Source organism: Falco peregrinus, chromosome 6 (genome assembly GCF_023634155.1).
Source record: "Falco peregrinus isolate bFalPer1 chromosome 6, bFalPer1.pri, whole genome shotgun sequence".
Lineage (NCBI taxonomy): Eukaryota > Metazoa > Chordata > Aves > Falconiformes > Falconidae > Falco > Falco peregrinus.
The window spans coordinates 91025073-91266970 of NC_073726.1; the positions used below are offsets into that span (position 1 = coordinate 91025073).

The window sequence follows — 241898 nt, forward strand, 5'->3', positions numbered from 1 at the left end:
CTGGCTTTAAGTCCAATAAGGTAATTTGAGTGGTACGGCAGTAGAAACAGCTCAAGCTGGGTGCCTCTGGGGATAGACCCCAAACAAAGCAATTATACCTTTACAATCTAAATTCCATACTCCTCTCACGATAGTTCCGACCAGTAGCAATGTTAGGGTCTAGTAATATTAGGGTCTGAGGTCTTGTTCTTCAAAAGGTCTCTTAATTGTCTCTATGTGAGCAGTTTCTTATCTCTGAGGTTGGAGCTTGTGTTGAGGACTGTAGCAGCCTTCCTTGCTGCCTCATCTTCTAGCTCAAACAGGCTCTTGCAGCCCCTTTTCCATGGAATTAGGTAAAATTTCAACATATCTGGGTGAAAGATCACTTGTGGCCTAGAGCTTCAGCAAATTTAGCTACTAATTCCAGTTAACCCCAGACAGCTCTAGTCCAATATTCCTTGACAGTGTCCTCCCTTATTACCAGACATTCCTTCTAAGACACTAGTTCTCAGTCTTTCAAGGCAAGATAACATTCTCCATAATTTTATGTACAATATGATGGTAAGTAATAGGCATAACAAGATTAAACTTTTCAACACAACCACTACTGGGTGCAACATGCATTTACAAATCCCAGTTGTGGTTGGTGACTGCCCCAGGAAGGTTTCTCACCAGTGATGTTCTCTATCCTTTTTCACAATTCTGAGTACACGATGTATTTCTTTTGCATCATGGTGGCCAGTTAAGTAGATATTTTTGTCTGTTGTTCTGTGTGTATTTTAACAATTGATACAAATCAGCATGTTTTAATAGTTTCTTTACCATTGAGTATTCTCATACTCAATCCACAACACAGCACTGTACCAGCTAATGAGAAGGTAACTGTATCCCAGCCAAAACCAGGACAAAATAATGAGGGCCACACAGCTATGTAGCTTTCTTCTGCATTGCAGGCTTGGAACAGCTCTGACCTTCCAGCTGCAGGTTCCAGGAAGGAAGGAAATAGAACAACCTGTTATCAGGCTGCAGCCATCTCCAGGGATAAAGATGGAAAAGGTTTACCAAGTTTTGCCCAGTTAATTTCCTTGCCTTGAACCAGGACAATACAAAATTAGCCCCTAAAGGAAAAATTCTCATGCACCAATCAGTACATTCTGTGGAGAAAGAAATCACATTTTTAATGGATTGTTCCAGGTTTATCACATACTCTCACATGAGTGGATAAGGCACAACCTTCCATCTCCATAGAGATTCAGCCTTCCAGAAAATGAAAAAGTATTTCTCTAGAACCACACAAGTGTCAAGAGAAATCCCCACAGACCTTTACATTGGCCTCTTCGTGCAGCTCGGGTAGGGGAGAGCAATCTCACAGCCTGCTGCACGTTATAGACATTTACATTAACGCCAAACGCACCAGCACACATCCACTTCCCAGCTTTTGCCAGAACCAAGCCCAAGCCAGCTGCCCTCCCTCCCGCCTCCCTGCGGCCTGCCAGGCCTTCAGTATTTCCCGAGGCTCCGTGCCACGGCGGGGACCGAGCCCAGCCTTCCACCCTCCTGTCACACAGCCGCTGGATTTCAACCTGCCAGGGCGGCCGCTTTACTCCCGGCTTGCGGAACCCTCCCGGGTTCCCGTTTCTCGCCATCCCTCTCCCTGAGGGACAGCCCCGGTGAGCAACGGGGCCCCCCCCCGCCCTCGTGCGCCCTTTTACCTCTGGGGCGGTGCCGCCCCCGCGCCCCGGCCGCCGCCGAGGGGAGGGCGGAGCGCCGAGCGGGGCTGGCAGCGGGGATTGGCTGGCGGGGCGGGGGGGGGCGGAGCCCGGCGGGCTCGCGGCTCGACGGTGCTCCCAGCAGGCCCTGCGCGCTTCCCGCCGCCGCGTCGCTATGGGAACGCCGTGAGCAGCATGGCCTATCGCCGCCATGGCGGAGCCCAGCGCGGCGGTGAGTGCGCCAGAGGGGGCCTCTGGGCCCTCCCCGCCACACGGTGCTGAAGCCCCGTTTCTCTGCTTCTCCCTAGGAGCAGCGCTGGCTGCGGGAGGCGCGGGACTTCATCCACAGAGCGCTCCCGGCCCGTCAGGGGCCTGGCGGGCCGGAGCCTCCCCTGCTGGACGCGGTGCTGCGGTGCCTGCGGAGCGCAGGTGGCGGGGAACTGCCGCTGGGTTACAGGTGACCGCTGGGACGAGAAGAGGAGAGGGGTGAGGGGATGGAGTCGGGGGGTGCCCTCTCTGGGCCCGGTGCCCGCCCTCGGCCCTCGTGGCACGTTTCGAAGGGAGGCCCGGCTGTGGGCCCCGGCTGCAGGCCTGGGCCAGTGGAGCGCAGCCGGCGGGGCCCTCCCGGGAGCTCAGCGTGGAGGCTTTAGCAGCAGCCACCAGCCGAGCACTGCTCGCTGGTGTGCGACATCTGCCCCGGATGCTGGGTGTGGGAAGGATGTTGTCGAAGACGGGTAACCACATGCTTTTTCTTGGCTTCGATGCACCCCCGATCACTCTTGCGGTATGATTAAGTACCGTATCTGCTAGTCTGCGGTAGGTAGAGGCTGTAACCAAAGTAGGGCATCTCGCTGAGAGTGAGCTTCTGTATTGCACAGCGTTTGCACGACGGCTTCCCGGCTGGATGCTGCTAGTCTGCTCAGGAGGCTGTTCCTGGGCACAGTCTCCAAGGCTGTTGGCCAGCTGAGGTCTGCCTTCAAGTGTGTGCTCTCACAAAGAGGGAATCTAGGATAGTGTGGTCGATATTTTAGCTGATACAAAGCTTCTGGGTGCTTACCATCATGAAAAACGTGCAATTTGCTGAGTGAGATCCAGATTGAAAAGTTTGGCTTGACTGGTTTTGGGACAAAGGTCAACTGGAATTGATTAGGGACTTGGGGCCCATAATTCTATACTAATAGTTTATAAACTTAGGTGGTAGGTCTTTCACACCAGCTAAACTGATACCATCTAAGCCATATTTTTTCTATAGACTGTTTTATGATGTTTAAACCAGAGCTCAGTTTATAATCAGGAGAATTCATAGAGAAGAGTTGAAGGTACTTGATACTTGTCTTGTATGAGGCCAACATTCTGTTTGTGGGCAGCACACTACATCCAAAGCTAACTATCTAGCTGTGGAGCACCAGAAGGGAGTCCATTTATTTCTCTGTATGTGATAAACAGGATCCAGTGTACTGGTGTAGTTTAGGTTTCTCCCAAAAAGCAGTCAGTGCATGTGACAAAAACAAGCAGCACTGTGTTCTTGAAGATCATAGTTATCAGTAGTATTCCCGGTGCTGCTCTGTCTCTGAGGATGGAGCAGTCTGCTGATGCAGTTTTCAGATAATCTTCCTCCTGTTCAAATTCCTGCTAAATACACAAGTACCTGCATAAATTTATCTATCCTGATTAACTTTTTAAAATAGAAATACTGTTTATTGCTGATTCAGACCCATCACTTGTCTAGACTGCTTTCTGGCTTTGAACATTTGATACCTGACTAATCAAATGAAACTTCAAATTCATACTCTTTGAATTTGTTTGTGGCTTGCTACTGAGCAAGTGGGTGTTGCGAACAGATCTCCGGTTTCACAACCTAAAATTATCAACAAATCTCACTGGAAACAAGCACCAAAATTACTAGCTGGAGACCAGTTTGTATTCACTCAATGCTGATGTTAGCATGGACAGAGGACATTCATTAATTTTCTAGTGTAGAGAGCCAGGATGTAAACAACAGTGATGAACACTGCCGTGGTCATATAAACATTGAAAAGGCTTAGAATCTACTGAAGATGTTGCCTTGTTCTCCCATATTTGGTACTGTGGTCAGTCTAAGCATGGTAGATGCTAAACTGCAGATGGCTTCACATGTGGTTGATGTGATGTTACATCTCCTTCTCTCCCCTCTCCCCAAAGCCAGGAGGGTAGGTAGGAAGATTAGGGCTAGCCTGGCTGTGTTCTTACAAGTGAAGGTCCAGTCTAAGATTACTCTTTTTGTTTTCTCTCAGCTTTGCATTGTGTAAGCTATCCAATCTATAAGTTTGTCCTGGTTTCAGCTGGGATAGAGTTAATTTTCTTCTTAGTAGCTGGTGCAGTGCTGTGTTTTGGATTTGGTGTGAGAACAATGTTGATAGGATACTGACATTTTTAGTTGTTGCTGGGTATGTTTATACTAAATCTAGGATTTTTTGGTTTCTTGGGCCCTGCCAGCGAGAAGGCTGGAGGAGAACGGGAAACTGGGAGGGGACACAGCCAGGACAAGTGACCCAAACTAGCCAAAGTAGTATTGCATACCATAGGATGTCATGCTGAGTATATAAACTGGGGGAAGAAGGAAAGGGGGGACATTTGGCATTATGGCGTTTGTCTTCCCGAGTAGCTGTTACGCCCTGCTCTCCTGGGGATGGCCGAACACCTGCCTGCCGATGGGAAGCAGTGAATGAATTCCTTGCTTTGCTTTGCTTGCATGCGTGGCTTTTGCTTTACCTATGAAATTGTTCTTATCTCAACCCCTGAGTTTTACATTCCTTTCCGATTCTCCTCCCCATCCCTCTGGGGAAGTAAGCAAGTGGCTGCATGGTGCTTGGTTGCTGGCCAGGGTTAAACCACGACTGCAATTCAGCAATTTTAGCACAAAATGGTGGAATTGGTCTGTATTTACCTGTGTTCGTTACTTATCTGTAAGTTGAGTTGTTGTTGGGGTTTTCTCACAGAGTCTCCCATTCAGACTAAAAATGACTGAACTAATGACTATTCTTCTTCCCGCTTATCCTGACGTGTACTTGAAAACATGTTCCATTTTATTAACTCTCAATTATTTTTTTCACAAGTCTTCTGCATGCCTGTTTGGGTAACCGTGGTAGCAAAAGATGTCTTTTTTCAGAGAGGATGCTTAAGCAGAAGAAACATATTGACTGAGCTGAGAGATCATTGATAAATTCCAGTGAATTGACTTGGTTCTTGACATCTGTTATCACCAGACTATGCCAGTTGAGCTAAGGCTCTTCTGACTTAGCCAAGCTTTGTCCACTGCAGTGATCGTTACAATCACCAAACTTTGCAGATGGAGATCTTTCCTACATCCTTTTGTATTCTCACTCTTGTTTTTTTTCCAGTTTCATCTCCATCTCTGACCTACAGCATCAGCAGCGCATACCATGCTGCAGCCACCTGACCTGGAGCACTAATGAATTTAAAGAATGGGCTCATCAAGGACGAGATGCTTTCCCCACACAGAGTGCTTTGCCAAGGACTTACCTGATCCTGGTTGGCTATTTAACAGATAGAAGTCAAGAGAACAAAGAAGACCTGGTAGATGGCTGCCTATATGTGAAAGACAATACTGGGATAATTCCATGTGAGGTATGTCCTCAGGCTGAGGGTTATTCCCACTTCTGGGGCAGTGTCACAAACCACCAGGGGTTTCAAATGGTTTGCCAAAGTCTGTAGTGTGGGAAGTAACAAATCTGTGTAACAGGGAGAAAACAGCAGGCTTGGATCCTGGGAGAGGGTAGAACATGTCAAATTTGTCATTGCTTAGGAGAACAAATATTGAATGCACTGGCCTGGAAAAAAGAGACAGCCTAATGTACAGTCCTGTTAAATTCTCAGGAAGACAAGGTGCTCTGGGAGACCAGGAGGTCATAGCACTCCCCTCTGGTTGTTGAATTCCAACTAGTGGAGCAAAAATAACTTTCTGGAGAGTTGTGCTGGTTGTTTTGATGACATACTTTCAGGAAATAATAGCTTGTGTGACAATTGAATTAAAAGCTTCTGAAGGTCATTGCAAGGGGAGTCTAGATAAAAGGTAACCCCTAGAGTGGTGATGAAAAAGCACCGAGGTTGTGTTTTCCAAGGAGGTGAAGACTAGGAAAAAGTTATGTTGGTATGAACTTCTAACTGAAAGCCCAGGGAAAAAGAAAGCAGATGAGAATTTTAGAAAAACAGTCTGAAAATAACTAAGCATTGCAGTGAATTAATTCCAGATTTGCATCTGGAAGAACGGAAGTTCTCCATGCAAGGTGAGAGAAAGGGTGGAAAACACTGCTCTCATTTAGTAAGGAAGCCCAGCAGCAGAACAAGTGTTTGTGATGTGCGTGCAAGGACAAATTAGTAATGAGCACTGTAAGTAACACTGAAAAAACACTCTAACTCATCTCAGGCTTTCATCTTACTATTTTTTGGCTTAGCTCCTGCATGTTGAACTTGAGTGGCTGGAGTCACTGTTCCTTTTCCCAAGCTGGTCATATATACCACAGACGGACCAGAGCGCAGCAGGGTACTTGGAAATCCTGGTGGATCCAGTGCCAGTAAATCTCCCAAAGGAAGTGCCTGACAGCATTCCAGTTGCCCACCCGGCATCACACGAGCCACTGCTTGCCTCCAGGTAAACACCTAGCATGCTCAACTCCATCGTAGTACTGTGGCTCTGCACATGAAGAGCACTTGGCATAGGAAAAGCAAAATTCTGGTTCTGCTACAGGTGGAACCATAACGGTGAGTGGTGGAAGTGAAAGTTATACAATAAAGCCACTTTTCATTAATCAGCTGTTTTCCAGGACTTTATTTGAAGTTTTTATTTTGTATTTTGACAAAGTAAGACAAATTTTAAGTATTTCTGGATATATTACATAAAGGACATGAGAACAAAGTGATGATTCAACTTTCACTGAGGCTAAAATTCACTCTTGATTAGCACAAGGATTTTTTTATTGACCTACAGTGAATCAAAAGTGTTAATGAAAGTAATTATAGATTCTAATATGAAATTAATGTACACCACCAGTCAGGTTCTTAGCAGATTGCTGAGATAAAGGTGCCAGTTAAATGTCAGCTGACAAGAGTAACTTGTCTTTAGTGGAAATAATATTTACAGTATGTGAAAATGTAGTCAATGGAATGGCAAATCTTACCGAAGTTGGTATTTTCAAGTTGTACTAGGTCATGTTTTATCATCTTGAGTAAAGAATTCTTGGTGTAATTTCATAACAATAAAATGTCACTAGTCAGGCTGCTTTAGTCTTTTTAGTTATCTTTTGTTTTAATTGGGTTTATCTGCTTGTGAGAAACTTATTTTAAAGTTTAAGTGTTTGATTTAGCTTGACAGAACTTTCTAAAGCATACTGTTACCATTTTTCAGTGTATGCTTTCAGGCTTTTAACATAAAGTTCCTCTGCTATTGCCTGGTATCTAACCAATTTTACATTTTCCTTCTTTAAAAATGTTACCAATAAAGTGCTGGTGCTAGTGTGTGTAGACATCCTGGTGTTTCTTTTTTTAAAAGTCATAAAGTTAGATAATTGTTTATATGTTTTTGAATCAAGAATGTGGTTTTTTTTAAAGTAAGTGGGATGCTTATATTCAAGTCCAGTAGGAGTTGAAAGGAAAATGGCAAATAAAAGGACAAATGTTTGTTTGCTTGAAATGATTTTTTATTTTAATTTTTTTAAGCAAGATTTGAAATGACAACAGAAATGACTAAAGAAATGTCACCTTTCTCTCATCTGCTTTCCATTTTGCTGCTCTTTCACCCTCTGCCGAGTTTGTTAGGAAGGCTCTGTGGTTGCTTTCAGGCCTCTCTTGTTTACAGGCTTAGGGCTTCCACAGTGTCCTATTCCATGGATCTGCAAAGCAGGATTCTGTTTTCTGCTGAAGAATTGTGGCTCTTTTTTTCCCCTCCTTTTGACCTATAATTAGCTTCTTGTTTGAGGTAGAGCTTTTTATAATTTGGCTATTATCATGGAACATGTGGATTTGTTCAAAACAACCCTGCTGTCTTCAAAACAACCCTGCTGTCTTCAAATACTAAGTTTTTTTTTTAAAATCTTAAAGGAATTAAGTATAAAAAGGTTAAATTAAGAATTTTGTAGCCAAATACTATTTCAAAAACCTGATAGATGATCCATATTACCTTGTTGGATCCTTTATTTCCAGAAAGTGTATGCTGCGTATCTGTTTATTTTGCTTTTGAGATAACTTGCGAGTTCTTTCACCTCTGATTTCCTTTGCCTCCTCAATTGTCATCTAGGGTTTTATGTCAGAAAAGATCCAAGGTCACTGTGGCAGGTGAATTGACCAGACTCGGGCCTCTCCTTTGTATTCACCACAAGACATTCTTCTTTTTGTTTCTAAAGTGCTTCACCTCAGCTGTTTGGTTCCCTGTGCTGGTGCAGGTAAGTCCTTGGAATTTTGCTTACTAATTTACCATATGTATCTGTGTATGTGCTAGTTGATCAATTCTTTGAAGCTTGCCTTTGACTTCTCAGTTTGATTTAGTTTTCCTTTTACTAGCAATTATTTTATTAATTTATTTATTTATTTTATTCCATGCAGCCTATGATAGCCCTTGTATGCAAGAAGTCTAGTTCCATGCCCTGCAGAAAGACAGCCCTCCTCCCTCATGCAGTTGCCATGTCCCTGAACATCTTGTAGATGTCATCCTTCCACTAAGTGTGGGGCCATTCTTTCGAAGGAAAAGTTCTCTTGAGTGAGGTTATCGGGCTTGGGAAGAATTTTTTCCAGTGCAGGAGATGCTGATGTTGCATTTCTGGTTTCTCTGCCCTAGAAGCCCAACCAGCTGGTGTGGCACCATATCCTCCAGCTGGGTCACAGGTACACAATAACAGACCTGACTATGTCCAGCCTGAAGAAATTGGGACGAAGAATATTTGTCACTGGTGTTTCTTCCTGCCTTCTGCCCTACTGTGCAGAGCAGGTGAGGGAGCAGCCGCTGGACAGTGCTTGGCAAGGAGAATCCACTCAGTCTGCTTACCCTGAGACTGCTGAGCAGCTCAGTAACTCTTTGCAGCTGGGAGTTGAAGAGAGGCCAAGATCAGCAAAAGAATCCAAGATCATCTCATATGTGGTAAGGATTCATAGCGTTAGCCTTCGCCCACTTGTGCTCCAGAGTTTCAGCTTCTGGCCTGCAAGGTCTTACTTTCATCACGAATTTATTTCCTTATTGCTCAGGCCTATGCGTCTCATATTCTGGGACTCCTGTAACTTTCTCTTTGCTGTCTAGGGACATGTCACTGAAATACTGAACATCCAAGCTGGTCTCTTTTTGCTGGATAACAAGGTCTGCTTGTGCCTTGCTTACCAGCAGTTGTTGAACTCTGCACGTGGACTCCGACCAGGAGCATGTGTGGAGGTAAGTTGAGACTTACGAGGCATTCAGTGGAAAAGACTCAGGCCCTGGTGACGGCTCACGAGTGTGTGAATCAACAGAAGAGTATGGGAACACTGGAATTATTTCAGCAAGTATCTGGAACAAAATTGGGGATCTTACTGTCTGGGCTTGGTCATGAGAGTCAAAATGATTATTACCTGATTCCATGCCGGGTTACTCAGACCCAGTAGGTTTATGAACAATCCAGTAGAGTGACAGAGGGTTTAGGATGGGGTGATGGTTTTGGGGAGTGGTGGCAGACTAGCTATCTCCTTCTCTTAATCTGTATGTCTGTGTATCTCAGCTCACCGATGTCCACCTCCTGCAGAAGCCTCTGGTATCCTTCCCTTTTGTTGCACTTTGTGCTTGCCTGAGCAGCACTGTTGTGCTGAAGAGTTTTTCGAGGCTCAGCACCCCTTACCAGCCACTAGCCTCTTCAGGAAATCTCTACTTACAGCTGCTCTTCCACTACAATCTTGGTATGCCACTCTACCTTTGGATGGTGAGCCTCCTGGAGGCATTTGAGAAGAGGTGAGAAGAGTTCTTCTGAAGTCAGGCTACACGTCGATGTGCTTTGTAGGCTATCTGGGTGTCTTCTAGACCAAGGGTTCATAAGATTACTGTGCTTGGATAATTGCTGCTGCTGGTTTACTGGCCTAAGCCAGCCCTTTATCTACATTTCACATCATATCCAGTTGCTTCTACCTTGCAGTTGCTCTGCTGAGAAAATCCTGTATATTTTTCAAGTGCATGTGCCGTTAGCCCACTGCTCTCGGGAAGCTGCAGCACTCCAGGTCATGTGCTCACGTACTTCTGCGTAGCAAGTTTTGCCCTGAAACACAGAGGGACTGTAGGGTTGTCTGCCTGCCAATATTGTTTGCTTGGCAAATCAAGGTGGGTGCTGCGGCTGGAGATGGAGACTGCTGCTACAGCCAGATCACAACCAATATAAAGGCTCTTGCGTCCTGGCTACTCACAGGAGCAGCAGCAGCAGCTGCTCGGAATATCACGCTGAGATATTCTGAGTATTGCCAGCAGAGTGAGCATTTGTTTGAGAGCCTCTGTCTTAGCAGATTTTCCCACATTTTTGCTTATCTCTGGGTCTTCCAGATGGCTTCCTGCTCTCCTGGATGGCTGCATTCTGTTTGCGCGACAGCAATGGGCCCGTTTCTGGGTTTACTTCTGGGTTCTGTCAGTGAAAATATTTGTTTTTTGCAGTAGTTGTGGTTGATCACTGTAACTGCTGCCTTGGACTTTAAAAACTAAAATGTATATATTTCATCTCTGGCAGTCAAGTTCACAGAATCCTCAGCCTTCCTATGCTTTACTGGCACTGTAGAATAAAAATTCTTTCCATGCTTTCCAATAAAACTGCTTCAGTTTTGCCTCAGGCATGATTCTAGCTATAAGTTTCAGTTTTTATTAGCTTTTTCACTTTCTTTAAATGTGACTGCTAAGTCCTGCTACTGCTTGAAAATTGTTCCAGTGAGTGGGTTGTTATATCTTTTTATTTGAGTTCACTTTATGTTATTAAGTCATATTGTGACTGGCAGTGTGATCACTTCCAGGCATTCAAAAGCAGTGAGCTGAACTTCTGGAAAGGGATGCAACACAAGAAAAATACTGGAACAAGAGCAATCTGCAATTATTTGTCTTGTGAATTTTTATTCTTTTTTACCTTTTCTAAAAGAACGCTGAGTATACCTAACATAAGTAATCATATCAAGCTTAGCCAAAATGCATGGACATCCATTTTGTGTGACTTAGAGGTTATTTTGGGGTGATTAGGGGTTTTTTCTGCCCGCTTGAGTTTCAAGATTTTGCCAGTCTGTCCATTTCTGTCCATATTTTCCTGTTCCTTGTCTGCCTGCCTGACATAAATCTGCATCAGCCTTAAATGTTCCTTTTTTTAATCACTTCATGCTCTTTTTGTGCTCTCTGTAGTTCTTGTCCTACATAGCACATTCACTCATAACAAGCAGAAAGAATCTCTGACTTACGTGCAGAACTCACTGAAAGTACTAATGCTTCTAACTGTTGTAATTTTTTTCAGGTTTTCTTGTTTCTTTAGGCATCATCGATCGTTGCTTAGGTCTACGCGCCGAAACCCTACAGCTGCTGAGAAGTTCGTTGTCCCCCTTCTGCAAGCTATGGTGCCAGACAGAGGGGAAGCAAGAGATGTTTATAGTGAAATCCTAGGAAAAACACACCAGTGTCCGCTGCGGAAGGTGAGTAAACGCTCTGTGAGCTGTTCCCTGTTTGTCTGATGGGAATAAACTCGGCTGGTTCTTTCTTTCTTTCTTCTCTCTTAGTATTTGACCCTGAACCCCCCATGCCAGGCCCCATCTCTGTCTGAAATTCGCCATATGGCAGAACAGAAGAGCTGGGAAGGCTTCAGCCCGTCACAGGTGCTCTCCCCCTCGGAGGCACAGCACATGGGCACCCAGGAGCTGAATCGCAGACTGGCCTGGTCCTACTGCACACTCTCAGCAGGAAGTTTCCAGCCCCGACTGGTAAGTGCCGTATTCCCTTTACTGTCTGTGCCTTGAGAGCTCTTGGTTCTACCCATGCCATCCAGCGCCCTGTCTGATGCATGCCTGTTCCTCCTGTTAGGGAACAACACTGGTTTCCTCACCTGCGGAGTGTTGAACACGGGCTGAATTTGGGCTGCTGCTACGCGCTTTGATTTATAGCCTTCAAAGATGGCAAGTGTTTGATGCTCTTTGCAGCTTCCTTTCTGTTGCAGATACTGCTGGGTGTGCTGAGAGTCTCCTCCAGGAGCAGTAACCTCCAGCTGCAGGACAGCAGCAGCTGGCTTTCCTGTGTGATATCCCATAAGGATGGTAGCCCCTTTGCCCATACAGCTCTCATAGGTATGTCCTACTAAGACTAAATTTGAGAGTGCTGAGTTTTGCTGTTCTGCCATCCAGCTCCAAAATAAGGAAGAAGAGACTTGGTATAGAGATGCTGAACTGTCACTGCCTGGCCTTGTGACTTCAAAATGAGGAAATTGAGCTTACTGGGTTTATGTTCTCTTTTTATTAGCTCAGCTCCTTTCTCTGATGTGTTTGCAGGATCGCTCTTGCAGGTGGAAAACTACCAGCTCATAGTAGAGAGATTCCTTCAGACTGATTTTCCTTCCTCGGAGCACCTAGGAAATCTGGAGCATGTGAGGGAGAAAAAAAACAGGTGAGTCCCTTTTATTCAGTGTGCAAGTAAAATCATCACTCTCCAGTTCCACAGCTATTTTGGACGATGGTAAAGCTGCTTATCAGCATAGTATTTCAGTGCCAAAGCAATCTGTCCTTTGCTGTTTGCAGAAAAAGAGATCTTTGTCAACAGCAAACCCACCATCTTGTTCAGAATACACCCAGCCTGGTGGCTGCCTTCTACTTCACCCATCCCTGCTGCTCCTGCTGAATAGCTGTGGGGCACTCACCAGAAGTACTTTTCCCAGAAACCCACTTGTTTTGGGCAATCACAGAATGGGGAGTTTCACTGCTACCATTTGTCATTTCAGTGTCTACGTGCAGTTCTACTTTGAGGATGTTCAGGTTCTCCGTGCTGCTGAAGGACCAATGCAGAAAGGCCTTAGGAGCAGAAACAGCTCCTCTCTGAGGAAGAGGGGTGATGGCAGCTTAATACCTGAGCTGGAATCCCCGAAGGCAAAAATGCTGAAGTTGGAGGATCCCAAACCAGATACTGACAGAGATGAGAACTGTCAGGGGGATCAGAGCAGCGCTAGAACCAGCTGTGTGTCTCATCTGTTCTTGGTTACCCAGAAAGAGGGTCTTATGTCACGCAATTACCAACTACCCAGAGAAGAAGGTGGAGAGGAACAGGAGCTGCAGTGCAGTTTCCAAGCCACGGTGCTGTGGCTGGGCAGACCTCGGCTCTGGAGCCACCCCAGCGACATCGGGAACTTACCAGAGCTGGAGGAGACTGGCTGTGATGGAGAGGAGGGCGTGGCACGGCAAGAAGTGAGGCAGGAAGCATCTTTGGGGTGTGGTTTGATAAGGCTGGGAGATGGTGCCTCAGGGAGCCTGTGTGATAATTGTCTAGATTCCTGATCCATGGGAAAGTGGTTATGTGTTGGCTACAGATGTATGTTTGTGCAGGCAGCTTCCTTGTGCCACCCCAAGGGAGTTCCATCTCCTCTTTGTCACCTTCCTGTAAATGCATCCACCTTTTCTTACCCTTGATGGTGCTAACCTTACTTCTCAGTCAAGACATCCTCTGCTGGACTTGCTCTCGTCTTGCTGTATTTTTAAATGTCCTGCCTTTTCCCTCACATTTCTCATGCCCTTTTCTCTCTTTCTCCTCCCCTCCCCTGCAGGCACTACTGCTCTTTATGGGGAAGTCTCTACGATGGTTTCCATTTCTGCACCTGGGTGGACTGTATCGCTTCATTGTGCCCTGCTGCTCGGTAAGAGAGAGGTTGTCTCACTGTTTCATCTTGGAGATGTTGCTGAACTGTGTGTGGGAGTCAAGGAGTCAGAGGGTGACTAAGCTCTTTTCAAGGCTTGGAATTCCCATCCATCTTGCCAGGGAACTGCTTCAGTTCTGTGGTTGGTTAAAATTCTTAGAACTCAAAGAGTTCAGTGGGTTGGGTTTTTTTTTTCCTTTAAAGCATTTTTCTTTAGTGGCCATTTTTTTTCCCTTATAGCTTTCATCTTCTTCCTTTAATAGTCTTCTTTCTTGCCTTATCACCCTTTCCTCAGGACTTGGAAGTGTTTGACAAGCTCTGTTCTCCACCCGTGCCATTAAAGTTCCTGAGCAAGTCATCCTGCCCCCTGTGCCTGCCTGTCCAAGATGCTTGGCAGTTACAGCACGAGACATGGATCTCCTGTCTGCCTGAGCACCAGGTATGCAGTGCCTTATTGCTCTGCGCTTTCACAGGCAACTTGTAGATCTCTCCAGAACTAGCTCAGAAAATTACCAATACAGAATGTCTTGTTGACGAGACCGTTCTGCTCTAAGCTCCATCAGAGGCTGCTGCTGGGCTTTGCATTTTCCTGCCTCAGAATTAATCTGGGGAGGAAGCATCAGTTACCTGACCTGGCTCTAAGCACACAGAGCTTGTCTTTACTGCTCTAGCTGGGGCTAGCTATAAACTGCAATCATCTGAGGCTGTCTCCCTCACTTCTAGCTGGCAGCCAGGTCGGTGCTGGCAGGCATGGGCCAGAGAATTTCCTCCATTGCAGAAGTCCTTAGCAACAGGTATGTTGGTCTGCCCCAGATGACATATGACCATGTCTGAGGGAATGGGTCTGTATTCGTCTTTGCTGGAGACAGTCCTACACTGAACAGCAATGAATTATCTGCCCTAGGAATATGGTGGGGAAATCTGATGTGTGAGTAGTCCAGGCTGCCCCCATCCTGTTTATCAAAGCTGAAGGGGTTGCCAATGACAGGACTGCAAAATGGTGTCCAGGAGAAATTTGAGCTACTACTGGTGTGGACTAGGTCCCTAAGGTCTATCCTAAATTCCTGTCAGAAGTGAAACAGGCACAGCAGGGAAAATGAGGCTGAATGTATGATGGTTTTTGATTGTTTTAGCAGTCTTGCTCAAACAAATACTAGGGTTAGAAGCTTTTCTGTCCAAAGCATCTTTAATCTGGGGTGATATGCATGCGCACTGAAACCTTCACCAGTGCCTTATGGTAAACTGAGTTTCTCTTTGCTTGGCTTCTTCCTCTAATCAAGAAGAACAATTAGGAGTTAAGCAGATAGGAAGGCTGTAACGTCTCTCCCTTTTTCTTCACTGCTGAGTCTGAAGAAGCGGAAAGTGAGTTAAAGGGACTTCATGTCCCTGGGTGGGGCAGGCTGCACGAAGCTGCCCTCGGTCCAGCAGCTCAGGTGCTCAAGGGCAGGTTCCCTTGAAACCGAGCTCAAGCAACAGCATTCCACTTCACCCTGTCCTTTGTGACATTCTTGAAGTTAGGCCTTCTTCCGCTCCCTTTGTCTTCAGGCAGGACAGAAATCCTGGTCTGCTCTCAGTTTCACAGGTTCCCTTGTTTCTGTCTCCGGCGAGATCGTGGAGAGGAGCCTGTGTGCCTCTCCCAAGAATGAGAAGCCATCTGTAACTGTTGGCCTTCAGAAGCAGAAAGGTAAGATTGCCGAGTAACAATGGATTGATTCTTACCTCTTTCCGTTCCAGAGAGGCAGTGCACTTGGCTAACTGTGCTCCTGTATCTGAGAATAGTGGAAATATGCCAGGATGTTGCATCCCATTGCGTGTCAGAGGCCTGGGAAACTGCACACTGCATGTGTGTTGGGGATAGGAAGGGGAATACTGTACCTGGAAAATCTGTGAGGTCAAACAGTGGTGGGAGGGAAAACACCTCTAGCAGGTCCAGCGCAGCGACAGATTATGCTACTGGCGTGTGAGCGAGCTCATTGTGTCTGCGATTCTGTGCCTCCTCAGGGAGTCTGCTCGCCAGTGACCACAGCGTGAAGCTTACCATCTCAGTAGCTCCAGGCTGCCCTGTCGTCATGGACATTTACATTGCTGCCACCTGTCTCAGGCAGCTCTGGGGTTTGCTACCTGGAGCCAAGATCATCTTCCAGAACGTGGAACGTAAAATCTCAAGGTACCTCTGGTTTTGGAGCCCTGATCTAGGCCACAGCTCTGACCTGTCTTACTGTTTTTGAAACCATCTCTTAATCTCTCCTCTCACATGGACCTTCCTTATCCCTTGTCCATACCTGTGTGCCTCCTAATCCCTTACTACAGATTATTCTCCTACCACGTTACAGATGAAGACCAGCCCAGTCATCCCAAGAAAACTGAGTGGCTTGGTTTCTACAAGCTCTTTCTGACATCTGCTCCTTCATATTGCAGATTCCATAATGTTTATTGCACATACATTGCCTCCAGCTGTGTGAGTATCGTATCCCTGCCAGCTTCTCACCTGCCTTTTCCTTCCAGGTGAGTCCAGGGCCTGTTCCCACCTTACAGGGTCCCAAGAAAGGTTTGTGTGTTCTGAGCTTCTCACATTCCTATTTCTTCTAGTCCTGCAGGAGAAGCCTCCCCCCCCTCACTAGTGTTCCTATCCAGCTTGCAATCTCACCTGCAAAACCTGCACCAGGCACGGATTTTATGCCACTTGTCCTGCGTACTGGCTCTGTCTCTGCAATGGGTTTGCTCACTTTGCAGCAGCATCTTCAAAGAGGTATTCAAGTTTCCACAGAGATAATTTGTGAGGAGCCTTTCAGATTTTCTACTCTGACATAGCCTTTGCTACCATGTAGAAGAAATAAGAGTTCCTATCCCAGTTCCAAAACCTCTTTTCCCAGTGTCTGAGAAGGACTTGAATGTTAGAAAGGGACCAGAGTGACAGCTGATTAGATGTATCTGATTCCAGGCAGGCTGGCAGCTGGGAGTGGGGGTGAGGTGAGGACACCGAAGGGGAGAATCCTACCCTGTTAATGCTCTGCTTTTCCCATGTTCACTGCTGTTGGGGTTCAGCACCTTGCAGCAGGTGATTTTTCTCCCCATACAAACTTTTCCCAAGACACTCACTGGAAATGCAGTGAAGTTCTTTAATCCTTTGCATACTTAATTAGGGGAGGGTTAAACGAAGCAGTGGCTCTTCCCCTTCTCTCTTTTATATCCACCCATACATAGCTGTAGCTTTACTCTTTCTTCAGGGGAGGTGCACCCGACACAATCCACTATGTCCATCACACACAGGCGTGAGGCAAGCCAGTGCACGGTAAGCGCTGTGGAGATCGGGTACGGTGAGAGGTGGGTAGGAGGGAACAAGTCACAGAGGGGAGGAGAAAATCAGATCACCGATGGGAGGTGGACAGAAGAGCAAAGGTAGAAGTTAGCGTTGTCCTGTCTTCCCAGATGTGAACAACCCTCCATGTCTCTCTCTACTGAGATCTGTTGTCTGGGACGTGACCCTGGTGAGGGAGCCAGGCATTGTCCTGGCCTCCTTCCACATCTTAGTCTGGCTGCTCACTTCATAGGGTGCTGGTGGAGGACGGAACGGGTGAAGCTTTGGTGCTGTGCAAGAACCAGCACGTGGCAGCAATGCTGGGCCTGAGCCTTCTCGAGTGGGAAATGGTGCAGAACTGTGTGCAGAGCAGGGGCAGCGTGTCCGTCCAGCACGGGGAAGCTACTGGCACGGGGGTGAGTGTGTTATTCCAGTAGGGATTGCAGTGTGCTGGGCTCGAGCCTCAGTTGGACTGGATTTCTCTTTGCTGTGGGTGTTCCAGTGGCTCCCTCTCTCCCTCTACACGTTCGCTGGTAACATGCCCTTTCCTTCCTCAGTGTGTAGAGGAACCTGGGGATCTCATTGGTTGCTACCTGAGGAGCCTGTGCAGGAGTCCTCTCATCTGTCGCCCTATCCTGCTGGATTTCAGCCTGGACAGGAAGCCCTCCAAGATTCTGCAACCTGGTAAGCAAGTACTGTTGGGTTTTGTAATATTTAGCATGGGAAGGAGGGGAGGAGACATCTCACCAGGCTGGGGAAGGAGAGCTGCCTTCTGCCCACAGAGCAAGGTCTTTGGAGGATTTCAAGGGAATTGTGAATTTTGTAGTGTAGAGCTAAGATGGTCTTGGCAGAACTGTGGTTACAAAACCACAGAAATAATATTATAAAAGTCACTGTCCACAGCAATGTTAATTTCTCCACTTTACACAGAAGCATAGAGCTGGTTTAGAGCAAGGTTCCCAGTCCGTGGATGGGACGGGCTTCTGGCCAGCCAGGGTTACTGTGCGGCCTGCTCAGAGCAAGTGGGTTTTGCCTTCAGACAGGACAGCAGGTAAAGTCAGGACTAAGCCTGGAAATCCTCACCGTGGCCACAGAATTTAAAGTGCTGAAGAGTTCTGAATTCATGGGTGCTGATGTCTGAGCCCATGCTGCCACAGCGGTGCAGTTGCTGTGTTAAGGGAACGTTCTTCTTAGCTGCTCGTGCTCACACTAGTGCTTGAGTACGAGTCCAGGTGCCGCAGGGGTTGATTTACTGAGCTCACCAGAGGATGCTGTGCTGTGGAGATAGTATCTTTTGGCCATCATGCAACATTGTACGGCCAGGTTGCTGATGGCGATAGAAGATACAAAGCTCAGTGCATCAGCTATGTGAGCAGCATTCCATAGTGTAGAAAGCCTGTTTCCTCCAAGTTGGAGGGACGCTGGCCAAATGGATTCATCTGCTTACGTCCCGGATCCATTAATCATGCCATCCCTGAGGTCTAGCAGATGGCAAGCAGCTGCTGCAAGGCCTTCTCCCCCAGCAACTCCTGCTGCTGTGTGCTAGAGCAGAGCGAGAGCCCTCTGCTGAGTTGTTACAGGTCGGATCTTTCCCTGTCAGCTCCACTCCAGCTGAGAAATTTTCAGTGCGGTGAAGTGGAGTTTGTGTCACAAGTGGGGCCTTACGTGAGCCTGCTGTGCCTGAACGTGGAGGAGGTGGGACAAGACGCCTTCAGGTATCTGAACCGCGAGAGGATGAGGAGGACATCCAGTCACTGCTGAGCGGGGCGAACAGCGAGCGGGTAAGGAAGACATCTAGTCACTGCTGAGCGGGAGCCACTGCTTAACATCTCTCCCAGTGAGAGAGGAATTATGGAAACACCTACTGGGATTGGGAGCTTTTTTAAATCTCCTTTCCGGTGGGAACACTGGCCTGTGAGCACAGGGTGAAGGCTGCAATCAAGAAGCTGTGGCTTGTGGAACTCCTGAATGGTTGGTCACTCTGGGGCATTGCCACCAGCGGTACTGGACTGTGTTTTGGGAGAGAGATGTGTGATACTTTCTACACACCACCCGTTGCTTTGGGCCTAGGGCACACAATGGGTGTATTTTATATGGTAGTAACTACTAAAAAAAGCTATTAAATTACAGTTTAAATAAACCTTGATACTAAAATAGATACGGTGTTACTTGTTGTATGGGGAATGAGGCAGAACATAGATCCTTGGTTTCTGAGCCAGAGCCAGGCGTTTTGCAGAACATTTGCTGTCTTCATGTGAAACTGTACAGTTGGCACAGGGGATGGTCTTCTTAACCTAATTGAAATTGTTAAAATTATGTTTTTCAAGCACTTCCTTCCTCCAAGAAGAGAAGGGAAGTGAGTAAGTTACTGTTTGGAGATTAAAGGAGACTGTTTGGAGAAAAGGATACTCAGTGGGGAACCTTACTGCTCTTTACAAGTACCTGAAAGGAGGTTGTAGGCAGGTGGGGGTAGGTCTCTTCTTCCAGGTAAGAAATGACAGGATGAGGAAACAGCCTCAAGTTGCACCAGGGGAGGTTTAGATGGGATATTAGGAAAAAATTCTTCCCCAAAAGGGTGGTCAAGCATTGGGACAGGCTGCCCATGGATGTGGTGGAATCACCAGCCCTGAAGTGTTCAAATCCACCCATGGATGGTGCTTAGGGACATGGCGTGGGGTGGATTTGGCAGTCCTGGGTTAACAGGCGGCCTCTATGATCTTAGATCTTTTCCAGCCTAAATGATTCTATGGGTCTGTGGTTCTAAATCATGGTTTTAAATCGCAGCATTATATGGGTATTGCTCTGCAGCTTAAGCAGTGGGGCTGGTAACAAGAGGAAGGCAGTGAGCTGTGATACAGCCTCACAACATGCTACAGCCTGGCCCGTCTGTTCCTCATGAGGAAGACTATGACAGGCGGCACGGCAGACTAGCTGCTGCAACACGTGGGAGATCACCATTTGAAGATTCCTCTCTCCCATCTGCTTGCAGCAGTGACCAAGCATTCTGCCCTGCTTTTGGCAAAATTACATCCATGTAATTACTCCCCTACCTTACTTGGTGTGTAGTGCCAACAGCATGTGTAAACAGGTATGCTGGTTTGGGTTTTGTTTGTTCAGTGTTTCCCCCCTGCCTTTCCCCCTCCCCCTGTAGTTTGAGCTCTGTATTAAACTTCAGGCAGTGGCTTTACTGAGCATGTGTGAAGTAGAAGTATCTTCCCTCTCAAGCGGTACAAGACCTGACATATGCCACCATTCAGCAAAGTTCTGAGCCTCCATCTTAAAGATGCTTAAAGCAAAGGTCTACACAAGCTTTGCTGTGACAGTCTCTTTTTCTGTAGGTGCTTTCTGCAAAATAGCAAAGGTTTTGCTTACACCCCTACCCTCTCTGAAGAAAACAAAACGAACACCCCCAATAAACTATCTCAGCCTGAGGAAAATGTTGACCGTAAGTGATGTAAGATGAAGAGATCAAAATCTGATTTAAAAGTGCAACTGAAAGTAGTCCTGCAATCCGAATAACATAGTAGCAGTGCTACAGAAATAGGAAGTGCTAATAACAGAGACATATTTAAAAACGAAAAAGGCAAATTTCTCTCTCTAGCCCTATCTATGTTTAATAACTGTGTTTACTTTTGGCTTTGAACTTTCCAGTAGTACCTTACCAGCCTCCCTCTTTTCCTCATGATGTATGCTAGTCTTCTGTCTGCTGCCACGCTCGCTACTCATCTGCTCCTCTTTTATTTCACGTTACACAAATGCCGTCATCGGTCCTCACGCAGGACTTCAGACACGGTTTGCCTTTGCCAGGGTGAGGACCCAACGCTGATTCCAAGCCTGTTAGCGTTGTTCTAACCCGTCGCTGGTTTGCCATTCACAACTTCTTTTTCAGAAAGGAGTCTGGTTACAGTCTTGGAAGACTGGAAAGAATAGCTGGCTGCTCTGTTGTTTACAGTTTTATTCATACATTCAGAGAAATCACGAGGTGAGACGGATCAATCCAATCCATTTGGGGACAATTAAGATTTGCTTACTTTTAGCACTCTGAGTTTGAAGGAGCAGTTCTCAGATGTATTGCAGGAAACGCTTTTCCTGTTTGCCTCTGAGCTTCTGCCCATGATCAGTTCTGGTCACTGGGTTACTCCAGAGAAGAGAACACATCTTGTTCCTGTGCTCAAGATTTTTTCCTTTATTTATGCAACTCTCCTTATCGTATTCCTCACTCTCTTTCTGAAGCCAAAGCACCCTGTTGTTGGCATGGGTAAGAAATAATGATACAAGAGAAATCAGCTGGCTTCATGTTTGTGCTACTGCTTCCTCTGGAACTGGGATAAGCTCTCGGCCTGAGAGGCAGGAAAGCATGCAGCGCATTCTGTCGTCAGGGCAGCTGTCGTAACTGTTCTGCGTGGAAAGACAGACATTCCTTTTAGCTGATTTTCCGTAGCTCTCCATCACCAGTCTGCCTCTGAGGCCTGCCACCCCAAGCAGATGAACACTAAAGGCTTTGTGCTCTGGCTGCCCACAGCCCTCCTCATTGTGGGTCTACACGGGATTGCTGCGGCTGGCAGCTCCCTCTGGGCCTGTTCGAGGTGTCCGTGGCAGGTACGGTTTACTGAAGGGCCTCCACTGTGTAGTGGAGTTGTCTGAGCAAAGTGGGTGCAAACAAGGCTTGTGCTGCAGCCATGTGGGGAGGGAGAGGAGAAAGGCCCCGGCGCCTCGCAGCCGTGAACTGCGGCCACGGTCCCGCGGGTCAGAGGGGGGAAGGAAGAGAGAAGGAGAGGACAAGTAAGAGATGACAGGTGATAGTGTAAGAGAAGAATCTCTAAGGTTGCAGAAAATGATGGGAGAAGCCATCAGGGAGCCCATGGGAGGGACGAGCCATGTGTCCCACCTAGAGCTGGGGATGGGGAAAGGATGGGCACAGGGGCAAGGCGCGTCCTCCCGCTCTGGCAGGCTTGAGCCAGGTCTGCTGCTGCAACCAGGCTCGGCAAGAGGGTCTACACATACCGAGCATATATTCCTGTCGGTTCCCCATGCTGAGCTTACCTCCAGGCCCAGCGGTGTTTCTGATTGTTTTATAGAGGCTTTATATCGACAGCAGATACAGGGGAAGCAGAAGCATCCAGTGACAGGCTGGAAGGGAGCGGGACACTGACTCTGCCTGCAGGCTCACCAGCTGCAAGTTGGTCCCCCTTGTAATGCTGAAATCTGTAGCAGAAGAACAGTGAGAGACTCCCAGGAGGGGCAACGCAGCAGGGAAGGCAAAACAAGTGTGTGTATTTATTCTTCCTCATTTTTCTGAATATTGATAAAGATAGGCCCTGCCTGGTGTGCTGGAGACCCACCGCTACGAAGCCCTTGCTGTAGAAGAGCTGTGACCCTTCCCGTGTGGAACAGGAGATCCCTGACGGCTTGGAAAGCTTGCATTGTGCACAGAGTGGTCTGTAAATAAAGGGGGTGGGCAGGAGGCAGAGAGATTGGTGTTGGTAACAGCTAGGGGGGCCTGCTGGTTTGGTTTGGCGAACTGAACCGGCGAAACAAAGCGTCAAAAGTTGGGGTTGTGGGTGGGCTGGGTTGGGTTAACATCCAAAGGAATACGTTCCTCTGCATGTGTCCTTCCCTCCCGTTCCCCGGCGGTTCTGTCCCCCTGCCAAGGGAGCCGTCGTTACCATGAAGAGCATCTGAAGGAGCAGGAGCAAACACAGCCCCTTTCCTGCACCCCAGGGGCAGAGAGGTGCTTGGATCAGCCACAGATTCCAGTCCCTTCCGTGACTGGCCCAGGCGCCGCAGGCACCCCTGAGGCACACAGGCGCGCTGGTTAAACGCTCTTCTCCCCTGTGCCCGTGCTCTCTGGGTGCTGTTAAACTCTACCTGTCACTTTGACGTTGCCCGTAGCTTTGGCAATGTTGTTTTCAATCACGCAGGTGTAGGTAGCGTTAGCAGTGATGTTGTGCAGCAAGGAGACCACCTTCAGAGTGATGTTTTCAGCGTTCAGCTCGTAGCTGGTGTTGGCGACGTGTGGCAGGTGCTCCCCGGCGGCGCTGCAGGCTGTCCAGTGCACGGTGGGGCGGGGGAACCAGCGCGGTGCTTCGCACTGCAGCGTGTCCCCGCTGCCGCTGTTCTCCACGTGGACCTTGGGGGTGCTGAAAGCTTTGGGAGGGAAAAAGGGGAAAGGGTCAGAAAAAGGCAGATGTCTAGGGACCGGGCATGAAACACCCAGCTGCATGTGCCGGTCAGTCCTGGGACTTTCTAGAAATTCTAGGAGCACTAGAGGATTTCTAGGCTACTCACTGCTTAGCATCGTGGCACAGCACGCAGCCAAAGCGGGCGCGGGGGCTCAGACAGAGGCACCGGCGGGGCTACGGGGACATGGCTGCGGGGCGCTGAAGGCTCCTAGGACAGGGCAGTCCCGTTCGAGATCTGTGAGGTCATGGCACAGCTTCGGTGTCTTTAGGTGATTCTAAAACAGCTACGAGCTGGGTCTTGGGCTCATAAACCCAGCGTCTCCCAGGAGCCCCGGGACACCCGGGCTGAGGCCGGAGCTGCCCGCCTGTGCCCCATGTCCCGGCATCCCCGGCGCTCGCCGCTGCTGGACTGAGGGGCCGAGAGGAGGCGCGTGCTGTGCTCCACAGGGAGAGACATGCCAAACCCATCGCGGTTACTGGAAGGGGAAGATGACTCGCCCTCTCCGCTGCCTGAGAGGAAGCCTGGCCAACACCTACAGCTTCACAGAACCACAGAATCGAAGACTCGTTTAGTTGGAAAGGACCTTTAAAGTCAAATCTAACTGTGACCCCAGCTCTGCCACTAAGCCGTGTCCCTATGCACCACGTCTGCACATCATTTAAATGCCTCCAGGGGTGGTGACCCCACCATGTCCCTGGGCAGCCTGTTCCAAGGCTTCACAACCCTTTCGGTGAAGAAATTTTTCTTAACATCCAATTTAAACCTCTACTGGTGCAACCTGAGGATGATTCCTCTTGTCCTGTCACTTGTTACTTGAAAGAAGAGCTGACACCCACTTCACTACAAGCTTTCGGGTAGTTGTAGAGAGCGGTAAGGTCCCCCCTGAGCCTCCTTCTCCCCGGGCTGAGCACCCCCAGCTCCCCCCGCTGCTCCTCAGAGCACTTGTGCCCCTGCCCCTTCCCCAGCCCCGCTGCCCATCTCCGGACACGCTCCAGCACCTCAATGTCTTTCCTGAAGCGAGGGGCCCAAAACCAAACACAGGATTCGAGGTGCGGCCTCACCGGTGGGACGGGGGGGGCAATCATTTCCCTAGTCCTGCCAGCCACACTGTTTCAGATACGAGCCAAGGTGCTGTTGGCCACCTGGCCGCACTGGGGGCTCCCGTCCAGCCGGCTGTCAACCGGCACCCCCAGGTCCTGCTTGTCCAGGGAGTTCCCAGCCGCCCTGCCCCGTGTGGGGCTGGTGTGACCCACAAGCAGGACCCGGCACTGAGCCTGGTTGAACCTCATGCAACCGGCCTGGCCCCATCGGCCGCTGCCCAGCCCCCGCCGTGCTGGGACTGTCGCACTGGACGGGGCTGCAGCCCAGGGAAGCTCCATCAGCACATACTGGGGCTGAGGGCAGGCCGTCCTGAGCTGCAGCACATCCCGGGATTAAAGAAAACGTTTAACGCCCATCGCAAACTCATCTGTGGTTTAAAGCCAAGACCAAACTTTGTTAACCTTGGTCTCTGTATATTCATCGTATTTCCCCCCCGCACATACGTGAAGGGAAACAAGAGCTTATTAGGAACGCAGAGTTCCCATTTCCCATGGAAGTAAACCCCAGCGCACCGCTGCACGTGTTCTCGCCAACCCCCTTTCTGCGTGGGTTACTTTAAACATCGAATCAACACAAAAGGGCAGATTCCCAAGGCCTCAGGGAGGGGTGTGAGACCAAGTCCCCGCGGGACTTACGCGTGCCTCAGCCGAGAGCCAGAGCTCTCCAGCCTTGCTGTCACCTGCTGCCATCCCGAGTGGTTCTTCCATCCCTGCCCGATGGAAGGGCACGATAAGGGGCCCGGGAGCCCAGCAGCCCTTTTCCCCCTGCCTGGGGGGTACTTCCCACAACAGGGCACCAAACACACTTTCAGCAAGAAACGGGAGATGGAAACAACGCTGGGCAGATGGGCCTGTGACCCCAGCTCCCCACTGCTTTTCTGTCCCAAGCCGGGCTCCCCGTGAGTGGCACGGGGAAGCGGCTGCATCTCCAGGACATCTGTCACACACGGCTGTGCAGAAGCTGGTGGCCACCTCCCGGTGCTTTGAGGCTGCTGGGCCAGAGGAGGCTGGCGTTGCAGAGAGGCAGCCTGTCTCATCCAGGGGCTCTGCTGGTTACGATTGTCCTGCCATGACTAGCCTGAGGCACAGAGGACACCCCCACCCCCCATCCTGCCAGTACATCTGGCCTCACCACGTAAGCGGTCACCCATCCTAAAAGTGCGTTTCCTTGCCTTGGAGAGCTCTGAGGGTTGTTCCTCTCCCCATCCGAGCAGCGACTCTGGCCGCAGTGGTGAGGGAGAGGGTGCAAAGACTGCAGTCTGCGTGGAGGTGCTGAAGCGGCTCATCCATCAGTCTCCAGCACAAGGTGACCACCTGGGGGGTGACTTGTTAAGCCACTGCAGCCAAAGGCAGCTCATTGGAAGAGCGTGAAGACCTGGTGCTTTCCAGATCTCTCCTGGGGGACTGACTCTCCAATGTTCGGAGACTTTCTTTTCCTCCTTTCTAACAATTCCCTCGGCTACCTTAGAAACTTCCCCTGGAAGGTCACGGACTCACTCTACTGTACCAACCCTGAATCCGAGGGATACACTGGGACCTCAGGGGTGCCAGCAAAAGCCAGCCAGAGAAACACAAAGCCCACCCACCTCACGTTATCCTCATCGTACCGCCAGTGAACTCACCACAACTTCATCAGGACAACCCAGAGGTGGCTGCGGCACTGGGTGGGAGCACATCGCTCTGTGCCAGCCCCGAGCCCGACGGCCGAGCCCAGAGAGCTCGGAAGAATTAAGCACCCACACATGAAAATTCATCTGTGTCTCTGTGTGTTTTGAGGTTGACTCATAAGAAGGTGAACAATTAACTCCAGCAAATGTGTCATACTTCAGATAACTGGTATGGGTGCTTTGTTGCTTTGATAGTAATTTTAAAAAATGAGTATTTTAGAAAAACAGGAAAAAGGTATTAAGCGGGCTACAACTTACACTACACAGCCCTTCTTTTGGCTGGAGATATAATTATAGAAAGAAAAAGCTGTCATCTTTAACAGGGGTAAAATCTGGATCTTTATAATATCAATTAGCTACTCCCATTCTTAGGGGCTCTTTCTACTCAGTTATGTAGCTGGGGGACTGCACAGGGTAACTAGAAGAAAAAACCTCAGCGCATTAAATTAATAATCGTTTCTGGAATGAGGTTGTCAAAAGAGCAGGTAAGGCCGTAAACACCCGTAAAAGCCAAAACCCAAACAACCCCCAGGTGGCTGCTGGAGGAGCCGGTACCGCTCACACAGCCCCAGCAGCAGTGTCACAACAGGCAGGTCCAGCCCAGCCACGTTTCGCAGCAGGATTTTCTTCCTCGTACCCCTCACCTCCCGTTCTGTACCGCAGCACCGCCGCCCCGCTCCCTTTGGCCGTGGTGACCGAGCACCGGTAGGTGCCAGCGTCCGAGAGCTGCACGTCCCTCAGCTCCAGGGAAGCGTTGCCGCCGATCACCTGCTCCGCGAACACCGCCGTGCGGCCCTGAAACGATGCATCTTGCTCTTGCAGGCGGTCCTTCCCACCTTTAAACTCGTGAACCAGCCCAGCGACTCCCGCCTTGGCCCACCGGATCGCTATGCTGTCCATCTGGATGTCGGGCTCAAAAGTGCAGCCCAGGACGCCGCGCTGGCCGATGTTCCCCGGAGACGTCAGCGCCGTCACGCTGATGGAGCGTTTGCCTGCAAGGAGAAGGCCGGGCGGCGTGAGAAGGATGGGGTGAGGGCAGAGACAGGGCTGGATGGGCACCGGCACGTGGCAGGGACCCCAGCAGCAGCCACCAGCGTCGGCAGCACAGGTCAGCTCTCAGGGCTTATATACCAAGAGCATGTCCTTAGCAGGCAGCATGCTGCAAAAAGTAGCTCTTCTTATATGTTTAAGGAGAATCTGCACCATGTTTTCTTGCTTATTTGTATGTACCAGGGATTTTTGTCTTTGCAGCTGCTGGAAGAGTGTGATTTTCCTGCCTTAGCCAGGATCTCCCTTCATGCAATATAAATGTGATTGCAAGGCATAACGCTGGCAGGGAAATGGGACTGCTCTTTCACCCTTATGGGAATCCAAACTGTTTTCTTTCATTTAAGACAAGTCAGCATTTCCCTTCCCTGGGGACATAAATCACTTCTCAAGTAAAACCCTAACCAGCCAGCTTGAGAATTAACTCCTTCCCAGAGCCGGGTCCCCTGTCCCGCAGCCCTTCCTTATGCGCCCCCCGGCACGCCCCGAGGCGGCTGCCTCTGGGCCAGCACCAAAGCCATATAAAATACAAATATAAAGTATTTTTATAATCTCTGAGGGAGCAGGGAAGCGGGTCCCGTTCTGGCAGGTGCTGTCCGACTTTGCAATAAACACGATTGCTTCCTCCTATCTGGGAGAAGGAGCACGGTACGCACAGGACAGAGGGCAGGCATGGGGTACAGGTTTCGGGGGCGCAGATTTCGGGGGGGCAGGTTTCAGGCTCCAAGCCCAAGGGGATTTTGGCTAACACAGCACTACATCTGCAGCAGCACAGCCTGTGCTACGCCCATCGATCCCTCGCCTCAGCTGGCTTCCCACGGAGCAGCCGGTGGATTTGAGTGATGCAGCTGCAAACACACCAGACGGTAACTAAAGAAAACCAAACAAAAAAAAAGGCCTTAATTTCTGCTGTGAAAGCACAGCTCAGGAACTCACTTCCCAGGGCAAACCAGAGCTGCCGGCAGCCTGCGCCCAGCCCCCTGACAAGTTTTCACAGAAATTAAGAGCCGGCACCGATTTCCTCACTCAGCTCCGTGTGCCAAGTGCTGGTATCTTCTAACGCACCCCGAGCACACGTGTGTGCGCGTGTAAATCTCTGCATTATTTAAAACCTACAAAGCTCACAGTCTCCGAGGACAGCAGAGCTCCTCGAGGCTCCGTGCCACGGCGCGACACCTTGTTGAGAAAGGCCAGGACTGAAGCCGCCTGTGCAATCTTAACTCGGCCACCGGGTACATAAGCTGTTGGAAGCGAGCCTTCGCAGGTGGCACTTCCACACAAGGTCACCCTCAGCCCCTGCATGGGACAGACACACGGAGGCAGGGCAGAAGCTCCTCACCTCACTGGTAACAGCAAGAAATCTGAGCGGTCACATACCTGAGACACCGAAGCCGATGATCAGGGCAATCACCGCAGCCAGGATGATAATGACCATAGTCGTGCTATTGGGGAAAAAAGGAAAGCACAGCCTCAGCGCACAGCCCGCCGCCTCCTGCACACCCTGCCCTGCAGCGCACGCCTGCGGGGCCGCCGGCACAACAGTGGTCGAGGTGGGTAAGCCACAGGCCTAGAGCAAGGCAGACCGGTGAAGCACACGACCACAGTTGTGGTGAATATTTGGGTGAGCACCATGTGGCGGGAGGAGGGGAGACCTGGGCTTTCGTTCCCGAGAGGAGGCAGCTGGCCCCAGTGGAGGATGCTCCCCTCTGCATCCCCTGGTGCCTAAGGGAGCCAGGCAGTCCCTGCTGGCACTTGCAAGGGACCAGTTGCCAGGGGGATGAGCAGACCACCGACCGACCCCAGGAGACCCCGGGGGGATGGGCAGACCACCGACCCCAGGAGATGCCGTTACGAGCCAGAGGGTGGGAAGGAGCGGGCTGGGAACAGGGCCAGGATCGTGAGCTGCTCACATTTGGGATGTTCCATGCACAGACGGATGAGGGGCCGTTCCATGAGAGGACACTTGCCAAGCCACGCAGGCAGAGCAGCCCCAGCAGAGGCGGCAGCATGGCAGAGCAGCACAGCTCAAGCCTTGCCAAGCACGACCCGTCTCCAACACAGCCCAAGCCTGGAGACACCCAAAAGCACGGCCTGCAGGCTTCCACCACAACTGGCGGGGCTGTCACACACGGCCCTGAGCACCTTTTCATGTGGACTGGTGGGTCATGGCAGCACCTTCAGCTCCCCACCAGAAGAAGCCCTGAAGCAGCTTCCCCACAAAACCCAGAGGGACATCCCAGGACAGGCAGTTCACATGCTCCTGCCTGACGGCCTCACAGGTGTGCTGGGCTCAGCCCTGCTCAGGACTGTCAGAGGAGAAGCCCAGAGAGCTGCAGGAGGTCCTCACACAGGATTTCACCCCATTCCCAAGCCCGGCAGGGTGCTGGAGGGAGCACAAGCACCGGCAGCGGCCACTCCACATCAGCATCCAGGGCTGCCAGCCCAGGGCTTGTTTTGTCCTGTTGCACACAGAAACCCTTGAGCTGCTGCTCTCACCCTCAGGCAGGACCAGGCTGCAAGATGTCACGGTCCTCCTGCCCGTGCAGGAGTAGCTGCTCCACAGCGTTTTCTGGTTTGTAGCACCCTCTTTCCCCAGGCAGCAGGCAGCCTCCCACAGGAGCCGTCAGCGTCCGACAGCCACAAACCCATGAACTCCTCCCACGTCAACATGTGCCTGCATCAGTTACTGGCACGATCGCAGCTCAATCACTGCAGGTGCCACCATCACGGGGCTGATACGGAGCTGTAGGGAGATGCACCATGTGAACAAGGTCGATGGGTTGGAAGAGGGGCTGGAGAGGAGGGGAGATGTCGCAGAAGTCTTGCTTGCCTTCCCACTGTCTCCCTTCCATCCTCATCCTTAAAGCCAGTGGCAAGTTGTCTGAAGAAGCCTTGTCTGCACATGCCAGTGTGCTCAGAAGATCAGAACTGTGTATTTCACCATGCAATAAGCCCACATAAACATTCATATGGGTCCATATATATGCTCCCATCCGTACCAAGCCCTCCCTGCTTAGATGCCCTCAGAGCTGGGAGGTGTCACGCGTTTGGCTTCCTCCCTGTTCCCACCAGCTTTCACTCACCGCCAGGGTGGACAGCAGTTCTCCGCCTGCCCCCTCCCCGAGGCACGGCTGACCCTGCTGGGGAGGAAAGCAGTGGTGCAGCTGGGGACCCACCGCCAGCCACCACCTCCCCAGGGGGACCTGCAGGATGGGGACTTCGTCAGCTCGTGTGGGTCCCACAGCAGGACAGCACCCAGCAAGGACTCGTCATGTCCCACTGTTGCAGCACAAACAAACTAGCAAGCTGCAGCAAGGCTTTTACCATCGGCCAGATTCTACTGTCCGTGCTGTTTGTCCTTCCTCTGCAAGTCAGACGCTCCTGCTCCTGCATCTGACCCCCTCTCCCACGCTCCTCAGGGCTATTTAGGGAACAGCTGCACATCATCCAGGTCCATCAACCCACTGCCTTCGAGGCAAGGCCACAGCTGCAATTAGCAATGCTAATCAACCCACCGCCTTCATTGCTCTACATCCCACGGGCTCAGTCCTAAGTCACTTGGGGTCTCACCATGGGACAGCCCTGTGCTTCTTATTCCGGGGCAGATACCAAGCCTCTTGCATGTGCTGAATAACATGTACCTCCTTGAGAAGCTCCACAGATTCCTATGGGGATGATCCCAGAGTGAGATAGTTGCTATAAACTCAGCCCAGGTTGCCAGCATGAGCCTCAGCTCTCCCTCCTGGGGAGCACAGCCCCGCAGCAGCGGCACCCGCGCTGTCACGAAGAAGCTGTGACTCACCTTCACCCCTCTACATTAAAACCCTCCTTCCCAAGACTGGGCAGGGAAGAGATTGCTGGGAGCCTCGGGATGCTGCCCGTGGGTTACAGGGGTGTCACTGGTCAATGCCAGAGCGGTACATCAGGGCACGAGCAGCCAGGACACCCTCCTGCACAGTCCCTGAGCACCTCAGGTGCCGCCACACCTGCCTGTGGTCCTGGGCAGGACCCTCTGGCCTGAACACCACCTCTGCTCTAGCACTGCTGGGCAAAATCATCCTCAGCTCGCTCACAAACACGAACCAGCACCACAGCTTTTGTCCCCTGCCGGCATTGCCTGCCCAGGTAGCTGCAAAGCCCCGCTAGCTGTGCGTCCCACCCCTGCTCCAAGGCAGCACCAGGGCTGCTGGAAAAAGCCGCTTGTTGTTACAGGGAGGATGGCAATTTGGGGTACACAGATACCACCGCCCACTTCAACACAAGGGGAAATGGGGCCTTTTGAAATCTCCTCCGCAGAAACGGCAAGATCCAAGAATCACAAATGCCTTAACAACACTCGCCTGCGAGCCCCCCGCGTGTATTGAGTGGGTCTGGGGGACAGGGCGGCCACGAGGAAGCTGGCGCCCGCCCGGCCGTTGCTGAGGGTAACCGTGTTTCGCAACAGCCCAACAGTCGAAGCAAAAAGCCATTTTCTGTGCATCAGCACCTCGGTGCTGGCAGCGTTTCAGAGGCGGGGACCAGGCTGATGCAAGGGCTGGGGCTGTGCACGTCGGAGCCCTGATGCCACCCTCTGTTCCCAAGGCAGCTTTGACATCCTGCAGGATGCTGCTCTGTGCATCCTACCCTCTTGTCTGTGGTCCCGTTCCTGATCAGCCATGAAATCTGGCATGAAATTTATTCATTCCCATCTGTCAAGCACAGTCTGGGGGCAGAGGGAGGCTCGCAGCCCCGCTGTGACAGGCAGCAGAGGCTCCATCCTCCCGCTCTCCAGCTCTGCTCAGTGTAAGCTTTCCCTGGGGAATGAGCTTACAGGTGTGACAATCAAAAAGCATGGAAGGTTAAGAGACTGAAGATCCTTTGCCTTCCTCCTTATATCAAAAAGAAAAAGAAATAGCATGGCAAGGGTAACACAGAAGAAAGGGGTTCCTGTTCCGACCAGCGGTTAATGACTGCAGAGCTCAACTTGTCTCACCTTTTATTTCTTTCAGTGTTTTTTTTAAATTTTGGTTTGTTTTTTTCTGAAATCAACAGAAACCTCTCCTTGCTCCTCTGAAGCCTCCTGGAAAATCCAGCCTTCTTTCTAGGCTGTTTCTGCCCTTCAAGATTAGCCTGAAGAGGCCAATGTCCTCGGAGAAACCCGCTGCTCGCAGCGAGCTGCTGGCCGGTGGGCGCAGCCGCCCGGGGCAGGCGAGGTGCTGGCTGAGCAGGATGGGGCTCGCCGCAGCGAGGGGTACGTGCACATTTTTTCACACCCGTCTGCATTTCCCTGAGAAGCCAGCTGGGCTGCCTCTGGAGAATAACAGAGCTGGTTATTAAGTGCATTCCAGACACATGAGGAATACGATGCCCAGTGAATATTTACACCGTGTTATATTATTTCTACTAGTCTTCTCCCTTTTGTTGGCGAAAAGGCGCAGATATTACCATTTAGTTCTTCCTTGATGCTCCCCATGAGAAAGCTGGAGCACAGCTCACATGTGAGGTCTCTTCAGTTCACATGTGGACTGTCCTTCTCCCCACCGCTGTTCAGCTCAGGTGGGACGGATACTCATAACAGCTGAAACCTTTTTGACAGAATAAACACAAGCAGGAGCGTTTCACACACCTCACCAGAGCCTCTTCCTCCATCCAGCCTGGAAAAGCTCCCACCTGGGGTGAAGAGACACGGCTGCTTGGTGGCCCTGTTCAAGCAGTCAGGTTTAGGTGGAAGCTCAATCCATGTTCATTGGAGGCTGAAGCAAGTTTACCCATCTGGTGAGGGTTATTTTCAACTAATTAGTAGATAAGGACAGGAGGTAGATATTTTTATGGCCTTCCCCATGATACTTCTTCTTCTGACTGTAGTTCACCAGGACTTGGTCAATAGCTCCAAAGGAAACAGGCTCATCAAAACATGAGGCACAAAGCAGCTTGCCCATCTTCGCAGCTCTTGCTCCTGATCCGCAGAGCAAGGGAACCTGGGCAGGACAGCTTCTGCCGCTCTCCCCACAGCACGCCGACGTGATGCAAACACAAGCGACTGCCTGAGGGCCAGCAGAAGGAACGGGGAGCCTGCCTCAAGCCACCGATACCCCAACCTACAACAGCATTCAAACCTGAGGTAGTGTATTCTAGCCCTGCACAGTTTCTAGGACACACATCTCCATCCTGGCTACAGTCAACAGCCTGCACGTGGCTGTCTGACATGGCCTTACTGATCCTATAAAAGAAGCTGTACCAATATTTTAGCTCAGTGAGCGCAGCATAGAATCAAGCTGCAAAGAACTGCTGTCTTGAAAGTCCCTGGCAGCAGGGTGATGCAGCCTAGGAGTTTGGAAAACACAGTTCCCTCCCTCCCTCTCCCAAACCAGATGCAGATAATACCGTACCTCCAGAAAACGACCTGGCCTTGGGACGCCATGGTCACAGCACCTACGCAGACAAGCCAAACACCAGGTGCCCGAAGGTCCCACACGGTTCCACACAGCCCCTGTCCTTCGCATTCTCCTGGGCTGTCCGGCTTAAATAACTGAAGCCAGCTAAGGGGTGGTGAGCGCAAGCACTGAACCTTCAGGAACGAGGAAGCAGGGAGCATTCCGGCTCCAGCCACCAGGGCAGTCAAAAGCAGGCAGTCGTGGTTAGTCACTGGAACGACAGGAGAAACCTCCTACACCATCCATTAAAGAAACACATCTGATTTCAAACAAAAAGCAACACAGCTGATGGTTTGGTAGCCAGCTAATCCTGGGGTCCGAGTGCAACCGTCTCCAATGTTGACCCACAGCTTATCCTTCACTGGTGGGTTGCGTTCTACCCAGGACTAGCTCAGGTCTCCTTGCCAAGATGTCCAGTCATGCTGTTGGCACTGGGCAGAGTGGTCCCAGCTGCGGGTCCCCTTCCTGGCCCCATTCCCAATGTGCATCTCCCCCCGCCTCTCTGTGCTGCGCTGAGAGGCTCCGCCAGGCTCAGCAATGCCATCACAGCCACGCAGCTGCTGCGGAGCCTCTTTTCTGACTGCTCTTTTCTTCCACTGAACTCCTCCAGACCAGACAGCTTCTCCTCCCCGAGGCCAGCTCCTGCTGCTCTCAGATCTGCCATTACGGTGGACATCACAGCACGTAAAGGAACAAAGCTGGCACACGTACCCTGCAGTCCTTTTGCCCTGCGCTTGGTCTCGCTGGAGGCTGGGCGCTGGATGGGTAGCTCTTGGGCATAAGAGGCTGAGAAGGGCACGGTGATTACAAAAGAGCAGAAAAGGGAAGGCAGCTTGCGCCACCGTGTTCAGTTTCCCGAAGGGGAACCTGTGTATCCTGTCATTCATGTCTGGACTGGGTTCTAGGAAGGATGGAAAAGGGGAATTTTTGACAGTCTATAGCCATCTCCAGCAAGTTTGGATGGCTAGTGGGAGTGAATAGCTTTCCCATGCAGAGCTGAGGATGCCCGGAGGAACTGGGAACAGTCCTAACAAAAACCAAATCACTTTCTCTGCAACAACCAGGGATTAAAATCAAGACCAACTAATACTGGCCAGCGATGACCAAACTAGCTGCAAAGGCTGAGCTTTGGGGCTCAGGAAGGCTTACACTGCCCTGAGGAGCAGCAGCCGCCTTCTAACTGCACGTGTGAGATTTCAGCGCATGTGCACTTAGTCTTTTGGACTCGAGTTTGACTCCAAAACAGCCTCTTCACCTCCACAGGGGATGAACATACTCAGATGCGGTGCATGACGTGTAACAGACTTTCCTAGGCAGCAGAGAGGGGGCTGGAAGGGGATCTGGGTCTTGCACAGGCACCGAAGTCAGCAAACTGTGTTCCAAGGCATTGAGCACCTGGGACTCGCCACTTCCAGCCACCCCGTGCCAGGATGAAGTTACCTGTCACAACCTGTGTTGAACCTCCTCCCACGTCCCACCACCTTGCACTGATGAGGGCATGGATGCGAACCTCCGCTAAGCCTAGCCACCCGTGAGCAAACAAAGCACAATCAGAAAGCAAATGGTTTCCCCCCAGGTTAAGAAGTTGAATCGGCTCCCTACGTGGTCCGAGGAGCGTCGCATCTAGCGATGCTTCTGGAGAGCAAGGACCTTCTGAGCCAGGGTGGGACTTTCTGCTTTCAAGAGTGACTAGACATTGGGTTTACCCAGCCGTTCACGTGCTACTTCAGTGTCAGCGCTCGACTGCAAAGCTAATTGCTCTCCAGGCAGAGGAGCTACCTGAACGCCCCGGGCGAGGTCTGCAGCAGAGGTGTGAACAGGACCTACTGCCAACACTCCAACCCCGGCCGCTGCTGAAAGCGCAGCCTTCATCCTCCAGCCTCTGAATGAAACTGGGGGCTGGAAATCTTGGGAAGATCTGAGAATCACTGATGCTTTTCGGTTATTGCAATGGTTTAAACTTATAAAGCAGACTTTATATGGTTTTCACTTCCCCTCTGCTTTAGCATGGAATAGCCCCTTTTAATCTGAAAAAAAAAAAAAAAAAAAAAAAAAAGAGATCTGATTTATTTTGTAGTATCCTACTGATTACTAAACCTCTCGTAATGTAGCAGAGCATTACTAGAAGCTAACAGCCCTAGGCCGTAGTGGCCTGGTGGGAAATGCACATTAAGAAATTCCCTCTTGCCTTCTGTGACACCTGATTTACGGCTGCCTTGGGCACAGTGCGCCAGCGAGGCGTCCCCTTGCAGCACCGCGTAACTCCAGGCTGTAGCTGCAGCGCACTCCACCGCGCAGCCAACAACCAGCTTACTTCCACGTTGGAAAAACATGCTTGTTCCTTGGTCACAGGCAGCCCCAGTAGGACCAGGGCAAGCCCCGTTCACCAGGGCAACATCATGCTAATTCCCAAACAGCTCTCATGCCAGAGGCTACTCCTCTCTGTATGTTTACACTGCAAAAAACCAAGAGTATTCAGGATATTTCCCAAAGAAATCAAGGGCGTGTGACCACAATCTGCCCAGCTCTTGCCACTTCTGAACCTATTAGCAAAATCCAACCTGATGTGACAGCAGGATCTGGTCCCACACGGTCTGTGAAAGCTGATGAGCACCTGGGGAAGAGACACGTCAGCTGTCTTCACTGAGGGGAAGGTGACAGCAGGCACAAAACGTTACCAGCTTTACTGGACCCACCAGCGGGTACCCTAGAGCTGCCCACAGCCCATTCTGCCTCTTGCCTACGTGAGGGAACACCGCAGGCAGGAAGGACTGATGGTGGGTCAGGGCACAAGAAGATATTCAGTGGTCTGGGGGAGGCACTGGCACAAGAACCTGCAGCTGCTCTGCCCTTCATGATACAACTGGTTTCTTTCTCCACAAATAATTCTGTCAAGAGTTCCCTTGCTTACGGAAAGTTCACACCTTATGTCATTGCCGCTGGAATGCTGGAGGAGCTATCAGTGAAGCAGGACGAGCAGGAGAAGTTGGAGTTGTGGCAAGCTGACAAGCAGCCAAGAGTGACAGAGTGTTCAAGAAAGGTGAAGGCACACAGCAGGCTGAAAAAGATGAAAGGTATCCTTGGGATTTGGCCAGAAAGGTTGGACACCTTCCCAGCATCGTGATCCCCCATCTGTAACAATGATGTCAGGAGGTGCTTGAGAAGCACCAGAAATCGGAGCACTAGTGGTCTGGAAGAGGGAGAGCTTGGTGCTGCCCCATCAGCTCTACCCGTCCCCAGCCTCGCCTGCCCTTGAAGGGACGCTGGAAGCAGCAGCACTCAGAATAAGCCCTCATCTCTCAGAACAGGGAGGTGGTAAGCAAGCCACTCTCGGCTGGAAACAGAGTCCTCTGTGCTGCCTGTGAGCCACTGCAGGTGGTCAGTGCCCCCTCGGGAATCACCTCCCGCCACGGGAAGGCCAAGCAGCCCTGTTAGCCAGCTTCTGCACGGCCTCTGCCATCTGGGGACAAGCTAGACACTCATGCGCAGAGCTACAAGCGCAGCCATGCCACCAGTGTGGGTTGTGTCCTCTGAGAAGGGAGCAATACCCCAGAGCGATACCCAACTCTAGAGGCGCCCTACGTGGGGACTTCCAGGCTGCAGAGCCCCTTCCAGGTCCTCCACAGTCTCTTGCTCTTGCTGGTTTTCCTTCCAGATGCACCATTTTCCCTATCCAGAGAGGAAGTCCTTCTCTCGCCTCCCAAAGCATCTCCTCGTGTTCACCTCCTTTTTTTTTTTTTTTTTAAACTTTGGAGACAGGCAATTTTTATCAGCGATAGCTTTTGTCATGAGAAAAATGTCAATATTTACTGGCGCAGTTCTGTCAGCACTGCACGTTACACCTGTCTTGAAAATACCTTTGTTACCTCAAGGACCAACCGGTCAGAGATAACAGCACGCAGCCCCGCAGACTAACTACACCTCCTCCTCTGCCACCTGCCCACCAGCAGAGCACTGGAGCCACTCCTGGGAATGGCTGTCAGGGTCCAATGCGAGACTCCAGCAGATCACTAGGGTGCGTTCGTTTGGCAAAGCGTTTGAGTAATGAACACTGAGCACAAAGTCCACTGCAGACAGCAGAAGGACACTCGCACCTAACTGCCACAGAGTGACCAAGGTTATTAAATGTCTTTTCTGCCTGTGATTCTTCAGGTTATCCTCATGCAGGGCCCCCTTTGCCCAAACACAGAGCAGTAGCCCATCACCACTTTATAATCCCTGGGACTGACTGAGCCTTCAAGTCTAACAAGGAGAAGGAAAAAAAAATCAACACATGAGCCCGACCCTGACAGGATTAGCACCCCATGTTGTCCAAAAATTGCTCTCCCCATGTCAAACAGAGCTCAGCCCAAGGTGACTGCAGTTCCCTGAAGGGTTTATGCATTCGCTGGTATAATTCTCACAAACAGCTTCTTGGAAAATGTCAGCGACAGGGTGTGTAAGGGATGCCTAACACAAAAGGAAAACACATTCCTCTGTCTGAGAGGACTAAGATGTTTCCAGACAGAAATTATGTGCCTAAAAGGTAGTGCTGTCCTCATGTGTTCCCTCTGCAATACAACATGGAAGCTCTGAGAAAAAACAACACACAGGCAGGGGGGAGTCAGGGGGGTGAGGGGGGCAAGAAAGAGACAGAAAATGAGGCATTTCGGTTTACATCCCATTCCGTACCGAGCACTGACTGCACATAGCAAGGACGAGAATGAGTTACTGTTTGTTCCATTCAAGGTTAACTCAAATCAAACTTTCACTTCAAAATTTCAGAGTCAGCAACTTGGAGACTTAAATTGCCTCACTTGGAGGTTTAAACTACCTAACCTTCCCTGTTTGTTTGACAGCCCTTTCTGGATGATTAATGAAAAGCTATAAACAGCATTTGCATAAGACCATCTATCTCCTTTGCTGGGAAGAAGTGGTTCCAAAACCGGCTTTGTAAGAGGAATGAGCAACAAATGAGAATCTTCTGAGCAAGCAAACAGACATCCCAGGTTCCTACTATTTACAAGCCAGCTCCCACCAGTCAGAAAGCAAGAACCAGTCCTTACTGTTGACACTGGGGCAGCATTCCTCTCCCCAAGTGACCAACAGTCAGACCTTTGTCCCCAGCTCCCCAGGCAGCACCAGGAGCCCCTAGCAACACACACCTACTAGCAGGGTTACCCCCAGGGCAGTAGCGTTCCCAGTCCGACTGACGCGAATGTGTTTTGTAAAGGAAGGTATCCAGGCTGCCTGCTTCACCCAGGCAAGGGCAGGCAGCCATCAGCAGGTTAGCAGCTGCCCTTCCAGGAAAACACCTCTTTGTCCTCATCATGGATACCATCTCCCCAGCTATGGGCTGGCAGCACGCGTACAAGCCCAGGAGATACGTTCCCTCTCCCCTGTGGAAAATGGGACAACCTCTCCTTCTAAAAACACAGCCTTGCCAAGACTGCACAAGCCCGATCCAGGAGTTTTGCTGTATTCCATCTCCTGCTGCTGCTCTTGCCTAGTTGCCCCAGGTCAGGACAGATACCTGCAAACATGCGCCTATGGCTCCTACTGATGCTCAAACTGTCCCCACGTCTTCCCTGGGCGAGATGGGTGCTCTCCCGGCTCCTGCATCACCCCCAGCAGTGCTACATCCCAACACCATCTCAGAGAAGATACAGACTGGGTGAACAGCATTCTAATTCCTGCTCCCATCAACACTGTGGGTTTTCCTTGGATTTTCTTCACACATATCACTAACCCGCCTTGCTCCTACTTTGCAGGAAGGGTGCAATGAGGCTACAGCTTACTTGGAGAAAATATGAGTTGCATACACAACAGCAGCTCCCCGCAGTATGACTGTGCTATATGCACATATCCAAGGCCTGAACCCAGCCGCATGCCTAACAGGAAGGCAGAAACCATATTCGGGCTGCCAAGCTTTTCTAAGGCACGATCACAAACCTTTGGAATGTGCCCCAACGAGCAGCTTTGGCCTCTTCAAGGACAGCAGAGACTGTCGATCCTGCAGAATGAGACACATCTTGACCCTCCCGCGAGGTAACTGCTCAGACCGAGTTTCCCCCTAGAGCCCGACCCCCCCAAGCCTCAAGCCCTTGAAGTGTAGGTAGGGGCACAATTCCCAAAGTTTGCACCTGTTCAACCAGAAAACACCTTTGCATACACACCCCCAGGTGGAACATAAGGCACAATTTTATTTTCCCCTCATCCCCCTTCCTCGCACCCATCGTGACGTTGTTTTCTACGCAGCGATCACAGGGATGCTCCTGGTTTGCACTCACGCGGCAGCCAGCAGCAGTGCCCTGGGTTCACAGGAGTTCACCTGGCTGCTCAGACTGCCACCGTCCTCAGCAAACTCCTCTGCAAGGTGTTGCCAGGTGGCCCTCCCAGGCACTCTGAGCTCTCCTTCACCTGTCCACAGCACGACCAGTGGGGGCAGCCAGGGTGACCCTTGTGCCCATGGCCACAGCCTTGGTACCCACCTGCAAGAGAAGAAGCACTGTCAGCTCAACCCAAAGTGGGCCAGCAAATGCCAGGTTTTTGAGCCAGAAAATCAGAGGCTTTCAGGGGGTGCTTCAGCCCCAGGACTTCCCTAAGATGGAGAGGCATGGGCTGATGACAGCGCAGCATATTCAAGTCCAAAACTGCCAGGACTCCCTAAAGAAAGGAGAACAACTGAGAGGGACCTCCCCGTTCCAACAGCTGGGGCAAGCTGAAGATTTCCATCCCCTTGCCTGTTGAGTAATGCAAAACACAGCCCTGCAGAACCCCACGCCAGCTGCTAGTGGCTATGGCCACAGCTAGACACAGATCAAGCACAGAAGGAGGAAGCGGTCGGTTCTATACTAAAAATCTGCAAAACACACAATGCCACATGCAGGTTAAGGACAGGGAAGCTGGCTGGGATTAAACAAATAAAGGAGTTGAACTCTCATCCTAAACATGAAGTGAGGCTTCTCCGAAGCGCAGAACTGGGCCCTGTGTGACACAGCCTGCGAGCTCCCAACCCACCAGCAGTGGAACAGAAGCAGTATAGACACAGTGCTGCTTAGCCTCACCAAGAAGGGCTGAAAGACAGAGGTGCCCAGCCCCAACTCCGGCACAGCTGGCTCAGGCCTCTGTCCGTGGGGCCTGCTAAGAAGACCCTTAGTGTGTCCTGCTGCATTTCTCACTGCTGCAGCCACATCCTACCAGAACATATGTACATACATGTTACCACAGTCCTGGTGCGTGTACAAGGCAGGAGCTGGGCTAGAGCATCGGGCTAGAGCATCTACTCGCACCTATCTACACTAGGGAGGACCAACTGCAACAAACCCTTCTGATGCCAGCAGCGTGGCGAAAGCTGAGCACCCACCTGGCATGGTCCCACCGCAGGCACAGCGAGCAGATTTCTGGCCTCCACTTGAGCAGAACGTGCAACAGTGAAACACGCCTTGGTGCTCGCGGAACTTGGTTTTCACCACCAGAGTGAATGGAGAGCCCTGCAGAGGAGAAGCAAGCAGAGAGGCTGCTGCAGTGGATGCTACCAGATGTTGTGTCTGCATTTTCAACAAACCAACTGGGTGATGCTGTCAGTCACAGATTGCTAAGCCCAGTCTTAAACTGCTAAGTGGTAGAGGTAATCCTTAAAAGATTTAAGGCAAATATTTTAAAAAAGAAAAGCAGGTAAAGAAGAAGCAGTGCAAGAGGAACAATGAATGCTACCTGTACATGTTGCCCTTTCACATAGACGCAGACAGCATACAAGCCTGGCTCCTCAGGGCTGTAGGAAACATGGTAGGTCCCGTCACCATTATCACACACTGTTGGCTTGACCACACTATGAACAGAGAGAAGTCCAAGAGGTCAGTGACTGGCAGAAAATTGCTCTACACGCGAACCACTGTTTGGCCTAGATTTGTAGTTGGATCCTGATGCTCAGCCTTGTTCAGCAGCTATGGGTCTCAAGCGAGCTTAACAGGATGCATGAGCAATGCTCAAGCACTGAGTAGCTTTCACACACACCTGCTACTGGGAGCTAAAATAACCGTACAAAGGAAGTCTAGCTAGCACTTAGCTGCACGGCAAGGATCTGTAGCAACCCTGAGCACTGAAAGAGCAGATGACAGACTTGCAGGTCAGATTATCCCATCAGGTAAGAGCCCTCAGAAGTGGGGTAAATTCACAGCTTCAGAGAGCAGTTACCTCCAGAAGAGCCCATGAAGAAGACAGGATATAAACGGGGCAGGTTCGAATCACTTCACCCGCTATCCCAGCTGCATTGACTCCAGCTGTTCTCTTCAATGCTTTGAGGAGTTCTAGGTCCCTGCTGGTGAACTCTCCCTTTCCAAATTGAAGCTCATTGGGTTTCACAAGGAACGCAGAGGGCCAGGGAGAAAGCATCGGCTAGTTACCTCGGCACTGCCTGCCTGCTTCACACAAGCTTTCCACAGACAATTATCGGGTAGCTCTGCTTAGAGGAAGGTGTTCTTCCTAATACCCACTAATTAGTCTCTTGTGCCCCACAATATGACAGTTTTATAATCTTCCAGATTTGCAGGCTGTACTCCCCACCCCCCACCATCTCACATCAGTACAGCTGCCCACATAATTTCCTGCCATGAACTGTGCTGATATTTCATGCTCTTCTGTAGCTGCTGTGCCTCAGCCCAAAGCCAGACGGCTTTCAGCAACGGATGTAGTGACTGCATACACACAAGAAGCAGCTGAGTTAACGTGGCCACAGCGACCTCTATCCCACCACGTAAAATCCACATAATCCTCATGCGAACACTTTCCTACGTCATATGTGCACCCAAGGAAGGAAGGAAGGTACATTGGAACAATCTTCTTGAACCATGACGCTATACTGATAAGCATCTGTGCAGCCAGCACTGCTTCGGTACGCCTTGTCAACACTCCCCCACAGCAAGGAGTTTTAGCATCGTGCCCCTTTACCCATCAGGTCAGGCCACCAACAGCATTCCTAGAACACATTATGCTGGTATCTTGATCCAGCCATATTGTGAGTACTATAAAAAAAAAAATAATCAAGAGATGTTTTTCTTAAGAACTGACCCCCCCCCGTTGGTTCTGCATTTGTGCCTGGCTGCTTTATAGGAACAAAGGTGGCCTGGAAACAGTTAGAAAATAATTTTTTCTGGTCAGTCAGTTTCATTGTGGAAACATTTTGGAGCTCAAGTGTGGTCTTCTCTGCTTTTGCTAGAAAACCTCCAAACATCTTAAAGTGCCCAGCGCTTGCCAACTACAGGAGAAAGCACAATAAAGTCCCAACACAGATTCTTTCTCCAGAACATGACTTAGGCACTTCCATCAACTGTCAGAAGCTCCTGGGCTTGGTGGACTGTCTGACTCAGGATGGTCATTCTGGGGTTGCGATGTTTTACACTCATTAGGTGTTAAGAAAATCAGGAGCCCTGGCTGTCGGCTGGTAGGGGTGGGAAGCAGCAACATCTCACTCTGGCAATGTCTAACACCCACCGAGGGCTGAATCCTTTAAGAAATCCCAAATCACTAAAAGAGTCAATACAAATCTGAGCCAACACCATCAAGCTTCACACAGTCAAATACAACCAGTAGGAAGCACTGTTGTCCCAGTGGGCACTACTCTTCTTCCTTTTCCCTCCTACAGACTCTGACCCACATGCTGAAGCACATCCCCCCACCTGCCCAAGCAAGGAGGGAGCCAGGGTAAGGGAGGCAGAAAGGCAAACCCAGTGGCTGGGGAGCTCTCAAGTGAAATACCCACCTGTCCTTGTCCCTGTGGGTGATGGTGACCTGCACAGCCTCTCCTCCTCGCCCCATCCGCTCCCCCATGGTGTCACTGCAGAGCAGGGTAAAGCCAGTCAGCTGGTTCTGACGGGCACTGTGGACATCTGCAAGGCAGAGAAACAGGACCAGAAAGGATTCACACCAGCTGTGACTGCCACCTCCCACCCATTTTAAGTGTTGCAGTCCCATCAGAGCACAGCCAGGACTTTAATGCAGCTCCTTCCACTCACAGGGAAAAGTAAAAAATGACTGGGGATCAGGAGAGCATGGGCAGCCATAGGTGCTGAGAGATGTTGGGCAGGTTTAGCCTAGAGGTCTGTAAGGACCAGGGTGGTCTTCCTGCCTGCCCCTCTGAGCCCAGCCGGCATCTCCCCAGAAGGCCTCAAGGTGCACCATGCAACCAGGAGGGAGGAGGAACAGCCCCGCCGTGCACAGACCTCAGCACCTGCAGTTTGGGACTGAAAGGATCGAACAAGCCCTGGGTCTGTCTCATCTGCCCTGCGAAGGCCATTACCGACCAGAGCTGGCTGCGTTCTGTGGGCTGGTCTGAACATTATCTGTTTGCTGGCTCTGCTCCAAGTCCTTAGTAAGCAAATATCCATGAAATCATCAATCCCAGTCACTCCCACGGCAATCTCGGCAGGAGCTGTAAGGAGAATGAACCTATTCACTCAGCCACAGAGGAGACCTGCCTGGGCCCATGCTCCAGAACAGCAGGGGCCACCAGGAGAGCATCATGTCCTGCCACTGCAGGTGCCGTTCCCCACGCTGAGGTCAGCGATGTTGTGGAGGGCAGCTCCACTACGCTCTGTGCACCTGGATGGGGATAGTTCTCTGGCTCCCTGCCCAGCATGGCTCCCACAGGCCCTCAGCAAGCAACGCAACCTCTGGCAGGGCTCGACCCCTGCCCCCAGTCCAAGCCTGGACAGCAGGGAGCCAACAGTGCCTTAAGCTGCACACCACATGGGTACAAAGAGCGGAGAGGTGACTTCAGGGAGCGGCACATTCCCATACAGCTGTTGTACAGCACCCCATTACCTTCCCCGTGTAGGGTACATCTGGCGGGATCAACCACTTTATTGATGATGGCCCCAAAAACTTCATAGCCAAAACACTGCCCTGCCCTCTCCTGGGGAGAGAAACGGATCCCGTCGTCCACGCTGGGGCGGGTGTTGTAAGCAACGCTGTTCAGCTTTGCCAGCCGACTCGCCACCACCCCTTTGGTGATGAGGATCTCCAGGTCTGAGCCACTCGTCAGCAAGTGCTCCGTGTACTCCACACCTGTCCTCATGTCCAGCAGCAGCTGCTGCATCTGAGCTTTCTGCAAGTGCAGCAGATTTTCCTTCTGCACCTTCAAGTCCTCCAGCTGCTTCAGTAGCCGGTCCCGGTGTTCTTCAATCGCTTTCACATACCCACTGGCAAACTGACGGATCTCTGCGGCCACAGCCTCTGCGCGATCTCGGACGGCACTGACCATGTCATCAATGTGACTGAGCACACCCTCTAGGGTGCCCATGTGCTGCTGGGTGCTTCTCAGCAGCTCCTGCAGGGCCTCCCCATGCCTGTGGATGGCATTGCCAGTGAAGTCACAGGTGTGCTGCCGGTGTCTGTCTGCTACGCAATCCCGGCACACAGGCTGGTCACACTGCTCGCAGAACAGCCTTAGCTCCTCTGTGGGATGGGAAGGGCAGAAGAGAGGTTTCCTGGCCTGGTTGCAGTCCTTGCTGCTCACCAGCTCTGTCACAGCATGAGAGGCTGTCTTCTTCTGTCTCCTAGAAGGGAGGAACCACACGTCACTTTATGCATGTTGGATTTGAAATGCAAACATCTGAGACCCTTTGCAAATGCCAGTCTGTACAGTCTGCAAGTCACAGTGTGTGCCGCTCCCTCCTGTCTCCCATGAAATCTGCTCTGCATGAAGGGACTTGTGGTCTCCTGAGGACAGGACTCCGCACAAAAGAGAACAGCATCTGCAAGCAGCTCATTAGAGGCTGCTCTCAGGCTCCCTGCATGGGGTCAGCACTATTTTCACACACACAAGAATCATGTGCCCCACCATGGCCACACGCGGACAGGGAATGGGTTGGCAGGTTGCTACTGCCAGCAGCCCCTTGATGGAGCCCGACAGAAGTGGGATGATCGCAATCACCCCCAGAGCCCACTGTAACAGGCAGCAGGAGGGCGGTGAGCCCTGCAAAGCGAGAGCTGGCAGGAGGTGTCTCGAAACAGAATTGCTCACAGACAGTCACTTCTGGAGAGGAAAAGGAGGTCCCAGGCTCCTCAGCCATCAGCCCAGGGATTTTCACCAGCTTTAAATTTGCTGAGGCAAAGAGCTCTAAAAACCTTTACGGGAAAATCTACTTCAGGCCGCTGCCAGAAGACAGTCTGTGATAAAACACTGAATATTCCAAAAGTCAAACTCCACTTCCGGCTGCCAGGTAAGGTCCTGCTCAGAGGAGACCGAGGATGGGGCACAAAGAACATGTTACGACCCTGACATCCACCAAGTCACAGGGCAGCACCAGAATATTTCCTTGGACATAAGGAGCTAGTTACTGAGCAGGATGTAGAAGCCTTCTTCCTTGTCTCCTGTACTAATGACTTCTGGCAGTTGCGATGAGAGGTCCAAACTGTAAGCAAAGAAGTACTCCGAGGACCAAGCTCCACAGAGTTGCTCTGGCAACACAAAACAACCTCACCACAGGGCAGGATGTGGCCCTTACGCTGCTCCTTTTGCTTCCCGCTAATCTCCCTTGGGTCCAGCACGTTTTCAAAGCACTCTAGCATTATTCGCTTAACACTCTTCAAATTCACACTTCCCTGACTTCAACTTAAGATCTCTCTCACTTATTCCAAGGAGCATAACAGTGGTACTCAGATCCTTAGAAATCTTCCTTACGCACCAGGAAATCATTTTAAAATGGTTTTCCTTGGCCCTTGCTCTGCTCTGCCGTCAACTAATTCAGGTGCAAGTCTGCAGATGCTAGTGGGGTAAAAAAATGGTACCAGTAAAAAACATAGGAAGCGGCTCATGGGGATAAATCTTCTACTGCTTTATACCTTCTGTAGTTATTTCTGTCAGTGCAGCAGGCTGCTACTCAAAAGTCTCAGTTTATCACTCTTCAGCAGCTTGCATGTGGTACGAGGCATTAGCTAATCAGAATGGTATGCTGAAAACTACAGCCCTGAGTAGAAAGGTAACGAAGGGTCTAAGCCATTTTACCAGAGGCACAAGCATCTGCAGGGGGGGGAGGGCAGTGAGGAATATGCCTCAATTCTTTCTGGGGAAAGAATGTGCTAATCAAGTGGAAAGGAGCAGCAAACACGGAGGGAACAGGCGAGGCTGATTAACCCAGGCTAAGAGGCTTCCCCGGCCAGTGCTACTGGGTGTTTTTCTGACCCTGCCTGTCACCTCCCTGCCTCACAAGGCCATCCAGGCTTCCTGTCACTTTTCTTCCATAGCACTGCCTGTCCTTTGTCCTGCTCACAGGCCACAGCAGCCACCTCCTCTTCAACTGCTACCTCCATTGCAGTCACCTCTTCTTCCTGCCTTACTGGCAGGACCCTCTCTGAGGGACACAGCTCCCTTCTGCTGTCACTTCTTCAGTTTTCCTGTATTCCACTGGAACTCAACCCTGCAACGCCAGGCACACTGCAGAGCAATTACTGCCGTGGGCTCCTCCTGTCCTCACAGAAACGCTGAAAACACACACAGGGTACACCGACACAACACTTGACAGGCAAGCACACGGGTCGACCATCAGGAGGTGGCAATGACAGCAGGCAGGCTAGCATCAGGGCTTCCCCTTACGTCCTTTCACTTCACCCCTGGGTGCCTTTGTGCGGGAAAGGTTTCTGGAGGTGGGGAGAGGCAGACCACCTTCCCTGTTTTCCCTTGGGAGATGCGCGTTCCCCAGAGCAGATGGCACAACGCGCCAGGGCCCTGTCCCACCCGCTCTGCCCACACTCACGCCTCCTGGGGTGAGCCACTCTCCCCTCAGCGAGGCCAAACCGCGATGCAAACCAGCGAGCAGCTACGCCTGTGGCCTGACGGTGGATTTACCGGCTCCACCGCCACGGCCACGGGCTGGCCTGGTGGTGGATTTAACGGCTTCACCTCGACAGGCTGCCCAGCCTACTGCTCGCCGGTCCCCACCAGAGTACCGAGCATCCTCATGGAGGGTAAAATCCTGTCAGGGAACGGACAAACTGGAAGACACCTGGGTTTAGCGCTTGGCCGTGGGTCCCCGCCTGCTGCCCCCCCGCCGAGGCGGCCCCGCGGGCCGGGCTCGCCGCCCCCTCACCTGTGGGCCTGGCAGCAGAAGAGGCAGAGCGCGGCCCCGCAGGTCAGGCACCGCCTCACCGCCGCCCCGTCCGCGCAGAGGTCGCAGCCCGCCGCCCCGCCGCGCCTCAGCGCCAGGTAGTCGGGGACGAGCTGCCCGACCCCGCCGGGCGGCAGCGCCACCTCGGCGTCGCAGAGCGGGCACAGGACGGGGCGGCCCGGCTGGCCCAGCGGCCCGAGCCGCCTCAGGCAGGGCGCGCACAGCGAGTGCAGGCAGGGCAGCAGCCGCGGCTCGGCGCAGGGCTCGGCGCAGAGCGGGCAGAGCGGGCAGCGCGGCCCGGCCGCCATGCCGCCCCGCCGGGCAGGGCCGCGCCTCAGCAGCCCCCCGCCCCTCGCACCGCCCCCGGCCCGCCCGGCGCAGCGCGGCGGCCGCTGGCGGGGCTTCGCGCTCGGCCGGCGCCGCCCTCCGCCGCGGTGAGGGGGCGGTGGGCCGGGGGGCGCCGGGGGCAGCCGCTGCCGCCTCGCCCGGGCCGCTCCTGCGGGCCCCCCCCGACGGCTCCCGGGATTCCCGCGGCGGTTCCCTGGGAAGCGGCCCCGGCCCCGGCCCGCCGCGGGGGGCTGTGCCGTGTCCGGGCGGCCCCAGCTCAAACCGCGGGCTGCCCCGGGGGGCCCCTCGCCGGCCCCGGCTGCCTCCGGGCCGGCCCGGTCACCCCTCGCGGGCGCCGGCGAGCTCGAGTGGCAGCGGCGGGGCTCCCGCAGACAGAGCCCAGCGCAGCGGCTGCCCGCGGGGCTGGCCGGGGAGCTCGGTCTGTCGAGCGATTGATGGCTGCGCTTACACGTGTTGTAGAAGGCAGCCTTCGAAATCAGTGTCGTTGCAGTGCTGCATGAAACTCCATGGACTTGAGAGTATCTGCACAATTGCTTTTATCCGTCTGATTTGTAAGTTCCTCAAAGAACGAAGTAAGATACTTGAACGCTCTTTTCTACAAACCCACATTGACTAGCAGTGATGTGCTCCTATAGCGTGCTGCATTCAGCCCGTAAGGCTGAACTTCGTACCAGCCACTCCATCAGCTTGCCTAGGACCGTGGCCATCTTCTGCCCCATCCCACAGGCCCTTTTGAGTACCAACATGATACGGACACCATCTAAGACTTCTGGATTTGAAGCTCCCTGAGTTGTATTAAAAAACAACACACAAGGGAGGTCTCCAGTCAGGTGTTTTTTTCAGGACTGCTGACTGCAAAATAAACCTCCTGATCTGCAAATACTTGATCTGTGATGGATGTTAACACCCCTCTGATGTATAACGGATGGACACAGACATAGTCTTCCTCATGTGATACTAACATTTCTCTTGTCTTTCATGATGTAATATGAGATCAAGGTTTTGGGTCACGATCAAGTGTTCACAGCCTTACAGCTGATCAAAAAAGAAAGATGTTCTAACAGACTCCTGCGGATTAACAATAGGCAAGTGAAGTGGTTGCTGCAGAGGTTAGAAAGGATAGAAGTTGCAGTAATTGTGAGACAAGATGACTTGATAACAATACGAGATATGGTGGCAGAGAGGAAAGACTGGTTCTTTTAATCATGCTGGTGGAAGGAGTAGCAAACAATAGTAAGCGTAGGTGGGGGAAGAAAACGGGAGAAGAATCGTAATGTTGCCATTGCACAGAAAAGGCGAACTACCTAGAGAACAGCAGCATCTTCCCTGGGTGCAGAGAGATGGTGAAATAAACCGTGGCTGGCAGCTGCAGAGAAAAATCTGAGGTTCCACCCAGCTGATCATCTGCCCTGAGGCTGATCAAGTTGGGAGCACCGGACAGATCACTACTGACTAACGTAACCCTGAGTCATCAGCATGCAGCAGTAGCAACCTCCCGATGACTAGAAGAAGTCACAGTGGGGCTGCAGAGAATGGTCATGAGAGCCTCGTGAGACTCAGAAAGAAAAGAGAAACAGAAATGTAAAAGAGAAACAAACAAACAAAAAAATACCAACCATCCAAAAACTAACTAGCGGCCTGCAAAACAGAGCTGTATTAGTACAAACTTGTGCTTCAGTTTTGGTTACTTTCCCCATAATATTGCTTTCTTGGCTATTGCTCGTCAGTGGAGGAAGCCCCGATGCCAAGTCCTAAATTGTGGAAGGCAACTCAATGGAGATGTATACTGGCGCCCTGTGAATATCTTCAAGAAGCATACTGGGCTGCAAAGCACCGCAACGATTGCACTGGGAGGCCCTCTCCTGTCTTGGATTACTCAGTTTGCTTTGTAACTGGACAAAATGTAAGGATGAAAAAAAAAATGCACTAACTTACAAACACTGATGGGCAATAAAGGAGCATAATTAAAACGAAACAATGACAATGTGTCTAAAATTACACCAAGGAATAATGTTTTCCTTTGGCCACATTTCACCAGAGTTGCTGCATGGCAAATTATCCTCATCTGACCCAAGACTCATTTGAAATGATGTCCTCTTCAAACTTGTTTTCCTGCTCCTATTGTTAAAGTTTTCTACCAGAGCCTATCAAGAGTGCTTGCTCTTTCCTGTTCTTTCCCTGCCAGCTCCTTCCTCCTTTTTAGCTGCAGTTTATCTCCTCTCACTTCCTACCATTAAGCACTGGATCACCAAACAAGAAACATGGAAGATTTGATGATTTCCTTCCCCCTTCCCTTCAGGGATTCTTGATTAATATTTATATTATATTTGCTAATTAACCCATTCTGGAGACAGCCTTATGCTGCTTTCCCGTTTATATTTTTCTAAAGAAATAGGAGTTTAAATGTTTGTGTCATGTACCAAAAAATCTTTAAAGCATAATTTCCTTCCTAGACTCTTTGTGAATAGTGTGCATATAAAGCATTCATCACGCTTGGGATGGGGTGCCTCATGCTAACCTGTTCCCACCTACTCTGTTAATTTTAGGAAGCTGTTTCTGGATATCCTGCCGTAAGAAGCGAACTGAAAAGGTGGTGAAGCCAAAGTCATTAGTGAACAGGACAGTGAGGAGCAGACCTGCAATCCCTGGGCTTGCAGAAAAGTCCAAGATAATAAAAAAGAAGCTCTGAAAAATACTCAGAAATTATTAGAGATCTTGTTGACAGAAAATGGAGAACCTGTCAAAGTGCCATGGCCTGCATTAACAGCAGCCAGAGGGAGGTGGAAAACGGCTTATTTGGGGAGTTTACAAAAAGAAGTGGAATGGGCAGCTGGCTGCTTCCCAGTTGCCCAGCAAGTCCAGTTTTACTGTGGATTTGCCAGCCCTGGGAGCTACTGTGTTTCAGAGACTTCTCTGAATACGGCAGAGCCACCACTATGGTCTGGTAGTACGTGACACATCATTGCTTCTTCCCATGCAAACTGTTTGGTGCAGGCTATTGCCCAGCCACCCAGCTAACGTTAGCTCTTCCCGTTTATATCAACCTCACCTGGAAAATCTATTTGGTGCAGGCTATTGCCCAGCCACCCAGCTAACGTTAGCTCTTCCCGTTTATATCAACCTCACCTGGAAAATCTAACAAAGGATTTACAAACATCTCCCAACCTAAGCAGGATCTCTTCCTCATGCAGCTAAACATGCATTTTAAATTATGTAGCATTTGACTGGTGGGAGGAGCATTTCCGTACCGTTCTTTTGGCTTCTGGTCCAAGAGTCTATGACTATCAGTCTATTTACTGAGGCACAGAAGCTGGTGTTGTCCCCAGCCCTCACCTTCTGCATCCAGCCCGATGCCCCAGGGCTCTCAGAGCGTGAGCACTTACCCCACTTGAGGCATTTCAGGAGCTAGGGGCCATCGAAGGATGCTGTGCCCAGCCCAGCTGCCTTCTGTAGCTGCATGGTGTGGTTGTGAGGGAAGGTGGGACAGTTGCAGGCTCAGATATGCCCATGGGCAAAGCCACCTCTCTCTCCATATGCCAGCGCTCATAGTGCGAAGCAAGTTTAGATCTGGTAACAGGCTCATCGTTGGGTATAAAGTATAACGTAGATGTCCTTAACGTGCTCTCTGTGAAAGAGACCCTCCCATGGCTCCAGGTTTTGTACGTACCGTGTCTCAGACACCGTTTCGGTGAGCGCCTGGTTACAAAGAAAATGCCTTTGGTTTGGTTCGTGGGTCCCTATCTCAGCCCAAACTTCTGGGTTGAGTTTGTCCCCATCTCCTTTGACTCCTGCAGCAGCCTAGCTGCTCGGCAGTGCCGTATAACTTGTGTGACCACACAACTGTCACTTTTTCTTTCTTCTCTATCAGGTGGCAGAGGTCACTCCCATCAGAGATGATGGAGCGGGACTGCTCTCCAACATGGCAGAACCCAGCTGCAACGAGCGAGCCTGCCTTCAGAAAAGGAGGTGCCAGCTGACTTTTGCCTGTGCAGGGCCTGGAGGGCACAAGGGCAAATTGCCTCTGGCCAAGACTCATATGACAAAATTTCTGCAAGCTGACTGCACGGGGGGATGTGACAGCTGCTGCAAAAGGCCAGCACTGATACCCTGCTTGGGATGGAGAGGGAGACTTCTCCCCCGAGATCTCTCACAGACTTTCTACAGGGCACTTCTGGGGGTACTCACTCTTTGGGGAAACACCTTCGCTATCAAACATCTCCCTTCACGTAGGTACTCATAGACTCTCTTTTAAATTTGCTAGCAGCTTTTTCTCTTCAGGCTGGTGTTGAGCTTAAGGGACTAAACTAAACTGAAATTCAAGAGACCTCATTTAACGTAAGCTCAACTCTCTTCATTTTCATGCTGGACTCCAAAATACATTTCTGTAAGCTGCTATCACACATCAAACCCACGCTCCAGCACAAGGACTTAAACCACTGCAGTGTGACCTGAGAGAAGTGAAGGAAGAAGGCAGCAAAACAGCACACCTGGCAGACTACACCTGCTTGGCTTACGGACTCATGGAAGGGGCACAAGCACCACACGCAGGCGCCTGACCCTAGCAAACTGGAAGCAGAGATACAGTAGTATATGGAACACAGAAAGAAAGCAGCGAAAGAGAAGGGTGGATCTCTCTTGTCCTCCAGATTTGTGACAGGAAACAGTTCATGTTGATCAAGCCATATCCCTTTCTGTTGGCGAAGGCTCTTTGGATACAAAAGCAGCTGCAGCTAAACCACCCAGCAATGCTGCTTTGTGCAGACTTGCCCTTGCTGTGGCTTCTGTCCAGACATTCTTGCCTTCCCCTCCTCCCTGCAGCTTTCCAGCCACCTGCTGCCACCCTCAGCTTTCTGCTGCTATATATATTTTTTAATCTCTCCTGAATCCTGCCTACATTTTCTGAGGGGAAGATGAAACTGGGGTTTTTTTCAAGCCAGGTTTTCTAAGGAAGCAACTTCTTTGTGATGTCAGGCCAGTAACCCTTTTCACCTCCCTTTCAGCCATATTGGAGACATGGGAAGTGATTTGAAAGAATGTAAGTGTCTACGTGCAAAAGAAGATAAATAAATAAGACACTTAATACACAGAGAAGACAATGGAGCCATTTTTCTTTCCCTTCACTGCCAGGATCGTGAGAGACAGGAAGATACTACAGTAGGATATCACATGGCGATACAGCTATTATAGTGGTGGCCAGAGGCAACTAGAAAAATGTGCAGCACTCCAGAGAAAACCAGGCTGAATTAGTTGTGCTGCTTGCAGAGCAGCTCCCGATCGTATGATTGAGGGGTGTGTGGGGAGAACAGATCCCGCAGCAGAGACTGTCAATGGGGCAAGCAAGCAATATTAGAATGTGCCTTGTGGTGGAGTCACTTTGCAGCACCCTTTCGTCTGCCCCATGGTCCCACAGGCTATGAACAGCCTCTGTGTGTGCACGGGGGTGTCCGAGCAGGACTCTTCCTGCAGCACTAGAAACAAAATCCTGGCCTGGCTGCAGGGCAGTGCGAGCAGGAAACTTGCTTCAGTGAGGTTTGTGGTCAGTATGAGACCTGACAAAGCAATATTTTTATGCATGCGCACACACACACATAGATATATATAAATGAATAAATACAAAATCTTACTGCCTGAAGGAAACTGCAACAGGTTTGCAGGAGAACTACTTCCTTGCAGGAGCAGATGTCAATCTAATGAGAGTCAGCACTCTGTTTCAGACAGGTACAGGCCAGCCACAGCTGTGATGACAAACGGCCGAAGGAGGAATGTGAAATAATCCAAGGAACCGATACGGCTAACAATACAGACAGAACACAGACATAGTGACCCTGAAGAGTACAACAGAACACAGCTAACAGCGACCCTGAAGAGTTAATGTGGAACTGGGCTAGAAAAAACATTTGCAGACCCAAAACTGCAGCGACAAGCTACCCAAAAGTAACATATCCTTATTACAATACAATTGTAACAGTAAAAGTAACTCCCTTTGAAGCAGAAACTGTGAAAAGGTAGCCCAGCCCCCACCCCATACCCTCTGGAGCATAGGTATTATATGGAATAGGATGTAAAGAGTTATAGCCAATCATGTTTTAAGATCGCCAACTCCTGTTTGTTGAACTGTATGTAAACCTCCCAAAACTAGGAATAGGCATGCTGGCTTTGCGGATTTACCATCTAGCACCTATCTCTGCATAGGCATGCAATGAACAAATATCTCGACTCCGTGTGTGGATCAGCTTGCACCCTGGGTGAAGAATCCTGATTTTGGGACATCTGTGCACAGCATGCCAGCCTGCTTATCACATTTGTTCCCAGCAAGAAAGCCTGAGCTGGCGAGCACGCATCTGCATTCAGCGCAGCTCTCCTGCTTCCTTAATTTGCTTGGCTTGCCCCCGGCTCTCCTCCCTCGTGCACCCAGCTCTTCTGCTGTGCCTAACTCCACTGCTCCTGCTTAGTTTGTTGGCCAGAAAGCAGAACTGCATAGAGCAGGGGCAACCCCAACTCTATTTTCCTCACTCTGTTGCTATCGAGACCTTCTGCTGAATTGGGGGGCAAAAAAAGAGATGGGGGAAGGAAAATGAGTATTAAGGTTTTTACTCAGGTGTCCAAGCAAGAATCCAGGCTGCCCTGGATCACCCCTCTACTCCCAAGATGGCTCTTCCTAAGCACCTCACTCCCTGTTTCTCAGAAACACCCAGGAAGACTGTGCGGAAGACTGCAGAGGAGGCACAGACAGGCACTTGCAGAGACAAGGGTCTTTTTGCTTTTTTCAGCTTCTGCTGAAACTATGCCTGGCAAGCTCGCCAGGCTGGAGAGGCACTTGCCCTTTTCCACTGTGGTGCTGTCTCAGTTGCACCCAGCAGTTCTCAAGAAGATGAGGCCAGACAGGAGATTGTGAGTAATTGTTATTAACGGCGAAGTAACTGTACTGTGCAGCCTGGGGCAGGGGAGAAGCCCTGGCAGCTCTTCTGCTCAGCTCCATCCTGCCCAGGGCTGCAGGGCCGCTTCTCTGCGGCAAATGGCGGCTGCTGCGAGTTACAAGCGCCTTGGCTTGAGCTGGAGCCAGGCACGTGTTCTGGGCGCTGCCTTTTCCTGCCTGCACCATGTCCTCACGCTGTTTGAAGTGAAGGGGGAGGATCACCTGCGATACCTGTGCTCTCTCCCAAGACTATGCACTGGCTAAAATGTCTAAGAACTGAAATGCACAGAATATATATGCACGTTAATACTTCTGTATGTCCATTATTAGCACAGGAAGAGATTCTCTTCACAGACTTTTGTGTTCCACGTCATGCAAAGGCCTCCCCATTAGCACCCCTGCATTCAAGGGCCACAGAAGGGAAGGCAGAAGAAGTTTGTGAATCCTACCACAGGACAGGACCACGTACATGGCAGCTGTCAGGATGGGGCATGCTCAGCTAAACAGCAGAAACATAAACATGATGATGATTTTCTAATCCAAAACTTGTGCTTCTAATAGAGCAGAGGTGACCCAGGACTCCTCAGTCTTGCACACCTTTCACCATCCTGGAGCCCTGTACCTCTGAGACCAGCCCATAATAAAGCAGCAAACTTTTATTAATGCAGTCAGCTGATTAAGCATCTCACAGCAGTAAAGTATTCCACTATTCTGGACCTCCAGAGCTCTGCACTTCCCTCTCTTTTGGTGCAAGCATGGCTCTAAAAGCATCCTTACATCAGATCTTATTTTGTCACAGCTGCCTCCCCCTCTGTGTGCCCTCACAGAGGTTCCCCAGGCTGTCAGACACCTCTTTGTTTCCACAGTTACAAAGGCCAAGGCACCTCTGCACCAGTCCCCGGTGCCTCAGACCTGCAGGGCTACATCACTGCTGGGAGGGGTGGTCATCTTAACACCCACCTAGAAATGCCAACCAGCAGTGCCAGACTGCCGCCTTGATGGAGCTAGCAATTCTGCGTAGCTAAAGGTTTCAGAGGGAAATGCTCTCAATTTGAGACTTTTTTGGTTTAAAAAGACCTTATGGACTTTGCATGTCCTCCTAAAGCATAATGTAAAATAAAGTGTCGCATCTACAGAATTTTCAGTTTGCCTCTAGAAACTGGAACAAGTGGGTGTAAGCTTAAAAACTGAAAGCAGGATTTGTTTTGGACTTATCTCTGTTCTGTACCCACAACTATTTGTCAACTATTTCGTATTTCAAAACCAAAATAAAACCCAAACAAGGCAACACATTGCACAGTCTCCTTTTGTAACTGCAGAAGAACTAATGACTATGAAAGAGGAAGCAATCAAAAACCCAAGAAAACCCCCTAGAGTTTTTCCATCTCCAAAAATAAAATGAAACGACTATTTGCAATGAGGTTTTCGGTGTAGAATTTTGTAATCGAAATGGGCATGGGGAACTTTCCCATGCTTTCCAAGAGAAACATTTTCAAAGGGAAAACAATTCCTATGTGGTATACCTGATAAAAGGAGGACAAGAGAAAACAAAGGCTGCAGCTCTTCTCTTTACCTGCCTTTCACTATTGTGCTTAGCCTGGTCTGCGGCCAAACGTCCTTCTGCTGCCATTTAAGACAAAAAGAACAAACATGAAAGGCCAGGGAAAAAAAAGGAAGCAAGGCAGTAAAGCATTTATCTTGTAAGATCAGAAAGTCATTGGCAATAAAGCACAAAACACTGGGACAAGGCAATACCAGCCTTTCTGTAATTTAACACAATTGAAAAATGAAGATAAATGAAGCCCTAAAACTTTCTCCTTTATCTCGTATGAAAAATCAGATGTGCTGCTGCTAGTGACAGCTGCAGTTTGTTGCTTGGTCCAGAACAGGCAAAAAAAAAAAAGATAATGCCAAGCAGTAACAGTCTCTCAGCAACTGCCCTCAGCTTTATACCGTCCTGCAGAGTCCCCACAAACACATTTCCACTACAGCTCAGCTGCAGCTTGTTTTTAGCCCTGAAACTGGCTGAAACTGTGTGACCCCCACCTGAGCTGCAGGCAGCTCCCTGCCCCCAGTCTAAGGCTGTGCTGGAGTTGGTGGGAGGGTGGCTAGAGACTCCCAGCGAGACATTCCTGCCTTCTGAGCTGAGCAGAGCGCTCGGCCTGTGTTGGGAACAAGTTCTGCCACCAGTGCAAGGTCAGCTGTGCTGAGAGAGGAGTTACTTGTTTGCTAACGCAGCTGTGTGGCTTTGGGGAGCCTGGCTGGAGCTCTGGGTGGTCCCACTGCTTCCGCTGGCCGCGAGCTGGGTGCTCTGCACCACAGACGCTGTCGCATGGGGCAACAGTCTTACGGAGTCACTAGTCCTGACTCTGAAGCTGGACCTGAAGTCCTCCCAAACCAGAGTTCTATGGATCTCAAAGAGACTCAGATTTCACTAACAGTGTGAAGGAAAACCAGCAGTTATTTCTCACCTCAGTGTTTTTCGACCGGAACAGAGTGAGATGACTCCACTTCCAAATAGTTATTTGATACCGCAGCTTCCAAGTGAAGGAATCCAGATAACTTGAAAGACTAATTCCACTCCTGCATTCCAAAAGGAAATCTCAGTCTAAATGGTTACAGAGCATTTGTAGTAGCCATTAGCCTGGTGTAAGTCAGAAGCAACAGGATTAACGTGTGGGCATTATGGTTACGTACTCCATCCCAGCCGTGGCATTCCTGCCTCTGCATGAGTTGGGGGGCTTCTTCCAAGCAATTTTAGCTGTTACTTCACAAAATAACAGGACTGTAAGCCTTCACTTCCCAAAGTTAACACTGGAAAAACAAATTGCAGAAGTGTCAATGAATATTTGAACAGGTCCTCTTCTGAACCCCATATTTGTTTAGATTTTCTAAATCTGTTTAAAAGAAAAATTCCCTTTAAAATGAAAAGGAAAAAAGGAAAAGAAAAAAAGAGACAACTATCTTTTCTTCATTCTCCTAAAACTGAACTGATTGAAAGGGTATGGGCTGGCCCCTTTTAATGCCCCACCCCATCAATATCTTCAGGTGCAAATTTAACCGTTAAAAAAAGAGAAAATATTAAAAAAAAACTTTACTCAAAACCTAGGTTTCAGACTTATAGATATTTTCTTCTCCAGACTTGCAGATTTTTTTCATTTTTTTGATGTCCATTATAAAGTTTTTTGCCCAGATGTACTACAATGTAAAGAACAGATATATAAGCATTTCCTCACAATCCTAGGTTTTATTGTTAATCATTAATAATAAAATGGTGGCTACATTAAAAAGTCAAATAAAAACAATATAAAAACATGGTCATTGAAGTATTATATACACACATAACAAACCAGCTTAATACAACTGTAGTCTTATCACAGTTTTCTGTTGAATCAGAGAGCACACTTCAGTACACAGCAAATACAGATTCTGATTTCAACTTCAAATAGTCACTTTATATTTACTGTAAAAATATTAAATGAGATTTTAAAAAAAAAAATCAATCCTCAAGTCCAGATGTAATCCCCAGTATGTTAACTGCACAGAACACACAACTTTTGGGAGCAACTGTAAACCACATATTTCTGATGCAAATTCTCACCCAGCAGGATCAGACTGGCTTCCTAATCTCCAGGCTGGTTTTGAATCTAGGTACCTTCCCTCCTCTCAGTCCTTCTTCACTTTTTCATTCCCGTATCTTGTGCAAATAGAGAAAGTTTCACATGCAATTTCTAAAACCTCCTGTCTTCAGTGTATCTAACACTGATATCAGATGCTCATTTGTATTGCTACAGCAGCTTCAGTTGACAATCTTGTGAAAGATTTATTTGGTGAGAAGATGTAATATGACAGCAGCGTATCCAGTTCAGAAGCTCGTTCCCAGGACTTCCTATAGTGCTCTGTATGGTGTAAATACAGTAAGCATATGGACCTTTTCATACTAATGGCCCTGACATGAAAGCACTTCAGAGTTAAACTGTACATCTGGACAGAGGAACTACTGTGACCTAACTGTGGTTCATAAAAAAAATAAAATTTAAAATACAGGACTTGAGTGCAACTTCCTTTACATAACGTGCATTGACAATGCAAACCAGCCTTCTTCTTTTTGCTTTTCCACCTGCAAAAGAAGAAACCAGTTGAAATTCATACAACAGAAATTTCCCACAGACTTGCTGGTTAGTGCTGTCCTGTGTAGGATTGCTCCATACCAGCTCACTGAGACACAGCAACTTCTGCCGTCGGCACCACCTACTTTAGATACCTAGTTTAAAGCATATCTACCTTAAGTATTCCGAATTTTCCCTCTGGGCATGTATAACTTTGCTGTCAGGATAGGGAGTCTTGGACCCTAACTTTATTTCTCTTTATCACTCCTAACTGAGGTTGTTTCGGACATCAGGAAAGACGGTATTAATATCTCCTCACGGTTGCCCGCAAACCTATAAACAGATCTATGGCTGGTTTACCAGACTGTCCTACTGCCTGCAGTTCCCCGTGAAAGTGTCTCGCTGTAGTCCATTCTCCTCCTTGCACACTGGGAATCAGAAATCTAGACCGGGGATTTTTCTTTGCATTTGGATTTATTTATCCTTCAGCACCTGACCTGTGCAACAGGCTAGGCAAGAGCTCGCTTGCCTCCTGTGTGACTCTACCAGTACATCATAATGCTTAAATTCTCGGAGCCATCAGTGAAAGACTGCCAGAGGTTCTCAGCACTAATGCATGAAGATGCCATGGCAGAAAACATAGTTACAGGATTACTCACTGGTAAGTAACAGCTCTGTGGCAGCAAACAACCAGTGTCACTAGCACTCCAGTCTCCCCTTACCAACTGTCTGGAATCCAAACTGTCATAAATCAATTACTATTAGCCTTGGTAGATTTAAGGTAGGACGAAGCTCTCTCACTTTCTTTACCTGTGTTGCTTTTTCCTTATATGACACCACAATCAAACTTTCTGGCTGAAGATTTTTCAGTCTTACCTTTGGCCTTTGGCTAACAGAAGTTAATTTCACGCTTTCTGATGTGGCACTTAGGGGTGAACAAGGTTTGCTGGAGTCTCCTACAGACCTGTAGACATTCAAAATGAGACTGAAAAAGTGAAAAATGGAAGCAACTACTAGAATCACGCCTCAGATCCTGACTTAGGACCCCTCATCAACAGTCCTCAACAACTCATGTCATCTGTCTTATGTCACATTGCAGGTATTTTAAATACAAACAATGGAAGTTGTGAAAAAGCTGTTGGACCTTTGTCCCACTTCCACAGAGTTGAGTGTGGTGAGGTCAGGGAAAGTCCGTGAAGCCAAAGAAAAAGATGGCAATTTTTCTATTGTGTTCAGGTTCTGCTGCATGGGTAATCAAGACACTTGAAAAATGAAATAGTAAAGGGTTAATTTTTACCTTCTTATACTGGTCATACTGGCAGGGGAAACACTACTTTCATTGGAGCTGTCCATAGTGACTGTCACAGGCACAGACACTTCAATTGTCTTCCTTGCATTTTCTAGGCAATAAATAATAGCTTGATTCTGATGAGAACACAGCAATGTTTCATAACATTCATTTCATTTTCCCATTTTTTGAGGGGCAGCACCTAACTCCTCACAACTGCAGAATATTCACAATAGAATATACAGATCAGACACAAAACATCAGGCTAAACATCAACGCCACACCCACTCTCTGAAAATGACAGCAGATACTCAGAGCAACTGTGGACAACATGGAGAGACACTGAATGATTCTTCTACAGATTGATAAACTTTCTGGGTTTTGGCAATGAGAGGCTTAGAGACTTCCAATTTCTCTATTTTGTTCCTTTAAGATTTTACTTACCATGTTGAATTTATGTTAAAACAGCTGTAGAAGTGTTAAAAGTGTTATGATTTTGCTGCGTGAGTCACTGCACACGCACCTGCGTGCATATGCACACACACACTGTGGTCTCTCCTTCCCCTCAAGTCCTTCCCTTTATATGCCCTCTGTGGTTTAAGAAGGGGGAAAGGGCAGGTGTTCTAGACAGAGCATGTGTACGTGCTCACCTGCAGTTCTGCCTGTAATTACAGTGACTCCATGAAAAGATAAATCAGCCCTCACCTGCTGGAAAGTATTTTTGTTTCTAGTTACACATGGCAGCTAATCTGTGAATCCTGAATCAGCAAGAATATTCCCTTTACTAATTTACCTCTTCAGATGACTGGAAGCTCCAGTTATTTCTATTAGCACTGGTAGTAACTCAGCAAAGTAGTCTCATGGGAAGAGCACCAAAGACACCAAAAACCAAAATGTGGCTGAGAACTGGACAACCACTCTGCTGCGATGTTTAGAAGCCTGATTTAAATACTTAATTTTTTTATAAAAGATTCTCCGGCAGAGAGGATTGATCGAAAAGCCCAGTTCTGCCCACCAGTGACTACGTAGCAGAGCTGTTCCGCAGCCAAGGACATAGCAAAGAACAGATTTACCATGAAGCACGGTATTTGCAGCAGACCAATTACTAAGAAACTAACTTCAGGAGAAGTTTAGCTGATATATTTTTATCTCTCTGAAGTAAGGAGTGTTTGTACCATACAGTCATTAACAGCAAGTGTACTGCTGACTGTACTGCTGACCGCAACCGCTGATCCATCAGGTTAAGGACAGAGAACTCTCAAAAGGGGAACAACATTGTCTTAATAGTTTTTGTTTCTCCTGAAGCTGGGTACTTACCGGCAAAATGTAGGGATGGGGGCAGAACAGGAGTGACCATTGGAGGTACCATACCGGCAGCAGCTGATTTCTGCTGGTCTATTAGCTGCAACAGTTTGTCACGTGCTTCTGTACTCTGACGATTCAGCTCTGCTATTCTTTCCTCCAAGCTCTTCGATACCATCAGATGAGTCTACTTGGATAATTGGATAATTACTTCCAATTAAAAACTTATAATTTTCACACTCAAGGAAAGCATGCAGTATATTCCAAGTACTTCTGTGCATTTTAATTTTCAAATTGAAAGTAAACATCATCATTCATATAGCACCTCCTGTGAAAAATATGATTTTGTCCCTTTCACTTTCCTGTATCTAGGTCCTAACTGACTAAACACAACAATATTTTAAACTGTTCCTACAAACCAGAAAAAACTGGCTATTGTCTGTATCACATACAGAAAAAAAACCCGAAAAAACAACCCCCAACCATTCAGCAATTAATCATAATTAAGAAAAAGCTTAATCAGAGAGACACCTATTCAGGAGGGTGTGGGGAAGCAAAAGCAGATTTCTAGTGAAAATATCATGGAACTCATCTTTAAACCAGGTTTTCATCCCACTGTCACCTCTTCCCCTCCACCTGTGGGAACTGATTCCACAAAAACAACGCCTAAAGTTTGCATTGCCTTGTACAACATTATGCAACATAATGTGGAAAGTGACAACACTCAGCCTACATTTAAATGAGGAAAATTAAAATCTTTAGGATCCTTAATTGAACAGTAATTCAGCCACTGTGACAGAACAGAAGTAAAGACAGTAGCAAGGGCAGGGATCAGGCAGTTCTGTGATGTTAACTCCACTCACTGGGGTGCCACCAAAGAGCTACTTAGTTGCAGATTAAAGGTTTTCTGTGTCAACTGAAGACTTCAAGTTCTCCCTTTCCCAAAGATTTAGGGATTTTCACCACACAGCAGGACTGACAAGACAGACCCGACTAGTGCATACACTATAATCAGGTTTTTGCAAGAGAGGTACCTGCCCTAACTTTAATTTCATTGGCTTCTGGGTCACAGTAGCAGAAGACATGTATGGCATGGACTTAAATACATATTTTACAAGCTTGAAAGAACCTCTAGGTTGGTGCAGTGCTTTCACTGTTAATATTACCAAAGCTACAACAGTGATCACATTGCAATTACACCTCTTTTTGCAGCATAACTTTATCCTAAACTTTTAAATGTGCTGCATGCTTTTCAACACTTGTAGGTCCAATATGAGAAACTAATGTTGAGCTCTTTAGGGAATGACAAAGACCACAAGTCTCCAAGCAAATTAATGAAAAAACTATTTGTTTTGCTACTCTTTTCCTCAAAACAACTGACAACAGGAAAGAAACAGTCTTAAAGCATCAGCAAGCTATGGGAAAGCAGATCAGCAGAATGGGGAATCCAGCCTTCCTTTTCTGTTACATTCTCACCTGTCTTTCTGAAGAGCCTGAACTAGGATTTGCATTTCGTACTGGGCCTGGCTGATACAGGCAGTCACTTGTGTCTTCAGAGCAGCCTCTGAATTTGCTCAGTTGAGCTTTAATTAAAGAGTTCTGCCGTGTGAGCTCAGCTATCTGTCCCAGCAGGTCGCCGTTTTGAAATAACTCTTCAGCTGTACTGTCTTTTCTAGTGTCACCTGGGCAGGACAGATTGATTTTCTCGTGGGAACTCTCCAAGTCTTTGTCTGCAGGAAGAGCTGGTTGCCTTTGAAAGATGAGACAGTTTTCCTCAGTCGTGCTCTGTGTTCTCAGGGAGGAAGGTGAGCTCCTTTCCTTGCACAGTTCTCTTCTGCTGTTTTCAGGAGACTGACAAACGGCTGTAAACACTACAAACAAGAAATAAAGGAACAGTAAGGAAAGACACGTGATCCTCATCAAGGAAACTACCAGTGATTTTATTGCGTCAGGCTAGTAATAATCAAGCAGGAACCTGAATTGTAACATCCAGCCCGAATAGTGTTATGTTACTGATCAAAATCACTCTATGCCAGATCCTGCTGCAAGAGCTCACCAGGTTTAGTACTTCCTATTGCAAACAGTCTCACATTTAGATGATTTAATTAAAGATTGAGAGAGAAGATAAAGAAGATCAAACACTACTTCTTGGTTAGTCCTCCATTTTCCTAAATCCAGTTACCTTACCTAATAAACTCTAAGTTTGCATTTCAGCTCTGACATTCTATAAGTATAAATATTATCCAGTACAAATAATAAAACAAAATAATAGAAGACTTTTGGCATATTAATAAACAAGCTATTTGCTCACCACCTGAGAAAGGGGAAGCACTCTGGTCAACAAAGGTAGCTAGGTATTTTTTGTGGTCATCATTCACAAACACGCCACGTACGGGTGACCAGATACATTACAGCACTGTGAGCTGCTATGTGTTAAGTCCAAGTTGGATTTTGTGATCAAAACCAGATTTTCTATGCTTTATATACCAAATAGCCCATTCTTTCCCAAGCTTTAGCTTTTGTCTCTTGAGCAGAGCATGGCATTTAAAAATTTACATACAAATCTGTTTTATGAAACAGTTTTCATAAAAGGAATATTCAAGAAGTTTTACATTTGTTGAGCCATTTAGCATCCTTAATGGTCTTCAAAGAGTAACAGTACATTTCTCACATAACCAAATGGTAGCTAAATCTATGAATACAGTTTTATATTCTTGTTTCAAATGACAGCCAACATCTTGCAGTTCTCAATGGGACTGAAAACACGTTGCTCTTTGCAGAACACTACCTTTACATCATTTCCTCCCGATTTATTGTGTGCTTCCTCACAGCACAGCAGCCCACCAAAAGGTTGAACTCGATACAAACTTCCAATTGCCCTGCCAACTCCTTAGAAATCAAATTTTGAGTTATTTTTTTTGACTTGGAAAAGACTTAGAAAGCAACACAGCTGAAAGCAGGGAAGAAAAGGAGAAGGGAAGGCACAAAACCCCACTACTGTGCCCTACGTCCTGTCAGCAACCATCACGCTAGTCATAGATGCAATTATCTGCCTCTTGACATCAGAGGGTTACAGGGACCTAGCATATTCAGTAAGATGCGTGTGGTTACGGTGGCAGTTGCAGGAAGAGACAACTAATTTTGAGAGTCACATAGGATCCTCCCTTCTGCTCACTCCATTAAGTTGAAATGAGAAATACCTTCCCTAATCACCCCTGATGAACTTTCTTCCTCCAAATGACCAGAATTGAGCTACTGACCTATAAAACTCCTCAAGCCTATGGATACTGACACAAGACTGAGTTAATCTGGTTATCTGGCACCACATAATTTCACCCACAACTTCTTCAGCCACTTCCTGTGTTTTAAATGAAACTCAATGGAAACCTACTCCCGAAGTTTTAGAAAAACCTCTGCTAGAAATATTGACTCAAAGCAAGAGTACACAGCCTACAGACATCCTGGCTTGTCTGCAGCAGGGGCTGCAGAGGCATTTAATTTCCAGTCTTCAGTGGTCCCACCATTAAAAGTGATGGAGGCTGGATTCCACCATCAGCAGATGGAAATCTGAGATGATGCGCTGTATGTCACAGACAAAAAGCTACAGCAATCATACAGAAGTGACAATAAAACCAGTACAAAATAAAGATGTCGGTCTGGATTGCCACTGACAAGGCTGCAGACAGTAGATGAAGAGCTGCAGGGGACAGGGAGTCTAAAGGAAATCTAACACAGGAAGAAAAGAAATGTGTGTCTGGGTGCAGAAGTAGGATATAGTGCAAAGCATACATATTAAAAACTTTCCATAGAAAATACATCTCCAAAGGTAGTGTGAGATTGAAACATTAGCACACTACACAGGCTCCCAGAGTAACACACTACTACAGCCAGAGAGATCTCACCATTCTGGAGGGAAGACAATTCCTGCCTGCTCTTCTGCCGGGGGGGTGACAAAAGCACAGCTGGCTGGAAAACGTGAGCTGGCAAGCTTCTACCCACACCACCTGAGGCACCTGGCCTTGGGGGAAACTTGAAAGAAAGTTCTTCCTGTGGGGCTTTCAGTGTATTTTCCCTGTTGCCTGCATCAGTCCTGGGCTCAGAATAGCTCAAATCAGGTTTTTCTAAAGAAAGAGACAAAGCAAGGATAAAAGTTAAAAAACCAAAACAAACAAAAAGGAAAAAAATCAGTTTTAGTGCAACAGCAGTGTAGGGAAAAATCTTATTAAGAACTCTTATGTTCAGGTGTCTGAAAAGACAGACTAGAGCGTGTTCCACACACACTCTGAACTTCCTTCTGATCCCCAGGTACAGGACTCTCTCACTCGAGCATAATACAAGTCTTTACTGGCCTTTACTGACCAAGAAGAGGTCTTACATGTAGCCTCACAATTTCAGGATACGAGCAAAAGATCTGTTTGTAGCTCACGCACAAGACTTACTGGCACGTGACTTGTGAGTGTGGGAAAATTACTCTGGGGGAAATTAGAGAAAACTGGGACCTCATGGAAGTGTAGTATTACAGAAAGCTTTTTAGGGTAAAATACAGTTACCCCTTTCAGGACGGTTGGCATGTAAGGAGTCTACTTTACCATGGCTCCCTAAGCAATACACCCTGCCATCTTAGTACATGCTGACAGGGGTAACAGAGGGTGGAGAAGAGTGGAGACATCATGGCCAAGCTCTATTGTACTCCCTACAGGAATGGGAACCTGATAATACCACACAGCTGATAAGCTGCAGAGCAGTTGTCAAATGAAGAATATATGAGAAGATGTCCGCTGCTGAGCCAACAATTGCGGCAAAAATTACTTTCCTCAGATGAACACTGCTAAGTGTTTTATTGCTGAGAGAATTCCAGGGAGAACGGGACTTATTTGATATATGAATATATATAAGTCCCAAAGTGGGGAATTGTCATCTAAACTCCCAAATTACCAAACTCTGATTTAGTGTTTAAATATACGTTAAACAAATCTGTGCACAAAGTTTAGGTCAAACTGACTCTCTAAAGTTGTTAAAAGTGACAAATGAAGGGATTTCTAACCAAGGGAGTCAGCCTTGGGAAGGATGGGAAACAAAGAATGGATGGTGAAAAGAACACCGTTATCCAAGGTATGCAGAAAGAAGCCTCCAAGGGAGGAAAGTTCTGGCTGCAAGAGGAGACAAGCTGGTAAGGTGTTGCAATCCACTGATATTAACTTAAAATTAGTTGGAAGTAGGACAAAGATAATTGTGGCAGTGGGAGATCAAGACCTCTGACTCAAATAGTCCCCCCAACAGTGGGCAAAGGAGCACGCATAGTTAGTAAAAAGCTTCAACAGTGCTATCTGAGGATGCACACTAATATGCATTAGAAGTGAGAGAATTTTACACCAATCACTAACAAAAATACGTATAACTAGAGTCACTCAAGCTCCATCTAAATGTAAAGAAGTAGTATAAGAAGTAAACAAAAGAGAGGGAAAGTTAGGGAAGAATCCGTCATAACTTCTGGGATCAGCTGATGGGCTGAACCTGTTTTCTCCCCATAGAGATGCCTATTGGGTAAGAACTTTCTTCTACAACTAACTCACGCTAGCTGTTACTAGGTGTATTGTTTTAAGCTTGTTTTGTGGTCAGTGTACTATCACCACCAATGTGTGAACTTTATCCTGTCACAAACTTGCATTTTGTGTAACAAAAACCTTCAGCTGAAGTTCACTTTGTGTTAAGTCTCCGCAGATCTGAGTAGTTGATACAAGGGATGTGACTCCATGATGCTGTCAGTGGGGGTCCCTGAATAGGTTGGTCAAATCACCCTCCGACACCGTGGGCTGTCAAAATGCAGGGAGCGGACAGACTGGTCGGGCACAAGGGTCTCATCTTTCTTGGGAAACTGACAGGCTGATCAAATATAATGGGTTCGAGGAAACCCCCCCCTTTTCAACATGACAGTGAGGAACAGGTATTTAAGTGAGCTGCATTTGGTAATATTCTCCTGAGAAAAGCAGACCTAAACACTTGTCCTATATTATAAATTTGATGGCAACAGTGGTGGAGCAGAAAACAATCCAAAGCTTTTTCAAGCTCTCTGATGATCTTTTAATGACTTAATTAAAATCAGACATTTCTTCAGTAAAAAAAGAAGTTATTTTTCTGTATTTAACTACAACTAGTTTGTGTCTATGTTACCATCTATTTTGAATGTATCAGGGAGGCACAAAATGAAGAACATGAAATGTGAGACCACAGTAATTTTAATATGCTTATAACCACTGCTCTGGCAGTGCCATCTTTGAATTCCCCCTTCATGATTTTGTTCAGGGTATTTGTTTCCAAAAGAGAATTTAGTGGAAAATTAAGCAGAACTATCTGATCCCAAAATGCAAGACACAAAAAGCACCCTTCAAAGGCAAAAAGCCAGAAGAGGCTGTTCACATAAAATATTGTTTTGTGGTTCACATTACTGAGATTCTGAGATGGAATTTAAAACCTGCTCTACCATTCAATGACCCTGGCAAGAAATGAGAAAGACCTTCCTGCTCTGCTTCACTGTGCAGAGCTGCATTTCCAAAGTAACCTCCTCACATGACATTTGTCACTAATATCGCCCCCACTCCTCTCAGCCACTCTTCCTCTCTCCAGAGAGGTCTTATGCTAACTTATGCATGGCTTCTAAAACTAGCCATCTGAAATGTTTCACATCCAGTCAGGTGCCTTAAGGGTACAAGAGATTCTGAAAGAGGAGGAGGAAGAATGATTTTTGTAACTTCAGGAAGCTTTCCCTCTGGAAGATGCATTTTCGTGAGAAGAGAGACCAATAAAGAAGGAAGATTTGGAAATTCTAGTCCTGCAGAATTTTTGAATAGGAGGGTTTGGGGTTTTGTTGTTTTTCAGGGTGGTTTTGTTTTTTGGGGTTTTTTTGAGGGGTGCTTTTCTAATTGGGCTTTTATATTTTGGGGTATGATTTTTTTGTTTGCTTTTACGAAGTCTGGGTACATCACAAAAAGGGGATCTGGTATGTGGCTTCTTCCTGAGAACCCCACAGACACAGTCAGTTTTTGAAAATAAAAGTGTCCACAAACCCACCATTTAACTAAGGAATACAAATAGCTTCAAGGAATCTTGGGATTCACAAAGTGTTTCTGACCTTGAGAGCAAAACTGACACGTTTAAACAATGATTGGGAAAGAAAGTTGGAAGAAAATTCCCTAGTGAAAGAACGTTAAAAGTACAAGGTGAACCAGGTTTAGTTAATTTAGCCATCAATGCTACTGCCTTAAATTCGCCTGCATCTCTGTTATATCTCACTCAACAGGTCACTCACCTCTGATATAAAGCCACAAACACCAAGTAACAGACTTCTGCCCGGTTAGTTAATAGGCCTCAGCAGCTGCTGTTTCTGGTCAGCAGCGACCTCTGATGTTTTATGGAAGAACCAATCTGACGCCGTCAGGCTGCCTCAGTAATAGAGCGGCGAGATCCTGATTCGGTTGGCTTTGTTTTGTTTTGGCATTTTTTAGGACCCTCAGAATAAACCTGACTCTGTAAGCCATCTTAATGGGGGAAGGCTACACCCTTTTTTTTTTTTTTTTTTTTAATAACATAGTATGTCTCACTTAAAGCTCAGGCCCAGGACTTGGCTAAAAAGTTGAAGTCCTGATCCAAACAGAAGGATGCCAACAGGGATGGAATACAACCTGTAACATTGTTAAAAAATAACAGCAAAGTGCTTGTGCTCACAGCAGAGCCCATAGCATCTGAATTTCCAGAAGTGAGATTCATGCTCATGCAAGAGGTATTTATTCAAGCAGATACCTGTTAAATACCAGATTTTCCACTACAGGGATAAACTAGCCACAAATCCCATTTCATCCTTCACACATACATACACACACCTTGGCCGTTCACTGGACCTTTGCTTGCAATTCCAAAATGGCTTGGACCTTGTTCTCTTCTAGGTTCTACCAAAGGGAGGCCTTTAAATGCTTGTGTGAGAGATGTCAGCTGTTCATCTGTTACCGTCATGTATTGCTGAAACTTCTTCTAAAGAAGGAAGAAAGAGAGAGAGAAAGAGATTTGTATTTTAGCAACATGAATTAGAAAATTACATACTACAAGCAGCCCTGAGAAGAAATTTGGCCTCTTAATACCACTGCATGAATCTGTAGGATTCCAGTGAGGTGTTAATTATTAGTGTCTCCATGCTTCTCATTTATTTCCCCTCCTGACTCAAATAAATTTTCTGGTTTTCCTTTTCCTAATTCATGACGCCACTTCCTCTCCATGCTTGCTTTATTGCTTCATTCCCAAATGTAACCATGGAACAAATCTACCTCCACTGCAAACCGAAAAGAAGGAAATGTAGCATTACATCTAGTCTACTCTATTGCTCCAGTAGTGTTAAAAGTATAGAAGCATGGAGGAAGATGCTTAAACTTTTACATTAATAAAGTAAAGCTCAGTTTCATGGAACTAGCATTTTCTCAGGCTTTAAAGTTAAATGAAGATAAAGTATTGGCTTTTGAAACATTCTTTTCCCACACCTCACACCTGCTATTATAATTCCCAGGCTCCTCATCCAATTTCATCATTTTATTTCTGTTTGTTGTTAAAATCTCTTGGAACGTGAGACAATGCATCTCAGTCAATATTTGCAACACAACTCTGTATGCTAACAAGTCATCCTGATGGATAAGGAGTAAGGGGGGCTCAGTACCTGCATAGTAACGTTTTCTTCCCTCACTAGAAGTATTTCTGCGGTCAGAGCATCAATCAGCTCTCTGTGTTCGTTCAACATCTCCTCGTGCTGCTGCCTCACCACCTCTTTCTCGCGCAGCTGCATTTCACTCTAAAGAGGGAGAAAAAGTTAAAAACCTACTATAAATCAATACAGATTCATACTTGGAAACAGGAATGGCTCAATATGACATCATACTGTAGCAATAGTGGGAAGAGCTGTTAAATTGACTTCATTACTTTCATGACAAAATCCGGTTTTCAGGGCTTGAGAACTGTCAGACAGATGACTATTCCTTCTTTGTTAATCCACTACACTGTAGGGAATCCTACACATCCTTGTTCTTCTTTACAACCTTTACAGGCTGTAACAAGCAGCATTGTCTCTCTACACGGATACAATTTTTTTTTAAGTCACTGAATCTTCATGCAGTAATCAAATAACTCTAGGTGTGCTGATGCTTGTCAGTATCTTGTGCTACTTGTGCCTATTCTTTAGTTTCCTTAATTCATTAATGAAGACAAATTTGACTAAATAAAGAAGTACTTGCTTTCTAATGTTTTCCCTCAGAGAGAGAAAAAGGTCTAGAAGGTGGGTTTTGGTTTTTTTTTAGAGAAGACAAAAAGGTTTATTTGTTAAGTAATCCACTTGACCATGAGGCAAAAGATCTTTTTTTTTTTTTTTTTACTGTAAAGAACTTCTTGTCCTCTAAAGATATTCTCAATCTATTATTTTAAGGTAGACTGCTGCAATAGCCAGGCTTCCTGTACAAAAGAATCCCTTCCACCTCCAACAGGTAAATGGAATACACAACTGCCACTTTTTGGACCGCTGTAACTAAAAGGGTGGAGGCTACAGTCACATGAACATGTCAGAATTAGCAAAAGGAGCCCTTCCCCAGATGGGTGCCTGCATTTACTCAAAGCAATCCCTGAATAAAAGAAATATGTCACACCTCCAAAACATGAGAGATCCTGAAAATCAGCTGGGGTACTCCTCTCTGCTGCCAGACAGAATGAGAGCACGAGCTGCCCATAACGTGCCATAGATTAGTTTGTGCTGGCATTGGGACCAGAGGTGAAAAACCACCAAAGAAGAGACAAAACGACTCTGCAGCCACATAAAGTGAATGAATAAATAAATAATTTTTGAGAATAATCACGGATACTGTCACCAGACACAAAGACAGGCAGACAGACCTCCTTTAGGCATATCAGAGACAAGGCCATCCATTTTCTGGTTTTCTTCCAGATAGAGAGAACAGCTTTTCTGTATCGATCCAAGTGAAGCAAACTGACACAGAAAATGGGGGAAAAAAAAGAAAAACCCCATAGACAGTCCTATCTTTTCTGAAACCAAAGACAGCACAAAATAAGGACTTAACCCTGGTAGCAGTGATGAAGCCTACTGATGCCTTAGATCACCTGGGCAAGCTATTCTGTCTACTCACCCTACACAGCATTAACCTAGCCTTGCAGGAAAAGTTTCTAAGCAGCTATACACCTTACATTTACACATGGGGAGAGCATAAGGTAAAACAGCTGTATATATCCATTCCTACCATCAGCTAGGGTTTGGGTCTGGTATACCCTGAAACAAGTACTTTCATTCCAGGCCACTGCTGGAATAATCACATAATAATCATGTAAGCTTTAACACTGCATCACAAAATGCCGAAGCACAGATAAAGAACACAGTGCCACAGATTAATGTAGTATGTGTCTACTCTAACTCTTCGCCCTGTGAGTCTGGGAAAAAAACAGCATTCTTAGCAGAATGGAGGAGGGAACAATTAATTATCACATTTGGCATATGATATCAAAATTCATTTAGAAACCAAGTCAGGTTTATCCACTTCCGTTTAAGAATTTCATATAGTTTAGCAAACATTTCAGATGTTTCTTTTTCCCCTTTCCTCTATTATCTTCTTCTTGCAGACGTTGATTTTTTAATCACTTAAGAAAAATACTTTCATGCAAGATTCAGTAATTCAAGTTTCTCTTCCTACTTTTTATATATACTTTTGAGAATAAATTAAGCAACATCCTTTATCACAACTCTTCTGCATTCAGCTTTTCTGCAGCAAAGCTGGAAGATATATTTTGCTTCCCAGAAGAGGAAGGGAATCTTTCCAGAAGCTTCAAAACCTCTTGAAGATCCACTGTTTAGCTAAAACAGAGGCTTTTTAAATATCCGCTGCAGTCATTGTCTTGAAATGCATTGACAGCTATAATTCAGTCATTGGAACTTTGCTCACTCTCCTGGCTAGGCAAGACTGAAGCACACAGGACAGAAGTGCACACAAACACTCCTATTATTCCTAGCATCACAGGGATCAGATTTTAGGAAATACTCAGACAAGCTCTGCTTCCTACCAGCACATTCTCAAATTCTAATTGTAATTTAAGCTCCATGAAAAGCAGGAAAGTCACTGAAAATTATGTATGCACACTGTCTGCCTTGAGCAACTCTTTATACAATCAACCACACTTTGTAGCTTGAGTGACTTCGTAGCTTGAGTGACTTCTGCATACTTCTACTTATGAATTTAGGTAGTAAATTTATGAAAGTTGCAGACAATTCTGCAAGCAACAATCAACTCCTGGAAGGAGGGAACAGTAACACATCAAGTGGAAACAATATCACAGAGGTACTCAGTAAAAATTGAGAATACAAAATACATCTTTCAAAAGAAGTAGTCTCATTAAACACCCAGACTCCTTGGCCTTCTGTCTTAACAGGAGAAAAGCTTTAAAGATATATCAGATGTTACTTTCTCTTTACAAAGGGAAACTAGATAGCATCGCCTTTGGGAGGCAAAGGAAGAAAACTAATTTGTACATGAGGCTGTGGTTAATACTCTGATACAACTCTAAACATATTTAAATAACAAATTTTACATTATTTCTTTTGTATTTTTTGCTAATAGCCACTGAGAGACCTTCACTGCAGTCAGCTCCTCCCTTTCCGCTAGGCATACCTGTTGCTAACAAATTAAAAGTTTTAACTCCTAATTGCATGCAATCCAAATAAAAAGCAGTGATCATCAGACTTCACAGTAAACTGACTGGGAGCCAGGAAAGACCAAAGTTCACATCTGCAAAGTAATTTTATATCCTTTTTCATTCATTCTACAGAAGCAATTCAGAGTCTTCTCACCTCTTTGAGGTAGCGCATCAAACGACAGAGAGCATTCACCAGTGACAAGGTAAACCCAGCGAGGCCTTCACTTCTCTCAGTTTTTTGAACCTCACGACCTGTACATCGCTCATATTCCTCCAATTCATGCTCCACTTCATGTATCATGCGGTTGAGAACATCTAGGCTGGATCTGCTGTCCCTCTGAAGATCAGCGGGGACTGAATTAGCTGGATAATCATCCCTCCATCTTGCAACGTTCTGTGCAGCTTGTTTTCTTTTCACTGAGGGGGAAAGTGTCATTGGAATTTCAACTTGTATAGAGAGCTTTGCAGTACCAATGAAATTACATTGTTTATTGAAGTAAATCAAAGGAAAGGCCCTCCGTTGCCCTGAGCTGAAATGGACCATCAAAGAACACCCTCAGTTATCCCAGTTATTTTCAGATCATCAAAAAATGCATTTTCTGCCACCACATTAGTACCTCTCAAGTATGACTGTGTGGTCCTTTTATCTTAGATACCTGTTTATACTTTCCTCCTTCTCAGTTAAAAGCATGGAAACAGTTTGCCAATGAACAGCCAGCTAAAAAATTCAGCTGCTTCTGGGTGTCATATTTAGTGAGCAACTCTTTTACAAACTGTAACATGAAAACAATTGTATCTGATGTCAGTCCGCACATACAAATGTGTGTAGAATACGGGGACTGAAATGCATGATAGCCTGTGCAGCACAGAATAGAAAGCTGTATCAGAAACAGAAAAGCCCTGCACAGGAGAGAACTCCACAGCTAGCAAGGTAACGGGTAGCATCAAATCAAAAATTCCCAAATTTCTGTGGACTTCACTTTGCCAAGAAACATGCAGAATACAGAGGAATACACTACACAAGGGGCTGTGGAATGTCCATCCTTAGAGATGCTCAAAACTCAAGACACCCCACCCCCCCCGCCCAAATCAAACTTCAGTCAGCCCTACAATGATTTCCAAAGACCCCTTTCAACCTGTACTTGCTTATGATATTAAGGATCTTGGTCAAAGGGAGGTATGTTATTTGTAAAAGTACTAAACTTTTTGCTGCAATTTGCTTTTGTTTCTTTAAATTCGGGTTCAGCACTTGTCTCACAGTGTAAGTGGAGTCTACAGTCTCTTCTTTGTCTTCATTCTGAAGTCTTGAATGGATTCTTTTGACTACATTCGTAGCATTGAGGGCTGATTTAAACGCAAAACAAAACAAAAAATACACACATGAAATATTTCAGGTACATTCTTAACTGTAATATAATTTTTTTAGAAGAGCTGGCTTTTTAGTCTGGAAATTCATCTGAGCCAAATTAGCATATATATGTGTCTGTTTCTCACCCCCACCCAGAAAAGAAATTCCAGACAGGATCCTGTGAACAACCTAACAACATTTGATAGGCTGTGATTTGGCAAATCCAACCTGACTGATCCAATGATGGAGAAACAGTTGTTGGAGTCAAAGGCACACTTGATTCCTGTGATAAGGTAGTCTTCCTCCTATCCTTTTCAGCCCACAACTGAGAATTCTCCAAGGAATTTTCTTCTCTCAACAACCGAAGTAGCCTACGTTCAAAACAAGTGTAACAGTGAATTATAATAGGAGAATAGCATGATTCTAGATTTCTACAGTCTAGAAAGAGCTTTTCAAAATATCTGTAACTGCGCAGGTGAGCTCCCTACTCACATTCATTCTGAGAATGAATGTTACAACAGAGGCTTTCCCTAGAATCCCGAGGTCAGGAAAAGAAGACAAAGGGAAACAGAAAAAGTAACTTAACTATACCCATGCAGCACCTTTTTAACTCCACCTATTCCCAGTGTTAAGGAGATGGAAGCCTGAATGGATAGATTTGTACTGACCTGCCACAACTGATGCTGGATTTAAAATTCCGAGAGTCATGGTGTCCATCTTCTGACTGATAGATCGATAATGCTTCCTCTTCCACTTCATTAAGAGCCTTTTCAGGAGACAAAGAAAACAAAAGGGACTTCACAGTAATTTCAATTTGTTTTTTAGGAAGAAGTTAAGAGATCCAAATTTCTGGAATTGTTTCAAGAAAATACAGAAACCTTTGTTTCAGTCTGCACCTCAAAAGAAAATTAAAAAAACCAAACCAAACAAAACCACATCCCTCTGTGGGAAGAGTTTTAGGGAACATTAGTACCTAAGAAATACTGATGCTGACAATGATCTCTGAACACAACACAGCAAGTGATTAATTAAATATCCAATATTTTATGTGAATTATTTATATTAATACAGACCACACATACTGTAGGATAAAAAAAAGCTTTACCAAACAGGTGTACCAAAACAAATACAGAGATATAGCAGGCAGAAGATGGAAAAAGCAACCTAAATTACAGCACTTCTAAAATTTCAGCCATTTGACATCACAAGCTAAACAACCTTGTAATGAGATATGCAAAACTACGTTTATATTCTTTGCGTAAAATGCAACCAGAAAAAAATACAATCCTACATACCACATTCACAGAAAAACTTAAGCAATCAAATTTGGAATTGGGGTTCCTCAAACTACCAGGTTTCTGTGCTTCTGGGTAGGCTTCCATCAGATACCCTTTAACTATGATTTTTGTAGGCACATAAGGAAAACAAAACCTCACAGAAGCTCAGCAGACAACTATCAGTATGCTTTTCTTTTAAAAATGTAAGCCTAATCTGCAGCATGCATCCAGTGATACAGCTTACAAAAATGCTACAGTTAACTCTTCATATTAAAAAAAACTAAAAAAAAAAAAATCACACCAAAATATGTGACAGAAGTACTGCAACTCAAACTGCAGATATTTGCACAATATGGTAGGAAAGAGGATTAGAGAACCATGAGAATATGGCACCATCATTTCCACTCCCACAGCCCTTTTGGTCTTCAGTCACTGTTTCCTGGGAGTGTCATATGCCTGTTCTCAAACCACAGGGAACATTCCTGGTACAACTCAGGTCATGAAAAGAAAACAGAATGCAAAGGCTCTAAATGAAACTTTAAACAAATTAAAACAATTAAAATAACTTTTTAAACAAATCTAACTAATTGTAAAGTAATGCGAAGTATTAAAAATGAAATTTGTAGGACTCATCAAGGCTGTGGGGTTAACTGGGTTACATTTACATGTGCATTATCAGAAAAAAAATTGGAACCAAACTGGCTATATCGCCATATATGCAGCCATAATTAGAAAATCAGAGGCATATTTCATAATGTAGCAATTAAGTGACACAGAAGTTGTTTTTTTAGCCTGTAGTTACTTTTTTCTCTTGCTGATAACTCCAGCATTTAAAAGGGAGAGCATGCCAATATGAGAGCACTTCTATGAGACGTAGTATGTTTGTTTCTCATATTCAAAGGTTAAAAAAATCAAAAAATCATGATTCCCAGAGCCTCACTAAACAAACTCACCTCCATTTAAAACCATTTTCCACATATGTTATCAACATGGTTGATACAATGCGCAAAAGACAGGTGCAGTTCTGCTTGGAAACTCTACCTTTGAATATTCTTATTTTGGGCAAACAAAAAGGCCACAGGACATGCATGGAACAGAACATACATTACCTGGGAATCCATGACAGATTCACTAAGGATGGAAAGTTGAGTGGGAGGATCACAGGTTTGTACAATGGGTCCTTGGGATGATTCTATGTCACAGTTAGGAGCCATTGTTACATTAGGGAAACCTGGAGGAATTAGACAAAACAGGGAAGAAAACAGAGGACACTATCTGTATGTCGTAGGACCAACAAGCAAGTTCTCGTACTTTGCACAAAAAGGGTCACAGGGACATACGTTGCTTTAAACAACTGGCAAAGGTCTACCATGGAGTTATCTTAATACACTCAGCTGTGTACCAGGCTTTTGTCCTTCTCACCTGTGTAAATACCCTTGTGCAGAAGCAGTGTATAGATGAAACAGTCATTATAAGCAAAAGAGAATGGCAGCCTACAGAAAAAAGAACCTAAGTTTAAGATTTCGCATGCAAACAGCCAGTCCTGCCTTCCAGCAGCATAAAGATCCAAAAACCAGGATAACAAAAGGAAAAGCCGTGTTCACAAATTGCTGATAAATCTTCAACAATATCCAAGAGCAAGCAGTCTACCCATGTAGCAATAAGAATCAGAACTACTACAGTGGCTCAAACTCATTACGGGCCAGTAGCCTGGCTGTGGAAATGCTAAGTGTGAGGTGTTTCCCAGTAAGCAATCTGAAATTCCACAATGGACTGATACAGTAGAATAACCGGCCATGGGTTGCTCTCCCCTGCCATGGGAGGTGGTGTCCTCATCTGCATTTCACCCGACATGACCAGGCTCAATCATACTACATTAAATGATGAGATGAAATCAGTTAAAAAAAAAATTTTGCAAAGCAAGATTATTTATTAAAAACAAGGAGATAATCTTAAATGTACTACCACACATAAATGAGATTGTCTACCTGTTCGTGTGCGAGGAGCATCCCCAAAGTCTTTTGCCACAGCCATAACCTGATCAGATCGTTCCAATACATCTTGCAAACAGTACTGATCAGACAGAATCTGAAAGTATAGCATATAAGGAAATATTTCATACTAAGCAGACCAGTTTTTCCCGTTTTTTTGGTATTGTTCTAAACAGTTTGCGAAAGAACACTCAGCCAGACACTGTTTGCAAAGTTAGTACTGTGCAATAAGAACCTAATCAAGACAGATCAGAAAACCATGCCTCAGAGTGACTAGAATTCACCTTTTCTTTTTTCCGAAAAATTAAACAGTTATTACTTCCAGGACTCCCATCAGCACTGACTTTCCCTTTAGAGCCAATACTCTTTACTCCCTTCTCCTTCCACCCTGACACAAACAAGAAGCTGGGTGCTTATGACACTTATCAAAATGAAGACATATTAGCAATTTAAAAAAATATAAGTATCAGTATGTATCCTCAAATCATTTGATATCAATGTTGTTGAGCTGAAGGACACTTATCTACATCTGACAGACACCCCAAAACTGCACTCCATGATTAGATCCAAACAAATTCAGGAAGACTTGTTCCATTCAGCCTCAACTATTGAAAATCCTGCCTAAAAATTAAGCCACCTACCACCACAAAAGTTTCAACAGATATAAACACAGCTGACTACATCTAGCATCAGAAGACATTTTGGGAATCTCCACACACTTCTCACAAAGTACAGCTGTTGTATTCAAGGTCTCTCTCCCTGAGTATTTGAAGTCCATCGCTGGTACCACACCAGTTCTCTCCTAAGGAGGAAGGTCTTGGAGTGCAAAGCAAGAGGTATTCAGCTACTATGAGCCAAATGGAGCCCACTGGGGACATGGCTTCGTGGGAAAAACGCAACTCAAAACTCCTCACTCACTCATGGCTTCATTCATATAGCTGGAAATGGCACACTAGTAAAATTATATCCCACAACCTGGGAAGAAGGTAGTTATTCTTAAATATCTGAGAAGAGACCAGATATGTAAGTGACCTCCACTTCATTATGGTTAATCAAATTTAGCTGGAGAGACTGCAAGTGCTTTAGAAGATGCCACTGAAAAGACAGGATCACGTATGCCTTCCTAGAGAATTGAGTGACAATTCTCGCTCCCCCAGGAATCCTAAGAGGAACTGGTTTGTAACAGTTTCAGAGCAATATATGCTCTTATTTCCACAGAATTTCTTCCAGTGTCCATTAATAAGTTTGCTGGTTTATATTCAGCCTCATTCCAAAAAACTCTAGGCAGTGGAATGCTACCTGTTTCCCCCTCACCTGCTATTTTACTATGCTTTGTTATGTCAAGAAGTTTCCATGCCTTTCTAGTCTTTTGATCCTGAATTACACTGCAGGGTATTACACTTCTCCTCATAACCAATTTAGTAAATCAGTGAATATTCATCTTTCAATTACCTCATGTGTCTACTTTTTCAAATCACTATTCAGTTTTCACACTTGATACTAACTAAATCTTTTCCATTTAGCCATCTGACATCAAAACAACACGTGTTCAGACAAAGTTATGCCAGATCTGCAGAAGAAAGAAAAAAAGTTTACCTGTCCCAAAAGATCACTCCTTTTCCTAAGGCAATTAAAACTAAGGTGACAGGTTTAATAAGACAAAAAATATCCTGACTAATTTGTTTTCACCTTCCCTGCTAGATCTCTTTCAGCATCAGCAGGTTCCTAAGATTCACCCTCCAGATGAACACATGATAAACATTTTTAGCGCATTGTTCCCAAGGTATATTAGCCCACATTTGCTTGTGATCAGCAGAAAACAAAGTGATATCAGCTTCTAACCTCTCTAGGCCCATTTACGTGCCCTCCACAAATTCACTAAGTGCTGTACTTTGTCCCAGTCATTAAAATTCATTTTCCCTCCTGTTTCAGATTGTTATCAAAGATAATTAAACTGGACTAACCCTAAAATCTCCCCACTGCAGAAAAATGCCCAAAATACTACAATTTTTGCTTATCCATTTTATAACTCTTACTCTTTTTACCCTTCAACTTACAACTACAAGAAAAAACACACTAGTAGCAGCATCTTCCTAGTTTTTGTCTCTGAGTCTTTTCCAGTTGAGTTGGATTCAAGGGGCTAAGGAAGCTATGCTCACAGCAATAAAGGAAAAAAGATCACCAAAATAACAGAGACAAGGTGACAATCCACAGTGGTTGTGCTCTACTGGGAGACACAGACTGAGGAGTCCCTCTAGCCACTCTGAACAACAGGACCTAGCAATTACCAAGATTTAAGCCAGGGTCAGGCAAAAGCAGTAACTCTCTCCCATTGATTTTATTTTTCTCTACACACAAGAAGATTCCAGTGTTCCAAACATCAATGGCCAGCTGGGATTCATCTTGCATGGCATCACCTCCTTTAGTCTTCCTATCAGGAAGCATTTTTCCTCTGATTCAGAAGTAGACACAGACTATGTCAAATAAGAGTCATCTCTTAAATATGAAGGGAAAAGCCACTCAGGAGGATTTGAAATTTGCACATTGTCATTACAAATGGCAACAAATACAGAAGACTATTTCCTAACCATGAGTTTCACAACTGCAAAATACCAAAGTCACATAACAGGTAGCCCAGCCAAATCTTATAGCAGGTAGTCTAATGTACCTTTGTGATACGTTATTTATTTCTGCACGGAAGTCTTACTGAAACTAGCCTGCTACTACAAATTAGAGAAATTTCTATAAAAAGTCCACAGCTTTTTTAAATACTCCACTTTTCCTGCACTTGGCAGAAAAGTATGAAAGTAACAAAGGTCAAAAATCAAAAAGCTTGATTAGCACAATATCCTTAACACAAAAATTCTACCACGATTGCAGAGAAACAGGTGTCAAACAGGAATCTAGAAGGTGACCTTCAATTCCAAGTACTTTTGTTTGTTTCTGTCTATGCTTGAATGTAACCAGAGATCAGAAAAAGACTTCTGAAAATTTACAAAAGACAAAAGCAAGAAAAGGTTGGTGATGGTTAATATACTACACATTTACAGGACTACCAGATCACGTTTATTTTAACTGCTAGGTGAACACTGTTCACCATCACTCTTACTCTTTACCAGCAAGAACAATTCTCATTTTGTCCAAGTGCTGCTGAGGTCTGAAAGCTAATAACTATGTTTTGAGAGTAGTTTTCGTAACATATGTCAAGGAGTCACCTGCCAAGCGAAAGAAAAGGATGTCTACCACTGAAATCCCTGTTCAAACAAGTGACAGCTACTGTCTCTGTTAGCTAAACTTAGGTTTGCTGCTATAGTTCAATATTCAAAAGCAAACTAAACAATGTATTTTCAGAATGCTTCAAAATGTCTAGAGAACAAGCTTTTTGATCCTGAGTTGACAAGCTTATCTGCTAGCAGCCATAGCTCCTCAACCTTTATTGTGTCAATTTTCCTTCCAGACAAGCTCTTCCTTACCAGCTTCTTGCCTCACCCTTTCAGCCCCTAAGACTCTGCGGTTTTCTCTGTTTAAACAAGCAATGGCAGATTAAGAATGTCCCTCCTAGAAAGAGAAACCTTCACATTTCCATCAAAGAAACACACTAGTCAGGAGGAGGAAAAGGCAAGATAGCAGTAAGAACGCAAAGAATACAGATACTTTTCTAAACACACAGTTTAACCTGCAAACAGTTCCTGTTCAGACACAAACAGGCTCCCTGAATCACAGAGGGCATAGCCAAGCAACAAGGATGAAACGTGCAACTGTAGACCAGTTAGTACATTAGACAGTCTATTCCAATCATTGCATACACACAGCACACAGAGGTGGAAGAGTGTAAGCACATACAAATCAAGTTATCCAACAAAAGGAGCAAATGTTAATCTATGTGAAACAGCAGTTTTCCACTACTGCTGCAAATCCTCTGCACCAGGCTGAAAGTGCGGATTTAGCTCTCACCTCACGCATCAGAGTCAATTTCCTTTTCTCCAAGGAATCAGCAGACAGTTGTTTTTGCTTCTTCCATTTTCTTTTCAGTGCTTTCTCTTGAAGTTCCAGATGCGCTAGTGCTTTGTTTTTTGATTTGTGTATTTCATGGCGACGCAGCTACATAAACATAAAAAAACCCATTTCAAAATCAAGGGACACTCTAAAGCAAAATCTGCAGGGCAATGCTAAAAAGCTCTTCTTGATTTTATCATTCATGTGCCAAATACTACTTATGTTAACTTCATGGCAGTACCAATGACAGCCTCACAAACATCCAGAAGTGTAAAATGTCAATCAGTACCAGCCAAATTTAAAGCGGCTCCAAAAGTGAATGAAGCAAGTCTCATGACTTCCACCTGCCCTGGACCACTGACTCAGCAAGTTTTCTCAGCTGTAAAGGGAAGAACACACTGAACACTACCACCTTATAATATGCATAAAAAGAAATAGTGCATTTTCCTGATTTAACACTGTCAGTCACCAGAGATATTATTTCTCTTCATCTAACAATTACATATACATATGTATTTTTTCAATTTAATATAAATTAAACAGATTAAATGTGTGAGGTGCTTGCTAAAGTGTCTGGAAGCTATCAAGCCAACCACTTATACAGTCAAGTCTATCTCTGCTATTGTGTGCAAATGTCCTGACTAACGTGTCAAAATTTAGAAACAACAGCTTATACTGCCTATCCCAATAATCAGTGCTACCAAGGAAAATGAAATGTAGTTTGCACATATTGTGATGAACAGGTCGCCCAGTATAAAGAAATTATATTAAACCATTCAAATGAAAATTGAGTAACCTCAGAATTAGAAAGACTCCTCAAATGAAGCATGTCTTACAGTCTTTCCAGCAGATATAAGACTTAATTCCAACTAATCCACTGAGGTTTTATGTATTTATGTTTTTATGCTTTTACGATTGTATACAGTTAATAAAATCTATGGCTACTGCTTCCCAATGGAAACAGAAAACTGAAAAACACCAACTGCCAGAGCTGGGGATGCATGACACCAATTTTTTCAGAAGCTTAAGAACGGCAGACTAAACTGGCAGACAGTACCCTGCAAGTATGGCAAACACTTATGGCAGATAACCACCTACATCTCCTTGCCACGGAGAAGGAGCAGTGATGGCTGTTATACTTACAATATCCTCAGGAGTCGCCCGGTGGACGGTCAAATCTTGGACGGTGCTCTGCAAACAGGAACCAGAGAACACATCAAACCCCAGAACGGAGGAAAAAACTGGAATTATTTTTTTTTTTTTTACGTTTCATTAAAAAAACACAACCTTTAAACTACAATATAAACCGGCAAGGGTGCATTTTTATGGCACTGTAAAGCATTCCACCCCAGCGAGGCAGGCAGCAGCAAAAAGGACACGGTTATCAGAGAGCTCTGAGGCGCGGGCAGCCAGGCGGGAGGCCTAACCCCGCGGGCCCACGGAAGCGAGCGGGGCCTGTCCCCTCCGCGCACACCCACCTCTGCTCACGGTATCCCGCCCACGGCCACACAAACCCGGGTCCCTCCGCTGCGAGCCCCTGCGGAGGTCTGTGCCCGCTCAAGGCTGCCCGGCCCTTCCCCCGCCGCCAAAAGGCCGCAGCGCGCCCTGCGCGCCGCCCAGCAGAGCCAACCGGCCGCCGGGCCCGCCTGGCTGCCCGCAAGCCGGAGGAGGAGCGGGATGAGGCGGCGGGGCCGCAGCAGGCCCGAAGCCCGGGCTCGGCACCCGGCGAAGGGAAGCACTCACGTCCCAGTCCCGCTTCGCCGCCGGCTTCCTCGGGGCCTTCCTGCCGGAGCCGCGGGGCCGCGGGCCGCGCAGCACCGACATCGCGGTGAGGGGGCGGGCACGGCGCGGCGGGGGCTGCTGCGGGTTACAGGCCTCCGCCCGCCGTTGCCATAGGGACGGAGCCGGTGTTGTGGTGTTTGGTTTTTTTTTGGTGTGTGGAGCTTTTTGGTTTTGTTTTGTTGTTTTTGTTGTTGGGGGGGGGGAAGGGGGGAAGTCCTTTCTCCCCGCCCTGAGGGGAGCCGCGAGGAGCGCCGCTGGCGCCTTCCGCCCCTCAGGCCACCTCAAACCAGCGCCCGAGCGGGGCGTCCGAGCGGGAATCCTGGTCCTGCTGCCCGAAGCGCCGCCACCATTAACTCAGACACACACACACACCCCGCCATCCTCACGCCGTCTTCCCGCCGCCGCCCCTCCGCTCGGGTAGGTATCGCCCGAGCCTGCGGCTCCCTCTCCTTGGGTTTTCTGTGAGGAAGCACCCCGCGCCCGCCGGCCGCACCCCAGGGGTGCCGAGGACCCCTCAGCCCCTGCCCACCGTCCTCACCCCAGGGGTGCTGAGGAGCCCTCACGCCCGAACAGGGCACTGCCTTGACAGCTCTGACGGGGCTCGTTACACTCCCCGGGGAAAATCCACCTGAGCTACTCCTAGCACTGTCCCTCATCCATGTCTTCCACCTCTCGCCTTAATTTTTGCACTCACTCATTAATATCCCTCCTCACAGCAAATACCCTCCTCAGCCATCTCTTGGTGACCCTCTGAGGAAGCCTTGGAAATTTCCCCATGGAAAAATGTATTTCAGATCCTGTTATGGGTGATTAAGAGCAGAATGTCACACAACCTATTAAATTAAGGTGACATCAAATTAAAGTGTGGCCCTTGGCTGTGTTTTAACAAACAGATCTCATTAGCTGTGCCACTGAGGAAGGGTGTACCTCCCTACCCATAAGGAATTTCTGGCTTCCACAGAGCAGCTTAAACGAGTCATTTAGCTTATACATGATATTTCTTAGACACTTACACACTCGTATTTCTTATAGACTTGCCCCATGAATATGCCACAGATTCTCCACTTTGCTGTCACATACGTGAAGACAAGATGAAATTACTCTGAAGGCTTAGAGTTAACAATTTATATTACGGTGTGAGCTTAGTATTTTGTCTGTGGGAGCTGGAAAGTGAAGACATAGGGTTTATCAGCCCTTCATTTAAAACTCCCTCCTTACTTAAGGAGAAAATTTCCCTTTCCCAAAGATTTCCTGGTGCTTAAGGTCCTCATTAATCTAATTCTGGCTTTATCAACATCACTGTCAAAAGATTCATGTGAAGGTGCTTGTTAATGGTTAATGTGCTGAGGGAAGGAATTGTGTTGCATGTGATACAAAAAAGAAACAGAAAACTGAAATTATGAGGGGACAAAAAAAAGTGACAGAGAAATACTATCAGCTGTTGCCTATGCTGAAATGCTGTAAATGTGGCTTAAGTCTGATTTTTTTTGTACTGGAGATTGCACCCGAACTTCAATTTCCATCTAAGCACTAAACATAGATACTGTATGCAACCTGAAACTGAACATCAGAGTTCAAAACAAATCCTTGATCCTAGGCACATGTGCAAGGCAATGCACTGGAGTTACTACTCTTGTTTATTTGAAAATTTAGAACCCAAAAGTATAGATCAAGGGCGCATCTGGAAATCTCTCCTAACATGGCTTCAAATTATCTTGAAGAACAAGGTCTACCAAAGAAGAAAGCGATAAAGGCACAACTAGGTCCATCCGTCATCCACTTTGAAACCTCATAAACCTCTCCGCTATTATTAATTAGAAGCTAATACAAATGTTAAATACCTAATACAAACAAATATAATACAAACCAAAGACATCTCATTCAGTCAGCCTATTCTCAAACATTTCAGCCACCTAAATGGGGAGCCAGTCCAATCAGATGTTTTAAAAGCCTGTCTACCTTTCTGTTCTTGTTGTTCTTCACACTGCATTTACAGCAGAGTCTGAAAATGTTGCGTTATCTCTGCAGAAGCCAGCTAGCATCTACAGCATCTATTAACTTGCAGCAGAGCTTACATAAGATGGAGACTACATATTCAAACAGCAGTGATTTTAATCCATCAGGTTTCCAAACAATTTGGTTTATTATACATTCATATTCTTTCTTTTTCCCCTTACAAGCTAGTATGATTTGGGGAATTCCTTTGTAATCAAGATCTTTCACTATCCTGGATGTTTTATGCAGCCCTGGTTACCAGGAGGACTGACATTTCTTTACTGTGTTTTTTCCCAATAGCAATGAGATTTTCTACTTTTGTGCTATAGCAAAAAACAAACAAGCAAACAAAAACAACCACAAAAAACCCCCACGCTCTTGTGAGCCTCTGGTTCAGCACAGTTCCTCCTTCCCCTGAGACACTCACAACCCTGGGCTTTGCTTATACTGGGAAAATGGGCCATGTCAGGAAATATTTGCCCCACACACAGCCAGAGACAAAGGCCCTGAGAGCATCGTCCCCCTTCCTGGAGGTCTGGTACCCTGGGCTTGCTGCCAACCCAGAGACAGCGCAGCTGAGGGCTGCCCCCCTTCCCTCTAGTGACCTTGGAGGCAGGGCTGCGGGGAGACCTCGGTGAGGGCTGACCTCCCCCTTCCCATGGGAGCTGCATTTCAGGCGAGGTTCTGGTGCTTGGCCATGCCTGTGTCCCATTGACCCAGACCTGCTGACCAACTTCCCAGCCTGACCTCAGACCTGCCTCACTGCTATGGAGTTGCCTGCTGATATCAGGGCTGTGTCCGTCCCTAATTGCTGTCACCAAACCTGACTTGCTAACTTATGTTCAGAGCTTGACCTCAGACCTATCCCATCACCATGGAGTTGTCCAGTGATCTGGATTCTCTGTTGGCTCCAGCTGCCATCTCCATGCCTGCCCTGGTTGCCTTGCTTGGATCCTGTGGGATGGGGCCTTGGCCAGGGAGCTCTCTGCTCTGCAGGCTGTGTTACGGCGCTCAGCTCCCTGCCCCTTAGGGAGCAGCTGTCCCTTGCTGTCCCCAGACTGTGGCAAGTACAAGAACACCAGACCGCCTCCACTGACCCAGACCCATGGTCTGTCTGGATCAGCATTTTTTCTCTTACAGGGTCTAGTTCTTCCAAAATACACGCTGCCATTCAAGAACAGGACCCAGGAGGGAGTGAAAAGGGAAAACAGGCTACCCATCTTTATCAAAGGGGCTGAATGAAGAGTTACAAACCAGCCAACTTCCATTTGTTACCTGGAAAGATAATGAAACAAGCTGTTCGGCAATCAGCGTGCAAGCAACTAAATAACAATAAAGTGATGAGAAACAGGCAGTGTGCATTTGTCCAGAACAAATCATGTCAAAGTAACCTAATTTATTTCTTTGCCAAGATAACCGACTTAGCAGGTGCTGAAAGGAACAGATGAAATATATTTTTATTTCAGTAGGGCTTTTGGCACTTCCTTGAACACCACTCTCATAAGATGGTATTCACGTGAGAGGGGTATGTGACTGAAAAACAATTTCCAGACTGTGGCAGTGGGTATTTTCCTGTCAATAGGAAGGTATACCAAATTAAGAGATCTGCTCTGTCTGCTAGGATTGATTACTTCAATTAGTGACTTGAAGGGTGAAATTGACCTTTGACTTCGAACTTCTGCAAATAACACCAATTTGAGCAGAACCATACTTTGAAGACAAAGATTTGAACAAAGGTTTAACCTTGCTAAATTGCAGAAAGAGCCAGCCTCAAAACAGTGAGATGAAATTCAATAAAGACAAGAAGGAAGTGTTGCACTTCGAAAAGAAAAACTGAATTCTCAAAATGAGTTAAAAATGTGTAGTCTTTGGTAAGATATCAAAATATACATCCACTCAGGGCAAGTAATTAAGATGTAATTCTGCATTGGAAAGCGTGGACTATATGAAAAGTCACTTCTTTGTCGTGAAGACAACAGGACCGAAGAGGGACACACTGATCTCCCAACTTGAAACACACACAGCACCAAATGACACAAAATTTATTTGCAGCTGCCAGAGCTACTTCGGTTTGCAGAATACTGGCCTTGTGCCATCTGTCACATCTATCCGAGCAACCTGGCATGACCCCGACTTGCTTTTGCTTTACCATATCTCCTCCTGTTGCCTGAAGCCTCTCTTCCCTGGGAGAAGTGCTCCCCAGTCTCCTCCCTCCAGCACGCACATGTAGGGGGCTGGCAGCCCTGCCAGAGGGACCTGGGCATCTGCAGAGGGTAGTGGGTGAGAAAGGAGCTGTCGGGTTAGGGAGCCCTGGGCTCTACAGGGTGGGGAAGGGAAGCCACAAGTCTCCCAGTGCCACCACTGCTTGAAATTCCCCAGGACAGGTCACACCATGTCCTGGTAAGAGGCAAGACTGAGTCACAAGAGATCAGGGGTGACATTGCACAGGTCTCCATGGTCAGCATGATACTCCAGGCTGAAAGGCAAACTGTGTGGGAGTGTCCATCTTCCAGCAGATCTCAAATGGGGTTTTTTTGCCCTTAATGCCACTTCTTGGGACTCTGACAAAAGACAAGTTGAACGGCAGCCTGCCTCAAAATGAACACAGAAATCACAGACAGTTTTATTTTTTTCTCTTCCCAGGGATCACACAGAGGCCTGAAGATCAAAATGACAGCATAAGACATGCTGGCTCATTTTGCTGAGCTTTGCAACTTTTCCTCCAAAGATGACAAGTGACCCTCAGGAAATCTCTCAGTCTTGAAAATAAAATCCACAACTTGGAAAACTTCTGTGGCCAGAGCCACCTCAGTTGGGGACTGCAGGCTGGCTTTATAAAACCGTGGCTCCTGCAAGATCATCCTCAGTCTGAAAAACCTTCCCAGTTGCTCTCTAGTAACACTCTGTCTTCTCAAACTTAAAAGTGCATCCCTCCACCATGGAATCTGACACATTCGCCAGATGTGTTTTCAACAGAAGACAGAAGAGTTAAGCCGTGAGAGAGACCCCTGGCCCTTTCACAGCCCAACATTACCACTCCCATCCTCCTGAAAAGGTTTGGAGTATTGTTTGTAGCAGTTTCACGAATGACTCAGAGAATGTAAGATGCACCAAGCCATGCTGACATTTTGCTGCAGCCTTTCACGCTTCCAGACTGAACTAAAAGATGAGGGCATTTATCCCAAAGTTATGAGCAGCCAAATATAACGGTTGGGGATGGCAAGATGCATTGCAGGTACAAGCCACCGCTCCAGCAAGCCAGGGGAGCACCCGGCGAGGACGCCCCTGACTGGGTGGGCTGGGGGTGTTGAAGCCCTGCGGCTGCTGCTGCCGTGGCCCCGAGCCCCCGTGCCTGACGATGCCGGCGTACCCCGAAGCTCACAGCCAAGGGGAAAAGCTCCCTGACAACCGCCTGCCAAGGCCGGTTCAGAATTTGGGGCCGGGCACAGGGAGGAGACCCTCCTCCCCGGCGCCGGCCGGCCAGCCCCCCTTTCCCTTTCCCTCCCCGCCGGCCGGCCGGCGGAGGGTCCTTGCCGGGGGAGAGTTGCTCGGTGCCCCCCGGGCGAGGGGTGGCGGTGTCCGGGGCTGCCTCCCCGCCTCCCGTGCGTATCGCCGAGCCGGTTATTTAAATTGCAAATAAAGTGGCTTGGCGCCCGCCCTACCGGGGAGAGGCAGCCCGGCTGTCGCACTGGCCAGCCGGCCGGGGGCTGTCCCGCGGGGCCGGCAGCGACGAGCCCATGGCCGGGGCGGCGGCCCCGGTGCCCGGGGCTCTGCTCTGCGCCCTGCTCTGGGCGGCAGCGGCGGCGGGGGGCAGCCCCGCGCCCGGCACCTTCGGCCGCGTCTACCGGGGCACCGTGAACATCAGCACGGAGCGGGTCTACGCCTTCGCCTACAGCAGCGAGCCCGGGCAGGTATGAGCATCCCCCGGAGCGCCGGCTCCCCCGCGGCGGGGAAATGCACCGTGCTCCCCTCGCCCTCCCTCCGCCGGTGCGGCCGGGGGTGGGGGGGAACCGGCGCCGCTGCGGCTGTGCGGGAGCGGGCCGGGCTCTCCCTCTGCGTCCGCGGTCCTGCCCGCATTCTCCCGGCAGCCGCGGTGCAAAGTGCCCTCGCCCCCCCCCCCCCCCCCCCGGGAGCTTCAGCGGCACGGCCAGAGCAGCGCCCCGGGGCTGCGGGGCGAGAGGGTGACGGCGTCCCACGGGGTGGGCAAGCGGGCTGGTGCACCACCCGGACGGGGGAACTGGTATCCAGCGCTCCTAGCAGCAAAATGGATTTAAAGTCTAGAAGGGAATTACGAAGATAACAGTAGTACCTCAAAAAAAGAAAAAAAAAGAAAAAAAAAAGGTGTGTGTGCGCTTAATAACCCTTCTAAAATACCGTTTTTCACACTTGAGCGCTTCTGTAGGATCAGGGTGCTCTCTCCTGGGAGCCCAGGAGGTGAGACAGGGCTGTTGTGCAGGTGAAGTGTGATGCAAGGAGACTGCGGGGCTGTTTGATGGAGGAAGGAAACCTGTCATTTATGTATGCTACAGCTGTTGTGGGTCTCCCCCTCCCCCCTTTTTGATGTGTTTACTTCAAGTAGCTAAGTGGTACCTAGGAAACTCTGCCCCCGTTGTTTGGATTGGGTGTTAATTGCTGGGTAAGATCTAATGTACCAAAAGATGGTGAACCGGGCAGTTGAACCTTCCTTTCTGTCCTCGGTTGCACAGGACAAGGAAAAAATGGAAAACACTGCTTTCCACACTATATTTCTAATGCTTCAATATCAACAGAGTTGGTAGAGAGCATGATAAAGGGGGGTTGGGGAGCCAGGAGGAAGTGGTGTTACTCAATCTCTTGCTTTGCTTTAGTCTGAAATTCGAAAAGATCCAGACCTTTAAAGAGTTATCTTTCTATTATGTCTGTTACTATGTAATAAAACGCACCTGGTATTTATGGGGGGGCTGGGGAGTTGTGTGTCCAGGCTATGATGCAACTGCGCCCAGCTTTACTTAACTGTTGAGTGTCACCAACTGAACTCAGAAGGCCAAAAGCACGCTTTGGGCATAAGCCTCCTTGTAGATGGAGGTATAAATTAGGCTTCCTCAGGTGTTACAGGGATTGGGTATTACAATGAGGGCCTGTTGTCTGGGGCTTGTGAGCAGACAGCATGAGTTCTGGCTTCAGTTAAAATGAATCTAGTTCCTTCGATAATGTGCTCTTTGAAGCCACGTGTTTTGCCAGACACCTACAAAAAAGTTTTCCCTCCTGAAGAACTAGGGTGATAGCAGAGTGGGAGGAGGCAGGGAGGGAGTACACGGCTGCTTGGTGGTATTTGCAGGTATCTAAATGCATCTTCTGCTTCATGGCTACTTTCAGATGCTAGGTCATTCCCATGGCTGTGAAGAGGCATCCTGTCCAGACAACTGCTGTGTTCAAGTGGAAACTTCAGAGGTTTAATCTCCATGTTCCTGTATGCTGGAATGTGAAAGCTCTGCAGATACTGAGCTAGTCAAGAGCATATCTAAGAAGGGAAACGTCAGGTTTGAGGCCAAAATTTTTTTAATGCAGATTTCTCCAAGCACTGCCATGAATGTGCTTAAAGAGGGCCTTCTGCTATGAAAAAAAAATTGGAAGAGAAAAACCACCTAAATAAAGATGGACTGTCCTAGGAGGCTCTGAGGACAAAGAAAGTCCTAGAGAAGAGAAGGCTCCAGGGAGACCTTACTGTGGCCTTTCAATATATAAAGGGGACTTATAGGAAAGATGAAGAGAGGCTTTTTACAGCTGTCTATAGTGACAGGACAAGGAGCAACGGTTTTAAACTGAAAGAGGGTAGATTTGGGTTGGACATAAGGAAGAAGTTCTTTTACGATGAGGATGGTGAGACACGCGAACTTCCCAGAGAAGCTGTCGATGCCCCATTCCTGGGAGTGTTCAAGGTCAGGTCAGACAAGGCTTTGAGCAACCTGATCTAGTGAAGATGTTCCCCTGCCCATGGCAGGGTGTTTGGACTAGGTGATCTTTAAATGTCCCTTCCACCGCAAACCATTCTGTGATTCCTCACTGAGAAGCCCTACAGATGCTATTCCTGAGCTGAAGCAGCAGAAGCCTGCAGAAGCTGGCTGGCCTAACTGGGATAATTGGCTGCAGGTGTGTGCAGCCCCCTCCCCAGCTGCAGCCCTGCACTGATGAGAGGCAAACATGGCTGGGTCTCCTCTCGTTAGGCTGGTCAGAGGTAGAGGTTGATCTGTTCTGGTGGTCCTGCATCTCCCTGTTAATGAGGATTGCTCAAGGTTTAGAAACTTAGTGGTGGAAATCTTGACTTTAATCTGCTACTGTGCTCTTGTGGGCAGGTTTCACTGGTGCAAGAGTTGTGAACATACTTAGGGGTATGTTGTCCTCTGGGTAGTTGTTGGATATTCTGAAGGAACGCAAGTCCTGCAAAAACTCAGTATACTAGTCCTTGCTTTTCACTGCAGTCTTTAGCCTTGAACTCTTAGCGAGTGGAGTGTCAGCCAGTGTTTGCCAGTTGCCTGCCACTTGCGAGCTCTCTGCTCTTCCTTGTCTTTTCAGTCTCCTCCCGTCTCAATGCTGATGGCAGGTCAGCCAGAAGCCTCTGATACCTTGAGGCAGATGCCACATGGGCTATTAACCTTAGTTACAGGAAACTTAATTGAATAAAAAGAGCATTCTCCATGTGGAAGGGCTGCAGTGGGTGAGTTTAATTGCTTTCACTCTGAAGCAAAGCCAGGTCTGGAGTGGTCTGGCTCTGAACAGGGATTTGTTTTCCTGATGTTTTGAATTCTGCTGTTTGCCCCTCTGTTTCCCTCTCTCGTGAGGACAGGCCTACAAAGCAAGGGACAACCTGAAGTCAAGGACAAGGCATGAGGGCTGGCTTGTGACCCGCCAGCCCTCTGTAAACATTCTGGTTGCTCATGTGCTATGGCTGCCTGGGCATATCTCAAAATGCAGCTGCACAGAGCAGTGCTTGAATGACGAATGAGAGAGGAGGGAGCAAGGCCATTACTCCTGTTTGGTGCTTTGGAGACTTACCACTTTGTGAAATGTGTTGTGCTTGCCTCATCTCAGAGGATGTTCTTCATCCACATAATCTTCCTTACTCTTTGGGATACAGGTTTGTGTGCATGAGGGAAGGGGAAAAGCGAGACCTATGAGATTATTCACGAGCAGATGTATACAAGGTGAAGAAAGTAGAACTCGGGGCTCTGGAGCAGAGCTGCTTTGCTTTGATGAGCTAGGCAAGTGGCTTCCCTTCTGTGCAACTCCTGGGTATGTAAAATGAAAACAGGGATACTTACATACTGATCAAGTCACCTAGCTGAAACTATGCATATATACATTGCCAGGTCTCTTCTGTGCATGTGTGAAGAAACGCCCCTCCATGTGCAGAACCATTTCACCTTGTCTCTTGAGGCAGGAGAGCTGTCAGGGTTTTTTATAGTTGGCAATTAGGATTTAGGCCTTAACTCCTGAGGCGGAGCTGTAAAAGTAAAGCTGTGCTGAGGAGAAACACAGCCATCTCTGCTGCAAGGGTCTTGTAGAGTTGGCCTGTGGACAGAGGGGTATGACAAACTCCTTCCTCATGGTGGAAAGTCTTCACTTGTTGTGGGGTAGTCTTACTGCTTTTCTAGTTCTCTTTTCCTCCTAGCTGCACTTTGAATTTTTCCTCTCTGCACAGCTGTTTGTTTAATGTTTAACTGTGAGTGCAAAAATTACAATAATAAACCCAGCTGTTGCACCTGTCACTATGCACCCATGCTCTAACAGTAAAGGCAGAAGTGTACTATTAAAAGTCTGATGAAAAATTAGTTGGGCAAAAGGATTACCTTATTTTAGGATAGTTTAAACTGGAGACATCCAGCATGGGGGAAAAATGAGCACATTCATTAGCATCTCCAATTCCACGTATTCAACATGTCCCGACTTGGGAGGGAGGAAGGAGAGCTGATTTGCTGCAGCTGCCTGCACAGTGTGTTCCTGCACAGAAGACTGAACAAGAGTTGTAAAATGTTTCTGCTGGATTTATCATTGACTGGAGAAGGCTTTATGTGGCAAGTGAGAGAAATTGCTTTTTTCCATGATTGCAATAATACAAAGGCTTCCAAAAAGAAAAAGGTGCAGGTGGGAGTACTGAAAGAATTCAAAGTGAATGACTTGTTATACCACTGTAAGCTCTGGCAGTTGGTAATGGTTAATTTGTTGGAAACACAAATGCCACTAATATTGTGCATGTGGATATTTCCTGTACCAGGTCCTAAGTGGTGCAGGAGGGTATCATGAGGAAGAATACTGTCATAGACAACAAAAAATCTTCCTCCTAATTGGAGCTTGAGTCAGCTGAATACATGATTTGGGAGATACTTGGTTTTCTAAATATAGTCCAGGTATCTCCTAGGAGAACAAGTTTCCAATTTTCCATTTGTAGGCTGCTGCAATCCAGACACAGCTCTTGGACATTTGTGCAGTGCATCTTGGTTGCGATGTTGAGCAGTGGGCTGCACCTATACGATGAGCTCAAAAGCTTAGCAGTGGGCTGCACCTATTTTGGGAGAAAGAGTGAGTGATATTTTCCCCCTCCTCCCGTGCCAGGACTAGGAACAGAGCCCCAGTCTCAGCTCCCATATGGCCCAGCTTTACTGTAAACTGTAATTTGCAGCAGATTAAGTTGTGGGTTCTCTGCTGAGCAGCTGTGCCAGGTGAGGATGTGTAGCTCTGGAGTGACTGTTCCCTATGTGGAGTCTATCTGAGGGGTAATGAATAAAAAAATTATCCTTGGTGTATGAGTGAGAGAGGCTGTGTGCCATCGCGGAAGGTTGCTAATGTCATTACCCTTCCTTCTTTCATGATTGCAGATGGGAAAAAGTTGACTGACCTAAGGGAAGGGGAATAAACTTTAGCAAAAAGAAGTCTTTCAATTAGGTGCTTTAAACTTTGTGACTCTCTAGTAAAGACCTTTCCAGCCCAAAGAGCTTGATACATTTGGGTTCCTCTGTCTCCTAGTGAATGGGTGCCTTATAGCCTAGGTGTGGATGGCATTTGCACTTGCTTGGTTCCAGGCAAGGAGCCAGAACTGGAATTCACCCATACCTTCCTCTGGGATTGTGTGATGAGTCACTTGCCTCAGACCAAAGCCATCTGTTATAGCTGCGGGGAAACTCCTTGATCTGCTCTGCAAGGCAACCTCATTTATTAAGTGGAAGTGATCAAATCTGTGTTTACTGTTCTCTACTCTTTCACATGCAAATGTAGGTCCCACTCCAGCAGCACCCATGTCTGTTACAACAACTCTAGGAGCAATTTTTTCAACCTCTTGCTTCTGAGCTGGTTTTGGGCTTCACACGTGTAGGACTCTTCAGGATGAAACTAAGCTACCTCCAAAGTATTCTCTTGCTCTCCTGAGCATTTTTTCCACAATGTTAGTCTTGGCTTCAGCCCACAGCAACACTGTGCAATAAAACTTTAGTCTCCTGTTTGGAGATGGCTGTCACAGAGGTGGAGAACTTGGGAGCCAAGAAAGAACCAGGCATTTGTGACAGTAATCCCTGGAGTTATCACTGTGAGCTTGGAGTGGTGGCAAATTTGGAAAGATTATAAACCCTTCTGTTTCAAAGGGTTACCTTAGCCCAGAGCTCCAGCTGCCGTGGGTTAGGCAGATGCTATTTATTAAAAAGTAGTTTGTTCATTAACTGGCTGTTAAAAAGAAAAAAAGATTTATTTTTAACATCTTCCTGAAGTCTGAGTGTGGTCAGAAACAGGTACCGACTTCATACAACAGGGCAGCTCCTTGTTTTTATTTCTGGCTGTCCTGGAGACTCCCTGGTGACATTGGTTAGAGGACAAAATTTCAAAAAGATAAATATTAACACACTTTGTATTTGTTCTTACTTCCATTTGTGCTGCACAGATACTGTTGCAAACAAGTGAACTCATCGGAATGTCTATGACAGACTGTTAAGTCCATACAGCATATTTGCACAAAGTAGAACTTTTAAATGAAAAATATTAATCCTGGAACAATTATGTTAATGTGACTGAGGCTGTGCTTGACATACCCAGAGCCTGTCACTTAGTGTATGCCGCTTTGGGTATTTAATACTCCTGGCAGAAATGCTGGAAGAAAACTGTGGGCCAAGGTTATTTGACAGATTGCTTTTGGCAATTAATATTTATTGACATTAGGGCACAAAGTCAGACAGAGAAGGGCTGAAAGAGAATGCTCCTCTGAGCTCCTCTTGTTTTGTTGTCAGGCAGGAGTGGTGCTCATATCTCATAAGAAGGCAGGAAAGATGTTTGATAATGCCTGTCACTGTCTCATAACTATTTTCCTTCAGGGTCTCACCTTCCCCCTGTTGTGTTCTCAGTGGGAAGAGCAGCTGAATTCAGTGCTGACAGGTGTGTGCTTCCTTCACTGTCTCAATTGCTCTAGCCCATCTGGCTGAATCCTGCTTCTCTTAATTTTAGGGTTTATATAAAAATGAAGCACCTCTTTCTTGTGCAACAGCAGAAATTCAGTGGCTTTTGTAGACTTATCCTGCCTGAGACCTTCCATTGTAACTAGCAGCCTGTGTGTTTGCTTGCCGGATGTGTTCCCTGCCCACTGACTTGGCTTGGTGCCTTGTCAGGCCCACGACCAAGTGCTCTCACAACATGGACCGATAATCCCCAAAGGTATCGCAAGGAGCGGCTTGCATGTGGGTGCTGTGGAGAACATGGCAAAGCCCTGGTGTGATTTGAAGGTTTTGCTTAGTAGGAGGTGATGGAAAGGAATCCACAGCAAAGCTCTTGAAAACCTTTGCTTGCAGCAGAAACTGTTGTTGCAGCCTCCTGCCTGCCCTTAAATTCACATCCCCACAGTCTTAAACTGATGTGTAATCTCTGTGGGAAATGCAGACCTAATCATCAATCCAAGGACTCTTCCATGTCAACAAGAGCCTGGTTTATCCTGCTTATTGTTTGCACCCGTGTTGGTCCTGTTCAGCTGTGTGAATCTGGGAACTGTACCTATTTAGGTAATGGAATTCAGATGCACTTTTTTCTTTCTTGCTTTTTCTTTTCCCCTCCCCCTATCACCAGGATGGTGATAGAACTGAAGTACAAATATTTGTCTTTCCTGGTCTAATATGTTTTTATATAGTGCTGAGAGTTCTCTTTATTCAGCTGTCTGGCTGCTCTGTCCACCTTGAAATACAGAAAAAAGTTCAAGGTCAGTCATCTGAGAAACAAAGCTGTCATGAGCTGGGCTGGTGAATAGAGATGTGCATGGCAGAGGCTGGGCACTGGGAAGGAGTGTGAGGAGCAGAAGTCTCTGAAGCATTCCTGCCCCTGCCCCAGCCCCACAGCGCAAAAGGCAACAGTATGGTTATTGCTGAGAAATGTTAGTGCAGGGCCTGACTGCCAAAGGTACCCGAGGTTGTTCCCCAAGATCCGATCTGGAGTGTCCCACCTCAAACCTAACCGCAGGTATCTGCAGGGCACAAGGATTTCAGCTTGGATGGTACAGGTGAAATTCAGCGCCACATTAGATAGTACCAACACAGACAGCTCCTTCTGCATGTCTGCAAGGAAGAGGAAGATGCCACAGGTCTTCTGCAGTGCTGGAAACAGTCTGCTCCAAAGTGAAGTCCCCCGGCAGCGGTGGTCTTGCAGGAGTGACAGACAGTCTGGCTGACCTTCTTACTGCCCAGGCAAAACCTCCTCCTCATCTCACCAATGCTGAGTGGGGGTCGATGCAGAGGATTCTCATAGTCTTTTTTTTTCTAGTGTGTGGGTTTATTATTGTTTTAAGTAAAAACTACTTCTTAGCTGGTGTTCCTCTCGTCTCTGTGTGCAGAGTAGGATCTTATTTCTGTGTTGGGAGGTGTATGTGATAGGAGCAGTGTTTCTGTAGCAGGGAGTGGTTCTTGTGTCAGAACTGCTTGTTCTTAAAATGAAATAGTCTTTGGAAAGGTGTGGAGGGGGAAATATGTTTGAACTAAATAAATCACCTTTATTTTTTCCTCCTTCTAAAAATATTTTGGTAGAGATGTTGCCCTTAAGGCAAATGCCAAACACTGACTTTCAAAGGGAAAGATGGGACTACTAGCACTGGCTCATTGGTGAATTCATTAAATCTGTTGCACAACAATGTCTATATTGTCTATATCAAGACAACAGAATGTAGGAGCACAACAGATTAAAAGTTTAAGGTAGGTTAATTGGAAGAAGGCCTGAAAAAGCACAGACATCAGTTCATAGGTGCTACATTGTTATCCCTGTCCCTTGTGATGCTTCTGCCAGGCAAAATGTCTTTCTCTAAGACCTGTATTAGGATTCCTTCCACTGTGCACAAAATCAGAGCATGATTGACAGCAAATGAGAAAAGCCCTGCTTGCAGTTAAATGTTAATGATTTCTCCACTTTCCCAAGCTTCCTCGTAATTGCACCTAGGTTCTGCTGAACTTTGTTGCTCTGATATTCTCAAGCTCATTTACAAGTGGGGGGGGATCTGGAGGGACCATTAGTTGGGAACATCTTGCACAGGTCCACAGGCAAATCCCACTTCTTTTATTACTGTGTTTTGGTGGAATAGCTATTATGTCAAGCAGAGGCCGTCAGCCAAAGCTTTGTGCTGCTGGGAGCTGCTGCTGTATCCCTGAGACCTGTGAGGGGGAGGGCAGAGCTGTGTCCTGGGACTGGGATCTGGCCCCTCCACTGGAAACGCAGAATCTGCCCACAAGAGGCTCTGTGTTACTGTGGTGATGGCAGCAGGGCAAATAGATGGACTGGGATCTCAATTGCCATCTGTCCAACTTCTTAGTCATTCTATTTGTTCTTGGGCTTTCATTATGAAGATTTTGATGGGGTTAGGTGGTGTGATGTCCTGATCAATCTGGGCTATGTGCAAACGTAGGAAAAGCAGAGGTATTCACTGCAAGTGAGTTGTTAATATATTGAGGTGAAACTTAAAGTACACTGGGAACTTCCTAATGAGCTGCTCTGTAAATGTTGCTTCTGACTTTCAGATGTTCCTCTCTCAAGCACCCTAATTGAATGTGGCCTGGGAGGCAGCTTTTCCTGTGGAGAGTACAGAGAGAAAGGTGAGAGGTATGAAAGAAGTGTAATGGGATCACAGGTGTGATCCCATTACACTTAGGCCAGAGGTGGTCCTGCCTTGATGCAGCTGGATGCTGCCCCAGATATTATCAGACCTAGAAGAGATCAAGGCACCTGAACATGGGCTTTAATGGGAACAGGGCAAAGGACCTCTAACCAGTTGTTACAGGGAGTAAATAGAGTGCTGAACATAGGAAAGGTGGAGAGAAGTCATGTATGGTGGTAATATAGCATATACCAGGTTTCATGTGGGTAAGAAATGAGATTAAGTGCTTAGATTTTAAAGAATATTAAGCCTCGAGAATCTTGCCTCCCTCCTCCTGGTAATCCCATTTCTTATTAATATAACACTAGCAGTATTACAAGAGAATGGAAACAGCAGCAAAGCTGAGTAAATGTGGTAGATGGTGTATGGTCAGATTAGTTTTGTGGAGAGGGGTCTAACTGCTGGATCACAGCAGAGGGAAGGGACCTTCTCTCCCTTCTCATACTTTTCCCTATCAAAGTGTTAATCACCAAAACTCTTCTCTTGTTTCCTTCCCCTTGCTCTTCTCTGGGATAGATGGGAAACTTGTTGTTTTGTTTTTACTGAGAGTAGTCAAACATCGTAACAGGTCTCCCAGAGAGTTTGTAGAGTCTCCATCCATGGAGATATCTAAAACCCAGCTGGGCAGCTGACTTTAGGTGACCCTGCTTGAGCAGTGGTTGTCGGACTAGATGATCTCCAGCGGTTCCTTCCAACCTCAACCATTTTGGGATTCTGTGATTCACAGCAGTGTTCTTTTGAGAGGTGCTGTATGGTTAAGCTTTATACTATGGCGGGCACCAAACGTGTAAGTGGCCTGCACCTTTGCCTTTGTGGTGGAGACGTGCCACAGGGGCAGTGATTAATTCTTGCTTGTAGTAGGATGTGGGCTGCAGGGTTTTTCTCTGGGTACTGGGCTAGATGCAGAGCAGAAATCTTAGCCCTGAATGTTTGCCCTGCAGCAGCTGTTGCTCTTTGATACCCCCAGGTAAATGCTGCAGCCTTTCTCTGGCATAAGGGTACAAGAGGCACAGGTAAGCCATGCACTTAGTATCCTCCAAGACTTTTCTTGCGCAAGCTTTGGTCATTGGGATCAAAGATTAGGCTGGATGGCAGTTATCATCTTAGGGAGGTCACTTCCACTACTTTTATAATAACCTTGGGGTCAGAATTCATGTTACTGCACGAACAAAGTTACTTTGAGGTCTGTTTGCAAAGACTGAAGCTTTGAGAACTGCCAGGGTTTGAAAAACAGTCTAGGGTCTCCAGGTGCAATATCAGCAGAGCATCAAAGAGGAGAGTGGGATGCTTGAGTGTTGCCCAGAAGAGAGGCCACAGATCTGTCATCTGGGGAGCAGAAGTATTGTTGGGCAACTGCTGGAAAGAGTTGGGGGGTGTGACTTGGGGAGGGAGGGAATGCACCCCAAATACTTGCAAATGAGGCAGCTTCTTGGCCTTTCAGTACTGCAGCTGGAGGGTGGCAGAGCTGTGAGCTGCAGGCTCTGTGACACCATCCCTCTTAACCTGATCTTTGAGGGTTATGCAGTAGAAACTGTACAGGGAGCAGATCTCAGGCTTTGAATGTGTCGGTCCCTGTTTGCTCCCAGTTAAGCCCTAATCATGTTGTTTGCACCCCTCTGCCTCTTTTTACACACTCGAGTCTCAGCATCTGTAAAACGGAGATGATGACTGCCATGGGTATATAGCATGTTGCTGCAAAATCAAGAGGCCTTTCAGTAGTTGCATATTAACTATATGGAGGAAGCCAAAACTCTGGAAGCTAAGCTTTGGTTGCCTTGGCAGACATGGCAGGCATTTGGAGTGGCAGTTGCCACAACTGCAGGGCTGCCTGAAAATAGATGATCAGTCCTTAACAGAATAAATTAGTCTTGGCATTGCTTATTGTTAGGTAAGTAAACATCTATCTAGTAGCCTTAGATTCATAGGCAGGCCTCTTTTTTTTTAATTTTTTTTTTTTTTAGTTTATCCCTTCCCTTCCTTAAAGGAAACTAGGCTGTTCAGACTGGTGAAGTACCTAATCTGGAAGAGCCTTGAGATCTCAAAAAAGATATGCTCAGTGCATTCACCTGTAGGTTAAGGAGCAAGAAGCAAGTATCGGTGTTGACAGCAGAGGCAATTTGTAACCCTGTGCATGTAAAGGCAGTAGCTCTTGCTCAAGGATGTTCCAGCCACCCTGGGTGAGGAGCAGCAGGATGTCAAACTAGGATGTGGAGTGGCAGCAGGAGACCTGTGCTGAGTAGGGCCTTGACTGGGTCCAGCTTGCAAAATTTTTCGGCTGCGTTATTGCACCTGCAGCCATGGTCTTAATTAGCTTCCTTTCACAGGAAATGAAAATGCTAAATCTTTTGGCTAGATTCAGTAATGGACATTAAGGGTAGCAGGTGGGTGTCAGGGTAAAAATGTGTGTGAATGGAGCACTAATGAGAAGCTGAACTGTTGGGCTTGGCCAGGAACCTCTCAGGGGTGCCTTTGTTTTGTAAAAGATGGGGGAGGAATGCCCTTCATACTTGCCTTGGGCAGTTACAAAGCTGCAGTGCTTTCACACCCGGTCTACTGTGTCCAGTTCTGGTCTCCCCAGTACAAGATATGTATGGACTTACTGGAGTAAGTCCAGTGCAGAGCCACAAAGACGATGAAGAGACTGGAGCTTCTCTCCTATGAGGAGAGACTGAGAGGGCTGGGACTGTTCAGCCTGCAGCAGGGAAGGCTCCGGGGATCTTATCAATGTGTATAAATACCTGATGGGAGTGAGTGAAGAGGAGACTGGGCTTTTTTCAGTGGGTGCCTGGGCAAGAGTGACAGGACAAGAGGCAGTGGGCACAAGCTGAAACACTGGAAATTCCATCTGAACTTCTTTTAAGGTTGTTTTTTTTTTTTTCCCTAACAGTGAGGGCAGTTAAAGACTGGAACAGGTTGCCTGGGAGGTTGTGGAGACTCCATCTGTGGAGATATCCAGGACCTGACTGAGCCCTGAATGACTTTGCCCTGAGCAAGACATGGTAGGGTTACAAAGCGTGAGGATGGATGCTTATGTCCTGTTAGGCACTGTGGGTTACTGTCTCCTGCAGTGGCAGGAATTGCCATTTCAAATTGGATTCTTAATAGAGGCTCCTAAGGGAAATAGGCTCCCAAACTTGCCTCTTCCCTTTGGATTTAAGGGCTTGCCTTGTCCAGCTGTGTGTTATGCTGTGCAGGTACTTGCTGCTCCCAGGTTCTGGGCTGCATTGGCAGAAATCAATGTAGGCATCGAGGCTGAGATGGAAGCATAGCACAGTTATGAAGATTTGTCTTCTGCTGGGATTTACAGTGCGTAAGGTACAACCTGGGTGTAAATCTTCCAGATGTTGCCCTGCTCCCCTTCTTCAGTTTGGTTTAGTGGGGAGGGAAGTCAAGTTAATAGTGCTGCAGCATTTGCAGCACGGGTACATCTGTAAGCTGCCCTAACTCCAGCCACAAGTTCCAGGCTGCTTGTCCCCATGAGCAGCCTTGCTGGCTGGGTGATCTTGTTCACCCAAAGGCATGCTTGGGGTTACATCTCTGTCAGGCTCCAGCCCCTACTGCTACGTACTCCCAAAGTAGGTGAGGGCTGTTTTCTTATCTTTCCATTTGGGCACAAGCTGTATGAAAGGGGTAGTCAGCAGTCACTCTTGCCTGCCCATGTGATACTTGGCTCATTTGTGAAGCAGAGCACATTCCCCACATCTGATGCAGAGCTCCATGAGGCAGGCAAGGGTCTGGCGAAGCTCCACTGGGAGGAAGGTTGCAATGGCAGACCTCAACACCTTGCGAACTGCATTAAGATAGAAAACCCTTCCTTTTTGGACAGGACTCGGAGGGCTCTGCTTTGTTTGGTGAATATTAAGAAAATACTTATTTGCATCATCACATGTAGAAGTGTTCAGAGATGTGGTCTTGGCATGGTATTCCCCTCTTTTCACATTAAAATCTAGAAACGCCACAAACTGACCCAGCAGACATTTAAGATCACATAAAATGTCTAGTGAAGGTCTTAGACTGTGAAATACTGGTATTAAAAGTAGTCCTTCAGCCTTGTGTTGGCGGTGTTGTGCTTGTCTGCTTATGAAACAGTATTTGATTATGTGGCCATGGCTCCTCAAATAATACATTGTAGAATGCAGGCAGTGTGTATTCTTACTTGTGTAAGCCAATAGCATGAAAAACTAATAAAGCTGGAAAACACACTGTGCCACTGGAGATAAATGACTTGCTGTGTATGCACTGTAATGCAATAGTGGGAACAACTGGGATTTCCAAAGGGTTTAAGACTAAATTACAGAATTACTCTCACTGTATCTTAATACATATCAAAAGCTGTTTGTTTTTTTTTTTTAAACAGAAAGATAGAGCTCTCTTCTGTGTTTGTAGGATACCTCGGAGCATGTGGGGTTTTTTGGCTGACTTTTTGTAAACAGTCTGAGAATTTCTGTTTATGCATTTTTCCTCTTAGAATCAACATTGAAAATAATTAAGTTTGCTGAAAGGGAAGATCTGAGGTGGGATGAAGAGGCACGCTCACATGTATGCAACTTTCCCTTCTGTGTCCGAAGCCTGGGCAAACAGTAAAAGTAGTACTTTCTTTTTTTTTTTTTTAATATCGCTCAGCATCAGAATATACTTCAAATAGCCAGTCAGCTTCTCAGTTTGAGAATTTAGAAGAAGTAGAGATGCAAATTTTGAAGTCTTCCAGTGACTGCAAATGAATTGTACTAATTTAAAGTAAACCTGACTGTCTGCAGCATATGTATAACCTGCTACATGAGCTACGTTCTGTATTTGTGAAGTCAGTGCAGGAGAGAATGTCCCAAGGTCAGCTTTATTTCTGAGTAGTTGAGGATGCCTCACCCTGTAGTGCTATCTGCTGTGAGTCTCCCCATTGCATTGTGCTGATGTGTTGAGCCCTGGAGGGTTCGCAGAGCTGTCCGACTAGAGGCAGTGTGAATCGCTTCACCTGTGGAGATGGGCTTGCTTTAACTGTTTCATGAGGAAAAAAAAAAAAAAGGCTGCTGGACAGGTAGCTGGAGTGTGTCCTTTCTGCAACTACAGTTGGTTTCTCCATGGATGGAGAATGACTCCACGTGCCTGCAGAACTCTGGTTTGACCATCGTGTCTTCATGCTCCTTAAATCGGTTTTCTTGTTCAGTTCCAATGTTGCTTCACTTGAGTCCCTGTTCCTTGTCACAATGACTAGAGCAAACAGCTACAAACAAGCAGCAGCTTGTTCAGCCCTGTCCCTGTGTTTCCCAGTTATACCAATGTGTGCTGGCTCGGCTGCCCCAACCAAGCAGGGCAGCCACACAGACTAAGGAAGCCACGTAACCTTCCAGTGCTGTCTGGTAGTGGTGGCCTCCTGCATTGATACCCTTCAGGTGTTACCTGTGAGTCTTGCTTTGTGATGGTGTTTTTCTTAACTTGGCTTTAGCACCCTACAGTGACATTTACTTGGAAACAAAATTGCATTTGTAGTTTTTGTGGTCAGAAGGAAAAGCTGGAAGGCATGCCAAAAGAGTATTACAAAGATTTAGAAACCAGAAGACAATGGAAAAAGATTCCAGTGTTTGCCCTTCTATCTCAAGGGGGTTTTAATTAAGGTATTTATGATGTTTTTTGCTGAAGACTTTATTTTTCAGGAAATGGTGGCTGTAGCCTCTGTATTATTGTGATGATGGCAGGAAAATTGATAATGACTGTGGCTTTCAAGAAGGTGTTTTGTTCCAGTAAACTGAACTCCCATGTGAGCCTAGAATCACTAAACAAGAATAAATAGGAAATTTTCTTTTAGATTTGTGATTGTAGATGCAAGTCCTTTCTCTGAACCCGGTGTCCCCGGTGTACACATAAGCTGCCATCTCAGATAGCTGTCCTTCTGCTACCTTGCTAACTCTATGTTTTTTCAGAAGGTAACACACCCCTTATACCCTCCAAGAACAGTAAAGGTAGAAAGTTGAAATATCTGTTAAGTCTTTCACTGATCTAGTGGGAGTCCATTCTAACCTTTCAAGATGTTGTGGGGTTAATATATGTATATCTTATCTACCTAATATGCTTTCATCAATTAAAGGCCTCTAATTGAGATGTACTGTCTCTTCTGGTGAATTATGCATTCTTGTACCCTGTTTTCTTGAGCAAAACGTGCAGCTTTGGAGAGGGACCTGAAGAGATGTTATTTTCAAATAGAAATGGTACCTCTTCCATCTGGTGCAGACTAACTGCTTGCTTGCTTCTCAAGGCAAGTAGTAAACTGAAAAGCATTCTACCCCACAGCCATCCTACCTCTGCAACAGTGTGGTGGCCAGATAATGTAAGGAGAAATTTCAGTTGCTGGCACAGTGGGCTGCATTAAAACCCTTGGTCACAAACCAAAGCAGCCTTCCTTGCCCAGTTGAGGGCAGTCAGCAGTGTATTCCTGTTCTGTTAGGTGGAGTATATATGGTTTTTAGTCATCTCTGTGTCATTTACAGCAGAGCCAGGTACTAGCTGCTCACCTGCTTTTTCATCCCTAACTATTAATGTTGTCATCTTTGTGACTTCCCAGTAATGTTGATTTAGTTGAGTTCATAAGAGTCGAAGCAAGAAAATTCTCAGTTTTAGCCTTGGGTCTGTTTTGTGTGTGTGTTCTTAGTTTTATAACACAACTCAGGTTGCTCCCAATTGAGTAGATGGAAGCTACTGAATTATCTTCCTCTTAAGTCTGTTGCATTTGTCCGCTGTCTCTTGTCTGACAGGCACCCCTGACCTGGGGATGGGGCTGTGGTTCTGGGTTAGAGCAGCTGCAAGGAGGCACTTCTGTAAATGACCTCTGGATCTGAATAACCAGTCCAGTGACGAACATTGTTGATCTCCCTGTGGCTATTGCCAGAATCTAGATCAGACTGAGGAAGGGAGACAGACTTCTCCCACCTAGATTTGGAGCTGTCTTGTTTTTGTCTTTGACTAACACCTGTCTGTACTGCCATTTCTCTTCCCACAGGTAGATGCAGTGCGGGTATACGTGAACAGCAACTCTGAGAACCTCCAATACCCTGTCCTGTTTGTAGTTCGCCAACAGAAGGGAGTGCTGTCATGGCAGGTCCCATTAATTTTTCGAGGCCTGTAAGTGCTGGAATCTCTTCCTTGTAACACACTTGTCTGCCGGCTGTACCCATTATCAGCCTTCCTCAAGTGCTAGATCTTGCTGTTTGTGTAGACTGCAGGGCTTGGTTGCAAAGCATGCTTGCTCACTGGCAGCTGAATGTAGGAAGACCAGGATTTGATTGTTAACCTCTTACTTGGCAGCCTGCTCTTGTCTCTTAGTTTCTCAGGTATGTACGTGGAGTACCAGAAGCTTGTCTGCTGGGGAACTGCCTGTGTCGCTAGTCAGTGAATCTACCACATGGCATTGTTGTCATTCCCACAGATGCTTGTGGTGTGTGCAAGTAGTTCTTGGGCTGTAGTTTGGAGCAAGGTTTGAGCAGGCTCTGGCAAGAGCACCCTAACTGCTGTGTTACAGTGCATTTGGGGAATAAGAGGCTCTCCTCTGTTTCTCACCCTGGGTACACCTAAGTTGATCCTATTCTGGGGTGGGTGGGTGGTTGTTTTGGGGGTGCTTTCTTTGTAAAAGTGATACCACTTTGTATCTTCAGCAACCTTGGAGCATGTTAGGCTGCAAGTACTGAGAATCTGCAGGCATCTTAGACCATCTGAGATGTGAAGCTTCATCCTGTGACTGAAATCCTGGTGCTGGGCAGCAGATACCCTGCAGTGTCTTGCCTGATGTAGGGGATGGTCAGAGCAGCAGTTCTGGGCTGTTGTTGCTCCATCTGCCTCCAGCAAATGGCAGATGTGTTAGATCTGCAGATGGCACAGGCAGCCTCGAGGGAGTGAAGTGTTGGGGATGGCCAGTCCCATGTGCAGGCTGCAAGAGGCGACAGAGGTGGAGTTTGAGCTCTGAATACAATAGTGAATGATCTTGGCCTTTCAGCTTACTATTTCAGTTGTGCAAGCAGAGGAAAAATAATGCCATTCTTAGAACTAACAAAAACTTTTTAACTGCTATCTCTCTTTTTCCATCCAACTTTCCCTTCCCTCCTTCCCCCGGCTGTTGTAGCTATCAGAAGACCTACAATTACCAAGAAGTGAGTCGGACCCTCTGTCCCTCTGAGCCAACAGCTGAAATGGGACCCTCTGACCAGGTTATATTTGTGGACGTCGCTTCCATGGCACCATTTAATATTGCGTATGAGCTGCTAGTCACCAGGCTGGAGAACTTCCAACTTGAGTAAGCTGGGGTGTGAGAATACAAAAGTAATTTCTTCATGTATCTGTTATACAGGGATTTGGTCCATCTGCCTACTCTTCCCTTCTTTTTCTTTCCCAGAATTTTTTTTTCTTTTGCTTAATCTGAAGGTATACTGTGCATATTCCAGCTCTGAATGTTTTAGGCTTCAACATGCTGGCATTTCTTTTCTAGGACCAACAAAGCCTTTAACTTCACTGCCAGCCCTTCCCAGCCCCAGGTAAGGAGGAGTCCTGTGTGGTGTTGCTTGTATGTCTTGCCAACATCCAAATGATTGACTTGATCCTTAGTTACAGGTAACAGAAACCTTACATTACTAGGTTGTTCCCCCTCTTAGAGTGCAGGGATACTTCCTTACTGTTGAATTTTCTGTGGATATAGTCAAGAAGTAGCAGTGCCTCAGCCCCTCTAGGGGTACATTTAGGGTCCTCCTGTAAAGCAATTAAGCGAACCAAACCCCATGATCAGAATAAATGAATGGTATCTGCAATTCAGAAAATTACAGAGATCATCAGACTGCTACACTTCATGGGAAGTGAGATGGTGTGCACCGGTGTCCTGTTCCAGCTAGTGCTGGTGCAGTTGCCCAAGTGTGACTTGGCAAGCTGTAGTCTTCACTGGAGTAAAATAAATACATAAATAAATAAGCTGTAAAGGTACAGCAGAACTCAAACCGCTATTCCTTGCTCAGGGCAGCAAGTCAAGTTGTGAGGTGATAAATGAAATGCCTGATAAGTCTGGTGGTTATTTCAGAAGAGAGCACACGTGTACAGCACATCCAGCTGAGCAGCCTTGTTTAGAGCTCTGCAGGTACTACAAGTCCTCTCGAATAAAAATCCTGTTGGCAGTAACTATAGTGATACAGGAGCTCATAGAGCTGGGAAAGTATGCAATTTACACAGGCTGTCTGGTACTCCATTTTTATTGTTGTTATCACTGTTAGTAACACCACTTAATTTCACGTTCCCTATTACCAGACATCTCAGCTAATCTTTTCTGCTGTCAAATGTCTTAAGCTGTTTTGCAGATACATGCAGTATTTTATACTATAGAAGCATAGGGAATGGTGGTGGCTCTTTATAAACCCTCGTTACTTTGGATCTTGTAATTTGAATGTAGAGTGTTTAGGATCTGGCCTGGAATTAACTTTGTGACTTTGGTCTGTTACTTGTCACAATTAATAATATGAGATTGGTGACTTTTAGTTACAGACCAGATGTAGAGAGTAGAAGATGAATGAGTGATTCTTAATTGGTATAATGCTGAGGGTTTTGTAAATCAAAGTATTAAGTAGTCGGGCTGGGGGGAGGAATAGAAAGAAAAAAAAAAAAGGGCAATTCAAAACCTAGATGGGTGTTGGAATAGCCCTAAGACTGGAAAAAGACAAGCATAAAAACTGTAGGAGTTGTTGTCTGGAACCTAGCTTATGCCTGGGGGCAAAAGGAGAAATTAGATATGCTCATATAGGTCAGGAGTGCTGTCTGAATGTGTTTATACCACTCACAATCTGTGCAGCAAGAGAACTGTAGGTCTCAATACCCCTCGTGTTAATTCTGCACCCTGATATAAGCATGGCTTAAAAAGAAAATGATAGAAGGGTCCTCATGGGTGACTTCCTTAAGGACCTAAAGCTTTCCAAGGGTAGTGCACCTGGAAAACCAAGTAGCTGACTGCCAGTGTCCTTGCTTGGCAGAGATAAAACATGCTCAGGTGAAGAAACCGGCTTGGTGAGTTTTCAGTTTGTAAGGACTCGCAGTTGGAGCCAGCACTTCCTCAGCAGTGAAGGGACCCTGCCTGGGGAGGGGTGGTGGGAAGAAATGCTTTAGTAGAATAGGGACGAACTTGGAAGAGGCTTGGGTGACTTCTTGCTTGCCCCTGCCCTGGCAGGTGGGGGCTCCACTTGCTGGGAAGGGGATGGGGGAAACGAAACAGGAAACAGCTGGCCCTTGCTCTGCACTAAGGCTTCTGTGACTTAGAGGGAGCTTGCCAGCTGGGAATGTCTCTGGTTAGGGTTTTGGAGCAGCAGCTGCAGTAGCCTCTGAGGTGACAGTAAGGGAGGAAGGTGGCTGGTGGCAGTCCTCAGCCTTGTGTCCCCTCTGAGGTGGGGTGAGGTGCCCACCAGCCCCTTGCAGTAGCTGTGAGCCTGAGCTCTCAGGGTCTGCACCCAAGTGGGACAATGGGAGCCCTTGCAACAAGCCTGCCTGTAAGGGCAGGCGCAGAAACCTTACTTCTGCAGCAGCTGGCTGGTAAAGTATATTAAACTTTTACTGGAAAAATGTGTAAATAATCGCGTTGCCTGGGACATCTCTTCCCAAATCTGAAAAGGCCTTTGCTGGGACATGGAAGGGCATTTCCTGACCCCACAGTGACCCTGCAGGCTGTGCTGTGGGCCTGCTCAAAGCATGGAAGCACAAGAAACACTATTCCTTGCCCCCAGAGGAAAAGTAGGAATATTGGCAGATGTTAGTCTCTCCCAATTTATTTCAGAGCTATAGCTGAATTATTTTCAAAGCCGAAGTGAGAAAATCCTCAGTACCCTTTGGCCTCAAACCCCTAAATTCTACAACAAATATCAGGCATTTATTTATGAAACACTTAACAGAGTTGCAACCATTTTACCCAGTACATTTCATAGTCTGTCTTTGAGGCAGCCCATCTGAGATAAACTCCATTATACGTTCCATATATAATGTACAGCCAGCAGTATGGAAACATCTGGAAGTTGCTCAAAGCAACATAAAATGGAGTAAGATATAAAATGAAGTCACTTTAGCTTGATCAGGTGGAAAAAAGCTTAAGGGGCAGCAGAAGCTATGCTATGTCTTGCATGTTGAAGATGTCTGTCTAACAGTGTGCTGTGCAAAGGGGAGAATTGTCTGTAGATGTTTAATCTGCTTTTCTGTAATGTAAGGTCCTAATATTTGAAATCTGAATTTTTGTGAAAGCTCCTCACATCCAACCCTGAAGCCCAGCTTGGGCTGTGCAGGTACCTTAGGGAAGTTCTGAATCTACTGGGTGTGATTTCTGGACCATAACTCTCAGCACTCTGCTTTCTCCTCAGTATTTTCTGTACAAATTTCCTCAGGATGTTGATTCAGTCATTATTAAAGTGGTGTCTGATGCAGTCTACCCATGCTCGGTTGTCTCCGTCCAGGATATTGTGGTAAGTCTGAGCCAAGGAGGGCAAGGAGCTGCCTGGTGGAGCTCTGTGTCCTGCTGTGAGGGGATCTGTGCCCTGACAGGGAGAAAAGCCCTAGGAAGGGCTTCACCCTAGTGTGGTGGTGGTGGTGAGGGGAGCCCCTGTGAAAATTCTGTGGGAAGGAGGCAAAGACAGATGCTGAGTTCAAGCAGCTTGTACAGAGAATTCTGTTGCAAATAGGTGAACAATCTGTTCCTCTCCAACCTCTCCGTAGGGTATTTGTTGTGTTCCCCTTGTGAGGTTTAATTCCCTGCTGCCTTGTGACATGGGTCTGTCTCTCCATGGAGCGGTGTTGGATGGGATGCTGATGGATGAGGGAGGGGACAGTGCAGTTCCCTTGACTCTTCCCTGGCTCAAGCCAGCATTGGGAGTTTCAGATTTCCAGACGGTGAGGTCTCTCCTTACCAGTTGGATTCCTTTCTTATGCAATTGTTCATCCCCTTTCCTGGGAAGAGAACAGCTGTTCCATGCCATGGAGCTTGGCTGTTGCTTGCAGCTGGGAAATAGCATATCTATCCTCCTTCCCCATCTCCCTGAATGATGCAGGGTCCTGCAGTGTATGAGCAGCAAGGTGGTGACAGAGGTGCAAGACGCCTTGGCTGCTGGCTCTGAAGTTCTGGCAGTCGCCTTTAATACCTGGGGTGAGGAGAGAAATGGATAACATCAACTCATGCCCACATCCCTGTGTTTGAATGGTAGAAGGGCAGGAGGGGAGACTGTGACAGGTGATTTTCAACCTATCAGGTGTTAAGAGTAGTGGGAGAGTAAAACGAGGGTAAGCACTTGGTGTATAGTACAGGCTGCAAAAGCATATGACACAACCAGTGTACAGCTGAGTGTATGCGCTGCCCTGTGGGAATGGTGGAGAGATCAATCTGGCTGAGTTCTCTTCTGGGATTAAACTGCAGCCCTCTTGTGAGAATGCAGAGATCGCTGAGTGCAGGCAGGCCACAAGTGGTATCTTCAGAGCAGCTTTTCTAACTTCTGAATGGGTCTTGCTTGTTTTGTTCCCTTTGTCACCTCAAGTGGGGCCTTTTTCTGCTGTTCTGCACTGTCTGTTCTCCTGCTGGCTCCCTTCAAAATTAGTTCAGATTTTGTTCCTGGTTTAACCCTTAGTTGTGTCTGTTTTAGTGCCCAGTGTATGACCTGGACCATAATGTGGAGTTCAATGGTGTTTACCAGTCTATGACTAAGCAAGCAGCCATAACCGTGCAGGTGAGATGCTGATTTTTGTCCCAGTGTTGCTTTTTCTCAGTGGCTTCTCCTATGCATTCCTAGTTGTCTTTTGTTGATGCTTGTATGGCTGTGAGCCTTTGCTTTTATTAGATCAACCGATAAGTGGAAGGAAGCGGTGCTACCTTTTACTACAAAACCTTGTTTACCTTTGTTTAGATAGGTGTGTTATGTCCTAGATACTGAGGTTCTAGATCAGAATGGCTCTAGCCAAGTGTCTTCTGTTCAAACCTTGGCTCTTCTACCACTGAGTGGTGGTAGTAGGGCCTTTATAATAATCAAAGCTGAGGCAGATGGTTTGCAGTAATTAAAGCAATATAAATTTTTTATTTAATTTATTTTAAAATTTAAATTATTTAAATCAGTATTTTAAATAAAACATTTAAAGTAACTAAGTGCATTAGTATTGGTTCATTTATTTTTAAAATTTAAATTATTTAATATTAAAAATAATTATTTAAAGTAACTAAATAAATGCGTTAGTACTGGTTTGTTTGTTCTGGGGCACTGCCATACTGATACTGGTGAACTCAGTCAGCTTATTGTCCGCAAGGATGAGGAGAGCATCCCCAGGAGCCAAGCTCTGTCCAGAATAGGCTGGTCTCTGTAAGGCTGGTGCCTGTGTAGCAACTAAAACCTGATCGCTGGCCTTTTGGAGCACTGCCTCTACTTTGCATTGGAGGGAGAGGCTCCTTCACATTTCATGGATTCTGTCTTCTTCCATCCTCCTGTGCAGAGAAAAGACTTCCCAGGTGAGCAGTTCTTTGTTGTGTTCGTCATCAAGCCGGAGGATTATGCCTGTGGGGGTTCTGTGCCTTCTTCCATTCATGGTAAGGCATGCTGGGAGGTGGATTTGGTTGCTGCGTCTAGGTGATGGAGCAGCAGGAGTGTCTTGTGGGGTGACATGGAATGCTCATATGGCTCTGTCTTATGCAGGTAGCTGTGAGGAAGAGTGAAGTAGTACATTTGATATTGTTGGGTAGATTAAAAGTCTTGTTCAGTCAAGGAGGTGACTGGCTTGCTGGCGTTATGTGATTTTTCAAAGGAGTTACTGGTGTCTTGGGAAATACTGGAGACATCCAGACAATGCTTCTTACAGCTTTCCAGTTGGTTGTTTCCCCCTCACCTCACCTCTGCTGCTGTATTATCCTCCTGCCTGCATGGAGGCCCAGATGGCTGTTCCTGCAGATAGCATCTTCTCCCACTGCTATCTTGGGATCTGTGACAGCCCTGGACTTGGGGGAACAGGAAAAATTAATAATTTTGAGAGAATAATTTTAAAAGAGATGTGTTCTAGTGCCTTTGCCAACTAGAAAATACTGTGTCTACTTCCTGGGCAGTGATAAAAGCAAAGCCTCTACCACTTGTGGTGGCTGTAACTGGAGTGGGGACATTCCTGTCCTCAAAGTCAGATGGCATCCTCCCTGCAGGAGAAGCAAGACTGCAACCAACAGATATACTGGGGTCTCCCAACAGCCCCCACCCCCTTACAATGTCCCCCCTAAAAAAAGAACTGTTACCTTCTGGGTGTCTTTCTCTCATCCTAAAGCTGTCAGCAGAGCTGTACTAGCAGGGTGTGCTAAGCCCTGCTGAAACATAGCAAGTTGCTAGCATGGCATGCTGCACAGAAACGTTTTGTCAGCAGAGCTTTGGTCAAAGGCAAAAAAGGGGTCCCAGTATCTGTAGTGAGAGAACCTGCCCTTGGGGAACTAGATGAATGAGAGACGAGGTGCCCTTGGGATTCAGGCATCCAGATTTGAGCAATGTATGGAAGGCTCAAGCAGGATTTGTAGTCTGAAAACCAGGTTGTGGATAGGCAGGCTGGGGAAAACATATGGAAAAGGCTGTATATTGATAAGTTTGAGACAGGTTTAAAGCAAAATCACACACAGATTATAGTGAAAAGCCAGACCCTGGTGGTTTTGCAAGTGCAGAGAACTGAGATCAGGGCCAGAGATTATGAATGTGTGATTGTTTCTTTATTTACTGTGCACTTTGCATCTCACAGGGAATGTCAACCGTACCTGGAACCTGCAGCGAACAAAGAACCTTCAAGTGACGATTGTGCCCTCCATTAAAAGTCAGTGTCTTTGGGCAGAGCAATGCAACTTTACAGGGGGACTTGGCCCTTCTGCATAGAATGGTATGGCAGGGTTGGTGCAGAAAACACCAGCAAAGAAGTCAAAACCAACTGGAGCCCTGATCCCTTCCAGGAGGTGCCGTGTGGCACAGAGTGGTCTCATGGGCACACCAACTAGCATTGGGGTGAAGAAATAAGGGGAGACCTTGCAACAGGTTCTGGCATTTCCTCTTGAAGAAAGCAGATAGGTTTTGAAGGGCTCTTTGGGGGTGGGCATTGGCAGCAGGTGGTGTTGGGAAGAGCAGGACAAGAGTGCTGGCTATGAGAGGGGCTGTCCCTGCTCTGTGAGCTGACTGATGCCTTGTCTTTTCTTAGAGTCTGTTTACGTCCAGGCTATGTTCTTCAGCTTCCTGAGTTTCCTCTCCTTTTACCTGGGCTCAGTGGTTGTTGCTTTTGTGCACTACATCAGGTGAGTCAAGGGTTTTACAAGAACAGCCTTTGTGTTTCTCATCATCCTCAGACATGTCTCTGTCTCACCCTGCATTACATCTGGGGCAAACGGGGCAGCAAGCATCTGAACAGAGCAGCCAAAGAAGTCTGTGACTGCCCAGTGGGCTCATACTGACCATAAGCCAGAAGACTTTTCTTCCTGTGCTAGGGGGGCTGTGGCAATGATGAAACCCTAAGGCTCTGCCATCTAGCTTTTGTAGTGCCCTACCCCTGAGTTTCCTTATATAAGACAGTGGGTAGCAGGTAGGAATTGTGATGGGACCACTCTGGGATATGGGGTGCCAGAGCACTGGGAAACCAAGGTACTTCCCAGAATGATGGACTGAGTACTGCCCTAAGTGCCAGTGACCCAAATAGGGCCTTGGAGTCCTGAGGGTGCTGGTTTCCTTTCTGAACTACTTCCCCTGTTGCAGACCTTGGTGTCTGGACTTGTGTTGAGGAGAATATCTGCATCTGAGGTGAATCTGGGCACAGCTACCATGACAGGTTGTTCTAGGGAGCAAAAGAAAAAAAAATAGGCAAAACTCTTTCCCAGCTGCCCTAGGCCCTACTGTTAGCTCACTGGAGGCAACCTTGAAGTCCTCTTGAGTGAGAGAAAGGACTGGAGGAGCAGGAAGGGGACAGTAGCCTAAAAGAGAGGTAAGATTTGCCCCTGTAGGGCAGCTAACAACTAGCACAGGGTGAGAGCCTTGGTGAGGCAGCTGCTCTTAAGGCGGTGGCGATGGTGGGGTTTGTGATCAGTCAGTGACTGCTGCCTGTGTAGGCAGTGATAACGGTTAAGTGAATCCTTTGTCCAAAGCATGGAGGCTTGAGAGGAGGGAGGCTCCTTCAACACTCTTTTATCAAAAAAAGATACAAAACTTTCATCAAATAGCAGGTTGGTTTTGTGGGAACAACACCTCTCGGCCAACTCCTCAGACAGAATGTGGCAAAAGAGTGTTCAGCTGCTTCAGAAGAGGGGATCTGAAGAGTTTGATGCTCTGAAACAAAATAATTTCAAGATGGGGGCATGGCTTAACTTAGACACATCCATGAAACAACATCTAATTGGAAAAATTCAACGAAGTTACTTAAGCCTATGTGCTCTTTTTTGCCGATGTTGTTTTTTGTTGTGTGGGCCATATGACTTTTTTATTTTTTTTCCCCCTTACCCTCCCCTGCTTGGCATTTGCATCGGAGAAGGTGGTATTGGCTTCTTAAGTGTCATGCTGATGTGTGCCTCTAGCTCCTGTTGACCTTTCAGTAGATTCTTATGCACTCGGTTCCCTGAGCAGGGGCGCTGGGTTTGGGAAGGTGGTCTGAGAGTCTCTTCCAACTCCCAGCTGAGCAGTGTAGGATGGGACAGTTGTTTGACTGGTTGTCCTGCCTCTGGTGGATAGCTGAAGGGGTAAAAAAATATAAAAATCTCTGTTGCTCTGGAAATCAAGCAGTCGTGGCTGAGCCCTGTCTAGTCCAAACAGTATTTTTCTTTTTTTGTTGTTGTTGTTTTTGTTTATTTTGTGGTTTAGTTTTGTTGGTTTCGTTTGGTTGGGTTTTTAGGCCTTGCACCATATTTACCTATTGATGTCCTAGATAAGCCTGCTGTGGCTGGCAGGTGATGGATTTTGTTGGCTATCTCAAAAGTGCTGTCTGTTCCTTTCCAGGGTTCAGAGGAAGGCTTTGGCTGACAGATTGAGTCCTGAGGACGGTAAGGTCCCTTTCCTGTTATGTGACAGTCTTAAGTGAACAGCACAGGTCCCAGGCCAGGCAAGGGACAGGCTGTCAGTCAAGTACCTTCTGTCCCTTCAAGCCTTCTTCCCTGTACGTGTACCACATATCTTCCATCAGCACCAGAGACTGTTAGAGCTTCCTCTCTGCCCTCACAAGAGAGGGTGTTTGAAGCAGGCTCCTCTGAGCCTGGTCCTCATCCCCAGCCTAAAGAGCTGGCTTTTAGAGGGGTGGAGGAAGCACAAGCTTTGACTAGACCTGGCTGCAAACTAGCGTGCTTGATGCGAGATCTGTCCATTTCTAAGCAAGGCACTTCGAGTTTGTTAGCTTTTGTGCTTTAAGATTTCCTCTGCCTGGTTTAAGCATGGTGTCTCCTATTTAATTTAAATTTTAATTTATTTTTAACTGGGACTTGTAGACAACCAACTGATTGAATGACTAATACAGTTAGGTAGTGTTGTTCGTGTTATTTACTTTGGTATTGGATTCAGTTTACTTTATGCTGCACCCACATTTCAACATACTGCAGATTTCTGTGTTATAAAAACATAGCTGCATCTAAGAGCCTATCCATGAGAGATGGAAATTTTTATCATGTGGATGGGTGTGCAGGGGCACTGGGAGTTTCTGCTTTCTGGAGAAGTGTGGGAGGCTGGCTGTTTCAGCCGTTTCATTTTGTTTAAATATTTAGTGCCTGCAAAGTAGTTCAAAGTATTGGTGATGATAAAGACATCATCATTTGTACCTCTTTCCTGGGGAGAGGGAGGACATTATACTTTGGCAGCATGCAAAGGTTCTTGGTGTGTTGTCATTCCCACCCCCCCACCACCCCCCTTTTCTTTTTTAATCACCAGCTTCTTCAGTCTCTCTGATCTGCTACATATTACCAGATAAGCATACTAGTATAACTGAGCAGTGATTAAAGGATCAGCAGTGGAACTTCATTGTGGCCTGGCATTACTTGGGTTAATATTTCTGCCAAGGACCTGGGGGCATTTGGATTCTCAGGAGTTGCTTCTTCAGCCACTGAGATCACATATGCATCCCTGCAGTAAGTGGAATGTGTGTGAAAGGTTTTCCTCACAACTGAATAATCAGGGGACTGTAATAATGTGCTTAAAAATATAACAATTTTAAGTCATTTGGAATGGATCCTGCTGTGAGACAACAGCAGGTCTTAGGGCCCTGGAGAAATGGGAAAGGCCTGTGTGTTGGGGAGTTTGGGGAAGCTGAAGGACCCTGGCCAAGGCAGGCTATGGAAGAGCTCCAGGGTGGTGACAAGGGATCACTGTCTAAGGCAAGGAGGCACAGTCTCAGCCAGGTGAGACCAGAAGCCCCAGGGAGTGCTGCTGGCGCTGCAGCTGAGGGTTCATGTGCCTGGAGGCAGCTTAGAAGCTGCTTTCCAAGCTGTGCTGGTAAGAGGTGGAAATCAAATTCTGGTGCTTGGGAGGTTCCCAAAGAAGCTGCAGGGCACAGATATTGTGCTTAGCGTGGACCTGGAGGGCAGAGAACTGTGTTCCTGGGCAAGGAGGATTGCTGAACAGCATCCCTGTGAAAGGACAGACGAGTGCAGTTCCTTCACAACTTACAAGTTTCCTCCCAGAGGCACCTGCTCCTTCTGTGACCTGTCCTCTCCCTTATACTCTATGCCACCTTCTCATGTGTGGCACTGCATGTCACAGCCATATCCTTTCTTCCTACCCACATGCTGTTTCTTTCTTTATTGTGTCTTTTTGGGGTGTGTGTCTGATGCCTATGAAATGGTAACTAGCATCTTCCATGTCCTCCAGATCACCAGGGCATGCCGGCTTTCTCTTAATTATTTTTTTTTCCTACTCTTCCCACCCACTGAAATTTCTCTTCCTCCAAAGTACCCCTAGGTCTTGCTGCCTTCATCACTTCTGTTTTCTTTCCCCTTCCCTACCAAGAAAGTGTGGATATAGGTGATGAGCAATCTCTCTGGCCTTTGTCTTTGAATATTGTGCAACTTCATCTGCCCTTTTACTCCTGTCACCCACTTTACGCCCAGATTCTGTGGTTAACTTTTTTATTTTTAATCCTGTGGCACACCTCCTATGCCACATCATCACTGTCTGGTGGAGGCCAGAGCTGGAGGAACCACACCCAGTGCAGTACATTTACTTTGCTGACTCACTTGCACACTGGGAAGTAGGACTGAAATTACTGGGTGAGCTGGGTCCGAAGCAGCTGTTAGAGACAGGGCAGAGTGTCTCTTCTCCCTGCCATCCCTGCTTTGTCCAGATTTAAATCTTCCCTTGGTTACTTGGGAGAGAAGGCTGACGGGTCACTTAAGAGCATAAAGCCTGGTCTAAAATAAGGAGGGAGTATCCCTGTGGGACAGTACAGATGGGAGTAGGAACTGTGCATGTGCCTTGGTGCCATGAACATGGGGAAACACTGCTTTTGCCCCCTCCCCAGTGATCTGGATTTCCAAGTGACTTTAAAGCAACAGGAAAAACTGCCACGGGAGTGGGAGAGTTGCACAGCAGGTGATGAGTAGAAGGTGGATCTTGCTCCTGCAGCAACCTACAACATCCTGCTAATCCCATCTCAGGGCTGAAGGGGTGTCATAGGTGTGTGGTGTGCCAGAGCCTTCCCTCTGGCACCCAGTCCAGGCCATGTTTTCTGCTTCTGGTGCTCCTCTGAGCTGTTTGTTGCTCTGTTGGAGGGATGGGGCAGGAGGGTAGAGAAGCTGAAATGCAAATCAAGTCTTAGCCCACAGACCAACAAACACAGTGAACATGTCAAAGGAAAGCAGTAATTTGTACTTAAAACATCAAATGTCATTGCTGTATGGATGCTCTCCTGCCTAGGAATTGGGCTTGGGCAGGGAAAAATTTTGGGGCTCAGATGTAAAATCTGTGGCTAACAGAAATGGTACAAAAACCTACACAGGGTGTTACAGAAGCGGCCAGAATTGCCAGCTGGAAAGAGGAGTCTGCCTGTGCCTGTCAGTTTGGGACAGATCAGGTACTGAGCAGCCAGAGGTGGTGCAGCTTGGAAGTCAGGCCATTGCCAGGCTGCAGTAAGATTGCTTGCTCTCAAATATTATCCTGTGTCCCTCTGCTGCTGACTGGCCACACGACGTTGTTGCAAAGGTGAAACTTTATAAGCAGCTGGATCTGTCTCACTTTGCCACTACTGGAAGACATGGTGCCATGTGACTTAGCTGGCTGTGTTTCCTGCCACGTTTGTCTGCTGCCAGTTCAGCAGCTGATCCCCAGAAGGGGAGGCAAAAAAGATGAGTGTGGAGGCAGGAGGGGAAAGTCTGAGTGCCACTTGATTGGGAGGTGCCAGTCCTCCTTGCTTCAGGTGTGCTGGTGGGAGGCAAGGACCTCCCAGCCCTCAAAGGCTTGCCCTTCTTGACATCAGCACAAGATCATGACCGCTTTTTGCACAGAGCATTTCTTGCTTTCTCCTTGCTTGGTTAAAACTATGTAGCTGTCTGGCCAAAGGCTGTCTACGACTCTTCCAGCTATAACTGGAGGTATCAGTATTTGAATAGGTCACTGTGTGAGGAGGGGAAGGAGAACGAGAAATTCAGAAAGGTGCTCTTTCTGAATATTTTCTCAGAATATTGTGAGACTTGCTCTAGAATTTGCCAGGTCTTGCAGCCCCATAATGGGATCCTTAAAAGGTGCTGGAGGGAGCCTTGTGCTTTTGTGAGGCAAACTGGCAGCCTGTGTGGGCAGGCTGAAGGGAAAGGGTTTGCTTCACGTTGCAAAGCAAGGGTTTCCCTTTTGCATAATGTGCTCTAGAGGGAGACTGCCATCTGTTTGGAGAAATGCTGCTTTCCCCAAGCCCCTCCAGCTCTTGGAGCTGTTCGTATTCACCTCAGAGATGTGTTTCAAAGCACTGAGATGAAACTAACTGTCCCTTTTGGGTCTGTTTCCATTGCAGGATCTGGGATTATGACATCTTCGCACCCCATCACAGCCAGCACCCCTGAGGGAAGCAGCTATGGTGCTATTGGTACAGTATCTTCCAGAACTGGGGGCACGGGGCTGGTTCTGCCTCAGGCAGAGGAAGGCACTTTAAGGTGCCTTAGAGCCAGAGGGAATAAAGCTGCAAGCTTGTGTAGGAGCAGCTTGCAACTACTTGAAAAAGAAAATTGCAGCTTGGCAGGTTCAAATTGCATTTTAGGGCAGAACACCTACATCAAAAAGGTGGCAAACCTCTGGAAGAGGTGCCCAGACAGACTGTGTCATTGGAAATGTTTGTCACTGCTAAACAAAGCCACAGTCACCTGATAAGTGTTGGTGACAATGCTGCTTCAGGCAGGAGGTTGACTAGGGACTGACACAGGTCCCTTCCAACCAAGCTTCTAGGAGCCTGTTAGTTCATCAAGCCGGCCTTTAGACCAAAGCTTGCCTTTAACTGGAAGTCTGAAGGGTTGTGTCTTGCAAGGCAAGACAGAATCAGAGCTTCTTGTCGTTCAGAAGTTTCACTAGAGGAGAAAAAATGTCATGCTGTCAACAGGTGAAACATGCCCTGGCAGCAGAGGAGGAAGAAAAGCTTTCAAGGGTCCTGCTAATCTGATAGGATAGGAAATGCCTTCCTTTGCCAGAGTACTTCTGTTGTAAGGAGATTGAGTTTTCCCCTCCTGTGGAGGGATTGGTATTGAATAGTTTGGTGATGTGGACTTTTGGGCATAATCCTTGAATTTGACAGCTTCAGAACCCAGGTTGTGGGGTGAGGTGGTGCAAGTCCAGGGCAGTGTGAGGCAGCTGCTCAAATGTGAGCTGGTCCCTGCTGAGGAGGTATTTGCTCCAGATATCACCCAGTTATTGGACTGTGAAGGTGTGATACCTGAACACCTGACAAAGAAACGTATCACCGATACTTCATGAGGTTTGGGAAAAATTCAGGAGGACTTAAATCCTGGAACAGAGTTGATGGCTTCAGCACCACACTAACCCCATTCCCCAATTCCCAAGGAAATGCTTTAAAAAAGTTTGGGAAATGAGGAAGAAACTTGTGTTCTGCTCATGCCAGTATGGGTAATGGGCTGGCTGGGAGCTTGGCCAGCCTTGTGGGAAGTGCAGGCAGGTCCTGGTGACCTGCAGGTGATTGATACTGTAGATGCAATGGGAGCAAAGTTGATGCTCTGCCTGCTTTGAAAAATGGATTTTCTTCCTCTCTGTCTTTTTTTCTACAATATTTTTAGAAAAGTGTATATATAAAGCTTACATAAAATCTGGAGATGAACTAGGTCAGCCTGTTTGTGACCCCTGAACAGTCCACTGCTTTCACTTGAGCTTCCTGGCTTGTCTCAGCCTTCCAGATTTCAGAGCTCAGGCTAGTAAAGAGTAGAAAATGTCAGAGATGAGAAGTAATAGAATAAAAGCAGAGGAAAATCCAAAGTGCTGCAGAGGGAGGAAGATGGTCCTTGAACGTGCTCTTAGCTAATAATCTGAGACTTTCAGGAAAGTTTGTGATCATGGACAAACTTGTTCCCTGAAATGGACATGTTAACTTGTCCCAGCAGATTTCAGCTGGTATCTGGGACAGCTTTCCTCTTGCTGTGCATAGAGGGATTTAGCATTTACCCTGCCTGTTTCCTCCTCCCTGCTCCGCTCCAGACGAGTCAAGCTCCAGCGGTGGACGTCAGTTGTCTTCCCCTGAGCGTGGGCTGCCAGCTGGTTCTGACACAGACAGCTCTGTGGAGGAAGAGAGCGACTTTGACACCATGCCAGAAATCGAAAGTGATAAGAACATCATCCGCACTAAGGTAACAGCTGGTATCGCAGCTGTGGCCATGATGCAGGGCCAGGACCAGCACTAGTCACTTGCCAGGTTTTTTAAGTTTCCGCTTCCCTTTTTAAGTGGATTTAATCTAAGAAATCTGAATGTGCTTGGTGGGTTTTTTTCAGAGTCTAGAAAGTTTTCCAGCTATGCTAAGTGTGCTACTGAAGTGAGTGATTTAATATGGAAAATCAGAATTTAATGGGGACTATTGAGAAAGGAGGAAGAAGGCAAGGGTGTCCCAGAAAGTCCAAGGAGGTGCAACAGCATAGGGGGGAAATAATCTGCAATAATAGGTATGAGTAGTGTGATGACATTGGATATACAGAGGGTCTTTAAGCTAGCAGTTCTCAAACTGCCTCCTTTTGTCGCCCCACACTGCTCCATGTGACTCGGGGCCATTCCTGGAGGTCAGGGGGGTTTGCAGAACTCATTCCCCATAGACTCAAGGGACACAATGAGCTCGCTGTGTCAAAAATGGCCCAAATGGCACCAAGCTGCATACTGTCCAAATACATCAAGATCTGCTACTGGCTTCTGTAGTCTTCACTAGTTCTTTTCTGTTTTCTTCCCTTGTTCCCCACCCACTAATGTTTTAGGTGTTCCTCTATCTATCAGACTTGTCCAGGAAGGACCGAAGGATTGTTAGCAAAAAATACAAAATCTATTTCTGGTAAGGAGAAGACGACAAACTGGTAAGGCCCAAGTTCTGGACCCAGTATCTGGTTGTGCAGCCTGTCCACAAGTCCTTCTGAACCATGCTTTAGACCTGAGGATATTCTTTGAACCATTCTGTTATACATTCTGACCCTGTTCCAACAAGTAACTGCAGATCCCACATACCTCAGATAAGGACATTGGTGAACAATTGCACACATGATCCTGGCAATGGATTCTGGTTTGCATGATTGCTTTAAAATCTGCCAACAACTGGTGTGCTGGAACGTACTGGGGAAGAGGAGAAACAGGCACTCAAAACACACGAGCTTGTGGTCCACATACTGGCTTTTCTTGTGCCCTTAGCACATTTGCTCTTCTGCTTCAGGAGATGATTACCAGAGGTATAAAGCTCCAGCTGGGAGAGCAGGGTCTGTGCCCTTAGGTACTGAGGTGTACACACTCCTCCACAAGCACTGTGGGGTTCTGTTTTGGGTGTGCACAAATTGTTTTGGTGTGTGTAACTGCTGCTACTGTCTCCTTTCTACAGGAATATCATCACCATTGCAGTGTTTTATGCCTTGCCGGTCATTCAGCTCGTCATCACTTATCAGACGGTGCGTTGGGCTCTGGCTGTCCCCTGTGCTTGGGTCCTCTTGCCTTTAAATCTGCTTTGTAGTTGCATGGTGTAAGGATGACAGTCACAGTGAAACTGGCATCACCCAGGAATCCTGCTTGGTCTGAGGGGCAGTTTACCTTGGCTGCTCTCTGCACTGTGTGTTGAGCATTGCTGCTAGCTTGGCTCACTGAGCTTGCAGTTCTGCTATTTTTGCCTGGGAGGTGGGAGTGCAGCAGTTTTCCTGCTCATCTGATGTCTCATTTGGGTCCTGTTTCATTTTAGAGGCAGGAGGAATCTGCTGTTACCGCTAAAAGGTAACTGAAAGCAAGTTAGGGTTTGCTGTGATATGATTTTTCCCTTCTCCCCATCCTTGCTATCCCACTGTTGTTCAGATATCTGCAAGCAGGTCTATTAGTCATGGTGTTGAGAGCACATAACATGTTTCCTCTGAAGACTGTTGTCAGGTCTGTGGCAACATCTTGTCCCCCCAAAAAAGCTTCACTTGCAGGTCTCATTACTCCCCTCTGCCAGCACTAGAGCTAGGCTGTGTCCTGGCATGCCTTGTGTACATGCAATGTTTGCACAAAGCAAACCCCCCAAGAACAGGGAGGATTTGCTAATATCTGGTCTCCCACCTCCTCTCCATTCAGGTAGTGAACGTGACGGGCAATCAAGACATTTGCTACTACAACTTTCTGTGCGCTCATCCCCTTGGGGTGCTGAGGTGAGTGAGCCCTGCTGTCACTGCATTATAGTCTCATGCCTCCTGAGTGTTTGTCTTGTGCCTGGGTCAGGATTTTATCCTTGCCAGGCTCGCAATAACTGTGGTGGCAAGACAGACCACTGAGAGTTTAGGACTCTGAGCTTACTGTTTTGCTCAGCAGCGGCTTTCTGTTGCGGACACACATGCACCTGGGAACATATGGTACCTGCGTTGCCCTAACAAACCTACAGCACAACAATTAGGTGCTCCTGTGCTCTTTTGGACACTTTCACTTGTATCCAAAGAGCAGCAGCTCTGCAAAGAAGTTCAGATCAGTACTTTCAGTGCAGCATTTCTCTGAATGAATGTGGGAGTACAAAGAAAGCCCAGAGTTGGGAATCTCACAAAAAGTGCTAAATCTATTGGGGCAGGTGAACTATTTAACCTAAAATTGTCATCCAGGGTATAAAACTGTCAGGTGTTTGGCAGCTGCTGAGATGAAAGATGATGGAGGGGGAGCAAAATGGATTCATCTTGTCATGGCTCAGGGTTCAGCTTCCTGCTGCTTTACTGCCGTTACCTTAAACCTTCTTTTTCCCTGCAGTGCCTTCAACAACATCCTCAGTAATGTGGGCCACATGCTGCTGGGCTTTCTATTCCTTCTTATTGTGTTGCGCAGGGACATTCTCCACCGTCGGGCCATGGAGATGAAAGATATCTATACCCTGGTAGGAATCATGGTTGCATGGGGCTGAATGGAGGGAGGAAAGACAGGGAGAACTTGAAAACTTGAGTGATACACAGTGGGTTTCCATTTTTCCATTTGCTTCCTTGCTGAAGGATTGAATACTCCTCCTCTTTTTTTTTTTTTTTTTTTTTTTTTTTTTTTTTCCTCCCCTGAAAAAGGATCTAGGTGGGACACTTACGTTCTTGCACACGCCAATACTTTAGTTTACAGTACGTCCGTACTGCTGTGGTGACCTAGCCTGGGCTTGCAAAGAAAAGGAGATGAGGAGATGAATGACTATCATGGCTGTGGGTTTTTCTCCAGTGCTTATTGTGGAGGAACTGGAACAGCAGAAGTGTCCCAAGATGCTTTTGTTTATAGTGAGGTTTGATTTGTCTTAAACAATCAGGAGTTCCTTCTTGACACTCCTGTTAGCAAGAGGGAATAGAGCTGCCTATGGTACTGCAGAAGAATTTGGCAGCCTGTAGCTCTGAAGCAGAGCTGCTTGTAGCCAGAGCTTCTGGAGTCTCTTCAGTATCTTTGGGGAGAGGATGGAGAAATCGGCAGCCCTGAGGGCAGTGGTGCTGATGGCTTTTGGAGACAAACAATTTTGCTTCCACTGGCTTGGTAGCAAGTAAAGGCCTTAGCAGTTCTAAGGGTCTGCTGCTTATGGTTTTCAGATGAGATCTCAGCCAGATTGTGATGGAGGTGCCTTCTCATGTGGGCTGATGGGCTCTTCTCAGGTGCTTTTAACTCCCTACTGACCCCAAGAGCGAAGCTGCTGTTCTGGGTCCCCAGTGCTTTCCCAATTTTGGGCAGGGTGTAGCGTGGCACAAGATACAGGACAGATATTTTTTAGTCTTAAGATGTTAGTACCAGGTCTTAGACTAGAAGTTTCTGTGTGATTAGCTTGTTTGTTGCCTGTGGATTCATCTGGCTATGCAGTGTGGCTAAATCCAGAGCCTGTGGTTGCGCACAGTATGCTGTGCTGTGCTGGTGACTGAAGGACACGTGCAGGGGTTAGGAGGGATGAAGTGATGGAGCGTGCAAGCTCATTTGTTGTCAGGATATAGCAAGAGTACTTACTACACAGCTCTGTTCTCTTCTAGGACTATGGGATCCCAAAGCATTTTGGTCTCTTTTACGCTATGGGCATCGCTCTGATGATGGAAGGCGTGCTTAGTGCCTGTTATCATGTCTGCCCTAATTACTCCAACTTCCAGTTTGGTAAGCTGAGATTCCTTTCTCCTTTTGAGCTGTAGGTAGGATTTGACGTGCTCTGTCTTCTGCTTAGTTGCTGGCACTTCCCATCCCTCTACCCTTACAAACCGCCTTGTAGTCTGCCTGTTCCAGGACTCGGTCAGGAGGCAGTGAGGCTTTGGATGCTGGGGACTAACACATTTCAGCCTCCTCTCCAGACCGTGGGACTCTAGTAGTACTCTGCTGGCAAGATCTCCCTTTGCTTTTACAGCTTAGTGTTGGAAAATAGTAAGTGCACAGCCTTGAGTGGCAGAGTGCTCAAGCCTAGGAAGTCTTTGCCTTCTGAGTGGAAACTTTCCCGTGTGGGGTCTTTTGCTTTCCTGGGGAAGAGAAGACTAGGGCAGGATCTTGTCTATGTGTGTAAATACTCAATGAGAGAGAATGAAGATGTGTGAGCCAGGTTCTTCTCAGTGGTGCCCAGTGACAGAACAAGAGGTGATGGACACGAATTAAAACACCAGAAACTCCATCTGAACACAAGAAAAAAATATTATATTTTTTTTAATACTTTGAGGGTAGCCAAAGACTGAATGGGTTGCCCCAAGAGGTTGTGAAGTCTTCTTTGGAGATCTGCAAAGCCTAACAGGACAACCCTTTCATAGTTGATCCTGCTTGAGCAGGGGGTCTTGGACCAGACAACCTCCAGAGGTCCCTTCTAACCTCAATCATTCTGTGATTCCCTCTCTGCTTCTGTGCTGCACTGTGGATGCTTATTTTCTGAGCCCCTTTAGTTTTCGTTGCCCCAGAGCATGGTAGATGTGCTGCAAAATGGCAAAGCACAAAGTGGTGTACAATGTAGTGCAGCGTCAGGGGTTTGTGCCTGCCAGCCTTGGGTTTGGCCCTGCTGCTGTGCTTCTTTATATGGACTTGGAGCAGCTTTCTCAGCCTACTGGAAGCACCTGATTTCAGTGTTTCTGTTGTGCTCCCTTCACAGATACCTCCTTCATGTACATGATCGCAGGACTGTGCATGCTGAAGCTCTACCAGACCCGCCACCCAGACATCAATGCCAGCGCCTACTCTGCCTATGCCTCGTTTGCTGTGGTGATCTGTCTAGCCGTCCTTGGAGTGGTATGGCCCCTCTTACCTACCTGCTTCTCTGGGAGGAGATGGTGTGGCTGGGAGCACACCTTAAGTGGGCAAATGACTGGGGAGAGCAACAGGGTAGGATAAGAGTGTGTTAAGCAGCTGCTAGCATGTGTATTCCCAGTACTCCTGGGCTTTCCCTCCTCCTTTCCCCTGAGCTGGCGGGGGGGGGGGGGGGCGGGGAGGAGAGCAGAGCAATTTTCTCTAGGTCAGCTCCTTTTTGGGCTTTGCCCACCATATGCCGTCCTCCTCAAGAGCAGAAACTCGTCTAAGCATGCAGTGGGTCTCCTGTGGGGTGGCTCACCTTGGAGGAGGGGGTGGGGGTGAGGCTGGCTGAGCTGCCAAGATGAGTGTTCTCTACTTAATTGCTTGTGCCTCTTTCTTCCCTTTGGAGAACTCTCTGTTGCTGGGCACAGGTCTTGCAGTTGGCCTTCCTACCTTTGGAGAGGCGCAGGGCTAGCATAATGGTTGGGGGGCTCCCAGGCAAGTTTCTCGAGTCCCTGCCTATAGAAATGGGCAGTGAGGCAGGAGCCACCAGTCGCTCCTGTGCACTAACAGTAACTGACCAGTCAGACTGGTACCAGGGCTTTGCCTGGTTGCTCATAGCATTGCAAGTACTGAGCTGGGCTTGTCTGAATCCCCAGCCTGTGCTTTAGCTTGGATGTCTCTGTTTCTCTTCTTTTGGAGGACTCAATTTTGTTCAGCAGCAACCAGGCAAAGTCCATTGCTTGCTTGCTCTGAACAGGCGGCTAGATCCCAGCGGGCTGTTGGCCCCTCGCTATCACACATAATGCAGGGAATCAACTGACTCTGCAAAGGTCTCTGGGTAGGATACTGTGTGTGGGATAAGGCATGCAGGAGCAGCTGGTGAACTTGGGACGTCTCAAGAATCTCTTGATAGCTCTGGCAGATTTGCACACCCAGGTTCAAAACAAGGGGGTTTTCTTATGGGATGCTGTGTCTTTTCTTGTGAGATGCTTTGGAGCTCTTCAGTGGAGCTTATAAGCTGCATGTCTCCCTTGCTCCATCCACATAGAGGTGGCTTTTCTGCTTTTAGTTTGGTGGGGTTTTGAGGTTTTTTTCCCCACACAAAAGGAAAATTTCAGGTGTGCCCCAGTGGAGGGTAGTGTTTGGTCACAGCCTGACAGCAGATAAGAGTTTCCAGACTCCTTAATGTATAACTGAAAAAATTAAAGTTTTAATATAGCATTAACTTGCGTGTGTAGGTCACTTCCAGTCCTTAAATAAAGCAGAAGTGTACAATAGGAGCAATTACCTGCAGAGCAGTTTTGTCCTTTTTGGTCTACTGCAGCATAGTTGTTGGTGTACCAGTTGGCTCCCTGGCTGCCTTTGTGAAAATGCAGCTCCTGGCTAGAGAGCTGCTGCCCAGCTCAGCCGAGAGCACTTGCCTGGCCTGGGGGTCCCTGCAGTTTTGCTCCCCGGGCCAGATGCCATCCTTCCATACTGCTGTTATTGTCTGATGGGACATTCAGAAGGAATCATCTCCTCTCCAGAATGCTGAGCTCCTCTTGCTTCTCTGGACTTAGTTTTGGATTTATACGTGTTTTCATGTTGGAAGATTTAGGGGTTTCTCTTCCATGTTCAGTGAGGTTCCCGAATGCCCCACGGTGATATAGGAGAGGAAAGGATTAGCTTGCTGATAACAGGGCTCAGTTTGCTTTTGATGTCTTTACTTTCAGGTGTTTGGGAAAAATGACATGTGGTTTTGGGTCATTTTCTCAATTATCCACGTTTTTGCCTCACTGGCTCTCAGCACCCAGATCTACTACATGGGCCGCTTCAAGATTGGTAAGTGCTGTGACTGAACCGTCACGCTCTAGGGTGTGTGGGTGTCTCCTCTCCTCGCCTGTGTGAGTCACCTGTGGCCTGTGCTTGTGTTCTGGGTTACCCTGTCCTCTCATCGACCTGATGCTCTTCCTGGCCTCTGAAGTCCTTGCGCTGCTGCTTCCCAGACCCATGGGAGTCAGCAGAAACCTGTAGTTTCTGCTGTGTAGTGGCAGAAGAGCTGGGCTCGGAGGGAGCCTGCCCTTCAGCTACAGCTCTCCCTAGGGCTGTGCTCAGCGTGGTGAGCTACATAAAACCCTGTCATGGGGTGAGGGGGGAGAGGGTCTGGTGGGGAACCTGGCTCTTGTGCTCTGCTTACAAACATGTTTCTCCTTCCTCTTCCGCTCCTGTCTGCCTCAGATGGTCCTGACTCAGGTAACTGTCAGCAGCTCTCTTTTATTTCTCTGTTGAACTGATTGAGCAGCGTTGTAGCGGTTGGGGACGCATGGATGTGTGTGGGGAGCCAAGCTCGCGTGCCACCTGGGGTCGGCTCTTGAGAAGTGAAGTGCATTTGCCAGCAGCGCTGCCAGCCCCGTACCCTGGCAGGAAGGGGCTGATATAGCACAGGAGAGCTCTGATCTTGGCGCAGGAGCCTTTTCAAGCTCCACACCTGTGACTGAAGAGGGGCATGTGTGTGCATGCATGTCTGTCCATGGCCGCTGACACTGATGGCTCCCCAGTGAAGCATCTGCAATGATTTTGAGAGCAGGAGTGACTTGCGTGCTCTGCCTCTCTAGGACACTCTAAGGGCTGTGGGATCAGTTTCTGCTGTTTCTCTGCTCTGGCAGCTTGTTCTGTGGAAGGTGCTCTTCCCCCTTCCTGCACACACATCTCTCTTTCAGAGAGTTTGCAGTTGCAAAGCCAGCCTGTTTATGTGTACAGACACTGTTTGTTTGAATTCTGGGCAGTGCTAGTGTTGAGGGGATTTTTTTTTAAATTATTTTTTTCCCCTTGTCATTTTGCCTAAATGCCATCCACATCCCGTGGTGGCTGCCTTTATGCTCAGCCCTTATGCTCCCAAAGGGCGAGAAATTAATCTGTTGACACCTTGACCACCCGCAGGCTGGATTCTCTGTTGTCAGCCGGTGGGTGCCAGCGTCTTTCCCCGTAGGCATTTTGGAGCTCACTCTACTGGCTGTTCTGGCTTTTTGTCCTCTTCTTTGACAGACTTGGGGATATTTCGACGGGCAGTGATGGTGCTGTACACGGACTGTATCCAGCAGTGCAGTCGACCGATGTACATGGTAGGTGATTTCTCATCTCAGCACCTCTCTCAGCAATTGCTCACTTTCTAGGCAATGCGCAGAGGAAAGAGGTGTGGCAGAAGTGATGCTCCCTGCTTCCCTTCTTCACCCTCCCCCAAAATGTTTGGGTGTGTGTAGATCTCTGCTGGAGTGGTGTACCCCCCACCTCCAGGCCTCCCCAGATCTCAGGCTTGGTGAATAAAACGTCAGAGCAAAGGTGATACAAGCATGAGGGGATTTCCTTTTGCTCCTGCTCCCTGGGGGCACCTGTTTGAAGGAATGGGTATGGACGGGGCTCTGTGCAGCGCAGCCTCCCTTGGGCAGCCAGCGACTGTTTTGGTTCTGTGGCTTAAGCAACAGCTATTGCTATTTCTGCAGCACCTCAGGGCAGATAGCAATAAAAGTAAGAAATAGTAGCTGTTACCTTGTGTCTCACAGATTACTTTCTTCTTGGCACAACGTGCTAATTAGGGCTTGAAGCCTAAGTTTTTATCCATAGGCATCCTTTTTATTTTTTCTATTATCTTTTTTTTATTCTCCCATCTCTGAATAAGTGTCAGATGGAGTTTTGCAAGCAAGCTTGGTGCATTTGGGCATAAAGTAAGCCTGGCCAGCCTGAAATAGCTACATCGTGGAAGCAGCTGTAAGCATAAATGCACGTGCCCCACAGATGCAGCCCTTCTGCCTGCTGTAGTTACAGCGCTTCCCTGCTAATGGTGAGATGGGTGAAAAAAGGCTGTGCGGACATGCGTGGGATGCTATCCAAAGCTTTCCCGGCTGCCTCTTTTAAGCATGTCCTTGCTCTGTGCAACAATTTTTCTGTAAAATGGTGGGAGGGAAGGAGTCTAACAAAAAAACCAGTGGAAACAGTCAAAGGATTTGCAGAGCCTTGTGAGACTAAGCTTTAAGTTCTGGACTTGTTCTTCTTTAGATGTTTAGTCTCCTTGCAACACTTCCAAATCTGTGAGGGCTGAAGCAGTTTCCATCTGGCAAAAGCTCCCACAGAGCAAACTTCAGAGCCAGGGGCATGTGTGTTTGTAGGAACCAGGCTCCAAATCATCACATAATGATGATATCCTGAATTTCTGAGGCAGAGGCCTCTTTTTGCATTTCCTTCTGCTTTCATATGATCATCAGTGTCTCCTCTTCAGGACAGGATGGTGCTGCTCATTGTTGGAAACCTGGTCAACTGGTCCTTGTAAGTGAGGTGTTGGTGTCTTGTGTAGTTGTGCATGTGGGCAGCAGGATTCAGTACTGACACGCAGGTGGCCTGAAGTGACGGGGGAATGCAGCAGTGTCTGCACTAATCCTGTGCTGGGGTCCTTTGGACACGTCTTGGCAAGGAGCTTGGTCTGATGAGCACTGATGTTAGGCACCTCCACAGGATGCACTGCAGCACTGCGGAGCTACGTGAGGCACCCCTAAGTGTTTCAGCCGGTGCTGGCTCATGGCTTGTGTCTGAGTGAGCTTGCGGAGGGCTGGGCTGGTGCCGTGTTCCGCTGTACATGCGCTTCCCACGTAGCTGGGAGGTCTCTGGCATGGCCAAGGTGCAGGAGCCTCAGCAGACTCGTTAGTCGCAGGTACAGAGCCAGCTCAGCAGTAACTGAATGGATGGGAGGAACCAACTATTGGATGAGACCTAAAATCATAGTCCCCGTCCCAAGTTCTTGCTTTTAGCTGAAGCTGCTTCTCATGGACTTGCCTTCTGCCAAACATACAGGTCTGGGGCCGACTCCTAGCAAGTGAGATGTGTTTGGCCAGGGGTTGAAGCAACCCAGGGCCCTTGCCTGTCCTCTGGGGTCTCCGGTTGCTCTCAGTGGCTCACCACGGTCCAGTTTGCTCAGCAGGGAGCAGAGGCGAACAGAGCTTCTCCTCCGGGGAATAGGGAGGCTGTGGCAGTGTTCTGTGGCCTGGGGGGCAGTGGGTGGCTGTCAGTTTGGGGATGTACCCTAGCAAAAGAGGCAGTCTAATGTCCATTCTTCCCTCTCTCTCAGTGCTATATTTGGGCTGGTGTATCGGCCCAGAGACTTCGCCTCCTACATACTGGGGATCTTTATCTGTAACTTGTTGCTGTATCTGGCTTTCTACATCATCATGAAGGTAAAGGGAGGCAGCTGCAGCTGTCCCTGGGGTGCCTGTCTCCGAAGGGGAAGGGATGGGCCTCTCTTTCTGGCTGCACTTTGGGTTCCTGTGGTGCTGTAGAGGGATGTGGAGGAGCCTTTGAGGGGCTCCAGGTGGGACAAGGTGTTGGTGTTGGGGAGGAATTCTGTGTAGCCATCTCGGGGGTGGCTGGGCTGTGCCTCTGTGGGGTGGGCAGCCTTTCGCAGAGGTGGATGGTCCAGGCTGTCCTGTCAGCCCTGCGCATGGCTTTGGCTGCTGGGCAGAACTCAGGGCACATCGTGAGGCTATGTCCCTGTCTGCAGCTCCGCAGCTCTGAGAAGCTCCTGCCCATCCCCATGTTCTGCATCATGGCCACAGCAGTGGTGTGGGCAGCTGCCCTCTACTTCTTCTTCCAGACCCTCAGCAGCTGGGAGGTAAAGTTCCCCTTTCACCATCCTCTGTCCATCTTTCTCTCTCCTCATCTTTCCTTCCTGTTGTTCACACAAAAAATGCTCTGGGGAAGAGTGTAGGGCTGCTCCTGGAGAACTGAAAGGGTTTAACTCCTCCAGCAGACTGAGAAGGAAGCATGGGAAGCTGGGCCCGGCCAAAAATGATGGTAGGCATGTAGCTGTGGAGAGACTATTTATGACCCAGGTGATCCAGAGATGATTGGCCCTCACCAGGGGACAGAGGAGGAGTTGGGAAAATGAAAGCAAAACTGGGCAAATCCTGACTAGTGCTGGATGGACGACTTCTCCCTGGAGCAGGTGGCCAATGGGGAATAACCTGCTTGGGGCTGTGGGGGCTCTCCATGGCCTGGGAGGCTCTTAAATCCTGACTTCTAGCAAGATGCTGTGTCCATCTCCGTGGAAGTGAGTGGCTTGCTACAGGGTGGCCTGCTGAAGGCTGTGCAGCTTGTACTATGCAGGACCTCAAATGTGGGAACCAGAGAGTTCCCCGCATGTGGGTTGTGGCCCCAGATCCACCTCCAGCTCTAAGTATGACCGTGCATTCCTGTCCTGCTCTCGCCACATCTGGCCAACACAGTGCTTTTTCCTGGCTCCTGCATGAAGGGTTAAGACTGGGTGATCTCCAGAGGGTCCAACATGGCCAGCAGTGGCCCTCTGAGTGGATACCAGGTCCTGACCCCCTGCCCGCTCCCCTAGGAGACTCCAGCAGAGTCCCGGGAGAAGAACCGGCCGTGCATCCTGCTGGGCTTCTTCGATGACCATGATGTCTGGCACTTCCTCTCCGCGGCTGCCTTATTCTTCTCCTTTCTGGTGAGTCCTGCTAAGCCTCCCACGCTGCTGTATGGCCTTACCTCTCCTCTTCCTCCTTGTCCCTCTATCTGCATGGACCTGTGGCTGCCCCACAGAAGTGCCCCAACTCCTCTGACTGCTTCTGGGCCTCCTTCACAGTGGGATGCTCCTTGTTGGTGGGATCAGAGATCAAGCTTTCTCCTTTGGCTTGTTGCTCCCTGTGCCTCCCAGCCTCAAATTCCCTCTGGGGCTGTGGGTCAAACAGCTGTTGTGGGGAAGCTGAGGGGCTGCTGGTGTGACCAACCCTCTTGTGGGTTTGTGAGGACCTCCCAGGAAGGGACCCTACTCCCTTTGACCCAGGCATTAGGGTCACTGGCATGCTTAGCTCGCTGCTGGACTTTACTTCTGCAGTTGACTCCTGTGCTCCTTTACTTGCTACCTCTTCTCAGGCCTGATGATCTGTATTGGTGACAAAGGTGGAGGTGTCCCCTGCAGTGGGGTCACAGCGTAGTGTTTTGGGGAAGTGGAGAGGGAGACGTTAACCCTAGCCATGTAAGATGCAAACTGTTTGCGAAGGAGCTGCCTGGCCACTTGTAATGTCTCAGCTGTGGTCAAGTGATTCTCGCACTGCTGCCTCCTGGATGGCTTTCCAGAGGCTAGCGATGAGGGACCGGTTTACAAGCAGCATCTCCATCGTGGCTGGGGCAGGTCTTTGCGGCACTGTAGGCAGAACGACCTGTCAGCTGTGCTGCCAGAGTGACTTGCTGGGAGCACTAACAGAAACAGTTAATCTGGCACATCTGCATGGGTTGCTGTCGTGACTCCTCTACATGCTGGAGACACGGCCCAGCTGAAGCACCCCTGTGATGAGATGCCGGCAGGAGGTGGCCATTCTCCCCCGCCGTGGGCTGGCCAGCGAGACCTGAAGCTACCTCACACTTTCCTCCTCAGGTCCTGCTGACCCTGGATGATGACCTGGATGTGGTGCGCAGGGACAAGATCCCGGTGTTCTGAGTCCCCAGGGGACCAGGGGCGTCCCAAACCGCTCAAAGGCATCGGGCCACTGGCGTCTGTGGGGAACGAGCCTACCTCAGTAGCCAACAACCCCCGTGGGAGCACGGGAGCTGGATCCCACAGCAAGCGTGAAGGCGTGCTGCGGTAACTGGGGCAGGCCCAGGAGGGAAGACAACATTTGCTCCTTTCCCCCCGCATCCTCTGGGGCAGGCACGGCCCAGTGCTGAGGCCAGTGCACAGCCCTCTCTGGCTTGTAGGTGCAGCGGGTCCTGGAGCCAGTGAAGAGGGAAAAGCAGGAGGTGTCGGAGACCTTTGCTTCCTTCCTCCCTGCTGATGTGCTCCGCTTCCTCTCCCATGAGCAGGCTTGAGAGGTGCGGCGCAGCATCAGCAGCCGGTGCTGTACCCCAGGCTGCTGCCCTTGGAGAGTCCCTGCAGCAGCACGGGGAGCGTCTGGTTCCTGTCCTGCAGCCGCCAAGGGAGCAAAGGACTCCAGGCTGAGGTGGCGGTGGGAGACTGTTCTTTTTTTGCTGGGGAGGCTCCTCCTGTAGCTGGTGGGAAGCCACGGCAACAAGAGACTGCAGTGTTGGAGGGAGATGGCGGAGAGCTGCTGTGCCAGAGGCAGAACCCGCAGCTTGCTCTTGCAGCCGCTCCCACTTACTCGTATCGAACAGCCTCACTTCTCCGGCAGCTCCGCCGCAGGCGCTCCGTGTGACGGTGCCCTTCGCAGCACCGGGAACGCCACCTCAAGCGACCCTCGGAGCGACGGTGCGGTGTAGCCGCAGCCCGGCACACGGGGCAGCTCCTTGGCAGCTCGGCTCCTGCTGCGCGGCCTTGCCGCGGGGGCGAGGCGGAATGGGGGGGCTGCCCGGCACCCTCAGACTTTCTCCTGCCCCGGGCTTGCTTTGGGCAAACACGGCAGGGCCGGCTCCCTCTGGGGCTGGGAGTGTGGAGGCAGATTTCGGGCAGTTGTGCTTGAGCTTTTTAGCTGAGGGTCTGGACCAAACTTTCCAACTTTCCTGCATCTGAAATAAGTTTTTAAATGGTTTCTGCATTCTTCCTGAATTCTTAGCTGTTTAAAAAAAAACAAGAATAAGGTGTGAATTATTTCAGGCCTTGCATCTAAGATGTGACCCGTTATTGCTAATTTTGAATTAAAAAGTATTCTTTGAGGCCTGCCGTCCTTATTCTTGTCATTGAACATTTTTCCTTTGGTGTATGTGCATGTACCCAGTGATGCAAAGGCTCTATTCCACCTCTGCTCACCAAAGCAGACAACTATAGTAATTTTTACTTTAAGAAGTCTGTATCTCCTAGAAAGGTTTTGCATTAGCTCATTTTTATTTTTTTTCCAAGTTGGAGTTTATCAAGACTGTCAATAAAATGAGTATTCCTGGTTCCCTGCTCTGCAGGTTGATCTGAATTCTTCTTGCCCCAGCTCTCAGTGATGGCAAAGAAAGCAGAGGGGTGCCCAGTGGTGTCACACAGCTGCTGTCATCCTTCGGAGCCTCAAAACCAGTTCCTGGAGCACAGGTGCGGGTGACCTGCTTGCTCTTTTAACCAAATTGCCTTTGTGAGGCTAAAGAGAATAAAGAACAGACGCTCTCCTTGGTCACTGTAGCCTCTTCAGCAGAGGGAAGGGAAACGGAGGAGAAATGCTGCGAGAGGCTGCCAGCCGTTACCTTCCCGAGCAGAGCCACGCTGCTCCGGAGAAGTGGCTGCGTGTGAGGCAGGGCACGCCAGAGGATGCCGCGGGTGGTGGCGGTCCCTGCGTGCTGCGCTGTGTTACGGGGCTTTGGGCCTGGCTTGCAGGTTTGCCGTGCAGATGGAGCTGTGAATGTTTCCTGCTAGAAACAAGGGAAGGTTTCTCGGGCAGGTTGTGAACCATGAGTTTCCTTTACAGTGTCAGCATGGGCTGCAGGGAAGGAGGTGACACTTGCTTTTGCCTGAGTAGCACCAGCAGAGGAGGATGAAGCTGAGGATAGTCCGTGTTTTCCATTCAGCCGCCCTGCAGCCTTGCCGTATGTTCTTGGTGTGTCTAAAATGGCAGAATCCATTATTAGCTACAGAAGCTTGCCTGCAGCTTTTTTTTTTTTTTTTTTTTTTTTTTTTTAAAGAATGCCAGGAAGTCTGAGGTGCAAAAAGACTCCCAAATCCTTACTGCCAAGTGCAGCGAGGCTGAGCTGCCCCCACCAGGGGCTCGTGGTGGGGCTGTGGTGCTCTGTCTTGCCCAGCATGGCTATAAATGTGCTGTGCAGGTGGAGCCACCTGGCTTTCTGTACCCAGAGGTGTCTGCATGTTTGACCTGACAGCTTTTTTGCAACATGTGCTTTGCGCTCCCTGTCCCTTTCCTGCAATTGCAAGGGCTGCTGTAGGAGCCTGAGTGCTGCACTTTGTTCTCTGATCAGTGAAACCAACATTTGTTGTAGTAATATCTGGGCTGTGCAGGATACGTTCTTTTCAGAGCTTTACTTGGAGGCCAGGTGGAAACACGCAGTGCCAGTGCCACCCATCCCCTCCCTGCTGTCTGCCCTCCTGCCCCTGGCCGCGGCAGCAGGAGCGGAGGTCGGAGGCACGGCCACACAGAGCCCTGCTGCACTGGCACCCAGAAGGTCCCCCAAGTGCTGCAGCAGTGGGTCTGCTGCGAGGTGACGTGCTGCGTAATGGTCACGGTGCTGCTGTGTGAGCTGGGGAGCAAGTGGGGCAGTGCTTTGGGGCCAGGACACAGCAGGAGAAGGAAAGGAGGAAGTTTCCTAACGGAGTCCTCACCATGGGCCTTGCATGGACAGTTACCTAGGAAGCGCCTGGAGTTCAGGTCGAGCCCTGTGTGTGGCTTCAGGGTGGCTTCCAGGGCTTTCTGCAGGGAGGTGCTTGCAGGACAGCAGTGCCGTGGCGTGCAGGATAAAGCCCTGGGTGCTGGGGGCGTGTGGGGTTTGAGCACAGGCGGCCCAGCACCAGCAGGCTGAGCAGCAGCTCCCATGAAGTGCCAAACCAGAGGAGGCCTCTCCCTGAGGCAGGGCTTGCCCTGCTCCTCTGCGACCTGGCGGCGGAAGGTGGATCCCGCTCGGGTGGGAGCTGTGCTGGGGTCGGTCAAGGGCCTGAAGTGGCGACACTGCCCTGCCCCTGCCCGCGGCTCACCAGGCAGAGCACCTGCCTCCCGCAGGAGCTCCCTTAGCCTGGCAGCTTCTAACCGCGCTGGTTCTCTGGTGCTGGTGCTGCGCGCGCACCACGGAGCCCACCGAATATTCTTATATGAAGTGGGCAAGTCTGGCCAGAGACTCCAGCGTGGTTTCTTACTAGAATTAGCAAGTACTGCCTCCCTGCGTCCCCTCGGGCCAGAGGATATAGGGAGAAGAGGGACACTCGTTCAAAAACCTGCAGATCCTGGCAGACGATCGGGACTGGTGTACAAGCAGGTATCTGGGGAGGAGTGAGACCTGGAGGATCCAGTGGTGGATCCTGCGGTTTGGCGAGTCTCACCTAAGTCCTCTCTGCTCATGGTGCTGCCTTTGCACCCCTGCCTGGTCAGGTGCAGGACAGGCTCCTGCCTTGCAGGGCAGCCCTCACCTTGTGTTGAGGTGTGGAGAAAGATGAGCAGCTTTTCCTCTTGCACAAGTTATGTTCTGCTCTTGGTGTATTTTGTGGTGTGTAGAAGTCAAAGGCACGGGACAAGGTGTTGGGCCAGTAGGAGTATTGCTTCTGTGCCAGGCTGAAGAAGGGCTTGTGTGCCCTAAAACTTGTCCAGTTTTGGACACGCATTTTCATAAAAGATATTCTTTCTCCCTGTGTCTTTCGTAGTCTGTAGTTTCAGACCTTGTTCCTGTACTTGTTTTTAGCTAGGAAGCTGGTTATCTTCTCTAAATAGGAATGCGAGGGAAAAACTAACGTTGAACAGCAGTTGGAAGGCTCGATGTGGGAGGCAGAAGAGCAACATATGGGCTCGCTGAGCTGAGCACAGTGTGCGGAGGGCGAGGTGGTAGCAGTGAGAGAGGGGGAGCTTGGAGAAGGGTGGCAAGCAGAAAAACATGAGAGAATTAAGAACAAGGAAAGGCACCTCCAGCCAAAGAGATGGGAGGCAGGGCTGGAATCATCTCCCTGCTGCTACTGTGCCTCCAGCTTCATGCGCCAATTTAAAAAATTTCCTCTCACCTTTGCCCTGCCTGCTGGTTCTGCCTGTGCTCCAGTTCTCCCATGTAGCGGCTGCCGGGCAGGGGGCTGCCGGGCAGGGGGCTGCAGGGATGCCTCCAGCAGCTGGGGTGTCCGGCTGGGCACATGGGCAGCTCCGTGTCTCCCAGCTGTCCCTGTCCGGCCTGGCTATGCAGCCCCTGCACCCGAAATGTGGCTTGTCCTCGGCTCGGGGGAGGAAGAACAGCTCCCAGGGGAGGGGGCACCCGCGTTTCCTGACTTGCAGGTGTCCCTGTGGTGGTGTTCCACCTGTCTCTGTTCACCGAGGGAGACGGTGTTAGACAGAGGAGTGCAGGGAGAAAAGCAGAGCTGCAGGAGGTGGGGTCCCTGCTTCCCCCATCACATACCCACCCCCCTCTGTGCCGCGTAAACTGCTGTAACAACTCTTGAAGGGGAAGCGAACAGTTAACTTGTCTGGTAAATCCCCCCTCAGTGAGTTTAAGGGTGGGATGCAGGGGCTGAGGAGCTGGAAGGAAGGAAGCAGGAGCTGGAAGGAAGCAGGAAGCTGGAGCTGGCCTGGCTGGAAGTGGTGGCTGCCCCAGTAGAAGCTGCACCTGCCCCGGAGCACCTGCCCGAAGCTTTCTGCAGCTGGCCATGAAGTGCTCGGGCCTGTTTGCCCAGTCGCGAGATCTCTTTGCTGTTTATCTAAGAGCTGCTAACCCTTCCTTGTGTAATTTTTCTGTTGTGTGTTCTGCAGCTCCTCTCCCAGGGCTCTGAATCGTTTTCCCAAGGAAAAGCCAGCGCAGCGCTGTAGATGGGTCAAGCGATGGGTCAGGGTGGTGCAGCCTGAGTGCTGCTGCTGCGCGGGTTCTGCTCTGCGTCCCCCCGCCGCAAAGTGACCTGCCTGTCCCCTCTGCCGCTCCTCCTCCCTCTTGGGCACCCGAGGGTCCCTCCCCTCCCCCACAGCTGCCTTGACCCAAGCCATGGAGCAGAGGGGGATGCAGCCACGCGCTCCCTGCTTCCTCTGAAAACGCAGGTAAAGTTGGTGCTCTGCTCGGTACAACTCGAGGGTGACAGAAACGGCTTCTGTGTAATAATGATAATAACAAACACTACCACCCCTCGCAGTTTAGGAAAGCCGTTAGGATCATGTGAGCTGGCAGCGCTACAACTACCACCCGACCCTCTGGGGTGGTGGCAAGAGCAGCCAAGGCCGGGGCAGCACGCTGCCTTTTGAGATGCGAAGGCACAGTTCACACAGTTCGGGGAGTAAACGTTAATTCGTGCACAACTAAAGGTAGATTTTTGTGCCTATTAAAACAGCAGCACCTATGCTGAGCCAAAGGGTCTTTGGGGGAGGGGAAAAAAGTGAACCCCGACAGCCCCAGGGAGGGAGGAGTTCATCCGTGTCGTTAACGGGGTGTGTTTGAGGCAGGGGTTGCTGCCCGCCGCTGTGCTCCAGCCCCAGCTTAAGCTGGGGGAGGAAACACTTCGAGGCAGTTTCCCTAGTGCTTGTGTGCGTGGTTCCCGCGTGCACACGTGTGTGTGGCGGCACCAGGCCTGGGTACGAGCCCAGCGGGCCGAGGGCACCCAGCCGTCACCCTGAGCGGGACCGTGGCACAGCCCTGCTCCGTCACCTGCTGCAGTTAGCCGGCGGCGAGGGCATCGGACCACCCTCGGAAGGTGTTTGGATGCCTCGTGTCCCGTTTCCCCCCCTAACAGGGAAGAGCAGGTCGCTCCAGCAGGGAACAGCGCCTTTGCACAGCGCACTGGCAACACACCGATGCTCAAGTAGCTGTTGCTCCTGGGCAGTGCTCAGTGCGGCTACTGGCCCTCTGCGAGCAGGGACTGTGACTGCTCGGGGACTGTCCTCAGTCCTGCGCGCGTCCTCTTGAAGTTCTGAACGCAGCCTCCTCGTTAAGCCTAGAGTCGTTGAAGTAACAAAACAGGAGCTCACCTGTCAATACTAGAATTTAATTTTAAGAAAATAATCTTCCATAAAGTCATCTTCCGTGTCCATGAGAACTTTCAGGTCTTCTATAATGTCATCTTCCCTGTCTCGTCAGAATTTTCAGGTTTGGGGGAAAGCAGCAGTACTCAAAGAATAGAGTATTCAAAGAGCATTTTTCTTTTTTTTTAATAAAATACTATCATGTTTGTATCTATACAAATAATTATTACAACTATTAAACAAAGTATTACATTAAACAATAGAAATCTCAGAACTCTGAACAAGATCATGGTTTGGGATATTTACACCTGAATGCAACACATTTGTAAAAAGATGTCAAAATAAACAGAACAAGATCTTATTTACAATTGGAAGATGATGTTCCTGTTCATTCATTTTAGATTTCTACTGCAGAGTTCCTGTTCTCCATTACAAAATAGTAAGGACTTTCCACTGGGGCTTTATCCAAGTAATTTACAGCTGTATAAAACAGAAGCACAGCAGAAAACTCTGTACTGAATATAAATAATTTACATTGGGGAGGGCAACAGCATCTTTGATTAATCTCCTGTGGCAAAATCCCTATTTGCTTCCCTTCTCACAGTGAGCTGGCAGAGCGGGGCAACCCACTGTGAGCTCAGTGGTTTCACATTTGTGATGGCTGAAACAGCCACGCATACTGCAAACTTGGAAACCTACTTGTAAAAATACTTTTGGTGAGGCAGAAAGAAATGGTGTGATTTTTTTAAAAATTTATCTCGTAACACCTGGTATCAGCAAAATAATAAACGGCTTCCGTGTAACTAAGCAGGGCTTGCTTGCAGAGAGAAGGCGGTTTTGTATCGTCGTGACCAAAACCCTCTGCTGAGTCTTTCACTGGTTTGTAGAATAACTTGCTCTGAGTGTAACCAGCGGGAATAAAGTGTTGGTGCTCTGAGGGTTTAGATTTGCTCTCGGGATTGCAGAGGCAGCAGGACATTGAAAACACCCTCATGTGCAAACCCATGTCTGCACTGGCCCGCCCGCCCGCGCAGCTGCTGCCTGCGGGCCAGCGGCAGCGGGAGGAGGGAGCAGCAGTAGCAGGTAGCGGAGGTTAGGGGGTGGTAAAGAACGGAGCTCCTTACGGCACTGTCATCAGCAAACACAAATCTGACCGACTGGGTGTAACAGAGGCAATGCCACTCTTGCCTTTCCAGTCAAAGTGAGATCATTACTAAGGTGATGAGCGAGAAACTTACTTGGGGAATAGCAAAAGACCACAGCCCGTAGCGCGGCTGACTACACTCGAGTCATCCAGAAACGTGTCGATTTGTGACCAAGGCCTTGAGCCAGGACCGCCCAAGCGCCTCTGAAGAAGGTGAAAAGACAACAGGAGATAAGAAACAACAAAATGCTGCCTGTTCTCCAGCAATGCCCTCCGCAGTGCCCTGCCCGGTGATTTAGCTCCTGCAACAGCACTGCAGTCACCAACCACCGCAGCAGCAACGCAGCTTTAAAGTGCAGTAGGAAATCTGTGCAAAACTCAGGAGGCTCTGTACTAGCACAGCACGTTTATTTTTTTTCAGAGAGGTGCTCTTCTGCCTGGGCAGCCGCGTAGTGACTGCAGCTGGGAGCAGGAGCTAGAAAACACATTCCAGTGAGGCTCAGCCACCCGCTTCAGTTCTCTGTTTCCTTAGTTGTTCTTAGAAGAGGTCCTTCCCCTCCATGAGAAGGTATATAAATGTTAATACATTCCTATTTTATTGCCTGCTTTCAACTTAGTCTGACTCTGCTCTTACCCTCCCAGGCTTCTTAAGGGATTCGTCAAGGCCTACGCTGCCGTACGCACCAGCCCTGCACCATTTGCTGCTTGTTGAAGCCCTTCAGGCCGAGCTGGAAGCCACAGCTCCACAAGGCTCGTCAGCGTGGCCGTCCCACCCTGGAGGCAGCGCTGAACCTCTCCCTTCTCCTGCTTGTTTTGCTAAATTAAGCAGAACTGGGTATTTTTCCTTTCTTTAAAGCCAAACCAAACCCCCACTTAGTGTAAGTAACCTTCAGCAAGGTAGTACAGAGAGAAAATGCCACACTCAGGCTAACAAATTGCAACTAAAACCAAAAATCTTTTCCAAATGCATCTTGAGAAACAAAGGAGCTGTTAATTGCCAGGTAATTCCTAGGAGAAAGAGATAAATTGTTCATGTCATAGATGTTTGCTGAAGAAAAGGTATTTCCTTGTCAAATTGTTACCAAGTAAACCAGAATCACTTGATCTGCAAAACTTACAGAAGCTCCTTTTGCAAACTTCCTCCCTCCCTCAAAAGCACAGACCAAGTAAGGCGAGCCGTCCTTACCTCTTACCAACCCGGCACCCACACAAACCAGCTGCAGTGGCAGGGGAAAAATAAAAGAAAAAAGAAAGAAAAGCACAACAGTTTCCATTCAACAGTAAAGATGCTGCGCCGGCTGGAACACCCACCTGGCAGCGGCACGAACTCACCTACCGAACCGAACGCGGGAAGCTGCGTGGAACAGCAGGGGTGATTCCTTTACAGTGAAGAGGAAAACCTAAACCATTTCATAATTAAAAACTAACAAAAATTCCTTAACATCTAATTTCCTCTCTTCTGATGTGAAATACCCAGTCCAGCCACTGTTCTTCCTAAAGGCATAGGAGTATGAACACGGGAGAAGCTGAAATCGGTGGCAAACCCACAGGGTGCTCTTAAATCAGGGACCTGGCCAGATTCAGCATTCAAAGACCATCTTGGACAGTCAATTAGACCAAAAGACGGCACAACAGAGCCAATTTTTCTATAATTAAATTGGTTTAAAAGCCAGTCAGCAGTGTAAATAGAAATTGGACAAACACATTTATACGAAGCTCTCGCAGATAGGTCTGCCTACCTTTCTTTCCATGGCAGTCTTCCCGATCCCACACCAACGCCACAGGATCATTTAACATCACTTATGGTGCGTAAAAAGACTCACACCAGTATGTGGTTGACCTTCAACAGAAATTGCCACATTCAAGGAGGGCCATGAAATGCTATTTCTCCAGTCTGTTCTCAGCAGGTTTCAGAAAAAGTCCCGAGAAGGATGACAAAGTGGCATGGTGATTTCGCAGGAATCGCCATGCCCTGTCACAACGCAGGGTACAATCCTCCCGAGAAGATGGAGGGACACATGGGAATTACTTTTTGAGCCACATGTTGCAAAACTGTGCAGTTCCTGCAAAATCGCAATAGTCTTTGTATCGCTAAAACGCCCGTGCTGTGATTACCTGCACCAGCAAGGTCGCTGGTTTTGGTCACCTTTGTAAACAGAAAAGGGGCACAGGGAAGTTACTGACACAGTAACTGCCTCTTCAGAAAATAATAATAATAATAATAAAATAAATAAAACCCCAAACAAAATGCACAAAAATGTCACAGCTGACACTCAATTGTGAATACTCAGGATCACATTTAACCTCAATACACCGCCAGTGAAATTAATAGCAAAATCAATATGAAGGAATAAATACATAGAATAGAATGGCCTGTTCCAGCTGGGAGGGACCTCGGCGGCCACCCAGCCCCACGGCCTGGCCACTGCAGGGCTGACCACACGCTGCAGGTGGTGGTAAGGGCTCTGACCAAAGGCCTCACCCCCCGCCAGGCTCGGGGCAGCCACCACCTCTCTCGGAAGCCTGTCCCAGCGCCTGGCCACCTCTGGGTGACGAAAGGCTTCCTCGTGTCCAGTCTCAGCTCTGAACCGCTCCCGCGTGTCCCGTCGCTGGACCCCAGGGAGAAGAGCTCAGCACCTCCCTCTCCACCTCCCCTCCCCAGGGAGCTGCAGAGCGCCATGGGGTCGCCCCTCAGCCCCCTTCGCTCCAAACCAGACAGGCCCCAAGTCCCCAGCCGCTCCTCACAGGACACGAGCCCTGCGGCCCTTTCACCAGCTTTGGTCCCTCCTCTGGGCACCTTCGAGGACCTTCCCGTCCTTCTGAAACGGCGGGGCCCAGACCTGCCCCCGGCGCTCAGGGCGAGGCCGCGCCGAGGCTGGGCACAGCGGGGTGACCGGCTCCCTTGCCCGGCCGGTGATGCTGCGTGTGATGCACCCCCGGGTGCGGGTTGCCCGTGGCTGCCAGGGCACACTGCTGACCGATCCTGAGCCTGCTGCCCACCAGCACCCCGGAGCCCCTGCTGCAGGGCTGCTCTGCAGCCACTCCCCTCCCAGTTCACACTTGTGCCCGGTGCTGCTCCATCCCAAGTGCAGAATCCGCCACTGGGACTTGCTGGATTTCATCCCATCAGCCACAGCCCAAGGCTCCAATCTACCCAGATCCCTCTGCAAGGCCTCTTGTCCCTCAGGAGAGTCAACAGCACCTCCCAGTTCGGTACCATCAGCAAACTGGTGCGGTCAGCTCCTGCCCCCAGATCACTGATAAACACACTGACCGGCCGTAGCACTGAGCCCTGAGGGGCACCGCTGGCCACCAGGCGCCAGCCAGACGTAGCCCCATTCACCGTCACACTCTGAGCTTTGCCCTTCAGGCAGCTCTTCACCCAGCCATCGTGAACCCGCTATCCCACAGCCGGACAACTTGTCCAGAAGGATGCTGTGAGGGACAGTATCAAAAGCCTCACCAAAATAAAAAAAAACCTACATCCACCACCTTCCCCTGACCCGCTGGGCAGGTGACCTTGTAGAAGGACATCAAATCAGTTAAGCGGGACTTTCCCTTTGCGAACCCATGCTGACCGTGCCCAGTGATTGCACTATTCTTTAAATGGCCTTTCAGTAGCACCCTTTATAACCGTCTCCATCATTTTTCCAGGAACTGAGGTGATACCGGCAAGTCTGTGGTTCCCTGGGTTCTTCCCTCACGCCCTGTTTGTAGATGGGAATAACATCGGCTGGCCTCAGCAGGGACCTCCCCAGGCTCCCAAGCCCTTTGGTGGGCGATCGAGAGGGTTCCTGCCATGACCCCACTAGCTCCTTCAGCACGCCAGGGTGAATCCCACCTGCCCCCGTGGACTTTCACGCAACATTCAACCGTTGCAACTGGTCCGTGTGGATTTATAAGCTCACCCCAGTTTTCAGAGACATGATGAAGTAACGTAGTTTTCCCAGCAGATGAAACCCATGCGGGACTACATGAATGTCTGGGATGAAGAGCAGGATTATATAAAGTCCTGGAAGCCAGAGCTTAATTTTTCACTACTTCATCTTGAAAGCCAAATACACCATTGTGCACACAACTGCATTTAAAGAGAGCAAGAATGGCTGTTTCGCTTCCCTCCTTGAGGTCCAAACGCGTACGTAATGCATAGCATAGCTGCTCCTTCGATACTCATCTTTATCATCCAGAACCTACGGAGCCACTCCTCGTTACAGAACTCATTTCACCACCTGAGGGATCTACTGTGTCAGGGAAATGAATCTGATCACGAGTCTCACCAGGTAACACCCAGACCTGCAGTTCGCTAGTCAGTCCAAAGCCGAGGACCGATCGGTCATCGTTCTAACACTCCCGCTCGGCACAGGCCCGGTGCTGCCCTTCGGTCGGTAACCGCGCTTTGCAGCCCGTTTCACAGTCAAACTCGGACAAGCTGCCTTGCTGCGAAGTGAAATTAATATTCTATCTATAATTTTTAAGAAACACAGAGAACGGACGCACCCCTTAGATTTAGTGTCCTAAGGTCAGCTCCATCTGAATTAAAAAGTGATTCCCCATTTGAATCAGAACCATTTGACTTTGCAGGGAAAACATCAGACCCCAGGTTACAAGAGCAGACATTGTCAGGACAGACTACGGGCACAGCCCAGTTGTTTTTTATGCTAAAGCCTCTTTACTTTCCTGAATCAGCGTATAAGGACTTAGCAAAAATGAGGCCTGGGCAGTCAAGCTATGGAAAGATGTTTCAGGTCCCTCTTTGTGGGTCCTTCTTGGAGATGAAGGAATATCTTCCCTTCTGCCTTTCAAAGAAAAACAAACAAACAAACCAGCCTAAAAAAATCCTAGGGAGTCTGCTCTTCCCCAATCCCTGACTAGGAGCGGCACTGGGAAGAACCTGTGGCAGGTCCCAGGAGCAACAAGACAACGTGCTGGCGGGCAACACACAGGTGTGTCGCGCTTACGCTGCCCCGAGAAGAGCCCTGGCGCAGTTTTTGTTGCTCCCTGTCCGGGAGAGCGAGAATTGCGTACAAAGAAACCTGAAGTTACTACATTACTTGAAGAATCAAAACCAGAATGGTACTTCCAAGTACATAAAAATACAAGACAAGTATTTCTGCCTTGTTTGAAGAAAAAGCATGCCGTGGAGCTAATAAATAAATAAAACTTACCCAGTTCTTCCCTTTAAAAGAAACAGGAGAGAAATCTGTGAAAGTACTGGAGATTGGCCAGCGCGCGCACATTCACTCCATCTCTCACGCACATACAAACGCATCTCCCTTCCTCCTGGGGCTTCAAATCGCAACGTCTTCCTGGCGCGCAGCGTTTCCGTCCTGACACATTCACGTTCCTCCTTCAGCCACAATCATACCGGTTTAGACAAAAGGTGCGTTCAAGTGCAGAATACTGACATTATATGGATTATTAACTCAGGCTCGATCCCGTCAGCAACGTTAAGTAAAAACTGTGGCCCCAGGGATCCCTGCTCATTTTTTGCAGGATGCCACAGGCTCAGTCCTCCTCCCGTGTGCTGTCTGGTACAACAAAGGGCTGTCACTCACAGAAACCAGAAAGCTGGTGCTTGAGCATGGGCCAAAGAAAAGGAAAGGGGAAAAGGAAAAAAAAAAAAGAAGAAAAAAAAAAAAAAGACATTAAGAAGGTGCTAAACAAGGTACAAAACCCACCCTGAGGTAACTTGCAGCATACAAACAATGAAATGGCAACAAATACAACTGTTGTCTCTGCTGACTACACCAGGAGGAGTTGTAAGCTACATTAAAACGTTGCCCAAGTTCAGCAGTAACCGAAGCCGTTGTTAAAACACATCCAAACAAAAGTCTTCGAAACAGAAAGTCATGGGCTAAAGAAATCTGAATTTTCTAAACCAGCATTTTTAATTGCTGACCACGGAAACACATAGTAATTTTTGCCAGGTAAAGTCAGCCTTAAGTCAAGTGCACGTGACAAGCTTCCAAAAGACAAAAGCAGCACAACAAACGCCTTTATCAATTAGCGCTGCATTAACACAGACTTGACTTGCACTGAGACTCCTGAAGATATTTTACAAAGGAAAAAGAGAAACCCAAGCCACTTCAAGTTCGTCTGTAGTTTCAGGTAAACGCATCAGAAACAACCGAAACCTGTAGCATTTGTTTCCTGTCTCCCATACGGATACTCTCACTCCTTTTTTTACATCCACGAATTACTGAGGGTGGCCCTTACCCTGGAACAATCGCACATCAAACCTGATTGTTGGAAAATCAACAACCAATATTTGCACAGCTCTCAATGTTGCATCCTTACTGTTTACTAGTAAGTAAGCATTGCTATAGGCACTGGTGCTTTAGAGTTAGTAAGGTGGATGGAAATACAGTGTGTATATAAATACGAGAAGTACCCATATACATACATTTAGGCAAATAAACAGTGATGCTATGAATGGTCTCTTCAGAGATGCCAGTAAGATCCACTTTCTTTTTCTTAAATATATAAACAATGCATCAGACCAGAAGTCAGTCCATTCCTTTTCATACAGCTGAGCTGCAGTCGTGACCTAGAATATGGCTTATATTGTGGGCAGGGCGGTTGGAGGACTGCTTGGAGGAATCTGAAGCAGATGTGTTTGCAATGGAAAGCAGCGGTGACATTGCTGAACCATCTGGAGGAAGAGCCGTGGCTATTTCTGGAAACAAAGACGTTAAGTTAAAATTGGATAAGTGCGACGTGTTGGTCATGTGCATTGGCGGCATATCGGGAAGCAAAGGAAAACTGGGCTGAGCAAAACCAACAGGCCTGGGAGGAGACAAAATGGATCCAAATCGATTGTTTAAACTTCCGCTACTCGGCTTCTCCGTGCTTGGGTTAGGAAACATTTGATTGGGAAAGTAAGGGATGGAAATGTCATTGGAAAGGGTAGGGTGGGCAGGAGAGTAAGGTGGGTAGAAGGATGGCAGCGTGTTCTGAGGATCGACTGGGATCAGAGCTGGTGTTCGAGTGGCACTAGGCTGAGTGACTGGTGGGATGAAAGAGGCGTTGGCATTTATCGGTGGATTCATGCCACCCTCCGGAATAAAAGGGAATCCAAAATTCTGAGAGAGAGTGTGTTGGTCAGGGGCCGCGTTATCATTAGACACTTGAGGGCCATCAGACATAAATCGGACAATGCTTCCTCTTTTTTCTATCGCAGACTGCTGGCGCCCAAGGATCATACTGCTGCTGGTGGACAGGGGAAGGTGGGGAAGGCTAGGGTCGAAGACATTTCCGTGTCTTTGATTTCCGGATCGATTCCTTTCGGGCTGACGTATTTTAGAACCTCCATTATCTTGCAGAGGATGCCTTGACCGCTGAGTAACTGAAGAATTTGGCTGACGAACAGAAGGTTGCCCTTGCTCGCCATTTCCGTGAGAAACTGCAGGGTGAGGGTGAGTTGGCCTCACAACTCCATGCATGTTGCTAGAAACTGGCGTATTCATGTGGCTCTTAGTTCCGTGACTGTCTGTCATCCTCATGGGATTGGACTTCTGCACAGAGATGTTTGGGCTTGTATTGCGACCCTGAATATCTCCCGAGGAAGAAGAACTCGAAAAAGGAATAGTCAAAGAACTGTTCCTTGTGTTAATTGCACCGATAGACATGTCACAGCTCTCCCTACTCTGGCCATCGCCATCTCTTCGGATGTGGACGCTTTCGCGCGCTGGGGGACAGCTGTACTCGATCGTGGAGGAGGCGCCACACTGCGTGTTCCTTTGATGTTCTGGGATCGATCTTTGGCTTCCACTAACTTGATCTCCAAGGTGAGGGGCAAGTAAACTCTGCATAAAGCTTTGGTGGCACGTGTTTTCATTTTCCCTCGATGGCAGGGTGTTTCCTGTCGGAATACCCTGCACCGGTTGGTAGGGCAATCTCTTCTGTCTCTCTATGGAGGGCCCAGTATTTTGACCAATGCGAAATGCTTGCGACTGCATGCCCCTGAGGGATGACACAGAATTACCGATTTCGCTGTTTCTTGAGGCCTGTACATCAAAATTGCCTGTCGGTTGCTGATTGGGTCCAGCTGGCTTAAACGTTTGACAATCAGAAAGCCGCTGCACGTCTGAGCCAACTGTATGGTCGACAGATAAGCGGCCCTGCATATTATGAATCACCAACCCTTTATTTCTAGAAACATCGAGATAGCTTCTCATTTCAAGCTGGTCAGAAACCCTAGGGCCTTGAAGAGCTATTCCTATTCTCTGTTCTGAATTAGAGGGCGTCTTCCCAATGAGAGCCTCAGCAGAGTAGCTGGAAACTCGGTTCCTCTCCTGCCTATGAGGGGTGCACGTCATATCGGATGGCCTGGTTACGATGCTTGCCTGGGACACCATTTGCTGCTCTAAGCCTCTGGAGGTCATAAGTCTTTGCATCTGATTGTGCCCTGACACGTGTTCAGAAGCTGACCCTTGCTGTCTGCTGCTAACATCTTGTTGCTGTTGATGCATAATATCCTGATTTATATGACTCTGAGGATGGTTGTGATGGTTTCTGCTTGTTGCAGGATTTTCACAGTTCTTTTCAGGCTGGGAAGCTCCAAAGTGCTGCTGCATCTGCTGCTGCATTTGCTGGTGGTGAGGATGAGGCTGACCACCTTTCTGCCGCGTTTGATCACTTCCATGGTGTTTTTGCTGGAGGGAAAGTTGTGTGGCTGTTGTTCCCTGGATGAGATTGCGTTTCTTTTGCATCTGCACCTCCTGCTGTATCGTTCGCTGTTGGTGGACACTGTGGGGTTGAGAGTGGACCGAGTTTTCCCCGTGAGTGACGTGGTGCTGCAGCTGATACAAGTGATGCCTTTCTCTTAACTGACCAGCCTGCTGCTGCTTTAAGTATGGATGATTGCTGTGAAGGTGAGATATGCCTTGAGCAGGAACATGTTGAATCGGCTGCAAGTGCTGCCCTGCCGGGCCTTGCTGCTCCGAAATGGACGGCTGAGAACCGCACTGAACTTCAGTTTGCCTTAAAGCTGGTGTTACAAAGTTGCTGTTGGGTGGGAATAACCTATTGAGGCCATCGGTGTGCCCTTGATTGCTCACCGATGCCACCGAATTGGATGAATTAGGAGGAATCTGGCTGACTAGCATCTGCGTTTGATCAGCGATACTCTCGGGTGTTCGGTTCATCAGCGCCATCCCCTCGAGCCTTATGGGCGTCGTCTGGCACTGCTTTTGCCTCTTTGCCGTAGAGAGGAGAAGGTCATCTTGAACAGCCCGCTTGGCTGAGTCTTTGCGACCTTCATGATTTTGCTGCTTTAAGTGCGAGTCCTGCAGCTGGGGAGCCTGCATGGTGCTTGCCCTGATTGCGTTCAGTTGTTCCTGGGCATAGTCACTCATCATAGCAGGTCCAGGAGACTGGTTGAGGTATGTGCTGGACGGAAGGGAGAGGCTCACAGTTGCAGGGACGCTCACTGGCTCTGAAGGCTGGGATAAACTGGAGCAACTCACAAGGGGATGGACAATGCGACTCTGGTGTATTAGATTATTCACGCTTAAGCTGGTTATGCTTGGTGACTGGGAAGCGGAAATCTGAGAAGAAGCGTTTGATGTTTCCACACCTCCTACAGAGCAGCTTGGCTTTTCAACCGGTCTATCGACATGTGCCTGTACTGTATCTGGAGCACTGAATTTGTTTGGTGTCACTTCCAACGGCCCTGCACTATTTTCTTTCACTGGTTGAGGTTTAAAAGGCTGTTGCTCTCTCTCCAAAGGTGCAACCTCAGTTGACTTAGAGATGGCATCCCTCATGTTAACCTGAATTCCTCCTCCACCTTTCTCAAGGCTTTCCTGGTCAAAAATAGCTCTTGCAGCAAGAGCTACAATGTCAGTCTGTTCTGAAAATGTGCAGCTGTTACATGTACTGGTTGAGGTGCTGCTCGTAACATCTTCTCTGGTGGTATCTGGCAACATAGATGCAACTGAGAAGCCTCGACTGCTGCCAGAGCTAGTTGACATCGGGGAGTCTGCCTGCCTACTAGTGATAAGGGAAGCACTGACTACTTCCTGATCAGAAATGCAGGAGTGATGCTGCGAGAGAGCATCACCTTCCGTGTTCATTAGCAAGAGTTCCTGCTTCTCAGGCAAATCAACATTTGATTCTGATGATTTAGAGTTTTCCATGGGAAAATCAGAATGCTCCCCCTGAACAGTAAATGAAGAGGTTTTTTCCACAGCTGTTCTTTCTTTCGTGAGATCAGACAGCATTTTGGTTAGTCCCTGTCCTTCCAACAAGTCTGCATCTTGCATTACCACTGAGGAATCCTGCACAACGCTGCAGGACTCTGAAATCGTTCCTGCCTTGGAACCTGGATCTGCTGTGCTGCTCTGCGCTGCTGATGTCCCAGCAACCTGAGAATGTGTCACATGTGCTTCAGTACGAGAGGACGTTAAGGTGCCAGGGGGTTCACAGGGTTTGGGAGACTCTGACAAGGCAGAGCTGGTTGGCAGGCGGTTCTGAGGTCCATGGGCCTGCTGGCCAGGAGCAGCATCTTTGGAAGTCGGCGGGACGAGCGGCAGCTGCTCTGACACGGCAGACTCCAGGGGCGAGGAAGAAGGTGCCTCTGCTGAGCTCGGCTCAGGGGCAGAGCAGGTTTTCACCGCCTGTTCAGAGCTCACGGTCTCTTTGGGACGACAGTCAGAGATGCTGACACCGCTTGATGCTGCCACACCGCTTGCCTGCGACGCCGTTAAAGCTTGCGACACTGCTGGAGAGTTTTCAAGCAGCCCTTCACCATTTGAAGGCTTTGCCGCTGTTTCCACAGGAGCACAGTCCACCTTCCCTGCATCTTTGCAAGGAACTGCTGGGCAGGATACTTTACTGTTGACTGCCTGGTGCTTCTTTGTATTTGGCTTTTTGTTTGTCCTTTTGGATTTTGCACTGGATGGCAAACCAGCAGCCGCTTTTTGGGGAGAAGTGTTTATTGAATTAGATGCACTAGTTAATACCGAAACCTCTGCAGGTACTGAGGATGCCACCGAAGCTGGTAATGACATGCAGTTAACCGTGGCAATCTGGTTACTGACAGTTGTGGGATTGGTAGGGTGGCTGAGAGACAAGTGTAAGCAGCTCTGCCCAGCCATTTGCGATATGCTTTGATTGAGGTTAGCTAAAGCACCGAACGTATTGAGGGCAACATTGGTATTTGGATCTTCGCTGGTGGTGGGTTGAATAATTTGCATAGGGGCTTGATTTGAAGCTCCGGATGAAGACATCACAGGCTGCAATGCAAAAAGCTGCCCGTTCAGTGAGATGGTTTGAGGATGCTGTTGACTGGACATGGTAACTGAAAACGTTTGTGTAGAGCTAGAAGATGGCAAAGAAGACGGTCTGGGTAATATATGGACAAGGTGTTTCCCTCCGAAAGTCTGCTGGAGAGAGGCATTTTGTACGGAGCTGCTGGAGTTTGCGATTGCAGTCGGCCCGTTCACAGGAACTCTTACAGAAGCAGAAGGCTGAGCAGAGAGGAGGGGCAGAGGATTCTGATTAGCAGCTTGTATAATTACAATTTGCTGACTAACGTTTTGGCTGGGAACTTCCGCTCTCACAATTGGAGGGCATGGAGCGGGGTTTGGAGGCTGGAGGATGATGACGTTCTGGTTAGCTGGTGCTCCTGTAACAGCTGACGCGACTGGCTGAGCCATCTGAATCACCTGCATAGCTGAATTCAATGGAAGGATATTTCCTGCAGGCTGAGTTTTCACCTGCGGCTGGCTGATTAATGGCTGCATAGGTAAGGGTGGGCACGAGGGCAAGGTAACTACAATCTGTTCAGCTGCCTGGCCATCCCCAGGCAGAGAAGTATTCAGACTAATACTCGTAGTCAAAGGCCTGCTGTGAGCAGAAGATACGGTGCCGGCACCATTAACTGGCTCGTTTAACAGAGCAGTCATTATACTGGATGGCGTTTGGCTGAGTGGCTGAACGGTATTTCCCGCCAGCTGCAAAGTTGTCCATGTGGTCTGTGTGTTTCCAGCTGAAGGCATCCGCGTAAGGCTACTCATGTTTTTCAAGTCTGAAGTGCCAACACCTGAAGAGCCTGAAAAAGCCCAGCAGTTCTCCAGGGGACTGGCAGGCAGAGTGCTTATTGCCATCGCAGCCTTTGTTCCCTCTGCTGCAGAAGTCACAGGCATTCCAGCGCTACTTACTAAGTCTGTACTTTTGAGGGCATTTACAGAGCAAAAGCTGTCTGCAGTAGACAGTCTCACAGATGGCACGCAAGCTGTGTCCGTGGTCGAAATGACACAGCTTTCCTCAAGGTCACTCCTAGAACTCTGTGTATTTGAGCAAGTTGTATTCACCTGTTGAACTTGGGAGGCTTCCATGGAGGCACTGGAAGGAAGGCTGATGGCCTGCAGGAGCGTTTTCTTTGTTAGTTTAGGGCCCTCCTCCTCATTTTTACTTTTGGGGAGATTCTGATCATTCTGTGGTGCATTACTTGACGAACACTGTAGTTCCTGTTCTGTTCCGGACTGAGATGCGCTCTGCAAGCTGGCAGTAGCAGCGGCGAGCACACCTCGCTCATTCTCTGCAGTGGAAAGCTCAAGGACGTTCCCTGCTGCAGCTGTCTGAGCGGAGGCCAGTGGAGAAAGAGTAGTTTGTGACCATGGCTTGTTTTCTGTGGGGTAAATACCAGAAATTGTCACAGGAGTCACTATGTTGCAAGTTCTCTGGACTGGCACAACATTGGCTGTTTGCTTTTGTAAATTATGACCAACATTGAACGTTATTCCCTGGACAGATGCTCCCTGGTTATTTCCATTGGGTTGACTCCCGTTTGAATAGACAATGATGTTCTTTTGAACCTGGTCACCGGGAATAACAACAGAGACCTTCGCGTTTTTGAGATTTCCCTTCCAGTGGATTGTAGGGTCATCATACAGGCAAATATCATTTGCTTTCAGTAGTTCGATGTATCTCCCGTTTTCCTTTTGCAGTTCATCCAACTGTTTCCGGAGTTTTTTTATTTCTTCAGCTAGAAAACAGTGGAGAGCACTCCATTACATCAGCACCGCAGCAAATACTAGGTAACGTTACCACATGATTTGGAGAGTAAATACTATGTAGTATTGAAATAAATTGTTAATGACATATGCTCTCTTCAAACAGTTCATGTAACATGAATGTGTTCACAAAACGTAAATCCTGATAAGCCCCTCTACTGAGTGGGAAGGTGAATGAACTTCACAGACTATTCCATCACCAATAGCAGGATATGTCAAATTACTGAGTTAGAAAAAAATATCAGGACTAACTCAGATGAAACTGAACACTAATCAAATTGTTTAATTACTGAAAGAAAGACAAGCATATTGATTTTTTTTTCTCTTTTCCCTGTGCCTTTGCAAAGGCTAAAACTGTTTTTATTTAATTGATAATCTCATGGCTTTCCAGGACAATTAAGTTTCATTACCTCTAAACATGATATGCAAAATTAAATACAAAGCACTTATGTAAAACCACAAAAACCAGCAACGCACTTGGAGATGGCTCATCTAACTAAGAAAATCACCTAGGGTTTCCAAACCCAATTACAACAACAAGATAAAAACCAAACTATTTAGAATTCCATTTTATGGGTAGAAATGAAAATCACAAACCGCAACATTAGCTTTGAGAGCTTTGTATTTTTACACATCTATTTAAGAAGATTTTTATACAATACATTGTATTTTTATAAAATAGGCACTTTTGCAGCATTTGAAAGGAATAAAAAAAAAGCTCTATGCATGAAGGAAACTATGGTTTTGATGACAAAAATTCAACTGAAGTTTGTCAGAAATTATGCTGGTCACTACAGTAGAATAAATCAGGACAGAATCTACCAGACGATGTCACATCACTTAAAAGCTCTGTAATTATTTTACGTCACAAATTATCTTCATTATCTTATACCTATGTGCAAGAACACACACTTGGGCATTCTGTTGGCTTCCTGTTCCAAGATATTCTAAGCAGCTGTATTTTTCCTGTATGTGCATAATGTCTTGGGATTCCCAAGTCTGTTGATGCAGGCTTTGTTGTTAATTAGTTCTAACAAACCACACAGTAGAAGTGAGTGACAGAAATTCTAGAGTCTTCAGCAGCATCTGTACTTACCCTGTTCATTGTTCCCTCCATTTAACAGAAGTTCGTCATTCTGTCTTTTCATTTCTGTTATATACTTAAAGGCCTGATCCAGGATCATGTTCTTGCTCTTTAAAAGAGAACATATACATAAAATTAGGAGAAAGGTCTATCATTGGTAGGTCCATTAATAATGAGATTACACTTGCTCCAAAAGGTCTTTACTTTAAAAATACGTTAACCTGAATGATTCCCTGAATATTGCTGGGTGATATTTTTTTTGGTTTGGGGAGTTTTTTTGTGTGGTTTTGTTTTGTATTGTTTTTTAAGATGAATCACAGGTTTCATGAATGATATTGACCCTAAAATATCATGAGTTTTTACAAAATAACATTTTCAGTGCTGGAGCTGACATTTTCCAATGCCTGAAGCTAGATGCTAAGGCCACAGAACCTGAACAGCAAGCATAATTTCTTGCTGAGCAGCCTAAAATTCATGTTCACTAATAAACCTATACATCACATGAAATTTCCAGGATACTGCCTTGTAAATATTTTATTAGAAAAGAAACAAACATGAAACAATTATCCAGGGAGGTGTATGCATAATTTTGAAAGTAATATACTGGAGAGTATGGAAAAGAAAATATGCCATAACACCTCACCATCTTCCTTTTATGAAACTATGCTTATTCTGCCTGTGAAACTTCTTGTGCACTTCTAATTTCTTCTTCTACTGTTCTGTAGGAACAGTCTCTGCTGTAGATTGCCGTCTTGAAAAAGATGCTTCTGTGCATCAACTTCAAACCATTTGTCTTGCTTCATCTTTCACAAGGACAGTGTCTTAAATTTACTATTATTATCTCACTTTCTGAATAGCTTTCATGCCATTATATGAAAGAAGACAAAAAGAAGCATGCATGCAATTCTATTTACACCTTAGGACATTAAGTGATCACCAGCAAACGGGGACTGAAGAATGACCTGAAAAATGATCTTGCTTAACACATAGCTTTCAGCACTCGGGCATCATACAGACCACATTAAACAGCATCAGTAGAAAACAACTTGACGAACAGGAGTCGCACAACATAATCAGCAACCCACTGTCCATATCCAACCTACTTCTGCCTGGCCCACCACCCCTCCTACGGAGGAAAAGGTGATCAGCTACCCCTCTGCTCAACGCAACAGGACAGGCAGCAGCCAAGAGAGGATTTTTACCTTCTGTTGTTACTAACGTGCAGGCACCCTTAATGAGAACTTTGGAAAGCTGTGAATCAAACGCACAGGCAGACATCAGCAAGCTAACCAAATCGCTGTGGGCAAATTAAGTCTAGCTTACACTTGCTCATAAGTACTGTGCATATGAATTGAGGAGAAAGTCAGTTACATGTCCAGCTTGTAGCATTTCATTCCTTCAGCAGTCACAGGCAACGCTTTCGGATAAAAAGCTCAAAAATCTGTGTAAATACATGCGTGTGGCCCTGCACTTCCAAGAACGAGTTCTATCACAATTACTTTTTAAAATACTAATGACTAGTAAGATTTCAGAGTGTATAAATTCAGACAGTCTCAGACAAATAGTGAAATAAGCATTTATACTTCTACAGACAGAAACACACAAGCATTTTACAAGAAACTTGTATGCACTCTGAACAGACACTCACCTGCTTAAGCGCTGGAGAGCAGGGAATGAGTTCTCCAATTCTGTTTATCCCAGCATTAATCTTCTTCTTTCGATGTCTCTCCACTAAGCAAAAACAATATGTGCTGCGTCATGTGGTTGGGCAAGTCAGCACAATGGCAGCACAACTAGGACCAACGTAAGGGCTCATAAATACATTATTTTGTGACATATTGGAACCCTTAGTAACTTGAGAGAAGAAAAAAATTCCTCTACAGTAAACCTGTTACTGAACTCGGTGGAATTGAGAGCTGTAATGTAAGCAGCAGTATCTTTAAAAGGTGGGGATGCTCTAGACCCCTCTGTGGAAAAGAGGAGTTACTGCAACTCAAAATTCAGGTTTTGATAATGCTTCATAGCTGAGTTTTACGACACACTTTTTCACAAGGCATACAGAAAGCAAATGAACCAAGATTACAGAAAGAATCCATTTCAGATTTGGGAAGGAAATCTCTCTCTCTCAAATAGTAATGTCTAGTTTAGCACCAAAATAGAAATAGTTTAGATTTTACCAGTTTTCAATCTTCATTTTAAATCTATATTGATGGAGCAGCCAACAATGAATATAGCTGAAGCTCTAGGTATATGGACTACCAGTTACTCTTTTTATGTTCTAAGGTGTAACTGTTCCTCAAGGTCTAATTGAGACTGGGAGTGAAGGGAGTATTGAACGAACAGTATTGCCAGTGAATTACACGTTTTGGAGGAGGTCAGAAAATGCTTCATTTACAGGCCTCACTAGAGGACTGTAACTCTTCACAAGGCCTACACATTGGCACAAAGGGTGTACACTACAAGTCTAGCAGTGCAAACACCTCTGGGCACAGTTTTTTCAGACAGTATTAATCTCTATTTTCCACCCACCATAGCCCAGCTTCTTTTAAATACAGTTCACTCTCATGTAGCTGTTTCTCTCACTGAAAATGTTTTGGTGTTCTATGCAAACTAAAACTATTAGATGCCTCTTTCGCAAAAAGCCTGAAAAAAAAGTTCTGTCACGGCTTTGTCAAGGTGCAAACCAATGTATGGCTCGTTCACTGTGCTGAACAAACCTTGTGGTTTGTGCAGCCGGGCAGCTTTTAGTGGCACACAGAAACACTAGTGACTATTTTATTGTACTCCTTTATAAAGAATATACTGATTTAATTTAAACAGTTTTATTTCAGTAGTCTGTCACTTCAATTTATGTTTCTCAAACTACTAAATTATTTTTTTTATTTCAGGACAGACCGGTGGCGTTGACAGGGACAGGCAGAAATACACTAAATACAGCAAGACCAAGACTCTTCTGCAAGAACATTACCATATAAATCAGAGCAGCTGTATAAACATTAAAACACATGATCATTGGGACTTAATTTTTATATATCTTACTAATACATACAGATATCACAGTGGTTGTGAAGTGCTATTCCATTGTTTTGATAATATTTTCCACACTCTACCCAAGCTTGTCCAGGCATTAATGACTAAGCAAGCTACAGGGACGGAGGGAGCTGGTCCCCACGTCTTGCAGAGTTCAGCCCAGTAGATGGAGACTCTGGAAAGCTATCAGCAAGTAAAACAGGAACTGAGAATTAGAATGAGGTCGGCAAAGTAAACTCAATAAGACTATTTCCTGGTATTTCCTAATCCTTAAGAACCCGGCCACAACCCGTGCACAGCCTGAGAAGCTCTATATTCCACAGCCTTCCCACGGAAACTACTCAGCAGTTTTTCAGTTGAGTTTGTGAAGACCACACATAAGTGCTGTTTAATAAAAGAAGAACCGGAATAAATTTCTTAGGATAAACCAGGCCAAAATCCGTCATACTTTTCCCCACTCGGTCTTTCTGCTGCTGCTTGTAGAAGATACCATTGGAGCTAGACACTGACTAGTCTCTGCCAGAGGGATGTGACTCCTGCAACATACATCCAGTATTCACACAGAATTTCTGGGATGCCAACATGCAGGTGGGTGCCTCAGGGACAGGCTACAGGAATATTTCTAATCCAGGGAAACTCTAAAGCTCCCAGGTCAGATATATGTTCTCTCTTTTAAGAGAGGTAGGTGTTATTTGTGTGTGAATGCCTGTGTGTTTATTTTTCTTTAGAACTGAACACAACTGAAATTGTTTCCTTCTTGGTTTACTAGCACTGGAAAGCCAGGGGCATGGTCCTGCTTTCATACTGGGGCATGCTGCAACCTTGTGCTGTGAAAAGCGGCAAACCAGAATCAAGAAGCTCTTCTGCACAGATATTTTATGCAAGGACACAGAAATGTCTTTGGTAAAGTGGGTTTTTTTAAGTGTAGTAAACTCCTACAGGGATCCTGCTCCATGTAAAATATATTCTACTAGTCCAAACCACCTATGCTTATTTCCAGACCAAACAACAAAGCATAATGTTCCTACCTGCATTGTGTGTCTCCCGGTTTTTCTTTCTGTGAAACATAAAGGGAGAACAGTGATGTGAAATAGAAGGGAAAACATCTGCATACAAATATTTCTTTTATTACTTCCATTACAGCTAAAAATACTAACTAATATATTCTGCTCTGTAAACAAGAACACACTAGAAGTCACACTCACAAAGACTGGTCTTAGATATTGGTATTAAATAGTTTCTAACAAAAATTCATTTGTGTTCAGACTTAATTTCAGTATAACAAGGCACAGCGTAATACTTGATCTGATTATTGTTACACATTTATAGGGCAAAGCCGGATTTTTACGTTTCTGTTCAGCGACAACTATTACGCTACCCAGTGTTCAGTAAGGCCAAATATTAAAAAAAAAAAATAAATTCCATTTCTGAGCAACAAGGTAGTTAAGTATTTGTTTGAAATGTTGCTTTTGTGTTCACTGGATCAATGAAACAGGAGAAAACACTACCATGCAAATCGATTTTTCTAGCCATGTTACCTTCAAACATCATACCTTCTGGTATCAAACAGGCTTCCTTTGTGTGGGAAACCAAAATTACCATTCCTCTGCAGTTATTCTTTACTGCCTTAAAATTCTGTCTGGGTATAATTTGAGCATGTGAGGGTTGTCTTTTTTTTCAGATGTTCACCTGGCATTTCTGGACTGGTGGCAACCAGGTCAGAATCATTGTGTAATGCCTCAAATTGCTTTGCTGGAAGCCAACAGATCCTGAATATGTACTCTATATACATAAATCAGATGTAGTGTACACACACAGTGAGCCAAATACTTTCAGGCTGCACTCTAACTGAGGTCGTGACAGTTTTATACACATCGGAGTAGTCAGTGTAATAATCTAAAGAATCTCCGTTGTCCAGGTGGCCCAGGCAGACATGTCTTCAACAAATAATTCAGCATAGATAGGGGAAGAGAGAAAGGTTCCCAAACTTCTGGGTCAAACCTGGTCAACCCTCAGAACTTCTCATCAATACCCTTATTGCCGAAGCTTTAACTAAACACTTCATAATTGCGACACGACCACAGACCATAGAAGTACAACACAGTCATTTTCCCAGAAACTCACCGATGTTGCTTCTTAGTAGGTGTCTCATTCTCTGTCATCTCTGGCATGGTTTCGGAGAAGAGAGCCTGAAGAAAATTGTAGAAGGAATTAACAACTCCGGCAGTCTTCCGAGTTCTTAGCACATGACATTTGTTACATCATTTTGCTTTTGACCACAAGGACAGGGCCAGACTACAATGTACACACAAGTCCATCCCCTTGATGTAGAGCAGTTGGTCTTGTGAGAATTAAAAATTAAGTATGTTACCTATCAGGGTGCTTTGTGAACCCCTGCTGTATATGATGAACTGGTTTCCATTTCCTCAATTACTTTAAATATAAAACCAATTATAATCCCCACTACTTTAAGAAAGCAAGAAGGAAAATTAGAGTACATGACTGTTTTTTGAAAGGGAGGAGGTACAGCTGAACTCTCATCAGCCCTTCCTAACTGAATATGCATTCAATTCCCAGTTCTAAATAAAGTACAAATGCTAAGCAAAATACAAGCTACAATGAGGACATATTGTTAAAGACAAATTTAGAGTGCCATTATTGTAGCAAATTACAAAACTTACTTGCTATTGAATTAATGTACAGCTTTAAAATGGCCAAAGATGACACCCTATGTTCTTAGATATATAGAATTCTGTTAAAAATAAGTTACAAAATAAAGTTATACGTAACAGCCTAATAAACTGCACCTAACCTGTCCTCGGCTTGTACACATCAGTAGCCTGTATTTGGACAAACAATAATATTATGAAAAAAATAAAACAGAAGATGAGATTAAGTCAGGGATGGTCGAACATGTATCTACCAAAGGAATGAATTTTAGAGAGCAAGTAACATGAAGTATACTGTAAATGGCAACAGGAAAAAATGCATTGGGAAGGCTGAGCTCTGTATTTGGTTTCATGCTTCTGCTCATTCTCTCACCCACTAACCTGTTTATTGCAACTCTTCCCATGGGCCCTCAGACTCCTCGTGGCTTCACCTCTCCCTGGCTCCTCTTGGAAAGCTCATCGGCTTCTTTTAACAGGCTTCGTATCTTTCGGGTATTTTTTTGTTTGTTTGTTTGTACTGTAAGGAAGTGGGGGTGGTTTTTAATACAACTTCCAACACCAAGCAGTTCTTAATGCAAACCGAGCCTACCACTACTGATGCTGACATCAAAACCAAACAAACAAAAAATACCCCTACAAACCAGAAAGCCAGCCATCTCTAGAGCTCCCAAAACACTGAAGCATACACTTCGGAAAGGGCTCTGTGCACACACCGGTGTGTATGTGTGTATAAAATTAACAGAAATGATCTGTATGGTACCAGAACAGAACTCGGATGCTGTTCACTAGTCTTTATACTCTAAAGGTTAACTGAGTGTAGCACTCTTGTTCAGTGAAGATGAACTGAGAAGAAATGTTAGGGCTGATGCTGTTTACCACTTTACCCCTTCTTTAAGTAATTTATTCCTGTGAAGACATAGAAAATGTTGGCAAACCATGAAATAAAGCAAACGGGCAATATCCTATGGATACATCCAGCTTGGGGAACTCAAAGTGCCTGAAGTTTTCAGGAACCTAATTCAACAACTTCACCTACAGAACAGTGTTCACACCATCATAAAATTAGACACAATTGTCTCTGAGAAGAGTTACAGCACTACGCCGCTCCACCAGGTGTTACATACAGCCTACATGGAACAACCACCACAGGCTTCCCTAGCCCATCAAAGGCAGCAGCACATCACTTTCTATTCCTGTTTCTCCACAGGCCTTGCTTTCTCCATTCTTACTGACCATGCTCTGCATAAATTATGAAAAAGCCTGACAGAGTTAGCAGAGTCTTTCACTGTGGGAGAAAGCAATGATGCAACTTCAGCACTTTTGTTCACGCTCTTATAAATCACCTTGTGTTACTTCATCTTCAAAACAGATGTCTTCTCCTTTTAAATCCATTCAGCTTATTTCTAACAATTTTATTTCTGTTTATACATAGTAAGACTAGTCCAGTTGGTATCTCAGGTCCTCCAAGTTAGTGCAAATTCAGAACCCTGAAGGCAGGAAAGCCAGTTGCCCACCCATGACCTCTATAGCTTACCCCTCCTGTGCATAGCTGGTGATGGTCAGTAGTACACACTCACTTATTCCAGCTGCATTCATTGTTATCAGGTGATAATGAAGGAGTTAGCTGAGAGAGTTTAGCAGATGTATGATTCTGACTATTAAAAAAAATAATAAAAAAGTAAACCTCATTAGACCCCAGCCATCTTTTGCACTGTTGGCAACCAGAGCTGTTCACATATACATCAAGAAACTGAGGCCAGCACACCTTGCTTCAATGGGTTTTTTTCAGTTCCACCAAAGCAGCCCAGCACAGCCTATATCTGTTAAGGCTCCCAGCAAAGACACGAGAAGCAGGGCTGCTAGCCGGTAATGCTACAGCCTTGCCTATCCATCATCAAGCCAACACCTTGTGTATCAGGTAAAATAGCTGTTCAAGGGCACAAAGGGACTATTAAATTTAACGTATACAGTACTCTGTGTTTAGTGAGGCAAGGATAAGCACAGACTATGCGGACACAGTTCTGGTACAGCAAAGCTCACAAACATGCTTAGAAGAAGGATGATGCTGGATTGCAAAGTGTGGCAGTCACGTACCCAGTTTCTTGACTTTTCTGCACCATCTGTTAAGACAGAGTTGATGTATCTGTTATTGGGCATTACTAAACTGTGGCATGCATGATGGAAATCAAAGCAAAAGGATGAAAGAGGTCTTAGCTTTGGTGAACTTAATATTTTTGAAAGACTGACGTATTCACCAAGCAACTATATTTTTTCAATCCTGAAAATGTATGCAACTTCAGAACCAAAGGACTATTTCTGTATTGCATGTATTTAATATAGAAAGCATGAATGTGAATTTAGATGGCCAGCTACCATGCCAGGCTACAAATAAAGCACAACTGTGTGGAGGTAAAGGGTGTAAAAAAGCACCGACCCACAAACACCCTGTCCCAGAACAGCCACAGCTGTTGACTCCACCTGCTCTTCCCTGCACACGGTCCAGATCACACCCACAACTGTATCTTGCCCTGCTCTGAGTCAGAGCATCCACTTCCCCCTCCCAACAGGCTCTCCATACTCCTGTATTCAAGCTTCTGCCCAGGGTCTGTATCCCTTCAGCAAAATTCTTATTCCCAATAGCAGCATCCCTGCCTCCCAAAGTCATGATGTATGCAAGTTTCCAATTGCCTTATTTATTCCTCCTGAGCAGATGCCTGAAATGATTCAGCAATAAATTGTATATAGTATTTAGCAATAGAGGGCAAGGCCTTAGTGAAAGTTTGTGCTGAAATTAATTTACACAGCTCCTAATCATTTTTTATTCTGAGAAACTGGAAAGTCATTATTACGTGTCAAAGATTCCTCATTTCTTTCTTCCTGCCTTGCCTTTCCTTTTTTAAAATTATGTCAATATGCTTCTTCCAAGCAATGCCATTCCCTGCACATTTCAAGCCAGATGCTACCACATTGAGCATATAAGCCTTGCAAATAAACAACCTTAAGTTTGTATTTTATTTGCTTCAGTTCTAATGGAATCTACAGCCCATTTCACATAGCAGACAGGACACAGGAATGCAATGAATATTATTCCAACTTCACTTTACTGTTGAATTACTTTGTCAAGTTTATCAAAGTTCAGTGTTCAGCCAATGTTTCCCCAAAAGTTTCAAAGCAGTTTTGTGGGACCAATAAGAAAAAACAAGACTGTACACATTATCTAATTAACCAGTTTATTTCAAGTTCTGATTTTCTAACTGAAAAGAAGTGGTTATGTTTGTTAAACAGCACTTGTACACAGCTCTGAGGTTTCTGCTGTTAACAGTACCATAAAAAAATGGGGAACTGAAGTTACCCTTTCCCTATTCTTATTCTGTAAGGACAAAAGCCTTTGCATTTTACTTGATACACCCCAAAACAGTTACAGCTGGCAACACCAGGCAGGTGGTGTTCTTAAGAGCTGCTGAAAACTTGGTGTCCATGAATAAAAAAAAAAAAAAACAACACACAACCAAAATCCCTACTGCCTAGGTGTGCAGAGTTCAACAGACTGATGAATAATGCTTATACTGCCTCCATTGCTTCCTCGCAGCTGTTGTATCACCAGAGCTTTGACAATGGGTTTCACTTTATTTCTTCCATATCAAGTAATACTTCCCCACAGAGAGATTCCTTCACTGATTCTCTAAAGCAGAAGATATGTATTTGCTTTATAAGCTCAGGGGCAAATGTATTTTAAGTTCACTCGTGAAATATGCTCACTTGACACAGCTGAATGTCTTCTGCAGAGAGAATGTAACAAATTCCAAATTTTTTTAGCCAGATGAAGGGGAAGCAATTCAATATTTATGTAGTACCAAGGTTCCCTCAAGCTTTATGCAGTTTATAGCTCTTACAATGTCAACATGAAATACCAATTTTAATTTAAATGCAATGTCATCCCCAGAAATCAGAAGATATTTTGTGCTCTGGAGATTTAAGCTTAACCTAATTTAATCTCCTCTATAGTTCTGAAAAAGTAGCATAGAAAACTCAAAACCAAATTGTTTTAAAGTGTCTTCTCGTCTACCACCCATCTTTGTGGGTATTATTCAGCAAGTTATTTTATGAAATCTTTTCTTCAAAATGCATGCACTCAGCAGATTTAGCTTTTTAAGAAAAGTTTACATTATTTTACTCAAATTAATTTTCCACTGTTCATTTAGGAAGTGTTTCCAATATTAATTTTAAAAAAGAAAATAACTCTTCCAACCTGTTATCTTTGGCTGTACAAAACAATCTTCCTCAAATCACTAAAGCTATTCCATTCTTCTGTATGAGGCAGAATGAATCTTTTTAATATGCAGTTACATATATTCTGTAAAACTACCAGCAGTCCATGTCTTTCTTCCTCTTAAAATACTTCAGCAAGCTTATGATGTTACATTGCTATCCTCTCTCAGTTTTGTACACCTCCTGTAGTTAGCCATGATTTACAGCTAAGATCAATTCCAAGGCACAGATAATAACTACTCGTGATTTTTTTTTCTTCCTGCAAGACAGTGTCCTCTTCATTCAACTGACTGCTGGAGTTCTCTTTTCCAATGCATGTTTTAAAACAGGGCTAGCTTCAACTAGCAGGGACTTAATCCAAGCTTTTAATCACAAGCAAGGTGCCCTTGAGACAAAAACCCACAATTTACTGCCCTTTCTGTATCCCCCCCCTTGACACAATTCTATTCTAATTTTACATTTACCTAATAAATGATTGCAGGAAATGAAACTCAAAGATTACCTTTGTGATTGTTACCTATGTATATCAACTACTTTTGCCTATAAATATAAGCTGTTAATACTGTTGTACAGGAAATTGAAAAGCACTGTTTTTTCCTTTATCAATTTGATTGATATCAAAATATCAAAATGCCTTTGATATTTTTCAGTTTGGTTTTCTTGTTAGTGCACCGTAACAGATGAAGGAAGAGACTTTCATCCACCCACTCACAACAGCTGGGCCTGACTGACCTAAATGAAACCTCTCAAAGATGTAAGTTCCAAGACGTTTACAAAAACCTGAGACTGAGCAGAGGAGGCAGCGAAGTCATTGCTGACACTGCAGGTAAGCGGCTGGATGTGGCTCAGGTCTGTGACCTGCTCGGTAGCACGTATGCGCTGACTGACATGCACAACATGCACCACCTTCTGCAAAGGAAGATGTACAAGGGCTTAAAGGGCAGGAGAGAGCTAGCTCAACTTTTCACAGAATGCACACAATCCCAATGCAAACCAGCTGACAGTTTCCTAGGGCAACCAGACTGTTCCCAGAGACTCCGCAAAAGTTAAGAAAACCAACACCAATAACCTAAAACTTGTTACACAAGCCACTTTTTTTTGTGTGTCTGCAAACAGAAAGAAAAAAAGTTCACTGCTTTTAAATTATTTTCTTTACCTCTTTTGTTTGTACTACCTAAATGCAATACATTGGTATTTTTTCTTCTGCTGACTTAATAATGACTTCAGTAAGGCTATGGTACAAGAACTTGCAAGAGAACTAGAAGGAAAACTTCCTTTTTCTTTTTATTTATAACAGCACTGGGGGAAGAAGCAGAATTATTGGTCAAGTGATACTCCCTGATATCTACATTAATTTTTTTTGTCACTTAACAATTTTCATAACATGAAAGACATAATTGCTCATGACCATTTACTAACATGCAGTTTCAGGACACCATAGTCATAGGGTCATTCTAAGAAATCATGACCAAATCTGCTTAAGAAACTTCAGAAAAAAACCCACAAAACTTCCCTATTAATCACCTAAAGATCCACCTCTCATGTTTACTCTTCTTGCACTACTGTTATTGCCCCTCAAGTCTTCCTAGGTTAGTACAGCCTCATTTATTTTGAAACCTTAGAGGAGGCACAGAGGGAGCGACAGATGTGTCTGCTGAACCAAGTCTCTTACTTGCTGCTGATGTTCTGAAAACTACTTAAGGAGAGGTACTTCTGGACATTTTGCATCCAGATGTGAGCTGCTGCCACCCTCGCACACTGCACAGACAATGCTGGTACCACAGAGTGGCGTGGCGCTCTGTGCTAGTAAAGGAAGATGCCTACATGAACCATCTCCTGTGGTCTGGATGAACTGTTCCAGGGAAGCAGGTATGTGGGAGGTACAGAGCTGTAATTACACAATCACTGCACAAGCTAGAATCACAAAGACTAGAGCCGTTGTAACGGCTTAAAGCGTGTCCTCAGCTACCTTAGATCAAAATAAGGAGAATGTCACTCTTTTCTTTAGGAAATCAGAAAGGAATGACCAGGGAAATCCTCGTGATCCCCATGTTCCCCATGTATTCATTAAGATTCAGTTACCACACGCCAATTTCACAAAGGAAGCAAGAAAGTATGAGGAATGTCTCTTAAGTTGCAAGACAGGGCTCATTTCCCTGGTTTTCGGTGCTCAGTAATCCACAGTACACATCAAGACAGAAAATTCTTTTCAAATAGAAGGTAGGTATCTAATTATGCCACGCTTGACAAGAGTCAAAACCTCTGTTCTGATGGTGAAAGTGGATACAAAGCGGATTGCAGAGAACTTCCTCCTTACCAGGTCACCATCTCTGTGTGGGTTGGGTTACCTGTATTAGACAACAAAGATCGCCTGTGCCCTGGCTGAGGCTGAGCGTGCTCTCACTCCTGTGCAAGAGCGTCTGGTGGCAAGCCAAACCTTGCTGGCACTGCCAGCATGCTGCCTAAAGAACAAAGTTTCTTTTTCATGAAAAAAGCTGTAACATGTAAGTCATCATGGTCTCTGAATACTGGGACCAAGATAACTATTTATAACTGAGGAAGCCATCCACATATGAAAGCTGCATTTGAAACACCAAAGACTGACTGAACAAATGTAGAAGCTGCAGTTTCAGCAAAAGCCAGTCTAATTCTGCTTTCTGATGTGACCTTATCTCCAAATGAAATCTCTATTCAAAGAACAGTACTTTGTCACAGGGCTTGATAAGCACTTCAGTATCAAAACATAAAAACTTGTCATTTTGGCCACAATGATATAGCCAGAATATTATTCTCTGCTTCATTTTTTTTTATTTTAATGTGATTTCCGTTTTGTTCTGCAGCTACAAAGGATCCTCACATAGTCTGTTTATAAAACTGCATTAAGGTCTTCATGAGGTACAAAGTGATGCTCTGGTAGCTATGCCAGACACACAGACACATGCTAAACTGACTTGCTGCTCTCTCCTACAGACCCTAACTAACAAGCAGTGCAAAATATCCTAGAACTGAAATGTGCAGGGCATCCAGAGAGTTTGTGTGTCAATTTTTTAAATTCATCTTTTCAGATGAAAGTCATGAAGTACAAAGCATTACAGTCAAGTTCCTGAATAAATTATAGGCTTGGGGTTTGAGAAATCTGACACAAACTGGGAACTTGTCATGGGTTCGTGAGACAGGAAGCAATATTCTGCGGGTCCTCACTACAAAGCTCCTTTATAACACACAGACAACCTCCATCCTGAGATTTGGTTACAAATGCCAACCTTCCATAGTAAATGACTTCCCTATGAATCTTTATGGGGCTAAAGGCAAAAACAGCAGAGGCAAAAGGTACCATAAAACAGTATTTCAGTTTTAATGCATAAACTGATCAAACTTACTCCCCAGATCCACTGTTAAGACACATAATTTCTAAGTATGCTGACTTTACTAGTTAATGAAACTTCCCTTTCAACTTTCAGAATCATGAAAACTGGCAACTGTATGAAAGAGCTTCCAAATCACCTGTCCAGGCAGCATTATTGCCACATCTTTCAGAAAAGGCCAGCACATTATTCCAGAAGTGGTGCTTTCACTATTACCAGCTGTAATGAGCTTTAAAAAACAAAACACCTGCACTCTGCCCCCAAAACAAAATCAAAACAACATAAAAAAACCAACCAAACACAACTTTGCAATGTACATTTCATTCCAGGCTCCTCACAAAAGCTTTCAGCAAGCTGAAGAGGGCCTATTCTCCTTCACAACCTCAATGCTATTTCACACCTTTGCTCTTCAGAGTTTTTTCTACATAAAGTGGGTCTACTGGGCAATTGCTTCAGTTCCAGGAATAAAGGACTCATCTTGTGATCTGGGTGTTTGACAGTTTTGAATAACAGTGGAAGGGATAAAACTGCAAAGTATTTCAACTAGATGTAACACAGAGGTCCAAATTAAAGATATCTGAGCCCAGGTGACCAGGGAAAGCAGGCATGCCTTCTTAACACTTTTCAACGAGAAAGCCTAAAAGCAAGATCAATGTATGTTAGACACCAGAAAATGGAACCACTGGGTGCAAATCCATAGGAAAGCTGAATTCATTAGTTCTACCACTTTAGGATCTACTTATTTATCTTAGGAGAATTACTGTATATGAGCTATCCAGGGGGAAATAAGTAGTACTAAAAGCACCAGAAAAAGTAAATAAGACTACTGCAGAAATTTAGCACAGACAATGGAGCAGAAACAAAAACCAGATTTCCAAGTTACTACCTTGAAGAGATCTGAAAGGAATGGATAAAGGAAGGGATCAGACTGATACCATGATCCTGTAAGTTTTACTTCATTAGAAAATGATTCCATAAAATTAAAATGCCTTATCTCCATCTTCTTTTCCTGTAACTGTCTGAAATCACCTCCCCATTGCCACCTGAGACCGATTTATCAAGAATACCTTAAAGTGAAACTGGAAGTGAAAGATCTCCATTGTGCTCCTTAGCAAGGGATAGCTCAGTCAGTTTTTCTGAGCTAAAAACCACAGGGTCTTCCCATCCCTGCCCAGAATAAAAGAGAAAACCCACAGACAAAGTAAGATGGACTGTAAAGCCTTTTGAGACAATTTACAGGTGAGACTCTCTATAACTTGCCAATCACAACAAATACAAAACATGACCTCGACAGACACCACTGCTTCAGATAAAGGCAATATTTAATAATCCAAATCATCAGCTGTTGAGGCAGAGCATCACTTTTGGTCACAGCCTTAAACAAAAACAAACCCAAGAAGCCCACAGCTCTCCCCCACTTGCATTTAAATGAACACACACCGGCTAAGTACCCGGTAACTGCCTCCAACAGAAGTTTTGAACTTGAGCCATGAAGAGCAAGACAGAAGAAAGGGTGTCTAAGCGTTACAGGCTCAAAGGCAGAGCTGCCGCCCTCAGCTAATACCACAGAACAAGGAAATTGCAACTCACAAGTGCAGAGCACACACATGCTGACTGAATACAGGCAAATGTAAATAGAAATTATCACAGTTTTTTCATAGTTTGGATACAAATGGTAACTGCTGCAGTTGTAACTAAAGATAGTGATGACAGACCAATGGCCATGTAGGCAAGATACAACTATAGCACTAGAAATACTGACTTTTTTAGTTTTATGCCCTCTTCTGAGAGTTTCTTAGGTTCTGAAGTAGGTTAGGGTATTACAGAATCACAGAATGGTTGGAGTTAGAAAAGGCCTCTGGAGGTGATCTGGTCCAACCTCCCCCCGCCCACAAGCCAAGCCACCTAGAACCAGCTGCCCAAGACCACATCCAGATGACTTTTGAATATCTCCAAGGATGGAGACTCCATAACCACCCTGTGCAACCTGCTCCAGTGCCTGGTCACCCTCACAGTAGGAAAGTGTTTCTTGATGTTCAGCTGCAGCCTCCTGCATTCCAGCTTCTGCCCATTGCCTCTGGTCCTGTCACTGGGCACCACTGAAAAGAGCCTGGCTCCGTCCTCTTTGCACCCTCCCTTCAGGTGTTTATACACATCGATGAGATCCCCCTGAGCCTGATGTCCTCCAGCTCCCTCAGCATCACCTGACATGAGAGCTGCTCCAGTACAGGGGTCCTCAAACTACAGCCCGCGGGCGGGATACAGCCCCCCAGGGTCCTCAATTTGGCCCCTGGTATTTACACACACACCCCGCCCCCGCCCCCCCCACCGGGGGTTGGGGGGGAAACCAAGCAGCCGCAGATGACTTACTGCCACTTCATCCGTGCGCTGGCCCCCTGTTTAAAAAGTTTGAGGACCCCTGCTCCAGTACCTTAATCATCTTTGTGGCCCTGCATTGGACTCTCTACAGCATGTCCATGTCCCTCTTGTACTGGGGAACCCAGAACTGGCCACAGGACTCCAGGTGTGGCCTCACCAGTGCTGAGTACAGTGCAAGGATCACCTTCCTTGCCTTGCTGGCAATGCTTTGCCTAATGCAACCCAGGATATGATTCACCACCTTTGCCACAAGGGCATTGCTGGTTCTTGTTCAACTTGGTGTTCACCAGGAACCTCAGGTCCTTTTCTGCAAAGCTGCTCTTCAGCTGGGTGGTCCTCAGCATATATTGGTGCATTGAGTTGTTTCTCCCCAGGTGCAGGACTTTGCCCTTGCCCTTGTTGAACTGCATGAGGTTCCTGTCAGCCCACTTCTCCAACTTGTTGAGGTCCCTCTGGACCCTCTGGTGTATCAGCCACTCCTCCCGCTTTGGCATCATCAGCAAATGTGCTGAGGGCCCACTCTGCCCCATCATCCAGATTGTTAATGAAGATGTTCAACAGGACTGGACCCAGAACTGACCCCTGGGGTGCACCACTAGTTACTGGCCTCCTACCAGACTTTGTGCCACTGATCACCACCCTCTGGGCCCAGCCATTCAACATGTTTTCAGCCTAACTCTCCTTATGTTGAGATGGAAGCTACACATTGTTCTGAAATGCAACCAACAGCTGAAACCTGATGCACTGCAAAATACAATTTTTTGCTTGTATTAATTATTCTGTCAAATCCAAATGCTAATAGAGTCCATGAGTTACACTGCAACATATGCTAACTGGCTACCTAGTTAATTACTTAGTTAATATAACAATAATAGGAAAATCTGTAAGATAGTTACCCTTCCCTACAGTTCCACCTACTCCAAAATAACGCTGAGATGTAGCCTCTCCCCCACACCACTAGTACTCACAGGAAGCCAGATGAGAACACCATTTCAACTTAGAATTTACTCTGCAAAAGGACTGCAGAGACACTCCCCACTCCCAGACAAGCACACTGAAACTGCTTATGTTGGTACAAGATTGCTTTTCTGAATGGTAACACTGGCTTAACGTTTGCGGAACTATGACCCAAGATGATGCCAACACTAGTTAAACTTCTCCAATTACACAAGAAGTCTCAGAATTTACAACAAGCGAGAGACTTATGTACAAGAATCAAGCATTTCAACTATAGATACCTAATATTTAAACAGCGTATCCTCCAATAATGAAAAAATGAAATGGTGTTCCTTCTCTTGTTGCTGACTTGGAGTTGCTTGGTGTTGGGCAAGCACCATTTTATTATTCTAGTAATTGAGTAAGAAGAGCTGTAGTATGTAGCAAAAGACAATTTCCAGCCCATCCAAGATTTGTGTTCAATTTCTAGCTAACAACTTCACTGATGCACGGGAGCAAAGCAGAGTCCAGCTTCAAAGGTAGAAGTCTGGCATGAATTAAGTGTTCTTAAGCCAACCACCAAGACTATAGATGCTGGCAGACACTTGAAATGGACAATCTTATTTTCACTTTTAACTTCAGATACTTGAAGAAGAAACTAAACTTTTTAAAGTTAAGCTGTCCTCTTCCCACAACACCTTTACACTGCTGTTAATAGTGTCAGCAGCCTAAAGAACAATGTTTTCAATAATCTTCTCATGGCACTACCCATCACACCAATGACTTTCAGATGACAAGATTTGAGAAACGTGCTCTTAGACCTAAAAGTTAATAGATCCACACTCTGATCATTCCAGCCTCACCAGAGATGGACCACAAAGACCTCACTTTGGTATCAGAGTACTGACATGATTGAGATGTACTTTTAGATGGCATTGATCTCATTTCACGGTCTTCATCTTGGTCAATTAACCTGACAGAAGTTCAGGTAACTGGGTTAGAAAGGCACTTGTTAACAGGAAGCATGAAACATTTTTAACAGTCTGCTACTTTCTTCTTATCTGAATCACAATGGCACACATGTAAGAGATTGCTATCAGATGCCATGGTTTCAAAAGTAACTCATTCACCTTAGAAGACTAGTGCTGTAGCCTTTCATACAGGAAACAAACTTGGTTTACACACAGTTTGTCAACCCTGTGCACAAAGCAGAATCACTTTCATGCTTACTCAGAGCATGACAACAGGGCTACACTTGTAAGGTCAAACCAAAGTACACTTTGGACACATGATGCACACATAAAAGCTCGAATTCTATTTTAACCAGCAAGTTTGGTTAGCATTATATAAACTGGACATTGCACAGCATTTCTTCATCAAGTTGTGACCTTTACATGTTTGATTGCATTCTGGAAAAAAGGAAACCCTACTGCTCGACCATTCCATTTGACATTTTTTCACTCCACCTTCAAGAACACACACACACGCACAACTCACGTCATGACTGATACCCTTCAGAACAGGAAACAGTGTTCCTGAGGGACTTAACTTGAATAAAGTATTCAAGTCACAAACATGCCTAAGATGAAGAATGCTAGCACAGGAACTAAGTTATAAAGTGACCAGCAATACTACAGGTGAGCAGTCCGTCAGGCTGGAGACAAGTATAACGCTTGTTCAGAAACCTGAGGATTATACCCAGACTCATTATGAAATGATTAGGAACATTAAAGCTGTCAGATGCTATACATGCACATGATTTACATAGCCATTTTCATTTTAACACCTGGTTTGTACACACAGCCAGGCACACATCTCCACTGGCATTTTAATACTCAGGGACAATGTCCAATATTGTTATTTAATTGAAAACTCTCAGCTGAAACGCTGTGCTATTTAGTCACTGTCCTTCAAAGTGACAGACTTCATGATATTTCTTACAATGCAAACAACTATGATTAATTTAGAATGCCTTCCTATCAAATGCTACATTGCTTATACCTCCCTCCAGTCATGTGTCATTTACAAAGTTATTTTTAAGACAATGTTGGATCTGAACATTTATTTCAAAACCACACACTACTGTACAAACATCAAAAACCAGAATGGTTGCCAAATCCAGCATGTCCCAGCCCTTGACTTCCTTATATATTTCCTTCTTCTACCCTGTACAGCACACAGCTTTAAGCCATGCATTGTATTAATACACATCCAAACTGGATACGTTTGGTTACAATGTCACACACCTTAGGCTAACGCACTTTGCAAATTAAAAGCATGCTTTAATATTTGGAATTCACTATTCCAAGTCTCTTTGTTGCCTAATTTGTTATACTTCAATATCTGGAAGCTGGAGGTGTTCTTATGATTTCAGTATACAAGAGGCAGGGGAACGACCACCACCACCACAATTCTTTAATTCCACCCTTTAAAAAAGTCAGCAGCATCCTCTACGTTCACTCAAGAAGAGACAAGGTGAAAAGCAGCTGAGGTAGCTTGGCCAGCAGAACACATTCACTGAATGTTCACTTCCTGTTCATAGGATGTCTTGGGACTCTCAGACTATGACTAAACTTCAGCTACAAACATAGTCTGCGATGCACGCAGCAGGCACGTGCCAGGCACACATCACAGCACCACCTGAGTGACAGTCACTTCAGTCTGTCCCTGGTCAGCTCCTGGGAACACTACTTGGAAATCCCAGAATCCAAGCAGCAAAGCCACTATCAAGCACTTACATCCTAATTATCTCTTTGCAGCTGTCAGACTCCTCCAGGATCCACCACCATTTTTCATCTACTCTGTTTAAACCTTCCCATGTATCCATAACCTAAGGGAATAAGCAAGCCTCTAAGGGAATAAGCAATACCCAAATACTTCTGAGTTTGCAATGTTCTTATACTGTTTCACATACCCGATATGTTATTTTGAATACATGCATCTTAAAATCGTGCTCACAATATGATCGCTTTCTAAGCTTACCTCCCATTCAGTGACAAATGTATTTTCAGTTGCCAAATTATTTCACCCCAAAATGTACCTATGAATTATTATTACGGCACTAATTGAAAATCAAAATGTAAAATAATAATAACCGCTTCTCCACAGAAAGTTTCTGCCTTCCTATTTGTCAGATTACTGCATTCAATTAATGAATAACAATACTCTGCACTTTGTTGAAGCACTACGTAACATAATCACACAAAGATTGTCCCAATGCATTGTATGTGAAAAAGCAAAGCTAAAAGCATGCTTCCAAACCAAGCTATTACATTATCTGACCTATGAATGCTTAACTCTGCAATCATTATGTTATCTTTCCTAAAATTATTTAATAATCATATACCTGGGTGGAATTTAATAGGAGGCCAAGCAATGATGTGAAAAGCAAAAATAGAGATGTGTGATTTCCTATGTACTTGTAGCCAGTGACTCAACACATCACTAGTCCCTTCTTCTTTGCCTTAATTCCATGTTTTCCCCACAAACTTCTCTGGACAAAGGGCATCCTGCGCTATAGCTGTATTCAGCCATGTGTATGCTGACACTCAGTCCACCCATGCTGTCACAAGGAGCTGGACTCCAGGCACCCTGCCCTTACTGTGAGCAATAATTCTGATCTTCTGCATTTGTCAGATGTTGATTCCCATGAAACTAAAGACTTCAATTTCTTTAAGGCCTTTGTGGCTGGCAAATTTGATTGAAATTGGCCAGAGTGTTAAAATTGCTAGGTGGAGAAGGAATAGATGGGAGGGAGTGCATTCACAAGATTTTCCTTATGAGGCCAAGCTGAAAACACATGCCAAAGGAGAAGTTAGTTTCCATGGACCAAATTCTAAAGAAAAAACCTGGACTTCTACACTGTACTCTAAAGCTGACTAGCTTCCAGGTTGAGATGTCACACAAGGGCACACCGAGGTGATGCACTGCACATTCTGTACCCTTGACCACACTGAAAAAGATGTTCCAGTTGACAAGCAGCGCTCGTGTTCGGCTCTCTCCAAAGCCATACCTTCTGAAGAATGACATATAGTCAATTGTGTCAAATCACCCAGATTTCAAAAAGGTAGAACCACGCCACTCTCAAACGCCTGGCACCTTCCTCGTCGCTTTCCCCGATTACACCAACCAGCACCCCGAGTCCTCACGCACGCGGGGCCGGGAGGCGGCCGACCCGCACAACCGAGGCGACAAAACTTCTCCGGAGCTGAAGCCCGGCCGCCAGCACCGCCACAGCCACGGCGGTGCCCGGGGGGCAGCAGCAGCCGCACCACAAAGGGCCGCCCGCACTCTGCCAGCCGCGTCCCCGCCAGGGGCTGCACCGCCCGGGCCCGGCCACTGCCCGAGCCGGGCCCCGGGCCCCCGCGGGCCGGGCCGGGCCGGGCGCACCTGGGCACACCGTCCAGACAAAGGGGCGCCGCCGCCCCCGCAATGGTCCCGCCACCGGCGGCCCAGGGCGAGAAGGGCGGGGAGCGACCCCCGACCCAGCCCGGCGGGCGAGGAGGCCCCAGGCGGCTCCCGGGGGCTGGGTGTGTGCCGGGCGCCGGGGGAGGCCCACGGCCCCGCCGTCTCCACAGCGACCAGGCCGAAGCCCCGCGCGTGCGGCGGGGGGCGCCCTTTGCCAACCGTCTCCTCACGGCAACGGTCACCGTGAGGGAGGGGCGGCCCGCGGCCCCCTCAGCCCCGGCCCCACGGCCGCTCCCCGGCCCGCCCCTTCTCCCCCCGCTCCCCCCTCCCCGAGCACAGGCAGCGGGCCCACCCCGCGGCGGCGGCCGGCACTCACAGGCGGGCTGGGCGGGCTGAGGAGTGGCAGCCCCACCGCGGGGACCATCCTCCGAGCGGACACCCCGTGTCAGCGCTCTGCCGCTGCCTCCACTCCGATCCCCTCCCGCGCACCCCACCCTGCTGCTCGCACGCGCGGCCCACAGCAGCCAATCCGAGCGCACGGGTTGAGCCCTCGAGGCCAATCAAGAAAGGCGGGATGGGGAAGGCAACGCCTCGCAGTAAGTGGGAGGGGCGGAGCCGAGGCACGGGCCAATCGCCACCACAAACATTGGCGGGGCGGCCCAATCAAAGGCCGGAGAGGGTGAGACTGGCGTTGCGAACCGGCGACAAGTTAAGGTGGCCGAAACAGGAACTGCTGGAGACAGGCAGCTCAGCCGGCCAATGAGAAGAGCGGGAAGGAGAGGACGAAGGGGCGCTAGGCGGGCAGGAATTCTTAAAGGGGAAGCGGCAGTGCCGCTGTGGCGGTAGCAGCCGCCTCTCCGGTAGAACCGGTGCGCCCCGCGCCCCCGCAAGCCGGTAGCGTTTCCCCGCCGCCGCCAGGCCCTGCCTCCGCCCATTCCTACCCCGCCGGCAGGGCCTAAGGCGGGCACAGCCCCTGGCGGTTTCACAAACGTCCGGGACGGGAGAGCACACGGGGCCCCCCGGGCCGGCAGGTAAAAAAAACCCCAAACAACCGTGCGTGTGATTTTAGTTTATTTTTATGCTTTTTTCTCCCAGATGTAAGGGTTTTTTCTGTCAGAATAGCGGCACGACCGACTCTCGGTGCGGGTGTCCCAGCCCGCGGCCCGGTGTCGGGGGGCTCCCAGCTCCCGCAGCCCTGGTGCCCGTGCTGGTTCCGACAGGCGCAGTCGGTTCAGCACAGGCCCGGCAGTGCAGCCCCAGGGAGGCAGCCCCTGAGCATCCTCCTCGGGAATGAAATCAGAGCTCGGGGGGCTGCACCTGCCCCATCAGGGCTGCTCGGTCATTACCGAGTCCCTGCTACCGCAGCCTGCACCGCTGCTCGCGCCTCCAGTTACTACCCATGAGGTAGCTTCCCATTTCCAGCCTCAATCCTTCCCTTCCAGAAAATAAGTGTTGCAGAACATCCTGGAACTCTCTTCAACTGTATCTTACAAGGAGAAACTGTACTTTACAAGTACGTCCTATCCCTGCTCACCTGTAGGTGACAGCCGAGTGGCAAAAGCTTTTTCTGAGACAATCTAAAGGCAGAGCCGCCGTGTTTAGGTAATACAGAAAACATAGATGCTTTTTTTTCCCCACAAAATATCTTGTATCCATATCCCTTCCTAAAAATATGATGTAACACAGAGCAGGGACGTGTTTTTGAAGCAGTGTCTAAGAACTTTTCTGCTGCTGAAATGAGTCAGAGCAGCAATTAGATGCAAAAATAAATTCATTCATTTTGAATAGTTGCTGCTTGCAAAAGAACTTCACAGCTGCCATGAAGTGGAAGACCCGTTTGCCAGCTGTGAAGAAATTTAAGGCTTTTTCTGCAGAGAAATTCTAAAGCTACTGTAAATAGCAACTTGGCAGTGTAAAGCATAAATGTAAATGCACTTTTTCAGTTCTGACATGACACAACCAAACCGGAAGAGAAATGAAATCTCAGATACCTGTGCTCCATCAGTTTATTCCAATATGAACTGACTGATGACACACACACACACACCCCAGCCCCTTTTAAAATGTAGCGTGCTTTTTCAGTGAGGTTTTCCCTAAAAAGGCACCCCCTATCTAATGCAGCCAAACCAAGTTTACCTTCTGCCACCCTGTTGTGCTCTGGAGCGTTTGAGCTCATACATCTTCAGATTACCAGTACAACATTAGATATTTGAAATACAATAGCAAAAATCCAGCAGCAGGCAAAACTCCACTGGTGAAATCATATGTAACAGGAAATTGTTGAACATCGGTAGCCTGTTTCTGGTAAGGCACAAACTGGCAATTAGATGGCAAAATGCTTAAGAAACCCCAAAGACCAAACCGAACAGCTTTTGCATAAATATTTAGAAAAGCTTTAGAGTAGATGATATCCTATTAGTGTCACAGGTGAAAAGGAAGAGTTTCTGCAGGTTTGTTTTGGATAGTCTTAACCAAGAACAACTTGAGTGCGTTTTTTTGAATGAAGGCGTAATACCTGGCTGTAGTGCAGGTTTGGCTTCAGTAATTTAGTGAACAGTAATGGCCTAAGTCATGTGATATGATGTGATACTGCAGCTGATAGAAAGGCAAGCAGAAGGCAGGTCAGTGCATCTTTCCCCAGGTGCAGGAGTTTCCTGGACTATGGGCCATATACACGCAAGTGAGTAAAAGAAAGCTGACAAGTCTGGAGAGCTTGAGCTGGTGGCCACAATGCCTTGAGGCAAAACGGTAGGCAAACTGAATGCTTTTACAGTACTGAAGCACTGCGGAGGAGGAAAGGCGGCAGGATAAAATGAGAAGGATAGAGTAACCCTTCCATCATCTGGTCTAACTGATGCCTCTTTAGGGGCAAGAGAAAAGGACATAAGGCAACAGTCATGTGTCCCGTACAAAGCATCTGGTCTAAGGGGCTGAATAGATTTGGAGAACTCCTGTGGGAAGAAAAGTAATAACAGCCAGAAAAGACTCAGCTAACAGATTGGTTTGGTATATATTCAAAAGGACTTCACGTAATAGATCCCTGTCCAAAAGCTCTTAAGTAATCTAAGCTACTACAGGATCAGAGGATAGTATCCTCACAGGGATAGAAGACTGATTATAACACAGAGATCACAGGGCATAGAATAAAAGATCAGTTTTCACGCTAGTGAGAGGTCACCAGTGGAGTTAAGAGATCTGTGCTGGCATCTATACTTTTCAAGGCTATTTTAAAAAAAGTAGAGTGAGGTGAAAATTTGCTGGAGTTTAGTCAAGGTAGTAAGAATGAAGAATGACAGGTGAACCTTCTAATGCTGAGTGACTGGGCACTTAACAGCAAATTACATCCCACACAGGTAACTAGGGTGGTGTACACACTGGTGAAAAAACAACAATCACAGTTCTTTACATGAAGTAAATGACTTGACTTACTACTCACTAGATCCTGGCAGCATAACTGTTATATTTAAATAATCATCTCAGTAACAAAAAAAGCAAATTGTCCTAATCAAGAGATAACAGCAGACTGTCAGTCATTACAAGGACCCTGTAAATACTCAAGTTTTGAAAACTGTGAGGGGAATGGAACTGCTGGTAGAACCAGTACAGCTTTGGGAAAGGGGAACACAAATGATCAGTGGTATCTGCTAGTTTCCCTGGAAAGGACTAACAGAATTGTTTAAAGCTGTACACGCTGTTAGGTGACTGGGATGAGGGTGGAGAAGGGAAGAAACAAGACGAAGATCAACAAAAGCTGAGTGGTTTGGAGAACAGCTGCAGCTGTTTAAGTACAGCACAAGTTTCCAGCTTCTGCAGCTGCTGGTGAGGCCAGAGTGATGAAGGCTGCACTCCTGGTAGCAGTTCACCTCCAGCTGTGCCTTCAGGCCCTCCAGCAGAGGTCAGGGAAGGCAGCTGGCAGCAGCAGCTCAAGACCAAAGTCACATTTCAGAACCTGAGCTTTGCTTTTCCATGCTATCCTAATGGATGCAGCAACTCCATCTACTGATAAAGCAGCTTCCAGAGGAACTTAAATAAGCGGACAGAATAAGCTATAGAGTCTTTAGGGTAACATTTCTTTCCCCAGAAACTGTACCACAGTGCCACTTTATCACTTCAGAAACGGCACTTCAGGATAGGAGCAGAAAGAAACTACAGACAAAAGATGGCTTTAACAGAAGAGGCTGGAATATTTAGAAGAGGAGTTTTACTTAAATACCTTTTTGAGAAAGGTCAGTATGGAAGAATACTCACTGCATCTGAAGACTGCTAACTTTCACAGGTACAGACCATAGTTTTTCAGAGATTGTTGTCAAGATTTGCAATATCTAGCAATTAATTTGAATACTTAAAAATATTTAACTTCGAAAGCCCAAAACAGAGTTCTTGATGCCTGGTCTGTTTTATTTCAAGACTGCTCACTAGTCAATGCAAAAATATTCCAGGACAGTTCCTCCTCTTCTCCTCCCCCTCCAAGACAGGATTTCTGAGGAAAGGCTCAGCACTTCTGGGCAAACAGACGCCACTCTCCTCAGGTGTCAGACACCCGTGGCATTCATCACAGCAGCCCAACTTACAGTTCATGTTAGAAATCTTCCACGTCACACAGTTTATGAAACATCTGAGGAATATTCTAGATCTGATTACAGAGAGAAACAGCTGACTGCAAAAAAAATGCACGTGACAAGTCATAAATGACATAACTCAAATAGTGCACGTTTATTCTGAATGGTATTTCTAAAGAGTTTGAGAAAAACAAAAACATGCTCCTGATGTACAACAAGGGCAATGATATAGATTAAAAATGGACCATCTTATTGTAAAGAATTTGCTCCCCCTGCAACTTAACTTGTGACATTGAGAATGCATCCGTAAACTGCATACAGCATACCTTTGACTAAATCTTAACTCAAGAGACCAGCAGTGGTCTTAGCCAAATTAATCAGGAAGCAGTTGCAGATTTGAAAGAAACATCCAAGTCAGCAAACACTTTACAAAACACAGACTTTGTGCATAGCAGCTGACCCTGGATTACAACATGGGGGGAGAATAAAACAATTTGGGGGATCAATTTATTACTAGACACAGGGCACCATCAAGATTTAACAAACTATCATGTAAGTTTGTTTCAACTGTTAACAGTATGTCATATTTAGTTGGCAGGTCTAACCATTAGCTGCATCATGTAAACTCAGCCAGTTTCTGTATACACAACATTAATCTCTCTCTTCCCCCTCCCAAAAATGAGGGACCTCTCTCCTGGATGATTCCTTTTCCCCTGTACCATGGTTTCCTCTAGTAGGAGTCTTTTTGCAGATAATATCTTCATACTTCAACCAATAAATGACAAAACCAGTTGCAGAGATTCAGGAATAACTCGTATATACAGAGTTTACACTCTAAAGCTGTTAGTAGCATACATTTTTCTTGCTAGATCTTCATCCAGAACAGGAAGTGCTGGTGGGGTGGTTTTTCCCCCCACTGAAACTCCCAACTTTCAAAAAAATTAGTTGTTCATATTCTTTTCAAGCTAAAAGGAGGTCCTGCTGCAGCAACAACCAAAGTAACTGAAGTTCTCTGCCGTAAGCCCATACTTCACACAATTTCAGTGTCTCTGGGTAACAGCACTAGGATACAGCATTCTCCTCCCACATTCAACACAGCTGATGTACTAATGAAATACAACTGTTTGTCATCCAGAACTACTGACTTTCACTCACCCTCATCCAGGTACAGCAAACACAGCTTTCTAAGAGATTTAGATTAAACCTTGTATTCAGGATTGAGCAACTGTTTTCCAGGATTAATAGCCTGGGAAAAGGAGTCTTAGATTTGTGGTTACTCTCTCTCTTCCACCTCCTACAAAACGTTTTATTCAGAAGTTACAATGAGGCAGGTTTGCTGTGGAATAGGAGCTTTAAGAATTGTTTCCAGGGATACATTCATAGAATGATGGCAGCCCAAAGCAAAAAAAGAGACAGAAACAAAGGTTAATCCAAGTTTAGACATCAGACTCTTACTTTTAAACCTGAAGGAAAACTGTCTGTGAAACACACCAATTTGTGGAAGCCTACAACAACAGCAAATCCTAAGAGTTCATATCCCCACACCCATCTACCCAACCCAAACACTTAACCACTTAGTTCTAGAAGAATGAAGAGCACTTTGCTTGGCACCAGAGGCAGCTATGGTCTGAGTTACAGCTGTGCTGCACAAACATCCTCAAATACAATACTATCTCTCTCCCTCCACATACTTCTCTTGGTTTGGTTAACAGATGGCCAGGGAAACTATGTTGGCATATGACAAACTAATTGTGCTTCAATACATCCCCTCCTAGAAAGATGCTGGAACTGCCAACATAACCAGTGTGAGCAGGTCCTAGCAGTACTAAAAATAAGCTTTTGTCTAAACTAGGCTGCCTCTGGCCAAGGAAACCGTTTGCATCTTTCTAGCCAGAGTCTGCCACTGAGCATTGCAAACACAGGTGCTCAGGCCACGTGGAAGGGCTTTTGTTGTTGGTGATCTGCCCATCCCCAAGACTCAATTAGTGCAAACCCAGCAAATGAAGTAGCTGTTTTCCAGCATAGGTCTGTCAAGATGCACTCCAACAAACAATGCACACCTCTGGGAAAGAAGGAGTAATTCTGGAGCAGCTTGTATAGTCACCCCTCGGGTATCAAAGACCGCATAATGTGCAATGAGGGGTGCCATCCCTTGCCTCACCACAACTCCCGTCTTGAAATCCTTGGTTCCCAAGTCACCCGCAAACGACCAGACAGCACCTACTAACCAGATGTATGCTGCAATGCGCACTATAGGTTGGAGGCTTTCAAAGCAGATAAAGTCAAGATGCATATTTAAACTTTAAAAAACAAACAGGAAAGGAATGCAGTTCAATATCTACCTGGGGGATGGGGCAGGTTGGTGTTGTCTCAGCTCAGTGCACTTTCCCAGGTGCTTGGAGAAGAGTCCAAGCTCAAGCTGGTATTTGTATTGGCATACATAAAATCGCTGGCAACAGTGCATAGAAAGGAGCACTGATATTCACGCAAACAAAGCATGAAAGGATGCGAAGCAGAGCTTAGTAGAGTTTACTGTAGCTTTGAGGTTACAGTACTAGGAAGAAGCCACTCAGCCTATTTTCCAGACCCATAAAATGCTCTAATATATGCTGCTTTCTCTGGTGCTCCATGAATATACCCTCTCACGGAGGAGAACTGCATTATTACCACTGAACAGGGAAAGGGGGAAAACAACTTTCAAAGGAGCAAACTGTGCAGTTCTTCACCACCTCCTCCCAAAGGAGCACATAAACACAGCAAGCCAAGCCAATCCAGCAAATCCAAGCAAATCCAGAAGACCCCTGCAAAGCTATGTGATTAGGGTCAGATTCATGTTCGCCTTCTCAGCCTTGTTGCCTGGTTTCCTCAACCCTTGCCTCATCTCAAGACATGTCACCACAGATTTAGTAGCTGTAACAAATTTATCTGGAGATGGGCACTTGGCGTTATGCGATCAAAGCTGGTAAGGTGGTCACAGTCACTTTTCCCATCCCAACAACACAGAACTAACTCTCAATGAACCCTATTGCATTTCACCCCTTTTCTAAGCGAGGGTCTTGCCTTAGGGTTCATACTTTTACAAGGTTACTCTTGCCAACACCAGAAGTGGCTCTTAACTCTGGCAGAATTCTGCTGGGAGTTGGGTAAATGAAAATAAGACAAAACAAAGACCACTCTAAACCCTCCTCTCGGTCAGTTAAGAAGTGTAGCACCAGCTTGGGTGAGGAGTATTTAAAAAAAGCATTCAAAAAGATCAGCCCAGGCAGAGTGAAAAGGTACGGTAAAGTAGCCCGCCCCTCTCAGCAAAAGATGGAAGAAAAAGCTATACTCAAAAATACTGGGAAGAACTAAACATACTTTTTTGAGGCGGGGGGAATTAAGAAGAAGAGTGGGAAGTACTGAAGTAACATTCAAAGGTTGGGGGGGAGTAAAGTACCCTGTAGGTTATAAAAAAACAATAATGTAGGAGTCAAAGGACAAGATATTGCTTTTCCTTTTTTCCCCCCACTGGATTTACATTCTGCTTACTGAAAGAGATAATTCTGAAGGAAACTTGTCATCAGGATAACCTGCTCAAGCCCTCCACAACTCAAACTTAAAGAGATCTGCACACCTTTTCCCACCCCCCAAATAAAAATGAAACCCAACCCCAAAAACAAAACAAAAAAACCCAAAACCAGAAAGGAGAGCTTTAAAAAAAAAAAAAAAAAAAAGAAAAAGACAACCCAAACCAAAACCCAAACATGATTGGACAATCCTTGGAAGAAGCATTACGTTTTGTTGGAGAGAGGTCAAGGGGGGAAAAAAAATTAAGAGGATGAAGGGGTGGAGAAAAAAAAATTAAAAAAAAAACCAAAGAGGCCTCTCTTTCCTTATTTGGCGACAAGCAAGTGCAAGAAAGTGTTCGTTGGGGTTTTGTTCAGTTGTCGGTCTTTTGCACATCTGCGTTCTGGCCAAGACAAGGGGCTTTAAGGTTTTTCTGCAGCACATGAGCATCTGCGGGCTCTATCCTCTTGTAGTAGTTTTTCTTCGTCTCAATGATCTCAAAGCCAAACTTTCTGTAGAAGTCAATTGCAGACTCATTGCTGATCTGGACATGCCTGGGACAGAAAGGAGGACAGAGAGACAGGTATCAGAACTTTCTGCGGTACAGTATTCTGTCTCCGCACTCAGAAGGTCAAAGACAAGACAAGAAAAGGATCTATCTAGACAGAGACAGGAGCAATGGTGTAAAGTTCAGGACCAGAAATTTTGGTCTTCCCATATCAATCCTGAGCTAACACACAGCTCCTGGACGGTCTGTGGCAATCATTCTGAGAAGTGGCAAATGTTTTCCCTCCGTAAAGTTCTTTTAAGGAACACAAATAGCAGAGAGACTCTGAAGCATTACTAGCTCAGTAATTTCAATTTTTCTTAATCTGGAAGTGACAGATATTTTGTGGAAATATATAAACAAAGGTTCACTGTAGACCCAATTTTAACTTCCTGTAGTGACACTTCTCAGATGACCAAAACAGCTGTCCGAGTGATGATCCCTGCATGCTGCAACACAAAACTGGCAATAGTGTTTGATAGGATTTCAGCTCCTTGCTCACTTCTAACTACCTCTACTCACAAAAAGCTATGGCAGCACAAAGAAGCCCTATGGACTTACAAAGTCCTTTCCCCTTTTAACTATCTACCCCAGAGCTTTATCAATCTTGCTAGCATACTCCAAGAGTTTCAAGGCCTCCAAAACAGCCATTAATTCTTCATCCTAAGTCACCAAAACATTTATTTGCACAAGTTCTAGAAATAAAAAAAAAAGAAAAAGATGTTTCACTTGGCAAAAGGCATTCATGAAGCTCCCCCAAAATTCAGTGGACACTGCACAAGCTCATGAATTGCTTTATCATGACAATATGCTGCATAACCATAGAACCAAAGGGCTCTGGAAGCAACAGCAGAACAAAAAAGATCTCAGTGTTAAGCCCAATAAGCACCAAATAGCTAAAAGGGAACTTCATAATAATGACAAATTTAGGCACTGATACCAAACTGGGTGCTAACCTCCACAGTATGTTCAGATAGAAGATGCACAAGCAACAGACATAGTAATAAAATCAATGGGCTACTAAAAGAACTTTTATGTCCAACTTTAGGGGCCAATTTATTGTCACCCCAGAACTTTTATCCTGGGAAGCTCAAGAAGGATTACGAGTTATTTGGGTTTTGCATTAAAACAGCAAATAATTCCTTCACTGTGCACACAGTAACGTGCAAAAGCAAAAAGGAAAGCCTGTGCCTACTGGCAGCCATCTGAGAGGGAGTTCAGTACTACTTCTCCTGAGGCAGGAGAGCTGGAATACAAAGCAAAAGCAGCTTTACCTGGACTCCTCTTTAAAACACCTGTTCCTCATACAGAGATGGCAAAGCTACAACAGTAGAGGACTTGGAAGACTTTGCACCTCCTCAGTAGAGGTGGGCTAAGCTCGAGAAGAAAGTCAGTCCATTTATAGTGATACCAGCGTATGAAACGCTCACCGCTAAGCATCTTCAACAGTCCTGGCAAGTTCAGGGTACAGTTCTGTGGCAGCCTAAGTCCATCCAAGCCATACCTGGTGTGCGACGATCCCTGCCAGTACACCATGCTTATACCAGTATAAGCAGGCAGCAATGGATGAGGAAGAAGCTGGCTCAGAGAAGCGATCTGCCAAAAACTGCATCAGCTCACTTTGCAATACACAGGAAGAAGTGTGCAGCCAGCAGCAAAAGGGAAGCTTTGGCATCTATGGATTTCAGGCTCTATTTCCACAGGGACCTATTAGGATGGTTATGCTCTTTTATGAAGCCCTATCCTCTACCCCAGTGCTTGTTCTCGTCTGCATCATGCCAAGTACTTATGCAGACATGCAGTTGATTGGAAAAAAACCCAAACAAATAATAATAATACTCCCCTTCCCCCAAACCCCAAATACCCACCCCCACCCAAAACTGAAAGCAGCTTCCCCAGCTGGGTCAGGGCATGGACCTAGTTTACTGTGTTGCTGCACAAACAGCTGACCTGGCAGAGCACAAGAATGGGAATAAGCAGTTGCACCTTGCTACTGAATGGGAACCTAGAGTGCTTGCAAGCCTCTGATCTGATGTTCTAACCCACAGAGCACTGCCGTAAAAGACAGACAGCAAGTGTATCAAAACTGCACACAAGACCTGCAGTATTTTCCATTCTGAGGATGACACTGTATGGTAAAAAAAAATAAATTCTTTCACAATTTTTTTTAGTCATAGTGTAATTATGCTATAGAATATAATTTTGTAACTAAACCACTTCCAAATTCAGCAAATTTGCAGAAGCCCTTTTAACGCAAGCAAGCTTTTGGTTTTCTCAGCATCACACAACAAGCCCAGAACACAACCCCTAGCTTTCTTGCTAGTACTTACAAGATGTTCCATGATCCCACTGAAATACATAATAAAAATACTGTTGGATCTCCCCTCCCTTTGCTCCCATATATGCCTCCATCATCTCTCCAAAACCGCAGAAGTGCAACTCTTTTACTTACAGATAGATGTTGTCAAAAGTGCCATCTTTTTCACAGATGTTTAAGACATGATTCAACATTTTAGTTCCTGCCAAAAGGTAAAGAAATACTTAAGAAAACCAGAAGTGCACAGTCCAGTCTGTACTTAGCTAAGGGCTTTCTTGAAGAGAGGCAAGTTAACTGTAGGTAGGCTAAAATGACAGAGCTTGTGAGAACTAGGGAAGGCAAATAAAACATGGTGTGTAAGTATTCCACCATCTTACTGATTGCTCACAAAATTGATTCCATTGTTTCTTTGAAGAAAAAAATCCAGCAGCTCAGAAGCATATATAAAAAGCAGCTTATTTGAATATTAGCTTCAAGGTCTCACACTCACCTCAAAATATGGTCAAAACAATGTCTAAAGCATTGAGAGCACTGGCAAATTTGTCTAAAAAATAAAGTTATCTTTTCATTCCAGTTTGTCAAAGCAAACAGGTTACTGTAAGGTCTTGATTAATCTGGCCTGTGGATTTGAAACATGGAGAAAAGAACCAAATGCAATATAGAGAGAAAGCAAGTACTACCCTGAGCAGCAATAATCAGTAGTGATAAAGACAAAGTAAACAGGAAAAACCCTATGTTTAGAAGAGTAAAGAGATAACCCAATGAAGGAGTATTGTGTTCTACTTAGATGTGACTTGCATACTGGTTGCACACCTCTAACGAAGTTATTTCCTATGTCTGTGCGTCAATTTCCTTACCTATAGAAGCACAGTATTTACATTATGGTATAATGTGATTTAAGATTAAAATAATCTGAAATCCCAAATTAGAAAGTTCTACCAGAAGTCCATTTCTGAAAGGCAGGGAAAAAAAGCACATCATAAAACATACTCTTTCCTCAAAGTCCCTTCCAAAGAAATCAGTGGTCTAGAAATGCACTATCTTGGTTAAAAATCGGAAAGAACATTCAGAAATCTGCACAACAATCTGGTTTCTTTGATGACTCAGGTACAAAAGAAGATCCTCCTTACCTATTCCTAGCCTTCGGTAGGGTGCCAGGCATCCGAGCGTCATGATGTACAGTCTCTTCTGGTTCTGGGAGTGATCCACCCTACAGCACACTGCTCCCACTGCAATATCATTGAAATAGGCTGCCAGGGAGGGAAACAAGTGTGATCAGTCACAAGCCTCAACCTATACATACAGCTTCTTCATTTACACTCTGTATTTTCCTTCCTTCCTTCTTGCTAATTCTCCCATCCAGATAAAATATCATACATTGTGCTTAACACTTGGAGTGAAGTTACCAATGGTGCTCTGACACAACAGTTGGTTTATTACAGTTCAACCACCTAGCAATGGCATCAGGAGGTAAGCTGGCGTTTCTGCTGGATCAGAAAACATGCCTATTCCCAGTAAAAGGGAATCTATTTAGAACACAAAGCCTCTGAGGTTGGGACTGTGGCTTTTTTGAAGTTCCCAAACAGTTATTTTTCATCATGTAAACCAAGAAAATAGAAGGATCTGCTATTCAAAACCATTATAGATAGCAACGATGAGCACTTCTGCCACCACAGCCCACGATTACTGGCAAGAACATTTGTACCTAATTTGGCTAGTTCGCCAACCTCCAGTACATCCTTGTAGAACTTGTCATTGTAGCTGACAGGAAAAATGACCTGGTTTAGCCTCTTCAGCTGCTTAATGTTGTGTGGCGTCACATCTCCCAGCTCGATCCGGCTACTGGAACAAATCAAAACATGCTTAACATCTGACACACTGCAAGATTTCTAAGGACACCAAAAATTAATTATTACATTTATGCTTAGACGTCCCACCTAATAATCAGTTCAATACATATTTGAACTACAACATTCAGCCCATACAATTAAGTCTTCTGTTGGTGGTCAATTTAACTCCCAAAGCCAATTTCAGTCAGTACTACACAGTCAGAAGTTTCTGAAGCCACACTTAACACTGATGTTCCATAGTATATGTGTGGTTTTATTTGGTGGCATACAGGGGAACACACATCTCTGCAGGAGTATTTAACTTTATCCCATTAATATCCTCACTGATCATCCAAGTCATGGCAGGGGGGCAGACACCAAACCAAAAAACGACAAAGAAAAGATGGTAGGGACAGGAGGCTAGAACAGAGACCAAGAAAATGAAGTCCTTATCCATGCTTCAAAGACAGCCTTAATTTTACCACCTGTCAATATAAAGCTTATGTTTAGACAAAGACAAAAGCATTACCAGACATCTGTCTCTAAAAAGCAACAATACTGTGTGCAGCAAGCTCATATTAAGCCTGTTAACATGCAAACGTGCCACTGTCAAGGTGATATCCGCATCTGTTATGATCATCACTGAAGTCATTCCTCCTGCTGATTGAGAGCAGAACCATGACTGTAAAATACCAATGTTGCACTGAATTATACTGAGAAGAAACAGATCAAGCTCCTCCCTTTTCTGATGCTAAATTCCTGACAGGAACATTACATACACAGGAAAAAAAAAAAAAAAAAAAGATTTAGTTGTTAGTATTCCCCAAGCCAATTTCTTGGGTCCAGGTAGACAGTTTTAACAAGGATTACAAGAATGAAAAATAAACCCCCAAGATAATAAAAATCTTCTCCCAAATGGTCACCAGAATACATAGGAAGGTACAAAGCCAATGCATGTAGAATTAGAGATGCACACGATTCTGGGTTCATCTCAGCTTAGTTTTACTGAATACATACAGGCAACCAGATTGTTTTCTGCCAAAACATTGGTAAAGACAGTTTGTCTTTTTTTATGAAGTGAAATCCTGTTTCCAAAAAGGCAGCTTTCTAAGATCCTTGCACACTAGGCTTCAAAGTTCATTCTAGTGATGGGCAGTAGCTGCTTTCCATCTCCAGTGCCTCTTGTGCCTAGGCAGCTTGTTTTTTCAGACAGGTTGATGCCTAGGACACAGAAGCACAGATTAACTTATACAACAGAGTGAAAATGTGATAACCAACAAGAACTGTACCAAGCAATGCTTGTATAATCTGCCTCTGCTTTATGAACTGACCTTGGTTATACATCAAAACCCCTTAAACGATCAAAACCTCCAAACATCATATGCATTTTAGTTGTCACTACCAATGATGGGTGATAAATATACAATGCTTTCTAGGCATCGTACTGCAGCCTGCAAAACTATCAGAAAAAGCTATAGGACTGGAGCCTTTTACAGTTACTTCAAGAATCGTAACTTCCCCTCACACCCACTTCCTTCTTTCACAGCAAAGAATACAGTCTTAAGTTCTGCAACAATACCAAGGATCACCATCGCCCACTCTCTGGTATGACACAGATAAGAATCTCCCTAGTGAGCCCTATAGAAGCTAAACAGTTTTAAGAAGGGGCCTACCTTTTAAAAAACATCTAGCATTAACTAATAGACTACTGATGATTTTGTAATTCTCCATCAGATTAATATGTTCCAGTTACTAGTTAGAATTAATGGATGGCATTTACATATTGAACTTTGCTGACTCCAAACTCTAACCTTTTGTCACACATTTGCCAAAGACATTAAAAAGCCCCCTGCTGTTAAGCATCTCATGCCAGTATGAGTGCTTGCAAATTGTTCCAGGCAGCTCCTCATCTATCTGCCCCCTACCACACTGAACATGTCAATCTTTTTCCTCCTTCATTGCAAGCAATGAATCCTTGTAGGTTGCTCCTAAGCTCTGCCGAGTTATACAGCGACCTCGAGAGACATCTCACTAGAACTGGACAGTGTGTTCTCCAACAGTGATCTCAAGAACAAAAGAAGCAGCAACAGTCTCCGTATTCTTGTGTCTCATCCATGTCAAGATACCCAGGCACACTTACAAGCAACAGCAATGGGATATCCTTCTAAAGTTTCTAGCTAGAAAACCACTACACTGTGCAGAAACAGTCCACAGTACCTCTTTTCTGTGACTCTTACTGCCACCAGCCCCATTTCACAGCCCTTCCTATCTTCTAGATTATTTTTGCTCTCAAGATTCCTTTCTTCATGTATTGCTGCTTGCACAAGCCCCTTTGACAATTATATTCCAACATGAAGTACATATGGAGCTTGCAAGGATGATCTTCTTACACCACAGACATACTCCCATTATAAACAAGCATGATATCAAAGTTACTAGGCAGTGGGGTAACACATTTTTTTTATGCCCAGCTTAGCACAGCTGTTAAGCCTAGCATGGCAGGGCTTTGTCAAGCACACAGAAGACAAGTTGTGCCCCTTTCTAATCCCAGCCAGCAGTGCTACCTTTTCCTCACAAAGGGTAGGAAATAAAACCATGGCATGTGGGTTCCTGGGTGTATTTGTGCCTGGGAGAGAGCTTTCCTGGAGTAGAGTACCTCAGGAATCTCATACTAGGAGCAAAGAGAAGACCCAGCAGCCTCTTCTGCTGCAGTCTGCATCAGAGTGGAAACCAAAGGGAGCAGTTCTCAACTGCTCAATTAGATCAGATGAGCTGCAGAGTAGGAGGTCAGTAAAGGAAAAGAAAAACCTCACACTCACAGTCAGTCCCTTGAAAGCCTAGATCTTCTGTCCAAAAGACTTAATAGTATATTAACCTTCGTGATAACTTTTTTTGTATCAGTAGATCCAAGCTTCAGCAGATCAGTAACGCTAGCATGAACTCTTATGAACTCATAGCAAAGTTGTTAAAGAGCAAGTCCCTTTTTATACTACTTGAGCAAAAATCTCTGACATAGAATATCATCAGGTAGTGTGTTTTCTAGTATTATTCTAAAATTAATTACTTCCTAATGAAGCAAGAAATCAGGCATTAGAAGACAGTCACTATGGAGTATTTATGATGACAGTGCAACAGGATAAAGACAAATTGTCAGGGGCAGCCAGGGCAAGATGGCTGAGAAAGGGGCCATGGCCAGAAGATGGACCTTCACCAGGAGGGTTTCAGACAGGGAATAAGTAAGTGCAGAAGCAGAGTCTAAGGCTGTTCATCGCTGCAGAGCCACGACATCACTTCTGAGGCTGGCATCAGGTCAGAGAAACAAGTTCCAGCAGTAGGGCTAAAAGGTGCTGCTGAGAGTTTTCCTCAAGCCCTCGGACTCCCTGACTCTCTCACCACTTGCCACATCCATTGCTGCCTCCTGCCATGTCCTGCTCCCTGCCTCCTGTGCTCTGTCACTACCTGTTTCCTTGTTGCTTGAGAGTTGCATCAGGCCCAGTAATTTATCCTGGAGGATAATACGAAAAAAAGTTTTGAGTACCACTGCAGGAAGCATAAATCAATACGCTGAATATGTCTGTCTAAATAGTATGTACTCAAGCAATAAATTACTTTAATGCATAGCACTAACTGATTAAATCAGCACCACACCTATTACACACAAAACATTTAATCAGTAAACTAAATGAAGACATGGACAGGAAGACCCACATCATGAGAGTTCACTTTGCCCGAGGACAGTGCAGCAGAAGTGCCACCAGGGCCTTGAGTAAAAGCATGGGAAAGCTGGCGATGCTGCCGAAAGCAGCAGTCTCGCTGTCCCCAGGCCACTCATTTCCACCCTCTTGCTGGCACAAACATTTGTGCAATGATGTGGTGAACCAACCCCAATTTAAACTAACCTAGCCAAAAAAAGAAAAGTTTAGTTTTAACCCACATCAGTCCCCTGATTGGGTTCACCACAGAAGTCTCCTGCTAGCAATAAAGAGAAAAAAATTGCCAGAGGCAGAGCCGGTTGGGTCTTGAGCAGAAGTGCCAGCCTACCCCACTTTAAACTGGAAGTACCGTGCAAGAGGAGCACAGGGATCATTCAGCATCTACATGATTTTGTGCTACACCTTATAATTTACAGAACCACATACACTTTGAACCTAAGGACTTAGAAAAACTACCACAGCCTCAAAAGATCCAAGACAAAGGACACAAAATGGTCACTCCTTACTATTCACTGGAGTAATGGAAATTTTTGATTTGTTTGTTTTTCAATAGCTATTTACAGGTAGACCCGCTTCTTCAAGTTACCTCTCAGCCAAATCAGTTTACTGTTTCCTAAGTTTACTGTATCAGCTAAGGAAGGTCTGAATAGGCCAGTCCTGTGCATTCCAGTTCAGTACAGGCTGTACCAGAGATAAATATCCTCTGCTGTTGCAAAAAAAAAATAAATAAATCATGAGTTCAAATCACCATATGAGAAAACATATATATATATATATATATAAAGAATGGCCAGAAGGGATGTGCCCTTCCTTAACAGATTATTTTATTCTATTATTCCAACAATATTCCTAAAAAGATACGCACTTAGTACTGTCACCATACCTCTCAAAATAGCACTCCATGGAGCACGCAGTCAACTGTACTTATCTCAGGTGTCAAAGCCTCTGGACCAAGTCAGCCACCCCATCCCAAGCAACTATTTTCAATATGGAGGAATGAGGGACTCTTGCCTCCTCTTGTTGCTGTCTGCAAGCTTAACTGAGGTGCACTCAATCCCCTCATCCAGACCATTGCTAAAGCCATTAAAAAGGACTGGCCCCAGTACGGAGCCCTGGGGAGCACCGTGTGTGACCAGCAGCCAGCTGGATGTAACTCCAGTCCCTACCACTCTGGGCTCAGCCATCCAGTCAGCTTTTCACCCAGGAAAACATATACCCATCCAAGCCACGAGCAGCCGGTTTCTCCAGGAGAACGCTGTGGAAGACAGTGTCAAGAAGCTTGACTAAGGTCCAGGTAAGCAACATCCACAGCCTTTCCCTCATCCACTACGTGGGTCATCTTGTCATAGGAGATCAGGTTTGTCAAGCAGGACCTGCCTTTCCTAAACCCATGCTGGCTGGGCCTGATCCCCCGGTTGTCCTGCATGTGCCACGTGATGGCACTCAGGATGATCTGCTCCATAACCTTCCCCAGCACCGAGGTCAATCTGACAGGCCGGTAGTTTCCCAGATCCTCCTTTCTGCCCTTCTTGTAGATGGGCATCACATTGGTGAGGAGTGGCTGAGGGAACCGGGGTTTTTTAGTCTGGAGAAAAGAAGTTCAGGGAGGGACCTTATTGCTCTCTACAACTACCAGAAAGGTCATGGACAGGTTGGGGTAGGTGTCGATTCCCAGATAACAAGTGGTAAGACAAGAGGAAATGGCCTCAGGTTGTGCCAGGGGAGGTTTAGACTGGTTATCAGGAAAAAATTCCTCACTGAAAGGGTAGTCATGCATTGGAACGGGCTGCCCAGGGATGTGGTGGAATCACCAGCCTGGAAGTGTTTAAAAACATGTAGATGTCCTGCTTAGGGACATGGTATAGAGGTGGACTTGGCAGTCCTGGGTTAGTGATTGGACTCGATCTTAAAGGTCTTTTCCAACCTAAATGATTCTATGATCATGTCAGGCCTCTTATTACAACAGTGCTCTACAAATCCATAGCCTTTCCTAGATGGAATAACAGCCCTCTGAAGCCACTTAAACATCTTCCATTGCAAGGCTGTTTCCAAGCTATCATTATTCTCATAGTTAGGCTTTCTTCTAATTTCCAACCTAAATGTACTCAAATCTATCCATATACTGTCTCCTGTTGACCATTAGCTTCAGGAGTTGACGGATGGAGCCTATCCCACATGCCTTTTCAGAGAGTGCTACCATGACCTCTTTATACTTTCCATCTTCTAACTAAAGCCAAGATCCTGGCCTCCTTTAAGACTGCCTAATTCCTACTGTCATCATACCAGCTCTACTTTCCATTCCTGCAGATTAATTTCCCTTAAACACAGCTAACCCAAACTGCTTACAACATCCCGAACACTTACTATTGCTTTGTACAACAGCAGTAAGTTTTTCCCATCTCCACTGGAAGCATTTTCCTTGACATATCCTAGGACCACACTCGAATTTCTCACAACTGCAATGTACTGTGACTCAGTTACTGGGCAAAAAACACACTGAGACTTCACTAGGAAAGGTCACCAGTTTCTGGTGTGGGTTGCTGTTCGTTAAAAGCCCACAGTGACACTGCCCAGCGACATAAGAGCGGAAGTGAAAAGCGATCCACAAAATCTGAATGGAAGTAGGACTTTGTGAGGTGACATGCAGCAGTTACTGAAGCTGGATGCACGCCCAGAACATCAGCATTAGCCCTCCTGCTCTCACATGCCAGTGTCTTAAGACCCTTCAGGCACTTGCTAGAAAGAAAACCTCACGCTTTTGGTAGGACCACATGCAATCCAGTTAGTCCTATTGCAGCTGCATTCCTCTATCTGCAGCCTACTACTGCAATTTGAATACTGTCTATTTTTCCTACAGTGTCTTTAAAATGTATACTGGTGGAAGTAACATAGGCTAAATGAGACATTAGTGTTTGCTTATGTGAAGGTTGCCTTTTGCCTCTACATGTATATCGAAGGAGAACTGCTATACAGAATGATAACTCAAGATGAAGCCCATTTCCAGAGTTACAGTTCAAGAGGAAACACAAATTCAGTCCCAGGGAACAGCAAGCGTTGAACACTAGTTTAGAACCAACAGCAGGGAGAAAAAAGGGAATTTCGAGTTTCTTAATGCTGTAAGAATCTCAGTCTCATTCAACTTTAAATAGTGCAAGTCTCTCCCCAGAGGGATGTGCCTGACTGAAACAGATCTCTGTGTAACTGATAGCAGGGCTCAGGCTTATTGAAGGCATCTGGCATGCTAAATTTAGCAGAGCTGTATCTGCAACTCACAAAACTTACGGAGGTATCATCAGTCAGGAGAGGGAGCACAGAGGAGAGAAGGGCCCTAACAAATTATAGGACTTCAGAGAAGGTCTGTCACCCACTAAGCAGCCAACTACCTTTATTGCTTCTATTTTGGCTTCCAACTCAAAGCAGGAGTCTAGACAGGATAATCCACTCATAAAATAAAGCCAAACCAGAGCTATGAAAGCTATAGACCTGAGGGGTGTGGCTTTGCTTAGATTCACCTCCAAAGCCAAAACAGCCTCTTTAGTGTTTGGGCTTTATTTTTTTGTTTGTTTGTTTGGGGTTTTTTTGCTGGTTTGTTGTTTTGGTTTTTTTAAAACAGATGAGCTGTCTTGCTGGGCGCACAAGTTAGTCTAGTTCTTGTGGGCAGACCGGTATGTTTTCAATTATCTATAAGATCTGTGGGCTGTAAATCTACTCTACTTCACTTGTCAGAAAACCAGAAAGATAACTACAATCCTAGCATGCAAAAGGTCTTACCAATTTGCTTCTCAGCCTCCCTGATCTTCTTTAGCCCCACTTACTACTGAAAATGTGTATTTGCATGACACCTGCTACCCTGCTGGAAGTTACCCCCAGCTGTGTGCTGGAGTGTACAAGAGCACAATGATGTAGAGGAGAAAGCTAAGCAATTTTAGAATCAGAATTAACAGAAGACTTCACCCAAGACTTGCAACTCAAATGGATCTCAGTATGAACAGGTTACATTGACATGCGTCATAATTCCCCAAGACATACTTCAGACTCACCTTGCCTCTCTCCTTTATAAAAAAAAATATACAGCATGTTACAGCCAAGGTTTCTTTATTATATTCTGGTAATTCACTCTCCTTCAACCTAGAAAACCTGACCACTGTACCGAAGACTGGCCGATCTTCACATGCAAGAAGCAAAGTTATGTTACAATAGCCTCACAGTTTTCCCAGCTCAAACTTGTTCTTTGAGAGTTGTATTAGACCTCAAATTCAGGCTCAGCTCTGATCTAAAAGAAAGAGGAAAAAAAAAAAAAAAAAGATGACAACCCTAAACCTAAAGTAGCAGTAAATCACGAAGCATCTCAGCTGACTATGCAAGCACAAGGGGGAAGCAGAGAGGTCATTTCAACAAGTGTCAAATAAAAATAAACCTTCCCAAGAAAATGAAAAGCTATCTCATTCTGCAGCTGGATATGAAAAGCAGGAATCATCATGCCCAGCTAACAGAGTTTTCAAACTCTAAAATATCAGAAATAAAGGTAGCTGGTCTAGAACAGAAAAGCAGCCATACATAACATCACTTAGTAGACCATAACGCTTTGCACCTCAAGAGGTAAAGGCTTAGATATTATATCTGCCTATCCCAGGTGGATCAACGTCAGGTGAAAGAGGAAACAACTTGCCTGCGATCATACAGCAGATAAAGAGCTGCCAGAAATCCTAACTCTCCATTGCTAGTCTAACCACTTTTCCTTATTAGTCAAGTAAGCTCACAAGAACATTCAGAATTTGAACCATGATTGCAAAGCAGTACTTCACTAGTTTGAAACAACTTAGCTCAAAATTAGTTTTGTGTCTCTATTACCAATACCCTGAGACATCATATAAATTACTGCCCCTTTCCATACCCTCAGTTTCCCCAAATATAACAACTATAACCCTTACTTGCCTCCTAGGAGATCACGAACCTTCGCCGATTAGTATTCATGAAGTACCTGATGATCCTCAGGTAAGAACAGAGGCTTACCTTCAAATTCAAAATAGAAATGATGCTGGGTTCACAAAGTGCCTTATTTACATAAGTTTATATAGCTCAAGGGCACTTCTTGCACTTATATTAGGTAACAAACTATAGAATTGACGTATCAGGAGAAAGGCATTCCTCTGCTTCATGCAAACTATTTCTATAGGTCACTGAAACACCTTTCTTTACAAATGCCTGTATCCATTAGATTAGTCAAAAAAAAAATGGCAGGCCATTATGGGTCTCCTGCCTATACTTTGGATTTCAGTCCCAGGGCAGGTGGTTTTTTGAGGTGTTCGAATCATGCATTATATAAATAACATACTCTGAAAAATTAACAGAACATGCTACCAGTTTTATGTGCCTACCTTCAAATACTTCTAAGGCAACAACCACAGCAAGCAGCTAACTTAACAAGCACAAAAAGCTGTATTCCCCCCTGCCCCACCCTTCCCAATTTTCAATAAGAATGAATCATTCTCAAATGAAAATTTGTGCTAAAGGGCTAAAACCAAGTCTCCTTTAACTGCAATTTTCAACCTGATTTGTGATCTTTACGGACAAGAAATTCCAAGTGCCATGTGGAGAAAACTTCCACAAGCCTTCAACCGCTGCCCTGGGTCTCACCCCATGCTCCCAAGAGAAGATAACTAGATGACAGAAATGGGAATTGAGATTCTAGTCTGCTAAGGGCCAAAAGTCACATGGAACCTGGAAAAAAAATGGGGAGAGGGAGGAGAAAGGGCAAGTGAGCTCAGGAAGCACTTCATGCATCAGGATCTTACCATGCAGCATGGTATTTTCAATCCATTAAAAAAAAAATAAAATCACTCTGCCCCCAGAAAAATTCAAATATCTTAGTCACCTAGTGACAGCGTGGTGGACATTGTTTTAGCTCTATTTTCTATAAAGCCTCATTTCATTTCCTTCCCATAATGAATTAATTCAGTATGCTTTGACACAAATACACAGTTACCCCATTTCAGTGCTGTGTTTCTCTGCTCTCAGGTCTTCAAGTCCAAGAGTCTCCGAACAACCAGCAATTCTTCTGTGCATAGGCTGCTTCTCTCTTCTCCCCTGCTTCCCCACCTCAAGTTTCCCTCTTGACAAACTTCTGCTGCTCCTAAACCCCCACACAGGTCACTCCTTGCCCTCCCCTCTTTCCGCAGGAAGCAGAAAGTAAGCCTGACATTGCCTGCCTCACTTAGAGCAGAAGCAATGCAAAGGGGTACTTCTCTCTTATCAATTCCTCAAAAAATATAAGGATAAGTCTCCTCTTGTCCTTTCCTCCTCTTCCTCTGGGTAAAAATATCCAGTGCTTTCTCACATTATTGGTCTGAACACTTCTTTCTAATGCTTGCCAAATGGGCAGGCTCTTCAAGTTCTGAATCATTTCCACTCGGATAAAAGAATTTTTCTGGCTCAACCATCACCCATTATTCCCCATTTTAGAAGAGATTTAATGTGGCAAAGGAGGATGCATAATTTCTCTTGTCCTCAGGAGATGGCAGCAGAGACTGTGGCATTTGGTGATTAACTAAATATACTACATTTTTTACATAAGAAATGTCTCAACTTAGCAAACCAATTCATATACTAAGAAGCTACATATACATGTAAGAAAAACTGAATGGTCAAACACAACTCAAAAGCTAAGGTTCAGTTCTAAAGTGCTTCAATAAAACAGCTAGAATCCCTACGCTACCTTCCTATCCTTCCAGTCCTTCCTACTTCGTGGAATGTCTTAATCTGGTTATGGAATTAAAGTGGTAAGAGTTATAAATCAGGTTGAATAACTATAATAAACTTCCCTAAGTTTTTATAAATTAATTTAGCAGATATTAAGCCGTTTGTAAGCATGGTCTAAATTTACCATCTATGAAATCAAATGCAGAAAGTATAGCTCTCGCTTTGACATTTTTAGGTTGAGAAAAATCCTAAAACCAAATAGTGATTTTCAAGCTCAATTGCCTTTTTTGTTCTGCCTCCAGTGCATATGACAATTCAGCAGTTTTTTTTCATAAACTTGGAAATTCCTCCTACGTATGTTAAGCTTAGCACTTTGCCTTGCAAAAGGCAACAACTCAATAGTTCTGCATGAACACTGTAATACCAACTCAGAAGAGGACAGAAAAAAACACCTCCCTGTCCTCGTGAGAAACACACACAGCTTCAGGACCTTGCAGGGTTTACTTAATGAAACTGGGCAAAACAGAGATATCAGAGCTTACCCATAATGACTCACTGTAGTGTTTCAAGAACTCTATTGTTATTTTTCTGTTGTGCTCAGTACTCCCCAGCTGTGATGGCTCCTCTGCAAAGGCAGCTAGAACAGCACTAGCCTGCAAAGCCTCTGGGTTATGAAGTTCTCCACAGCAGCTGCTACCTGTTGTGCAGCAGCTAGTCTCAAGGGCTCTTCTGCAGCAAGTCAGGACCCTCAGAAACTACAAAGTATAAAACTTTACTGCAAATGCATAAAAGTTTAGAGGCAGTCTTCTAGAAGTTTCTTACACAAACATAATGCACGTTACTTTCTAAGACAGTGGTATAATGCATGGCACACTGCTCCCCGTTTCAATCAGTTTTTCATCATGTGGCTCAACACGTACTGCCACATGACAATCCCACAGGTGTTCCCCATCAAAACTGGAAAGGGGTTTGGTCAATGTGACAAAATAACACACATGCATGGGATCACAGGCACTGGGCCCTGCTTGTAAAGCGCACTATACGCTCTATATATGACACGTGCTCTACATATCTGACACTCCTGGTCACATAGCAGGCACGAGCATGTGACGAAGCATGCAGGTCCTGCATTACACCTCTTGTGCCATGTGGTTTTTAGTTAAGGGCAGCAGGGAAAGGCTGGATGACTTCATTCTCACAGGCTTCATCTGGACTGAAACAGGTCAGAAAAGCACCCTTACTGTAAGGCATCAAAAGGCCACAGACAGCGACCAGCAACGCTCAAGAATCAATGCAAGGTTTCCGGCTTTCTTTCCTTAACCCCAGCAGCATTACAACTGTAATGAAAATACAAAAACACTGAGCAGCAAGTGAATCAACACTGTGAAAGTAGTAAAGTTCAGGGAGTATTATTTACGTCTGCTCTACAAAACCAGGCAAATTACTACAGACAGTAGAACCCGAGTTCCTCCCACTGGTATTCTGCCTCATGCAAACCCAGTTCTAAAATAGATTTTCAAATTCCAGAACTAACAGTAACAACATTTCAGAATACAATAAATGAAAAAAAGAAATTAATCTCTAGAGAATCATGAATTTCACTAACAGAACAGTGAATCACCTCAGTCTTTAAACTTACATTTAAGAAAAAAAAAGCAAAAACAACAAGTATCTAAACTATTAAAATCATTCAGAAGATGAGCATAGCATGAACATAAAGCCAAGTATATAAAAGCACGTAGGAGCTAACAGCAATTACCAGTTCAAAAGCTGGCATTTAACTCTTATTTGATGAGAAAACCCTCAAAATTTTAAGCAGCTGAGAAAGGAAGGGGAAAAAATAACCTTTTGCTATCTCTGAAACCAAAGGTCCTCTATAAAAGAAGTCAAGCTAATTTCAAACACCCTGATGACAGAGACACTACAACCCCCTATGCATTATTAACACACTGCTCTGTGCTATTTTGAACTCAGAGACCTAAGAAAGAGGGCTGCAAGCAACACACATTGACTACACAATCTCTTTTAGATCTGAAATTGCAGAATGTCAGTGAACTTGCTAGTTTCTTCTTTAATTCTTTCTCTGCCAAAGTAGACTGTTCATAATTACAGATGATGTTATGGGTCTTGGTACTCCCAAAATTATCTCTGCACTTTGTGGTGGGGGTTACTATGCAACGCATACACTCCCAGAAAAAGTACTCTGAGTCAGTTTGTTCAAAAGAACTGATCCATAATTTTGGATTCAATACTGAATCAATACTGAGATCCCTTCAAACACCACATTAGTTTCTGTATGCTGGGAGCTGATGCATTAGATCTAATTTTGGATCCATCTTCTGACAGTCTTGTTTTTTAGGGATCTCCTCTGATCTTCATAGCTTGACAAATAATTTGGTTTTGTTGCAAAGTACCTGATGTAATTTCATATATTCCTTCTGAAATCTTTGTCTAGACTTTTGATTCTGTCATTGTATTTAAACCAGGTTATTTTTCAGTTTGAGTTCTATCAGCCTATTTGCCTCAATCTGAATTTTTGGGGAACACCTGGATTCAATAAGATTTTGTTCTGCACAAGAACGTGCCACATGGTGCTGACAGTGTTTTGACAAGACAGGAATATGCTGTTCTTCAAAGAGATGAAGATGTACCAGAAAAGCAGAAATATGCAAGTACAGAACTCAAAGGGATCAGTTCTTAAGTCAAATCAGCGATAAAGCTGCCTGGAAGTAAAAGGAAAGCAACAGGAATCAAGTTTAGTGCTCAAACACTTGATTTAGAAAACAAGGAAGCAGAAGAGGGGTACGTGGGTTTTTCCCTCCACAGCTTTTTATTTTATTTTTTTTTTAAGTTTACAAAAAGTAAAACATTCTCTGAAGTGAGAACTCCTGAGCAGCACAAGCAAAGCCAGGGCTCAGCCTCTTGGGGAGCATCGCAGCATGGCAGACAGCTCTGACTGCAACCTGCCAGTAGACCTCTGCAGGTTCGGCCTGACGTGCCTGGGCTGCTTTCCACCTCATGCAGCCAGGCCCCAGTAACTCTGTGCCTCAACTCAAGACTGATGTCAGCCAAAGTGGGGCTAAGCTGTAGAAAACAGTGGAACGGTCAATGGAGGATAAAAGCAAACCTAGTTTTGCCAGGAGTGCTGCTGAAAAAAAAATCATGTCAACTGCCACTTCATCTCGGCCCATCAGTACTGTTCTTTTTTCCCAAACTCTGTCATCCTCATTATAAGGTGACTAAGAGTCAGCCCGCCCTGTTTCATGTAGGGTGGTGCAGATGAATAAAGGATTGCCCGATATCCTAAGCACACCTATTTAATGTCAGCTAGGAGTCACTTTATTTGCAATCATCACTGAACATCATTCTACAGATAACTGCCAGCCCCTCACAATGTGAAGCTGCTTACACGCTGTAAGAAACAGCTACGTCTGTTACTAAGCAGTCTTGTGTGACCTCACCCCAGTTGCTAACAGGCTAAACCCCTTACCATTTCTTAGTAAAAGCTTAAGTGCTTCAGCTTCCATTCACCCTGCCTTAAGCTGCCAAACTGGAATAATAATACCCAGCATTGCATAACACCAGTTTCAAGAGGACTGGTTTAATACTCCTTTGAGAAACAGCTATGGAAAGCTTCCTTTGTGCCTATGAAGAAACTGAGGCATGGAGCAGAAGGATCAGGTTTTGTGGAGCACAGGTGACGCTGAAATTAATAAACATTAGGTGATTTAACCAACATTGAAAAACCTGTCCCAAAGTGACCCGTGCAAGGTCAGGCAGGTCACCTGATGCCAGAGCAGGGCTGTGACTCTAAAGGCCTCCAGCCTCCTGTTCAAGCACTGCACCTCGCCGCCTCCGCCGAGCAGGAAACCCAGCGTTTCAGCCAGTCCCATGTGAAATCTGAAGGTTTTCAAGCGCCACCGAGAAGCGAAGCCAGGCCCAACGCAGCGCTCCAGAAATCAAGACACAGAACAGAGTCCGTTCTCACCCATCCACGCCAATCAGCGCTGCGAGACCAGCCAGCAGAAGTGCTGAGAGGATGCTACGAACAATAGCGCCGCAAACCCGCTCCTCGGAGCCTGGCAGCCTCCCCGCACAGCCCCAGCGGCGCTCCCTGCCCGCGGCCGGCCAGCCGCCCGCCCTCTCCCCTCCTTCCGAGACGGCTGATGCCGCCAGCCGCAGGCCACCGGCTGGGCAGCGCGGGGCTGAGCACAGGCTGTGCCGCCGCTCCCGCCGCGGAACCGGTTCACAGCGAGCACCGGGCCCGGGGGGTCCCGCAGGGAGCTCAGTACCGCCGAGCAGCGGGGGCGCCGTCAGCTCCGCTCCCCGCCGCGGGCTCCCCCCCGGCACCGGCCCGCCGCGGCACAGAGTGCGGCCCCGCTCGCAGAGGGCGGGAGAAACGTAGCGACCCCCCCCCCCGCCCCAGCCCTGAGGCGACGGCGGCTGCCAGGGGTGGCAGCGGCACCGGTCGGCCCCCCGCCCGCGCTCGGCCCCGCCGCGCCCGGGCCGCGCCACCCCGCCCGACTCCCCGCGCCGCCCGGCGGCGCGCCAGCGGCACGGCCCAGGCGGGCCCAGCCCGCCCTGTCACGGCCTGGCCGCGCCGAGCCCCGCGGGACGCGCCGGGCCCGCACTCACCCCTTCATGGTGCGGCCGCGGCCCAGCCGGTACCGGCGTCCGCGCTGGCTGCGTGAAGGGCCCGGCGGTGCGGCTCCGGCCTCCCCCTCCTCGGCCCGGGCAGCGCGGGCGGCTCAGCCTCCTGCTCCCGCGCCCGCTCCACATGGGCCTCCGTCCGTCCGCCCGCCGCTGCCGCCGCCGCCCCGCCCCCGTGACCCCTCACCTCACGCCGCGCGCGCCCCCGCCCGCCGCCTCGCCGCCATGACCCCTCACCCCCCCCGCCTTCCCGCCCCCGCCGCGCACGCGCCGCTCCCCGCGGGGAGGAGGAGGAGGCGGGGCGGAGGAAGGGAGCGGTGCCTCTGGTCACGTGATGCGGAGCCAGCCAATAGCGTGGTAGCTAACGCTCCGCTAGCAGGCTAGGGCGGGCGGCCGGAAGAAGCCCCGGGCCCGGCGGGAAAGCGCCGCCCGGAAGTAAGCGTGTGGGGACGCCGGCTCGCGGGACGCGCTTCCGGCTGTGGTGCTGAGGCGCATGCGCGCTGCGGCGGCCATCAGCTGATCCAGCGCCTCCTCTGCCGCCGCCGCCGGAGGGAGCGGGGTTTCGCGTGTGCCGGCCGCAGGTGAGGCGTCCTCGGTGGGTCGCGGTGTGAGGGGATGGGTGTTCGTCTCGGCGGCCCGGCGGTCCCCTCTGAGGGCCGCCCCCTGAGGGCCGCCCTTCGCCTTGCGGAGCCCTGCGGGGCGGCAGCACCCGCAGAGCGCCCTGTGGGGGTGGGGGGTGTCTCCTGGGTGGGCGGCCTTCGCCTCCCGCAGCGCCGTAAGGACAGCGGGCTGCTCTGCGAGCGGAGGCCGACCTTGCCGCCTCTGGCTCCGGCTGAAGCGAGTAACACGCAGCGCTGCGTCCTTTGTCCGTACGGAGCAGTGGCAGAACCCGCTGGCGGCGGCCCTGCTCTTCCTGGCCCCGTTTCTTAGGAGAAAAAAGGCCAAGGATGCAAAGCAGACCCCTCCCCGAGTAAGGTTTCCGTGAGTAAAGAAACGTGCTGAGCGTTCTGAAAGACACCCAACAAGAATCCGCAGGGATATGCCTCAGTCCGTTCTAAGGATAGGCGGTGACAGTGGCTGGGTTTCTGTGCCAGGTCACCCCACCATCTTGGGTGGGTGGAACTGAATCTGCTTGTCTGTGGCCCTGCAGTGAGCCAGCAGCAAGGTTACGGAACAGGAACGCTGCCGCTGCCTTCTGCCTGCAGCCCTTCCTTAGTACATGGGCCCACCTCTTGTTCTGCAGTTGAATATAACTGATGGCAAATCAAATGTGTTTCCTCTTCCTTTCGTCAGAGACAAAATCCTGACTTAGATGAGGTTTTCTAAATGTCACACTTGGAATTCACTTCAGGGCAAGAAAGAAATTTTACGTGAATGGCTTCTGGATGATATCGTACACGTCACAGATAGCTGTGACACATGTATGTCAAGATCTATCCATTCAGTGCAGTTGCCCAGCATAATTTCTTCCTAAGATTTTACTAGCTTTCCTCACAGAATTTCTACTCCAGCTGGGAATAAAAGCGATTTGGTGATAATTTTATTCATTGTAATGCAATACTTCAGCAAAGTACACGGGCTATTTGATCTAGCATGGTATTTCAAATGCTAATACCACTTGATGAACTGGAGAAGGGATGGAAAAGGAGGAAGACCTGCTGACAGACTGCTGAAGGTGGTTTATGAGCCCACCTGTTTCTAGCACTTAGGTGAGAATGTGCTGAGTGTAGGTTGGCATTTGTAAGTGGCAGTTTGAGTAACTGAGGCAGATCTTCGATATATTGTAAGTTGTATTTGTGCTGAATTTGGGATGGTGCAGATCTGCAGCAACTGCATGTTTGGCGGCTTTGTATGGTATTTTTAAAGGTCTTTTCAATGAGCAGCAAGCATAAATGTTTAATAGTACCTACATGTTACTATTTTCTATTTAAGAATAAGTGAGATCAGTGTCTACATGTCTTTGAATTACCAAAATATTGCAGATTATTTTTGCTGTGCTTGTCAGTTTATTATGTCGAGTCTTCTTGAAAACAGTTTTACTCTCTTATGTGGGGAAAGAACTAGTCTTAACTTTATAATTGGGGGATAAAGCATGGCATTCAGAAATCATAAACCACCATGGACATCAGTTTGAGAGGATGGGGAAGAAGAAATTAAGACAGTGCTGGAAAATGACTGCTGGCATCAGCTGACTGTTCAAATGGGGGTTGAAATCTTGTGTTGCAATAGTAACACAAGATCTTAGTTTCCTGTAAATGCAGCCTTTCCATTTTCCAAGTCAAGAGCTGTTTTCTACAGATAGTGCTAATATTAGGGTGGAGCCATGAACAATGAGTACTACTTGCTTAATTTTTATGCAGCATTAGCTTAAATTTAGCTTTTAGTTTGGTCAAAGTGTCTATTAACTGGTTTTATACCTCATTAATCCTTAATTGCAAAGTCTGCAAGCTTCAGTGTGCTTCTGTTGTCTAAATCTTTTCCCAGTGTGGCTTTGTGCATTTATCTTCCAGACATGCAAGGGTACGGGTATTACAGTTGTCATCCAAAGCCGCTATAGACCAGCAGATTACTAGATGATTCCCCTGGAGATACGTTGAGAGGCACTGCACTTCCCTTCTTGTGTTTTTATACTGTAATACTGTCTCTTTGAGTTCCTGAGCCCTGAAATTCCTACCAATGTTATTCCCTTGTGCTTTTAAATTGCTTATTTGTGAGTTAAGGCCATGTTCCTAATTAGTCTCTTTAAAAGAGTAAAAGGATTACAGGATAACCTAGCTGATGTCTTTGGTTACTTTGATGTTGACCGTAAAATGTTGCATCCTGTTGATGGCCAAGTAACAGTCCCTGTTTTTCTTTCTCTCCCTCTTTTAATTTTTTTTTAAACCCCAACCATGTAACAACCCAATGCCCTATTGCCTATAAGTGAAACAGACTTTCTTTCCTCCACACTTGTATCATTGGTTACAAAGAAAAGTGGGGGACTTTAGACTTGGAAATATTGAGGTATTCTTGAACAATGCTATCCACATGATTTTTTTTTTTTTGGACTGGAACTTGTACCAAGGAAAACAGACGATGTAGTTGACTGGAATATCATGCTTATTCACGCTTACTCACCATCTTAAAACATGTGATTTCTTTAGCCTTCCAGCTGGGCAGAGAGAAATGGGGACCTACTCCAGCAGAGGAAGCAGAACAAATCTAAAGTTTTCAACTGTTTCTTCCTGTATGGATTAAGCCAGTAACCGCCTGAAGGTCCAACATGTGAAACTGGCTTAGACTGAATCTTCTGGTTGTCATTACTCTACCTTCTTTTATGTTCTGAAAAGGGTTTTCTTTTTTGTTCTTGTTGTGTTCACTTCCTTCTCCCCTTTGAAAGTGGACAGCTGAGATTATACTCAGTTTTTGGGTCTGGTCATATCTTGTGGCAATATGTTCTACAATCATAAATATTTTTGCTCTGGTTACTTTATTTCATCTGTGCATTTATTTCTCCTGGGTTTTGTCAAATTCTCAAGTTAAACTCTCCCACTTCTTAGAAAGATTGACCATTTGCTGCTATCTTTTTAGACTCCCATATGTTTTATGGCTGCTGTAACAAACTTTGCCTTGTAAAGTCTGTCTTTACTGAAATGATGGGCTTACTCTGAAAACTGGTAAGATGTATGTGGATAAATCCTGAAAGTCCTAGTCTAACAGACTTTACTATCACTTAACCAAATGGCAGATGAAGTTCAGTTTTAGCTACTGAATTTATTTTCTCAGTTAATCAGCTTGATTACTCCTCTGAGCTTGTGTAACAGTAAATTTCAATGTCACTGCTCGCTGTCTTCAGAAATAATTTGACAGTGATCTAATACATGCGTGGTGCCTGTTGACAGTTTGTTAATTTTGTCATAGTTCACAGCATTTTGGAGACTCTGTTGTGAGTGTCTTAAAATCTTCAAATTGGAAATAATCAGGAAGTATGAAAACTAATAATGGGAGGCTGCCATCGGGGCCACATTTTTATAGTGCTGGGCTTTCTGCATTAGTTGGCTGATATCTGTTTAATCCTGAGACTTAACACTGAAGACCATGGCTATCCCAGTTAACCGAGATTCATTCTGTTGACTAGTTATAAATAAACTAAAAAGTCTGTCAGAAACAGACCTATTGCAGATGCAAACACTTGAAAGAAGCAGTCTTCCTAGAGAGTATCTCCATAACGTGAAAGTCTTATCCTTGTCATTCTTAATCAGATGAAGAGCGCTCATATCGTAAGCATTCTCATGGCCAAGTTGAAATGTTGGTGCGCTGGTGGGTTTCAGCTGACCAGTCTGTCCAACTACCTTTTTCTGCCAGATGGCATCCCAAGAAAAATGCCGAAATCTGCACTGTGAAGATGCAGCGTTCCCCACGCTGTGTCCCATTTGAGGGTGCGATAAGTTATGCTCGCTTACTGGAGTGGTTTGTTGTTGAAAACAGTGTAAAAGATAGGTGGTCTGAATGTCTGTGACCTAAGTGCAAAGAGCAGTCCTGTGTTGGTGACGGTCACATGTGATGAGGGATAGAAAGGTTATGGAAAAGGTATTGGCTTTTTAGAGAAAAAACTGTGCCTTTATTAGAACTGTTAGAGCTGGACAAAAGCTTTCAGGTGTGCAGGTTTCCTTTAATGGCCTGAAGAATTACTTGATTGTTTTTTCATATTCTACAAAAGAAACTTACCTTCCAAGAAGCTCAGCTAGTGGGACAAACATTTGTTTGGTCCTTTTCATTAATACACTATATCATCATTTTGTTTCTCACCGTAAAAGACCTTAAACAGCAGCTTTTCAGAAAAAACTGAAATGGTATTTTGGCTAAATGCAGATAACATTGGTAAGGGCTTTTTAGATGGCAGTTGTGTTACATGAATTTCCTCTAGATCCTTGAAACCTTGAGAATTTTGTTGTTGTGAAATAAATTTGCGTCACCTGGTAGACAGTCAGACAACCACCACAACATATGGCTTAAACAGTGTTAAAATTTAATATACTGGAGGGGCTCTGGCTATTCTAAAGAAGCTGTAAATACTTCAGGTAATTGAATATAAAATCTCCAAATGTGGCTTAACTTGCTTTAAAACATAAATATAAAGTTTTCCATTACAGGAAAAGTCGACCTCAACTTAATTTCCTTTTACTGGAATCCACTGCCAATATGCATGTTGTGATTACAACCAGGTGTTTCATTATACTGAAGTGCTGTAAAAGAGTGCTTCTATCTGCTAGGGGTGTTAGATCTTTCTCAAAGACTTTCATGCAAACTTACTCTCAGTTCAGCTCTTCAAACTAGCCATCACATACCTTATATAATAAACTGAAGGTTCCATAATATTCTGACTCTAAAGACTGCTCTGAAAGTTAAGCATAATGTTGAAATACTTATTCTGAACTCAAGCTCAGTATTTTATCTATAAGATTTAGGGACAAGAGCTTAGGCAGTGGTGACACTTGCAGAGAAGCCGATGTGTTTTAATGACCCCAAATTACTAATAAGTTTCTGTGTAAAACTGAGCCTGACTTACAAATCTAGCAATAGTTGTTTTATGAAATATTACACCTTTTGTCTGTTGAGGTAAGAATCTCCAACTAGTCAGAAGTGACTCTACTGAACTGTAGTTAGTAAAGTTTGCTACTGTAATTGCTTACAGCTTTGCATTCATCTCATTTTGATGTTTGTCATCTTAAAGATTAGAGCAACAAGAAGTATTTCAAATAACAATGCCAAATACACCTAAAGGTAGAGTGACTTCTGTTTCATAAAAGCAAGGGTGGATTTTAGCTTTGCAGTAATGTTAGTGAGGTTAATGAAAATGTTGCTCATTAGAGGAAATAGCTGAGCATTGCACTAAGCAGATGGCTGCAGAACTTTTCAGCCCTAGCAGCTAGGTGACAGGAGCAGGGTAAGAAAAAGGCAGCCACTGTGGGACACAGAAATGAATATTGTGTTAGTATTCTGTGTTACGGCTTGGATCTCTGTTGCATTAAATTTTTGTTTGGTTTAAAAGTTTATCAAGCCAAAGAAGGGGCAGGGTATGTAGCAGGCTGAGAGGAATGTCAAATTTTTGATGGTGGGAAACTTGTGAAGTAGCGTAGCAAGTAAGAAATAAAGGAAGGTTCATCTGTTTCCACCTCTAAAGCTCCTCTGGAGAAGCCTTCTGGGCTGAGAGGAAGGAATTGGTGTAGAAAACCCTTATATGGAAAACTGTAGCATATAACCAGTCAGCTGATGAAGATTTTTTTTCACATGAACGATGTGGTTTTCTCTAGTAACAGGAGTATGTTAATTGATAAAACTAGGGTCTTTGTCAGTTCTAGCTGTAGCGTGACAACTGCGTTTGAAGTCAGAAGGCTGGTTATCTACTGAGCTGATCAAATCTTCAGTGGGTCAAAGCAGTTTACACATTGAATGCCTTGCCAGCCTTTCTATCTAGTTTTATTGCTGCCGCTGAGCTTTTTTCTATTCCTGTTCTGGGCTAAGTGAAGAAATCTCCCAAGCTTCTGAATAAGAGCTTAGTTGCTTGCATAACGATTTGTGGTGGTGGTGGTACTTCATACCCCATCTTTGTGGTAGGGGAGAATCTCTTATGCTACATATAGATATTGCTACAAATATATATGTTTAGCTTGTATGCAAGGCATGATGTTTTCTTCAAGTATGAGGCTTGTATGTATTGGCATACCCACAGGTAAGCTGCATCTGTTTTGAGGAAGAAAGCAGTAGGAGCTTGTGATGGGCTTCATGAATTGCCATGTTGCAGTGCCTTGCTTTGTTGCCATTGTGTGATGTGCAAACAGTGGCAGCATAATTCTGTTTCCTGTCTTTTTTCTTGAATACACCTGGATTTATCTGTACATGTGCTGAGCAGCAAGCCTTGTGTGAGAGGAAGGGGCTCTACAGTACCTAAGAAACAAATTGCATTGCCTATTGTGTATTGTAAAAGAAACTAAGAAACAAAAAAATGAGTTGTCTGGTGTGGTTGCAGATGGATCCACAGTGTGTAGCTGAACATCACTTCAGCAGATTCCTGACATATTGAGAGCAGGGGTGGCCTCAAGGTGCCCTGTGGCAACTGGAATTGCATGAATAATTAAATGGAAGAATGTCCATGTTGTTGATTTTAAGAAACAATGATACTTCTAGCTTAAGCTTATAGCAAGAAGGTTAGTACAGTTCGCTTCTCAATGTCTGTGGAAAGACTAAGCCACGCGATTGTGTTGGGCACAGGAGGAGTCTCCTGCCTGGTTTCCTCAGAGTGCAGGTGATATGAAGTTGGAATGAGTTTGATAAAGCACAGGGCTGTGCTGCCATACAGAGGGACCTCGACAGACTGGAAAAATAGGCTGATGGGAATCTCATGAAGTTCAACAATGGAAAATGCCAAGTCCTGCACCTGGGGAGGAATAGCCATGTGCCCTGCTACAGGCTGGGCACTGACTGGCTGTAAAGTGGCTTTGCTGAAAGGGGCTAGAGGTCCTGGTGGATACCAAGTTGAGTATCAGCTGGCATTGTGCCCTCGTGGCAAAGGCAGCCAGCACTGTCCTGGGCTGCATTAGGAGGAATGCTGGCAGCACGGTCAGGAAGGTGCGTTTTCCCCTCAATTAAGCTTTAGGGAACCACAACTGGAGTGCTGTGCCTGGTTCTGGGTTTCCAGTAGAAGGAAGACATGGCTTAATGGAGTGGGTTCAGAGAAGGGCCACAAAGGGTTTGGAAGTATGAGGAGAGGGTGAGAGAGTTGGGATGATGTAGCTTCGGGAAGAGAAGGTTCTGAGAATCTTGCTGTAAAGGATATAAATACCTAATGGGAGAGAGCAGAGAGGATGGAGCCAGGGGTGTCTGCTGAAGTAACGAGAAGCAATGGGCGCAAACTGAAATACAGGGAATTCCCTTTAAACATAAGAAAACACTTTTTACTGTGAGGGTGTCTGAATGTTGGAATAGGTTCCCAGAGACTTGGGGAGTCTTCATCCTTGGAGGTAATGGAAACCCAGCTGGACGTGGCCCTGAGCAGCCTGCTCTAACTTGCTCTGAGTAGGGCTTTGGAACGAGATGATCTCCAGAGGTGCCTTCCAACCTCAGCGATTCTATTGTTTGGGGAGAGAGAGATCTGGAGTAATTTTCCCTGCTGTGTTATAGTAAAATTATAACTGCATAGTATGAAGGAGCAGATTTCCTGAGAATACTATTTGACTTCCCTTCCAAGTGACCTGTGTTGAGAGTTCTGTGCATGCTCTTTGTGCTGAGGCAATATTCCAACTCCTAGGTGCAGAAATGCTGCTGAACTTCTGCATTTGTCTAGTAACTTAGGCGCTAAGGTTTTTTAATACTTCCTCTTAAAAATATAATCTGTTGGAAGGGGAAGTATAAACTACCCAAGTTACAGGAAATCTATGGCAGTGATTAACCTGTTGTTTATGAGGCCTTTGTGACACATCCTCATGCAGCTGCACACTGGGATTTATGCTCTGTGCCAAAGTCTGCTCAGGTGAACAACAGTAAATGTTGGCAGTCTTGATTCTAAAGCATGACTCAAATGTGACGCTAAGTGGATTGTCTGGTGTGGGTTGTGATCTTTTGCTATCCTGTAGCCTCCCGTTTTTTACTGAGAAGAGGGGGAGAGATTTTCTTTGGAAAACTTATTTGACTGTGTTTTACTGTGTATGCCAATTAAGGTTTCCTGGATATTGAATGTATTTAATTATATTTAATTATATTCTGACTCCAGTTTTCTACCCTAGGAGGTCAAAACATGTTAGTCTGTTTCAGATACAGTAAAATCTATTACCTTAATTCAAAGTTACTCCAGCAGAATGAATTCCAGCACTGGTAACTTATTAACGTAATGTTGCTGCTTCTGAATTGCTGGTCTTGGGCTATTTACTCCAATTTTAGTTCGCATATCTAAGCTTTTATGCCAGTTTGATGTGTTGCTAATCCTAGAACTTGCAAAGGTAGTCTCGATGTTGTGAAGTCTGCAGGGAACTCTTCAACTGACATGGCTTCTTGGGGGAAAGACTACATGGCTGCTCATCTTCTGTATGACAATGGGACAAAATCTTTGTTTCAAAAATTTCAAAACCTTTGAAAACAGATTCTAGTAGCTGTCTTTCAAGGTGGCACATCAGTCTGCTTCGCTAACTGTTGTTGGACGTTGTGCAGTTGCATCAATGCTTCTGCTAACTAGGAGAAGGGATTCTTATATTAGCAGAAGTAAGCTCTGCAAGACTCTATTTTGACAAACAATACCTGTTCTACATAGTCAAGCAATTAGGGAGGTGCCGAAGACACCATAATACTGTGCAATCTGTTGTTAAAACCGTTGTTCTGTTAAGCTCTTCCAGAACAGAGCACACACTGACATGGAAATATTACACTGGAGGACTGGTAGGTAAATGGATTCCAGCAGACAACGTGTATCTCTTGCAAGGATTTGAATGTAGTAGTACGTACCACTTGGGGCATAGGGATTATTGGCTTTGTAGGAGGCCCTTAACGTGAACGGCTGAATGCTGCTTTTAATTTCTTCTGCTCGGCCCTGTGCGGTAAGGAGGGCACAGATGGGAGTTCGGCAGGGCCCTAGGTATCTTGATTTGCTATTGCGGCATTCCTCCGTGCTGGTAGGAGAGAGACAGACTGATGACTCATCAAGTCAGGTGGTTATGCCTCTGCTGTGTGTCAGAAATTTCTTTCCCCTCTGCAGCAGGCTTTCTCATCCCTCTGTGTAGGGGCACTAGAAGGACAATTATTTCCTAAGTGGTGGTGCTTAACTGCTGAATTCTGGCTTTGCTTCATTGGGCCTGTGGATTTTGTTACTGCCTGTTTCTGCAAAATAAGGTAAGAATCTGTGTTTATATGATAAAATAGTCACGGATTTTCTTCCTTGCTGCAAGAAGGCTCCTTCTAAAAATCTCACTGGAGTCTTAATTTTGAAGAGATCTTTGTGGTAAAGCAGTTTATCATGTAAATTCTGGGTCTGATCAAACATGTGAAGCAAAATGAAGGAACTGTAATAGAAAACAAGTTTCTCCAGCATTGACAGCAGGATGGTTACATTTTTGGGCTTGCTGTGTAGCCAAATTGCTGTGCTGGGGAGAAATCAAGATAAAAGAGCCAATGACCTGAGTTTTCTTTGTTTAATTATGACTATAATATTACTTTAGTACTTCACATTTCAGTCAGAGATCGTGCTGCAGCAAGTCGTGTTTTGATTCCTGGCACTGTTAGGCAGAATATGACCGTGTCAGAGTATGAGAGCACACTTAAAGTTAATTGGTGAACTGTTTAAGATGAGGAAGATTCCTGCATAGAAGTTGTAAAGGATACAAAATGCTCATAAGGGAATTAAAATTAAGCTAATATCCTGTATAGGTGTGCTAGTGGACTTTTGTAGGAGTGTATTACATACAGTGCCTGATATCCTGGGTTGGTAAGAGGCCTGTGAAAGGCTCTGGGAGCTCAGTAGATTTCTGAAATGGCTAGCTACCATGGCTTCTGGGGTAAGTACATACTCCCTGCATGCACATGATGTTACGTTTAGCAAATCCTGACATGCGTTAGGGAATTTCCTTCTACCCAAGTACTAACAATGAAGACATTTAACAGTATACATAGGTAAGCCAACATTTCTGCCCTCAAGGACTTTTCCATATGAAATGGAAACCTGTAGTGCTAATACATGAGCACAAGAAAACTGTGCAGAGATAAATAACAGCATTTTTTAACCTTAATTTGTATTCAGCATTAAATGATGCATAGCCCCTTAACAAAAAGAGGTCAGCTTGGCTGGGTGGGCACTGGCTTTTTAGACTGTGTGTACTTTGTTTGGAGGGTACATAGGAGATGGAACAAAGAAAGGTGAGGAAGAATTCACAGCTTTTACACTTGTAATAGTTAACAGGTATGTATTTAAAAGCCATAGGTACAGATGCTAAAGGTCAGGACAAAGACTGTTTATTGGTGTGTTGTTAGGTGGTCTAGCAGAATCCCATTCTCTTTTAGCTTGACCAATAATTCGGGCAGGTGGCTGTAGGAAGAGAGAGGGAGCAGAGCAGCCACAGGAACAGGCGAGGCACATGCTGGGTGGCAGGTTGTTGCTGTTTTGATTGCAGGGTGGCTGTTCTGAGGTTCTTATTTGTCTCCCTAAAAGATAAACAATCACTTCAAGTGGCGGTCAGCTGACCTGCAGGTTTTGAATATGAAGATAAGTTAATTTAAATTGAAACTGGCCAGTGTTCTTCCTGCGTTTCCTTGCCTTTGTAAATTGACTCTTTTGTGCAGGACCCTGGACTGTCTAATGGCCAAATGGCGTCACTAATTCAGTTATGAGTGTTTGGCTTAACTCTCTCTTTATAGGGCTTCTATAGAAGATTTTGGTAGTAGGACTCTAGAGATTGTTCTGTATGGTATGTTGAAGTAATTGTTTTGGGTGGATTTATAAGAATGGCTGCTTTTTTTCAGTATGAACAGTAATTGTACTTGAGTTTTGCAGTGTTTTAATGGTTAAAAGCCAAAAAGGTGAGGTAGTTGTTAGTCTGATCAGAACCAGCTCTTACCAGCTGCTCAGGAACTGCAGATTGCTTTGTGAGGACCTCCCTCCTGCCATTTGGCAGAGAAGACTTTTGAGAAATAAATAGTGAAATGAAAATTATGTTCCGGCACTAAACAACAGGCAACGTAACGGATAAACTATCCTTCTGGGGAGCAGAGGGATCTAACAGCTATCTGACCTAGCCTTTGAGCTGGAGAGCAGTTAGCGGTTCCACTGCAGGCTGGTGACTGAGTCATGATCAACTGTTGGGGTGGCTGTTGTGAAATGAATCAATGGTAGCCATGTTACACAGTCCGTTCCAGGGAGACACGGAGCCTGGAAGACGCTGCTCCTTCAGGATGAATAGGAGTTTGGAAACATTGGTGATCCTTTTCTTACAGAGTTGAGCTGCTGATTTAAAACATTTAAATTGGTGGCAAGGTTGAGGGGCAGAGGACTTGTAGCACGGTATTAAAAAACTGGAAAACAGTCATAAGGTTTCAAGAGTAGCAGATATCAGCTGCCTACTGCTCCTGAAGAACAGGCAGAAAAGCATCCTTTAATGATGATGGAAGGGGTGCGAATGTCGTTGTTGTCTTCCTCATTGTACACGGGGCAGGTTTTCAAGCCTGGCTGTGCCTCTGTTTGCTGCCTTGCAGAAGATGCTGCGTTAGCTTAAGCTTCTTGCAAAGACTGTGAGCATCAACAGATGCCTGGCACAGTTTGTTGCCGAACCACGGGCTTTTGCTGGGCAGGCCCTGTTGATACGCAGAGCGCGTTGTGTGCTGGGGCTGCCATGCTGCAGCTTTCACCAGTGCTGTACCGTAAACCTGGCAGTACGGTAGAAATGGGTAGAGAGTTGCCTTACAGTTCGCTAACACTAATCAGTTTCCAAGGTAACGCAAAGCATGATAAGGGCTGACAAAGCAAAACCATTAAACTCTTATCGGCACCAGAAGCAGGACAGCCCAACTGTCTGTTAAAGGGCAAGCATGGATGGAGGAGGTCTGTTTCTAAAACAGCTGTTCTTGTGCCAGTTGTTTAGATTCCCTGAACAGCTACTGGCAAGAGATGTCAGTCTGCTGTTGAACTGTTGCAGATTGAGGTTCTGGCCCTTATTTGGCACAATTCTTCTATAATGCTCCATGGCTTTCACTGAGAGCATAATTTTGTAATATCTGGCTGTGAGGCATATAGAGAGGACTCTCCATATGTGTGCTGGTGCTTTTGAAAGTCTATGTTTCTTCCCCTGAACCCTGCTTCAGCAGCTTAAGATAGCAAAGATACAATTTTCACAATTAGTGTTTGTAGCATTGCGTTTTAGAGAGGGTTGGCAGTGAGGCAGCCCCAGAACATTCTCTTGCTCACTCAGAATCATGGAAAATTCTATATTTTGGAGGAGGATAGAAGAGATGTGGAAGACGGAAGGGATTTTCCCTTATTTAAATATCCTGTTATTAGGCTTGAAAACAGTCCAGTTGGTGTTACAGCCTGTTTGGAGTGTTACTGTTTCACTTGGTGGTGTTTTGTGGAGCATGTTGTGCAGTCCTATTCCACCTCTGTGTTTCTGCAATTGGGGATGTTAGTTGTTTTGTTTGTTTAAATGAGTTACTTTTTAACTTTTTATAGGTTTAAAATCAGTGTGGTTAAGGTGCTTCAGGCTGTATGAGTTCGGAATTCTTTCTAACTGGAAACAAGGACAGAGCCGAGCGGGGGAAGAGGAAGAACTTACTACATGTGTGTATTCTTCAGGACTGACTCTTGTTTTCCTTCTGTACAGTTGAAGAGGCAAAATGGAATTCTCCAAGCTACCCAAAATCCGTGATGAGGACAGAGAGGCTTTTGTGGGCTATGTCCATGGAGTCTCAGGACCTGGTAGGTATTATTTTGTAAAGGAAATCGCAGGTTCTGTTCCATCTAATGTCTTGTTAGTCTTGTTCACTTGAAAGTGGAGAAGTGTACTAGAGCTCTGGGTGGGGCTTTTTTCTTTCTTTTTTTGGGGGGGGAGCTTTTTAAGAAGGATCACTGACTTAGTCTGCTAAAATATTAAGAAATATACTAACAAGACATTACTGTTAATTAATCTTCTTCAAAGATGTAATGAGCAGAAGCAGGGCAATGAATAATAACAACAAACCCAAAAGGTGGTAAGCTTTCTATATGAAGTAAAGCCACTCAGTCAGAAATCTTCAAGCCCTGTGTACTAAGCTTCTCTAAAAGGCTGAGATGCGTAGTCCATTCTCGCTGAAACACGATTTGACCCTCTGCTCTCTGGAATACTCAGTCTCCTGCCCGTGTCAAGCCATTCTGTGTTACTGCACTGTGGGCTGGAGGAGCTCAGCAAGGAGCTGCAAGGGTCAGGGAAGGGGGTGGTGCAACTGGGAGCAGGAGGACTTTTCCTCCTGTATTGGCTTAAATTCTTTAGTCTCTGATGGTAAAAGCTTTTGAATATGTGCAGTCCACTGGCTTTTCTGCTCCCTCCTGTAGTCTCCTCAAGAGGTGAAGGATGGGGATGTGAGAACAGCAGAATAGCATGTGATTTTGTTGATGCAGCTTATTTGATGAGTAAGAAACTCCCTTGACTCATGTCTACCTAAGTAAATACCTGTTCTTTTAACTGCCAATTCCTTAAGTGCAGAAGTGATATTTAAAAACAGTTTTAAACTGATACAGCTTTCTTTCCTAAGAAGTGGGAAATGGATTTTTGTTTAAATACGTAAACTCTATGTGCAAGATTGATATTATGATAGAAAAGACATGATAAATTTTGTGCTAAAGCAGCTAGACCTCGTGTATGACCTGCTGAAACCTAACTCAAAACAGTAGGAGGTTTTAGGCCCAAAACATGCTGTAAAACAGTCTGTAAAAAAAATCTGTTGAAAGTGCCTGAAGATATACATGACTTTTTTTCTACAAAATAAAATGTCAAAATAGTGTTTCCTTAAAAGCTTTGTAGCTTCTGCCACTCTAGATACAAGGGTATGTATTGCCCTTAGAGCAGGCACCTTGGTTTGATCTGTACATGGAAATAGTTTGTTATATGAGCATCCAGGTGCTACCAAGGTGAAAAGAAGTTTGAGTGACTTGAAAATGCTGGTCCCCAACCACAGGTTTATGTACCTACCAGGTATCAGGTGAACTTTAGCATTTTTCTTATGTTTTAATTGGGTCAGAAGGGAATATGGCCCAGCTAACTGAAAAGGAGGGTGCCTACGGAACTTGTCTGTCAAAGTTCACTGCATCTCTAAAGCTCTAAACATCCCCTATCTGTCAGGGTAGATAAGAGAAATTATGGTGAGAATTGTCTGTGTACTCCTGTATTCTGATAGCGTCCTCTTATTGAGCATAAAGGGACAGTGTGATAAGTATAGGGAAATGTTTTCTTTTGGCTTTTAAACTAGAAGTATCAGTATTTATGGCGGCCAAGGTATCCTTTTTGTGAAATCAAAAATGGGTGAATACCAGGCTTATGCTGTGCAGTTCTTACTAACTCCTGATGAGTAAATTTCCTGAGCTACAGGAAAAATATTCGCTTACGTGCCTGTCTTTTACAGTGGTCACAGCGTGCAACATGGCAGGTGCTGCTATGTATGAGCTGGTACGAGTAGGCCACAGTGAACTGGTGGGGGAGATTATCCGACTGGAAGGGGATTTAGCAACGGTGCAGGTGTACGAAGAAACGTGTATCCTTTTCAGTGATTCCTCTGGGCCTGCAGACTGTGCAGTCCAGAGCACAGAGTGGTGATGAGGGTGAAGACAATGGACAAAGCTGACTTGATACTTCTGGTGCCAGCGGGATATCGGTTCTGCACGTCTTTTGTAAATTCCGATGGTTTTAGGTAAATCTTGTCTTGCTTGGCTGTGTACCAAGGAGACTTTTTTTTTTTATATATATTAAGTAGAAATCAAATAGTGTGTACCTTAGAATTGAAAATTTATTTTAATTTAAATATTAGAGCTTTATAAGGAAGTTGTTTGACAAATGTCAACCATAAATGGCAAAACTACCAAGCAGTATTTGTTGTGGTTTTTTCTTTGCTTTTGAAAACTATGCTTGTACAACACTTAAATAGGAAATGTAAAGTAGGCAGGATGCCGCCTTCTGGGCAGAGTATTTTGCCAGACATAATCATTACATTTTTGCTTCTGCAGTCTGCTTACAGAATCTTGGTCCAGCTAGGACACAGCCTGTATTCTAAAATCTAGTCAGCTTAAAATGTATTTTCTATTACACATATATGATAGAATACCAGTAAAGAAGTTATAGAAGTTGAAGCGAGACCTTTTTTTCAGATATTCTTTTAACCTTAAGAGTTGGCTCTGTGTATCTGTACAGGCTAGGGAAAAGCCTGTGCTGGCTCCCAAAGCTTTGTTCTGAGGAGCTGGATGTTGAACTGGTGACTAACTCCTGACTGTACCTAATAATTTATCATTTTAGGTGGCATCATCATTGTAATATCTAATAGCCTTCCATCAGTACATGGAAGAAGTTTGAGTATAGTTTACTCGTAGGTTTCTGATGAGAGGGTTGCATCCTAGGGCTCTGTGAAGTCAACTTGTGTTTAACTTCTTGAGTCTTGCATAGGGTTTTGGGGTTTTCTTTTGTATTCTAGCAGGGCCTTTTGCCAAACTGCGGGCCCTTTGCGGAGAAGTCCATTGTGCATCTTTGCTCAGATAGTGCATAGACTGACAACTTGATACCAGAGGGGAGGGAAATAATGCTGGTCCTTGGACGATCTCCCTTTGAAGTTAGACTGCTGTCAGAAAGGCTATGTGAGGCTCAAGGTCTAAACAGTTGTGCTCCCTAACAAATTCCAAAGCAAAAAATTAAATATTTCATAATATTCTCTGATTTAAACAATCAGACCTGTTTTCTAGATTTGAAGATTTAAGAAATGCCTAAGATTTTGTCATCCTGCTGCTTGGCACTCCAGTGAACTCATCCATACAGTTGACTTGAACTAATGACTGTAAAGCAGAATTATTTACACCTCCTGTGCATCTCTGGAGGATTAGCAACTTTGTTGCTTTAGGAATTTCAGCTTGAGTTTAGTATAAAGCCTACATGCTTATCAAATGATGATGTGTGATATAGTAATAAAAATATTATCTTAAAGTCAGAAAGGTGGTTTAAAGGTACGACAGTGCGAGTGTGATGCCTTCTGCCCTGTTTCTCGCCCTTTCTCTGGATGAACTTTTCCTCAGCAAATCTTTAGCTGGTGTCTCTGTAGGAGACCCTGTACTCCGTACTGGCAAACCCCTGTCAGTGGAACTAGGGCCTGGCATTATGGGAGCTATTTTTGATGGTATCCAGAGGCCTCTCTCGGACATCAGCACTCTGACCAAAAGTATCTATATCCCTAGAGGTGTCAACGTGTCAGCTTTGAGCCGAGATGTCAAATGGGACTTCACACCTTCCAAAAATCTGCGGGTATGTTCTGACAAGCCCATCTTCCTTTCTGCTCCTCTGCCCTGAAAGTTTAGGGCTGGAGCAGAGTGCCGGTGCTGTGACTGCTGGGAGCTACGGTTAACATTGGTCTGAGGTTTGTGGAAAGGAATACTAGGAGCTGGTCGTGATGTATGAGACTGGATGGGGTTCATCAAAACTTAATTGATGTGATTTACTGTGTGTGGCCGCTGCATATGAGAAACTTAAAAAGTTTTTATGTATTTGCAAAACTGTCAAGAAGCTAGTGGAGCTGCACTAAGCAGTACAGGTGTTACCTGAGCCAAAAGAATGTCTGCAGCATGTATTCCACAAATGGTGAAGGTAGCCTTAGAGCTGGAAAATGTCACAGCTTTAGCCCTTGGCAGCATCTTTTTCCAACCTTGTAGGTTAGCATTTCTCTACTTAACGCATTAAGCTGAGAGGTATAAAAGAAACAAGGAAAATTCCTTGCATCAGTCAGTAATTGCTACTGTCTGAGCCTTGCAAGGCACCTGAACCCAGACAGTGTTGCTAGTGATGTGCTGTTAGTGTAATGAGTTATGTAAATGGACTACTGTGCTGTAACAACGCATTTGTAAAGGGAGTAATCACAGTGCTAGACTTAATAGCTATAGTTATTTTATACAGTTCTTTGTCAAGGTTCTTTTTTAAAACTGGAGTTCTCACTTATGACTAATAGACCTGTTCTGATTTCAGGTTGGCAGCCACATCACTGGTGGAGATATTTATGGTGTGGTGAATGAAAACTCCCTTATCAAACACAAAATCATGCTGCCCCCACGGAACAGGGGTACAGTTACATACATTGCTCCACCAGGAAACTATGACACTTCAGTAAGTCCCCCAGCAGCAGTTTCTGGTATATTCCATGTCTCTTTCATAAGGCTGATGTACTCTTTCTCTTCTGCATGATGCCAACTAGAAAGTGTTTCATGCGACAAGGTGTCAGAGTTAACGATTGCTTCTGCTACCCTGCCGGCAGGGATTACACAATTACCTTGTGCGGTTGCGTTCTATATATGTGTAGATAGATGGATAAATATATATCTGTTCCCAATGGCACTTCAGTGTGCCAAGCTCGCTGACCTCTGTGGGGACCAACAGTATTTTATGAATATGTAAAATTCAGTTGCTCTTCAAAAGCATATTCCTAATTGAAGCTTCACCTTGTGCTTCCCCCCCAGTAGCACAGTAAATACGGGAAAGAGCTTTCCCTTGGGAAGGGATGATGGTGTATTGAGGTTCTGAGAAATGGTGGTGCTATCAAAAACCTAGTTGTGCAGAGTAGTTGAGATGAGAATTTGCATGCTGGTCCAGTGTGCAGCTGTTTGCTTACTTCAGCTGTCTGGTGCTGTCTGTTAGGATGTTGTCTTAGAGTTGGAGTTTGAAGGTGTGAAGGAGAAGTTCACTATGGTCCAGGTCTGGCCTGTGCGTCAAGTCCGTCCTGTTACTGAGAAGTTACCAGCCAATCACCCTTTGTTAACTGGCCAACGGGTCCTGGATGCCCTCTTCCCGTAAGTACTACCTTTTGTCTTCTAGTGTGTAAGAAATCTCTTGTGGGAGGAGGCCTTTTTTTTTTTTTTTTTTTTTTATAAGGGCAGGCAGACCCCAAGCTTTTACTGTATATCACAGCATAATCTCAAACAATGTTTAGCTGAATTCCTCATATTTCTATATTTGGCAGGAGAACCTACTAGTGGAAAAAGGAAGATAAGTTTAAAAAGATAGTTCTAGTGCATTAATCTAGAAAAGAATAAAAAAGCATAAACTTAACATGATCATGCCAAATGTACAGAAAGGCTAGAACTTTCAAGCTTGATGCTCCATTTGAATGTATAAGTAGGATCTTTCTCCATGGTCTTGAGGATATATAGTTCCCAATGATTTTGGGGTCACCTTTATGAAAACTGTTGCACTTTAACACAAAATGCTTATTTAAGCAGCTAACTTCCAAGACACTGAATTCAGTAATTTTGGCCTTAAAACGTTGTGTTGCTTATTCTTACAATGCACAGCTAAGTGTGGTTCTTTCCTTAGTATTTGCATTCCTTTGGTGCTTCCAGCTGTGAAAACTGCTACATTTCAAGCCTGAAAGTTTAGCTGTTGTACCAGCGTAACTCATGTACTCCGAGGGCAGTAGAAGAAAAGGATAGTTTATTCCCTCAGTCTTCTGGTTTTGTGAAATACCTCTGTGCTTCTCACCCAGAACGCTGGATGTGACTTCTGTCACTCTGCTTTTAATTAAGGAGTTTTATTGGAAAACATTCTAAGATGGGAGAGCTGGTTTTGAGTTCTTTGCAAATCAGAGTCCTGTTTCTTCACTCAGGTGTGTACAAGGGGGTACAACAGCGATTCCCGGGGCATTCGGTTGTGGGAAGACTGTGATCTCACAGTCTCTCTCAAAGTACTCCAACAGTGATGTCATCATTTATGTAGGCTGTGGAGAACGAGGAAACGAAATGTCTGAAGTACTGAGAGATTTCCCTGAGGTTAGTATGGAGAATTCATGGAGAGTAAACCTTCTTGGGAAGACTTGCTATTGTACTAGTATTGTAACCAAATAAAATACTGTATCAGTAGAGTGACTTGAAATTATCTTCTTGCCTTCCTGCTGTAAGTTCTGGTTGTAGTAGCAGAAAGCCCTCTTGGCTTGTTCAAGAATGATTTCAGTGGCCCCTCGATAAACATCTGGACTAATCTTTGTGTATACCTTCTAACTTGTTTAAAATAAAGCCAAAATGTATGCCAGGGTGTAATTTTGCTCAGATTATAATAAGCACCTTACCTTTCTCTGGTCTCTAACTTTTCTAACTTAACCATGCATAGCAAATGCAGCATCTGTATTTACAGGGTGGTGTTACAAACAGTTAGTAGATACCAGTTTGGCACGTTAAACTTTGGAATACCTTCTGAAGGAAGCAGAAAATGTCTGGGTTTAAAAAAAAATAGACACAACAGATCTAACAAATCTCCTATCTGTTTTTAGTGAATTAGTTGTGGCACATTCTTCTGTAAAATATGGGGAAGAAGCCAGATAGTCTGAACTGTTAGGTTGAAACTCCACTGTCAGAAATAAGGGGTAAAAGGCTTGGATGTGTGTGTTGATTATGAGATGAGAAAGTCAAGCTGAGGTGGCCGTGAAAAAGGTAAATCTCTGCATATTTTTAAGTGGAATTCTACACAAATGTCAGGATAACACATCCTGTTGTTCAGGTGCTTGTTAGACTGCACCAGAGTTATGTATGGGATTTCATATCTGGTTTTCAAAAGTGAACTTGCATCAGTGTAGATGGGGGGGGAAACCTTTCCGATTCCTAACAGACTTAACAACAGGAGGCTAAGATTATTTTTTTTGCTCTTCCAGCCTTCCTGATGCGGTGGATTTCTCAGTACTCATTTGAATGGGATCAGTAGGGTTTTGCTGGTTGCAGAAGAAGAGATGGGGCTGCGGCATGTACGTAGGGTTAAGCAGAGTGCAGTCAGGAAGGCAAACCAGCATAGTATCCTGAAATCTTTCATCTAGTCTCTGCTCTTGGTAGAGTAGCTCCTGATACAAGGAGAGTAATACAGTAAAAGACAGTAAAAAAAAAACAAAAACACAACTAAAATAAATGAAAAGCCTTACTACTGGTTTTGGTGTTGTTTTTTTTTCCTTTTCTTGCATTTTAGTTAACAATGGAAGTTGACGGCAAGGTAGAGAGTATCATGAAGAGAACTGCTCTGGTAGCAAACACCTCCAACATGCCTGTGGCTGCCAGAGAAGCCTCTATCTATACTGGTAAGATTTACAGGAGGCTGGAAAAGGCTGTGTGTGTAGAGCAAGCCATCATGCTCTAGTATTTTCAGTTCCTGAGATGGTCAGTACCAAGAAACCAGCTTAGTTTCAGAAGTCAACCCTTTCAGGCCTTGTCTGCACAAAGTTGTGTCTTAAATGAATGTGGCTTGCTTGTACATAATTACAATTTCCAAATTTTGAGTAAATTTTGCTTAAAAGGTGAACTGACTGCACTGTAGTTTTTCTCCATGTGTTAATTGTGTAAGCTTTGGTTTGTGAACAGCTTTTTGCTGACAAGTACAGCCACTCCTCAGTGTGTGAGGAATGGTGTCAGGGCAGGAACAGTACTCTCTGAGTTGGCAGGCTAGTCTTCTTTCCTTTGCAGCCTTTTAGAGGCTTTTTTAAAAAAAATCTTTCTTATGAAAAGTTGTCAGATAATTAAGACAAAATGACCTTTTCTCACTGTTGTATTCTAGTAGTTTGAAAGGGAAGGAGACATTTTACAGTAAGAAGAGGCTTTGTTCATGGTTTCCATGAGGCAAAGAGTAGTATTGGTGACATTGCCATGTCTCTTCAAAGAAATACATGGGAATATAAGATGAGGCAGTGTGATTCATAAGCAAAAATGGGGAGAGTGAGAACAAATAAGCAAAAAAAGACAGCAAGGACATAATGTAATGGGAAGAAAGAATAACTTTCAGTGTTTCCACCAATATGTAAACTTAGTCTTATTTGCATCTCAGTGACAATGTACAAGCATAGAATTCCTTTTTGAAGTGTATTCTGCAGCACACTGTTGTCTTTGTTCTAGGAATCACGCTGTCTGAGTATTTCCGAGACATGGGCTACCATGTCAGTATGATGGCAGACTCTACTTCCCGATGGGCTGAGGCCCTCAGAGAAATTTCAGGGCGACTGGCTGAAATGCCAGCTGGTGAGTGGTCTTTTCTCGACCTAGTCTTGTAAATATAAATGCATCCTTTAAACTCTGAGCCGTTGACTCCATTTCTGTGTGTTGGTGTTTGCAGACAGTGGTTATCCAGCCTACCTTGGTGCCCGTCTAGCCTCTTTCTATGAGCGAGCTGGCAGAGTGAAGTGTCTGGGAAATCCTGAAAGGGAAGGCAGCGTCAGCATTGTTGGAGCGTGAGTGCTGCATTTCTTTGCTTTGCGTTGGCTGCAGTTCTTCCTCTGCGCTTTTGTATGCTAAAGTACCTATTTTTCAGACAAAAAGGTCTTGTCGCTCTTTGCAGCTGCAGAACTGAAAACATGGGAAGGAGTAGGTAGACATTTAGCCTGTGTTCACCCAGAACTGCTGCTGAATTGTGCAAGGGGGGCAGAAAGAAGGAATGTGAACAAGTTGTTCTGTGAGGTGCAGAATCACAGTCACTTGCAGCCATTGGAGTAAATGGCTCAGGGAAAAATGTCGTTAGAGCTGTCACTGAGAAGCATGTCAAACCATGCTCAGAGCAGGAGGGACAGGGCAGTCAGAGCAGCAGTGTGCACTGGGGGTCATAAGGAATTGTGATTCTTATGCTGCTCCATGTAATTCTACTCTAAGCAAATCTCAAGCTGCGATGGGCTGTGAAAAGCGTGCGGTCCCCAGACATTCTCCTAGGCTCAATTGATTTGTATATCATACTGTGGGCAAAGTAAATTTCCCATCCACACATTTTCAGGCAAGCCTCTAGCATCTGCAAGAACACCCAGCATCCATTCTTTGCTCTGCTTAATTCCATTGTCCACAGCACACATACCCAAATGCATTGTGCTTTTGAGGTTGGAAGAATTATATATTTTTTAATCTATAGGAAAGCATATATTAGGGTGTCGAGCCCAAATGAATTTGAAGTGGTTATTGTATAGGTGAATATCTGAAATCATTCCAAAGTGGGATATTGTTTTCTGTGCATTGCACTGCTTTTCACAGTGTCCTACGAGCACACTTGCTGAATCTGTTCCAGTTGTGATAGGTTTGATAATCTCAAGCTGGAGTTGCTACCTGGAGCTAGTGGTTAAAATCAAACCCTGACGTGCCGTCAGTCAGTCACTGATATCACTGTGTTTCATGGTGAGCTTGACAGGACACCGGTGCGGGTCTGCCTCAAGCACTTTCTGCAGCAGAAGCTTGAGGTCTGTTACTTGAAATGGTGTTGGCTTTCCTGGTTTCTGTGATCACTGATCTATGCAGTCGTATGTTCCAGTACTTCAGTTTGAACTGTGAAAGTAGCTCTGGTAACTTTTCCTTATCTCTTCCTGCTCAGTGTATCTCCCCCAGGTGGTGACTTCTCTGACCCTGTCACATCTGCTACACTGGGCATTGTTCAGGTACGTCCCCCGACGTTTCAGCTCTTTTGGCCACTTTGTTAGACTCAAAATGATTGTGCTTCAGTGCATTTGTGGCTGGGGCCTGAGAGCGCTGATTTGACACAGGCAGCTTTGTAGGGTGCTTTGGAAAATGCTCTGACAGCGTAGAAGGTGACCTTGTGAGATGGTCTCTGAACTGATGTGTCTGAGATCACTTTGGAAGAGGGAATGAAGGTAACGATTCCATCCGACGCTGACTGCTCAGGAATATCTGTGCGCTTCCTGATTGCTGCCCCTGGAGCTGTGCTTCAAATGTTGCTGCTCTCCGCTGAGACGGAAAGTGAACCACTCCTAATAGGTGCGTTGAAATCACAAAAGAATCCTCAGAGCAGCAGAATGTCTTGCAACCGATTGCAGCCCTGGTTTGGGAAAAGGAGTTACATCTAACAGGTCTCCACTTAATTAGACTCCAGTGTTGGCACTGTCTTTGTTACGGCGTGCTTTCTCCCTCATGAGGAGTCTCAAGCTGAGTAAGTCTGAACTCAGCTTAAAGGATGCATCACTTTTTTTGAGAAGTATATTTGAAAGTAACTGCTATAGTTAAACTAACATAAGGAAGGCTTGTCTTTCCTCTCTTGGGCTTTCATTTGTGATAGCCTTTGCCACATTGCGTTTGCTCAGACTTGTGTTCTGTATTGGGTTTTGGTTTAATTGCCTTCAATTATTTCAGTTCATTTTTGATTTAGAACACTGGTTGATCCTTCTGGCTTCTGACAGGTTTTCTGGGGCCTGGATAAGAAGCTGGCACAACGCAAGCACTTCCCCTCTGTCAACTGGCTGATCAGTTACAGCAAATACACGCGTGCCCTGGACGAGTACTACGACAAGCATTTTACAGAGTTTGTCCCTCTCAGGACAAAGGCCAAAGAGATCCTACAGGAGGAAGAGGACCTTGCAGAGATAGTGCAGCTTGTGGGGAAGGTGAGCAACCAGCTGTGAGGAAGTGTGGTGTCGGTGAGCCATCCTCCATTTCCCTACTGTAGTGCAGGCCTTTGACCATGTTGTAAGACCAGCCTCGATGGATACTGCATTGTGCAAAAAGGGCAAATGGTCGCTGGGAGAGGTCAGACTCTCCTGCCTTTAACTGTGCTTTATTTCAGCTTTCTTACATGTTGTTCGACTTCTAGTGACACGTACTTTTTTAGATTTGATAAACCTTGGCTTGATGCTGCTTTCCCCGTGTAAATTAGATTGCAGAGCGTCTAACGCTGAAGTTAAGAAACTTCACTTGCTTCAGTGTTGTAGTCCTGCTGAAATGCCCTTTGCTGCAACTTAAACCAGTACCCTGTTGGAAATAATCTTTGTAAGAGAATGATACAAACTGATCTTCACTGTTGAAGCCATCTGAAGGGTTACAGTTTATTAGAAACCATGTTGCCAGCTGCAGAACAGAGGTGTTGGCATTTATAAGCTGGCCTGTGGAAACAGAAGTGATGTCTGCTTTTTCTAAAAACTGGTGATTACCTGGTTTCTCTGTGGAAACCCGTGACATGACACGTGGCTCCATTTCACAGGCATTCTTTAATTTCCTTCATTCCCTTCACTGTTTTGGAGGGAAAGCTGAGCTTGGACAGGAACGTTTCCCTTGGGAGCTCTCAAAAAGGACCCAGTGAAAACAGTGTTTCAGCTTAGCACTGCGAATATGATGATTGAAAGGTGCCTAGCACATACTTGACAGGAGTTTAGTCCCATGATGTCTGGATGAGCTGCGCCGATTTCCAAGGTGGTAGCAGCAGTGTGGTAACGTGTATTAACTAGTTATTTGGAGGAGGCTTGCTGCTGGTGCTCTCCCTAGGCACTGATGTAGCTCAGCCAAGGTGAGGCCTTTCACCAGGTCTTGCCTAGCAGAGCTCTCTTCTCTAGATGTGCCCTTGAGGAAGAGGAACCATGATTTTGGGGCCTTCTGCAGTTTTCTATTTACAAAACCACCTTCTAAAAGACTAGTTTACAGAGCAGGGTAGAATCGGTTCCTTGGTATGGAAGGGATATTGATAAGCCAGTGCTTGTAACCAGGCGTTATTCCCATGATAGAAATACTGGAACTGGTGACCTTGTTCTCAAAGATGTTCTCTTTAACAGTTGCTTTCAATCAGGGCTTGCCAACAACTGCAACAAACTTTTGCAAAGGGGGAATAGCGGAAAAACAATCAGACATTTGTTGTATTATTTTGTAGCTCTGAATTCTGTTTGCCTCCTTGTGAAAGAAGGTCCAAGCTTCCCGTGTAGAAAGCAAGCTGGGGTATAAAAACTGGATCTGTCCCCTTTAGCAGAAGGCCAGTGAAGGTGGAGAGGAGCGCCCTGCGGTGCCCTCGGCAGCGGTGCGCCGCGGGTTGTGGCTGTCCTGCAGAGCATGGCAGGCACTGGCATCGCCTCCTTTGCTTCTCCTGAATGCTGGACAGGGAAAGGCCATCGGTACCTGTGGAGGCTAGTCTCAGATCATTGAGATAAGTTAATAATCTAGCATGCCGAGATCTAGTCTTTTTTCTGTGGACACATACAGATTGAGGAAGGTAAAAATGAATTTGTCTCTTTATGTAGGAAGGTGATGTTTCAGTGTACCTCATAACAAAGCTGTGTGCGCTTTCTGTGGGTGGTGGTTTTCTCATTATCTTAAAGGAAACTTCCTTTCCATTGTTTTATCATCAGATGGACTTAAATTATTGGCTGTTTCACCCATCTTAATTTGGCAATCAATTAAATTGGCTGTTCTATAGCAGGGAATGAGAAATGCCCGAAAGGCAGAATTCTGCTGGGAGCCATCTTAAGAGGGTGGGAAGAAAATGGGGTACTGAAAGGTAACAGTTCTCATCCAGGACACACCACATCTCATGGACTTCAGTACTAAACCAACAGCGTACCTTACTTTTCTAGGCTTCCTTGGCAGAAACAGATAAAATTACCTTGGAGGTTGCCAAGCTGATAAAAGATGACTTTTTGCAACAGAATGGTTATACGCCTTACGACAGGTGAGTTCCGACTGGCCGCTCTGCCCTTTTAGTCCTGTGTAGCCTGCATTCAGACAGCTGTTTTATTTGGAAACCGACCAGTGCAGAAATTAATTTTACCTGCCATAATTGAATGGAAGAACTGCACTTAGGTAGGCCATCAAACCGTGTGTTCACGTTGCCTTCCCCAAGGCGTGCAGACCTCTTCCGCATGCAGTCACACCCTCTGAGTTTCTCAGGCTCTCGTCCTTATTTGGTTGGCCAGTATCTCTGCAGTAGTGTGTCCTCTGGTCTTCCCGGGGAGGAGGAGAGGACCACTTCATTTTCCCAGACAGCATCCAAAGCCTTCCTGTTTTATTCCAGGACTGCAAGAATCTGCTTTCAGTTACTGCTGCATAATTCTTAAGTTTGATCCATCAAAAATACTTCCTGGATCTTTTCCCTAGTGCAGTGTTTATTATCCCAGCCTTTGCTTCTTTCCCTCCTATCCGTGTGTTTTAACAGCCTGTCAAGGGCCTTTCTGTAACTTCATCTCACTCCCCAGCCCAGGTAGATCGAGAGATCTGGAATACTTCACTAAAAATTTAGCTGTACGTCATTCTGTAACGGTGTGTGCCTTTGGTTAGGTTACTAGGGCAGGCACGCGTGTATGTGACGGGGAAGCACTGCAAGCAGCACGGTGCAGTGTGTAACTAATAATGAGGCATCTTCTGTGGCAGCCATCTACCTGTTAAAAAAGGAGCTTTTTGGGAGCGCAGTGCTTTCGGCACAGAAACACTCCCTTTCCTGTGAGCAAAGACACCTGCAGAGCTGTCGGGTCATCCCTGGCGGCTTGGAGGAAGCCTGCTCCCGTGATGGACAAAGTAGGAAGGAGGAATTCCGCTGGCTTGCTCTGGTGCTTGCCCTTTCTCCTGAGCGTTGGCACAGATTGAAAGGCGGGGCTGGTGCAGCGATGGTTCCTGCTCTCCTATTTTGCCCAGCGTTTGAGTGCTGCTTCAGAAACCGCACTTCAGGATGGCTGCCTTAGCCTGTGGCTTGCCTGGGTTTAAAAATGCGGGACCTGTCAGAGGCAGCGTCCTTTGATAGTATGTAAAAACACCTGGAGTAAAGCAGGCTGGCGCTCTTTCTGTCAGGTGAGAACAGAGTTGTCGCGAAGGTGGGGGCAAAGGCTGGTCCTGGTAACTGGTCCGAGGTGCCTGACGGGTCCTCTTCTGTTCCGGCAGGTTCTGCCCTTTCTATAAAACAGTGGGAATGCTTTCCAATATGATTGCGTTTTATGACATGGCACGCCGTGCTGTAGAAACCACAGCCCAGAGTGACAATAAGATCACGTGGTCCATCATCCGAGAGAACATGAGTGAAATCCTCTACAGACTTACCTCCATGAAGTTCAAGGTATGTTCACAAGGAACTTGCGCTGCTTTCGTGAGCTCTCGGTGCCTCTGAAAGGCTGTTTCTCAAAGGTGCTCACAGTTGCCTTAGATAAAGGTCTGTGAACGGAGACTTTTTGCAAATCTTCTTCAATACACTTTTATAACTGGTTTTAGTTTGTGAGCGCAGGAACAGTCGGGACAGAAATCTAGTCAGGCTGTGCCGGCTGCAGAGCCTTGGCAACCCCAACTTCAGTATCCTTTACGTTAGATATATTCATGTAATAGTACAAGCTCCTTTCCTGTTTGTTTGGGGGGTTTTGTGATAAAATTCAGTTTAAAAAATACAAAATTATAACGTGTTCTCAGGAAACTTTTAGCAGATAAAAGCAGCCCTAAGCATAAATCCAGGAATGTGCTAAAAAGTGAATGGTAGAAATGTTTATCAAGCTATTTTAAAAGGAAGTTAAGGAAAGAAACGCTCATCTGCTGCAGTAATACGTGATGTGCCCTGTGTTTGGCTCGGGACCTGAGGGCGGTAACCAGGAGGAGAGGAAGGGACAAGTAAGTTCAACACGGGCTAAAAAGAGAACAAGTGGCTTGGGGCACCTGCCCTGGGTAACTCCAGTAGCTGTCGTCTCAGGGTACAGCTTTCCTAAAACTCATCCAGAGCGTGCTGGTGTAGCAGTTACTGGTAGGACAGAAACTGGGGATGCTGGCTGATGTTAAAGTAGCTAAGGAATATTCTCTCTGAAGTACAATGCTTCATAAGAGTCAAATATAACTCTTTAAGCCAATACTGCAAATTTTTCAAGAACAAGTACTGTAAGATAAACTTACGTGTAAAATTAAGTGTTCTGGCGTGCCAGTGTATTCTGTTTCTGCAGGGGACTGGCTTGTTTCTGCAGTAAGCAGATCCCTGGTATATATTCTCAAAGCACCAAGAACATAAGAAGATACACTTGAGGACGTGAGGTTTTTGAGAGCTGATTATATAGAGACAGGGGAAGTAGCACGCTTCTTACAAAACCTGGCTGCCAGAAGACATCTGGCACACGGCAGAGTGGTGGACAGCAGCGCTGAAAAAGGGAATTTGGAGGGTGAATACACGTGAAGTGGAGCTGGCCCTCTAATACAGTCATAGTTATGATGTAAGAATTGTATTTCACAGAAGCACAGGATGGTCAGGGTTGGAAGGGGCCTCAGGAGCTCATCTAGTCCGGCCCCTGCTAAAGCAGGGTCACCTCGAGCAGGTTGCACAGTCGCGCCCAGGCGAGTTTTGAGCGTCTCCAGAGAAGGAGACCCCACAGCCTCTCTGGGCAGTCTGTGCCAGTGCTCTGTCACCCTCAAAGCTTTTCCTCATATTCCTATTTCTTGGGTCAGTCTAAAAGGCATGGGAATTTAAATGTCCTGCCTCCTGTGGTTTGTGGGCTTTGGAGAGACAGCGAAGAAGTAGTGCAGCCACACACAGATCCTCTGTGTTTCCCGAGAGCTGCACTGACCCAGAGGAGCGTAGTGCTGTGAGGGCAACGGTGAAGACCCTGAACAGATTTCACAGCCTGGCAGTTAATGCTTCTTGCAGGGAAGGCCTCGCAGCCTCAGAGAAAAGCTGATAGTTACGGGTTTTGCCCTTGTCTTTCATTAAAAGTACTCTGAGAAAATGAAGCTGTGCAGAGATGATTTTGAGCTCGTTATGACTGCACAGTAAGACTTTAATTGGAACTGAGCGACCTCAGAGTGATGGCAAACTAACTCTTGCGCTTGGAGGGGATGCACCCCAAAAAGTAGAGCAGAGCATTTCAGAGCCACAGAGATCCTTACTCCATTTGGTTTGGAGGTAGGAGCTGGTGTTAATTGCTGCAGCTCTTGAGTCGCACAGCATGAACTAGTTAGACCCTCGGTATTACTGAATCCTCTCCAAATCAGTTGCTTTTCAATAAAGTAACCACTGCTCAGGGCCGGGCTGGGAACTCCTCTGTCCCGTATCCGTCCTGCCTGCTCACTGACCATGGAAGCAGGATGAGGTGCAAACCTTGCGGCTGTTGGCGAGACAGACAGGAGGCGAAGATGGAGCTGCAGTGCTCTGCAGTCAGCCAGCATTAATCCTGAGGCTGAGCAATCACAGCACTGGCAGAGCAGGGCTGTCTTAAGTACCCGAGGCTTTTCCTGACGGATCTGTTTGTTTGCTGTTATCTTTCAGGACCCTGTCAAAGATGGTGAAACAAAAATCAAGGCGGACTATGCTCAGCTGTTTGAGGATATGCAGAATGCGTTTCGCAGTCTGGAAGACTAGACTCGACCTCTGTGACCACTCCAGTTTGTCCTCTCAATTCCTCATCTCAACTCCTCTGCTTCCCTACCTTACAAGAATGATGCAACAGTACTTGAGTTGATAAATAGCCCTGTGTTTTCCCTGTTCATACTCAGAGTGTCCTTACAAAACATTCCTCTTGGTTTGTGTTTGCTGTTGCTTCATGTGTCTGAAGTGGTGAGTGATGTGTGAATGTGCCTGGCTGAGTGAGGAAATGCTGTTGTACATTTCTAGGGTGGGAAAAACTTCACCTTGCCTCTCCCAGCTCTCTTGGTTGCTGGTCTTTCACCTTGGGATGTAACCAGCTGAGCTGTACCGGCTGGCAGAGGAGGTGCAGACCTGAAGGCAGTCACACGGTACGTTCAGAGCTGGCAGTGGTAAGGGCATTTACACCTGGCACTTTGCTAAGTGACTATCGTGACATGGCACTCCCTGTTCTCCAGCTGAATGCTTGACCATATTCTGATAACGTGTTGATACAACCAAAAATTCCTCACTGCTCTGTCCCTTCTGCAGTCCTCAGCTGAGTCTGTTGGTGTTGAAACGTGGTAGTTTTGGAGTTGTCCAAGAAGGGACTAACTAGAAGATGAGCACATACAAGCAACCAGTATACTTTGGTACACTGGAGAAATAGAATTTTATTTTCCTACTTAATACCGATAGGACTGTTGCACTCGGCATTAGCTAAAGTCAAAGCCATAGTGCTCAGCTTCCAGCAGAATTTTACCTTCTTGCCTCCCACTCACCCCGTAAAATGTCCTGACATGCGGCTGTGTTAGTTTGTGAAGCCTGTGCCTGCTGCTGTGTACTGCAGGGTGTAGATGGCGAGTTAGGGTGACGCCATGTGTGCGGACTGGAGGAGGAACACAGCCCTTCCTCGGCGGTGCTCTGCCCGCCGGCGCGGCTGCCTCCCAGGGCAATGCCCAGATCACGCCAAGGAAAGAAGAGCGTGCGCTTGGCCTTCCTCCTCCACCTGTGCCCACGGGGCCTGGCTGGCGCTGGCACAGAAGGTCCCCAGCTCTCCTGCGAGAGGAATGTATGATGCTAAACTGGGGGCTGGGGGCGGGGGATGAACAGGGGGAAGGTCGATAAATGAAAAAAATTATTTACTCCTGCCTCGTTGTGTGCGATGCAGGAGAAACCCGTGACTCTGGTGTTCTGCTCTGGAAGCACACTTGTCGGGCAGCTGAAACTGCTGTGTCTTGGGCTTGTTTACTGGCAAAACGAGCGTGGGATGAGGAGTTAGCAGAGCAGCCTTCCTATCGAACTGCCGGAGCCCAGCACTCATATCATTGCTGCAGAGCGAGAGAAACGCTGGCCTCCTCCGCAGTCCCTCCCTCTCGCTCGCGGCAGGTGGCATCCAGTGCACTCTGTGCCCAGCGGGGCTCCAGCTGCTGCCTGCCGCGCTGGTACGGGCACGGAGCGGCACCGGGGTGCCGCCGCCGTAGTGCTGTGGCTGTAAGCGGTGACTCTGCACCGAGTAGTTCCGTGGCTGCCGGCTTTGAACAGTAGTGATGTAAAGGGGTCTCGCGCTACGGACCAAATGCTGCCACTTCCATTACGGTATCAACTCAGTGTTTGTCAGGGGAGCGCCTGGCTGAAACTTGTTAAGGCATTAACTCTCCCAAAGGAGCTGCTCCTTCCAGCTGATACTCTGGTAGCGAATGGTTTAAGTTTACAGCTCACTGAATTTTTGGTGTATGCTGCTTATTTTACCAATGAGCATGTGTGAATGAATAGTCACTATCCAAGCTCTTGCTGGATTCCTCATCATTCGTACCCTTCACCACTGTACTATGTAGCATTTCATGCTAGAAACCAGATGTTCTTATCTCTTGAAATAGAGGGTGTTATAAACTTTACAGAAGATGTCTAAGATAATGCAGTTCTAATATTTATTGTGCTGTACCTGGCCCTGAAGTGTGACCAGTTCAAACAGTTTCATATATATTTTTGTCTTTTTTTTTGGTTTGTGTCTGTTTTCAGTGTTGAGATTCTGATGTTCACTGTGTCCTGCAAGTCCTCCCTCCACAGCTGTGGGAGGAATTAAAAGATGGGCAGAACCCCACCACCTACTTTATCTTGTATATTTCATAATGTATGTTGCTGGAAATTGTGTAAAAAAAAAAATAATAAAAAAATGTTGAAGTCAATGAAAATAAAATTGATTTAAAGTAGTAAGTGTGTCCTATTTTCTTACGTCAAACCAAACCCGTGTTGCAGGGGTGTATGCAGCACACAATCCAGGAAACCTCGCAGCTTGCTTAAAATCTTACTTGATCGTTTTAGGGATTTCCGTAAACCTGTAAGCAGCAATTTGGTAGGAAGCTTCAGTTCTCCCATTCCAGTACAGCTTGCATAATCTCAGACCTATTACTTGAAAGAGTTGTAACGCAGTAAATATTCTTGGGGTAGATACTTTTAGGACTACTTTTTTTGTAATAGAAATATAAATGTAAACTTGCTTTTCCCTGCTAGTAGCTGCTGTGCAGGCAAACTCAACGCTTACAATTGTACCACTTCCTGGCACTTTGCTAAGCCTTAACATATTTCCCTGCTGCGTACCTCGTGTTGTGCAATATACCTCCGAAAATCTCAGCTGCTTGTTTTGGACAAACTGATGGCACTTTGGGATCAGAAGCAGCACTGCTTCCCCCAGCCTGGAAGTAACATGTTAGCATTCCTTTTAAATAAGGAGTTGAGACCTTCTGTAAATAGCAACAGATGAAGTGAGAATATACTAAAACCACCACACTCAGGCATTTTTGTACATATTTGACCACTGCAATCCCTGCATGAAGGATGTGTTTTGCTGTTTTATGTACATGAGACACAGCAAGCTCGAATAGAGCAGATGTTCAACGAATTCCACCACATTACAAAGGAAGTCACAAGCTCATTCCTGGCTCTGTGGAGCTCGAGAAATCCAGAGAGAAGTGATGAGTTCAGGGTTTGGCAGTTTGGAAGTTACCGACTGGCAAGCGACTTCACTTCATCCACTCGACTTTTGTGGATCTGGAAGGCAGGCGTCACCCAGCGGCCGCAGGAACACTGCTCGCCCTGCCAGCTGAAGGAGCCCAGCTTCGACGTGCACTTGGGACACAGGAGCTGCAAGAAAAGGAGATGACCCGGTCTAAGGCACACGCAGATGTAGGTCTATTTAAAATGTACTTACATGGTGGTACATTAAATGGTGGCAACCTACACTGTAACGCTTCACAGAAGGGAAATGGGCTGAAGAACAGGCAAGAAGGCTGAACCGGCATGGCTGCTCAGCCCTGGCGGGTAGCAGGCAGCTGCGCTGGCGAAGGGAGGCTGTGGAAATGCAGCTGCTCAGACCCAGCACGGTTCCAGGACAGTTTTGCCAGTCTCCAGAAAGCCTCAATCAGCCTGACACCACAACAGGTTTTGGAAGTCCCACAAACTTTTCTCATACCAAAACCAAACAGCAGATAAACCCTGTCCAACACCCTGGCTAGTGCTCTCAGTCCAACAAGACCACCAGCTCATTTCCTTATAAAAAGGATATTTAACATTTAAGAATCTTCATAAGCTGTAAAATCCATGCCAGAAAGGCTGGGAGACTTAGGACTTTCACATCAGGGAACAGAAACAGTTTGTTCTGCCTCTGAAAAAAAAACCCCAAAAATAAAGCTCACACTCCCCTTCACCTGTCCTTCCATTACTCCGAGCAGCGCTGGCTCCATCCACTGCACGGGCTCAATGAAGTAAGAAGTACACTTGTCACGGCCATCGACACAAAGCTGCGCTGAGTCCGTTACCCTCTTGTGGGCAAAGGCTGCTGGTCCGCTTCCTTCCGTGTGGGACAAAATGCTGGAACTACGGAACAGAGCGCGCCTGCCCTCCATGACATTGGGGGAAAAAAGAAGTAAAATAATTGGGTTTTTTACTGGGGAAACCTACAGACGATAGAAACAGGGACATGTACCTTGTGACAAAAAGTAATTAAGCAATTGGTCAATTACAAATCCTACATTTTTTCTAATCCGGTCTAGGTCAGCAGGCGCTGACTCCCTTCAGGGTCGCTTCTTAACAAACAAACAAGTGACGTGTGTAGTCGGGCTCTGCCCCACAGCTGTACGCTGTCTTTATACAGATCTATTTTTAAACACTTCCTGCCTACTAAAACTTTATGCTTATATACTTGAAGAAACCTACACCTAGGAAATAGGAGGATTATTCAATGTCACTCTAAGCAATCCGTAAAAGGTAGTTAAAATGCAGCAAACCCCACAATCTACCAGAAGGTTCTTCTGGAAAAACCAATTGTCAAAAACGGATGTTATGGTTCCAGAGCAAGCAACTTCACAGAGCCCAGCAGAATTATACCTGCCTACAGAACGTGGCAGGTTAGGCTGCACAAGTGCTGCACAACTCCAAGTAACAAAAAGTGGTTTATTTCATTTATTTGCCTGATTTTTTGGTGGCATGCATGGCATGGAAACTTAGGCAAGAGCTCATCTCTGTCCTGACGATAATGACACACCCATTGATTTACACAGGCTATTTTTTCTCTTGAGTCAATTTCAAGATGACATTTTATGGAGAAATACAGAAAGTTCAGTACCTGCATTTCCTGCACCTGTAGAGAACCTCTGTGTTTGGAGTTTGACACAGAATGGTTGGATCAACAGCAAAGACTTCTCGGGGCAAGTCTTGAAGTTCTGCAGAGGGGTAAGTAACAAGTTGTGAATCGGATCAACGCAGCCATGCAGCATTTCTGTAGGACAAGACAGCACGGCGCCGCTGCCCCAGTCACAGCACGCAGAAGCCACCTTCTTTGCATTCACTTGTCCACTCACCAATTCCATTAGAGAAACTAAAAATGAAAGAGCCTCATCCCGCCACACCTAAGATTGGGATTTGCTTACTGAAAGGAACTGGGATCTAGACTCTGGCCTTAGCAATGGCAGAACAGTTGCATTTTGCGCTACATTCTTAATTAAACTGAAAGCAAAGGCAGAGGAGTTGTTAGAACAGTTCTGCCAGTCTTTTAGTGCACATGATACAGAAAGCTTACAAATGGGAACTGCTAAGGAGAACGACACGTAAAGGGAGACAGCACTGTCATGCTGAATACGCAACACTAAGATTTTGTAAAAAAGCTATGGATTATTATGATGATTATTATAAAATTGCACATATGCACGCATACCTACTACAGCCAGCCTTTGGCAAATTGAAAGTTTACTTCATAGCTTGACTTCAACTTTTTCTCAGCTTTGCATTTGTGATTTTTTAAGCTTTGTCAACTTCTTTTTAGAGGATGTTAAGATTGCTTAGCCAGATACATAAAAATCAGGCAATGTATCAAATTGACCCTTACCATTTCTGCATCTTGCTAACAAGAACAGTTCCTTATAGCTCTTATTTCTGAGGCATCTCTCAGAGATACTCCTTTTCCCCAGCTGATAAGCTGAAATTCTTCAGGGCCAACACAACGTGAACGTCAGCCTAGCCAACTCAAGGCTCGGCTGCTTTGAGGGCAATACTCAAAGCCAGCCACCTCTGACACGGGCCTTCTGTGCTCCCCCCGGGACCTCCCTCCTCGGGAGACTGCCCCAGCCTTCCCTCCAAGCACCCACCCCAGGCTCAAGGCTGATGCTCCCAGGACCCAGCCCTTCCCAAGGCTGACTCCCTTGGTTAGAAGTCCCTTTGTTTATTACTTTTAACAACTTCAGATGGTCAGCTTGGCCTAATCTTTGTGCACAGCTTTCTTTTAACGTATAGCTAAACTCTAAATCACAGCCAGAACTTCCTCACCTGGAGGCTTCTTTCTGCATACCTTGGATAACGGTGTTCTTTTCACCATCCATTCTTTGTTTCCCATCCTTCCCAAGGCTGACTCCCTTGGTTAGAAATCCCTTCATGTCACTTTTAACAACTTTAGAGAGTCAGTTTGACCTAAACTTTGTGCACAGCTTTCTTTAACACATAGCTAAACACTAAATCACGGCCAGAACCTCCTCACCTGGAGGCTTCTTTCTGCCTAACTTCAGATAACGGTGTTTCCACCATCCAGTCTTCGTTTCCCATCCTTCCAAGGCTGACCCCCTTGATCAGAAGCCCCTTCATTTGTCCCTTAACAACTTTAGAGACTCAGCTCGGCCTAAACTTTGTGCCCAGTTTTAACATCTAGCCAAGTACGAAACCAGCTGGCTAATTCGGGGGTTCAGGCACCGCGTCCCCGCTGAGCCAGCGGCCTCCCTGCCGTGCGGGCCGCGGGAAGGGCGGCGCTGCCGGCGGCCCCACGCACCGGGGTCGCGCTCCGCGAGGCTCCGCAGCCGGTACCGCCTGTACAGCGCGCTGCTGCGGTCCACGGCGCAGCCCATCGCCTCGTAGAGCTTCAGCTGCGCCTGGAAGCCGGGGTTCACCCTGCGCCGGGGGCGAGAGGAGAGCGGCGTGAGGGGGGGCGGCAGGCCGGCCGGGGAGCGGGGGCGGGGGGCCGGGGCACCCACTCGGCGTCGGGCTTGGCGGCGCGGACGGCGGCGTAGGCCTCCTCCCAGCCGAGCCCCTCCGTCTTCATGAGGTAGGCGGCGGCCACGGCCACGCTGCGGCTCAGCCCGGCCTGGCTGCAAGGCAAGGAGGGGAGAGGCCGGCCGTCAGGAGCGCGGCCCGGGCCCGCCGCCCGCCCCCCCCGCCCCGGCGCTCACCAGCGGACGAGGGCCGCGCCGCCGCCCGCCCGCGCCGCGCCGAGGAAGGCCGCGCACTCATCCAGGCGGCTCAGCAGGTCGGCGCCGGGCTCGTCCCGCGCCCGGACGTGCATGGCCCGCACCCCCGGCACCGCCGGCGGCTCCTCGGCGTCCACCGTCAGCACCGCCACCACCCCCGCCGCAGCCAGCGCCTCCGGGGACGAACACGACTCCGCGCCGCCCACGTAGAGCCCCGGGAACACCGGCACCATCCCGCCAGCCGGAGCCACCGCCATGGCGGCGCGCACAGACCGCCCACAACATGGCGGGGCCGCCGCTCCCAAGATGGCGGCCAGCGGCGGGCGCGCGTTGCCATGGGGACGGCGGGGCCGCCTGGTGGCCGGGCGCGGGTGTGCGCCGCGCCCCCCTCCCCCCGCCCGCGCCCCCCCTCGGCCGCCCCCGCGCCCCCCTCCCCCCGCCGGCGCCCCACTCCGCCGCCCCGCGCCCCCCCTCCGCCCGCCCGCGCCCCCCCTCCGCCGCCCCCGCCCCCCCCCTCCGCCGCCCCGCGCCCCCCTCCGCCGCCCCCGCGCCCCCCCTCCGCCGCTCCCCCGCTCCCTCCCACGGGAGCCCCCGCAGCTCCCCACGGCCACGAGCTGCCACCCCGCCTCGCCCTGCCGAGGGCTCTCCCACCCCCCTGGCTGCCCCCTCGGGAAACAAGTACATTATCAGTAAAGAATCTCCCAATGTGTTATTAAAACCCCCCTTTATAATTTAATTAATTTTTTTAAATTTTAAATTAAATTTTACAATATGTTTTAACTCGTTATTAAAAAAATAACTTTTTATTTTTAGAACTAATTTTTGTTATTTTTTGAATTAATTTTTAATAATCTTGTGGTTTCGAGGTCCCCATTTGCTACTGTTTGCATGTTTTGCAGTGACAATTATTTTTTTTTTACTTCAGAGATGAGGTGGGAACGACTCCTGGCACTCCAGGGTGCTTCTCCTGGAAGCGGTTTCTTCTGCGTGGGGTGGGTGGCTGCTCCGTGGGGGTGGGTGCTTGGAGCTGGCTCGGGTGCCGCCCCGGCTGGGGACTGGGGCAGACACAGGCAGGTCAGAGGTGAGCACCGCACGGCAGCAACACCCAGCGCCGCAGCTGCCCATCCCGATTCCTAGCGTCCCTACTCCCGGAGCAGTCCTGCCGGTGGCAAGCGCGGTGCGGGAAGGAGGCCCTGGGGAGCCCGCGGGAGCCACGTTTGTGGCTGTGAATCACGGGCCGGGAGATGAAACCCAAGCAGCAAGGCTGTGAGGGGCCTTCACTTGCTGTGCGATCTCCCACTAGGATGGTCACCGCGAGCAGGATTCTGCATCTGAGCCAAGTTTGCCTGCAA

General features: G+C 46.5%; 9 protein-coding genes across 24 annotated transcripts; 3 read left to right on the top strand and 6 right to left on the bottom strand.

Annotated features, from left to right (window-relative positions):
* Positions 1-1823: 1823 nt before the first annotated feature.
* Positions 1824-19000, top strand: CTC1 (CST telomere replication complex component 1). Its single transcript, XM_055808413.1, has 24 exons — positions 1824-1920; positions 1997-2145; positions 5069-5315; positions 6143-6339; positions 7981-8125; positions 8518-8817; positions 8974-9102; positions 9425-9651; positions 11174-11348; positions 11433-11633; positions 11867-11993; positions 12195-12309; positions 12641-13100; positions 13457-13546; positions 13842-13985; positions 14270-14340; positions 15121-15230; positions 15548-15713; positions 15965-16051; positions 16136-16295; positions 16774-16838; positions 17098-17260; positions 17402-17528; positions 18445-19000. Exons 1-24 carry the CDS (start codon positions 1900-1902, stop codon positions 18603-18605), a joined length of 3837 nt encoding a protein of 1278 aa, XP_055664388.1. The 5' UTR covers positions 1824-1899; the 3' UTR covers positions 18606-19000.
* Positions 19001-19127: 127 nt separating this feature from the next.
* On the bottom strand, positions 19128-33981 carry VTCN1 (V-set domain containing T cell activation inhibitor 1). Its single transcript, XM_013305688.3, has 5 exons — positions 33210-33981; positions 28219-28283; positions 26439-26786; positions 22713-22991; positions 19128-22049 (listed from the first exon to the last, which is right to left on the bottom strand). Exons 1-5 carry the CDS (start codon positions 33413-33415, stop codon positions 21928-21930), a joined length of 1020 nt encoding a protein of 339 aa, XP_013161142.2. The 5' UTR covers positions 33416-33981; the 3' UTR covers positions 19128-21927.
* A 5435-nt stretch (positions 33982-39416) lies between these two features.
* TRIM45 (tripartite motif containing 45) lies at positions 39417-47700 on the bottom strand. 3 transcript variants are annotated; one of them, XM_027777849.2, is made up of 6 exons: positions 47321-47684; positions 44055-44788; positions 42994-43120; positions 40950-41064; positions 40600-40726; positions 39417-39724 (listed from the first exon to the last, which is right to left on the bottom strand). In XM_027777849.2, the coding sequence occupies exons 1-6, from the start codon at positions 47644-47646 to the stop codon at positions 39573-39575; spliced, it is 1581 nt and encodes a 526-aa protein (XP_027633650.2). In that variant the 5' UTR covers positions 47647-47684; the 3' UTR covers positions 39417-39572. The 3 variants fall into 3 exon arrangements, with proteins under 3 accessions (XP_027633650.2, XP_055664011.1, XP_055664010.1); XM_055808036.1 differs by lacking the exon at positions 47321-47684 and adding an exon at positions 44875-45484; XM_055808035.1 differs by lacking the exons at positions 39417-39724; positions 40600-40726; positions 40950-41064; positions 42994-43120 and adding an exon at positions 43174-43662 and having other exon boundaries at positions 47321-47700.
* Positions 47701-57829: 10129 nt separating this feature from the next.
* On the bottom strand, positions 57830-83526 carry SPICE1 (spindle and centriole associated protein 1). 6 transcript variants are annotated; one of them, XM_055808029.1, is made up of 17 exons: positions 83381-83526; positions 82781-82828; positions 81596-81742; positions 77639-77738; positions 76760-76881; positions 75042-75139; positions 74602-74744; positions 74229-74369; positions 73180-73442; positions 70000-70131; positions 69179-69326; positions 65204-65422; positions 62778-63172; positions 61317-61488; positions 60009-60111; positions 59588-59675; positions 57830-58722 (listed from the first exon to the last, which is right to left on the bottom strand). In XM_055808029.1, exons 1-17 carry the CDS (start codon positions 83459-83461, stop codon positions 58669-58671), a joined length of 2454 nt encoding a protein of 817 aa, XP_055664004.1. In that variant the 5' UTR covers positions 83462-83526; the 3' UTR covers positions 57830-58668. The 6 variants fall into 6 exon arrangements, 5 of the variants coding, with proteins under 5 accessions (XP_055664004.1, XP_055664008.1, XP_055664006.1 ...); XM_055808033.1 differs by lacking the exon at positions 83381-83526 and adding an exon at positions 83116-83365; XM_055808031.1 differs by lacking the exon at positions 65204-65422.
* A 5456-nt stretch (positions 83527-88982) lies between these two features.
* SIDT1 (SID1 transmembrane family member 1) lies at positions 88983-135251 on the top strand. Of its 2 annotated transcripts, none has more exons than XM_055808631.1 (25): positions 88983-89325; positions 105541-105662; positions 106657-106827; positions 107020-107065; positions 109907-110008; positions 111176-111259; positions 112014-112029; positions 113286-113357; positions 113733-113826; positions 115511-115554; positions 119496-119567; positions 121178-121326; positions 121940-122013; positions 122548-122614; positions 123267-123340; positions 123924-124047; positions 125156-125273; positions 126241-126377; positions 128093-128201; positions 129405-129481; positions 130633-130679; positions 131476-131581; positions 131905-132015; positions 132748-132861; positions 133792-135251. In XM_055808631.1, exons 1-25 carry the CDS (start codon positions 89152-89154, stop codon positions 133852-133854), a joined length of 2367 nt encoding a protein of 788 aa, XP_055664606.1. In that variant the 5' UTR covers positions 88983-89151; the 3' UTR covers positions 133855-135251. The 2 variants fall into 2 exon arrangements, with proteins under 2 accessions (XP_055664606.1, XP_055664605.1); XM_055808630.1 differs by having other exon boundaries at positions 88989-89325; positions 112014-112107.
* A 4837-nt stretch (positions 135252-140088) lies between these two features.
* Positions 140089-176725, bottom strand: USF3 (upstream transcription factor family member 3). Of its 4 annotated transcripts, none has more exons than XR_008747737.1 (7): positions 176606-176713; positions 160329-160393; positions 159233-159261; positions 156823-156905; positions 155187-155283; positions 147475-154062; positions 140089-146645 (listed from the first exon to the last, which is right to left on the bottom strand). XR_008747737.1 is itself a non-coding variant. In XM_055807750.1 (7 exons), the coding sequence occupies exons 3-7, from the start codon at positions 160373-160375 to the stop codon at positions 147593-147595; spliced, it is 6726 nt and encodes a 2241-aa protein (XP_055663725.1). In that variant the 5' UTR covers positions 160376-160393; positions 161255-161390; positions 176606-176715; the 3' UTR covers positions 140089-147592. The 4 variants fall into 4 exon arrangements, 2 of the variants coding, with proteins under 2 accessions (XP_055663725.1, XP_055663724.1); XR_008747738.1 differs by having other exon boundaries at positions 140089-141275; positions 146237-154062; XM_055807750.1 differs by adding an exon at positions 161255-161390 and having other exon boundaries at positions 140089-154062; positions 176606-176715.
* A 4193-nt stretch (positions 176726-180918) lies between these two features.
* On the bottom strand, positions 180919-204259 carry NAA50 (N-alpha-acetyltransferase 50, NatE catalytic subunit). Of its 2 annotated transcripts, none has more exons than XM_055807854.1 (5): positions 204075-204259; positions 188904-189037; positions 188329-188448; positions 187334-187400; positions 180919-184888 (listed from the first exon to the last, which is right to left on the bottom strand). In XM_055807854.1, the coding sequence occupies exons 1-5, from the start codon at positions 204080-204082 to the stop codon at positions 184708-184710; spliced, it is 510 nt and encodes a 169-aa protein (XP_055663829.1). In that variant the 5' UTR covers positions 204083-204259; the 3' UTR covers positions 180919-184707. The 2 variants fall into 2 exon arrangements, with proteins under 2 accessions (XP_055663829.1, XP_055663828.1); XM_055807853.1 differs by having other exon boundaries at positions 188904-189040.
* A 257-nt stretch (positions 204260-204516) lies between these two features.
* ATP6V1A (ATPase H+ transporting V1 subunit A) lies at positions 204517-236031 on the top strand. 2 transcript variants are annotated; one of them, XM_013294778.3, is made up of 15 exons: positions 204517-204670; positions 217421-217515; positions 219195-219323; positions 220857-221071; positions 221786-221923; positions 222452-222603; positions 223416-223578; positions 224759-224867; positions 225676-225798; positions 225893-226007; positions 227126-227189; positions 227946-228149; positions 230100-230194; positions 231397-231568; positions 233744-236031. In XM_013294778.3, exons 2-15 carry the CDS (start codon positions 217434-217436, stop codon positions 233834-233836), a joined length of 1854 nt encoding a protein of 617 aa, XP_013150232.1. In that variant the 5' UTR covers positions 204517-204670; positions 217421-217433; the 3' UTR covers positions 233837-236031. The 2 variants fall into 2 exon arrangements, with proteins under 2 accessions (XP_013150232.1, XP_027634704.1); XM_027778903.2 differs by lacking the exon at positions 204517-204670 and adding an exon at positions 213833-213947.
* Positions 236032-236616: 585 nt separating this feature from the next.
* Positions 236617-240851, bottom strand: DUSP12 (dual specificity phosphatase 12). 3 transcript variants are annotated; one of them, XM_055807688.1, is made up of 6 exons: positions 240529-240844; positions 240334-240447; positions 240132-240250; positions 238443-238539; positions 237526-237712; positions 236617-236962 (listed from the first exon to the last, which is right to left on the bottom strand). In XM_055807688.1, exons 1-6 carry the CDS (start codon positions 240801-240803, stop codon positions 236822-236824), a joined length of 933 nt encoding a protein of 310 aa, XP_055663663.1. In that variant the 5' UTR covers positions 240804-240844; the 3' UTR covers positions 236617-236821. The 3 variants fall into 3 exon arrangements, with proteins under 3 accessions (XP_055663663.1, XP_055663665.1, XP_055663664.1); XM_055807689.1 differs by having other exon boundaries at positions 236820-237169; positions 240529-240851; XM_055807690.1 differs by lacking the exon at positions 240334-240447.
* Between the last annotated feature and the right edge of the window lie 1047 nt (positions 240852-241898).

What these genes read in the sequence shown, in the direction of transcription:
- NAA50 (XM_055807853.1), bottom strand. An exon ending in TGGCGAACTAGCCAAATTAG is followed by an intron (nt 188,449 to 188,903) that starts GTACAAATGTTC and finishes CCTCCCTGGCAG; the next exon opens with CCTATTTCAATGATATTGCA. An exon ending in ACTTTTGACAACATCTATCT is followed by an intron (nt 184,889 to 187,333) that starts GTAAGTAAAAGA and finishes TTTCTGTCCCAG; the next exon opens with GCATGTCCAGATCAGCAATG.
- CTC1 (XM_055808413.1), top strand. Translation starts at nt 1,900, where the DNA reads ATGGCGGAGCCCAGCGCGGCG. An exon ending in TGGCGGAGCCCAGCGCGGCG is followed by an intron (nt 1,921 to 1,996) that starts GTGAGTGCGCCA and finishes GCTTCTCCCTAG; the next exon opens with GAGCAGCGCTGGCTGCGGGA. An exon ending in GCAGAAGTCCTTAGCAACAG is followed by an intron (nt 14,341 to 15,120) that starts GTATGTTGGTCT and finishes GTCTGCTCTCAG; the next exon opens with TTTCACAGGTTCCCTTGTTT.
- VTCN1 (XM_013305688.3), bottom strand. Translation starts at nt 33,415, where the DNA reads ATGCTCCCTGCTTCCTCGTTCCTGAAGGTTCAGTGCTTGCGCTCACCA. An exon ending in CATCGGCTTCGGTGTCTCAG is followed by an intron (nt 26,787 to 28,218) that starts GTATGTGACCGC and finishes TTCTCCTTGCAG; the next exon opens with GCAAACGCTCCATCAGCGTG. An exon ending in GGGCAACGTCAAAGTGACAG is followed by an intron (nt 22,050 to 22,712) that starts GTAGAGTTTAAC and finishes CTTCTGCTACAG; the next exon opens with ATTTCAGCATTACAAGGGGG.
- USF3 (XM_055807749.1), bottom strand. Translation starts at nt 176,653, where the DNA reads ATGGTCCCCGCGGTGGGGCTGCCACTCCTCAGCCCGCCCAGCCCGCCT. An exon ending in CCGGGAGACACACAATGCAG is followed by an intron (nt 156,906 to 159,232) that starts GTAGGAACATTA and finishes GTTTTTGCTTAG; the next exon opens with TGGAGAGACATCGAAAGAAG. An exon ending in TGGAGGGAACAATGAACAGG is followed by an intron (nt 154,063 to 155,186) that starts GTAAGTACAGAT and finishes ACTGTTTTCTAG; the next exon opens with CTGAAGAAATAAAAAAACTC.
- SPICE1 (XM_055808029.1), bottom strand. Translation starts at nt 83,461, where the DNA reads ATGTCGGTGCTGCGCGGCCCGCGGCCCCGCGGCTCCGGCAGGAAGGCC. An exon ending in TGCTCCTCGCACACGAACAG is followed by an intron (nt 76,882 to 77,638) that starts GTAGACAATCTC and finishes TAATTCCTCCAG; the next exon opens with GTTTCCCTAATGTAACAATG. An exon ending in AGGTCCAGTGAACGGCCAAG is followed by an intron (nt 65,423 to 69,178) that starts GTGTGTGTATGT and finishes CTCTTTCTTTAG; the next exon opens with AAAAACCTGATTTGAGCTAT.
- ATP6V1A (XM_013294778.3), top strand. Translation starts at nt 217,434, where the DNA reads ATGGAATTCTCCAAGCTACCCAAAATCCGTGATGAGGACAGAGAGGCT. An exon ending in AGCGTCAGCATTGTTGGAGC is followed by an intron (nt 226,008 to 227,125) that starts GTGAGTGCTGCA and finishes CTTCCTGCTCAG; the next exon opens with TGTATCTCCCCCAGGTGGTG. An exon ending in GGTTATACGCCTTACGACAG is followed by an intron (nt 230,195 to 231,396) that starts GTGAGTTCCGAC and finishes CTGTTCCGGCAG; the next exon opens with GTTCTGCCCTTTCTATAAAA.
- TRIM45 (XM_027777849.2), bottom strand. Translation starts at nt 47,646, where the DNA reads ATGGCGGCCGGGCCGCGCTGCCCGCTCTGCCCGCTCTGCGCCGAGCCC. An exon ending in TGAAAGGGCAACATGTACAG is followed by an intron (nt 40,727 to 40,949) that starts GTAGCATTCATT and finishes TCTCCTCTGCAG; the next exon opens with GGCTCTCCATTCACTCTGGT. An exon ending in CTGCGGTGGGACCATGCCAG is followed by an intron (nt 39,725 to 40,599) that starts GTGGGTGCTCAG and finishes CTTCTCTTGCAG; the next exon opens with GTGGGTACCAAGGCTGTGGC.
- SIDT1 (XM_055808630.1), top strand. Translation starts at nt 89,152, where the DNA reads ATGGCCGGGGCGGCGGCCCCGGTGCCCGGGGCTCTGCTCTGCGCCCTG. An exon ending in AACCTGGTCAACTGGTCCTT is followed by an intron (nt 130,680 to 131,475) that starts GTAAGTGAGGTG and finishes CCTCTCTCTCAG; the next exon opens with TGCTATATTTGGGCTGGTGT. An exon ending in CTTTCTACATCATCATGAAG is followed by an intron (nt 131,582 to 131,904) that starts GTAAAGGGAGGC and finishes CCCTGTCTGCAG; the next exon opens with CTCCGCAGCTCTGAGAAGCT.
- DUSP12 (XM_055807688.1), bottom strand. Translation starts at nt 240,803, where the DNA reads ATGGCGGTGGCTCCGGCTGGCGGGATGGTGCCGGTGTTCCCGGGGCTC. An exon ending in GGCGCGGCCCTCGTCCGCTG is followed by an intron (nt 240,448 to 240,528) that starts GTGAGCGCCGGG and finishes CTTGCCTTGCAG; the next exon opens with CCAGGCCGGGCTGAGCCGCA. An exon ending in TACAGGTGCAGGAAATGCAG is followed by an intron (nt 237,713 to 238,442) that starts GTACTGAACTTT and finishes CATGGAGGGCAG; the next exon opens with GCGCGCTCTGTTCCGTAGTT.